This window comes from Pristiophorus japonicus, chromosome 3 (genome assembly GCF_044704955.1).
Source record: "Pristiophorus japonicus isolate sPriJap1 chromosome 3, sPriJap1.hap1, whole genome shotgun sequence".
In the NCBI taxonomy this organism is placed as follows: domain Eukaryota; kingdom Metazoa; phylum Chordata; class Chondrichthyes; family Pristiophoridae; genus Pristiophorus; species Pristiophorus japonicus.
The window spans coordinates 217,360,885-217,639,183 of NC_091979.1; the positions used below are offsets into that span (position 1 = coordinate 217,360,885).

Sequence of the window (278,299 nt, forward strand, 5' to 3'; positions counted from 1 at the left end):
GGGAGAGGAGGAGGCGTCACAGCATGTTGGCGAGACTTAACGCTGGCGAGAGCAGTGAGCTGGGAGAGGAGCACATTGGAGGGCGCAAAAGAGCGAGGAGGTTCTCAGATAAGACAAATACCTCCCTCCTGCAGGAGGTCGAGTTACGCTGGGGTGACTTGACACAGGGAGAGCGTGTGAAGCCCACCCCAAAGGCCTACCAGAAGATATGGGCCGAGATAGAAACATAGAAATTTACAGCGCAGAAGGAGGCCATTCCGGCCCATCATGTCCGCGCTGGCCGACAAAGATTCACACAGCCCTTGGTCAGCCGCCCTAAAGGTTATATATAAACCTATGAACAATGATGGAAAGGCAATGAGCACCCAACCCAACCAATCCGCCTCACCACAACTGCAAAATCCCTTATACTAAAACATTCTAAACTCCACCCCAACCGGAGCCAAGTGATTTCCTGGCAGAGGCAAAAACCAGATAAAAACCCAGGCCAATTTAGGGAGAAAAAATTTGCGAAAATTCCTCTCCAACCCATCCAGGCGATCGAAACTAGTCCAGGAGATCATCTTGGCCATATTCTATTCCCTGCAGTACTTACCATTATATCTGCTCTGTCCAACAAAAGGTCATCCAATCTAATCCCAATTACCAGCTCTTGGTCCATAACCCTGTAGGTTACTGCACTTTAAGTGCCCATCCAATCATCTCTTAAAAATGGTGCGGTTTTCTGCAGGCAACGAGTTCCAGATCCCCACAACCCTCTGCATAAAGAAGCACCCCCACCCCTCAAATCCCCTCTAAACCTTCCACCAACCACCTTAAAACTATGCCCCCTTATACTAGACCCCTCCACCAGTGGAAATAGACCCTTACTATTCACTATGTCCAGGCCCCTCAATATTTTGTACACCTCAATGAGGTCTCCTCTCAACCTGCTCTGTTCCAATGAGAACAAACTCAGCCTATCCAATCTGTCCTCATAACTAAGATTCTCCATTCCAGGCAGCATCCTAGTAAATCTCCTCTGCTCCCTCTCTAGTGCAATCACGTCCTTCCTGTAAGAATAAAAGTATTTATTAATTGATTCTGTGTGTATAGATGTTAAAAGTGTAGATTAACAGAAAGGCCTGTTTGTGTTGAGATAAAATGGAAGCTCACAGATTGCCAGCATGGGCTAAGTTTTGTAAGAAACAAAATGAAAGCTCCCAGAGCTGCCGCATGGATTTTGTGTATTGGAAAGCCATTTAAACTAATCAGAGATAGCTGAGCCAGACCAGACAGCCACATATGTGAGGAGAGCCGATAAGGAGCCAAGATCCAATCGGGAGGCTTTCTGAGGACAGTGGCCTTGAGGAATATAAAAAACGCAATCCAGGAACTTTTCTCTCTTCTCTCTCTTGGACACACGGCACGAGACATCTCTGAAGACCAGCTAAAACAGCAAGCCGTGTGACAACCAGCCAGCCAAAGAGAAGTATCATATATCACTTGTTATTATTACCTCATTGTAGCTCTGTTATAACATAATTGGCAACTGTTGGTAATGTGCATGTGTGTGTCTTTTTAAGATAACTGATCACTGCTGCTAATGTGCATGTGTATGTTTTTAATAAACTCTTCTAATTGTTTGGAAAGAATCGTCTCACTATCAAATATAAGCCCAGAGAGATTTAGCAATCCTACATTCCTATAATACAGTGACCAGAACTGCAGACAATACTACAGCTGTGGCCTAACCAAAGTATTATACAATTTATGCATAACCTCCCTGCTCTTATATTCTGTGCCTCGGCCAATAAAGGCAAGCATTCCGTATGGCTTCTTAACCACCTTATCCACCTGGCCTGCTACTTTCAGGGATCTGTGGACAAGCATTCCAAGGTCCCTTTGTTCATCTACACTATTAAGTGGCCTACCGCTTAATGTGTATACCCTTTCCTTGTTAGCCCTCCCAAAGTGCATCATCTCACACTTCTCTGAATTAAATTCCATTTGCCACTGCTCTGCCCACCTGACCAGTAGATTGATGTCCTCCTGCAGCCCATGACTTTCCTCTTCATTATCAACCACACAGCCAATTTTAGTGTCGTCTGCAAACTTCTTAATCATACTCCCTATATTCAAATCTAAATCGTTGATATATACCACAAAAAGCAAGGGACCCAGTACTGAGCCCTGCGGAACCCCACTGAAAACATCTTTCCAGTCACAAAATCATCCATTAATCATTGCCCTTTGCTTCCTATCTCCAAGCCAATTTTGGATCCAACTTGCCATTTTGCTCTGGATCCCATGGGCTTTAACCTTCATGACCAGTCTATCATGTGGGGCCTTATCAAAAGCTTTGCTAAAGTCCATATATACTACATCGTACGAACTACCCTCATCGACCCTCTTGGTTACCTCCTCAAAACATTGAATCAGGTTAGCCAGACACAATCTTCCCTTAACAAATCCATGCTGACTGTCCCTAATTAATCCTTGCCTTTTCAAATGCAGATTTATCCTATCTTTCAGGACTTTTCCAATAATTTTCCCACCACTGAGGTTAGGCTGACAGGCCTGTAATTATTCGGCCTATCCCTTTCTCCCTTCTTAAACAAGGGTACTACATTAGCAGTCCAAAATCCTCCTGTACCATGCCCAGATCCAAAGAGGACTGGAAAATTATGGTGAAGGCCTCTGCTATTTCCTCTTTTACTTCACTCAATAACCTGGAATGCATTTCATCCGGGCCTGGGGACTTATCTACTTTCATTGCTGCTAAATCCCTTAATACTTCCTCTCTCACTATATTTATTTCATCCAGAATATCACACTCCTCCTTGATAGCAGTATCTGCATTGCCCCTTTCCTTTGTGAAAACAGATGCAAAGTATTCGTTAAGAACCCTCCAAACATCTTCCGCCTCCACACAAAATTACCCTCATAGTCTCTAATAGGCCCTACCCTTTCTTTAGTTACCTTCTTACTCAATATATTATAGATCATCTGAGGGTTTTCCTTAATTTTACTGGCCAAGAATTTCTCATGTTCTCGCTTAGCATTCCTAATATCCTTTTTAATTTTGCCTCTTATCTTTCTATATTCCTTTAAAGATTCTATCTCCTCCTTACTACTGTTCTGACACTGATTTACCCACAAGTAGCTGTTTCCAGTCCACCATGGCCAAATCCTTAATTTAGCAAAATTAGCTTTTCCCCAATTCGGGACTTTTATTCCAGGCCTATTCTTGTCCTTATCCATAACCAACTTGAATCTGACTGAATTATGGTCACTGGCACCCAAGTGCTCTCCCACTAATACCCCTTCAACCTGCCCAGCTTCATTCCCCAAAACTAAATCCAAGACCGCCCCCTCTCGTGTTGGGCTTGCTACATACTGACTAAACAAAATTCTCTTGAATGCATTTCAAGAATCCCGCACCCTCTATACGCTTCACACTAAATTTGTCCCAATCAATATTTGGATAGTTAAAATCCCCTACTATTACTACCATATGGTTTTTGGACTTCACAGCAATTTGCCTACATATTTGCTCTATCCACCTCTATAAACACGCTCAGCAGTGTGATCGCCCCTTTTTTATTTCTCAATTCGACCCATATGGCCTAATTTGCTGATCCCTCTAACATATCATTCCTCCTCACCGCTGTAATAGTTTCTTTAATCAGTACTGCAACACCACCCCCGTCTTTTTTAACCCCCTCCCTGCCTTGTCTAAAAATCCTGTAGCCAGGAATATTGATCTGCCAAACCTGCCCCTCTTTCAGCCATGTTTCTGTAATAGCTATAATGTCATACTCCCAAGTGTCTACCTATGCTCTTAGCTCATCCGCCTTATTTGCTATACTCCTTCCATTAAAGTATATACCATTCATGACAGGAAGACCTCCTTGCTTACTACATACTAAACCCTGTTTCCTCTGTCTTACAAATTCGCTTTCTAGATTCTTGCTATCCAATTTTAGCTTTACTTCCTTCCCTTTTGAATTTGTTCTCAGGTTCCCATCCCCCTGCCAAGCTAGTTTAAACTCTGCCCAACAGCACTAGCAAAACTCTCCGCGAGGATATTGGTCCCGGCGCTGTTGAGATGCAACCCGTCTGGTTTGTACAGGTCCCATCTCCCCCAGAAGCGGTCCCAATGCCTCAAGAATTTAAAGCCCTCCCTCCTACACCAACTTTCCAGCCAGAGGATGTGTTCATCCTCTTTATCCTTCTATTCTTAGATTCATTAGCACGTGGCACCGGTAGTAACCTGGAGATTACTACCTTTGAGGCCTTACCCTTTAATTTTCTTCCTAGCTCCCTGAATTCTTCCTGTAGGACCTCATCCCTTATTTTACCGATGTCATTGGTCCCGATATGAATAGCAGAGGTGGTCTCATCAGTGACCAACGAGATGCGTGAGGGCAACCAGTGCTGCAAACGATGCAATGACCTTGTGGGATCAGCAAGAGTAAGTATTACATTTATTTACATGTACTTATGTATTTATATAATTTGATTTGTAACAGTCATGAGTGACTATCAGCAGGTGTGAGGTCTTTCACTTTTACCGAGAATGTTGTAGTCAAAGCCTACCGTCACGGTGCACGCCTTTAGGTAAAGAATGATAATTATCATAATAATCATGATTACTTCTGTCGGTTATGTGTTATCTGTCTCTGTGACAGTACCTAGCAATGATATCACTCAATGATCTCATGCCATGTTGTCCTGACACCTTTTACAGAAGAAGTTATTGACAATGAGGTCCGTGCAGAGGCGAACGGGTGGGGGGGCCACCAGTTGCCAGCGACATCACTGAGATGGAGGAGCGGGTGCTCACACTCGTGGGGAAGCACCCCCGGACAGCCACGCAAGCATCTGCAGACCCTGAAGTGAAGTGACGTGAGTAAAGCGTACACCATTACGTGATGTAAAGCCACACCCACTCAAATGCTAACAATCATATATGATAGATGATTTCTAAAATTTTCCTAGAAATAATGCTGGCCTAATGAAAATTATTGCAATGCACCATGTGTTGATAGTCATGAAATGTGATGATTTTGATAGCGGTGATGCTTTTGTCGTGCATATGCTGTGTGTAACGCTGGAATCACCTTGTGATCCTAGCACCCCCTTCTCCTCTAATAACCTCATTTGTGTCTTGCAGCTCAGACAGCAGCACGGCCCCAGGCAAGACCACAGAGGCCAGAGGTGGGGGCGTGGGGCCCGACTCGACGGATGATCCTATATCTGCTGAGGAGCTCCGATTCTCGCCCGTCAATCGCTGGGTCTGTTCTCTACGGATGAGAGCGCGGACTTCGAGTAACCTGCATCTCCATGATCCAGAAGCCATTCTATCCCAAGGCCATCTAGTGCTCCTCCGTTCATTCCCGCCTCCACTTTGGAGGTACCTGTCCCAAGCACCTCGCCATAGGGCACCCCATTTGTCCCCAGGACAGCGCCGACTCCACGGAGGTTTCGTGGATGTGGCAGGTCTGGTCCACGAGTGCGACATGAGAGCGGAGAGATGGTACAGTTGTCCAGGAGGACTGTAGACATTGGTGACCAGCTCATCAAAGCATTGGGGAGCATAGCCCGACAGCTGACCACCATGACTCAGTACGTTCTGCGGATGGCGGAGGCCCTGGAGGCGATAGCCAGGAACACTGCTGGCACAGGCCTCCCAGTGGTCCCGGAGCGCGGCACTCCTCCCCTAGGTTCCGCACCACCACTGTGAATGACAGATGAGAGGCAGGACCAAGATCCTGCTTCTGGATCAGAGAATCTTCCCCCCTCGGCACCCCCCGCTCCCGTACCCGTGCAACCACCGCCTCTGCCCACATCCCCCCCCCCCCACTGAGGCACTGCCTGAGGAGCTCTTTGGCCAGGCGGCGTGGAGCGAGGAGGGGAATGGGTACGGGTGGGGAAAAGGAGAGGAGGAAAGGAAAGTGAGGTGCATGTGCCCAGTTGATGGCTGTGTTATATCTCCATCTGGGTGTATGCAATTTGTTGTAATGTATGGGAGAGGGGACCACCCTCCTGCTTTGCATTTGTATTCTGTGTGCTGGATATGTTGAACATTTGATTGATGTCAATGGTGGAAAAAGTGGGGTGTGGGCGGGGGTTGGGTGTTTTTGCCCATGATACTTATGATTTCAGACCAATGGTCATATAAAAAATAATGTATTGAACATAACCTTGTTGCGCATTGTCTCAGATAACTGGACTGTTAACACTGGTGATTCCTTAACATGAAAGGGTTAAATAAAACTGAACTTCAATCAGCTTAAACTTTAACTGGCACCAAGGTGATGGGCATCATTGATGTCTGAGCTGCACACACACAGCAGTGTGTCAGCATTGTCACTCACAGCAACACTCTTTCAGGCAAATTGTTCAGATATCTGCTCCTTACGTAAGAGTCTTGCAGCTATATAGCCACCATGGGCCCCTTCCTGTGGTCTGGAGGGGGTTGTGGGCATGGTTGCATAGCCAGCCTGATTGTCTGGCCCTAGGTCAGGGTCCAGCCCCTCGTCGCCCTCTTCCTCTCTCTCCTGAGGTGGAGCATCAGTCCCTTCTGGCAATTCTTGTCCCCTCCTGATAGCCAGGTTGTGCAGCATGGAGCACACGACCATCAATTTAGCTAGTTGCTCAGGGTTGTATTGTAACTCCCCTCCTGAGTGGTCCAGACATCTGAAGCGCTGCTTAAGCACAGTTATTGTTTTCTGGACCACATTGCGTATGTCGCTGTGGCTCTGGTTGTATCGCTTCTCAGCCTCGGTGTGGGTGTCACGCAGTGGGGTCATCAGCCAGGTGGCTAGGCCATATCGGTTATCACCAAGCATCCAGCATTGTCTTTGTGGCTGACTCTTAAACAGGTCAAAGCTGCCCGGATATTTGGCATTCACTACCAGTATGATCTGGTTGTGGTTGGCAACTAGTTGGACCGATTTATAAAATTCTAGCCTCTTTGCTTTTATATTCTGTTCCTCTGTTTATAACCCATATGTTTTTAACTACCTTATCAACTTGCCCTGCCACCTTTAACGATTTGTGTATATGGACACCATGGTCTCTCTGCTCATCTACACGTTTCAAAATCATGTCATTTATTGTATACTGTCTTTTCATATTACTCCTCCCGAAGTGCATCACTTCACTTCTCTGCATTGAACGCCATCTGCCATGCTTCTACCCATTTCACCATCCTGCCTATGTCATCCTGAAGCCTATAACTATTCTCATCACGATCTACTTTGCCAAGTTTTGTATGATCTGCAAAGTTTATAATGCTGCTCCTTACACTAGAGTCTAGGTCATTTATAAAAATTGAAAAGGGAAATGGACCCAAAACAGACCCTTGGGGAACACCACTGAAAACCACCTCCCAGTCTGTAAAACATTCATCCATCACCACCCTTTGCTTCCTATCATTCAGCCATTTTAAATCCATTCCGCCACTTTTTCCTTAATTCCATGGGCTTCCATCTTAATAAGCCGCCTGTGTGGTACTTTGTCGAATGCTTTCTGAAAGTACATATATAAAGCTGCTACACTACCTTGATCAACCTTCTTTGTTACCTCATTAAAGAATTCAATCAAATTACCTTTAACAAATAGAAACATAGAAAATAGGTGCAGAAGTAGGCCATTCGGCCCTTCGAGCCTGCACCACCATTCAATAAGATCATGGCTGATCATTCACCTCAGTACCCCTTTCGTGCTTTCTCTCCATACACCTTGATCCCTTTAGCAGTCAGGGCCATATCTAACTCCCTCTTGAATATATCTAACGAACTGGCATCAACAACTCTCTGCGGTAGAGAATTCCACAGGTTAACAACTCTTTGAGTGAAGAAGTTTCTCCTCATCACAGTCCTAAATGGCTTACCCCTTATCCTTAGACTGTGACCCCTGGTTCTGGACTTACCCCAACATCGGGAACATTCTTCCTGTATCTAACCTGTCCAAACCCGTCAGAATTTTATATGTCTCTATGAAATCCCCTCTCATTCTTCTAAACTCCAGTGAACACAGGCCAAGTCGATACAGTCTCTCCTCATATGTCAGTCCTGCCATCCCAGGAATCAGTCTGGTGAATCTTCGCTGCACTCCCTCAATAGCAAGAACGTCCTTCCTCAGATTAGGAGACCAAAACTGAACACAATATTCCAGGTGAGGTCTCACCAAGGCCCTGTACAACTACATTAAGACCTCCCTGCTCCTATACTCAAATCCCCTCGCTATGAAGGCCAACACGCCATTTGCCTTCTTAACCGCCTGCTGTACCTGCATGCCAACTTTCAATGACTGATGTACCATGACACCCAGGTCTCATTGCACCTCCCCTTTTCCTAATCTGCTGCCATTCAGATAATATTCTGCCTTCATGTTTTTGCCACTAAAATGGATAACATCACATTTATCCACATTATACTGCATCTGCCTCTCCTTGATTAACCCATAAACAAATAAAAATTTATTTTTTCCCTGCTAATGGTTTCCAATCACTTCCACACCACCGAAGTTCGGCAGAATGGCCTGTAGTTTCTTGGTTTATTCCTCTCCCCTTTGTTGAGTAGTGGTAGGTTGAACCTTCCTTAACCTGTGCCGAATGAGGCATTTTCCCAGATGAGAGGAGGTCATCGACCCGAGGTCGGTGGGGAGGAGGTCAGCAGCCCGAGGTGGGCCCCTAAGTGCCGGCGAGCCAGCGGGCCTCGAAGTGTCGGCGGGTCGGCAGACTCCGAAGAGTCGGCGCGGCCCACCGCCCTGTCTCCTGGAGAGAGCACTGAGCGGAGGAGCGGCCGGCCCGAGGATGTGGCCCACTGGCCCGACTCCCCGGAGGGAGCACTGTGGGGAGGAGTGATCGGCCTGAGGACTGTGGGTGCAGGAGTTCCAGCAGGGCGACGAGGAGGAGGCAGCCGATAACCCCAGCATCGAGGAGAAAGATCTGTACGAATTTTAAAAAATGTATGTTCTGAAACCGGTTGCGGGAGTCTGGCGGTGTTTCTGGGGCTGGCTGGCTGCAGATCCCCACCCCCACTGCGGCAGCGAGGAAGGCCGTGAGGGGGTGGGGGTGGGGGGGGATCTGCAACAGAAACATAGATCTGCAACAAAATGATAACAGAAAAATAGATGATCACAATCGCGAGAGTCAGCAGGGAAGGAAGGATTTTGACCGGCCGCGTTCTGTGCATGTACCACCCGGCGGCCGGGAATGCGGCTGGGTGAGAGGTGGTGCCAGATAAGGGAGTCCCAAATAAGAGAGGTTCAACCTGTATAACAATAGCAACCCTTCAGTCCACTGGCACTACTCCTGTATCCAATGTGGACTGAAAGATTGTGACCAATGCATCTGCTGTTTCTACCTTTGCTTCTTTCAGAATACATTCCATTTGGACCAGGTAACTTACCAACTTCCAGTAATGCTAATCTTTTTAGTACCTGTTCTCTATCTATTACTATCCTGTCCATAATTTTCCTCTCGTCTTTTAGTGTAACCTTCACATCATCCGCTTATTTTTAGAAGACAGATGCAAGGTACTCACTTAATAATTTTGCCATGTCCTCTGCCTCTACATGAAGATTTCCCTTTGGGTCCTTCAAAAGTGTCATGTACGTAGACCATGTATACTAACTGTATAGTCACATAAGGTGTGCCACCAGAGGGCACTGCGGTGGGAGACCTGAGGGTCACCTGCATAGGTGTGCAGGGCCCGGTATAAAAGGCTGCCCACCATGTTTGTGCCTCACTCTGGAGTTACAATAAATGGGACTAAGGTCACAACAGCTCAAGTACAATACTAGACCTCGTGGAGTCATTCATAAGAGTATCAAAGACATAACAACTGGTGATGAGATTATGAACTTTCACACAAAAATGACTAACGTTGGTGCATTAGAAAAGTTCTCAGAGGGTGAAAATTGGAAGCCTTTATGGAGCAGCTCAACCAATATTTCGCAGCAAATGACCTGGTGGGCGATGATCTGGCCATGCTGGCAGATAAGCGCAGAGCTATCCTGTTGACCAGTTGTCAGGGACTTGCTTGCACCAGAGAAAACAACGACCAAGTCATACAAGGAGCTGAAAGTGCTAATTCAGGACCAACTCAAATCGAAGGAGAGCATCCTCATGGCCAGGCATCGATTTTATACACACCGCCGCCCTGAGGGCCAGGAAATCGCGAAGTACACTGCCGACCTCAGGAGGCTGGCAGGACCGTGTGAATTCGGCGCATCTCTCGCCGATGCATTGCAGGACGTCTTCATAATTGCCATCGATCATGAGGCCCTTCTTCATAGGCTACTGTCTGCCGAAACCACCGTCACTCTGCAGAAGGCCATCAGCATCAGCCAGGCGTTCATGACCTCAAGTTGCAGCTCCAAGCAAATGATGACTCACTCTCAAGACTCAAACCCGGCAAGTACTGTAAATAGAATGGCGCCTTTCACGGGCAGAACTGTTGAACATGGCAGAGCCTACAGGCCCCCGAGTCCTTTAACTCAAGAGTCCGCAGAGGGGTGCAAACGTAAGTCATGTAGCACCATGCTGGCGTTGCGGAGGTAATCACAGGGCTGATCAGTGTCGGTTCAGAGACTATGTGTGCAAAGGCTGCAGCACAAAGGGCCACCTCCAGCGAATGTGCAAAAGAGCTGTGACTCATCACGTAGAAGATGAGTCAGCAGATGGCTGTGAATCCAGCGCGAATTACGAGGAGATGGCTCGAGAGGCAACTCAGTCCCAGGACGAAGTGTATGGAGTATATACCTGCACCACAGATTGTGCTCCAGTGATAATGGAAGTCAAGATAAATGGCGTTCCAGTCTTCATGGAAATGTACACGGGGGTGAGTCAGTCAGTAATAAACCACCAAGCTGGTCCCGGTTCAGGCAAAGCTGCGCATCTACACCAAGGAATTGATATCAGTTGTTGGTAGTGCGGATGTAACGGTTTACGAGGAGATGGCTAGAGAGGCAACTCAGTCCCAGGACGAAGTGTATGGTGTATATACCTGCACCACAGATTGTCCTCCAGTGATAATGGAAGTTGAGATAAATGGCGTTCCAGTCTTCATGGAAGTGGACATGGGGGCAAGTCAGTCAGTAATGAGCCACCAAGCTGGTCCCGGTTCAGGCAAAGCTGCGCATCTACACCAAGGAATTGATATCAGTTATTGATAGTGCGGATTTATGTGTATCCCTTGATGGCGCGGTGCATAATTTACCATTGTGGATTGTTTCAGGTGATGGACCAACGCTTCTTGGAAGAAGATGGATGGAGAAGATTCATTGGAACTGGGAAGACTTCATCCCTCCAGTGATCGACGTCCCCCGTACTCAGAGTCAGAGCAAGCCCCCACCTTTGATTGGACCAGGCACCAGAGAGCAAATCCGCGCAGCCCCCGAGGCACAGACCGCTCATCACGACTGTGTGGCGATGATCCGGCCGAGGCGACCTGAATGCACCTTCCCAGTTTCAGTGGCAGGACTCCTGGGGAGGATGATTGGATCCGAGGGCGCATTCCCAGCTTCAGTGGCAGAATCCCTGGGAAAGAAGATCGCGGCAGTTGACATCATGGACAGGGAAAAGATGGCGTCCATACCACGAGGTGCAGCGCTAATGGAGCAACGACACGTGGTTCCACGCAAGGAAGCCGATTGGGGTAAAAGTAGTAAGGCCATTTTAAAGGAGGCCAGCAACCCGCCATTTTTGAATGAACTGCTTGAAATTGGTAACCAATGTAAAAGTCCAGCTGTAACGCGCAAAATGTTGTTGAGTGATGTCGGATGCAAATTACAATCAGCCAATGTAGCAGGCGAACATCTAACGGTTGTATACAGGTTCAGCGGGCTACCCAATGCTGTAGCCTGCGTCCCGGGACCAGAACGATGTATCATAAAGTGTCCCCACAGCTGACAGAAGTAGACAAGCCGCAGAGTAAACGATCCCCGGAGAACAGAGGCACCGGTAGCGATACCCTGCCTCAGATTGGTTTAACATTGCAGGCACCCGATGGCATGAACTGCCACGGGCCAGAAACAGTAAACTGTGCCTATGCTCGCAGTCGGCTACCATCACCCACCACCCGGGTGGAAAAGGCACAGCCCACAAACCCATTCACCACCACGGCAATGCCCAAGAGCGAAGGATCACCCGCAATGGCTCCTCCGAATGGGACCTGGATCAGCCAGGATCCCAAACTAGAGAGTGCCCTCAAGGAAAGCGTGTCAACAGTCCGTTGCGAACTGCTAGACAAGACGAGGCAGCCCCACCGTCGCTTAGACGAAATGCTCACTCGCTCAGACTGCTTCCCACGGAGCAGCAGCGACACTGTGCAAACGAAAAGGACAGGGAGGTCACAGACACATCAGCTGTCTTTGGGCCTGCCCGATACTAGGAATAACGGCAAGAACCCTGAGCTCCAGCAACTCGAGCAAAATGAGCTCACCTCGCCCACAGACCCACTAGCATGGGGCGCTGCACCGCCACCAGACGACCCGGATCTCATCCGGCCGTGATGGAACTAGACTGTCCTTGTGTACCTGTATTGATATACCTGTACTGATCATGTAAATGTACCACACAAAAAGAAACGCAACTGTAATCCACCCAACAAATGTACCAAAATGTAAATGTAAAACCTATGTGATGAACTTGAATGCAACTTGCATGTAATGGGCCATTAGCATGATCTCTGTGTGAGGGGGGGAGAATGGAGTAGTCATGGACTCACAACCAGAAACCACTGGGACCTCCACTGGCAACAAATCTCACTACCAACTCACCCAAGCTAGAAGCGAACCTCCAATGGTCAACCAGGAAGAGCAAAGCCCAGTTCACCATCAATGTACGAGTCAATTTGCATTAAAGACTTGGGGGGAAGTGATGCCATGTATGTAGACCATGTATACTAACTGTATAGTCACATAAGGTGTGCCACCAGAGGACACTGCGGTGGGATACCTGAGGGTCATCTGCATAGGTGTGTAGGGCCCAGGAGAAAAGGCTGCCCACCATGCTTGTGCCTCACCCTGGAATTACAATAAATGGGATTAAGGTCACAACAGTTCAAGTACAAAACTAGACCTCGTGGAGTCATTCATAAGAGTATTAAAGACATAACAAAAAGCATTCTCTGGTTTGGTCATTGTACTTTTAAAAAAAACCTTCCGTGTTGCTGGTGAATCTTGGAATATATGAGTCGCTGATGTGCAGAGGGGCTTCTGCAGCCAGATGAAACCATTTGTCAAAGTTGGACTGAATTACATGGCCATCACTGCAGGGTGGCTGAATGGATTGATAGTGTGGATGGGTGTGCAGATGGGAAGATAATGTGACTGGCTGGAGAGTGTAACTTGTTTATTTAGCAAGATAAAAGTTACACACGGTGTAACGACGGGTAACGATTACTCGCTGTATAACTGTATGGAAATGCGGCTTATTCAGCAGGGTAAAGATTATTCACTGTTTAACTATATAGAGTTTCTGTTTATTCAGCAGAGTATGGGTTACAGACTGTAACTATATGGAGTTGATGTTTATACAGCAGAGTATGAGTAAGTACAGTTCACAATATATCTTCAACGTAGCACAATTTATGAAATTTTGCTTTTTCAGTTAAAATTCATTGTCGATTATCCATTGAAACACAATGTAAATTTCCATTAAGCTGGTTCTGAAGGTCTGCACTCAATCTGTCAAATATGTGGTCCAAACCCATTCTTCCAAGATACAAGTTACTCCATCGAGTCTCCTTAATCCACCGTGTTCTCAAGCTGAAAATAGAAACTGCTATGGTTGGTTCATATTATATAGTTGTTTTAAAACAAATATATTAAAAGGAACAATAAATTATATCAACCTTAGCATGGTGGTTAACCAGAGGATTCCTCATTGTACTCCATGACCAGAAGGCAAGTTAAAACTATGCTTTAGAAAAGAAAGAATTTACAATTATACAGCACCTTTCATGTCCTCAGGACTTCAAGTACTTTTCAGCCACTGAAGTATTTTCAAATGTGGTCACTGCTGTAATGTTGGAAAACACAGCAACACATTTGCACAAGGCTCTAATCTGAATGATCTGAGCAATGACCACATAATCCGTTTCTAGTGATCTTGTTTGAGGATAAATGTTGGCCATAACTGCCATAACTTGGCAGGAGATCATTGGAACCCCAGTGAAATTGCCTTAAATATCTGTATGTCATCAGATACGTTGTTTCTCTAGAGGTTTCACCAATCTCCCGCCAGAGAAAACCAGTGGAAATTACAGGCAATACATTTTTAATTGCATCAATTTTCCTTCTGCTCGTCCCCTATTCTCCTTCCCCTCCTAAAGCTGGTGCATTTTTCAGTGCACAATTCCACAGTCTCTAGCAGGCCTTTTGCAGCCAATCCAAGTAACCATTCTGCTTGTGTCACTTTGGTCAATGACAATAATTTGTAATTATATAGCGCCTTTAATATAGTAAAACATCCCAAGGTGCTTCACAGGAGCGTAATCAAACAAAATTTGACAGCAAGCCATATAAGGAGATATTAGGTCAGATATACAAAAACTTGGTCACAGAGGTAGGTGTTAAGGAGCTTCTTAAAGGAGGCGAAAGAGGTAGAGAGTCGGAGAGGGTTAGGGAGGGGATTCCAGAGTTTGGGGCCTAGGCAGCTAAAGGCACAGCAGTCAATGGTGGAACAGTTAAAACCGGCGATATGCAAGAGGCCAGAATTGGAAAAGCACAGAGATCTCAGAGTTGTAGGGCTGGAGGAGGATCCAGAAATGGGGAGTGGTGTTGCCATGGAGGGATTTGAAAACAATGTAGGTCAGTGAGCACAGGGGTGATGGCTGAACGGGACATGGTGCGAGTTAGGATAAGGAAAGCAGAGATGAGTTTAAGTTTATAGAGGGTGGGAGATTGGAGCCCGGCCAGGAGTGCATTGGAATCTGAGGCAGTGGCAGAAACGGATGAGGTTACGGATGTGGAATTAGACAGTCTTGGTGATGGAGAGAATATGAGCTGCAAAGCTCAGCTTAGGGTCAAATAGTACACCAAGGTTGCGAACAGTCTGGTTCAACCTCAGACAGTGGCCAGGGAGGGGGATGGACAGCAAGTGTGAGCGGCCTATTCAACCAGGTGAAATGGGGTCCTCACCACTGTGCTCCCTAGCTGCGCAGCTCCCTCGAGTCTGCCGCACACCAGGCGTTGCGGGCGGCACGGTCTCCAGTGCGCAGGCGCACTTTTCAAACGCATTCCACAGGCTCGTTCTTTCGGCCCGCAGGATTGAGTTTCGGTGCCTGCATGCTGGACCCATATCGGCGCTTGGGCGGTAGGCCCCGCTACAGGCCTGACCCTGAGGCTCGAGGTACTGAATGCGAACGCTGTGATTATCCAACCGTTGCGGCCTTGCAGCACAGACACATTTTCTTCAGCTCCGTGGGAGAACTGGCTGTGGGAGAAGAGAAGATCGAAAGAAGAGAGACTGGGAGAGAGAGAGAGAGAGAGACTGTGAGGGAGAGAGAGATTGTGGGGGGGGAGAGAGAGAGACGGGTGGAGAGAGAGAGACGGGGGAGAGAGAGGGGAGGAGAGACACAATTGGGTGAGAGACATTGGGGGGTGGGATTCAGAGAGACTGGGGGTGGGAGAGGGACATGGAGGGGGGAAGAGAGAGCGGGAGACTGATGGAGAGAGAGAAAGAGTGGAGGGGGGAAGAGAAAGAGAGAGAGAGACTGGGAGAGAGAGAGACTGGGGAGAGAAGAAAGTAAGAGAGACTGGAGGGGAGGGAGGGAGAGAGCGAGAGAGAGAGAGTGAGTCTGGAGAAAGGAAGGAGAGTGACCTGAGGGAGGGAGGGAGAGACTGGGGAAGGGAGAGAGAGGCTGGGGAAGGGAGAGAGAGACTGGGTGAGGAAGAGGGAGACACTGGATGAGAGAGAGAGACTTGGGGAGGGAGAGACAGGGAGAGAGACTGAAAGAGAGAGGGAGACACCGGAGGTGGGGGGGCGGCGGGAAAGAGAGAGACTAGGAGAGAGAGAGAGAAACTAGGGGAGAGAGAGATGGAGAGACTTGGTGGGTTTGGGGGGGGGGGGGGGTTGATTGAAGAAAGAGAGCGACCTGGGGGAGAGGGGGAGAAAGACTTGGGGAGTGAGGGATAGAAACATAGAAAATAGGTGCAGGAGTAGGCCATTCGGCTCTTCTAGCCTGCACCGCCATTCAATGAGTTCATGGCTGAACATGCAACTTCAGTACCCCATTCCTGCTTTCTCACCATACCACTTGATTCCCCTAGTAGTAAGGACTTCATCTAACTCCTTTTTGAATATATTCAGTGAACTGGCCTCAACTACTTTCTGTGGTAGAGAATTCCACAGGTTCACCACTCGCTGGGTGAAGAAATTCCTCCTCATCTCGGTCCTAAATGGCTTACCCCTTATCCTTAGACTGTGTCCCCTGGTTCTGGACTTCCCCAACATTGGGAACATTCTTCCTGCATCTAACCTGTCTAACCCCATCAGAATTTTAAACGTTTCTATGAGGTCCCCTCTCATTCTTCTAAACTCCAGTGAATACAAGCCCAGTTGATCCAGTCTTTCTTGATAGGTCAGTCCCGCCATCCCGGGAATCAGTCTGGTGAACCTTCGCTGCACTCCCTCAATAGCAAGAATGTCCTTCCTCAGGTTGGGAGATCAAAACTGTACACAATACTCCAGGTGTGGCCTCACCAAGGCCCTGTACAACTGTAGCAACACCTCCCTGCCCCTGTATTCAACTCCCCTCACTATGAAGGCCAACGTGCCATTTGCTTACTTAACCGCCTGCTGTACCTGCATGCCAACCTTCAATGACTGATGTACCATGACATCCAGGTCTCTTTGCACCTCCCCTTTTCCTAATCTGTCACCATTCAGATAATAGTCTGTTTCTCTGTTTTTACGACCAAAGTGGATAACCTCACATTTATCCACATTATACTTCATCTGCCATGCATTTGCCCACTCACCTAACCTATCCAAGTCGCTCTGCAGCCTCATAGCATCCTCCTCGCAGCTCACACTGCCACCCAACTTAGTGTCATCCGCAAATTTGGAGATACTACATTTAATCCCCTCGTCTAAATCATTAATGTACAGTGTAAACAGCTGGGGCCCCAGCACAGAACCTTGCGGTACCCCACTAGTCACTGCCTGCCATTCTGAAAAGTCCGCATTTACTCCTACTCTTTGCTTCCTGTCTGACAACCAGTTCTCAATCCATGTCAGCACACTACCCCCAATCCCATGTGCTTTAACTTTGCACATTAATCTCTTGTGTGGGACCTTGTCGAAAGCCTTCTGAAAGTCCAAATATACCACATCAACTGGTTCTCCCTTGTCCACTCTACTGGAAACATCCTCAAAAAATTCCAGAAGATTTATCAAGCATGATTTCCCTTTCACAAATCCATGCTGACTTGGACCTATCATATCACCTCTTTCCAAATGCACTGCGATGACATCCTTAATAATTGATTCCATCATTTTACCCACTACCGATGTCAGGCTGACCGGTCTATAATTCCCTGTTTCCTCTCTCCCTCCTTTTTTAAAAAGTGGGGTTACATTGGCTACCCTCCATAGGAACTGATCCAGAGTCAATGGAATGTTGGAAAATGACTGTCAATGCATCCACTATTTCCAAGGCCACTTCCTTAAGTACTCTGGGATGCAGTCCATCAGGCCCTGGGGATTTATCGGCCTTCAATCCCATCAGTTTCCCCAACACAATTTCCCGACTAATAAGGATTTCCCTCAGTTCCTCCTCCTTACTAGACCCTCCGACCCCTTTTATATCCGGAAGGTTGTTTGTGTCCTCCTCAGTGAATACCGAACCAAAGTACTTGTTCAATTGGTCCGCCATTTCTTTGTTCCCCGTTATGACTTCCCCTGATTCTGACTGCAGGGGACCTACGTTTGTCTTTACTAACCTTTTTCTCTTTACATATCTATAGAAACTTTTGCAATCCGTCTTAATGTTCCCTGCAAGCTTCTTCTCTTACTCCATTTTCCCTGCCCTAATCAAACCCTTTGTCCTCCTCTGCTGAGTTCTAAATTTCTCCCAGTCCCCGGGTTCGCTGCTATTTCTGGCCAATTTGTATGCCACTTCCTTGGCTTTAATACTATCCCTGATTTCCCTTGATAGCCATGGTTGAGCCACCTTCCCTTTTTTATTTTTACGCCAGACAGGAATGTACAATTGTTGTAGTTCATCCATGCGGTCTCTAAATGTCTGCCATTGCCCATCCACAGTCAACCCCTTCAGTATCATTCGCCAATCTATCCTAGCCAATTCACGCCTCATACCTTCAGTTACCCTTCTTTAAGTTCTGGACCATGGTCTCTGAATTAACTGTTTCATTCTCCATCCTAATGCAGAATTCCACCATATTATGGTCACTCTTCCCCAAGGGGCCTCGCACAACGAGATTGCTAATTAATCCTCTCTCATTACACAACACCCAGTCTAAGATGGCCTCCCCCCTAGTTGGTTCCTCGACATATTGGTCTAAAAAACCATCCCTTATGCACTCCAGGAAATCCTCCTCCACCGTATTGCTTCCAGTTTGGTTAACCCAATCTATGTGCATATTAAAGTCATTATAACTGCTGCACCTTTATTGCACGCACCCCTAATTTCATGTTTGATGCTCTCCCCAACATCACTACTACTGTTTGGAGGTCTGTACACCACTCCCACTAAGGTTTTTTGCCCTTTAGTATTCTGCAGCTCTACCCATATAGATTCCATATCGTCCAAGCTAATGTCCTTCCGATCTATTGCCTTAATTTCCTCCTTTACCAGCAATGCTACCCCACCTCCTTTTCCTTTTATTCTATCTTTCCTGAATGTTGAATACCCATGGATGTTGAGTTCCCAGCCCTGATCATCCTGAAGCCACGTCTCCGTAATCCCAATCACATCATATTTGTTAACATCTATTTGCACAGTTAATTCATCCACCTTATTGCCAATACTCCTTGCATTAAGACACAAAGCCTTCAGGATTGTTTTTTTAACACCCTTTGTCCTTTTAGAATTTTTCTGTACAGTGGCCCTTTTTGTTCTTTGCCTTGGGTTTCTCTGCCCTCCACTTTTCCTCATCTCCTTTCTGTCTTTTGCTTTTGCCTTCTTTTTGTTTCCCTCTGTCTCCCTGCATTGGTACCCATCCCCCTGCCATATTAGTTTAAATCCTCCCCAACAGCACTAGCAAACACTCCCCCTAGGACATTGGTTCCGGTCCTGCCCAGGTGCAGACCGTCCGGTTTGTACTGGTCCCACCTCCCCCAGAACCGGTCCCAATGCCCCAGGAATTTGAATCCCTCCCTGCTGCACCACTGCTCAAGCCACGTATTCATCTGCGCTATCCTGCGATTCCTACTCTGACTATCACGTGGCACTGGTAGCAATCCCGAGATTACTACTTTTGAGATCCTACTTTTTAATTTAGCTCCTAGCTCCTTAAATTCGTTTCGTAGGACCTCATCCCTTTTTTTACCTATGTCGTTGGTACCAATGTGCACCACGACAACTGGCTGATCTCCCTCCCTTTTTAGAATGTCCTGCACCCGCTCCGAGACATCCTTGACCCTTGCATCAGGGAGGCAACATACCATCCTGGAGTCTCGGTTGCGGCCGCAGAAACGCCTATCTATTCCCTTTACAATTGAATCCCCTATCACTACCGCTCTCCCACTCTTTTTTCTGCCCTCCTGTGCAACAGAGCCAGCCACGGTGCCATGCACTTGGCTGCTGCTGCCCTCCCCTGATGAGTCATTCCCCTCAACAGTACCCAAAGCAGTGTATCTGTTTTGCAGAGAGAGAGACTGGGGGGGCGGGGGGGGCGGAGATTCTGGGGGATGAGAGAAAGTCTGGAGGGTGATAGAGAGAGAGAGACTGGGAAAAGGGAGAGACTTGGCGGGGGGAGACTGGGAGAGAGAGAGAGACTGGGGGAGAGAAAGAGACTAGAGAAGGGAGGGAGAGAGCGACCTGGGAGAGAGGGAGAGATGGGGGAGTGAGAGGGACTGGGGGAAGGAGGGAGAGAAAGAAAGACTGGAGGAGAGAGAGAGAGAGAGAGAGACTTGGGGAGAGAGAGTGACTAGGGGAGAGAGACATTGGGAGAGAGAAGGAGACTGTGGAGAGAGAGAGACTGGAGAGAGAGGGGGAGGGAGAGAGAGATGGGGAGGGGGGGGAAAGAGAGTCTGGTGGAGAGAAAGAGACTGGGGAGAGAGAGAGAGAGTGGGGAAGGGAGGGAGAGAGAACGACCTGAGGGAGAGACTGGGGGAGGGAGAGAGATACTTGGTGGAGAGAGACTGGGAGTGGGAGAGGGAGACACTGGGTGAGAGTGAGTGACTGGGGGAGGGAGAGAGGGAGATTGGGGGGAGAGGGAGAGAGACTGGTGATAGTCTGGGGGAAGGAGGGAGAGAGAGAAAGACTGGGAAGAGAGACTGGGGGCAAGAGAGATGGAGACTGAGGGGGGTGGGGAGAGAAAGGGAGAGACTGGTAGAGAGAGAGACTGGGGGAGGAAAAGAAAGTGGGAGAGACTGGGGGTGAGAGAGAGAGAGAGAGAGAGACTGGGGGAGGGAGAGAAAGTGAGAGAGACTGGGAAGGGAGGGAGAGAGAGAGGGAGGGAGAAAGTGGCCTGGGGAGAGGGAAAGATTGGGGGAGGGAGAGAGAGAGAGACTGGGGGAGTGAGAGAGACTGGGGATAGACTGAGGAAAGGAGGGAGAGAGGGAGACTAGGGAGAGCGAGAGACTTGGTGGACACAGGGAGAGAGAGAGAATGACTTCGGGTGGGAGAGAGAAAGACTGGGAGACAGATGGAGACTGGGGGAGAGACAGAGACTGGGGAGAGAGATGGAGACCGGAGTGGGTGTGTGTGTGTGGGGAGAGACTGCGGGAGAGAGACACTGGGGGAGGGAGAGAAAGTGGGAGAGAGAGAGAGACTGGAGGAGGGAGAGAAAATGAGAGAGACTGGGAAAGGAAGAAAGTGAGAGAGACTGGGTGGGGGAGAGAGCGAGCAAGAGGGACTGGGGGAGGGAGGGAGAGACAGACAGAAAGAGAGAGTGAAAGAGAGAGAGAGAAAAAGAATGTGGAGAGAGGGAGAGACTAGGGGAGAGAGAGTGACTAGGGGAGATGCGAGAGACTGGGGAGAGAGAAAGACACTGTGGGCTGAGAGAGATTTGGAGAGAGAGAGCAAGAGACTCTGGGGTAGGAGAGAGAGCGACCAGGGGGAGAGAGACTGGGGAAGGGAAGGAGACTTGGGAAGAGACAGAGACTAGGGGAGAGAGAGAGAGAGAGAGAGAGAGACTAGGGGAGACAGAGGGAGACTGGGGGAGAGGGCAGAGAGACAGATGGAGACTGGGGTGAGGGGAGAGAGAGACTGGGGACGGAGAGAAAGTAGGGGAGACTGGGGGAGAGAGAGAGAAAGTGAGAGATACTGGGGAGAGAGAGAGAGACTGGGCGAGAGAGACTGGGGGAGGGAGGGAGAGTGACCTGGGGGAGAGAGAATGACTGGAGAAGGGAGGGAGAGTGAGAGAGAGAGACTGGGGAGGGAGAGAGAGCGAGACTGGGAAAGTGAGAGGGAGAGACTTGGTGGAGAGGGACTGGGTCTGGGAGAGGGTGACACTGGGTGAGGGTGAGTGACTGGGGAGAGAGGGAGAGACTTCGTGGAAAGAGACTGGGTGAGAATGAGGGAGGTACTGAGAAAGAGAGACTGGGGGACGGAGAGAGAGAGACTGGAGGGAAAGAGAGGCTGGGGGAGGGAGAGACTTGGGGAGAGAGAGAAAGAGACTGGGGGGCAAGAGAGGGAGAGATAGGGGAGAGACTATTAAAGAGAGAGACTGGGGAGGGAGCAGGAGACACTGGGTGAGAGAGAGACTGGAGGAGGGAGAAAGACAGACTGTGAAAGAGAGAAAGAGAGAGAGAGAGAAAGATGGGGGCAGAGGGAGAGACCAGGGGAGAGAGAGAGAGAGACTGTGGAAAGAGACTGGGGGAAGAGAGAGACTTGGGGAGATAGAGACTGGGGTGGGGGGGGGGTGTGGTGGAGAGACTGGGAGGCAAGAGGGAGAGAGAGAGAAAGACTCGTGGAAAGAGAGGGAGACTGGGCAAGAGATACTGGGAGAGAGAGAGAGAGAGAGAGACTGGGGGAGGGGGAGGGGGAGAGAGAGCAAGACTGGGGGAGGGAGAGAGGGAGAATGGAGAAGGAAGGGAGAGAGAACAACCTGAGGGAGGGAGAGATAGAGACTTGGTGGAGAGAGACTGAGGGTGACACTGGGTGAGAGTGAGTGACTGGGGGAGGGAGAGATGGAGACTGGGAGAGAGAAAAAGACTTGGGGGAGAGAGAGGGAGAGAGTGGGATACTGGGGGAGAGAGAGGCTGGGGGAGGGAGAGACTGGGGAGGGAAGAAAGTGAGAGAGACTGGGGAGTGAGAGGGAGAGAGAGATGGGAGAGGGCGAGAGAGAGAGAGACTGGAGAAGGGAGAGAGAGAGAGCGATTGGGGGAGGGAGGGAGAGCGAGACTGGGGAATGGAGAGAGAGACTTGGGGAGGGAGAGAAAGTAAGAGAGACTAGGGAGTGAAGAAAGTGAGAGAGACTGGGGAGTGAGAGGGAGAGAGAGACGGGGGGGCAGAGAGAGAGAGAGACTGGGAGGGAGAGAGCGACTTGGGGTAGAGAAAGAGAGAGAGACTGGAGAAGGGAGAGAGAGAGAGAGTCTGGGGGAAGGAGAAAGAGAGTGAGACTGGGAAAGGGAGAGAGGGACTTGGAAAGAGACTGGGAGAGGGAGAGAGAGAGACAGAAAGAAAGACTGTGAAAGAGAGAGAGAGACTGGGGAGAGAGAGAGATTGTGGGAATAGAGAGACTTGGGGAGAGAAGGAGACTGGGGGGTGGGAGAGTGGGTGAGAGAGAGGGAGACTAGGAGAGAGAAGGAGACTGGGTTGAGAGAGAGACTGGGGGAGGGAGAGAAAGTGAGAGAGACTGGGAAGGAAAGAAAGTGAGGGAGACTGCTTGGGGGAGAAAGAGAGAGAGAGAGAAACCAGAGAAGGGAGGGAGTGAGCTGGGGCAGTGGGGGAGACTGGAGAAGGGAGGGAGGGAGAGGCTGGGGGAGGGAGAGAGAACGAGACAGGGAAGTGAGAGGGAGACTTAGTGGAGAGAGACTGGGTGAGAGAAAGAGACTGGGGGAGGGAGAGAGAGAGAGAGAAAGACTGTGGGGAGAAGGAGAGACTAGGGGAGAGAGAGAGACTGTGGGAGAGAGAGAGACTAGAGAAGAAGGGAGAGAGCGACCTGGGAGAGAGGGAGAGATGGGGGAGTGAGAGGGACTGGGGGAAGGAGGGAGAGAAAGAAAGACTGGAGGAGAGAGAGCGAGAGAGACTTGGGGAGAGAGAGTGACTAGGGGAGAGAGAGATTGGGAGAGAGAAGGAGACTGGGGAGAGAGAGAGACTGGAGAGAGAGAGAGAGAGTGGGGAAGGGAGGGAGAGAGAACGACCTGAGGGAGAGACTGGGGGAGGGAGAGAGATACTTGGTGGAGAGAGACTGGGAGTGGGAGAGGGAGACACTGGGTGAGAGTGAGTGACTGGGGGAGGGAGAGAGGGAGATTGGGGGGAGAGGGAGAGAGACTGGTGATAGTCTGGGGGAAGGAGGGAGAGAGAGAAAGACTGGGAAGAGAGACTGGGGGCAAGAGAGATGGAGACTGAGGGGGGTGGGGAGAGAAAGGGAGAGACTGGGTAGAGAGAGAGACTGGGGGAGGAAAAGAAAGTGGGAGAGACTGGGGGTGAGAGAGAGAGAGAGAGAGACTGGGGGAGGGAGAGAAAGTGAGAGAGACTTGGGAGAGAAAGAGAGACTGGGTGGGAGAGAGGGAGAGAGACTGGGAAGGGAGGGAGAGAGGGAGGGAGAAAGTGGCCTGGGGAGAGGGAAAGATTGGGGGAGGGAGAGAGAGAGAGACTGGGGGAGGGGGGGGGGAGACTTGGAAAGAGAGAGAGAGAGGAAGACTGGGGGAGGGAGAGATTGTGAGAAAGACTGGGGAGAGAGAGGGGAGGGAGACAGATGAAAACGGGGGGGGGTGAAAAAGACTAGGAGAGGGAGAGAAAGTGTGAGAAACTAGGGAGAGAGTGAGAGACTGGGGGAGGGCAATAGAGATTGGGCGAGAGATACTGAGGGGGGAGAAAGTGAGAGACTGGAGGAAGGAGTGAGAGGGAGGGACTGGAGAAAGGAGGGAGAGAATGACCTGTGGGAGAGACTGGGAAAGGGGAAGAGATAGAGACTGGAGAAGGGAGGGAGAGAGAGAGCGAAACTGGGGAAGGGAGAGAGAGATTTGATGGAGACAGACTGGAGGAGGGAGAGAGGGAGACTGGAGAAGGAAGGGAGCGAGAACTACCTGAGGGAGAGACTGGGAGAGGGAGAGACTTGGTGGAGAGAGACTGGGGCTGGGAGAGGGTGACACTTGGTGAGAGAGTGTGACTAGAGGAGGGAGAGAGGGTTACTGGGGAGAGACAGGGAGACTGGGGATAGACTGGGGGAAGGAGGGAGAGAGAGAAAGAATGGAAGAGAGAGAGAGACTTGGGAAAATAGAAAGAGAGAAAGACTGGAGGGGAGAGAGAAACTGCGGGGAGGGAGATAAACTCTGGGGGAGAAAGAGAGCGACTGGGGAAGTGAGAGAGACTGGGGATAGACTGGGGGAAGGAGGGAGAGAGAGAAAGACTAGAGAGAAAGAGAGTAAGAATGGGGGTGAGAGAGAGAGATTGGGGGAGAGAGATTGACTAGAGGAGGGAGAGACTGGAGAGAGAGAGGGGAGGGAGAGAGATGGGGAGGAGTGAAGAGAGACTGGTGGAGATAAAGAGACATAGAAACATAGAAAATAGGTGCAGGAGTAGGCCATTCGGCCCTTCGAGCCTGCACCGCCATTCAATGAGTTCATGGCTGAACATGCAACTTCAGTACCCCATTCCTGCTTTCGCGCCATAGCCCTTGATCCCCCTAGTAGTAAGGACTACATCTAACTCCTTTTTGAATATATTTAGTGAATTGGCCTCAACAACTTTCTGTGGTAGAGAATTCCACAGGTTCACCACTCTCTGGGTGAAGAAGTTTCTCCTCATCTCGGTCCTAAATGGCTTACTCCTTATCCTTAGACTGTGACCCCTGGTTCTGGACTTCCACAACATTGGGAACATTCTTCCTGCATCTAACCTGTCTAAACCCATCAGAATTTTAAACGTTTCTATGAGATCCCCTCTCATTCTTCTGAACTCCAATGAATACAAGCCCAGTTGATCCAGTCTTTCTTGATATGTCAGTCCCGCCATCCCGGGAATCAGTCTGGTGAACCTTCGCTGCACTCCCTCAATAGCAAGAATGTCCTTCCTCAAGTTAGGAGACCAAAACTGCACACAATACTCCAGGTGTGGCCTCACCAAGGCCCTGTACAACTGTAGTAACACCTCCCTGCCCCTGTACTCAAATCCCCTCGCTATGAAGGCCAACATGCCATTTGCTTTCTTAACCGCCTGCTGTACCTGCATGCCAACCTTCAATGACTGATGTACCATGACACCCAGGTCTCGTTGTACCTCTCCTTTTCCTAATCTGTCACCATTCAGATAATAGTCTGTCTCTCTGTTTTTACCACCAAAGTGGATAACCTCACATTTATCCACATTATACTTCATCTGCCATGCATTTGCCCACTCACCTAACCTATCCAAGTCACTCTGCAGCCTCTTAGCATCCTCCTCGCAGCTCACACTGCCACCCAACTTAGTGCCATCCGCAAATTTGGAGATACTACATTTAATCCCCTCGTCTAAATCATTAATGTACAATGTAAACAGCTGGGGCCCCAGCACAGAAACTTGCGGTACCCCACTAATCACTGCCTGCCATTCTGAAAATTACCCATTTACTCCTACTCTTTGCTTCCTGTTTGCCAACCAGTTCTCAATCCATGTCAGCACACTACCCCCAATCCCATGTGCTTTAACTTTGCACATTAATCTCTTGTGTGGGACCTTGTCGAAAGCCTTCTGAAAGTCCAAATACACCACATCAACTGGTTCTCCCTTGTCCACTCTACTGGAAACATCCTCAAAAATTCCAGAAGATTTGTCAAGCATGATTTCCCTTTCACAAATCCATGCTGACTTGGATCTATCATGTCACCTCTTTCCAAATGCGCTGCTATGACATCCTTAATAATTGATTCCATCATTTTACCCACTACCGATGTCAGGCTGACCGGTCTATAATTCCCTGTTTTCTCTCTCCCTCCTTTTTTAAAAAGTGGGGTTACATTGGCTACCCTCCACTCCATAGGAACTGATCCAGAGTCTATGGAATGTTGGAAAATGACTGTCAATGCATCCGCTATTTCCAAGGCCACCTCCTTAAGTGCTCTGGGATGCAGTCCTTCAGGCCCTGGGGATTTATCGGCCTTCAATCCCATCAATTTTCCCAACACAATTTCCCGACTAATAAGGATTTCCCTCAGTTCCTCCTTCTTACTAGACCCTCTGACCCCTTTTATGTTCAGAAGGTTGTTTGTGTCCTCCTTAGTGAATACCGAACCAAAGTACTTGTTCAATTGGTCCGCCATTTCTTTGTTCCTCGTTATGACTTCCCCTGATTCTGACTGCAGGGGACCTATGTTTGTATTTACTAACCTTTTTCTCTTTACATATCGATAGAAACTTTTGCAGTCCGTCTTAATGTTCCCTGCAAGCTTCCTCTCGTACTCTATTTTCCTGCCCAAATCAAACCTTTTGTCCTCCTCTGCTGAGTTCTAAATTTCTCCCAGTCCCCGGGTTCACTGCTATTTCTGGCCAATTTGTATGCCATTTCCTTGGCTTTAATACTATCCCTGATTTCCCTTGATAGCCACGGTTAAGCCACCTTCCCTTTTTTATTTTTACGCCAGACAGAGATGTTCAATTGTTGTAGTTCATCCATGCGGTCTCTAAATGTCTGCCATTGCCCATTCACAGTCAACCCCTTAAGTATAATTCGCCAATCTATCCTAGCCAATTCACGCCTCATACCTTCAAAATTACCCTTCTTTAAGTTCTGGACCATGGTCTCTGAATTAACTGTTTCATTCTCCATCCGAATGCAGAATTCCACCATATTATGGTCACTCTTTCCCAAGGGGCCTCGCACAACGAGATTGCTAATTAATCCTCCTTCATTACACAACACCCAGTCTAAGATGGCCTCCCCCCTAGTTGGTTCCTCGACATATTGGTCTAGAAAACCATCCCTTATGCACTCCAGGAAATCCTCCTCCACCGTATTGCTTCCAGTTTGGTTAGCCCAATCTATATGCATATTAAAGTCATCCATGATAACTGCTGCACCTTTATTGCATGCACCCCTAATTTCCTGTTTGATGCCCTCCCCAACATCACTACTACTGTTTGGAGGTCTGTACACAACTCCCACTAACGTTTTTTGCCCTTTGGTGTTCTGCAGCTCTACCCATATAGATTCCACAGCATCCAAGCTAATGTCCTTCCTAACTATTGCATTAATCTCCTCTTTAAACAGCAATGCTACCCCACCTCCTTTTCCTTTTATTCTATCCTTCCTGAATGTTAAATACCCATGGATGTTGAGTTCCCAGCCCTGATCATCCTGGAGCCACGTCTCTGTAATCCCAATCACATCATATCTGTTAACATCTATTTGCACAGTTAATTCATCCACTTTATTACGGATACTCCTTGCATTAAGACACAAAGCCTTCAGGCTTGTTTTTTTAACACCCTTTGTCCTTTTAGAATTATGATGTAGTGTGGCCCTTTTTATTTCTTGCCTTTGTTTACTCGGCCTTCCACTATTGCTTTTTACCTTTCAACCATCTGTTTCTGACTCCATATTACTTCGCCCTATCTCGCTGCATAGGTTCCCATCCCCCTGCCATATTAGTTTAAACACTCCCGAACTGCATGATCAAAAGTTACCCCTAGGACATCAGTTACAGTCCTGCCCAAGTGCAGACCGTCCCTTTTGTACAGGTCCCACTTCTCCCAGAACTGGTTCCAATGTCCCAGGAATTTGAATCCCTCCCTCTTGCACCACTGCTCAAGCCACGTATTTATTCTAACTATCCTGCTCACTCTTCTCTGATTAGCACATGGCACTGGTAGCAATCCAGAGATTACTACCTTTGAGGTCCTACTTTTTAATTTAACTCCTAGCTCCCTAAATTCAGCTTGTAGGACCTCTTCCCGCTTCTTACCTATATCGTTGGTACCTACACGTACCACAACAACTGGCTGTTCACCCTCCCTCTCCAGAATGCTCTCCAGACTGGGGAGGGAGAGACTGGGGAGAGAGAGACTTTGGGAGGGAGAGAAAGTGGGAGAGACTGGAGAAGGGAAGGAGAGGGATCGACCTGGGGGCGGGAGAGAGAGGCTGGGGGAGGGAGAGAGAGCGAGACCGGGGAAGGGAGAGAAAGTGGGAGAGACTGGGGGAGGGAAAGAGAGAGCGCGACTGGGGAAAGGAGAGAAACTTGATGGAGAGAGACTGGGGGAGGTAGAGGGAGACACTGGATGTGAGAGAGAGACTTGGGGAGGGAAAGAGAGAGACAGAGGGAGAGAGGGACAGACTTGGGGAGAGAGAAAGAGAGACCGGGGAGGCTGGGGTGGGAAGAGAAACTAGTGGGTGAGAGAGAGATTGGGGGGTGGTCGAGAGAGAAAAAGACTGGGGGGTGGTGGAGTGAGAGAAAAACTGAGGAGAGAGATGGAGACTGCGGGGGGAAAGAGACTGGGGGAGGGAGAGAAAGGGAGAGACTGCAGGAGAGAGACTGGGTGAGAGAGAGGAAGTGGGAGGGACTGGGGGAGAGAGATTAGGGGGGGCAAGAAAGAGTGAGATGGGGGGGAGAGAGAGACTGGGGATAGACTGGGGGAAGGAGGGAGAGAGAGAGAAAGACTGGAGGAGCGAGAGAGACTTGGGGAGAGAGAGAGACTAGAGAGAGAGAGAGAGAGAGGGGGGTGGGGGAAGGGAGAGAGAGATGGCGACGGGGAGGAGGGGAAGAGAGACTGTTGGAGAGAAAGAGACTGGGGAGAGAGAGAGACTGGGGTAGGGAGGGAGAGAGAACGACCTGAGGGAGAGACTGGGGGAAGGAGAGAGAGAGACTTAGTGGAGAGAGACTGGGGGTGGGAGAGGGTGACACTGGGAGAGAGTGAGTGAATGGGGGAGGGAGAGAGGGAGACTGGGGGAGAGAGAGAGAGCGACTGGGGATAGACTGGAGGAAGTAGGGAGAGAGAGTAAGATTGGGGAGAGACAGGAACACAATAACTGGCGACGAGAATACGAATCCAACGCAAAGATGCAGCAAAATGTGGGCATCCTGGAGAAGTTCTCGGAAGTTGAGGACTGGGAAGCCTATGTCGAACGGCTAAACCAGTACTTTGTAGCCAACGAGCTGGACGGAGAAGGAAGCGCTGCAGAAAGGAGAGCGGTCCTCCTCATAGTCTACGGGGCACCGACCTACAGCTTCATGAAGAATCTTCTGGCTCCGGTGAAACCCACAGATAAGTCGTATGAGGAGCTGTGTACACTGGAGCATCTTAACCCGAGGGAGAGCATGCTGATGGCGAGGTATTGGTTCTACATGTGCCAGCGATCTGAAGGTGAGGAAGTGGCGAGCTACGTCGCCGAGCTAAGGCGACTTGCAGGACATGTGAGTTTGAAGGCTACCTGGAGCAAATACTCAGAGACTTTTTTGTACTGGGCATTGGCCACGAGACCATCCTATGTAAACTTTTGAATGTAGAGACACCGACCCTCAGTAAGGCCATTGCGATAGCACAGGCGTTTATGTCCACCAGTGATAACACCAATCAAATCTCTCAGCACACAAGTGCTAGCAATGTTCATAAATTAACTGGAACTGTGTCTGCCAGCAGGCCTCAGGTGATCCAGATGACTCAGAGTCCGCAACAAAGGATGAATGCAAGGCAATTCACACCTTGTTGGCGTTGTGGAGGCTTCCATTCAGCCTATTCATGCCGCTCCAAAGGGTATGTTAGCAAGAGCTATGGAACAATGGGGCACCTCCAACGAGCTGCAAAACCTGCTAACCACCACGTGGCAGAGGAAGATTGGTCCATGGTGGATCAAAGCAATTTCGAGCCTCAGAGAGAGGAGGCAGATGCTGAAATATACGGGGTGCACACATTTTCGACAAAATGTCCACCTATAATGCTAAGCGTAAAATTGAATGGCTTACCCGTAGCCATGGAACTGGACACTGGCGCTAGCCAATCCATCATGAGTAAAAAGATGTTTGAGACACTATGGTGCAACAAGGCATTCAGACCAGCCCTGAGCCCCATTCACACGAAACTGAGAACGTACATCAAAGAGCTTATCACTGTCCTAGGCAGCGCCATGGTCAAGGTCACCTACGAGGGCACGGTGCACGAACTGCCACTCTGGATTGTCCCAAGCGATGGCTCCACACTGCTTGGAAGGAGCTGGCTGGGCAAAATCTGCTGGAACTGGGATGACATCTGAGCGCTATCACATGTCGATGAGGCCTCATGTACCCAGGTTCTTAACAAATTTCCTTTCCTTTTTGAGCCAGGCATTGGAAACTTTTCCGGGGCGAAGGTACGGATCCACTTGGTCCCAGAGGCACGACCCATTCACCACAAGGCGCAAGCGGTACCTCACATGATGAGGGAGAGAGTGGAAATCGAGCTGGACAGGCTGCAACGCGACGGTATCATCTCCCCAGTGGAATTCAGCGAGTGGGCCAGCCCGATTGTTCCAGTACTCAAAAGTGATGACACGGTCATGATTTGCGGCGATTATAAAGTAACTATTAATCGTTTCTCGCTACAGGACCAGTACCTGCTACCTAAGGCAGACGACCTATTTGCAACGCTGGCAGGAAGCAAGACGTTCACCAAGCTCGACCTGACTTCGGTCTACATGACGTAGGAGCTGGAGGAGTCTTCGAAGGGCCTCACCTGCATCAACACGCACAAGAGACTGTTTATCTACAACAGATGCCCGTTTGGAATTTGGTCGGCTGCAGCGATCTTCCAGAGAAACATGGAGAGCCTACTCAAGTCGGTACCACACACGGTGGTCTTTCAGGATGATATATTGGTCACGGGTCGGGACACCGCCGAGCACCTACAAAGGAGGTCCTCCAGCGACTGGATCACGTAGATCTGCAGCTGAAGAGGTCGAAATGCATCTTCATGGCAACAGAAGTGGAGTTTTTGGGGAGAAAGATCGCGGTGGACGGCATTTGGCCCACAGACGCCAAGACAGAGGCTATCAGGAACGCGCCCAGGCCACAGAATGTCACGGAGCTGCGGTCATTCCTGGGACTCCTCAACTATTTTGGTAACCTCCTACCGGGGTTAAGCACCCTTTTAGAGCCCCTACATGTGTTATTGCGCAACGGTGAGAACTGGGTATGGGGAAAAAAACAAATAATTGCTTTTGAGAAAGCCAGACACATTTTATGCTCCAACAAGCTGCTTGTATTGTATAACCCGTGTAAAAGACTTGTGCTATCATGTGACGTGTCGTCGTACGGAGTCGGGTGTGTATTGCAACAAGCTAACGTTGCGGGGAAGTTGCAACCTGTCGCCTATGCTTCCAGGAGCTTGTCTAAGGCCGAGAGGGCCTACAGCATGATTGAGAAAGAGGCATTAGTGTGTGTGTTCGGGGTAAAGAAAATGCATCAATGCCTGTTTGGCCTCAAATTTGAGCTGGAAACCGATCACAAGCCCTTCACATCCCTGTTCGCTGGAAACAAGGGGATAAATACTCATGCCTCAGCCTGCATACAAAGGTGGGCACTCGCACTATCAGTGTATAACGAAACCATCCGCCACAGGCCAGGCACCAAGCACTGTGCGGATGCTCTCAGTCGACTACCATTGCCCACCACGGGCTGGAAATGGCGCAGCCTGCAAACTTGTTGATGGTGGCAAAGCCCGCAGACTTGTTGATGGTCATGGAAGCGTTTGAAAATGATAAATCACCTGTCACGGCCTGCCAGATTAGGACTTGGACCAGCCAAGATCCTCTGCTGTCTCTAGTAAAAAACTGTGTACTGCATGGGAGCTGGGCCAGCTGACCCGTTGAAATGCAAGAGCCAATCAAGCCGTTCCAGCGGAGAAAGGACGAGCTGTCCACTCAGGCAGATTGCCTGTTGTAGGGTAACCGCGTGGTGCTACCAAAAAAGGGCAGGGAGACATTCATCTCGGATCTCCACAGCACACACCGGGGTATCGTAATGATGAAAGCGATAGCCAGATTCCACGTGTGGTGGCCTGGTATCGACTCTGACTTGGAGTCCTGTGTACGGCAATACAGCGTATATGCTCAGTTGGGCAATGCGCCCAGAGAGGCACCACTAAGTTTGTGGTCCTGGCCTCCAGACCATGGTCGAGGATCCATGTCGACTATGCAGGCCTGTTTCTCGGTAAAATGTTCCTGGTGCTGGTGGATGCTTTTTCAAAATGGATTGAATGTGAAATAATGTCGGGAAGCACCGCCACCGCCACCATTGAAAGTCTGAGGGCCATGTTTGCCACCCATGGCCTGCCTGACATACTGGTCAGTGACAATGGGCCATGTTTCACCAGTGCCGAATTTAAAGAATTCATGACCCGCAATGGGATCAAACATGTCACCTCGGCCCCATTTAAACCAGCCTCCAGTGGGCAAGCAGAGCGAGCAGTACAAACAATCAAACAGAGCCTTAAACGAGTCACAGAAGGCTCACTCCAAACCCGCCTGTTCCGAGTACTGCTCAGCTACAACACGAGACCCCACTCGCTCACAGGGGTGCCCCCGGCTGAGCTACTCATGAAAACGCTACTTAAAACCAGACTCTCGCTGGTTCACCCCAACCTGCATGATCAGGTAGAGAGCAGGCGGCCGCAACAAAATGTAAACGATGGTCACGCCACTGTGTCACGGGAAATTGATCTGAATGACCCTGTATATGTGCGAAACTATGGACATGGTCCCAAGTGGATCGCGGGCACGGTGATAGCTAAAGAAGGGAATAGTTTGTAGTCAAACTAGACAATGGACAAATTTGCAGAAAGCACCTGGACCAAACGAGGCTGCGGTTCACAGACTGCCCTGAACAACCCACAGGAGACATCACCTTTTTCGAGCCCACAACACATACCCAAAGGATCAACGACACCACCCCGGACCAGGAAATCGAACGCATCATGCCCAACAGCCCAGCAAGGCCAGGCTCACCCAGCAACCCTGCAGGGCCAACAATACGCCAGCCCAGCGAGGGCACAGCCAACACACCAAAACAGACATTTGTACCGAGCCGGTCCACCAGGGAAAGAAAGGCTCCCGACCGCCTCGCCTTGTAAATAGTTTTCACATTGACTTTGCGGGGGGAGTGATGTAAAGCATGCACTCCCATGTTCTGCCACCAGGGAGCTCATCCTCTGAAGTCCCAAGGGATTCCAGCATCCCTTGGGAGCACTGTATATAAGCCGGCCCCTAAGGCCTGTTCCTCACTCTGGAGTGTCTTATTAAAGACTGAGGTCACTGTTACTTTAACCTCCCTGTGTGCAGCCTCATCTGTGTTAGGAACACAATAGAGAGAAAGACTGGGGAGAGAGAGAGACTGAGGCAGAGAGATTGACTTGGGGAGAGAGAGAGAGACTGGAGAGAGAGAGAGGGGAGGGAGAGAGATGGGGAGGGGTGGGGGGAAGAGAGACTGATGGAGATAAAGAGACTGGGGAGAAATAGACTGGGGGAGGGAGAGCATGAGAGACCGGGGGGGGGGGGGGGGGGCGCAGGTGAGGGAGGGGGGGAGAGAGAGAGAGAGCGACTGGGGGATGGAGCGAGAGAGAGAGACTGGAGAAGGGAGGGAGAGGGATCAACCTGGGGGAGGGAGAGAAGCTGGGAGAGGGAGAGAGAGCGAGACTGGGGAAGGGGGAGAGTGACTTGGTGGAGAGAGACTGGATGAGGGTGAGGGAGACACTGTGAGAGAGAGAGAAACTGGGGAGGGAGAGAGAGAGAGACAGAAAGAGAATGTGAAAAAGAGAGAGACAGATTGGGGGGAGAGGGAGAGACTGAGACTAGGAGAGAGAGACTGGGGGAAGAGAGAGCCTTGGGGAGGGAGAGAAAGAGATTGGTGTGGGGGGGGGGACGAGACTGGGGAGGAGCAAGAGAGAGATGGGGAGAGAGAGAGAGACCCTGGGGTGGGAGAGAAAGTGGGGGAGACTGGGGGAGAGAAAGAAAGAGAGCGAGAGACTGGGGGAGGGAGAGAAAGTGGGAGAGACTGGGGATGGAATGAAGTGAGAGACTGGAAGAGAGGGAGAGAGTGAGAGAGAGAGACTGGAGAAGGGAGAGAGAGGGATCAACCTGGGGGAGGGAGAGCGAGGCTGGGGGAGGGAGAGAGAGCGAGACTGGGGAAGGGAGAGAGGGACTAGGTGGGGAGAGACTGTGGAGAGATAGAGAGACTGGGGGAGGGAAAGAGAGAGACTGGGGGAGGGAAAGAGAGAGACAGGGAGAGAGACTGAGAGAGAGAGAGGCAGACTTGGGGAGAGAGAGGCAGACTTGGGGAGAGAGACCGGGGGGTGGCGGGGGAGGAGCGGTGAGGGAGAGAGACTTGGGGTTGGTAGAGAGAGAGAGAGAGACTGGGGGGGTGGGTGGAGAGAGAGAGAGACTGGAGGGGAGAGAGACCGGGGGAAGAGAGAGCGAGAGAGAGCCTGGGGGAAGGGAGAGAGAGAGGGACTGGGGGAAGAGAGAGAGAGAGAGGGTCTGGGGAGGGAGAGAGAGAGAGAGAGAGATTGGGGAGTGGGGAGTGGGAGGGAGACTGGGAGGAGAGAGAGAGAGACTTGGTGGTGAGAGACTAGAGAGGGAGAGGGTGACACTGGGTGAGAGACTGGGGAACGAGAGAGAGAGAGACAGAAAAAGAGATTATGAAAGAGAGAGAATGAAAGACGGGGGAGGGGGAGAGACTAGGGAGAGAGATGGGGGGAGAGAGAGAGAGAGAGAGAGACGGGGGGAAGAGAGAGACTTGGGGAGAGAGAAAGAGATGAGGGGGGAAGGGAGACTGGGGGGGCGAGAGAGAGAGAGACTAAGGGTGAGAAAGGGAGACTGGGGTAGAGACTGGGGAGAGAGAGAGGCGAGGGAGACAGATGTAGACTGGGAGGGGGAGAGAGAGACTGGGGAGGGAGAGAAAGTGGGGGAGACTGGGGGAGAAAGAGAAAGAGAGCGAGATGGGGGAGGAAGAGAAAGTGAGAGGGACTGGGGAGGGAAGAAAGTGAGAGATTGGGGAGAGAGAGAGACTGGGGGAGGGCAAGAGAGACTGGGGGAGAGACTGGGCTAGAGATACTGGGGGGGGGGGGGAGAGAGAGAGAGACTGGGGGAGGGAGTGAGAGAGAGAGAGAGATTGGAGAAGGGAGCAAGAGAGCGACCTGGGGGAAATGGAGAGACTGGGGAAGGGAAAGAGAGAGAGAGAGAGAGAGACTCTGGAGAAGGGAGGGAGAGAGAGAGACTGAGGGAGGGAGAGAGCGAGACTGGGGGAGGGAGAGAGAGACTTGGGTGGAGAGAGACTGGGGGAGGTAGAGGGAGACACTGGGTGTGAGAGAGAGACTGGGAGAGGGAAAAAGAGAGACGGGGGAGTGACTGAAAGAGAGAGAGAGGAAGACTTGGGGAGAGAGAAAGAGAGACCAGGGAGGGGGGTGGGGGGGGGGTGGTGGGAGGGAGAGACTGGGGGGAGAGAGAGACTGGGGGAAGAGAGAAAGAGAGACTGGGGGAAGCGAGAGAGAGACTGCGGGAAGAGAGAGATACTGGGGAGGGTGCGAGAGAGACTGGGGGGCGAGAGAGACTGGGTGTGGGAAGGGGAGAGAGAGCGAGAGAGACTGGGGGAGGGAGTTTGTACAACAAACTAAAAGTTGTAAATTAATTCTATCATAAACAAACTTGCAGAATGGGCATGTAAATGACAAATTAATTTCAATATAGCTAAGTGTGAGGTGGTGCATTTTGGTAAGAGGAATAAAAAGGCCAGCTACTCCTTGGAAAATAAGAATGTAAGTGGAGTAGAGCTGCAAAAGGATATAGGGGTATAGATTTACAAATCATTAAAAGTAGCAATGCAGGTTAAAAAAAAGCCATAAAAGCACTGGGGGAGAGAGAGACTGGGGGAGAGAGCGACTGGGGTTCATTTCTAAAGGAACTGAATTCAAAAGTTATGTTAAACCTGTATAGAACCTTGTCTGATTGTCTCATGATGTGAGACAGTGAGGTGGCAATATGGCATTACTGTACATATGCTCTTAAGTGGTTACTGTTGTTGTAAAAGTTGTTGTAAAATTTGGCCACAGACGCAAAGGTCGCGCTCAAAGAAGTTCATGGCCCGCTCAGTACAGAAAAAAATTAGAGGGAACATTGGTCCTCACCGACTCGCCCGAATTGTCTTTGCTTGTCGTATGCGCAGCTAAACTTCCAGCAAGGGTCAAGGATAACCCTTGCAAGCTTAAGAACACAGGCCAATTGTACTATCCCCACCACAGTCCAGTTGGGATCGTAACTCAGAGGAGGGATTGAACTCCGAACCCTCCTAGTCTATTTGACTCATTACTACACAATGTTGTGTATATACCCTCCAAGCTCTTGGGACAGCCTCAGTAAGATATTTATAAATTAATAATAAATTCAGAAATCCTTAATTGTGACCCTTCAATGTAACAAATGTGACTTTTACAATTAAATTCAAAGCACTTAAAGGAGCCAATCGTTTTAAGGAAAGAAGGAAACCTGCATGGAGAAACATTTGTTTGGCTCATCTTTCTACAGAAAATGAAAATTGATTTGAATTCAGTGCACCAGCCATAAAAAAGCCTGTAGAAGTTTCCAGTTGAAAATGCTGAGAAGTTGTCACAGCAAGGACCATTGCTTCAGAAGTGATTATCCAGTTTTAGAGAGTTTGGAAGTTCTGGAATCTTTAAGGTGTGAGGAAAAAAAAGACTGCAGCAAATGCAGCAAACATTCCATCACAAAGGAGACAGTGGAGACACCTTGCAGACACCTGTTAGAGGAATGGTGAGTGGTGTCTGCAGAGCATGGCAGTACTGTATTGCTTCGGCTGTATGCAGCCTTGGTCAGATCCCATAGGAAAAGGAGTAGGCCATTCAGCCCCTCAAGCCTGTTCCGCCATTCAATGAGATCATGGTTGATCTGCGACCTAACTCCATATACCCGCCTTTGGCCCATATACTTTAATACCTTTGCTGAACAAAAAGCTAGCAATCTCAGATTTTAAATGAACAATTGATCTAGCACCAATTGCCTTTTGCGGAAGAGAGTTCCAAACTTCTGCCACCCTTTGTGTGTAGAAGTGTTTCCTAATTTCACTCCTGAAAGGTCTGGCTCTAATTTTTAGATTATGTCCCCGAGTCCTAGACTCACCAACCAGCGGAAATAGTTTCTCTCTATCTACCCTGTCTGTTCCACTTAATATCTTGAAAACTTCGATCAGTTCACCCCTTAAGCTTTTAAATTCGAGGGAATACAACCCTAATTTGTGTAATCTCTCCTCGTAACTTAACCCTTGAAGTCCGGGTATCATTCTGGTAAACCTACACTGCATACTCTGCAAGGTCAATATATTCTTCCTAAGGTGTGGTGCTCACATTACTCCAGGTATGGTCTAACCTAGGTTTTGTATAGCTGCAGCATAACTTCTACCCCTTATCCGTCTTCAGGAGAGCAGAGAATATTGGTGAGTATGAAAAGAATTATCTGCGCATGCGCCACCCGACGGCCGCGAATGGTACCGGACGATGGATGGTGCCAGATAAGAGAGTCCCGGATAAGAGAGGTTCAATCTGTACCCTGTTCTATCCTTTTTAGGTCCAAAGTGGATGACCTCACATTTGCCTACATTGAAATCCATTTGCCACAGTTTTTTGCCCTTTCACTTAATCTATCAATATCCCTTTGTAATTTTATACTTTCGTTTACACTGCGTACAATTGTGCCATCGGCAAATTTGGATTTATGACTTTACATGCCATCGTCTAAGTCATTAATAAATACGGTGAATAGTTGAGGCCGCAATACTGCGAGACACCACTAGTCACATTCTGCCAATTAGAGTATCTACCCATTATCCCTACTCTCTGTCTCCTGCCGCTCAGCCAATTTCTAGCTTTTGTAGCTCTTGCTATCTGTTTTATGACCCTTTGCTGCTCTTTGTATCTTTCCCATTCGCCAGGATCTGTGCTATTTTGTGCATTTTTGTATGATTTTTCTTTTAGTTTTATACTGTCCCTTACCTCTTTAGTCATCCATGGCTGTTTTTGGGGGGAAGTAGAGTTCTTGCTCCTCAGGGGTATAAACTGTTTCTGTATCATTAAATTATTTTCTGAACATCTCCTACTGACCTTCTGTCGTTTTACCCGTGAACAGATTTTCCCAGTTTACTGTGGACAGTCATTGAAGGTTGGCATGCAGGTGCAGCAGGCGGTTAAGAAAGCAAATGGCATGTTGGCCTTCATAGCAAGGGGATTTGAGTACAGGGGCAGGGAGGTGTTACTACAGTTGTACAGGGCCTTGGTGAGGCCACACCTGGAGTATTGTGTACAGTTTTGGTCTCCTAACTTGAGGAAGGACGTTCTTGCTATTGAGGGAGTGCAGCGAAGGTTCACCAGACTGATTCCCGGGATAGCGGGACTGACATATCAAGAAAGACTGGATCAACTGGGCTTGTATTCACTGGAGTTCAGAAGAATGAGAGGGGATCTCATAGAAACGTTTAAAATTCTAAAGGGGTTAGACAAGTTAGATGCAGGAAGAATGTTCCCAATGTTGGGGAAGTCCAGAACCAGGGGTCACAGTATAAGGATAAGGGGTAAGCCATTTAGGACCGTGATGAGGAGAAACTTCTTCATCCAGAGAGTGGTGAACCTGTGGAATTCTCTACCACAGAAAGTTGTTGAGGTCACTAAATATATTCAAAAAGGAGTTAGATGTAGTCTTTACTACTAGGGGGATCAAGGGGTATGGCGAGAAAGCAGGAATGGGGTACTGAAGTTGCATGTTCAGCTATGAACTCATTGAATGGCGGTGCAGGCTCGAAGGGCCGAATGGCCTACTTCTGCACCTATTTTCTATGTTTGTTTCTATTATGTTATTGTTATTGGATAAATGATCACACACAGTTAGGCTGTTAACTAAATCTGGCTCATTATTCATTACTAAATCTAATATGGCATGCCCCCTTGTTGCCCCTAGGACATATTGTTGTAGAAAACTATCCCAGTCACACTCAATAAATTTACTACCTTTCTGACAGGTGCTCGTCTGCTTATCCCAATGTATATGAAAATTAAAATCCCCCAATAAAATCACTGCATTTGCTGAAGGTTTGTTTAATCTCTGCATTTATGCAATCTAGCACCTCACAGCTATTGGGGAATTTATCCACAACTCCCACTACAGTGTTAAATCCTTTCCTATTTCTTAATTCTACCCATAAAGTCTCCATTGCTTGCTTACCTCTTGTTATATCCTCTGTTATCATTGAAGTGGTTTCAACCTTAATCACTGAAACTACTCCTCCCCGTCTGCTATTTTCCCTATCTTTCCTGTAGACCTTATAACCTGCTATATTTAGTTCCCAGTCCTGACTGTCTTGCAGCCTTGTCTCAGTAATGGCTACCATGTCATACCCTCCAATTTGAATTTGCGCCTGCAGTTCATTCAATTTATTCCTTATACTCCATGCGTTTGTATAAAGAACGCTTATTTGGGCCACACACCTTAGCTTGTCTTTCAGCTATTTTACTCACACTTTTTGTTATTCATTTATGGGATGTGGGTGTCGCTGGCAAGGCCAGTATTTATTGCCCATCCCTAATTGTCCTTGAGAAGATGGTGGTGAACCGCCTTCTTGAACCGCTGTAGTCCTTGTGGTGAAGGTACTCCCACAGTGCTGTCAGGGACGGAGTTCCAGGATTTTGATCCAGCGACAATGAAGGAACGGCGCCATTTTTCCAAGTAAGGATGGTGTGTAACTTGGAGGAGAACTTGCAGGTGATGGTGTTCCCATGCGCCTGCTGCCCCTGTCCTTCGAGGTGATAGAAATCATGGGTTTGGGAGGTGCTGCTGAAGAAGCCTTGGTACACACTGCAGACACGTTGCACCGGTGGTAGACAGGTTGTCAATCAAGCTGGCTGCTTTGTCTTGAATGGAGTTGAGCTTCTCGAGTGGTGTTGGAGCTGCACTCATCTAGGTAAGTGGGGAGTATTCCATCACACTCCTGACTTGTGCCTTGTAGATGGTGGAAAAGCTTTGGGGAGTCAGGAGGTGAGACACTGACCTGCTCTTGTAGCCACAGTATTTATGTGGCTGGTCCAGTTAAGTTTCTGGTCAATGATGACTTCCAGGATGTTGATGGTGGGGGATTCGGCGCAGGCAATGACGTTGAATGTTAAAGGACGGTGGTTAAACTCTCGTTTGTTGGAGATATTCATTGCCTGGCACTTATGTGGTGCAAATGTTACTTTCCACATCAGCCCAAGCCTGAATGTTGTCCAGGTCTTGCTGCATGTTTCTTATTTCTCTCTCCTAGTTTAATCACTTCATATATTTTAGTTGGCCGTTTACCTGTAGTGCTTAAAGCACAATTTCTGACTGTTACTTTACTCTCTTCCCTTTAGTTGGTTTTTGAATTACTATTTGTATTACATTTTCCACCTGAGCACCGCCCCCCCCACCCCCACTCCCTGCCCCGAGCTTTACTAATTTAAAGTCCCTGTGACCGCCCTATTTATCCTTTCCACTAAGACCCAGACCGGTTCAGGTGGAGCCCGTCCCAAAGGTACAGTTCCTTCCTGTTGCAATACTGGTGCCATGCCCTGTGAAATGGAACCCCTTTTTCCCACACCACTCCTTCAGCCACTTTATCCCTACAGCATTTGCACGTGGCTCAGGTGATAATCTAGAGATTATAACCCTTGAGGTTTATGGAATCAATTATTAAGGATGTCATAGCAGTGCATCTGGAAAATGGTGACATGATAGGTCCAAGTCAGCATGGATTTGTGAAAGGGAAATCATGCTTGACAAATCTTCTGGAATTTTTTGAGGATGTTTCCAGTAAAGTGGACAAAGGAGAACCAGTTGATGTGGTATATTTGGACTTTCAGAAGGCTTTCGACAAGGTCCCACACAAGAGATTAATGTGCAAAGTTAAAGCACATGGGATTGGGGGTAGTGTGCTGACGTGGATTGAGAACTGGTTGTCAGACAGGAAGCAAAGAGTAGGAGTAAACGGGTACTTTTCAGAATGGCAGGCAGTGACTAGTGGAGTGCCGCAAGGTTCTGTGCTGGGGCCCCAGCTGTTTACATTGTACATTAATGATTTAGACGAGGGGATTAAATGCAGTATCTCCAAATTTGCGGATGATACTAAGTTGGGTGGCAGTGTGAGCTGCGAGGAGGATGCTATTAGGCTGCAGAGTGACTTGGATAGGTTAGGTGAGTGGGCAAATGCATGGCAGATGAAGTATAATGTGGATAAATGTGAGGTTATCCACTTTGGTGGTAAAAACAGAGAGACAGACTATTATCTGAATGGTGACAGATTAGGAAAAGGGAAGGTGCAACGAGACCTGGGTGTCATGGTACATCAGTCATTGAAGGTTAGCATGCAGGTACAGCAGGCGGTTAAGAAAGCAAATGGCATGTTGGCCTTCATAGCGAGGGGATTTGAATACAGGGGCAGGGAGGTGTTGCTACAGTTGTACAGGGCCTTGGTGAGGCCACACCTGGAGTATTGTGTACAGTTTTGGTCTCCTAACTTGAGGAAGGACATTCTTGCTATTGAGGGAGTGCAGCGAAGGTTCACCAGACTGATTCCCGGGATGGCGGGACTGACCTATCAAGAAAGATTGGATCAACTGGGCTTGTATTCACTGGAGTTCAGAAGAATGAGAGGGGACCTCATAGAAACGTTTAAAATTCTGACGGGTTTAGACAGGTTAGATGCAGAAAGAATGTTCCCAATGTTGGGGAAGTCCAGAACCAGGGGTCACAGTCTGAGGATAAGGGGTAAGCCATTTAGGACCGAGATGAGGAGAAACTTCTTCACCCAGAGAGTGGTGAACCTGTGGAATTCTCTACCACAGAAAGTAGTTGAGGCCAATTCACTAAATATATTCAAAAGGGAGTTAGATGAAGTCCTTACTACTCGGGGGATCAAGGGTTATGGCGAGAAAGCAGGAAGGGGGTACTGAAGTTTCATGTTCAGCCATGAACTCATTGAATGGCGGTGCAGGCTAGAAGGGCTGAATGGCCTGCTCCTGCACCTATTTTCTATGTTTCTATGTTTCTATGTCCTGTTCTTTAATTTAGCTCCTAGTTCCTGGTACTCCCCACACAGAACCTCTTGCCTATTCTTCCCTATGTTGTTGATCCCAACATGGACTACAATGATTGGATCCTCCCCCTCCCTCTCCAATATCCTTTCAAGCCGGTTCGAGATGTCCTTCATCCTGACACCAGGTAGGCAACATACCATGTGGGACTCTCGATCTTACTTGCAAAGGATACTATCTGTCCCCCTAATTATAGAATCCACTACCCCCGACGGCCCCCCCCCGCCCCCCGCCCCGCACTTTGGACAGCTTTCTGCTCCAATCTGGAGGATTCCGTTCAGTTCTGGACACTGAATCTCAAGAGGAATATATTGGCCATGGAGGAGGCGCAGCTCAGATTCACCAGAATTATACCAAGGCTAAAAGGGTTACATAAACCTGGCTTGTATTCCCGTGAGTATAGAAGGTTAAGGATTGATCCAACGGAGGTGTTTAAAATGATAAAGGGATTTGATAGGATAGATACAGAGAAATTATTTCCTCTGGTGGGGGAATCCAGGACAAGGGACATAACCTTAAAATTAGAGCTAGGCCATCCATGAGTGAATTCAGAAAGCACTTCCGCACAAAGGGTAGTAGAAATATGGAACTCCCTTCCCCCAAAAGTTTGTGTATGCTGGGACAATGGAAATGTTCCTGAACCTAATATGGAATTCTATTGTGCTATGGTCACTGTTAGCTAGGTGTTCCCTTACTGTTAGATTGTTGACTAATTCTGGCTCATTGCTCATCACAGAGCATCGGGCAGGTGGAAAGGAGCCAATTACCCTGCCTTCCAGCATCCCCCCAAATGTTTTACAGTAATGGGAAGCTATGCTGCAATAGACAAATGCTGAAATGCAGCCATAGTAGCGACTTTACCTTCAGGTGTGTAATATTCTGCATCTATAGTCCTGGAGGCATCCGGGAGTAGGTCCCATTGACTGCTTCCCTTCAAATAAAGAGGAAAGAAGTTGCGTTTATATAGCATTTCATCACATCTCTCAGAATGTCCCAAACTGCTTGACATTCACTGAATTACTTCTGAAGTGCAGTCGCTATTGTTTTTTAGGTGAATGCAGGAGCCATTTTGTGCACACCAAAGTCCCACAAACAGCAATAAGATGAATGATCAGATAATTAATTTTTGGTGCTATTGGTTCAGGCTGGGAAAAAGCTCCCTGCTCTGTTTTCAATCTTATGGGATCTTTAATGTTTACCAGAAGAGACAGATATATCCTTTGTTTAAATTCTCATCCAAATAACAGCACATCTGAAATTGCAGCACTCCCTCAGTACTTAGTGTCAGGCTCGATTATGGGGAAGGATTTCCATGGGATTCTCCCACTGGAACTTCAACAGGAATCCCGGAGAAATAGTTTAAACAGCTATTTCTCCAGGCGTTCCACTGATCTTTCCCCCCAGAGAGCCCCCACTTAAATTCCAGGTCTATGTGCTCAAATCCTGGAGTGAGGCATGAACCCACAATCTTTTGATAGATACACCAATTAAGCCAAACTGGCACCTAACTACTACTCACTGGTTTATCTCTGAAGCTTTCCAATGTCCTGTGCTCAGGGCCTTCCTTGGTCCTACATCTTTGTTTCTCAATAATAAAAAGAAGTCAAGAAGGATATGCTGATTGGGTTAAATGAAGAGGAGTGGGAGGAGGCATGGACACTTGGGCTAAATGGCCTGTTTCTGTGCTGTAGACTCTGTGGTAAGTCATGCGTTGAAGTATTGAATGTGGAATGGAAGGTTTGTGGAGGGTAGTTCATGTTGGGGATGAACCTGTATTTCCAAAATGGAAGAAATGTGTTTTTTTTGGTCAAGGTGAATGAACCAGTAACAAAATGAAGCCTGAAGGAGAATTTGTGGCCCAATCATCCAAAGAGCTGGCACCAGACATCAGATTATCATCTCTCTTCCCAGAGCAAGGAGAACAGTCACTCTGCAACTCAAACTGGAGAGCACCAACCATTACCACCAGTCATCAGCAATGATAGCCACACTGAGGGAGATCTTGGTGATGTACAGAGCATTAGTAATTAAAATATGGGAGTGATGGTGAGAAGCCAGCTGATCCAAAGTACTTGGAAACAGCTTGTTTTGGGATAGAGGCTGATACTGCAGCCTGACCCAAGCGAAGAGTCACTCCTGACACATTACCATGGAGCGACTCTTCAATTATGGTCTTGCTGCAGAACTCATGTCAGGCGCAGTCCTTTGCCACCACACAGTCCTGCACAAGTAACTGTCGACGCTACCTCTGAAAGCAATGAGTGACTCCAGGAAAGGTGACTCTAGCACTGTTCCAGGATTATCAGTTTTGTTGCAGATACTAACCAGTCAGCAATGCAGCCATCCATCAATGCAACTCCATCAACTAGGGGAACAAATAGTAGTGTTGCACACAGACACCAGCAAAACACGCTAAAACATGAACTATAAATACTGTGACACCTAATGAGGGGAATGTTCAATGTAGTGCCTGGGAGGTATCATGGCAGAATGGGTCAACCATCCATTGTACATCATGTCCAATGTCATTCCATTAATTTCAGGTGGGTTCTGTACAGGCAATCTGCTCCACCAGGCAACAGAGCTGACAATGACCCCCGCCCCCTCTTCCCCGCCCCCCTCCAAATGACCTCAGTTCACTTTTACCATGTCTTGCCGTCGGTCACTCTTGAGTGGCGGATTGTAAGACAGTTGGCTGACAACTGAGTCAGTTTTCCTGTCGAGCCTGAACTAGAACTTGGTGCTGTTTCTATCGCTTTTCTTGCCCTCCAGCAAGGGAAAGCTATTAGGAGACTAGGTTACCCCAGTTTGTGTACAGCATGTAGAAGAACCCTATTAGATCATCATCATGGGCAATCCCTCGGAGTCGAGGATGACTTGCTAAAAGTGAGTTCTCAGGTGGCTGAAGAGTCCAATGTTACAGGTGGGGCAGACACTGGTTGAAGGAAAGGGGGTTTGGCCTGGGTTGACACACACTCCTTCCACTTATGCGCTTGGTTTCTGCTTACTCTCAGTGATGAGACTCGTGCTCAGCGCCCTCCCGGATGCTCTTCCTCCACTTTGGGCGGTCTTGGGCCAGGGATTCCCAGGTGCCGGTGAGTATGTTGAATTTTATCAAGGAGGCTTTGAGGGTGCTTTTGAAGTGTTTCCTCTGCCCACCTAGGGCTTGCTTGCTATGACAAAGCTCCAAGTAGAACCCTATTAGAATAATCGTACTGTTATTGATCGTACTGTTTTTCTCTGGGGAAGTTCCTGATCTCCACCTGGCTGAAGCATGTGTGGGTAAATCACAGACCTCCTGTTTCATCATTCCATGGTGCAAAGTGTTGAAACATTCTTGAGAATGGTGGAAACTGGGACTGCAGCCTTCAGCAAAACATTCATAACAGTCCTGTTACAGGCTCACCACTCAGGATTCAATGCACTGCTGGGGTATCAGTGACAGGTGTCCTTCACTCCACGATTAGAGTCTTTGGCTCTGATCCAGAACGTTGAGGATTCAGCTCAGTGGCCCTGAAAAACCCTCGGGGATCCATGCTGTAGCTCAAAGCAAACGCTCCTTTCTCGCCATTGGCGACATTACCCTGGGTTCTTCTGCCAGTTTCCCGCTGAAGTTACAGTGCGAGGACAGAAAGAACCTCGGGGAATTTTAGGGCCAATGTCTTTAATGCGCAATGCAGATGGATATTCGGCAGCAATATAAAATTCAGATAAGTAGGAAAGGAACATTCAGGAGATGATTTAAAAGCTATGGATGTATTCTACTGATCTTCACTTACGTTTGTAAGGCAGGCAGTGTCATTGTAGGGCCCATCATGTGTTGAATTGAAGGCGGGAGATTGCTGTGCTGTGCAATTGGGTTAGAAGGTAGCATTGATGGCCACAATGAGTGTCCTATTGGTGGGAGAGGATGAGGATGTGATGTGGGTTGCCCCTGGGAAGAGTAGTGATGATGATGGTGCACTGAAGATGGACGAGGCTTTTCGGCTTTCAACACAAGTGGCACAGCTGACTGAAGATCCTGCAGTATAGGAAGAAGATAACCCGTCAGTCTGAGAACACATTACACACTATTTCACAGAGAGAAGGCAGTGCTACCCTCATTTGAAATTAACTTTATTTTGCAAGTGCAGTTGAAAATATTTCTGGCAAGTAAAGGTTATATCAGTTCTGTGTCCATGCTAGAGTAAAAAATGTATAAACACTAACATATATTTCTATTCATTTAAGTACTTTTGCTTTTATGTAATTTTTTTTACTGAAGTTACATTACAGTTTCATAAACAGACTTTCAGTTAGCACTGGGTAACATTATACTTACAGGCCTCTACTCATCCACACTTCCCCTTTTCTCATGACTTTCTTTTATTGTATGTGATTTTGTGTTCAAGGTGAGGGGATAGTAGTGCTGAGGAATGGAATAGTTTCCATTTAAACCACATCAAGTAGTCCCAGCTCAGGTGCAGCACAGATTACATGCAAAGTCCCTTCTGCTCTGCCCCAGCCTTACCTACAACCAAAAAGTGTTCCTTTCTGCACCAGTGTAACATTTCTATTTCTCACACCAACCATTTCTGTGGCCCTGGTGAACAAGATTAACAACTTACAGTCTGTAGAGCCACTGAGAATAGCTGCTGGACTCTGATGCCAGGCACCAATGCAGGGAGGCAACCCAACGCATGTCATGTGGAACTGAAGCTCCAATTTTAACTTGTGGCAGAGGTCAAAGTTGGCGTCATTGAGACCTAAAAAATGTTAACAGCCTGAGCCTCACTTACAGGCCCCAACACCGCCTCCTTCCCCAACCCGGCAGGAATAACCTCATCACCGACAAGTGGACGTCAAGATCAGTATGGACGGTATCAGGAAGAACATGATTGAGGTAGGGGCGAAGCCCAGGCCCAAGAGAGGCTGAAGGTTTCCTGGTGAGGCCACTCCTGCTCTTCCTAGCTGACAAAGACCGTTAAAATTTTAAAAATACTAACTTACCTAGGCCTACTGTGGCCAGCATCCTGGCTGCTGCCCTTGGCTTTCACTCGCGGCTCTGAGACGGTGCGCATTCCGAGTACAGGTATAACATTAAAAAAAGGCCCCCACTACTCTGGGACGGGCAGTCTTCCCGTGCCATAATGCAGATAAGTTGAAATGGTGGGGTGCAAGAACACGTCAGGAAATCGGCATGAAGCCACCGCTATTTTAAACCCCATCCTGCATCGTTCTTGACGGGCGGGCAAGTTTAAAATTCCCCCATCAGTGACAGGATGGGGGATATTACTGAGGTGGAAGTAGGCGATCTTGGTGATGGAGAAGATATGATGTTGGAAGCTCAGCTCAGCATCAAATAGGACGCCAAGGCTGCGAACAGTCTTGTTGAGCCTCAGACAGTGGCCAGGGAGTGGCTAGGGTATGGTCCCTGATGTCAATGGCTTTGGTCTTCTCAAAGCTTAATTGGAAGACATTTCTGCTCCTGAAATACTGGATGTCAGACAAGCAATGTGACAAATCCGAGGCAGTGGAGGGGTCAAGCGAGCTGGCGGTGAAGTAGAACTGGGTGTCGTCAGCATACAAGTGGAACCTGATGAGTTTTTGAATGGTGTCATCGAGGGGCAGCATGTAGTGACGGTGGCCACCTATAATGGTACCAAGCTCCCTTGTTGGAACTTTTCATGATCTGTACTTAAGTTTCACATGGAATTTATGCTGGGGCAAATAAGTGGGCCGAGGTGGCTGGAAAGACTTCAGGAATGTCCTACCCACTTATCACTTTCAGTAACTACGATGTTTTATATAGTCACGGCGTGTGTTGGCGTTCAGTAATAAGGGGATTCATGATCCTGGATTAAAGATATAATGCAGGAAATCCATGGCCTAGGCCATCCTGGATGATTTGTGGTCAGTATTGAGGGAAATCCACAGCCCAAGTTGCCCCATGGATGACAGGTAGTCAATAATGAGGGAGGTCCATAGCACAGGTGATCGCATGGATGACAGGTGGTCAGTACTAAGGGAGACCCACAGCCCAAGCGATCCTGTGGATGAGAGGTGGTCAGTACTGACGAAAGTCCACAGCCCAGAGAGGAGGGGAAATCAGATTGATGACAAACTGATTTGTCAGCAGAATTTTCTTACCTGTCCCTGAGAGACCACAGGACTGGCAGAACCGCCGGGTTGGGAGAATGCCATTGGAGGGAGTGCCTTCAACATCATATTATGCATAATTATCTGATGCATCTGGGCATTTTGCATTAACATCAGCTCAACCATATCTGTGAACAAATTAATAAAAGATCATATTAAACAAAAAGATAAATGTCGGGGGGTACATTTCGCATAAAACAACTCCTTCCCATTCCAGCCAAACATTGTAAAGACTTTCTCCTGACGTGTGCCAGACACTTTTATATTACTAACGTAGATGTGTACGGCCTATTCAGCACAACAAGGCAGAGTGCGGTTCTATCTGATCATATTTGCAGAAAGTGCTTCTTAATGGACAGTGGCAGCCTGGATATGAAAATGGCTAAGGGACAGAAGGCAGAGAGTAGTGATGAATGATGGGAATAGAAAGCGTTCCAGCTGACCATTTATTTTAACTAAATAGGTTAGGCAGGAACAGGGGACACAAATTTAAGTTGTATAAGGCTAGATCTAGGTTAGCTGTCAGAGAGAATAGTAGACCTCTGGAACAAGCTGCCCTCTCATGTGGTGGATGCAGATTCACTGAACTCCTTCAGGCAAAAGCTGGATTTGTTTCTGGCTGCGGCGGAGATGAACTCTTACAGAAGGTAGGTACTGCAGGGAATTTAACGGCCAGAGTGATCTGGACTAGATTCGATCGTCTAGATGGGTAGGAAAGGAATTTCCCAGATTTTTTTCCCTGAGTTTTTTAATCTGTTTCTTTGTCTCTCCCAGGAGAACACATGGTCACAGGGTTTCGGGTGGGGTGTAGTGTATAAGTTGTGATGCACAAGGTATCGCAATTGTGTGGCACAAGCTTGATGGACCAGGTGGTCTTAACTTGTCCGTGTTGTTCGTAACTGGTTGTTTTTCAGACTGGAGGGAAGTATATAGTGGTGTACCCCAGTGGGCGGTATTGGGACCACTGCTCTTTTTGATGTATATTAATGACCTGCACTTGGGTACAGAAGGCATAATTTCAAAGTTTTCAAATAGCAACAGACTTCAGGAAGTCATAGACAGACTGGTGAATTGGGCAGATGAAATTTAATGCAGAGAAATGTGAACTGATACATTTTGGAAAGTAGAATGAGGAGAGGCAATATGAACTAAATGGTACCATTTTAAAGGGAGTGTAGGAACAGAGAGACCTGGGGTTGCATGTACACAAATCTTTGAAGGTAGCAGGGCAGGTTGAAAAAGCTGTTAAAAAAGCATATGGGATCTGTGGCTTTATAAATAGAGGCATAGAGTACAAAAGCAAGGAAGTTATGGTAAACCTTTATAAAACACTGGTTAAGCCCCAGCTGGAGTAATGTGCCCAATTCTGGGCATCACACTTTTGGAAGGATGTCAAGGCCTTTTAAAGGGTGCAGAGGAGATTTACTAGATTAGTTCCAGGGATGAGTGGCTTCAGTTATGTAGAGGGACTAGAGAAACTGGGCTTCTTCCTCAGAGCAAATAAGGTTAAGGGGAGATTTGATAGAGGTGTTCAAAATCATAAAGGGTTTTAATAGAGTAAGTAAGGAGAAACTGTTTCCAGTGGCAGAAGGGTCGGTAACCAAAGGACACAGATTTAAGATAATTGGCAAAAGAACCAGAGGTGAGATTTTTTTACACAGTGAGTTATGATCAGGAATGCACTGCCTGAAAGGATGGTAGAAGCAGATCCAACAGTAACTTTCAAAAGGGAATTGGATAAATACTTCGGAGTAAAATTTGCAGGGCTATGGGAAAAGAGCAGGGGAATGGAACTAATTGGATAGCTCTATCAAAGCCGGCACAGGCACGATGGGCTGAATGGCCTCCTTCTGTGCTGTATCATTCTATGATTAAGGGCTACATTGTGTGTTGGAGCTCTGACTAGAGTGTTCACTCATCTCTTTTGTCAAATTCTGGTTGATAACGCTCTTGTGAAGTGCCTTCAGACATTTTACTACATTATAGGTACTATAGAAATGCAAGTTATTATTGTTGTTTTCAATCAGACAGTCTACTTTGTGTGCAGAAATTTCTCAAATGTGAATTCGACACAAAAGGGGTAAATTTCCTCCGGGCTTCTCCCATTTCATTATGTAACTCTGGCTGAACATGTTTACCTTCATGAACGGGGTTACAGCGGAGAAATGGGAGATGCCCCAAGTAAATCACCCACAGATGGTTCAGTCTGTAAATTCAGAGGTTTTTTTTCACCTACAGGGCCCCAAACTCCAAGATTTTTTTAGGGGCAAAACTGATGTAGTACCTGTGTAAGAAACCAAAATTTGGGGTGTAAGTAAACAACAATATTTGCGCCTTTAATGTAGAAAAACGCAAAGGAACACAGAGATCTTGGTGGGTTGTAGGTTGCTGGAAGAGGTTGCAGATGTAGGGACCGGGAGCCAATGTGAGTCAGCAAGGATAGTGATGATGGGTGAACTGGACTTGGTATGGGATAGGATGCAGGGTCTTGAACGATCATGAAGGCCAGGCGGGAGAGCATTGGAATAGTGGAGATAACAATGGCATGGATGAGGGTTTCAACAGCAGATGGGCTAAAGGTAAAGACAGAGATGGGCGATGTTATGGAGGTGAAAGAAGATGGTCATAGTGACAGAGAGGAAATGTGGTCAGGAGCTCAGCTCAGGGTCAGATAGGCCACCAAAGTTGCAAACAGTCTGGTTCAACCTGTGACAATAGCCAGGCAGGGGAATGGTATCAATGGCAAGGGTATAACCTTTGTGTGTGTGTGGGGGGGGGGGGGGGGGGGGCGCGGGGAGGAGGGAGCAATGAAGACAATGGCTTCAGTCTTCTCAGTATTTAACTGTAGGAAATTGTGGCTCATCGAAACAGTTTCACAGCACAAAGACAGCGGAGTACTCAAGAGAGGTGGTGGAGAGGTGGAGCTGGGTGTCATCAGTGTACATGTGGAACCTGATGTCACCAAGGGGAAGCATGTAGTCGAGGAAGAGGAGGGAGCCAAAGATACATCCTTAGGAAACTCCAGACGTAAAGGTGCACGAGCAGGAAGAGAAGCCATTTCTAGAGGTGCTCTGGCTACAATCGGATAGGTAAGACTGGAACCAACCAAGCTCTAAGCTGGACAACAGAGCAGCTGGAGGAGGATGGTGTGGTCAACCGTGTCAAAGGCTGCAGACAGGTTAAGAAGGATGAGGAGGGATAGTTTACCTTTGCCACAGGGGATGTCTCTTGTGACTTTGATTAGGGCCGATTCAATGCTATGGCAGGGGCAGGAACCTGGTTAGAGAGATTCAAACTTGACTGTACAAGAAAGATAGGCACAGATTTGGGAGGTGACAATACGTTCATGGACGTTGGAGAGGAAGGGCAGGTTGAAGATGGAACCATAATTTCCAAGGCCAGAGGAGTCCACGATGGGTTTATTGAGGAGGGGGTGATGACGGTTTTGAAAGCAATGAGTAGTATCCGAGGAGAGGGGACCATTTACAATGTCAGCTAAAGTGGGGTCCAAGAAGGGAAGCTGGTGATCAGCAATTTAGTGAGAATGAGGTCAATGGAGCAGAACATGCGTCTCTTAGGCAAGATGAGCTCGGAGAGGGCAAGAAGGGAGATTGGAGGCAAACTAGAGAAAGATATAGGGCTAGGGGAAGGGTGGGGCCTTGGGAGAGATTTGGCTTGGTGGGCTAGGAGAAGCAGGGGAATAAGCAGAGACAGCTGAATGGATGGACTCAATCTTAGTGATTAAGAAGTCCATGAGCTTCTCACACTGCTTCTTGGAGATGAGGATGGTGGGGACAGGAGAGAGCAGTTTGAGAAGAAGGTTGGTAACAGAGCAAGGAAGCTGAAGGTTATCTTTGCACTCCAGGATGACCTTGGAGTAGTGAGTATCTTTGGCATAGGAGAGCAAGGCCTGATAGAGCTTGATGTGGTCCAGCCAGATCTAGTGATGTATCTAAACTAGTTGTACATCAAATACGCTAAAGTTTGCATCCCTTAGACTTCAGGGAGCAAAGATGGGGATTATGCCTTGAAAATAGCCAGGATGGGAGAGAGTAAGCATTTTATTGGGGACAAAGTTGAGCAATTTGACAGCTACAGAAGTATTCTGCAAAATGGAGGGCCAAATGCTGGACAGCTGGGAGTTTGAAAGTGCAGTTTTAATTGACTGGGAAAGGTAATTTCCAGGGGCGGACACAGGAAGTGGGGTAATGTCATGTATGTACATTCTGTTTGTAGCCACCAGATGGCATCATTGTTGGAGGCCACTGAGCAGCACGCACATGGTGCTGCTTAGGTAGAAAAGGCCAGCCATTTTGAGAGTCAGGCACTTTGGGCCGAAATAAAGCAGAGCAAGTTTGTACTTTGTTTAGTTAAACAGTACTCAGTTTGAACCTTTATTGCATACTTAATCTTTGGCGATGAGAATACAAGAACCTTTGTTTGCAAAATGAGCACGATTGGATTTTTAGAGTGTTTCGTGGAGGGAGAAGATTGGGCAGACTTTGTGAGCTGTTTGAACCAGTACTTCATGGCCAACAAAATGAAGGGGGCCGACGATGCAGATCGGTACCGGGCTGTGTTCCTCACTGTGTGCGGTTCAAAGATCTACGGTCTGATAAAGAATCTACTCATGCTTAGTGATCCAACAGAGAAATCATACGAGGAGTTGTGTCCATTGGTACGGGAGCACCTCAAGCCAGATAACGGCATCATCTTCGCGAGATACAGGTTTTATACACACGTTCGATCGGAGGACCAGAGCACGGCGGAATTCGTTGCCGACCTGAGACATCTAGCGGGACTGTGCAAGTTCGGGACGGTGTTGACAGACATGCTGTGGGACTTCTTTGTTATCGGTATCAACCATGAGGTGATCCTGCGCAAACTTCTGGCGGTGGAGGAGTTGGATTTCAAAAGGGCCATCCAGATTGCTCAATCATGTATGACGGCGGACAGGAATCTAAAGCAAAAAGCGGTGAAGAACTGAACCTCGGCAAGTACTGTAAATGCGAATGATTCGGCGTTCGGCAGAGCAGCAGATGGCAGGGCCTATCCGGCTGCGTTCGCGAAATCTGTGGCTGCCCAAAGTCTGCCAGCGGGAATGTATCCGACTTCTCCATGTTGTCGTTGTGGAGGAAATCATCGGCAGCGATTTAAGCAATATAGTCTGAGAGTGGTGCATCTCCAGCCCAAGTGTTCACAGATGAGCAAGCGAGCTGCGACACATCACGTGGAGGATGAGAGTCAGACTAGCGCGGATCTGGATACGCAATCCGAGATGCCAGATGAGGAAGTGTATGGACTGTACTCCTTCATAACCAAGAGTAAACCAATTTTGATTAATGTGAAGTTTAACGGGATACCGGTGTCGATGGAAATGGAACGGGGGCGAGTCAATCGATCATGAACGAGAGGACATTTAATAAGCTGTGGGATACTAAGACTGTGAGGCCCAGGCTGAGCCCTGTAAACGCCAAGCTGCACATGTACACCAAAGAGCTGATAAAAGTGATTGGCAGTGCACAAATTAATGTGTCATATAACGGTGTGGTTCACGAATTACCGCTGTGGATGGTTCCAGGCAATGGCCCAACGCTGCTCTGCAGGAGCTGGTTGGAGAAAATCAGGAACGACTTAAAGGCGTTATCAGAGGAAGATACATGTGCCCAAGTATTGAGCAAGTTCCTCTCGCTGTTCGAACCGGGTATCGGCAACTTCACGGGAGCCAATGTGCAGAGCCACGTGGACTCAGATGCAAGACCCGTCCATCATAAAGCTCGGGCAGTGCCGTATATGATGAGGGAGAAGATCGAAATTGAACTGGACAGACTGCAGAGTGAAGGGATCATATCACCGGTCGAATTTAATGAATGGGCCAGTCCCATTGTTCCTGTGCTGAAAAGTGATGGCACAGTCAGAATCTGTGGAGACTACAAGGCTACGATCAACAGGGTTTCGAAACAAGATCAGTACCCGTTACCGAAGGCTGATGACTCGTTTGCGACGCTAGCCGGAGGGAAGTCGTTCACAAAACTGGGCTTGACGTTGCCCAATATGACGCAGGAATTGGTCAAGATGTCGAAGAGACTTACATGCATTAACACGCACAAAGGACTGTTTACTTACCACAGGTGCCCTTTCGGAATTCGCTCGGCTGCAGCAATATTCCAGAGGAATATGGAAAGTCTACTGAAGTCTGTTCCCAGAACCGTCGTGTTCCGAGATGACATCCTGATCGTAGAAACATAGAAACATAGAAAATAGATGCAGGAGTAGGCCATTCGGCCCTTCGAGCCTGCACCACCATTCAATAAGTTCATGGCTGATCATTCCTTCAGTACCCCTTTCCCGCCTTCTCTCCATATCTCTTGATCCCCTTAACCATAAGGGCCATATCTAACTCCCTCTTGAATATATCCAATGAACTGGCATCAACAACTCTCTGCGGCAGGGAATTCCATAGGTTAACAACTCTCTGAGTGAAGAAGTTTCTCCTCATCTCAGTCCTAAATGGCCTATCCTTTATCCGAAGACTATATCCCCTGGTTCTGGATTTCCCCAAAATCGGGAAAATTCTTCTCGCATCTAACTTGTCCAGTCCCGTCAGAATCTTATATGTTTCTTTGAGATCCCCTCTCATCCTTCTAAACGCCAGTGAATAAAGGCCCAGTTGATCCAGTCTCTCCTCATATGACAGCCCAGCCATCCCTGGAATCAGTCTGGTGAACCTTCGCTGCACTCCCTCAAGTGACTCCAAGGAACATCTGAACAACCTGGAAGAGGTTCCACTGCATTTGGATAGAGTGGGACTCAGACTGAAACGCTCGAAGTGCATCTTCATGGCACCGGAGGTCGAATTCCTCAGGAGGAAAATCGCCGCTGGTGGCATCAGACCTACTGACGTGAAAACCAAGGCCATCAAGAATGCACCCAAGCTACAGAATATGACGGAGCTGCGTTCGTTCCTGGGTCTACTCAACTACTTTGGTAACTTCCTACCTAAATTGAGCACCTTACTAGAACCACTGCACATGCTATTGAGAAAAGGCGACAACTGGGTGCAGGACGCATCGCAAGACAGAGCTTTCGAGAAAGCCACCATTCTGCTTTGCTCAAACAAGCTGCTGGTACATTATGACCCATGTAAATGTTTAGTTTTGGCCTGTGACGCATCGACATGTGGAATTGGTTGCGTACTCCAACAAGCCAATGAGTCGGGGAAAATTCAACCTGTCGCGTATGCATCCAAAAGTTTGTCTAAAGCAGAAAGAGCCTACAGCATGGTAGAAAAATAAGTTTTAGCGTGTGTGTACAGTGTTAAAAAGATGCATCAATACCTGTTCGGTTTGAGGTTCGAATTAGCGACTGATCACAAGCCACTCATTTCATTGTTTTCTGAGAGCAAAGGTATCAATGCCAACGCTTCATCCCGCATCCAAAGATGGGCGCTGACATTATCTGCCTATGATTATGTCATTCGCCACAGACCTGGCACCGAGAATTGTGCTGATGCTTTGAGCCGGTTGCCGTTGCCCACACCGGAGATGGAAACGCCACAACCGGCGGATCTAATGTTAATCATGAATGCTTTTGAGAGTGAAGGAACCCTTGACACGGCTCAACAAGTTAAGACCTGGACCAGCCAGGACCCGATTTTATCTGAGGTAAAGGGTTGCATCCTCAAAGGGGATTGGTCTGCCATACCTAAGCAAATGTGCGAGGAGGCCAAACCGTGCATTCGTCGCAAGGACGAACTGTCTATTCAAGCAGATTGCATATTGTGGGGCAATCGCATTGTAATGCCCAAGGGAGAGAGAAGTTCCTGCGTGAGTTACACAGCACACATCCTGGTATAGTGATGATGAAGGCCATTGCCAGGTCCCATGTATGGCGGCCAGGAATTGATTCTGAGCTGGAAGCATGCGTGCATCAGTGCAACACTTGAATGCAGCTCAGCAAAGCACCAGCGGAATCTCCGCTGAGTCTGTGATCATGGCCATCCAAACCTTGGTCCAGGATCCATGTAGATTTTGCAGGTCCCTTCCTGGGCAAGATGTTTTTAGTGGTGGACGCTTATTCGAAGTGGATAGAATGCATAATCATGTCATCCAGCACGCGCACAGCAACCATAGAGAATCTCAATGTCATGTTTGCGACACATGATCTGCCTGACATAGTGGTGAGTGACAATGGATCGTGCTTCACCAGTCAGGAGTTTCAGGAGTTTGTGAAACTTAATGGCATAAAACATGTAAGGTCAGCACCGTTCAAGCCTGCATCCAACGGACAAACTGAACGTGCAGTACAAATTATCAAGCAAAGCATGAGGAGAGTAACCCAAGGGTCACTGTAGATCCGCTTGTCCTGCATTACAGGATAAGACCCCACACACTCACAGGGATCTCGCCTGCTGAACTCACAATGAAAAGAGGTCTTAAGACCAAGCAATCTCTGGTACACCCGGATTTAAACAATCATGTTGAATACAGAAGACAAAGTCAACAAGGGTATCATGATCGCGCAACTGTGTCACGCAAGATTTCTGTTAATGATCCTGTATATGTGTTGAACTATGGTCCCAAATGGATCGCTGGTACGGTTATGGTCAAGGAGGGCAACAGAATATTCGTTATTAAGGTCAAGAATGGGCAAACTTGCAGGAAACACATGGATAAGACAAAGCTAAGGCACCACAGACGAGCCAGAACAGTCAGACGAAGACCAACCAACCTACCAGTAGTCTTCAGAGGACTCAAGGGTCATCAGTGAACCCGGAATTTCCATCACGGACCTGTTCAATAAAAATGGACTTGCAATTCCTGATATGGCCATAGCCATCCCCAACAAGTCAGTCATCCAGCCATCAGCCACAATAGACCCCACACACTCACCCAAAGCTGGGATGGAACTGTGACGGTCAACCCGGGAGCGCAAAGCACCGGACTGTCTCAACCTGTGAAAGACTGTGATAAGATCTCAGAGGGGGGGATATTGTAATTTATATACATTCTGTTTGTAGCCAGCAGATGGCGTCATTGTTGGAGGCCACTGAGCAGCACGCACATGGTGCTGCTCAGGTATAAAAGGCCAGCTATTTTGAGAGTCAGGCATTTTGGGCCTAAATGAAGCAGAGCAAGGTTGTACCTTGCTTAGTTAAACAGTACTCAGTTTGAACCTTTATTGCATACTTAACAGGGGGGAGGGCGATGTGGGAGGAGACAAGGAAACGGTCAGAGATGCTTTGTCTACAATCGAGATCATAAGAGTAGAGAGGCCATGTCAGCTAGCAAGGTTGAGGGGGTAGCTGTGAATATGGGTCGGAAAGGTTTATATGGAGGGAGAGGTTGAGGAAGCACAGCAGGGTAATGATACCAGAGGAGAGGGAACAAGGTTAGTTGAGATGTAGGTTGAAATCACCGAGGGATGGGAAGAATAAGCCAGGCTTCCTGTTCCATATCATGATCCAATTATCCCTGCTGGAAAGTGCATGTGTGTGGTGGTGAGTGAAGACAGGTTATCCGCTGTCATGACTCCATGTTGAATAACCTGGCTGAACTCACTGCGCTTGGGTGAGACATTGGAGGGCTTTGGAAGGTAGTGAAACCAAACGCTGCCATGAGTCAGCTCCTTCAGACGAAAATTTGCAACAAAAAAATGGAAAGTTTAAAAGAAAATACTTTCTTGTGACTGGGAGCTGTAGATGAGCAGAGAGATTTAGGTGTCCATGTACATAAATCACTAAAACTATTGATTGTACAGGTAAAAAAAATTTTTTAAAGCCTAATTGAATAAGAACATAAGAAATAGTAGCAGGAGTAGGCCATGCGGTTCCTCGAGCCTGCTCCGTCATTTAATACAATCATGGCTGATCCAATCATGGACTCAGGTCCACTTCCCTGCCCGCTCCGCAGAACCCCGTATTCCCTTATCAGTTAAGAAACTGTCTATCTCTGTCTTAAATTTATTCTATGACTCAGCTTCCACAGCTCTCTGAGGCAGTTAATTCCACAGATTTACAAACATCTGAGAGAAGAAATTCCTCCTCATCTCAGTTTTAAATGGGTGGCCCCTTATTCTAAGATTATGCCCCCTAGTTCTAGTCTGCCCTATCAGTGGAAACATCCTCTCTCCATCCACCTTGTCAAGCCCCCTCAATCTTATACGTTTCAATAAGATCACCTCTCATTCTTCTGAATTCCAATGAGTAGAGGCCCAACCTACTCAACCTTTCCTCATAATTCAACCCCCTCACCTCCGGAATCAACCTAGTGAACCTTCTCTGAACTGCCTCCAAAGCAAGTATATCCTTTCGTAAATATGGAAACCAAAACTGCACGCAGTATTCCAGGTGTGGCCTCACCAATACCCTGTATAACTGCAGCAAGACTTCCCTGCTTTTATACTCCATCCCCTTTGCAATAAATGCCAAGATACCATTGGTCTTCCTGATCACTTGCTGTATCTGCATACTAAGCTTTTGTGTTTCATGCACAAGTATCCCCAGGTCTCGCTGTACTGCAGCACTTTGCAATTTTTCTCCATTTAAATAATAATTTATTCTTCGATTTTTTTCTGCCAAAGTGCATAATCTCACACTTTCCAACATTATACTCCATCTGCCAAATTTTTGCCCACTCACTTAGCCTGTCTGTGTCCTTTTTCAGTTTTTTTGTGTCCTCCTCACACGTTGCTTTTCCTCCCATCTTTGTATCGTCGGCAAACTTTGCTACGTTACACTCAGTCCCTTCATCCAAGTCGTTAATATAGATTGTAAATAGTTGGGGTCCCAGCACTGATCCCTGCGGCACCCCACTAGTTACTGGTTGCCAACCAGAGAATGAACCATTTATCCTGACTCTCTGTTTTCTGTTAGTTAGCCAATCCTCTATCCATGCTAATATATTACCCCCAACCCCATGAACCTTTATCTTGTGCAGTAACCTTTTATGTGGCACCTTATCAAATGCCTTCAGGAAGTTCAAATACACCACATCCATTGGTTCCCCTTTATCCACCCTGTTCGTTACATCCTCAAAGAATTCCAGCAAATTTGTCAAACATGACTTCCCCTTTATAAATCCATGCTGACTCTGTCTGACTGAATTATGCTTTTCCAAATGTCCTACTACTGCTTCTTTAATAATGGACTCCAACATTTTCCCAACCACACATGTTAGGCTAACTGGTCTATAGTTTCCTGCTTTTTGTCTGCCTCCTTTTTTAAATAGGGGTGCTCCATTTGCAGTTTTCCAATCTGCTGGGAGCTCCCCAGAATCCAGAGAATTTTGATAAATTACAACCAATGCATCCACTAATGTTGGCCTTTATCTCAGGGACTGGAATACAAAGGGGTGGAAGTTATGTTACAGCTGTACAGAGCTCTGGCTTGACCCCCATCTGGAGCACAAATCCCAGACCTCGGCAGGGGTACAGCGCAGATTTACCAGAATGATACCAGGTCTTGTGGTAGTCCAATTTCTCCGATGGACCCTCTGGGCACCCTGCTTCCATGCTCTTCCTCACTCCACTTAACTTACATACGTCCAAATCCCCCCTCAGGTGCCCCACATGCCTGTGTATTTCTTTACTAACACCACTGTGCCTTTCCCATACAATCAGCTTTCATGTTTTATACCCTAGAGTAAGGCCCTTGTAAAGGAGAGAGATTCAAAAGCACATTCAGCTAATATACATTCAGGGAAAAGCAGACCATAGAAACATAGAAAATAGGTGCAGGAGTAGGCCATTCTGCCCTTCGAGCCTGCACCGCCATTCAATATGATCATGGCTGATCATGCAACTTCGGTACCCCATTCCTGCTTTCTCTCCATACCCCTTGATCCCTTTAGCCGTAAGGGCCACATCTAACTCCCGTTTGAGTATATCTAATGAACTGGCCTCAACAACTTTCTGTGGTAGAGAATTCCACAGGTTCACAATTCTCTGAGTGAATAAGTTTCTCCTCATCTCGGTCCTAAATGGCTTACCCTTTATCCTCAGACTGTGACACCTGGTTCTGGACTTCCCCAACATCGGGACCATTCTTCCTGCAACTAACCTGTCCAATCCCGTCAGAATTTTATATGTTTCTATGAGATCCACTCTCAATCTTCTAAATTCCAGTGAATATAAGCCTAGTCGATCCAGTCTTTCTTCATATGTCAGTCCTGCCATCCCGGGAATCAGTCTGGTGAATCTTCGCTGCACTCCCTCAATAGCAAGAACGTCCTTCCTCAGATTAGGAGGCCAATACTGTACACAATATTCAAGGTGTGGCCTCACCAAGGCCTTGTACAACTGCAGTAAGACCTCCCTGCTCCTATACTCGAAGCCTCTCGCTATGAAGGCCAACATACCATTTGCTTTCTTTACTGCCTGCTGTACCTGCATGCCAACTTTCAATGACTGATGTACCATGACACCCAGGTATCATTACACCTCCCCTTTTCCGAATCTGTCACCATTCAAATAATATTCTGCCTTCCTGTTTTTGTCACCAAAGTGGATAACCTCACATTTATCTGCATTATACCGCATCTGCCATGCATTTGCCCATACACCTAACCTGTCCAAGTCACTCTGTAGCCTCTTAGCATCCTCCTCACAACTCACACTGCCACCCAGCTTAATGTCATCTGCAAACTTAGAGATATTACATTCAGTTCCTTCGTCTAAATCATTAATGTATATTGTAAATAGCTGGGGTCCCAGCACTGAACCTTGTGGTACCCCACTGCTTGCCATTCTGAAAAGAATAGGTTTATTCCTACTCTTTGCTTCCTGCTTGCCAACCAGTTCTCTATCCACGTCAATACAATACCATGTGCTTTAATTTTGCACACCAATCTCTTGCGTGGGACCTTGTCAAAAGCCTTTTGAAAATCCAAATACACCACATCCACTGGTCCTCTCTTGTCCACTCTACTAGCTACATTCTCAAAAAATTATTTTGTCAAGATTTGTCAAGCATGATTTCCCTTTCATGAATCCATGCTGACTTGGACCGATCCTGTCACTGCTTTCCAAATGCGCTGCTATCATATCTTTAATAGTTGATTCCAACATTTTCCCCACAACCGATGTCAGACGAACCGATCTATAATTCCCTGTTTTTTCTCTCCCTCCTTTTTTTAAAAGTGGGGTTACATTAGCTACCCTCCAATCCATAGGAACTGATCCAGCGTCCACTATTTCTAGGGCCACTTCCTTAAGTACTCTGGGATGCAGACTATCAGGCCCTGGGGATTTATCAGTCTTCAATCCCATCAATTTCCATAACACAATTTACTGACTAATAAGGATATCCTTCAGTTCCTCCTTCTCGCTAGACCCTCGATCCCCTAGTATATCTGGAAGGTTATTTGTGTCTTCCTTAGTGAAGACAGACCAAAGTATTTGTTCAATTGGTCTGCCATTTCTTTGTTCCCCATTATAAATTCACCTGATTCTGTCTGCAAGGGACCTACATTTGTCTTCATTAATCTTTTTCTCTTCACATATCTATAGAAGCTTTTGCAGTCAGATTTTATGTTCCCTGCAAGCTTCCTCTCATTTTCTATTTTCCCCCTCCTAATTAAACCCTTTGCCCTCCTCTGCTGAATTCTAAATTTCTCCCAGTCCTCAGATTTGCTGCATTGTCTGGTCAATTTAAATGCCTCTTCCTTGGATTTAACACTATCCCTAATTTCCCTTGTTAGCCACGGTTGAGCCACCTTCCCCATTTTACTTTTATGCCGGTCAGGGATGTACAGTTGTTGAAGTTCATCCATGTAATCTTTAAATGTCTGCCATTGCCTATCCACCATCAAGCCTTTAAGTATCGTTCGCCAATCTATCCTAGCCAATTCACGTCTCATACCATCGAAGTTACCGTTGTTTAAGTTGAGGACCATATTTTACACACTATCCAGTTTTGCACCAACCTCAGAGCAAATGCTGCAATCGGGTTCGAATTAGGGTTAGGGTTGAAACCAGCAAACAAAACTGCATAAGGCAGGACCATTTTACGTTCATGTGCAGCATGGTTTAAAAGTACTCCCCTGCCAAGTTTCAGACTGTACAAAAGGTGATGGTGTTAATCAGAGGCATTCCCCACTCATGGCATGCGTGATCCAATTTTCAAAATCCAGAACCAGAAATACACAGCAGGGGTGTGTACATCCACGTGTCGAACAGTATGTGCAGTAAGTATATCTGTGTGCCAAGCTAAGCGATTAACTCTCTGCTCCAATGACACTGTCCATTTTGAATCTCTAGATGTATGAGGATGCTGAACTGTATTATCCAGTTTGGAGACCGCTCACTGGCTCATCCCATAATTAACAGGGAACTAACAGCAGCTTGTGGAGCTTGGAAAGAGAAAATGGCAGGTCCCTTTGAGGAGAGGAAGGAAACTATACTGAGAAAGTTACACATTGCTACGTATAATCGGGGTAGGCACCTCCTACTCAGTGCAGTACCGAACCGGAGTGACATATGTGTAACTGGTCAAATTACACATGGCACACAACAGGTCATCTTGTCAATGCACACAGCATTTTATCAGCTCAGCAATCTAAAAATGGACTTTTCTCATCTGGTAGTTGATCAAAACTAACACGGGTTCACTCCTGAAACCAGACTGTGCAATTCACAATCAGACCGTATATACCTGGTATGACTCCCAGATACAAACACAGGACAAATACCTCCATTAAAAGACTTTAACCGCTAAATAAAACTGCACATTTTGAAACATTTCTTACCCTCCTTGATGCTGCCTGACCTGATTGGTGGTAGGGCCTGCGGAGGTGGGATCTGTGTGATGAGTGGCTGTTGCTGTGGTAATTGTTGTATGATCGTTGCGGGCTGCTGGGGAAGCTGGGGTGAGAGAAGTGAGGAGCAATGAATGAAGGGAATGCAGAAATAGCTGAGTAACAAAGTATTAATCCACTTGCATTTTCTGTGTTTATTTCTGTATTTTTAACTGAAATACAGTCCTACCAACTTTCCTTCATTCAGCAAGAGTCTCATGCATGAGGTGGTGACATCTTACCTCAGGATCACAATCCCTCATGTGTATGCATTATGCCAGGATATCTCCATAGGATGCTATCGAGGCAGAGACATCTCAGCATTCATAGTAGTAGTAAAAGTTCTCGGTTAAAACTATAGGCCCTGGAACTGGATTGACACTGCCCAAGCTCATTTCATATAGGATCCTTACAGCTAACAGACAGAGGAGACTTCCATCCCTTTCGTCTGGCCCAGATTTGAACTCAAGTCCCAGTGTTTAACCCCCTATACCACCCATCCTCCCTGTTTCTGTAGCTCTAATATAGTGACTACAGTGAAGGGGATTGTTTGAGGGTAATCAAAAATATCTTACAGCGATTTATAATCTTCATGGTTTTTTCCACTTCAAACATATGGTTTAGGAGCTGGGTATCCCAGATTAGTTTGTGTCATGTATGTATTTTGGGATCACTAGCCACTAGATGGCGTCATGTTGGAGGCCATTGGGCTGCAAAGGCCAGCCAGTTTGTATATTAGTCACTTTGGGCCTTAATAAAGTGGAGCCAAGGTCATACCTCTTGAAGTTAAACAGTACTCAGTCTCACAGTTATTGCATACACAACATTTGGCGACGAAACAACAAGAACCTTTGCATGCAAAAATGAGCACAATTGGATTGTTGGAGTGATTTGTGGAAGGAGAAGATTGGGCAGACTTTGTGAGCCGTTTGAGCCAGTTCTTCGTGGCCAACAAAATGGAGGAGGTCGTCGACGCAGATCGGCGCCGGGCGGTGTTCCTCGCGGTTTGCGGTCCAAACAGTTATGGTCTGATAAAGAATCTACTCCTGCCTGTGAGTCCAACAGAGAAGACGTAGGAAAAATTGTGTACACTGGTACAGGACCACCTTAAGCCAGACGAAGGCACCATCATCTCAAGATACAGATTTTACACGCACGTTCGCTCAGAGGACCAGAATGCGGCGGAATTTGTTGCCGACCTGAGACGTCTAGCGGGACCGAGCAAGTTCGGGGCTGTGTTGGCAGACATGCTGCGGGACTTTTTTGTAATCACCATCAACCACGAGGTGATCCTGCGTAAACTACTGGCGGTGGAGACGTTGGACTTGAACAGGGCCATCACGATCGCTCAGTCATGCATGACGACGGATAGAAGTCTAAAGCGGATATCAGTGAAAAATCGAAACTCGGCGAATACTGTAAATATGATTGATTCAGCGTTCGGCAGAGCAGCACATGGCAGGGCCTACCCGACGGCATACGCGAAACCTGGGGCTGCCCAAAGTCCGTCAGCGGGAATGCATCCGACTTCTCCGTGTTGGCATTGTGAGGGAAATCACCGGCACCAGCAGTGCTGATTTAAGAAATATAGTTGCAAAGGCTGTCTGAGAGTGGGGCATCTCCAGCGCAAGAGTCCGCAGATGAGCAAGCGAGCTGCGACACATCACGTGGAGGATGATGGTCAGACCAGCGCGGATCTGGATACGCAATCCGAGATACCAGAGGAGGAAGTGTATGGACTGTACCCGTTCCTAACTAAGAGCAAACCGATAATGATCAATAGAAATTTAATAGGGTGCCGGTATCGATGGAACTGGAAATGGGGGCGGGTCAATCGATAATGAGCCAGAGGGCATTCAACAAGCTGTGGGATACTAAGGCTGTGAGACCCAGGCTGAGTCCAGTCAATGCAAAGTTGCGCACGTACAACAAAGAACTCATAATGGTGATTGGCAGTGCCACAATTAAAGTGTCGTATGATGGTGCGGTTCACGAGTTACCGCTATGTCCCAGGTGATGCTGTTCGGCAGAAACTGGCTTGAAAAAATCAAATGCAATTGGAACATCAAGGCGTTATTGTCGGAGAAAGATACATGTGCCAAAGTACTAAGCAAGTTCCCCTCGCTGTTCGAACCAGGCATCGGCAACTTCACGGAAGCCAAGGTGCAGATCCACGTGGACTCAGATGCAAGACTTGTCCATCATAAAGCTTGGGCAGTTCCATATATGATGAGGGAGAAGGTCGAAATCGAACTGGACAGACTCCAGCGTGAAGGGATCATATCACTTGTTGAATTTAATGAATGGGCCAGCCCCATTGTTCCTGTGATGAAAAGTGATGGCACAGTCAGAATCTGTGGAGAGTACAAGGCTACGATCAACAGGGTTTTGAAACAGGATCAATACCCGTTACCGAAGGCTGATGATTTGTTTGCGATGCTAGCCGGGGGGGGAAGTCGTTTACCAAATTGGACTTGACGTCAGGCCACATGACACAGGAGCTGGTCGAGATGTCGAGGAGACTTGCGTGCATTAACACGCATAAACATAGAAACAGAAACACAGAAAATAGGTGCAGGAGTAGGCCATTCAGCCATTCAAGCCTGCACCGCCATTCAATGAGTTCATGGCTGATCATGCACTTCAGTACCCCATTCCTGCTTTCTCACCATACCCCCTGATCCCTTTAACCGTGACGGCCACATCTAACTCCCTTTTGAATATATCTAATGAACTGGCCCCAACAACTTTCTGTGGTAGAGAATTCCACATACCCACAACTCTCTGAGTGAAGAAGTTTCTCCTCATCTCGGTCCTAAATGGCTTACCCCTTATCCTTAGACTGTGACCCCTGGTTCTGGACTTCCCCAACATCGGGAACATTCTTCCTGCATCTAACCTGTCCAGTCCAGTCAGAATTTTATATGTTTCAATGAGATCCCCTCTCATTCTTCTTAATTCCATTGAGTACAAGCTTAGTCGATCCAGTCTTCCTTCATATGTCAGTCCTGTCATCCCGGGAATCAGTCTGGTGAACCTTCGCTGCACTCCCTCAATAGCAAAAATGTCCTACCTCAGATTAGGAGACCAAAACTGTACACAATATTCAAGGTGTGGCCTTATCAAGGCCCTGTACAACTGTAGTAAGACATCCCTGCTCCTATACTCGAATCCTCTCGCTATGAAGGCCAACATACCATTTGCTTTCTTTACTGCCTGCTGTACCTACATGCCAACCTTCAATGACTGATGTACCATGACACCCAGGTCTTGTTGCACCTCCCCTTTTCCTCATCTGTCACAATTCAGATAATAATCAGCCCTCCTGTTTTTACCACCAAAGTGGATAACCTCACATTTATCCACATTATACCGCATCTGCCATGTATTTGCCCACTCACCTAACCTATCCAAATCACCATGCAGCCTCTTTGCATCCTCCTCACAGCTCGCACTGCCACCCAGCTTAGTGTCACCTGCAAACTTGGAGATATTACTTTCAATTCCTTTGACTAAATCATTAATGTATATTGCAAATAGCTGGGGTCCCAACACTGAACCTTGTGGTACCCCACTAGTCACTGCCTGCCATTCTGAAAAGGACCCGTTTATTCCTACTCTCTGCTTCCTGTTTGCCAACCAGTTCTCTATCCACATCAGTACATTACCCCCAATACCATGTGCTTTAATTTTGCACACTAATCTCTTGTGTGGGATCTTGTCAAAAGCCTTTTGAAAGTCCAAATACACCACATCCATTGGCTCCCCTTTGTCCACTCTACTAGTTACATCCTCAAAAAATTCTAGAAGATTTGTCAAACATGATTTCCCTTTCATAAATCCATGCTGGCTTGGACCGATCCTGTCATTAATTTCCAAATGCGCTGCTATTACATCTTTAAAAATTGATTCCAACATTTTCCCCACCACCGATGTCAGGCTGACCGGTCTATGATTCCCTGCTTTCTCTCTCCCTCCTTTTTTAAAAAGTGGGGTGACATTAGCTATCCTCCAGTCCATAGAAACTGATCCAGAGTCTATAGAACGTTGGAAAATGACCACCGACGCATCCACTATTTCTAGGGCCATTTCCTTAAGTACTCTGGGATGCAGACTATCAGGCCCTTGGGATTTATCGGCCTTCAAGCCCATCAATTTCCCGAACACAATTTGCTGACTAATAAGGATTTCCTTTAGTTCCTCCTTCTTGCTAGACCCTCGTTCCCCCAATATTTCCGGAAGGTTATTTGTGTCTTCCTTAGTGAAGACAGAACCAAAATATTTGTTCAATTGGTCTGCCATTTCTTTGTTCCCAATTATGACTTCTCCTGATTCTGACTGTAAGAGACCTACATTTGTCTTCACTAATCTTTTTCTCTTCACGTATTTGTGGAAGCTTTTGCAGTCAGTTTTTATGTTTCCTGCAATATTACTCTCATATTCTATTTTCCCCCTCCTAATTAAACTCTGTGTCCTCCTCTGCTGAATTCTATATTTCTCCTAGTCCTCAGATTTGCTGCTTTTTTGGCCAATTTATATGCTTTTTCCTTGGATTTAACACTATCCCTAATTTCCCTTGTAAGCCACGGTTGAGCCAACCTCCCCATTTTATTTTTATGCCAGACAGGGATGTACAATTGTTGAAGTTCATCCATGTGATCTTTAAATGTTTGCCATTGCCTATCCACGGTCAACCCTTTAAGTATCATTCACCAGTCTATCCTAGCCAATTCATGTCTCATACCATCGAAGTTACCTTTCTTTAAGTTCAGGACTCTAGTCTCTGTATTAACTGTGTCACTCTCCATTTTAATGAAGAATTCTACCATATTATGGTCACTCTTCCCCAAGGGGCCTCGCAAAACAAGATTGCTAATTAATCCTCTCTCAATACACAACATCCAGTCTAGGATGGCCAGCTCTCTAGTTGGTTCCTCGACATATTGTTTATTTATCACAGGTGCCCTTTTGGAATTCGCTCAGCTGCAGCAATATTTCAGAGGAACATTCAGAGTCTACTGAGGTCCATTCCCAGAACCGTCGTGTTCTAAGATGACATCCTGATCACAGGTCGTGACTCCGAGGAACATCTGAACAACCTGGAAGAGGTTCTACATCGTCTGGACAAAGTGGGACTCAGACTGAAATGCTCGAAGTGCGTCTTCATGGCACCAGAGGTCGAATTCCTGGGGAGCAAAATTGCTGATGATGACATCAGGCCCATGGACGCCAAAACCAAAACCATCAAGAATGCACCCAAGCCGCAGAATGTGACGGAGCTGGGTTCATTCCTGGTCTACTCAACTACTTCCTACCTAAATTGAGCACCTTATTAGAACCACTGCACATGCTGCGAAGAAGAGGCGACAACTGGGTATGGGGTGCGTCTCAAGACAGAGCTTTTGAGAAAGCCACTAATCTGCTTTGCTCTAACAAGCTGCTGGTACATTATGACGATGTAAACGTTTAGTATTTGCCTGTGATGCTTCGTCATATGGAATTGGTTGCGTACTCCAACAAGCTAACGAGTCGGGTAAACTTCAACCAGTCGCCTATGCTTCAAAAACTTCGTCTAAAGCGGAAAGTGTGTACAGCATGGCAGAGAAAGAAGCACTAGCCTGTGTGTATGGGATTAAAAATGCATCAGTACCTGTTTGGTCTTCAGTTTGAACTGGAGACAGATCACAAACTGCTCATTTCACTGTTCTCTGAAAACAAAGATATCAACACCAATGCTTCATCCCGCATCCAGAGGTGGGCACTGATATTATCCACTTATGATTATGTCATTCGCCATAGACCTGGCACCGAGAATTGTGCCGATGCTTTGAGCCGTCTGCCGTTGCCCACACCGGAGGTGGAAACGCCACAACCGGCGGACCTATTATTAGTTATGGATGCTTTTGAGAATGAAGGAACCCCTGTCACGGCTCAACAAGTTAAGACCTGGACCCGCCAGGACACGATTTTATCGGTGGTGAAGAGTTGCATCCTCAAAGGTGATTGTTCTGCCATACCCAAGCAAATGTGCGATGAGACCAAACCTTTCATTCGTCGCAAAGACGAACTGTCTATTCAGTCGGATTGTATACTGTGGGGCAATCGTGTTGTTATGCCCAAGATTCGTGTTGTTATGCCTAAGAAAGGGAGAGAGAAATTTGTACGTGAGCTACATAGCATACATCCTGGCATTGTAATGATGAAAGCCATTGCCAGGTCTCATGTATGGTGGCCGGGAATTGGCTCTGAGCTGGAATCATGTGTGCATCAGTGCAACACTTGCATGCAGCTCAGCAAAGCACCAGCAGAATCGCCGCTGAGTCTGTGGTCGCGGCCATCCAAACCATGGTCCAGGATCCACATAGACTTTGCAGGGCCCTTCCTGGGGAAGATGTTTTTAGTTGTGGTGGATGCATATTCAAAGTGGATAGAGTGTATAATCATGTCATCCAGCACATCCACAGCCACCATTGACAATCTCAGTGTCATGTTCGCGACACATGGTCTGCCTGACATCGTTGTTAGCGACAACGGATCGTGCTTCACCAGTCAGGAGTTTCAAGAGTTCATGAAACTCAATGGTATCAAACATGTAAGGTAAGCACCGTTCAAACCTGCATTCAATGGGCAAGCAGAACATGCTGTCTAAATCATAGTGCAGAGTATGAAGCGAGTAACCAAGGGTCACTGCAGGTCTGCCTGTCATGCATACTGCTTAGTTACAGGACAAGCTTACACACACTTACCGGGGTCTCGCCTGCTGAACTAATGATGAAGAGAGGTCTTAAGACCAAGCTATCTCTTGTACACTCTGACTTGAATAATCAGTTGAATATAGAAGACAAAGTCAGCAAGGATATCACGATCGCGCAGCTGTGTCACGTGATATTTCTGTAAATGATCCTGTATATGTTCTGAATTATGGTCAGGGTCCTAAGTGGATCGCTGGTACTGTCATGGTCAAGGAGGGAACAGAATATTTATTATCAAGCTCAAAAATGAGCAAACATGCAGCAAACAAAAGGATCAGACAAAGCTGTGGCACAGAGACGAACCGGAACAGTCGGAGGAAGAGACAATCGACGACCAACCAGCCTACCCCCAGTCATCAGAGGACTCAGTGGTCATCAGTGAATCGGGACTTTCAATCACTGACATGTTCAATGAAAATGGACTTTCAATCCCTGACATGGCCATTGCCACTCCCACCAGGTCAGCCACCCCGCCACCAGTCACAACAGACTCTGAACACTCACCCAAGGCTGGAGTTGAACTGAAACGGTCAACCCGGGAGCATAAAACACCGGACTGTCTCAATTTGTGAAAGACTGTGTTAATATCTCAGAGGGGATATTGTCATGTATGTACTTTTGGGATCACTAGCCACTAGATAGCGTCACTAATGGAGGCCATTGGGCTGCACGCATATGTGTACAGCCCATGTATAAAAGGCCAGCAATTTTGTATATTAGTCACTTTGGGCCTTAATAAAGCAGAGCCAAGGTCATACCTCTTGGAGTTAAACAGTACTCAGCCTATCAGTTATTGCATACACAACTGTTTGTAAAAGGGATAAAGGGGAATTCCTGTTAGCAAGTTCGTGTCTTCGTAACTGAAGTTTCTGTAAACGGAAACTAGCCTGGAGTTGAACCCTGGGCCAATTTCCACTGCCTGGTCTTGTGCCTTACCGTGTGTTGAATAATCCGAGGTGGCTCTGGTGGAGGCTGCTGGTAGACGTGAATCGGTGGTGCCTGCTGAATGGGCTCCAGGCGTGAGTACTGCCTCCGAGTCCCTCCCCATGTGTGGGGCCGGGAGCATTGATCCAACATGTGCTGTTCCTGAAAAAATCACTTTGGATTATCACAATGGTCGAGCCTGTTTCACGTGCTTCTGTCCTTCTGCTCTTTCAATCTCTGTTTCTCACCATTTTACACAGCAACACTTTCAACCAGTCATGTTTAGAAACGTGGAGGTTAGCAGGCAGAAAACTGTGCTGCGGTTCCGGGCGTACTTCATGTACTATGGTTGCTAAGCATTATCCAAAATCCTAAAACAATAGCTCGCCCTGCCTTGGCCAGCAATCAAGTTCTGCTTTCAGAACTTCAACATCTTGCAGGGTGGAATGTACCTGCGGGCTGCAGGGCAGTTGCTAACATCCTACATAAGAACATAAGAACAAAAGAAATAGGAGCAGGAGTAGGCCATACGGCCCCTTTAGCCTGCTCCACCATTCAATAAGATCATGGCTGATCTGATCATGGACTCAGCTCCTCTTCCCTGCCCGCTCCCCATAACTCCTTATCCCCTTATCGTTTAAGAAACTGTCTATTTCTGTCTTAAATTTATTCAATGTCCAGCTTCCACAGTGAATTCCACAGATTTACAACCCCTTGAGAGAAGAAATTCCTCGTCATCTCAGTTTTAAATGGATGGCCCCTTATTCTAAGATTATGCCCTCTGGTTCTAATCTCCCCTATCTGTGGAAACATTCTCTCTGCATCCACCTTGTCAAGCCCCCTCATAATCTTACACGTTTTGATAAGATCACCTCTCATTCTTCTGAATTCCAATGAGTAGAGGCCCAACCTACTCAACCTTTCCTCATAAGTCAACCCCCTCATCTCCGGAATCAACCTCGTGAACCTTCTCTGAACTGCCTCCAAAGCAAGTATATCCTTTCGTAAATATGGAAACCAAAACTGCACGCAGTATTCCAGGTGTGGCCTCACCATTCCCCTGTATATCTGTAGCAAGACTTCCCTGCTTTTATACTCCATCCCCTTTGCAATAAAGGCCAAGATTCCGTTGGCCTTCCAGATCACTTGCTGTACCTGCATATAATCCTTTTGTGTTTCATGCACAAGTATCCCCAGGTCCCGCTGTACTGCAGCACTTTGCAATATTTCTCCATTTAAATAATAACTTGCTCTTTTATTTTTTTCTGCTAACGTGCATGACCTCACACTTTCCAACATTATACTTCATCTGCTGATTTTTCCCCACTCACTTAGCTTGTCTATGTCCTTTTGCAGATTTTTTATGTCCTCCTCACACATTGCTTTTCCTCCCATCTTTGTATGTCTGCAAACTTGGCTACGTTACACTCGGTCCCTTCTTCCAAGTCGTTAATATAGATTGTAAATAGTTGGGGTCCCAGCACTGATCCCTACAGCACCGCACTATTTACTGATTGGCAACCAGAGAATGAACCATTTATCCCGACTCTGTTTTCTGTTAGTTAGCCAATCCTCTATCCATGCTAATATATTACCCCCAACCCTGTGAACTTTTATCTTGTGCAGTAACCTTTTATGTGACACCTTGTCAAATGCCTTCTGGAATTCCAAATACACCACACCCACTGGTTCCCCTTTATCCACTCTGTTCCAGCAAATTTGTCAAACATGACTTCCCCTTCATAAATCCATGCTGACTCTGCCTGACCAAATTTTGCTTTTCCAAATGTCCTGCAACTACTTCTTTAATAATGGACTCCAACATTTTCCCAACCACAGATGGTAGGCTAACTGGTCTATAGTTTCCTGCTTTTTGTCTGCCTCCTTTTTTAAATAGGGGCTTTACATTTCCTGTTTTCCAATCTGCTGGGACCTCCCCAGAATACAGGGAATTCTGGTAAATTACAACCAATGCATCCACAATCCGTGCCGCTACTTCTCTTAAGACCCTAGGATGCAAGCCATCGGGTCCAGGGGATTTATCTGCCTTTAGTCTCATTATCTTACAGAGTACCACCTCCTTAGTGATTGTGATTGTGTTAAGTTCCTCCCCCCTATAGCCCCTTGACTATCTCCTGTTAGGAGATTTTTAGTGTCCTCTACCGTAAAGACTGATACAAAATATTTGTTCAGAGTTTCTGCCATCTCCTTGTTCCCCATCACTAATTCCCCGGTCTCGTCCTCTAAGGGACCAACATTTACTTTAGCCACTCTTTTCCTTTTTATATACCTAAAGAAACTCTTGCTATCTGTTTTTATATTTTGTGCTAATTTACTTTCATAGTCTATCTTCCCTTTCTTAATCATGTTTTTAGTCATTCTTTGCTGGCTTTTAAAAGGGATGTCTACATAAGTCTCTTTTGTTTCAACCCTTTTCTTTTCCCAACTTGGAATGAGCTGTCTGAAAGGTGGTGGAAGCAGATGCAATAATAACATTCAAAAGGAAATTGGATTGTAAAAATTTACAAAGCTGTGGGGAAAGAGCAGGGGAGTGGGACTAATTGGATAGCTCTTTCAAAGAGCCAGCACAGGCACGATGACCTCCTTCATTCTTTATGTTATATCATTCTTTGAACTTTCCAGAAGTCGCTGATTCCTGCTAAGGCGGTAGATGATTAGCTAACTCAACAAAGAACAGGGCTTGAAACTGGAACCTTCCTGCTCTACATAGCTCAGCCATTCACTCAACGAACTGAGACATTTGCTGTGCCCTGCTTTGTTAACATTAAGAGTATCTGACCTATTTATGACCATTTGCTATTGTGTTATTGTTATTTTTACAGTGCCTGGTTCTTTCTTAGCCATCCCTAGATATCTGAAATAGTTCCCCCTGTTCCTCCTCTAAAGGCAGATGACCAGTAGTGGTTTGACCATATCGCTATATCTTCATTCCCAGTTTCAGTTTTTAAACAGGTTTAACAGCTTTAGCATGTTTGGGGCAGGCAGGGACAGAGATGGTGGAGGCTGCTGGTCCTGGGGGAGGTTTCACAGTTGTCGGGTTGTACTGAGGGCTGTGGATCAGTCCCATGGGGGTGCTCCAGCTCCCTGTAAACTGTAGTACAGAATATCTGGTAATCTAGCATCAAATAAAACACTCTTGTTGCTCACTGCAAATGACACAAGCCGTCACATTCTCCTAGCCTTTGGATAACGGATGAATAATATTCTTTTAAACCATGTGACTATAATATGTGAATCAGGTTTATTATTAGTAATCCAGAGGCCTGGACTAATGATCCGGATTCATGACCAGACCCAAGGGAATGTGTAAGGCCATGACCATCACCTGGTGATGTTTATATATTAAAGCAGGACTATGTACTGCAGTATTCAATTTAAAGTCCCTATATTCCTATATAGATTTGTGTTAGGCAAGGACATTAAGGGTTATGGAACCAAGGCGGGTGGATGGAGTTAAGATTCAGAACAGCTATGATCTAATTGAATGAACAGGCTTGAGGAGTTGAATGGCCTCCTTCTGTTCCTATGACAGCCAAAATCCCATAAATAAAATCGCAAGGTTTTGTCCATTTGTACTGCTGGTGTAGAGCTTCATGCGATGGGAGCATAGAGCAACAGCTTGGGCACGGCTGATTGGTGAGCCTGCAGGAGCCTCCATCCACTGAATATTATGTGTCATGTATGTAAACTCTTTTTATTCACTATGTAACTATGTACAATGTACCACCTGAGGGCACTGCTGTTGGAGGCCCAGGAGTTTCCTACCTTGGTGTGCAGGGGCATATAAAAGACAGACAGCCATGCTGCCTCTCACTTTGCAGTCAGAGTAAATGGACTGAAGGCACACAGCTCTTACTCACAGTACAAGGCCTCGTGGAGTTATTCGATGGTAATAGCAGACATAATAACTGGCGATGAGAATACGGACTTTCACGCGATTATGGCTACCTTTGGCACACTAAAAGACTTCGCAGAGGGTGATGATTGGGATGCCTTCACGGAAAGGCTTGAGCAATATTTCGTGACAAACGACTTGGCAGAGGAGATGGGCACACTGGCGGAGAAGCGCAAGGCTATACTGCTGACCAGTTGTGGGCCCGAGGTCTGCCACCTCGTCAGGGACTTGCTGGCACCCACGAAGGCCAAGGATAAGACATACAATGAGCTGACTGAACTAATTCGCGATACCATACAGATGACTTCCTACCAGAATTGGAGCTCACTGGCAAGTACTGTACGTAAAATAACGCCGATTGCAGGCAGAACTGTTGCACTAATAAGAACTGTACAGAGCAGAGCCTACATGCCTGCTGCTAGGCCACCAAGGGGTGTAAATGCGAAATCATTAACACAATGCTGGCATTGCGGGGGTAATAATGGGGCCCATCAATGTCGACTTAAAGACCATGCTTGCAAAAGCTGCAGAACAAGGGCCACCTCCAGCGAATGTGCAAGCGTACTGTGACTCACCACGTGGCAGTGGAGTCGGCAGAAGAGTCCTGATCCAGCGTGGATCACAAAGGACAAGCTAGAGAGGCAACTCAGCCCGAGGGAGCAGTGTGCGGGGTGCACACCCTCACCACAAAAAGTCCTCCCATGATGATAAAAGTCAAATTAAATGGTGTTCCTGTATCCATGGAGCTGGACACGCGGGCCAGTCAGTCAATTATGAGCCTGAAGACATTTGAAAGGCTGTGGGGCAATAACAAAGCACAAAGACCCAAGCTGAGCCCGATTCAGATAAAGCTGCGCACTTACACCAAGGAACTGATACCAGTTATTGGCAGTGCGAACGTAAAAGTATTCTATGATGGAGAGGCGCACGGGTTGCCACTGTGGATTGTACCAGGCGATGGGCCAACGCTGCTTGGCAGAAGCTGGATGGGGAAGATTCGGTGGAACTGGGAAGACGTCAAAGTGTTATCGTCAGTGGACAATGCTTCCTGTGCTCAAGTGCTGAGCAAGTTCCCATCTTTATTTGAACCAGGCATCGGCAACTTCACAGGCACCAAAGTACAGATCCACTTGGTCCCTGAGGCACGGCCCATTCATCACAGGCTCGAGCGGTCCCCTACATGATAAGGGAGAAAGTGGAGATCGAATTGGACAGACTTCAATGTGAGGGAATCATATCGCCAGTCGAGTTCAACGAGTGGGCCAGCCCGATTGTTCCGGTACTAAAGAGCGATGGCAGGGTCAGATTCTGCTGCGCCTACAAAGTAACGATCAACCGAGTCTCGTTATAGGACCAGTACCCACTACCCAAAGCCGATGACCTTTTCGCGACATTAGCAGGGGGAAAGGCGTTCACCAAGCTGGATCTAACCTCCGCTTACATGAACCAGGAGCTGGTTGAGTCATCGAAAAAATTAACATGCATTAACACGCACACCTGACTGCTCGTGTACCACAGGTGCCCGTTCGGGATTCGCTCGGATTCGCTTGGCTGCAGCCATATTGCAAAGAAACATGGAGAGCCTGTTGAAACTGGTTCCACGCACCGTCGTATTTCAGGATGACATCCTCATCACTGGCTGCGACACCTCCAAACACTTTCACAACCTGGAAGAAGTTTTAAATCGACTAAACAGAGTTGGACTCTGGTTGAATCAATCCAAATGTGTCTTCCTGGCGCCAGAGATAGGATTCCTGGGGAGGAAGATTGCGGCAGACGGCATCGAACCCACAAACTCGAAGACAGAGGCCATCAAGAATGCACCCAGACCACAAAATGTAATGGAGCTGCGCTCATTCCTGGAACTCCTCCACTATTGCAGTAACTTTCTTCCAGGGTTGAGCACCTTGCTGAAACTGTTGCTGTTATGTCTTCAGATGCTCTAATAATAACTCCATGAGCCAATGTGTTCTGCTTGAACTGTTGTGATCTTAGTCCATTTAATGTAACTCCAGAGTGAGGATCACACATGGTGGCCTGCCTTTTATCCTAGGCCTGGCACACCTGTACAGGTAACCTACAAGTCTCCCACTGCAGTGCCCTCTGGTGGCACGCCTTGTAATAGTACATGCAGTAACCATGTGGGATACATTACATCACTCTCCCCCAAGTCCTTAGTGCAAATCGCCTTCATGCATTGACTGTGCTCTGGGCTTAGCTCTATCTGATTGACCCTTGGAAGGTCGTTTCCATCTTGGGTGGGTAGCTGGTGTTTCGTTGGCAGTACAGTTGCTGGTGGTTTCTGTTTGTGCGTCCATGACCACTCCATTCTCTCCACCCTCCCTCCCCCCCCCCCCCCCGCCCCCCCACATGCAGATTGTGCCGTTGGCTCATTACATTCATATACATTCAAATCCCCAAAAAATTTGCATTTGCAGTATTGCATTCGTGGTACCGTGGTGAGCTAAATATATTTGAATGGTGAGGTACATACTTGGAATATACATGGAGTCAGTGCTGGTTTCAGCACCGGTGCGTGAGGACAAACTAGTGCCAGAACTGCTGGATGGTGTCCAGGCAGCCTGATGGCGGCGCGGTGCCCAGTTCTGGCAGTGGAAACCCGGTTGGCTCAAGTTGCCTGCTCTTGGGGCTTTTGCCATTGCTTCTAGCGTCAGGCAGGTTCACAGATGCCTGTGACCTCCCTGACCTCTCCTTGCGCCCCGGGTCGCTGCTGCTCCCTGAGGAGCAGTCGTCTAGCAGTGCACAGGGAACTGCTGATTCACTTGCCTGGGCGTTATTTGGTTTGGGATCCTGGCTGGTCCCAGTCCCATTTGGGAGAACTGTTGCGGGTAACTCTTTGTTCCCGGGTGTAGCCTTGGTGGCGATAGGGTCTGGGGGCTGCGCCTTAGCACTGTTTGCTCTTTCAGGCTCGTGGCGGTTGGTGCCATCGGGTGGAGCCGATCAGGGGCAGGATTCATGGCACTTTGCAGAATCTTCATCAACACAGTGAGTCGTATTTCTTTTACATATTCACTGGAGGTGGCCCTTTGTGTTGTAGCCTTTACATACATAGTCTTTAAAACGGCACTAGTGAGCCCTGTGATCCCCTCCGCAACGCCAGCATGGTGCTACTCGATTAGCCCCCTCGGCGGACTCTGAGTTAAGGGACTCGGGGCCTGTTCTCTCTCCCCTGAGAAGGTTCACATTCTACAGTCCAGCCTCTAAAAGGTGCCATTCTGTGCACAGTACTTGCCGGGTTTGAGTCCTGAGGATGAGTCATCCGCCGAGAGCCACAGGTCGAGGTCATGAATGCTTGGCTCATGGAGATGGCCTTCTGCAGTGTGACTGTGGTATCCGCAGATAGTAGCTAATGAAGAAGGCCCTCATGGCCGATTCCGATGACAAAGATATCCCGCAGTGCTTCGGTGAGGTGTTCGCCAAAATCACACGGTGCCGCCAGCCTCCTGAGGTCTGCAACATATTTCGCAAGTTCCTGGCCTTCGGGCCGTCAGTGGGTATAAAACCGGTGTCTGGCTGTGAGGATGCTCTCTTTGGGCTTGAGTTGTTCTTGGATCAGTGTTACAATCTCCTCGTACGTCTTGGTCGTTGGCTTCGCTGGTGCCAGCAAATTCCTGACGAGGTCATAGACGGTGGGCCCACAACTGGTTAGCAGGATAGCCCTGCGCTTATCAGCCAGTGTGGCCGGTTCATCGCCTGCCAGGTCGTTTGCTATGAAGAAATGGTAGAGCCTCTCCACAAAGGCTTCCCAATCATCACCATCGGCGCACTGCTGCAACGCACCAAAGTTAGCCATTTTCGCGTGAAGGTCCGTAACCTCGTCGTCAATTGTTATGTCTTCAGAGGCTCGAATAATGACTCCATGAGACAATGTGTTGTGCTTGAACTGAAGTAACCTTCGTCCATTTAATGGAACTCCAAGTGAGGATCAGACATGGTGGCCTGCTTTTGATACTAGGCCAGGCACACCTGTATAGGTAACCTACAAGTCTCCCACTGCAGTGCCCTCTGGTGGCACACCTTGCAATAGTACAAGCAATAACCATGTAAACATAGAAACATAGAAACATAGAAACATAGAAAATAGGTGCAGGAGTAGACCATTCAGCCCTTCTAGCCTGCACCGCCATTCAATGAGTTCATGGCTGAACATGCAACTTCAGAACCCCATTCCTGCTTTCTCGCCATACCCCTTGATCCCCCTAGTAGTAAGGACTTCATCTAATTTAGTGAATTGGCCTCAACAACTTTCTGTGGTAGAGAATTCTGGGTGAAGAAGTTTCTCCTCATCTCGGTCCTAAATGGCTTACCCCTTATCCTTAGATATCCTTAGATGTAGGATACATGACAGTTGCACAAGTTGCTACGCAAGGGAGACGACTGAGCTTGGGGTAAAAATCAAGAGGTCACCTTTGAGAAGGCCAGAAACCTGCTGTGTTCAAATAAGTTGCTGGTATTATATGACCCATGTAACCGTCTAGTTTTAGCATGTGATGCGTCGTCGTACGGTGTCGGGTGTGTTTTGCAGCAAGCCAATGCAGTGGGCAAGCTCCAACCGGTTGCATATGCATCCAGAAGCCTATCAAAGGCTGAAAGAGGCTACAGCATGGTCGAAAGGAGGCTTTCACCTGTGTTTACGGTGTAAAAAAGATGCACCAGTATTTGTTTGGACTCAAGTTCGAGTTAGAGATGGACCACATGGACTGAAGGCACACAGCTCTTACTCACAGTACAAGGCCTCGTGGAGTTATTCGATGGTAATTGCAGACATAATATTATGCAGGGCCCTTAAGGTGCCGACTCCTGCCCGAGTTCCCAATACACACTCCCGGTGTGAAGCTCCGCCTGGGTGTGAAAACTTGTAACATTGATCCTTTAGAGTCTTTTTAGTGATTTGACAGCTCTTCCTCCCCATGGCAATAGCCGCCCTAACTGCTGCTGTTCGTGGAGCAGATGGTACCTGCCACAATCTCTGGGGGGGTTTCCCCATGACACTTACCCTCAGTTTTTGCAGCAAGCCTTTTCGCCGTTTCAGTGCATTGTGCAGCGCGTCACCCTGTCCATCAAAACTCCCTGCACAGAAAGCAAAAGAAACCTGTCAAGACACGGACTATTTGACTGTCGTTGCAGTTCTCTCAAAACTCCTTTTATTCAAAGTACAACAGTTTGCATTTATATCATGTTCTTCGTGTGGGAGTGAAGTTTCAGAATGCATTAGAGTGTAGAGAAGAAGCAAATGAACATCAAGCAGGAGGAAGGAACTGACAGACGGCATTCAGGGATGGAGCTGATAGAACAGGTGAAGAGAATCCTTTTGGGAAGACTATTGAAAGCAGGATGAGAGGACGGTAAGGATTTAGGGAAACAGTTCCAGAGGGCCGGAACACGGTGGCTGAAAGAGCAGTCACCAATGGTGGAGGGTAGAGGATGGGAGATGAGTGACAGGCCAGTGTCACAGAAATGAAAGGTGTGAGTAGGAATTCCCTGAGGTGGTGTGAAGCACTTGAAGATATGGGCAAGGATTTTGAAATGAATACAGACAGGCACAGGGAGCAAGCAAGAAGTGGGATAATGGAAGAGCGGGTAGCATTCATGGATAGAACCTTAACTGGAGTAATCATATCAAAACCGTCGCTAGAAGAGCAGGCCAGAAGCTGGGTAATGTGACTCACCTCCTGACCTCTCAAAACCACGCCACCACCACAAAGCTCTAGTCAGGAGTGTGATGGAGTACTCACCACTCACCTGGATGAGTGCAGCTGTAACAATACCCAAGAAGCTTGACACTAGCCAGGACAGGGTAGTCTGCTTGATCAGCACCCCATCACTGTACTCAGTATCCACCCTATCTGCCTTTGGCACACTGCGGCTGCAGTATGAACAACCTACAGGCTGAACTGCAGTAACTCACCAAGATAGGTTCAATACCACCTCCCAATGCAACAACCTTGACCATCAAGAAGGTCAATAGCAACACGATCACAGGAGCATCATTATCTCCAAGTTCCCCTCCAATTCACACACCGTCCTGACTTAGATATATCCTTGGTTCCTTCTCTGTCTCTGGGTCAATATCCTTGAATTCCATGCATAATATCATTGTGGACTACCATCACCACAAAGAGTGCAGTGGTTCAAGGAGAAGGCCCACTACCACTTATTCAGGACAACTAGGGATGGACAATAAATATATCAGACACATTCTGAGAACAAATAATAAAACAAACATTCTGAATGAGATGTGATTTATCGAGGGAGGGCAGCTGGAAGAATGTTAGAGAAATCCAGTCTGAAGTGATGAAGTCATGGTTTAGAATCTCTGCAGCAGTGGGTGAGAGATGGTGAGGAGTTGTGCAAAGTCTCAAAGATACAACAACAACAACAACTTGTATTTATATAGCGCCTTTTACGTAGTGAATCATCCTAAGACACTCACACGACTATTGTGAGATTTTAAAAATTGACACCGAGTCGCACAAGAAGAATTAGGGCAGGTGAACAAAAGCTTGGTCCAAGAGGTAGGTTTTAAGGAGCATTTTGAACATAAGAACATAAGAAATAGGAGCAGGCGTAGGCCATACGGCCCCTCGGGCCTGCTCTGCTATTTAATAAGATCATGGCTGATCCGATCATGGACTCAGGTCCACTTCCCTGCCCGCTCTCCATAACCCCTTAGTCCCTTATCGGTTAAGAAACTGTCTATCTCTAGTCTTAAATTTATTCAATGACCCAGCTTCCACAGCTCTCTGAGGCAGTGAATTCCACAGATTTACAACTCTCTGAGAGAAGAAATTCCTCCTCATCTCAGTTTTAAATGGGCGGTTCCTTACTCTATGATTATGCCTTCTATTTCTAGTCTCCCTTATCAGTGGAAACATTCTCTCTGCATCCACCTTGTCAAGCCCCCTCACAATCTTATACATTTTGATAAGATCATCTCTCATTCTTCTGAATTCCAATGAGTAGAGGCCCAACCTACTTAACCTTTCCTCATAAGTCAACCCCCTCATCTCCAGAATCAACCGAATGAACCTTCTCTGAACTGCCTCCAAAGCAAGTATATCCTCTCTTAAATATGGAAACCAAAACTGCACGCAGTATTCCAGGTGTGGCCTCACCTATATCCTGCATAACTGTAGCAAGAATTCCCTGCTTTTATACTCTATCCCCTTTGCAATAAAGGCCAAGATTCCATTCCAGATCACTTGCTGTACCTGCATATAATCCTTTTGTGTTTCATGCACAAGTATCCCCAGGTCCCGTTGTACTGCAGCACTTTGCAATTTTTCTCCATTTAAATAGTAACTTGCTCTTTGATTTTTTTCTGCCAAAGTGCATAACCTCACACTTTCTAACATTATGCTCCATCTGCCAAATTTTTGCCCACTCACTTAGCCTGTCTATGTCCTTTTGCAGTTTTTTGTGTCTTCCTCACATATTGGTGGAAGTTGTCTATAGGCCTCCAAACAGTAGTGGTAGTGTAGAGGACGGCATCCAGCTGGAAATTAGAGATGCATATAACAAGGGTACTACAGGAATCATAGGTGACTTTAATCTACATATAGACTGGTCAAACCAAATTAGTAATAATACTGTGGAAGATGAATTCCTGGAGTGTGTACGAGATGGTTTTTTAGACCAGTACGTTGAGGAGCCTACTAGGGAACAGGCTATCCTAGATTTGGTATTGTGTAATGAGAAGGGGTTAATCAACTGTTCTGTTGTGCGGGGTCCTAGGGAAGAGTGACGATAACATGATTGAATTCTTTATTAAGATGGAAAGTGAAATCGTCCAATTTGAAACTATGGTCCTAAATCTAAACAAAGGAAACTACGAAGGTATGAGGAATGAATTGGCTATGATAGATTGGGAAGATTCATTAAAAGGCATGACGGTGGATAGGCAATGGCTAACATTTAAGGAACGAATGCATGAATTGCAACAGTTATACATTCCTCTCTGGCGTAAAAACACAAAAGGGAAAGTAGCCCAACCATGGCTAACAAAAGAAATTAAGGATAGCATTAGATTCAAAGAGGAGTTATACAAAGTTGCCAGAAAAAGTAGCAAGCCTGAGGATTGGGAGCAGTTTAGAATTCAGCAAAAAAGGAGCAAGAGATTGATTAAGAGGGGAAAAAGAGAGTATGAGAATAAACTTGCAAGAAACATAAAAACCGACTGCAAAAGTTTCTACAAGTATGTAAAAAGAAAAAGATTAATGAAGACAAATGTAGGTCCTTTACAGACAGAAATAGGAGAATTTATAATGGGGAACAAGGAAATGGCAGAACAATTAAATAAATACTTCGGTTCTATCTTCACGGAAGAGGACACAAATAACCTTCCAGAAATGCTAGGGAACCAAGGGTCTAGTGAGCAAGAGGAATGAAAGGAAATGATTATTGGTAAGAAAATAGTGCTGGAGAAACTAATGGGACTGAAGGCCGATAAATCCCAGGGCCTGATGATCTGCATCCCAGAGTACTAAAAGAAGTAGCCATGGAAATAGTAGATGCATTGGTTGTCATGCTCCAAAATTCTATAGATTATGGAACAGTTCCTGCAGATTGAAGGGTGGCAAATGTAACCCTACTATTTAAAAAAGGAGGGCGAGAGAAAACAGGGAACTAGAGACCGGTTAGCCTGACATCAGTAGTAGGAAAAATGCTGGAGTCTATTATAAAGGATGTGATAACAGCACACTTAGATAATATCAACGGGATTAGACAAAGTCAACATGGATTTATGAAAGGAAAATCATGTTTGACAAACCTAGGAGTTTTTTGAGGATGTAACTGATAGAAAAGATAAGGGAGAACCAGTGGATGTAGTGTATTTGGATTGTCAGAAGGCCTTTGATAAAGTCCCACATAAGAGATTAATGTGCAAAATTAAAGCACATAGGATTGGGGGTAATGTATTGGCGTGGATTGAAAATTGGTTAACTGACAGGAAACAGAGAGTAGGAATAAATGGGTATTTTTCGGGGTGGCGGGCAGTGACTAGTGGGGTACCACAGGGATCAGTGCTTGGGTCCCAGCTATTCACAATAAATATAAATGACTTGGATGAGGGAACCAAATGTAATATTTCCAAGTTTGCTGACGACACAAAACTAGGTGCGATTGTGAGTTGTGAGGAGGATGCAAAGACGCTGCAAGGCAATTTAGATAGGTTGAGTGAGTGGGCAAACACATGGCAGATGCAGTATAACGTGGATAAATGTGAAGTTATCCACTTTGGTAGGAAAATATAAAGACAAAGTATTATTTAAATGGTGATAGCTTGGGAAATGTTGATGTACAAAGGGACCTGGGTGTCCTTGTACACCAGTCATTGAAAGTAAACATGCAGGTGCAGCAAACAGTTAGGAAGACAAATGGTATGTTGGCCTTCATTGCAAGAGGATTTGAGTACAGAAGCAAGGATGTCTTACTACAGTTATACAGGGCCTTGGTGAGACCACACCTGGAGTACTGTGTGCAGTTTTGGTCTCTTTACCTAAGAAAGGATATACTTTCTATAGAGGGAGTGCAGCGAAGGTTCACCAGACTGATTCTTGGGATGGCAGGTCTGTGATATGAGGAGAGATTGGGTTGACTAGGCCGATATTCACTAGAGTTCAGAAGAATGAGAGGGGATCTCATTGAAACGTATGAAATTCTGATGGGGTTGGACAGACTGGATGCGGGGAGGATATTTCCCCTGGCTGGGAAGTCTAGAACAAGGGGTCACAGTCTCAGGATACGTGGCATTTATCCAGGAGTAAGTAAATCAAAGAGAACTGAGGCCAAAACAGGTAAACAGTCTCTTGGCATTCTGTGCACATTACTGCGCTCAGAGAGATGAGGAAATAATAAGGCAGGATGCAAAGAGATTCAAAATTTAAAGAAAGAGATATGAAATTTAAAAGACGAAAGGGCAAAAAAGATACAAGATTTAAAAGAACGCAAGTAAGAGAGGTTCGACTAAACGAAAAAGAGATTCAAAATATAAAAGAACAGAAGGAAGAAAGCCTTCAACTTATTTGGCAGTTAAAGGAGGGAGAAATACAGCATTTGAGACAAGAAATTGATCGATTAAACCACAGTATTGGACAAATAAAAAGAGGGGCTGAACAGACAGCTTCATTGCTACAGCAACAAAGTCGTTCTAATTTAAATGTCACAGCAGCCGTCATTGAAGTGAATGAAAACAAATTTGAGTTAAAAAAAATATAAATTGGAAAACTTGGGGCTCCGGCAAGAGGTAGAAGATGCGAGGGGGGCATTAAGGGAAGTAATTAAGAAGCTACATAGGGAGGCAGACCACTCCTGGTGCCAATTAGAAATAGCAAGGCTAAAAAGTAAGTTAGGGGAGCAGCAGGCCCTGGTATCCGCAGTAACACGGGGAGCCATAACAGAGACAACAGAAGTGGACAAGGGAGAGACAGATTGGGAAGAGGAAGGCAGTCTGTATAACCCCCAGGAGGGTGGCGAAGCATGGGATACCTTGGAGTCACGAGAGCCAACCTTAGTAGTAGTAACCACTTCCTTACGACGTAATGCACATGGTCACATCACCAGTAACCATACCGACTCACGGTCCATATCTGGTGCTGATGCCACGGCGGGTAGTCACAAGTTCGGGCCCATTAATGATGGACGACCCACTGGGAGTTAACAGGAGGTGGGAAAATTTCAGGAGAGGTCACCCGAGTTAGAAGAGAGAGACGTAACATGAGTCCTCTTCTTGCCTGTTCCACTTCTCTAAAAGATAATCTGCCAGAAGCAGTCCTCCAGCCTGGCACAGCGACCGATGCACTCATGACCGAGATCCTAAACCATTTAGGGATCCAAAACTTTAACTTAGTGGCTCTGCTTAATCAGACCAAGCAGCGCCCAGAAGAGACTCCTAGAGCCTTCAGTCGTCGTCATTATCATCATCATAGGCAGTCCCTCAGAATCGAGGAAGACTTGATTCCACTCTTAGCATGAGTTCTTAGGTGGCTGTACAGTCCAATACAAGAACCACAGTCTCTGTCACAGGTGGGACAGACAGTGGTTGAAGGGAATGGTAGGCAGGGAGCCTGGTTTGCCGCACGCTCCTTCTGCTGCCTGCACTTGATTTCTGCATGCTCTCGGCGATGATATTTGAGGAGCTCAGCACCCTCCCGGATGCACTTCCTCCACTTAGGGCGGTCTTTGGCCAGGGACTCCCAGGTGTCAGTGAGGATGTCGCACTTTATCAGGGAGTCTTTGAGGGTGTCCTTGGAACGTTTCCTCTGCCCATCTTTGCCGTGGACGAGTTCCAAGTAGAGCGCTTGCTTTGGGAGTCTCGTGCATGTCTGGCATGCGAAGTATGTGGCCTACCCAGCGCAGCTGATCAAGTGTGGTCAGTGCTTCAATGCTGGAGATGTTGGCCTGGATGGGGACTCTAATGTTGGTGCGTCTGTCCTCCCAGGGGATTTGTAGGATCTTGCGGAAACATCATTGGTGGTATTTCTCCAGCGACTTGAGGTGTCTACTGCACATGGTCCATGTCTCTGTGCTATACAGAAGGGTGGGTATTACTACAGCCTGTAGACCATGAGCTTGGTGACAGTTTTGAGGGCCTGGTCTTCAAACACTTTTTTCCTCAGGCGGCTGAAGGCTGCACTGGCGCACTGGAGACGGTGTTGGATCTCATCGTCAATGCCTGCTCTTGTTGATAGGAGGCTCCCGAGATAAAGGAAGTGGTCCACGATATCCAGGGCCACGCCGTGGATCTTGATGTCTGGGGGGGCAGTGCTGTGCGGCGAGGACAGGCTGGTGGAGGACCTTTGTCTTACTGATGTTTAGCTTAAGGCCCATGCTTTCATACACCTCGGTAAATACGTTGCCAATGTCCTGGAGTTCAGCCTCTGAGTGTGCATAGACGCAGGCGTTGTCTGCGTACTGTAGCTCGACGACAGAGGTTGGAGTAGTCTTGGACCTGGCCTGGAGACGGTGAAGGTTGAACAGCTTCCCACTGGTTCTGTAGTTTAGTTCCACTCGAGTGGGGAGCTTGTCAACTGTGAAGTGGAGCATGGCAGCGAGGAAGATTGAGAAGAGGGTTGGGGCGATGACGCAGCCCTGCTTGACCCCGGTCAGGACGTGGATTCAGTAACCGCCTGTACGATACCTATGAACGTATCCAGAGCCAGGCACTTGCAAATGCTGCAGTAAGAAAGAATCAGGGACAATATAAATTGATGTTCCTGACCCAACTCCACTCTTTAGTTAAAACCACACTGGGAATAGCTATGAGGTCCACCAATCAGTGGACAGATATAGAGACCAGCGCTCAAATAACCTGGAAGGTGGTAAAAGACTAGTTAAAGGTGCAGTCAGCACCCACCACAAATAAACCAGGTCAATGGTGGAGGGAACTAGGTGTTACCCCTTTAAGGGACAGGGCTTTAATTGTAAGAAGGTAGGCCACCTAGCAAAAGACAGCAACAGACCCAGACAGGCACCGGATCACAGTGCAATGCATAGATATCTCCCAAGGGACAAATCCAAGCCCTCTGGGATGAATCAACGATTGGACCAATTGATAACTTTCATACAAACCCAAATTGCCACGGGGGGATGCAAAATAATTTACCGGTGCACGTAATCGCCGATGCACACTCATTAGAGAGACCCCTTCAAGCATCCACCCTTTGATGGGGTTCGGCCCCCAAAGATTGTAGTGGGAGACCAGTAGTCCTTGTTGTCTTAAAAGGGGGGGGGGCGGCAGCAGATTATGTTTATCGATACTGGCTTAGCCGTTACCATCATCCACACCCCATACCCTAAACGCCATGCAGCAGCGGGCAAGGGTTGTATGACCCTCAAAGGGTTTAATGGTGATACCACCACCACGTATACAGGGAAGGCCACTTAACTTCAGTTGGGAGGCCTCACTTGTAAGGTCTTAGCGACGATGCTGATGACCACCCCCGACGGAAGGGGAATTATAGGGACTGATGTGTTGGATCAGTATGGCGCAGTGATAGATTACAATCGGGACTGTGTTTGGATGGGATTAAGAGATAATGCGAGAGTGATAGAAATTTCAGATGCTCACTTGGTTTTTGCCATCTGAGTATGACCCTTCAGGGAGCGAAAATAAAGCTGTGGCAAAACTAATTCAGGAACACCTAGCGGTGTTCGCCACATGTAAGCATGACTATGGAAAAATGGCAGGTGAAGAATCTATTGAGGGACCCACCACTCATTTACTAAACAGTACCCCATCCCAAGGGAGAGTCACCCTTACATCCGAGACACCATTAAATCCCTAGTCAAGCATGGTGTTGTTAGGACAAGCACTTTCATGACCAATTCACCCACATGGCCGGTTAAAAAGCCTGATAGCAGTTGGCGACTGACTATTGATTACAGAAAGTTAAATTCTGTAATATCAACCTGCTCATCGGTAGTAAGAGGAACTCCCACCATATTACCTCAAATTCCTGCTGGTTCCAAGTACTTCTTGACCCTTGACATCGCCAATGGATTCTAGAATATCCCTGTAGAAGTTAAAGACCAGTACAAATTCGCGAACACATTTGAGGACCAGAGCTGCACCTGGACATGCTTGCCTCAAGGGTTCCACAATGCCCCGATGATTTTTCACAATAGGGGTCTCCCCATATCAGGCCATGACTGGAAGACTCACAGGTACGCCAGGCCAGCTAACACTAAAAGGGATGAGTCACCTGACAATGAAACCATGTAATTCCAAGTGGCTGGAACAAGTGGTAGATCACACCGGTCAAATGAATCGATTGGGAAAGTCAAAAAGACAAATTAAAAGGTACTTTGACAAGAAAGTACGACCCTTTGAATACCAGGTGGGAGACTCAGTAATGATTACAAATTGTGGGAAAAAGAAGCTGCCTTTGAGCCCAGGTGGTGGGGACCGCATACAATTATACCCCGCGGTTTATTTGATTCAGTTACCGGAGAAAAAGGGCGCTAAGTACAAGATATGGTTTCACATTAATCAGTTAAAAACTGCCAAAGAGTAAACACTACACTGATCTTCTTTCCCAAAGACCATGATACGGATCCTTATGATTGTCGGGCGACACTGGCCATGACCGAAGCCGAGGGAAGATGGAGAAGCGGGAGCCGCAGCATGACTTACGAATGCCATGGATGTGCTTTGAGTAGCGACGGTGCATTGAAGATACAGGAAGGGGAGCGTCTCCGCTGGAGATGTTATTGTATTATAGTAAATCCTTTACGTGTGGCATACACCTTACAAGGTGGGGACCAATACAGACCATCCACTTTTCTCTCTCTCTCTCTCTAAGTTTAAACCTATTATACAGCGGTCATCCACCTCACAGAAACATAAACAGCAGAACTATCAGAACCCTCTCAATGTTTATGATATGTGAACCCTGAGGGGATAAACCATACAAGGAGTCAAGAAGGAAATTTCCCCCTCAAGATGGGGAGTCGGTAAGAACAAAAGTGTTTAGTATGATAATATTGATTCTGTATATTTATAAATGTTAAAAGTGTTGATAATATGGAAAGGCTGCAGTGCTAAAAGAAACAAAATGGATGACGTGGAATTCTACATTAGGATGGAGAATGAAACAGTTAATTCAGAGACCATGGTCCAGAACTTAAAGAAGGGTAACTTTGAAGGTATGAGGCGTGAATTGGCTAGGATAGATTGGCGAATGATACTTAAGGGGTTGACTGTGGATGGGCAATGGCAGACATTTAGAGACCGCATGGATGAACTACGACAATTGTACATCCCTGTCTGGCATAAAAATAAAAAAGGGAAGGTGGCTTAACCGTTGCGATCAAGGGAAATCAGGGATAGTATTAAAGCCAAGGAAGTGGCATACAAATTGGCCAGAAATAGCAGTGAACCCGGGGACTGGGAGAAATTTAGAACTCAGCAGAGGAGGACAAAGGGTTTGATTAGGGCAGGGAAAATAAGAGTACGAGAGGAAGCTTGCAGGGAACATTAAGACGGACTGCAAAAGTTTCTATAGATACGTAAAGAGAAAAAGGTTAGTAAAGACAAACGTAGGTCCTCTGCAGTCAGAATCAGGCGAAGTCATAACGGGGAACAAAGAAATGGCAGACCAACTGAACAAGTACTTTGGTTCGGTATTCACTAAGGAGGACACAAACAACCTTCCGGATATAAAAGGGGTCAGAGGGTCTAGTAAGAAGGAGGAACTGGGGGAAATCCTTATTAGTCGGGAAATTGTGTTGGGGAAATTGATGGGATTGAAGGCCAATAAATACCCAGGGCCTGATGGACTGCATCCCAGCGTACTTAAGGAGGTGGCCTTGGAAATAGCGGATGCATTGACAGTCTTTTTCCAACATTCCATAGACTCTGGATCAGTTCCTATGGAGTGGAGGGTAGCCAATGTAACCCCACTTTTTAAAAAAGGAGGGAGAGAGAAAACAGGGAATTATAGACCGGTCAGCCTGACATCGATAGTGGGTAACATGATGGAATCAATTATTAAGGATGTCATAGCAGCGCATTTGGAAAAAAGGTGACATGATAGGTCCAAGTCAGCATGGATTTTTGAAAGGGAAATCATGCTTGATAAATCTTCTGGAATTTTTTGAGGATGTTTCCAGTAGAGTGGACAAGGGAGAACCAGTTGATGTGGTGTATTTGGAATTTCAGAAGGCTTTCGACAAGGTCCCACACAAGAGATTAATGTGCAAAGTTAAAGCATATGGGATTGGGGGTAGTGTGCTGACATGGATTGAGAACCGGTTGGCAGACAGGAAGCAAAGAGTAGGAGTAAATGGGTGCTTTTCAGAATGGCAGGCAGTGACTAGTGGGGTACTGCAAGTTTCCGTGCTGGGGCCCCAGCTGTTTACATTGTACATTAATGATTTAGACGAGGGGATTAAATGTAGTATCTCCAAATTTGCGGATGACACTAAGTAGGGTGGCAGTGTGAACTGCGAGGAGGATGCTATGAGGCTGCAGAGTGACTTGGATAGGTTAGGTGAGTGGGCAAATGCATGGCAGATGAAGTATAATGTGGATAATTGTGAGGTTATCCACTTTGGTGGTAAAAACAGAGAGACAACCTATTATCTGAATGGTGACAGATTAGGAAAAGGGGAGATGCAACGAGACCTGGGTGTCATGGTACATCAGTCATTGAAGGTTGGCATGCAGGTACAGCAGGCGGTTAAGAAAGCAAACGGCATGTTGGCTTTCATAGCGAGGGGATTTGAGTACAGGGCCAGGGCCTTGGTGAGGCCACACCTGGAGTATTGTGTACAGTTTTGGTCTCCTAACTTGAGGAAGGACATTCTTGCTATTGAGGGAGTGCAGCGAAGGTTCACCAGACTGATTCCCGGGATGGCGGGACTGACATATCAAGAAAGACTGGATCAACTGGGCTTGTATTCACTGGAGTTCAGAAGAATGAGAGGGTATCTCATAGAAATGTTTAAAATTCTGATGGGTTTAGACAGGTTAGATGGAGGAAGAATGTTCCCAATGTTGGGGAAGTCCAGAACTAGGGGCCACAGTCTAAGGATAAGGGGTAAGCCATTTCGGACCGAGATGAGGAGAAACTTCTTTACCCAGAGAGTGGTGAACCTGTGGGATTCTCTACCACAGAAAGTTGTTGAGGCCAATTCACTAAATATATTAAAAAAGGAGTTAGATGTGGTCCTTACTACTGGGGGGGGATCAAGGGGTATGGCGAGAAGGCAGGAATGAGGTACTGAAGTTGCATGTTCAGCCATGAACTCATTGAATGGTGGTGCAGGCTCGAAGGGCCGAATGGCCTACTCCTGCACCTATTTTCTATGTTTCTATGTTTCTATGCTTGATGGTTTGGACTGACCATTCTGCCTGGCCGTTAGATGCGGGCTTGAATGAGGCAGATGTGACGTGCTTGATCCCATTGTGGGTCATGAATTCCTTGAATTCAGCGCTGGTGAAGTATGGCCCATTGTCGCTGACAAGGATATCAGGCAGGCTGTGTATGGCAAACATGGCTCATAGGCTTTCGATGGTGGCAGTGGACGTGCTTACAGACATTATTACACACTCAAAATCCATTTTGAATAAGCATCCACAACAACCAAAAACATTTTGCCTAGAAACGGGCCAGCGAAGTCAATGTGGATCCTAGGCCACGGTTTGGAGGGCCATGACCACAACCTTAGTGGTGCCTCCCTGGGTGCATTGCTCAGTTGAGAGCAAGTGTTGCATTGGTGCACACAAGACTCCAAATCTGAGTCGATGCTGCGCCACCACACATGGGATCTGGCTATAGCTTTCATCATTACTGTGCCTGGGTGGGTATGTTGTAGGTCGCGTATGAACGTTTCCCTGCCTTTCTTAGGCAAAACCACACGATTACCCCACAAAAGATAGTCCGCCTGTATGGAAATTTCGTCTTTGCGCCGCTGGAATGGCTTGATCTCTTCATGCATCTCCGCTGGGACGCTAGACCAGCTCCCATGGAGGACACAGTTTCTTACAAGGGACAGTAGACATTAAAGGATCCTGGCGGGTTCAGGTCCTGATCTGGTGGGCCGTAACAGGTGACTTCTCATTTTCAAACGCATCCATCACTAAGAGCAAGTCTGCAGGCTGTGCCATTTCCACCCTGGTGGTGGGCAATGGTAGCCGACTGAGAGCATCAGCGCAGTTCTCTGTGCCTGGCCTGTGGTGAATTGCATAGTTATATGCAGACAGCGTGAGCACTCATTTTTGGATGCTCTCTGAGAATAGCGATATGAGCGGCTCGAGTATCTAACTCGAACTTAAGCCCAAACAGTTACTGGTGCATTTTTTTCACCCCGTAAACGCATGCCAGAGCTTCTTTTTCAATCATGCTGTCAGCCCTTTCAGCCTTGGACAAACTCCTGGACGCATAAGCGACTGGTTGCAATGTTCCTGATTCGTTTGCTTGTTGTAACACACACCCGACCCTGTACGAAGACGCATCGCAAGCTAGCACTAAACGTTTACATGGGTCATACAGAAGAAGCAGTTTGTTGGAACATAACAGATTTCTGGCTTTGTCAAAAGCAGTCTGTTGTGATTTTCCCCACACCCAGTCATCTCCCTTGCGTAGTAACACATGTAGAGGTTCTAGCAAGGTGCTTAACCCGGGTAGGAAATGATCAAAATTATTGAGGAGTCCCAGGAACGACTGTAGCTCTGTCACGTTCTGTGGTCTTGGCGCGATCCTGATGGCCTCCGTCTTGGCGTCGGTGGGTCTGATGCCGTCTGCCGCGATTCTTCTTCCTAAGAACTCGACCTCTGGCGCCAGGAAAACACACTTTGAGCGTTTCAACCTGAGTCCCACATGATCTAGCCGACATAGAACCTCTTCCAGGTTCTGCAAGTGTTCGATGGTGTCTGGACATGTGATCAATATGTCGTCCTGGAAAACCACGGTGCGCGGAACCGACTTTAGCAGACTTTCCATGTTCCATTGAAAAATAGCCGCGGCCATTCGAATCCCAAACTGGCATCTATTGTAGATGAACAAACCTTTGTGCGTGTTGATGCAGATGAGGCCTTTCGAAGATTTCGCCAGCTTCTGCGTCATGTAGGCCGAGGTCAGGTCCAACTTGGTGAATGTCTTCCCTCCTGCCATCGTCGCAAATAGGTCATCTGCCTTGGGTAGCGGGTATTGGTCCTGCAGCGAAAAATGGTTAATCGTTACTTTATAGTCCCCACAAATTTTGACCGTGCCATCGCCCTTGAGAACCAGAACAATCGGACTGGCCCACTCGTTGAACTCAACCGACGCGATGATGCCCTCTCGTTGCAGCCTGTCCAGCTCGATCTCCACTTTCTCTCGCATCATGTATGGCACCGCACGTACCTTGTGGTGGATGGGTCGTGTACCGAGAACCAAGTGGATCTGCACCTTCGCCCCAGAGAAATTTCCGGTGCATGGCTCCAACAACGATGGGAACTTGCTCAAAACCTGGTCGACGGATGAAACCACTCGGATGTTGTCCCAGTTCCAGCAAATTTTTCCCAGCCAGCTTCTGCCGAACAATGTGGGACCATCTCCTGGTACAATCCATAGTGGTAGTTCGTGCACCGTTCCATCATAGGAGACTTTTACTGCTGCGCTGCCAATTACAGGAATCAGCTCTTTCATGTAAGTTCTCAGCTTGGTGTGAATGGGGCTCAGCTTGGGCCTTTTTGCCTTATTCCCTTTTACACAGCCTCTCGAAGGCTTTTTTGCTCATGGTGGACTGACTCGCACCTGTGTCCCAGGCATGGATACTGGAATTCCATTCAGTTCAACTTTTAACATGATCGGTGGACATTTCGTGGTGAAGCTGTGTACCCCGTACACTTCTGCCTCCTCAGTTTGAGTCTCGAGTTCAGTTTGATCCGCCATGGATTGGTCTTCCTCTGCAACGTGGTGGTTTGCAGGGTTTGCAGCTCGTCTGCACATTCGCTGGAGGTGCCCCATTGTTCTACAGCCTTTGCACGCATAGTGATTGAAGCGGCATTGATGGGCTCGATGATCACCTCCGCAGCACCAACAAGGTGTTAATTGCCTCGCATTCACACTTGATGGCGGACTCTGAGTCATCTGAGGTCGTGCAGCTGCAGGCGTGTACGTTCTGCCATATGCATTCCTGCCTGAAAACGATGATAATTTGTGCACAATACTTGCCGATGCATCTTTATGCTGCAAAATTTGTTTGGTGTTATCGCTGGTGGACATAAATGCCTGAGCTATCGTTATGGTTTTGTTCAGATTCGGTGTTTCAACAGTCAATAGTTTGCGAAGGATAACCTCATGGCCAATGCCAAGCAGAAAAAAGTCTCTCAGCATTTGCTCCAGGAATCGACCGAATTCGCAATGTCCTGCAAGGCGCCTTAGTTCGGCGACGTAGCTCGTCACTTCCTGGCCTTCAGACAGTTGACATGTATAAAATCGATACCTTGCCATCAGAACGCTCACCTTCGGATTTAGGTGCTCCCGGACCAGCGCACACAGTTCTTCATACGATTTGGTTGTTGGTTTCACCGGAGCAAGAAGATTTTTCATGAGGCTATAGGTTGCTGCCCCGCAGATGGTGAGGAGGATCGCCCTTCGTTTGGCAGTGTTCTCATTCCCTTCCAGCTCGTTGGCCACGAAGTATTGGTCGAGTCGCTCCACGAAGGCTTCCTAATCGTCCCCTTCTGAGAATTTCTCCAGGATACCAACAGTTCTCTGCATTTTCGCGTGATGGTTCGTTATCTATTACTTGTCGCCAGTTGTTGTGTCTCAAATAAAGCAATGTGACTGAGTACTGTAGACTTGAGTAAGTGTGACCTTAGACTCTTTATTCTGACTCCAGAGTGCTGGCACAGCATGGGAGGCCTACTTATATACAGTGCTCCCAAGGGATGCTGGGATCCCTTGGGACTCCCAACAGATGCGCCCTCTGGTGGAGGTAGAATGCCGGTTACAAGGTGTTGCATACATAACAGGTTTGAAACTCACCAAACTAGAAAAGATGTTTATTGGAAAGCCATTAACCTAATCAAGGAATGGCACCGGCCCTCCAGACAGACACATGTATGAGGAGAAGCCAATCACGAATGGCCCTGGAAATAATACCCAATCCTGAGGCTTTCTGAGAAACAATGGCCATAGGGAGTATAATAATCCAAGCAAAGATTGCTGGGTCTCTCTTCTCCTTAGCACATGGCAAAAGCAGGACCTCCCTTTACAGACAAAGAAACAGGTCATGTGCTTTGCAGAGGGAAATGACGTATACCTTTTTATACCTTTTTTTATTGTAACATCATTGGGCTCAATTTTCCTCAAGCCTGTTTTCTGGCGTATTGCCAGAGTTACGCCTGTTTTTCTAGGCCAACAATGTGGTAGAAATATTTTGCCAAAGTTTCCACGATGTATGATTTGAATTTGGAGCCACGCAGCGTGTCCAGTCACCTCCGGGGGTGGAGCCTGCTGTCTGTGTCGAAAAACAAAGCGTACCTTCTGCACATGCGCGGAAAAAAAAGTTAAGTTTTTGACGTCGTTCCAATGGACGCGCATGTTCAGTACAGCTTGGATTTTTTAAAAGCCAGTTGTGTGTGTGAGAAGGAGTGCTGTGAGAATTTTGGAAAAATCGCAGCTGCAGCAATACAATGCAGTGCAAGGACCAAGAATTTCTTACAGGGAGAAGTGGAGGCACTAGTTACTGTGATTGAGAACAGGTGGCAGGAGCTGGACACCAGCAGAGGTCACATAAAAGTTCCACCCAAAGAAATGACTAAACGCTGGAACCAAGTTGCAGAAGATTACTGTGCAATGGTGACCACCACGAGATCTGGAGGCCAGTGCAGAAAGAAATGGCAGGACCTTGGTCAAGTAGTTAGTGCAAGTAATATTTTCATTTATTCAATGGAATTGCAATTGTAAATGTGACCAGCTGTATATGTCCTACCCAGCAGAAAGACACCCTCTCTAAAAAGTTGCATTTTCATCTCTGCAGAGGAAGTTGGCACATAATAAAAGGGAAAAAACTCAAACAGGAGGAGGCCCGGCAAATCTGCAGCCACTGACACCCTTGGAAGAGAGGGTCGCTGCTTTGATGGGTCCTGCCTGGAAAAAAGCAATCAGTACTGCACAAGCTGGGCCCACACTCGAGGGAGAGGGTAAGTCCTGCAAACTCATCATGGTCCTTCAAAATCAGCCTGCTGCCTGGCCTGCAATGTGTGAGCCTACTCATGCCACCCACCCTGCCCCCTCCTCTGCTACTAACCATTTGACTGTTCTGTTATCTTTTGCAGAACTTGAGGCCAACCCTGAGGAAAAGAACATAAGAACATAAGAATTAGGAACAGGAGTAGGCCATCCAGCCCCTCGAGCCTGCTCCGCCATTCAACAAGATCATGGCTGATCTGGCCGTGGACTCAGCTCCCCTTTCCCGCCTGCTCCCCATAACCCTTAATTCCCTTTATTGGTTAAAAATCTATCTATCTGTGACTTGAATACATTCAATGAGCTAGCCTCAACTGCTTCCTTGGGCAGAGAATTCCACAGATTCACAACCCTCTGGGAGAAGAAATTCCTTCTCAACTCAGTTTTAAATTGGCTCCCCCGTATTTTGAGGCTGTGCCCCCTAGTTCTAGTCTCCCCGATCACTGGAAACAACCTCTCTGCCTCTATCTTGTCTATCCCTTTCATTATTTTAAATGTTTCTATAAGATCACCCCTCATCCTTCTGAACTCCAACGACTAAAGACCCAGTTTACTCAATCTATCATCATAAGGTAACCCCCTCATCTCCGGAATCAGCCTAGTGAATCGTCTCTGTACGCCCTCCAAAGCCAGTATATCCTTCCTTAAGTAAGGTGACCAAAACTGCACACAGTACTCCAGGTGCGGCCTCACCAATACCCTATACAGTTGCAGCAGGACCTCCCTGCTTTTGTACTCCATCCCTCTCGCAATGAAGGCCAACATTCCATTCGCCTTCCTGATTACCTGCTGCACCTGCAAACTAACTTTTTGGGATTCATGCACAAGGAAGAGGTGGGCACCGGAGGGACTGGAGTGCATCATCATGCCCGGCAACCAAATTTTAATTTGATTTTACGTTTTTAAGTTTAATTTGTGTTAATTGCCGGTGCTTTTAGTGTCCCCCTTTCCTTTTATAGGGGGCACTGGGGAAAATTGTGATTTTAGTGCCCAAAAAAAAAACCCAAAAAAAGAAAAACACAAAAAAACAACAAAAAAAAGGGGGGGGGGGGAGAAAAAAGGGCCTTGTAAATGTCTGGAGTGTCACCCAGGTCGGGTGGCACCGTTTAATGTTTTATGTTTTTGCAGGTGAACTCCAAAAGAGTTTCATGCACAAGGACCCCCAGGTCCCTCTGCACCGCAGCATGTTGTAATTTCTCCCCATTCAAATAATATTCCCTTTTTTTGTTTATTTTCCCACGGTGGATGACCTCACACTTTCCGACATTATATTCCATCTGCCAAACCTTAGCCCATTTGCTTAACCTATCTAAATCTCTTTGCAGCCTCTCTGTGTCCTCTATACAACCCGCTTTCCCACTAATCTGCAAATTTTGTTACACTACACTCTGTCCCCTCTTCCAGGTCATCTATGTATATTGTAAACAGTTGTGGTCCCAGCACCGATCCCTGTGGCACACCACTAACCACCGATTTCCAACCCAAAAAGGACCCATTTATCCCGACTCTCTGCTTTCTGTTAGCCAGCCAATTCTCGATCCATGCTAATACATTTCCACTGACCCCGCGTACCTTTATCTTCTGCAGTAACCTTTTGTGTGGCACCTTATCGAATGCCTTTTGAAAATCTAAATACACCACATCCATCGGTACACCTCTATCCACCATGCTCGTTATATCCTCAAAGAATTCCAGTAAATTAGTTAAACATGATTTCCCCTTCATGAATCCATGCTGCGTCTGCTTGATTGCACTATTCCTATCTAGATGTCGCGCTATTTCTTCCTTAATGATAGTTTCAAGCATTTTCCCCACTACAGATGTTAAACTAACCGGCCTATAGTTACCTGCCTTTTGTCTGCCCCCTTTTTTAAACAGAGGCGTTACATTAGCTGCTTTCCAATCCGCTGGTACCTCCCCAGAGTCCAGAGAATTTTGGTAGATTATAACGAATGCAGAAGAAGATTCAGATGAGGATGAGCCTGGAGAGGAGAACATCTTCCAATCCAACCCTCCAGACCAAGAACATGGGGGTGAAGGGGAGGGGGTGTGGGAGGAGATGGAGCTGGATGAAGCCCCCACTGCTGCACTGACTTTGGAGGAGGTGCCGCTCATGGAGGTGATAGCCCCTCCCGTGACTAGTGGTTTGAATGTTGGTGGGACATTCCATGGTTTCACACCTTCTGAGGTTGTGGGTCCCAGTGGTGTGGTGCAGCGAGGCATACCCAGGGCCCCACCGTCCCAGGCTGCGGGTCCCAGTGGTGTGGTGCAGCGAGGCACACCCAGGGCCCCACCGTCCCAGGCTGCGGGTCCCAGTGGTGGGGTGCAGCGAGCCACACCCAGGGCCCCACCGTCCCAGGCTGCGGGTCCCAGTGGTGGGGTGCAGCGAGCCACACCCAGGGCCCCACCGTCCCAGGCTGCGGGTCCCAGTGGTGGGGTGCAGCGAGCCACACCCAGGGCCCCACCGTCCCAGGCTGCGGGTCCCAGTGGTGGGGTGCAGCGAGCCACACCCATGGGGAGGAGGGGAAGGAGAGCTCGACTGCGCTCTCCTGAGGTGCAGGATCTAACAGATGTGGTTCAGATGATGTCATTAAGTGCGGAGAGCAGTGACCTTACCTGATCACTCCTGGATGCCATCAGTGGAGTGAGTGATGAGGTGGAGGGACTGTCGGGAGATGTAACAGCAATGGCATAAGAAATGGGAACGATATCTGGGACAATCAGTGAGGGAATAGTGGCCATGAGGGAGGGAATGTCAGAGGTAGTGCAAACCACGTCACTGACCATGAGGGAGGGAATGTTACAGGTAGTGAGACAGTTTTGCTCAACATGAGGGAGGGAATGTTACAGGTAGTTCAGACAGTTTTGCTCAACATGAGGGAGGGAATGTTGCAGGTCGTTGAGACACTGTCAGGGAGCATGAGGGACGGCATGTTGGAGTTAGCTGCTGCAATAAGGGAACACGCCCAAAACCGCGTCCATTGACGGAATCAACTGTCACTCCCACTCCAATCACCACACAAGCCTCTGAAGAGCCCAAAGCCGGGCCCTCCAATGTCGCCTGATGCCGACGTCCCCCACCCTCAAGAGGTGGGCAGTACCCAAGATATTAGAAAGAATAAGCTTGGTATCAAGCCCAGAAACACTACGCCACCGCCTGCGAATAAGGGGGAGGAGAGATGGGTGCAGCCTTTCTTTGCTGCTGTTGTTATTGTTATTATTATTATTGTTACTGTTATAACTGCTATCAAATTAAAATTTTTTGGAAGATATGTAAATTTACAAGTGATCTTAAAGTTTTTAAATGATCTTAAAGAGTTATATCAAAGTAAAGTTTGATACAAGAATAATTTTATTAAAGTTAATTGTAAACTTTTGAATAAAATATATTTTACATTAAAACGGTGAATCATGTTCCATTAACACAACACAACATTACGGAACAGTTCAAAACTGTAAACATGTCCATGTGGAATAGTTGTCTCTGAGTCCTCAGGCATCAGTAAAGTGTTCACAGATGAGCTGCTGGCGCAAGGTTCGCGCAATCGTTAAAGGAGCACGATGGCCCGCTCTCCTCGGCCGTTGTGCTCCGGCCTCATGCACTAGCATGACTTCCTCATCCTCGTCGTCCTCCTCCTCCTCCTGCTCATCACCTGCATCCTCCACATCATTATCATCAGCCACTCTCACCGCAGGTGGGTCTCCCGCTGCCAGGTGCTGCTGCCTCATGATGGCTAAGTTATGCAGAATGCAGCACACAACAGGGAACTGACCGACAATCTCAGGGGAGTACCCTCCGGAATGGTCCGGGCATCAGAAACGATGTTTCAAGATGCCAATGGTCCGTTCAATGATGCTGCGCATCGCAATGTGCGACATGTTGTATTCACGGTCAGCTTCCGTCCGGGTTACGCTTAGGGGCTTCATGAGCCAGGTGGCAAGGCCATACCCATCAATTCCCAGTTGCCAGCTCTGCCCTTCTGGCTTCTGCTGAAACATGGCAGATAAAACGCTGTCGCTTAGGATGAACGCATCATGGGTGCTGCCAGGGTATCTTGCATCGACTGACATGATATGATCCATGTCATCACACAGGAGCTGCACATTAATGGAGTGGAAGCCTTTTCTGTTCCTGTACATCTCAGAATTCTTCAAAGGTGCTCACAAGGCAATGTGGGTACAATCAATGCAGCCCTGTACCTTTGGGAAGCCAGCAATCCCGGAGAAGCCCTCAGCCCTGTCATGGATTGCTTGGGTGGTCATGAGGAACTTTATGAAGTCATTCCTACGTGCGAACAGTACAGCCTTGACCTGGTGAACGGAGACATGTGTTGCATGTTGAGAGATGGCGCACACATCCCCAGTTGTAGCTTGAAATGATCCAGAGGCATAGAATAAAAGTGCAGCTGTAACCTTCACTTCAACTGATAAAGCAGTCCTCCTGATGTTTCTAGGTTGCAGGTCTGCTTTGACCAATTCACAGTTCTCACTTACAACTTCTTTGCAGAAACGCAGCCTTCTGACACAGTCTGCATCACTCAGGTGGAGGTACAAATGCCTGACTCGATATACCCGAGGTGGGTAAGGCTTCCTGCGCAGCACCCTACAGGCTCTGATGTTCCTGATGCGATGAAGTCAAATCAATTGTCTCCTACATAGCACCATGATGCAGAAGGCTCGCACAAGGTATGGCATTGTCAGTATTGCCCCCATACTTAAATATTTGAAAGAAGCTCAAAACAAAACAGCAGGAAACCAGACAGCACAGATTCACAGTTGTATCTCTCGAGGTCTGTATAGATGGACCACACCCAAAGGTCTTGTGACATCTCCTCTCTCCACCTCCCCCCGCCCCCATCTCCCCCTTGAGTCTTGTGACTTGTCTCTCTCCCTCCCCCTCCCCGGGCTCCAAGCCTTCCGATCGGCACCTCTCTCTCTCCTCTCCCTCTCCCCTCCTACGGCTTGTTTTGTAGCCGAGCCTCGAGCCGCTGTATCCGAGCGTGAGGCCGATTCTGCCATCCAAAGCTACGAACCTCCAGCCCTGCTTCAAGACGTTCGGTGGTGGCGTGTGAGTGACTAAAAAAGTGAGAAAACTTCTGAAATCGAACAAATTTACGTCGACAGGCAAAAAAAGGTTGAACTTTATTATTGATTTTGACAGTGTTCTTGACTCCCTCCAAAATCTTCGATTTAAAAACAATGGCGTCTTTCAGCGCCAATTAATGAATGTGCGCTGGTTTTCTTAACTCATCAGAAGGTTTTTCGGGAGTGGTCAGATACACCAACATAATAGAAAAAAAATGTTGGCCAAACTGCGAACAGTTGAAAAAATTGACGCAGTCAAAAAAAACTGGCCGAGAAAAATTGTAACTAAATCAGTTATGCCGGCACAGATCGCAGGGGGAAACTTGGAAAAAAATAAATACGCCAGAAAAAACAGTGCGTGCCAAAAAAACGCCGCAAATGACCGGGGAAAATTGAGCCCATAGTATCTGTATCAAGTAAATCTGTGGATAGCTGAGTATTGCTGTTTCTCTGATAGCTGTGCATATGTGTGTGTTTAATAAACTATTCCAAATTGTTTTAAAAGAATCGGTCTCGCTGTCAATTTAATGCCAGAGATTTAGAAATCTTACAGCGTTCCTGGAGCGATAGCGGTGCTGAGACCAGCGCTTCGCGAATGCTCCACATAGCGCTGACGTGCTACAACGCCCCTACCCTTCAATTAAAGGAGAAGGCCGCTGCACACTCTGCAGGCCCTTTGGTGACCACCAGAGGGCCACGAGGGACAAGATCAACCGGGCCAGCAGCCCAGCAACCAAAACGGTGTGCCGGGCTGCACGATGGCAGCTCGGTCGATGCTAGGGCCGCCATTGTGGTGCCAACCCAAGAGTTGGCCGACAAATAAAGATGGCGGATTGGGGCGCTAAAAGCCTCCCTTTAAGAGGTGACCCAGCAGCGTATGTCCGCCAGCCTTGTGACCCATAGGGAAATTTCCCCCACAGGGTGTTATGGGTCGGTGTGGGGTGGTGAGGAGTTGGCGTGCATAGCGATGACGTCATCGGTAGCTGCGCGCTGGCCCGGGGTGCTAATCAAGGGGCACGGCGCTGCCGGGACACCGCCGCCCAAACCTCCGGGACAATTTCCCGGGAGGCAGTAGCACCTCCGACCCCCAGGCGAAACGCCATTGAGTCCCTTTAGCTCCCCCAGGAGTTGTCAACAGGGCTATAAAAAGGAGTAATTTCACTCCCCAAGTCTCTGCAAGCTTTCCTCGTAATTGATTCCCCCAATACTGGGGATCAGCCTCATGACTCCTCTCTGCACTGCCTCCAGGATTGGAATATCTACCAGAATTTGGTGACCAGAACTGGACACAATGTTGAAGGTGCAGTCTGACAAGAGCCTTGTTTAATCATGACTTCCTCTGTATGCATTTGTTACCTTTTCCAATGCTCTCCTGGCCGGCCTCCCATCTGGTACCCTTCGTAAATTTGAGCGCATTCAAAGCTCTGTTGCCCGTAACCTAATTCGCACCAAGTCCTATTCAATCATCACCCCTATGCTCTCTGACCTTACATTGGTTCCCGATTCTGATTTAAAACTTCTCATCCTTGTTTTCCAATCCCTCCACGGTCTCTCCCCTCCCTATCCTCCAGCCCTATCACCCTCCGAAAACTCTGTGCTTCCCCAATTCTGGCCTATTGCGCATCCCTGATTTTATTTGCTCCAACATTGGCAGCCAAGGCTTCAGCTGCCTGGGCCCTAAGCTCCGGAATTCCCTCCCTAAACCTCTCCACCTCTCTCTAAGGCACTCTTTAAAACCTACCTCTTTGACCAAGCTTTTGGTCACCTGTCCTCATATCTCCTTATGCGGCTTGGTGTCAAATTCTGTTCGATAATCTCTCCTGTGAATGTTTTACTACATTAAAGGTGCTATATAAATGCAAGTTGTTGTACTCTGCTGGTTTGGCTGTGTAGTTGAACATACTATTGGCTGTGTTATTGCTGCTATATGCTGGTTGGATATGTTGCGTATCAAGTGTACTGAGCCTGAGTCTCCAGTTATTTCAACACCATTCATGGTGTGTTTGTTGTCCATTTTCCCTTTCGAAATGCAATATTTTACACGTGCTTGCATTAAATTCCACCTGCCATTGAGTGGCCCCCTCCCAAACTATGTTTAACTCATTCTGTGGCTATGGGCTACCTCATTTGATTACACTGGATCGGAAGAGTCAGGAGGAGATTGGAAGGGTCTGGGGGCCGGGTGGGGGGGCAGGGGGGGAGAGATTGGAAGGGTCAGGAGGTGGGGTGGGGGGGGGAGATCGGAAGGGTCTGGCGGAGAGATTGGAAGGGTCGGGGAGAGATCACAAGGGTCGGGGGAAGATCGAAAAGGTCTGGTGGAGAGATTGGAAGGGTCAGGGGGGGGGGGTGAGATCAGAAGGATCGGGTGTGGGAGATCGGAAAGGTCGGGTGTGTGAGATCGGAAGGGTCGGGTGTGGGAGATCAGAAGGGTCGGGGGGAGAGATCGGAAGGGTCGGGGGGAGATCGGAAGGGTTGGGTGTGGGAGATCGGAAGGGTCGGGTGTGGGAGATCGGAAGGGTCGGGGGTGGGAGATCGGAAGGGTCGGGGGTGGGAGATCGGAAGGGTCGGGGCAAGTTCGGAAGGGTCGGGGGGGGAGATTCGAAGGGTCGGGGGGGGGGAGATCGGAAGGGTCGGGGGGGGGAGATCGGAAGAGTCGGTGTGAGAGATTGGGTCGGGGGGGAGATTGGAAGGGTCGGGGGGGAGATCGGAAGGGTCGGGGGGAGAGATCGGAAGAGTCGGTGTGAGAGATTGGGTCGGGGGGGAGATTGGAAGGGTCGGGGGGGAGATCGGAAGGGTCGGTGTGAGAGATTGGAAGGGTCGGTGTGAGAGATTGGAAGGGTCGGGGGGGAGATTGGAAGGGTCGGGGGGGGGGGGGAGATCGGAAGGTTCCGGGGGAGAGATCGGAAGGGTCGGGGGGAGAGATCGGAAGGGTCGGGGGGAGAGATCTGAAGGGTCGGGGGGAGATCACAAGGGTCGGGGGAAGATCGAAAATGTCTGGTGGAGAGATTGGAAGGGTCAGGGGGAGATTGCATAGGTTGTGGGGGGAGATCGGAAGGGTCGATGCGGGAGATCGGAAGGGTTGTGGGGAGATTGGAAGGGTCGGGTGTGGGAGATCGGCAGGGTCAAGGGGGAGATTGGATGGGTCGGGGGGAGAGATCGGCAGGGTCAAGGGGGAGATCGGAAGGGTTGGGTGGAGAGATCGGAAGGGTCGGTGGGGGAGATCGGAAGGGTCGGGTGGAGAGATCGGAAGGGTCGGGTGAAGAGATCGGAAGGGTCGGGTGTGGGAGATCGGAAGGGTCGGGGGGAGAGATCGGAAGGGTCGGGTGAAGAGATCGGAAGGGTCGGGTGTGTGAGATCGGAAGGGTCGGGTGGAGAGATCGGAAGGGTCGGGTGAAGAGATCGGAAGGGTCGGGTGTGTGAGATCGGAAGGGTCGGGTGGAGAGATCGGAAGGGTCGGGGGGAGAGATCGGAAGGGTCGGTGTGAGAGATTGGAAGGGTCGGGGGGGAGATTGGAAGGGTCGGGGGGAGAGATCGGAAGGGTCGGGTGTGTGAGATCGGAAGGGTCGGGTGTGTGAGATCGGAAGGGTCGGGTGGAGAGATCGGAAGGGTCGGGGGGAGAGATCGGAAGGGTCGGTGTGAGAGATTGGAAGGGTCGGGGGGGAGATTGGAAGGGTCGGGGGGGGGGGGAGGAGATCGGAAGGTTCGGGGGGAGAGATCTGAAGGGTCGGGGGGAGATCGGAAGGGTTGGGGGGAGAGATCGGAAGGGTAGGGGGGGAGATCGGAAGGGTCGGTGGGAGAGAGATCGCAGGAGGAGTGGGATGGTGATGAAGCAGGTAAACTGGATCCAGCATATATATGGAAAGGCACTTATCTCCTGGATCCAGCAGTCCTTACATCCCTTTAGCCGATGAGATTCCTGAAGCCTGGGAAACCAGGCCGACCGGAGTTAAATTTAAAATGTTGGTTAATTCTAAGGCAGGCAGCCTCATTGTGCAATCCTGCGAGCAGGTTGGTTGCCTGCCCCCTGTCCCGCCTCCATTAAAACTGGAAATGGGCAGGTTGGGGGCGGGTTTCATATTCAAAAAAAGGGAACCTTGCATTTATATAGCGCCTTTCATGACCACTGGATATCCCAAAGCTCTTTATAGCCAATTAAGTACTTTTGAAGTGTTGTCACTGTGTAATGTGAGAAACGTGGCAGCCAATTTGCGCACAGCAAGCTCCCACAAACAGTAATGTGATAATGACCAGATAATCTGTTTTTGTTATGTTGATTGAGCGATAAATATTGGCTGGGACACCGGAGATAACTCCCCAGCTATTCTTCGAAATAGCGCCATGGGATCTTTTACGTACACCTTTTTTTAAATTTCAAAATATACTTTATTCATTAAAAAATCTGTACAGTACATTCAAAGGCATTTCAATACTTTTAGCTGCGGTCAGCATTCCCATACACGATTATTTGGGTGCTGACGGCAGTTCCGCTCGTTACATTTCCTTGTTTTCCAGTTCAAGTGCAATTCGGTCCAATGCGGGATACCTTGTAGTACATGCAAACATACACCTGAGAGAGCAGACAGGGCCTCGGTTTAACGTCTCATCTGAAAGACGGCACCTCCGACATGCAGCACTTCCTCAGCACTGCACTGTAGTGTCAGCCTGGATTTTTGTGCCCAAGTCTCTGGAGTGGGATTTGAACCTACAACCTTCCGACTCAGAGTCGAGCGTGCTACCCACTGAGCCTGTTGAATTTTTACATGCCATCCAACCCAAACCTGCCCATTTCCTCCCACAATCACTGATATAAATTAGGAACAGTAGTGGTCCCAAGATTCAGCCGTTGGGCACCCCACCCCGACCACAAGGTTACTCTAACAATACCTGCTGTTTTCTACCTTGCAGCCACTTCTGTATCCATACCCCAAATCTAGTCCTTAATCCCCACAGCTTTAAGCTTAATTAGTAATCTTTCATGAAGAACATGATCAAATACCTTCTGGAAGTCAAGGTAGTGTTTACCACAGCCTCCTTCCTCAAAGAAATCAAGGAGATTGATCACACAGGATCTTCCCCTTCTAAAACCACATCAACTGCTGTTAACTTGGTGGTTGTTGTACAGATGGTCCCCAAGGTTACTCCTGTAATTGATTCCATTATTTTACACAGAACTGAAGACAGACTAATGGGTCTGTAGATGCCTGCTTCTGTTTTGTCACCCTTTTTGAATATGAGTGTCACATTTGCTTGTTTCTAATCTACTGGTACCTCCCCCAGCATCCATTGACTCCCTGGCTGTCAATGTCTCACAAATCTCTTCCCTACCCTCTCAATACTGGGATAAATACCCTCTAACCCTGGGGCTTTATTTGTGTTAAGCCCTTTCCATCTGTCTAGGTCTTCAATCTCATTTCTATTGAAGTTTTGCATTTTTCCTGGGCCCTCCTTTTTGAGGAGGTTTATGTTGTTCATGTCTTCCCCTTTGAATCCTTAGAGCAGTAATCATCAGTTTGAAACCCAATTTAATCTTTTAATGTTTTCAGCTCTTCACTGGCAGTCCCCTTGCTATTGTAACACTGGAAGAGTACTTTGTTGTTTTATTTTGCCTCTGCAGTTATTTACAACAACAACTATAACTTGTATTTATATAGTGCCTTTAACATAGTAAAACGTCCCAAGGCGCTTCACAGGAGAGTTATCAAACAAAATTTGTCACCGAGCCACATAAGGAGATGTTAAGGCAGACGACCAAAAGCTTTTACTTTGTTAATCCACGTAGGGTCATGCTTGCTTAGACCAAGCTTGTTGATCTTGCGTACATACTTATCCTGCAGGCCCATCATTAGCTTTTTAAATATGTTCCATTTTGCTTCTACTAAATTTCTGTCAAACATCTCTCTCCAATTAATTTGTTTCAATTCTTGCCTCATCTCATTCAAGTTGAGCTATAGTACCAGCAGCGCGTACTTCAATGGTCCTTTTCTCCTCCTTCATTTTTATTTTGTTGTATATTTCATTGTTGCCCAGTGTTTATCCCCACATATCCCACTGATCCCTAGTGCACATCTCCATATAACCCACTATTTCCATATGTATCTTCTAGGTATCCAACTGTTCCCAAAGTGTATGTTCCCCATATATGACTCAGTGTGTAGCCCCATATATCCCAATGTTCCCCTGTGTATATCCCCTATATATCCCATTATTCCCCAGTATGTCATCACTAACACCTTGTTCCGCCATCGTAGCAACACCCTCGCTCCAAACACTGACACCTGCTCAACTGTGTCATCATTCGAGCCAGGGATCGCAAAGACGTGCGCATCACCCGTACCATGACAGGAGCTGACGAATCCTGGACAGACCACCACCTAATCTGTTCCATCATCAACATCAATATAGACGACAGCAGAAGCAGTGCCGCAAAAAAAAATCAATGCCAGGGCACTCAAAGACCCAGCTAAGAGAGCCCTATACAGCCAGCGCCTCACTGCTAACCTGACGATCCTTGATGACCCCGAGACGCAGAATGCCAACAGCGCTTGGTCTGCCCTCCAGGCCTCCATAACCAGTACCTGCGAAGAGACGCTCAGTCACTCAACCAGGAAACATCAGGACTGGTTTGATGAGAATTACCAGGAGATCCAAGAGCTAATAAGTTGCAAGCGCAGGGCATTTCTGAACCTAAAACAACAACCCAACTCGGGAGCAGCAAAGCAGCATTACAGATGGCTTAAGGCCGAGGTCCAACAAAGAACCCGCGACCTAAAGAATAGATGGTGGGTGGAGAAAGCACAGGAGATTCAGCCATGATGTGCGAGGATTCTTCACCGCCGTCAAGGCCACCTAAATCCAAGACCCAAGGCCCCACTGCACTGCTGGCCAAGAATGGGGAGATACTCAACAAGGACACCGAGGCAGCCAGGATCCGCTGGAAGGAGCACTTCGAAGATCTCCTTAACCGAGACTCTGCCTTTGATCGAGTGTCCTCGACTTCATCCTGCAGCATGCTACCCATCACCATCTCAGCAAAACTCCAGCCCTGCACGAGGTAGAAAAGGCCATTCGCCAGCTCAAGAACAACAAGGCAACGGGAGCGGATGGAATCCCCGCTGAGGCACTAAAGTATGGCGGAGAGGCACTATTGACACAAATGCATAATCTCATCTCTCTCATCTGGAAGGAGGAGAGTATGCCGGGAGATCTCTGAGATGCAGTAATCGTGACCATCTTTAAAAAAGGGGACAAGTCCGACAACGGCAACTACAGAGGAATCTCACTGTTATCAACCACTGGAAAAGGCGTCGCTAGAATTCTCCTCAACCATCTTCTCCCTGTGGCTAAGGAACTCCTTCCGGAGTCACAGTGCGGATTTTGTCCTCTATGGGGTACAACGGACATGATTTTTACAGCGCGACAGCTGCAAGAAAAATTCAGGGAACAGCACCAACCCTTGGCCTTCTTTGACCTTACAAAGGCCTTTGACACTGTCAACTGTGAGGGACTATGGTGCGTCCTCCTCCATTTCGGCTGCCCCCAAAAGTTCATCACTATCCTCCACCTGCTCCACGACAACATGCAAGCCGTGATCCTGACCAATGGATCCATCATAGACCCAATGCACGTCTGGATCGGGGTCGAGCAGGACTGTGTCATCACGCCAACCCTCTTCTCAACCTTCCTTGTTGCAATGCTCCACCTCACACTCAACAAGCTCCCCGCTGGAGTGGAACTAAACTATAGAACCAGTGGGAACCTGTTCAACCTTCGGCATCTCCAGGCCAGATCCAAGACCACCCCATCCTCTGTCGTCAAACTACAGTACGCGGACGACGCTTGCTTCTGCGCACATTCAGAGACTGAACTCCAAGTCATAGTCAACATCTTCACTGAGGCGTGCGAAAGCATGGATCTTACACTAAACACCCGTAAGACAAAGGTCCTCCACCAACCTAACCCCGCCACACAGCACTACCGCCCCACCCCACCCCAGTCATAAAGATCCACGGCGTGGCCCTGAACAACGTGGACCACTTTCCATACCTTGGGAGCCTATTATCAGCAAGAGCAGACATTGACGACAAGATTCAACACTGCCTCCAGTGCGCCAGTGCAGTCTTCGGCCGCCTGAGGAAAAGAGTGTTTGAAGACCAGGCCCTCAAATCTACCACCAAGCTCATGGTCTACAGGTCTGTAGTGATACCATATACAGTAGACACCTCAAATCACTGAAGAAATACCACCAACGATGTCTCCGCAAGATCCTGCAAATCCCCTGGGAGGACAGACACATCAACGTTAGCGTCCTCAATCAGGCCAACATCCCCAGCATCGAAGCACTGACCACACTCAGCCAGCTGCATTGGGTGGGCCACATTGTTCGCATGCCTGACACAAAACTCCCAAAGCAAGTGCTCCACTTGGAACTCCTACACGGCAAGCGAGAACAAGGTGGGCAGAGAAAACGTTACAAGGACACCCTCAAAGCCTCCTTGATAAAATGCAACATCCCCACCGACACCTGGGAGTTCCTGGCCAAAGACCGCCCTGTGGAAGAAGTGCATCCGAGAGGGCGCTGAGCACCTCGTGTCTCGTCGCTGAGAGCATGTAGAAACCAAGCGTAGGCAGCAGAAGGAGCAGGGGCAAACCAGTCCCACCCACCCTTTCCTTCAACGACTGTCTGCCTCACCTGTGACAGAGACTGTAATTCCCGTATTGGAGTGTTTAGTCACCTTAGAACTCACTTTTAGAGTGAAAGCAAGTCTTCCTCGATTTCGAGGGACTGCCTATAATGATGATCCCCATATATCCCATCCTAGCCTTTTTAAAGTTATAAACCTTGCTTCTGGTCTTTGGCATAATTGGGCCCCAGATTGTTCCCCACTGGTGTTATGATTTCCATTTCCTGTATGCTGTCTGGGTCATTAATGAACACCAGGTCAAAATGACCACTACCTCTAGTGATTTCCTTTCACAATAAGCCATTACATTGAATTACATAGAATATACAGCACAGAAACGGCCATTCGGCCCAACCAGTTCATGCTGCCATTTATGCCCACTCGAGCTTCCTCTCTCAATCTATCATTAATCATGAATCAGTCCTACTTTAGATTTACCAAACTGTGGGGCCGAAATTTGGTTGGGGATGGTAACCAAGGCGAGTCGGGATGCCAGGCGCGGAAGTCCCACACCGGCAGCGAATTTGGGGTTATCGCCCCGAGAGGAAGTGGAGTGCAGGGAGCAGGACTGGGGCACTAACCGTGGAGAGCTGCATAGCGCTGGCGGGGGCACAGGACCGTCCCCTTCTGTTAAAGGAGAGGGCATGCTGCGAACTCTGCAATGGGGAGAAGGGGCCACCATTTCACCACCGGCATGTACCCCCTGAATTCGACAAGGCAAGACCACGATGGGTAAGTCGTCCATTTTAGAAGAAGTGCGCGTCGCACCTCCCCATTTTCGCCCTGCGAGCGGAATGGGGCCCGGTTTGTTACTTGTGAAGCTGGCGCAGGTATCACCCGCGACGGCCTTACAGAGCGCTACCGAATTTTCGTTTTGGGCCGAAAACAGGTCACTGCTCAGGGTGATGATATTGTCACTGGTAGCGCAGCAGCCTGGGGCGCATAAGCCTCTGACGGGTTTCGACAGGTTAGATGCAGGAAGAATGTTCCCAATGTTGGGGAAGTCCAGAACCAGGGGTCACAGTCTAAGGATAAGGGGTAAGCCATTTAGGACCGAGATGAGGAGAAACTTCTTCACCCAGAGAGTGGTGAACCTGTGGAATTCTCTACCACAGAAAGTTGTTGAGGCCAATTCACTAAATATATTCAAAAAGGAGTTAGATGAAGTCCTTACTACTAGGGGGATCAAGGGGTATGGCGAGAAAGCAGGAATGGGGTACTGAAGTTGCATGTTCAGCCATGAACTTATTGAATGGCGGTGCAGGCTCGAAGGGCCGAATGGCCTACTCCTGCACCTATTTTATATGTTTCTATGTAACTCCTGCAAAACGGTAGTGGCCCCGTGCGAGAAATAGTTTCCGTCCCGTTAGCGCTAACGGGAGGCGCAAGCGATGCAAATTTAGACCCCTCTGACTCTAAAACCACTTGGGTTTACTCCATTCATGCTGGACTGATTTAAAACACCCAATAAAATAACTTTCCTGTTCTCACACAGCCCTGTTATGGATTCATAGAGAAAACTATCTTATTTCTGATGTTGGCCTGGTGACTTGTGTTAGCTTGAAGTTTTTCACATTAGAGATTTCTATCCAGAATAGTTCTTTCTCTGGTTTATCTCCTCCTCCAGGCTTCACTTCTTCTACCTCAATTGTTTCTGACACATAAGGCTATATCGCCTTCCTTTCTGTGTCTTCCAACTATTCTCAACACTCTATACCCCTGAATATTAAATTAATTTCCAACCTCTAGGTTTAACCAGGGTTAAGGAAATCTCCTCTGGGCTGGAGAGGAACTTGGAGTGGGAGGGGGAAGATCCAGTTGTCGTGGTCCACGTAGGTACCAACGACATAGGTAGGTCTAAGCAAAGGTTCTGTTGAGGGAGTATAAGCAGCTAGGGACTAAATTAAAAAGCAGAACCACAAAGATAATAATCTCTGGATTACTACTGAGCCACGAGCCACGAGCAAATTGGCATAGTGTAAATAAGATCGGAGAGATGAACGCGTAGCTCGAAGACTGGTGTGGGAGAAATGGGTTTCAATTCCTGGTACACTGGCACCAGAACTGAGGTAAGAGGGAGCTGTTCCATTGCAAAGGGCTTCACTTGAACCGTGCTGGGTCTATTGTCCTGGCGAATCGAATAACTAGGGCTGTAGAGAGGGCTTTAAACTAAATAGTTGGGAGAAGGGTTCATGGAAGAAGTCACTGGAATAGTTTATAGGGCCCCTAACAGTAGCTACACTTTTAGACAGAGTATAAATCAAGAAATAATGGAGGCTTGTAAGAAAGGCACGACAATAATCATGGGCAATTTTAATCTTCATATTGATTGGACAAATCAAATTGGCCAAGGTAGCCTTGAGGAAGAGTTCATAGAGTGTTTCTGGGATGGTTTTCTTGAACAGTACATCGTGGAACCAACCAGGGAGCAGGCTATCTTAGATCTGGTACTATGTAATGGGACAGATTAACAAATTATCTCATAGTAAAGGATCCTCTAGGAAAGAGTGATCATAGCATGGTTACATTTCAAATTCAGTTGGAGGGTGGGAAAGTTGGGTCTCAAACCAGTGTCCTGATCTTAAATAAAGGCGATTACAAAGGTACGAAGGCAGAGTTGGCTCAAGTGGACTGAGAAAATAGATTAAAGAGCAAGATGGTTGATGAGCAGTGGTAGACAGTTAAAGAGATATTTCATAACTCTCAACAAAAATATATTCCAGTGAGAAGGAAAGTCACTAAAAGAAGGGAGAACCATCTGTGGCTAACTAAGGCAGTAAAGGATGGTATCAAATTGAAAACAAAGGCATACAATGTTGGAAAGATTAGTTGTAGGCCAGAAGATTGGAAAACTTTTAGAAACCAGCAAAGGATGACTAAAAAAAAATAAAGAAAGAGAAGATAGATTATGAGAGTGAACTAGCAAGAAATATAAAAATAGATAGTAAGTGCTTCTACAGGTATATAAAAAGGAAGAAAGTAACTAAAGTAAACATTGGTCCATTAGAGGATGAGACTGGGGAATTAATAATGGGGAACAGGGAAATGGCAGAGACATTGAACAAACATTTTGTATCGGCCTTCATGGTAGAAGGCACTAAAAACATCCCAACAATAGATAATCTAGGGGCTATAGGGAGGGGGATCGTAAAACAATCACTATCACTAAAGAAAAAGTATTTGGTAAAATAATAGGACTGGCCCTGATGGCCTGCAACCTAGGGTGTTAAAAGAAGTGGCTGCAGAGATAATGGATGCATTGGTTGCAATCTACCAAAATTCCCTGGATTCTGGAGAGGTGACAGCGGATTGGAAAACTGCAAATGTAATGCCCCCATTTAACAAAAGAGGGAGACAGAAAGCAGGAAATTATAGACCAGTTAGCCTAACATCTGTCATTGGGAAAATGCTGGAGCCCATTATTAAGGAAGCAGTAGCGGGACCTTTGGAAAATCATAATGCAATCAAACAGAGTCAGCATGTTTTTATGAAAGGGAAATCATGTTTGACAAATTTGCTGGAGTTCTTTGAGGATGTAACGAGCAGGGTGGATAAGGGTGAACCAGTGGATGTGGTGTATTTGGATTTCCAGAAGGCATTCAATAAGGTGCCACATAAAAGGTTACTGCACAAGATAAAAGTTCACGGGATTGGGGGTAATATATTAACATGGCTAGAAAATTGGCTAACTAACAGAAAACAGAGAGTCAGGATAAATGGGTCATTTTCCGGTTGACAAGCAGTAACTAGTGGGGTGCCGCAGGGATTGGTGCTGGGGCCTCAATTATTTACAATCTGTATTAATGACTTGGATGAAAGGACCGAGTGTAATGTTGTCAAGTTTGCTGATTATACAAGGATAGGTGGGAAAGCAAATTGTGAGGACACCAAGAATCTGCAAAGGAATATAGACAGGCTAAGTGAGTGGGCAAACATTTGGCAGATGGCAGTGGGAAAGTGTGAGGTTATCCACTTTGTCAGGAAAAAGAAAAAATAAAATTATTATTTAAATGGAGAGAGATTACAAAATGCTACAAAAAGTTAGTATGCAGGTACAGCAAGTAATCAAGAAGGCAAATGGAATATTGGCCTATATTCCAAGGGGGATGGAGTATAAAAGCAGGGAAGTCCTGCTACAACTGTACAGGGTATTGGTGAGACCACAACTGGAGTACTGCATACAATTTTGGTCTCCTTATTTAAGGAAGGATATACTTGTAGGCAGTTCAGAGAAGGTTCACTAGGTTGATTCCTGAGATGAAGGGGTTGACTTATGAAGAAAGGTTAAGCAGGTTATACTCATTGAAGTTTAGAAGGATGACAGGTGATCTTATTGAAACATATAAGATACTGAGGGGACTCGACTGAGGGTAGATGCAGAGAGGATGTTTCCACTGATAGGGGAGACTAGAACTAGGGGGCATAATCTTAGAATAAGGGGTCGCCCATTTAAAACTGAGATGCGGAGAACTTTCTTCTCTCAGAGGGTTGTAAATCTGTGGAATTCTCTTCCCCAGAAAGTTGTGGAGGCTGGGTCATTGAATATATTTAAGGTGGAGATAGACATATTTTTGAACGATAAGGGAGTGAAGGATTATGGGGAGCGGGCAGGAAAGTGGATCAGATCAGTCATGATCTTATTAAATGGCGGAGCAGGCTCGAGGGGCCGAATGTCCTACTCCTGCTCCTATTTGTTATGTCCTTATGTTCTTAACCATATGTCTGATAGCCCCACCACATCAGATTTTCCTACTGCCTCCAGTCCTGTCATTTTATTTCTAATGCATTTTAGTGTAGAATTGCCTCCTTTCATGCCCTGCAGTGTCAGTTTATCCCTGGACTATGTGCATATTTCTCTTTCAGGGTTACTGTGCGTATACCCACCCACCAACTCCCTTCTACCCCATGATCCATTTCGTCCGGATCTGGTTATCTTCCTGCCATTCCACCACCCCCACCGATCTAGTCTGAATAATTTTAATTTGCTGCGTCAATGTTCCTCACAAGTCTCATTGTTCCTATTTGATTAAGGTACAGTCCACCTCTCCTGTATCAGTCCTTGTATCCACATCATCTCCAGCGGTGGCTTCTCTACCCGCCCCCATACCATTACCTCCAATGTCTCGCAAGGGTTTATCCTCGGCCCCCTCCTCTTCCTCACCAACATGCTATCTCTTAACAACATCATCCACTGCCTCTGTGTTGCCAGACTGCATGTTCAATATCCAATCTTGGATGAGCTGCAATTTCTTCCAGTTAAATACTGGGAAGACTGAAACTAGTGTCTTGGGCTTCCGCCACAAATCCATACCCTTGCCACCAATTTCATTCCACTCTCCAGCCACTCTATTAGGTTGAACCAGACTGTTCACAATCTCGGTGTCCTAATGGACCCCAAGCTGTGCTTCCGACCCCAAGCTTTCTCCATCACAAAGACCGCCTATTCCACCTCTGTAATATCGCCCGTCTCTGCCCCTGCCTCAGCTCAACTGCTGCTGGAGCCCTCAACCATGTCTTTGTCACCTCCAGGCTCGATTATTCCAACACTCTCCTGGCTGGCTTCCCATCCTGCATCCTCCATAAACTTCAGCTCATCCAAAATTCTGCTGCCCGTATCCTAACTCGCATTCACCCATCAGCCCTGTCCTTTCTGACTTACTTTAGCTCCTAGTCTCCCACGCCTCAAATTTAAAATGATCATCCCCATATTTAAATTCCTTCAAAGCCTCACTCTTAACCTCACTGCCTCGCTACATCCCTCTACTCTTTTAAGGCCCTCCTTAATAACTCCTTCTTTGTCTAGGTGTTTATTTTTGTTCAATTACTTCTCCATGAAGTGTCTCGGGACCTTTTTTACGTTACAGGTGCTATATAAATACAAGAGCAGGTCAGAGGTTGGGTATTCTGTGGCGAGTGTCTCACCTCCTGACTCCCCAAAGCCGTTCCACCATCTACAAGGCACAAATCAGGAGTGTGATGGAATACTCTCAACTTGACTGGATGAGTGCAGTTTCAATAACACTCAAGAAGCTCAACACCATCCAGGACAAAGCAGCCCACTTGATTGGCACCCCGTCCACCACCTTCAACATTCACTCCCTCCACCATCGACGACGCACCATGGCTGCAGTGTGCACCATCTACAAGATGCACTGCAGCAACTCGCCAAGTCTTCATCGGCAGCACATTTCAAACCCACGACCTCTACCAACTAGAAGGACAAGGGCAGCAGGTGCATGGGATCATCACCACCTCCAAGGTCCCCTCCAAGTCAGAAACCATCCTGACTTGGAAATATATCGCCGTTCCTTCATTGTCACTAGGTCAAAATCCTGGAACTCTCTCCCTCACAGCACTGTGGGAGTACCTTGACCACATGGACTGCAGCGGTTCAAGAAGGTGGCTCACCACCACCTTTTCCAGAGCAATTAGGGATAGGCCTTGCCAGCGATGCCAACAACCTGAGATTGAATAAAAAATAATGGGCGGCTGATCCAATATCGCACATTTTACACTATCTGCAATAATTAATATGACCCATGTTGATTCCATCTCTAATTCTACTTCTCCAGAAACATTCGCAACTCTGCTGCAATGCCTGTAGCCAGATCTCAGCCACAAACAACTTATTACATTCAGTTCCATTTCTTTTTGCAGCTGAGGAATGATTGTAATTTTAATTGTGTTTTACACCCCAACTACTAGAACTTAGTGCTTTCTACCCAAATGCTATAATGGAAGAAATACGGTATTGGAGGAATGGCTTTGATGGGAGAGTTAGGGTGCTGGAAGAATGGGCTTTAATGAGTTAGGGTAGTAAAGGGAGGGACTTCAGTGAGTTAGCGTAGTAAAGGGTGGGGCCCCAATGAATTATGGTAGTAAAGGGAGGGGCTTCAATGGAGAGTTAATGTACCGGGGGATAAATTACACTGGGAGAGTTAGGCTACTAGAGGGTCGGGCTTCAGTTTGAGAATTAGGATACTAAAGAAATGGACTTTGATGAGTTCTGGTACTAGAGGGGCTTCAACTGGAGAATTAGAGTAACAGAGACATGGACCGAGCAGGAATGATGCGTCAGAGGGGTTAAATCTTGAAAAATCTACCGGCAGCCTTCTCAGCAGTTGTCATTTTTATAACGGAAAATCAAGCCATTGACGAGACTCCCACTACAGGCGGGCGGGGCTTGCTTAACGTTCAAACGTTGCGGCCCGATGCCGTCAGCAGCCTGGCAGCAGGAGTGCTCGCCTCCTCGGGCCCCGCAAGGAGTCCTTGGAACTCCCCAGCCCCCACCTCTATCGTGTTGGATCTTCCTCCCTGATCCCCTTCAGACCTCTCCTGCCACTGACCATTCCCATGGGCTGCGGCCTCCTGCTGCCAAAGTCCCGCTCACGCCCAACTGCCGGAATCTGACCCGATGTCGGCTGGGACTCTGGGAACTTTTATTTAAATGAGGCCCTGAAGTTTAGCTCGGCCGGTATTCCACCCCCTCCGGATTCTCTGGGTTCACCACCCACTACTGGGCTCACGAGGACCATCCCTGTCCTCCAGTAAATATCGAGGCCATGGGCATTGGGTTATATTCACAGAGCACAAGCACACACAGCTTTCTAACATGGTAGGCAGCTCTCGGAAGTCTCCGGAACCTGCTGCTTCTGTTTAATTATTAACTTTGTAGTTGCAGTACACAATACATCCACATCCACAGTGTGGAGCTATAAACATTACAAGCTTACAGACATTACACTTCTCCCTCCTTAATGAAGAAGTTATTATAACAAACATCATACATAACTTGCATGTTTATACATAACACAGGATGCAGTCTTATTTTTTCCATATTTACAAATTTAACTTAACCACTTGTTTTCTGTTTCGAAGAGGATACCTTCACTCTCGAACAGAACCTTCCAAACATGGTGTTGAATCTAAACTCATTCGAGGCTCATCCTGAGGAATTATTCCTCCATGCAATTTCCTTGATTTTCATTTGAACTCACTATAACTTCAGGCTGTTTGTTTTCCTGACTCAGACTCAGACTTACATTCTGATTTTCTCTTGGATTTGTTTCCAGTACATTAGCTGTAGGATATGCTACTGGTGTATCAAAACTATCTGATGTCAGAAATAATTGAATCATTCCCACTTTCAACTCCTTCCATGTCTGTAGGTAAAATATGATCAATATGAACAAACCTAACCTGTTCATTATCAAACATCTTGACCAAATATGTACAAGGACCACATATCTTCACCACTCTTCCTAGCAACTACTTTACCCATTTATGGTGATGGTTCTTCACTCTCACCTTCTGGTTTAATTTCACACTTTTCTCTTTTACTCTACCTCTATCATGATTCTCTTTCTGTCTTAATTGTTTCTCTTCTACGGACTGTGCCAAATTTGGTTTTAACAACGAGAATCTGATTCGTGGCTGTCGTTTGAGAAACAACTCTGCTGGTGTTCTACCAGAAGTTGTATGAGGAGTATTACGATATGTAATTAGAAAATTAGCCAATTTGTGATCCAATGACAACTGTCGTTTCCTTGGATTTGGATCCAACATTTGTTTTATGAGAGCACTTTTTACAATTTGTACAGTGCGCTCTGCTGCACCATTCAAAGCAGGGTGGTACGGAGGAACCTTGGTTTGTTTCACCCCATTTTTGCTCGTGAACTGTGCAAATTCTTCGGAACGAAATTGTGGTCCATTATCCAAAACAATTTCTTCTGGGAGGCCAAATGAAGAAAATAAACTTTGCAAAATGTCTAATGTTTTACTTGTTGTTATTTTCCGCATTGGAAACACCTCAACCCATTTCGAATGGCTATCAATCACAATGAACAATTGTTGTCCTTCTAGCTCAGCAAAATCAATAGGTAGCCTTTGCCACACCCTGGGCTGTAATGGTACTGAGGTGGTTACACTGACTCACAATGTACTCTATATCTTTATCAAGATCTGGCCACCATAAATAACTAAACGCAAAACTCTTGGTCAAGCACATTCCTAGGTGCTCGTCATGGAGATCTCCTAATAATTTGGAACTAAATTTATTTGTATAACCACTCTTGCACCCCACATGATACAATCTTTATCGACTGATAATTCATTCCTTCGAATGAAGAATGGATGAATATCTTTGTCTATTACACGGTTTGGCCATCCATTTGCAATATAATCATACATCTTTGACATCACTGGGTCACGTCTGGTTACTCTACCAATCTCTTCAACTGTGACTGGCAGTTCATCAATGAATGAAAAATAGAACACTTCTACCCTATTGGATGGAGGATTGCTGTCAGGGGCTTGTGGTCTGTAACGATAGTAAACTTACGCCCATACAAGTATTTGTGAAACTTCTTGACCCCCAAAATTAATGCCAAAGCTTTCCTTTCAATTTGCGCATAATTACTCTCACTGGCACTGAGAGTGCGTGAAGCAAAAGGAATTGGTCTCTCCTCCCCACTACTTAATACATGAGAGATCATTGCCCCAACTCCATACGGAGAGATATCACATGCAAGCTTAATCTCCTTAGATACATCATAGTGAACTAACATGGTGCTCTCTACCAATTTGCTTTTACACTCTTTAAATGTTGTATCGCATTCTTTTGACCACTTCCAATGGACCTGTTTTTTCAATAGGTCATTCAGTGGATGTAATACTGTAGCTAAATTTGGTAGGAACTTTCCATAATAGTTCAAAAGATCCAAGAATGAACGAAGTTCAATGACATTCCTGGGAGTGGGTGAATTTTTGATTGCATCCAGCTTTCCCATGGTTGGATGTAAACCATCTTTGTCTACTCTGAACCTAAGTACTCCACTGAGTTTTGAAATAACTCACACTTACAAGCAGACATTCATACTCTGTGCTTCTCTAGCTGTTTGAGGACTTCATTCAATATGTTATTATGAATTTGCCTATTTGGCACTGAAATTAATATGTCATCCAGATAACACACTACCCCTTCAATACCTTGCAAAATCTGGTTCATCACCCCATGGAATATGGCAGAGACGGAAGACACTCCAAACGGTAGCCTATTAAATTGATACAGGCCTAGATGAGTATTTATAGTCAAACATGACTTGGACTCCTCATCTAATTCAAGCTGTAAGTAGGCATTCATAAGATCCAGTTTTGAGAAAATCTGATCACCTGTCAGTATTGCGAACAAATCTTCGATAATCGGCAATGTATTGGGGACATTACCCTCTAGAACCTGGTTTACGGTTACTTTATAATCACCACACAATCTTACCTTACCATCGGACTTAGGTACAACAACAGTGGGTGTAGCCCAATTACTTCGATCTATCTTACAAATAATGTTCTCAGTCTCTAGTCTTTTGAGTTCTTGCTCAACTTTCTCCTTGAGATTATATGGTACGGAACATGGCTTATAGTAAACCAATCTAGCGTCCTTCTGTACCCTGACACTCGCCTTGAAGCCTTGGATCGGACTGCCCATTTCGTAGAACACCTTCGGATAACTCTTGATAACATCATCCGTTGATGCAAATCTCACTTCCACACGGAAAATTTCACTCCAATCCAGTTTCAGTGATCTCAACCAATTTCTTCCTAGTAAGGCAGGCTTGTCTCCTTTCACTACTATTAGAGGCAAGTTCTGAAATTGATCCTATATTTCACCGGTACGGTGATACGACCTACCACAGGAATGTTCTCTCCCGAGTAGCCTCGCAGCTCTATCTTAGATTTCTCCAATGGGAAATCACGCAATTTGTCGAGGTATAGCGACTCCGGTACCACACTCATGGATGCACCCGTGTCGATTTCCACTGGTATCTTGAATCCCGCAACATCTATGTGGATTTTGATATCGCTGTCCGTTAACCTCGTGCTCCTAATGACGTTCAACTCTAACATCAGCTCGTCCTATTGTTGTTCTTCTATGCTATGTAGTCTCTGGAGATTTCTACTCATAGCTTTGGGGATTTCTACTCATAGCTTTGAACGCTGGACTCATAGCTTTGAAAGCTGATTTACCCTTCAGTAGGCATGCCTTTGCAAGATGCCCAGTCTTTCTGCAGAATAAACACTCTGCCTTCACATATGAACAACTTTGAGCAATGTGTTGTCCCAGGCACCTATAGCATGATTCCGACGCTCTGTTAGAATTTCCAGTTTCTGAGACTTTGGGCCCCACCGTCTTTTTCTTTGAACCTGCAGGCGATTCACCTCAGTTGACTGACGACCATAATTATTATGAAATTTTCGGGAATATTGATCGGCCATGCCCATTGACATTGCTGACTGACAAGCAACTCAAAAGTCAAGTCATCCATAGTCAATAACTTTCTTCTGATCGCATCATTTTTCATCCCACAAACAAAACGATCCCGCAATGCTCGGTTTTGAAAGTTTCCGAAATTACAGTGAATTGATAGCTTTTTTAATGCTACAATGTAATCACTGATACTTTCATCAGTCTTTTGATTTTGTATACTGAAACAATAGCTTTCAGCAATTTCTAACGGTTTTGGGTTATAATGCTGCGCCAGCTTCGTTAAAATCTCTTTAATCGTGTCCTTTGGCTCGTCAGGCACAAGCAGATTTACCAGGGTTTCATACAATTCAAGTCCAGCTTCCGATAGGAAAATCGCTCTCTTACATTCCAATATCGCCTGATTCTGGACTGCATTCTTTGGAACTTCGATTATATTATTTGCAGTGAAATACATTTCTAGCCAGTCCACACATGCTTTAAACCTTTTCTGGTCGCGTTTATATTCACCTAAGTGTCCCATTACTGCTACGGATGCCGCCATTTTAAACTCTGCAGTTTAAACTATTGTGCTTGTATTTTACCTTGGATGTTGTAGCTTTTTACAAAGACAGAGAAGCTTCCAAAGTCTCTCTGTTGGCTGGCTGAATACGTCATCAACAAAATTTCAGCTTTAAATCATCCGAAAAATCCCATCTCACTGCCAAATGTGATATATTCACAGAGCACAAGCACACACAGCTTTCTAACATGGCAGGCAGCTCTCGGAAGTCTCCAGAACCTGCTGCTTCTGTTTAATTATTGACTCTGTAGTTGCAGTACACAATACGTCCACATCCACAGTGTGGAGCTACAAACATTACAAGCTTACAGACATTATAGGCATCCACAGGTTGAATAGCATTTTCTTGGCCTTGGCATTTGTGCTCTTGTGTCAGATTTATTGCAATATATTCTACAAGAGAATAATTTTTCCTCCTGTCGCCTCTGGTTCTTTTGCCAATCACCTTAAATCTATGCCCTCTCGTTATCAACTCTTCAACCACTGGAAACTGTTTCTCTTTATTTACCCTATCGCCTCTGAGTCAGATGGTTGTGGGTTCAAGTCACACTCCAGGAACTTGAGCACATAAATCTAGGCTAACACTCCAGTGCAGTGCAGTGCTGCACTATCAGAGGTGCTGCCTTTCGGGTGAGGCATTAAACCGAGGCCCCGTCTGCTCTCTCAGGTAGACGTAAAATATCCCATGGCACTATTTCGAAGAAGAGCATGGGAGTTATCCCCGGTGTCCTGGTCAATACTTATTTCTCAAACAACATAACATAAACAGATTACCTGGTCATTGTCACATTGCTGTTTGTGGGAATTGGCTGCCCTGTTTCCCACATTACAACAGTGACTACACTTCAAAAGTACTTCATTGGCTGTAAAGCGGTTTGGAACGTCCGGTGGTCGTGAAAGGCGCTATAGAAATGCAAGTCTTTCTTTCTTCTTTCTATCAAAAACCTTCACAGGTGAAGTTTTTTCCATCCCAGAACATGCTTTAAGGTAAACCCCTAATTTTTTGGACAGTTGAACGCATATGATCATTTTTCTAGCTTGAATCTAAACCTGCCCTGAACCTTTTAATGTTATTTAATCAACTAATTTAACCCTATGCTCATAAATCGGCTTCTAATCACGTTATTGAAAAGGTTGCTTTTCCTATCGTCAGTTGTGTGCAATCTGATTGGTCCTAATGGACCAATTCCAGTCTAGATACGGGACAGATGGATCAGTGGTGTGCAATCTGATTGGTCCTAATGGACCAATTCCAGTCTAGATACGGGACAGATGGATCAGTGGTGCAAAGTGTGGCCTTATAAAACTCATAGCAAGATTGAAAAAGTAAATGGTAACTAAATTGATCTGCTTCACAAACGGTTTGAAGTGTTGTTGTAAACCATGTGATCGTATCATTGATTTTCCAACGTGTTTATACAGTACAGATCCCGCTTAGAATCTTTCTCTTGTAAAATAGGTCAATTCCTGACGTTATGTGTGAAATACTTGTGGATCTTGTTTTCTGGAGGCGAGGGTCCCGCCATTTTTTGGAGTCCCGATCCAGATGAGGTAAAGGAAAATTGTACACTGAGATGACGGTATGTGCATAAAATAATGTAATAATGGGTGAGGTAACTTAACCACCGCTGTATGAACTGGGACTGATCTAACAAAGGTACTGCAATAGAATCAGCATTAATAAATGTGATGCAAGACTTCTCCTTGCCACACTGGGGTAAATCCACCGATCCTGCACTCAATAGGAGCATGTGTCAGAAAACTGCTGCAAAAGTATTACAGCCCTATCTTTGCTTTGGCATCTGATTGGGACCATGTAAGCAGTGAATTTATCCAAATGTAGAATGCACATAGAGGGGAACTCACACCAAGATCTGGTTCACGGACATCATCCACAATACAGAAATAGTGTCAGTTAGCCTGACATCAATAGTGGGGAAAATGTTGGAATCAATTATTAAGGATGAAATAGCAGCGCATTTGGAAAACAGTGACAGGATCGGTCCAAGTCAGCATGGATTTATGAAAGGGAAATCATGCTTGATAAATCTGGAATTTTTTGAGGATGTAACTAGTAGAGTGGACAAGGGAGAACCAGTGGATGTGGTGTATTTGGACTTTAAAAAGGCTTTTGACAAGGTCCCACACAAGAGATTGGTGTGCAAAATTAAGGCACATGGTATTGAGGGTAATGTACTGACGTGGATAGAGAACTGGTTGGCAGACAGGAAGCAGAGAGTCGGGATAAAAGGGTCCTTTTCAAAATGACAGACAGTGACTAGTGGGGTGCCGCAGGGCTCAGTGCTGGGACCCCAGCTCTTTACAATATATATAAATGATTTAGATGAAGGAATTGAGTGTAATATCTCCAAGTTTGTAGATGACACTAAACTGGGTGGCGATGTGAGCTGTGAGGAAGATGCTAAGAGGCTGCAGGGTGATTTGGACAGGTTAGGTGAGTGGGCAAATGCATGGCAGATGCAATATAATGTGGATAAATGTGAGGTTATCCACTTTGGGGGCAAAAACACGAAGGTAGAATATTATCTGAATGGCGACAGATTAGGAAAAGGGGAGGTGCAACGAGACCTGGGTGTCATGGTTCATCAGTCATTGAAAGTTGGCATGCAGGTACAGCAGACGGTGAAGAAGGCAAATGGTATGTTGGCCTTCATAGCTAGCGGATTTGAGAATAGGAGTAGGGAGGTATTACTGCAGTTGTACAGGGCCTTGGTGAGACCTCACCTGGAATATTGTGTTCAGTTTTGGTCTCCTAATCTGAGGAAGGACATTCTTGCTATTGAGGGAGTGCAGCGAAGGTTCACCAGACTGATTCCCGGGGTGGCTGGACTGACATATGAGGAGAGACTGGATCAACTGGGCCTTTATACACTGGAGTTTAGAAGGATGAGAGGGGATCTCATAGAAACATATAAGATTCTGACGGGACTGGACAAGTTAGATGCGGGAAGAATGTTCCCGACATTGGGAACGTCCAGAACCAGGGGACTCACTCTTAGGATAAAGGGTAGGCCATTTAGGACTGAGATGAGGAGCAACTTCTTCACTCAGAGAGTTGTTAACCTGTGGAATTCCCTGCCGCAGAGAGTTGTTGATGCCAGTTCATTGGATATATTCCAGAGGGAGTTAGATATGGCTCTTACGGCTAAGGGGATCAAGGCTATGGAGAGAAAGCAGGAAAGTGGTACTGAGGGAATGATCAGCCATGATCTTATTGAATGGTGGTGCAGGCTCGAAGGGCCGAATAGCCTACTCCTGCACCTATTTTCTATGTTTCTATGTTTCTAGTGGAACCTCTGGTGAGAAGCGACCACAATATGACCACACATGGAGGCCATCGAGCAATCAGCTCTAGTGAGGACACAAATGCACAATTTCAGAAAGACCGCCTTCAGTTCAAAAAGAACAAGAAATTAAATTGGATCTACTGCTGAGCGATCGTTCAATCAGGGAGATAAAGAAAAGTAAGTGATGTTGATACGAGGATGAATTGAGAAACTGAGATTTTAAAAATGAAAAACAATCTACATAAACATGTAGAAAGAGTAGATTAGGAAAATACTGAAAATGGGTTCTTGAGTATAAGGAATAGCTACACAAAGCAAAGGATGTGAGGCAAAATTAAAAACATTTTTCAGTATCGTAACTGTTAAAAGTGCCATGAAAAGAAGTTAGAACTCTGAAGGATAAAAAGGATGGAGTAAATGAAGATGGCAGAGAAAGTACATAAATTACTTAATGATTATTTTCAATTAGTATTGACTGGGGAGGGAAATACTCCCTGTGGAACAACACAATCCCAGAGGAGCTTGTCATCAGTGCGGAGGAGGCACTTGACCAGATGAACAAGTCCCATGGGCAGATGGCACACATGCTCAAGTGCTGCTTAGACTAGGGAGAACATATCTGAGGGACTGGCTACAGTCATGAAGAATCCTTCGGCATTGTAGAGGTTCTACAGGGTTTGAAGAAAGCAAATGTAGCACCGATATCCAAAAAGGGGGACAATCCTGACCCACTATATGACAGGCTCATTAACCAACAATAGTCGATGAAACGATGGAAACCATCCTAGAAAGAACCTGTATAAAAATAACATAGCAAGAAATAGAGCCACCATAGATTTAGAAGGCAAGGATCCTGCTTGATAAACCTGCCTGAAACCTGCAGTGAGTATTGATTTATTTGAGGACATTACAAATAAAGTACATATCTGGACTTCCAGACAGCTTTTGACAAGAACTCACATGAACGACTCTGAATTAAATGAAACATTATAGGAATCCAGAGTAGAAGTGGGGCTGGATAAGTTTAGCTACGGGACCAGCAGGATGTAGTTCAATGGTCCACATGACCCTTTCTCATCCTAGATGTTTACTTTCTTATATATTTCATTGTTCCCCAGTGTATGTCCCCATATATCCCATTCAGAACAGGTGAATGGCCTCTCCCCAATGTGATTGCGTCGATGTATTTCCAGCCCAGATGGAGAACTGAATCCCTTCCCACAGTCCCCACATTCCCACGGTTTCTCCGTGGTGCGGGTGTCCTTGTGTCTCTCCATGGTGGGACGATCAGTTGAAGCCTCGCCCACGCACACAACACGCGTATGGTTCCTCCCCGCTGTGAATGGTGCGATGTTTTTTTCAGGCTGTGTAACTGGTTCAAGCTCTTTCCACAGTCAGTGCACTGGAACACTCTCACTCAGGTGCGTGTGTCTCTGTGCTTTTCCAGTCAGTTGTTTGAAATCTTTAACCACAGACAGAACAGACAAACATTCCTCCTTTCTCATTCAAAGGCCGACGATATTCAGGTCCTGCTGAATTGAGTGACTATCAGATCTTGACAAGATGTTTGATTTGAGTTTCCCGTCTGCAAATCCTCCCCTTCTGATACCCTGACAGGCCAACTCAGGATCCAACCTTCAAGCACCGCGATTGGTTGCAGAACACGCTGATCCCTGGGAAGGAATTCACTTACTCATCTGCCCGTCTGAGACACAAGCAAGTTCACACTGGGGAGAGGCCGTTTACCGGCTCTGATTTTGGGAAGGGATTCACTCAATCATACAACCTGCTGGCATACCAGCAAATTCACACGAAGGAGAGGCCGTTCACCTGCTCTGAGTGTGGGAAGGAATTCACTTACTCATCCAACTTGCTGAGACACCAGCGAGTTCACAATGGGGAGAGACCGTTCACCTGCTCTGAGTGTGGGAAGGGATTCACCCAGTTAACCAACCTCACTTCACACCAACTTGTTCAAACTGATAAGAGATCTTTTAAATGTCCGAAGAGCTTTAAAAGCAAAATGGATCTAATGATTCACCAACGCAGTCACACTGGAGAAAGACCGTTCACCTGCTCCGTCTGTGGGAAGAGATTCAGCCGTTCCTGCCACCTCCTGGTACACCAGCAAGTTCACACTGGGGAGAGACCGTTCACCTGCACTGTGTGTGAGAAAGGATTCACTCAGTCATCCGACCTGCTGATAGACCTTCAGAATGAGCAACGTGGTGGCCTAGCCCAGCGGGCCAAACGGCCCCCAGCCTGCGAGCACCATCGGAGCAGGCCGGGCAATGGAAGGAGCAGCGTGGTGGCATAGCATTCCAGGGAGCAGCACATGCTGGAGCAGGAGAGCAACGGCAGTGAAAAGGGACGTCATCAAGGTCCAGGTCGGTGATTGGAGCGTGGGCAGGTACTGCAGGGGCAAAGAAGCGGTGAGGTTGGGGCGAAGGAGCGGCGAGAGATTGTAGAGAGACGTGATCGGGGCCCAGGAGAGGCGAGAGTTCGGGGCTCAGAAGAGGCAAGTGCCTAGGGGCAGTACAGGCCCGTCCACACTGCGATATGTGTGCGCACTCGGTCCGTGCAGCAGAACTGGTCTCCAGTCGTCTTGGTTAATCCTTGCTACTGGACCAAGACCTAGCTCTGTCAAGCCTGTGTGGTGGCTGGTGTGCAACGATCACCACACAATAAAAAAAATCTATGCACAGGCATCTTCCACCCTTCAAGATTTAGTTCGGACTTGGAATTTTAGGTCCTTCATTGAAACATCTGTGAACTTCTTGACGTGGAAGCAAGTCATCCTCGATTCGAGGGACTGCTGATGATGATGATAATATCCCACTGATTCTCTAATGCATATATTACTTCTAGATATTAATTATTCCAAAATGTATGTTCCCCATATATCCCACAGGATGACCAAGGCTGGGAACTCAACATCCAAGGGTATTCAATATTCAGGAAAGATAGACAGAAAGGAAAACGAGGTGGGGTAGCATTGCTGGTTAAAGAGGAGATTAACGTAATATTAAGGAAGGACATCAGCGTAGATGAGGTGGAATCTGTATGGGTAGAGCTGCGGAACACCAAAGGGCAGAAAACACGAGTGGGAGTTGTGTACAGACCACCAAACAGTAGTATTGAGGTTGGGGATGGCATCAAACAGGAAATGAGGGATACGTGCAATAAAGGTACAGCAGTTATCATGGGTGACTTTAATCGACATATAGATTGGACTAACCAAACTGGTAGCAATACAGTGGAGGAGGATTTCCTGGAGTGTATAAGGGATGGTTTTCTAAACCAATATGTCGAGGAACCAACTAGAGAGCTGGCCATCCTGGACTGGGTGTTGTGTAATGAGAGAGGATTAATTAGCAATCTTGTTGTGCTAGGCCCCTTGGGGAAGAGTGACCCTAATATGGTAGAATTCTTCATTAAGATGGAGAGTGACACAGTTAATACAGAGACTAGAGTCCTCAACTTAAAGAAAGGTAACTTCGACGGTATGACGTGAATTGGCTAGGATAGACTGGCGAATGATACTTATAAAGTGTTGACAGTGGATAGGCAATGGCAGATATTTAAAGATCACATGGATGAACTTCAACAATTGTACATCCCTGTCTGGTGTAAAAATAAAACAGGGAAGGTAGCTCAACCGTGGCTTACAAGGGAAATTAGATACAGTGTTAAATCCAAGGAAGAGGCATATACATTGGCCAAAAAAAGCAGCAAATCTGAGGACTGGGAGAAATTTAGAATTCAGCAGAGGAGGAAAAAGGGTTTAATTAAGAGGGGGAAAATAGAATATGAGAGTAAGCTTGCAGGGAACATAAAACTGACTGCAAAAGCTTCTACAGATACGTGAAGAGAAAAAGATTAGTGAAGACAAATGTAGGTCCTTACAGTCAGAATCAGGTGAAGTCATAATTGGGAACAAAGAAATGGCAGACCAATTGAACAAATACTTTGGTTCTGTCTTCACTAAGGAAGACACAAATAACCTTCTGAATACTAGGGGACCGAGGGTCTAGCGAGAAGGACGAACTAAAGGAAATCCTTATTAGTCAGCAAATTGTGTTTGGGAAATTGATGGGATTGAAGGCCGATAAACCCCCAGGACCTCATAGTCTGCATCCCAGAGTACTTAAGGAAGTGGCCCTAGAAATAGTGGATGCATTGGTGGTCATTTTCTAACATTCTATAGACTCTGGATCAGTTCCTATGGACTGGAGGGTAGCTAATGTAATACCACTTTTAAAAAAAGGAGGGAGAGAGAATACAGGGAATTATAGACCAGTCAGCCCGACATCGGTGGTGGGGAAAATGTTGGAATCAATTATTAAAGATGAAATAGCAGCATATTTGGAAAGCAGTGACAGGATCGGTCCAAGTCAGCATGGATTTATGATAGGGAAATCATGCTTGACAAATCTTCTAGAATTTTTGAGGATGTAACTAGTAGAGTGGACAAGGGGGAGCCAGTGGATATGGTGTATTTAGACTTTCAAAAAGCTTTTGACAAGGTCCCACATAAGAGATTAGTGTGCAAAATGAAAGCACATGATATTGGGGGTAATGTACTGATGTGGATAGTGAACTGGTTGGCAGACAGGAAGCAGAGAGTAGGAATAAATGGGTCCTTTTCAGAATGGCAGGCAGTGACTCGTGGGGTACCGCAAGGTTCAGTGCTGGGACCCCAGCTATTTACAATATACATTAATGATTTCAACAAAGGAATTGAATGTAATATCAATAAGTTTGCAGATGACACTAAGCTGGGTGGCAGTGTGAGCTGTGAGGAGGATGCTAAGAGGCTGCAGGGTGACTTGGCCAGGTTAGGTGAGTGGGAGATGCTGTATAATGTGGATAAATATGAGGTTATCCACTTTGGTAGTAAAAACAGGAGGGCTGATTATTATCTGAATGGTGACAGATTGGTAAAGGGGGTGGCGCAACGAGACCTGGGTGTCATGGTACATCAGTCATTGAAGGTTGGCATACAGGTGCAGCAGGCAGTGAAGAAGGCAAATGGCATGTTGGCCTTCATAGCGAGAGGATTCGCGTATAGGAACAGGGAGGTCTCACTACAGTTGTACAGGGCCTTGGTAAGGCCACACCTTGAATATTGTGTACAGTTTTGGTCTCCTAATCTGAGGAAGGACATTCTTGTTATTGAGGGAGTGCAGAGAAGGTTCACCAGACTGATTCCCGGGATGACAGTACTGACATATGAAGAAAGACTGGATCAACTCGGCTTGTATTCAATGGAATTTAGAAGAATGAAAGGGGATCTCATAGAAACGTATAAAATTCTGACGGGATTGGACAGGTTAGATGCAGGAAGAATGTTCCCAATGTTGGGGAAGTCCAGAACCAGGGGTCACAGTCTAAGGATAAGGTGTAAGCCATTTAGGACTGAGATGAGGAGAAATTTCTTCACTCAGAGAGTTGTGGGCATGTGGAATTCTCTACCACAGAAAGTTGTTGGGGCCAGTTTGTTATATATATTCAAAAGGGAGTTAGATGTGGCCCTTATGGCTAAAGAGATCAAGGGGTATGGAGAGAAAGCAGGAATGGGGTACTGAAATGCATGATCAGCCATGAACATATTGAATGGTGGTGCAGGCTCGAAGGGCCGAATGGCCTACTCCTGCACCTATTTTCTATGTTTCTATGTTTCTGTGTTCTCAGTGTGTATCCCCATTAATCCTTCAGTTCCCCGTGTGTATTCCCTATATATTCCAATGTTTCCCTGTGTACATCCTCTGTATATCCCATTATTCCCGTGTGTATCCCCCATATATCCCTCAGGCTCCCATGTGTATTCCACTGTTCCTCAGTGTAGAGCTTCTATATATCCCATTATTCTCCTGTGCCTATTTCCATATATTCCACTGTTCCTCAGTGAATATCCCCATATATTCCACTGTTTTCCAGTACACATGCTGTATGAATCCTTAATCATTAGGTGAATGAACTGATTTACATCCTATTGCTTAGATAGATTTCAAGGTACCAGACGCTCTACCTGCCATCTTATTTGCCGGTTCATGGAGCTACTACCATCCTATAATAACCAGCTGTAAACTGCACAGACCATTCAGTCAAACTATGAACTACTAACCCCCCCTCCCCCGTACGACCTCGTATAACACAAACATGCTCTTACGTGCTGTGGATATTGGCGTGTCTGGTTGGTCATCCAAGTTCTCTCGTTCATTCTCCAGTTTCTGAAATGAAAAACAATGCAAGTTCACCTTGTGGATGGGGAAGACTTTGTGAAAAACATTTATTCTCCCATCGACCCCTCCACAGTTTTCTATCCTTCTCTCAGCTGAACCTTGCTGGGATTGGGTTCCATCGGTGTCAGCAGCCCTGCAGTACCCTTCCCAAGTACCTATTCTTCATCTGCAAGCCTAGGCAGTGAGTATTGGTAGGCTATTTGATCTGGGCGGCCAGCAAAGCCGAACTCAATATTCTTCCTACCTGAAGCACCAGTGAGTTTTCCACCAATAGCGATAGTGATCAGGAATAGCAACCCTGGCCTTACTTCCCCATCCCATAGCAAGTGCTCTTAAAGCCTAAGTGTGGCATTTTGACTGCTATACCAGCATGGTTTTACAATTAGTTTTCTGCTTCGATGAGGAGAAAATTGAGTAGATTAGGCCTATATTCTCTAGAGTTTAGAAGAATGAGAGGTGATCTCATTGAAACATACAAAATGTTTACAGGGCCTGACCTAATGCAACTACTGTGATAATAACAATAAAAGGTCATGAGGCAAGGTCACATGATGAGAGTTTCTGTTAAGGAGCCATCTTGTAGTGTGTGCTGTTAGTGGTCTCTGTAAAGATATCACAGTTGGTGACGAGGATAGGATATTTGAATTCCCTAGCTGATATTTTTGTTGGTGGATAATCCTGCCAACTGACAGAGAGTCTTTGAGAGGTTCTTTGTTTTGCACAACAGGTAAATTTCAAGCACACTTGGCTGAACTGTCGATGTTGCCAGAGTCCAGATGGCCGCTTCTATGGGAATAATAAGGCGCTTGGGTGAGTTCCATTGTGACCGAGAGACTGTCGGAGTGTTTGTGGAGCGGCTAGAAATGTTTTCCATCGTGAATAGTATCGTAGAAGTACCCGATGATGAAACCCGTAACCAGGTGGTTTTAGAAAGGAAACGGACAATTTTCTTGACTGAAGCAGGTATGAAACCCTGAAAAATTTGCTTGCTCCCATCAAGCCAAAGTACATGCCTCTGACAGAGAGTTAGAACAGGACTACAGTCCTGAGCCTCTGTAAATTGCTGAAAGTTATCATTTTGGAACACAAAATCAATTAACTGACGAGGGTATCAGTGAATACATTGTCGCTTTAAAGAGCTATCCATTCACTGTCATTTCGGAAACTTTCAGGACCAAGCATTAATGACCACTTTGTTTGTGGATTGAAAAATGAAGCAATCGGAAGGAAGTTGTTGACAACCCCTAACTTGACCTTTGATTTAGCTTGTCAGACAGCTATGTTGATGGATATGGCCGACCAATCGGCTAAAATAAAAGGCTGTTGAGCCCCAAGGCCTCAGCAACTGGCCAAGGTAACAGTGAATTGAAGTCTTGCTATCGGTACCTGGGACAACACATTTCTCAAAGCTGTCGATATGTGAAGGCAGAAAACTGGTGCAAGTAAACTGGGCATCTTGCAAAGGCGTGCCGACTGAAGAGTAAAGTGACTTTCAATGTAAGAAGTAGAAATCGCCAGACACTACTTAGCATTGAAGAGAAGCAACAGAATGAGGAGGTTCTCGAGATACACGTCATCAGGAGCACAAGGTTATCGAATAGCGATTTGCGAAGTATCGTCATCCAAGTAGATGTTGCAGGAACCAGGACAGCCATGGCAATCGACACTGGTGCATCTGTGAGTGTTGTACCAGAATCGATATATCTCGACAAGTTGCGTTATTTTCGACTGGAGGAAACGAAGATAGAGCTGCGAGGCTACTCAGGAGAGCAAATCCCTGTTGTAAGAAGTATCACCATACCGGTGAACTACAAGGATCAATTTCAGAGCTTCTCTCTCATAGTAGTAGCAGGAGATAAGCCTGCCTTGATAGGTAGAAATTGGTTGGGATCACTGAAGTTGGATTGGAGTGAAATTTTTTGTGTTGAAATGAAATTTGCATCGAAGGATGGCATCATCAAGCAGTATCCGAAGGTGTTCCGCGAAACAGGCAGTCTGATCCAAGGCGAGTGTCAGAGTACAGAAGGACGCAAGACCAGTTTTCTACAAGCCATGTCCCATACCATATGCACTCAACATAGAAACATAGAAAATAGATGCAAGAGTAGGCCATTCGGCCCTTCTAGCCTGCACCGCCATTCAATGAGTTCATGGCTGAACATGCAACTTCAGTACCCCATTCCTGCTTTCTCGCCATACCCCTTGATCCCCCTAGTAGTAAGGACTTCATCTAACTCCTTTTTGAATATATTTCGTGAATTGGCCTCAACAACTTTCTGTGGTAGAGAATTCCACAGGTTCACCACTCTCTGGGTGAAGAAGTTTCTCCTCATCTCGGTCCTAAACCCCTTATCCTTAGACTGTGACCCCTGGTTCTGGACTTCCCCAACATTGGGAACATTCTTCCTGCATCTAACCTGTCTGAACCCATCAGAATTTTAAACGTTTCTATGAGGTCCCTTCTCATTCTTCTGAACTCCAGTGAATACAAGCCCAGTTGATCCAGTCTTTCTTGATATGTCAGTCTCGCCATCCCTGGAATCAGTCTGGTGAACCTTCGCTGCACTCCCTCAATAGCAAGAATGTCCTTCCTCAAGTTAGGAGACCAAAACTGTACACAATACTCCAGGTGTGGCCTCACCAAGGCCCTGTACAACTGTAGCAACACCTCCCTGCCCCTGTACTCAAATCCCCTCGCTATGAAGGCCAATATGCCATTTGCTTTCTTAACCGCCTGCTGTACCTGCATGCCAACCTTCAATGACTGATGTACCATGACACTCAGGTCTCGTTGCACCTCCCCTTTTCCTAATCTGTCACCATTCAGATAATAGTCTGTCTCTCTGTTTTTACCACCAAAGTGGATAACCTCACATTATACTTCATCTGCCATGCATTTGCCCACTCACCTAACCTATCCAAGTCACTCTGCAGCCTCATAGCATCCTCCTCGCAGCTCACACTGCCACCTAACTTAGTGTCATCCGCAAATTTGGAGATACTACATTTAATCACCTCGTCCAAATCATTAATGTACAGTGTAAACAGCTGGGGCCCCAGCACAGAACCTTGCGGTACCCCACTAGTCACTGCCTGCCATTCTGAAAAGTACCCATTTACTCCTACTCTTTGCTTCCTGTCTGACAACCAGTTCTCAATCCATGTCAGCACACTACCCCCAATCCCATGTACTTTAACTTTGCACATTAATCTCTTGTGTGGGACCTTGTCGAAAGCCTTCTGAAAGTCCAAATATACCACATCAACTGGTTCTCCCTTGTCCACTCTACTGGAAACATCCTCAGAAAATTCCAGTAGATTTGTCAAGCATGATTTCCCTTTCACAAATCCATGCTGACTTGGATCTATCATATCACCTCTTTCCAAATGCGCTGCTATGACATCCTTAATAATTGATTCCATCATTTTACCCACTACTGAGGTCAGGCTGACCGGTCTAGAATTCCCTGTTTTCCCTCTCCCTCCTTTTTTAAAAAGTGGGGTTACATTGGCTACCCTCCACTCGATAGGAACTGATCCAGAGTCAATGGAATGTTGGAAAATGACTGTCAATGCATCCGCTATTTCCAATGCAGTCCATCAGGCCCTGGGGATTTATCGGCCTTCAATCCCATCAATTTCCCCAACACAATTTCCCGACTAATAAGGATTTCCCTCAGTTCCTCCTCCTTACTCGACCCTCTGACCCCTTTTATATCCGGAAGGTTGTTTGCGTCCTCCTTAGTGAATACCGAACCAAAGTACTTGTTCAATTGGTCTGCCATTTCTTTGTTCCCCGTTATGACTTCCCCTGATTCTGACTGCAGGGGACCTACGTTTGTCTTTACTAACCTTTTTCTCTTTACATATCTATAGAACCTTTTGCAATCCGTCTTAATGTTCCCTGCAAGCTTCTTCTCGTACTCCATTTTCCCTGCCCTAATCAAACCCTTTGTCCTCCTCTGCTGAGTTCTAAATTTCTCCCAGTCCCCGGGTCTGCTGCTATTTCTGGCCAATTTGTTTGCCACATCCTTGGCTTTAATACTATCCCTGATTTCCCTTGATAGCCATGGTTGAGACACCTTCCATTTTTTATTTTTACGCCAGACAGGAATGTACAATTGTTGTAGTTCATCCATGCGGTCTCTAAATGTCTGCCATTGCCCATCCACAGTCAACCCCTTAAGTACAATTCGCCAATCTATCCTAGCCAATTCACGCCTCATACCTCCAAACTTACCCTTCTTTAAGTTCTGGACCATGGTCTCTGAATTAACTGTTTCATTCTCCATCCTAATGCAGAATTCCACCATATTATGGTCACTCTTCCCCAAGGGGCCTCGCACAATGAGATTGCTAATTAATCCGCTCTCATTACACAACACCCAGTCTAAGATGGCCTCCCCCCTAGTTGGTTCCTCAACATATTGGTCTAGAAAACCATCCCTTATGCACTCCAGGAAATCCTCCTCTACCGTATTGCTTCCAGTTTGGCTAGCCCAATCTATGTGCATATTAAAGTCACCCATTATAACTGCTGCACCTTTATTGCATGCACCCCTAATTTCCTGTTTGATGCCCTCCCCAACATCACTACTACTGTTTGGAGGTCTGTACACAACTCCCACTAATGTTTTTTGCCCTTTGGTGTTCTGCAGCTCTACCCATATAGATTCCACATCATCCAAGCTAATGTCCTTCCTAACTATTGCATTAATCTTCTCTTTAACCAGCAATGCTACCCCACCTCTTTTTCCTTTTATTCTATCCTTCCTGAATGTTGAATACCCTTGGATGTTGAGTTCCCAGCCCTGATCATCCTGGAGCCACGTCTCTGTAATCCCAATCACATCATATTTGTTAACATCTATTTGCACAGTTAATTCATCCACCTTATTACGGATACTCCTTGCATTAAGACACAAAGCCTTCAGGCTTGTTTTTTTAACACCCTTTGTCCTTTTAGAATTTTGCTGTACAGTGGCCCTTTTTGTTCTTTGCCTTGTGTTTCTCTGCCCTCCACTTTTACTCACCTCCTTTCTGTCTTTTGCTTTTGTCTCCTTTTTATTTCCCTCTGTCTCCCTGCATTGGTTCCCATCCCCCTGCCATATTACTTTAACTCCTCCCCAACAGCACTAGCAAACACTCCCCCTGGGACATTGGTTCCGGTCCTGCCCAGGTGCAGACCGTCCGGTTTGTACTGGTCCCACCTCCCCCAGAATCAGTTCCAATGTCCCAGGAATTTGAATCCCTCCCTGCTGCACCACTGCTCAAGCCACATATTCATCTGCGCTATCCTGCGATTCCTACTCTGACTCGCACGTGGCACTGGTAGCAATCCCGAGATTACTACTTTTGAGGTCCTACTTTTTAATTGAGCTCCTAGCTCCTTAAATTCGTTTCGTAGGACCTCATCCCTTTTTTTACCTATGTCGTTGGTACCAATGTGCACCACGACAACTGGCTGTTCTCCCTCCCTTTTTAGAATGTCCTGCACCCGCTCCGGGACATCCTTGACCCTTGCACCAGGGAGGCAACATACCATCCTGGAGTTTCGGTTGCGGCCGCAGAAACGCCTATCTATTCCCCTCACAATTGAATCCCCTATCACTATTGCTTTCCCACTCTTTTTCCTGCCCTCCTGTGCAACAGAGCCAGCCATGGTGCCATGAACTTGGCTGCTACTGCCCTCCCCTGATGAGTCATCCCCCTCAACAGTACTCAAAGCAGTGTATCTGTTTTGCAGGGGGATGACCACAGGGGACCCCTGCACTACCTTCCTTGCACTACTCTTCCTGCTGGTCTTCCATTCCCTTGCTGGCTCAAGGAGAAAGTTGAGCAAGAACTCAAAAACTAGAGACTGAGAACATTACCTCTAAGATAGATCTATGTAATTGGGCTACACCCATTGTTGTACCGAAGTCAGATGGTAAGGTAAGATTGTGTGCTGATTATAAAGTAACCATAAATCAAGTTCTAGAGGGAAATGTCCCCAATACATTGCTAAGTGTAGAAGATTTGTTCACAACGCTGACAGGTGGCCAGATCTTCTCAAAGTTAGATCTCACAAATGCCTACTTACAACTTGAGCTAGATGAGGAGTCCAAGTCATGCTTGACTATAAATACTCATCTAAGCCTATATCAGTTTAATAGGCTACCATTTGGAGCGTCTTCCACCCCCGCCATATTCCAAGGGGTGATGAACCAGATTTTGCAAGGCATTGAAGGGGTAGTATGTTATTTAGATGACATACTCATTTCAGCATCAAACAGGAAAATCCATGTTAACGTATTGAATGAAGTGCTCAAACGGCTAGAGAAGCACAGAGTGTGAGTGACTGCTCGCAAGTGTGAGTTATTTCAAAACTCAGTGGAGTACTTGGGGCACAGAATAGACAAAGATGGTTTACATCCAACCAAGGGAAAGCTGGATGCAATCAGAAATGCACCCACTCCCAAGAATGTCATTGAACTTCGATCATTTTGGGGTCATTTGAACTATTATGGGAAGTTCCTACCAAATTTGGCTAGAGTGTCACATCCACTGAATGAGCTGTTGAAAAAACAGGTCTATTGGAAGTGATCAGAGGAATGCGACATAGCATTTAAAGAATGCAATAGCCAGTTAGTGTAGAGTACCATGTTAGATCAATATGATGCATCTAAGGAGATCAAGCTAACATGTGATGTTTCTCCTTAAGGAGTTGGGGCAATGATCTCTCATGGCTAACTAACAGAAAACAAAGAGTCGGGATAAATGGTTCATTCTCGGGTTGGCAATCAGTAACTAGTGGGGTGCCGCAGGGATCAGTGCTGGGAACCCAACTATTTACAATCTTTATTAATGACTTGGAAGAAGGGACCGAGCGTAACGTAGCCAAGTTTGCTGATGATACAAAGATGGGAGGAAAAGCAATGTGTGAGGAGGACTGAAAAAATCTGCAAAAGGACATAGACAGGCTAAGTGAGTGGGCAAAATTTTGGCAGATGGAGTATAATGTTGGAAAATGTGAGGTCATGCACTTTGGCAGAAAAAAATCAAGAGTAAGTTATTATTTAAATGGAGAAAGATTGCAAAATGCTGCAGTACAGCGAGACCTGGGGGTACTTGTGCATGAAACACAAAAGGTTAGTATGCAGATACAGCAAGTGATCAGGAAGGCCAATGGAATCCTAGCCTTTATTGCAAAGGGGATGGAGTATAAAAGCAGGGAAGTCTTGCTACAGCTATACAGGGGAATTGTGAGGCCACACCTGCAATACTGCGTGCAGTTTTGGTTTCCATATTTACGAAAGGATATACTTGCTTTGGAGGCAGTTCAGAGAAGGTTCACTAGGTTGAGTCCAGAGATGAGGGGATTGATCTATGAGGAAAGGTTGAGTAGGTTGGGCCTCTACTCATTGGAATTTAGAAGATTGAGAGGTGATCTTATCGAAACGTTATGAGGGGGCTTGACAAGGTGGATGCAGAGAGAATGTTTCCACTGATGGGGAAGAATAGAACTAAGGGGCATAATCTTAGAATAAGGGGCCACCCATTTAAACCTGAGATGAAGAGAAATTTATTTTTCTCAGACGATTGTAAATTTGTGGAATTCGCTGCCTCAGAGAGCTGTGGAAGCTGGGACATTGAATACATTTAAAATGTAGAAATTTACAGCGCAGAAGGAGGCCATTTCGGCCCATCATGTCCATGCTGGCCCTTGGTCAGCAGCCCTGAAGGTTACATATAAACCTATGAACAATGAGCAATGGCGGAAAGGTAACGAGCACTCAGCCCAACAGTCTGCCCCACACAACTGCGACACCCCTTACACTGAAACATTCTACACTCCACCCCAACTGGAGCTCTGTGATCTCCTGGTAGAGGCAAAAAAACAGGTATAAAACCCAGGCCTAATACGGAAAAATAAAATCGGGGAAAATTCCTCTGTAGATTTTGCTGAGCTGGAAGGACAATTGTTCATTGTAATTGATAGTTATGCGAAGTGGGTAATGGTGTTTACGATGCAGAAAATAACAAGTAAAACATGACAATTTGTGAAGATTGTTTTCTTCATATGGACTCCCAGAAGAAATTGTGTCTGATAATGGGCCGCAATTTTGCTCAGAAGAATTTGCACAGTTCATGAGCAGAAATGGTGTGAAACATACCAAAGTTCCACCATACCACCCTGCTTCAAATGGTGCAGCAGAGTGCACAGTCCAAATTGTAAAATGTGCCCTCATCAAGCAAATATTGGATCCAAATCCAAAGAAAGGGCAGTTGTCGTTGGACCACAAACTAGCAAATTTTCTGATTACTTGTATGATACTCCTCATACAACTACTGGTAGAACACCAGCAGAGTTATTTCTCAAACGACAGCCATGAACCAGATTCTTGTCGTTAAAGCCAAACAGTCAGTAGAAGAGAAACAATTAAGGCAGAAAGAGAGCCATGATAGAGATAGAGTAAGAGAGAAGTATGAAATTGAATCAGAAGGTTAGAGTGAAGAACCATCACCATAAATGGTTAAAGTGGTTACCAGGAAGAGTAGTGAGGATATTTGGTCAAGATGTTTGATCATGAAAAGGTTAGGTTTGTTCACATTGATCATATTTTACCTACAGATGTGGAAAGAGTTGAAAGTTGGAATGATTCAATTATTTCTGATGAGTAAGATAGGGCTAGATTTTACACTTTTGTGCAGATCGCCCAAAAATGGGTGGCATTTCTGGCATGGGCGATAAAAATGGGTTTTCAGATTGCCAGCTTGTCGCCCATTCTCAAAGCCCCTACTCTCCATTTTTGAAATTGGGCCTTACCGCAGCGATATGAAATGGGCATTAGCGTTAAATCTCTCTGACCTTCTGCCGTAAAGTGTCGGCGTCCTTAGCAACGGCATGGCAACGCTTGATTCCCGTGATTCAGGAGGTCAAGGATCATCATAACATGCGCAGAAGAGGAGACAGAGAGAGAGAGCGGAGAGGGACTGAAGGCATGTGTGGGTGTGGTGTGGCTGCTTTGGGAGGAAGCTTTAGAGCTTTTAGAGTTTTAGAGCAAATAGGGAAATAAAAATTAGCTGTCACCAGCCAGATATTTGCCCGAATTTGGCCTATAATGGCGGGAGAGGAGGAGGTATCACAGCACGCTATGGAGACTGACGCTGGCGATAGCAGTGAGCTGGGAGAGGAGCACATTGGTTGGAGGGCGCGAAAGAGCCAGGAGGTTCTCAGACAAGGCAAATGCTTCTCTCCTGCAGGAAGTCGAATCACGCTGAGGTGATTTTACCCAGGGAGGGCATGGGAGGCCCACCCCATATGCCTACCAGAAGCCGAGATGGGCCGAGATAGCAGAGGTGGTCTCGTGAGCAACCAACGAGGTGCGCGAGGGCAACCAAGCCCGCAAACAATAGAACGACCTTGTGAGATCCGCAAGAGTAAGTATTACATTTATTTACATGTACTTATGTATTTATATTATTTGATTTGTAACGGTCATGAGTGACTATCAGCAGATGTGAGGTCTTTCACTTTTATCGGGAATGTTGTAGTCAAAGCCTGCGGTCGTGGTGCACGTCTTTCGGTAAAGAATGATAATTAGCATAATAATCATGATTACATCTGTCGCTTATGTGTTGTATCGGTGTCTGTGACAGTACTTAGCAATGATATCACACAATGATCTCATGCCATGTTGTCCTGTCACCTTTTACAGAAGAATCTATCAACGATGAGGTCCGTGCAGAGGCGAACGGGTGGGGGGCCACCAGTCCCCAGCGACATCACTGAGATGGAGGAGCGGGTGCTTGCATTTGTGGGGAAGCACATCCGGACAGCCACGCAAGCATCTGCAGATCCTGAAGTGATGCCACGTGAGTAAAGCGTACACCATTGCGTGATGTAAAGTCAATAGATGCCACACCCACTCATATCCGAACAATCATATATGATAAATGGTTTCTAAAATTGTCCTAAAAATAATGCTGTCCTAATGAAAATCATTGCAATGCACAATGTGTTGATGGTCATGAAGTGTGATGTCTGTGATGATCTTGATAATAGTGGTGCTTTTGTCGTGCATATACTGTGTGTAGCGCTGGAATCACCTTGTGACCCTAGCATCCACTTCTCCTCTAATAATCTCATTTGTGTTTTGCAGCTCAGCCAGTAGCACGGCCCCAGGCAAGACCACAGAGACCAGAAGGTGGAGGCGCGGGGCCAGACTCGCCGGTCGATCCTACATTTGCTGAGGAGCCCCGATTCTCGCCTGTCAATCCGCTGGGTCTGTCCTCTACGGATGAGAGCTCGGACTTTGAGGAACCTGCATTGCCATTCCACCCCAAGGCCATCTAGTGCTCCTCCGGTCATTCCCGTCTCCAGTCTGGAGGTACCTGCCCCAAGCACCTCGCCACAGGGCACCCCATTTGTCCCCAGGACGGCGCCGACCCCGCGAGGTTTCGTGGACGCGGCAGGTCTGGTCCACGAGCGCGACATGAGCGGAGAGATGGTACAGTTATCCAGGAGGACTGTAGACATTGGTGACCAGCTCCTCGATGCACTGGGGGGCATATCCCGACAGCTGGCCACGTGACTCAGTTCATTCCGCGGATGGTGGAGGCCTTGGATGCGATAGCCAGGAACACTGCTGGCACAGTCCTCCCAATGGTCTCGGAGCGCGGCACTCCACCCCTAGGTTCAGCACCACCACTGCAAATGACAGATGAGAGGCAGGACCAAGATCCTGCTTCTGGATTAGAGACTGTTCCCTCCTCGGCACCCCCCGCTCCCGTACCCGTGCAACCACCGCCTCTGCCCACACACCCCCCCAATGAGGCACCGCCTGAGGAGCTCTTCGGCCAGGCGGCGTGGAGCGAGGAGGGGAAGGGGTAGAGGTGGGGAGAAGAAAGGGGGGCGGGGGAAGGAAAGTGAGGTGCATGTCCACAGGTGATGGCTGTGTTATATCTCCATCTGGGTGTATGTAATTTGTTATAATGTATGGAGGGAGAAAACCACCCTCCTGCTTCTCATTTGTATTCTGTGTTGCTGGACATGTTGACCATTTGATTGATGTCAATGGTGGAAAAAGTAGGGTATGGGCGGAGGTTGGGTGTTTTTGCCTGTGATACTTATGATTTCAGACCAAAGTTGGTATAATTTTTTTTTTATTGAACATAACCTTGTGCATTGTCTCAGATATCTGGACCGTTACAAACTAGTGATTCCGTAACATGAAAGGGTTAAATAAAACTTAACTTCAATCAGCGTAAACTTTAACTGGCACCAAGTTGATGGGCACCATTGATGTCTGAGCTGCACACACACAGCAATGTGTCAGCGCTGTCACTCACAGCAACGTTCTTTCAGGCAAATCGTTCAGATATCAGCTCCTCACGTAAGAGTCTTGCAGTTATGTAGCTACCACGGGCCTTTTCCTGTGGTTTGGAGGGGGGCATGGTCAAGGTTGCATAGCCAGCCTGATTGTCTGGCCCGAGGTCAGAGTCCAGCCCCTCGCCCTCCTCTTCCTCTCTCTCCTGAGGTAGAACATCAGTCCCTTCTGGCAATTCTTGGCCCTTACTGATAGCCAGGTTGTGTAGCATGGAGCACACGACAACGAATTTAGCTCCTTGCTCAGGGTTGTATTGTAGCTCCCATCCTGAATGGTCCAGACATCTGAAGCGCTGCTTAAGCACAGTTATTCTTTTGTGGACCACATTGCGTGTGTCTCTGTGGCTCTGGTTGTATCGCTTCTCGGCCTTGGTGTGGGTGTCACACAGGGTGTCATCAGCCAGGTGGCTAGGCCATATCACCAAGCATCCAGCATTGTCCTTGTGGCTGACTCTTAAAAACATATCAGGGACAGTGCTCTCATGCAGGATGTGAACCTCATCGAAGCTGCCGGACATTTGGCATTCACTGCCAGTATGATCTGGTTGTGGTCGACAACTAGTTGGACCCTCAGGGAGTGAAATCCTTTTCTGTTACGAAAAAGCACTGGGTCCTGAGAAGGTACCCGCATGGCAACGTGAGTGCACTGTATTGCTCCCTGCACCCTGGGGAACTTAACAATGCGGTAGAATGCTCCAGCCCTGTCAGGCTGAGCCTCCGTGGTCATGGGGAAGCTGATAAAGTCCATCCTTCTCACGTACAGGGCCTCCGTGACCTGTCTAATGCAGCGATGGGTGGCATGGTGAGACAATGGGGAAATCTTGACCGCAGAGGCCTGAAAGGAACCAGACACGTAGAAAAACAGTGCTGCGGTGACCTTGACCTCGGCCGACACTGATGTCCTGATGGCAGGCTGCATATGTGGCCTGATGAGCTCACATATTTCATTCATCACCACCTTGTGGAAGTGGATTCTCTGAAGGCTGGTGTGCTCAGACACGTCGAGGTAAGATCTCTTTTCCCTGTAAGTGTGGGGTGTATGGTCTGGACCTCCTCCTCATTCTTGCACGTCTTAAATTGGGCACATAATGATGTGCATCACACATTGTGCCATTTGCACTCTGCAGCATCTGCGTATTAATCGATGCTGGCTGAGAAATGGCTGGCCCCATTGCAATGAAAGTATAATAGCGATTGATCAGAAGCAATCGTTTCCTCACTAAAATACACCTACAGTAAACCCCGAATAGTCCAGAGTCTGAAAAATGTCTGTTGAAATAGTCACTTCACCTGAGAAGAACTCCAGTCAATCCAAACTCCCCTGAAGTTGAAGCAACCTTTTGAATGAAGCGACCTACGATTTGAAAAATGGCACACACACCGCTGTGATTCGTTCAGAACAGTTCCACTTTTTCTGAGTGATGTTTTGGGCGAGTGATATTGTGGGCGAGATGTGTACGAGGTCGTGAAAGTGACGCTGGGCAGTCTCCAGGGCGTCAGTTTCAGCAAATGTGATCTTTACGACAAAAAAAAGTGGGCGGTCGGTATTATTGAATCTCGGCATTAATTCCCTGTGGAAACTAATGCTGGGCGATATTATGGGCGTTGATTTCGCCTATTCTGACAATTCCGCCCCAAAAAAGTGGGCGGGCTGTATTATTTTTTCCCGCCGTTACGCACATGGGGAAAGTAAAGCTCAGCGATAAGTGTCCGAAAAATTGGCATCAGTTTCCATTTTGCGGCTAAATGGGCGATATCTGTGCGTTATACCTCATTTCAGCGGTAAAATGGATGTTAAGTGGGTGTTATGCATTCAAAAAAAGTAGAAAATCTAGTCCATAGTCTTGTTACAAGTACAGTACCAGTAGCAAATTCTACATCAGATGTACTAGAAACAAGTCCAAGAGAAAGTCAGTATTTAAGTCTGAGTCTGAGTCAGGCAGACAAACAGTCTGAAGTTGGAGAGACTCCAAATGTAGATCTAAGTCAGCCCTTGGAGAAAAACTCTCCTCAGACTTAGGCTAGAATGAGCCTAAATCATTGAAGAAGATTGGAAAGTGCTGTTCAAAAATTAAGGTATCCTTTTCAAAACAGAAAACCAGTGGTTAAGTTTGATTTGTAAATATTGAACAATAAGTTCATATCTTTTGTTGTGTATAACCATGCAAGTTATACATAATGATTAATTTGATATGATTACTTGTTCAATAAGGAGGAAGAAGTGTAATAGAGTTCCAGCTAGTGGACTACTGATGTAATGCAACAACTGATGTAATCACAATAAAAGGTTATGCGGCTAAGGTCACATGATGACAGTTTCTGTTAAGGCACCATCTTGTAGTGTGTGCTGTTTGTGGTCTCTGTAAAGATATCACAACAGGGTAGGTGCAGGGAGGATGTTTCCTCTGGCTGGGGAGTCTAGAACCAGGGTTCACAGTCTCAGAATAAGGGGTCGGCCATTTAGGACTGAGATGAGGAGAAATTTCTTCACTCAGAAGGTGGTGAAACTTTGGAATTCTCTACCCCAGAGGACAGTGGATGCTCAATCATTGAATATATTCAAGACAGAGATCGATATGGGGACAGTGCAGGAAAGTGGAGTTGAGATAGAAGATCAGCCATGATTTTATTGAATGGCGGAGCAGGCTCAAGGGGCCGAATGGTCTACTCCTGCTCCTAATTCTTATGTTCTTATGTTCTTCAGTTATCACAGTCACGACAATCGCCCCTACCTGATATCTGTAACAAAGGTAAGATTTTACTTTCTTCTAATGAGCACGTGCCAAAATACTCTCACCATGCATTTTGGCCAAGGATCGACAACCTTCACCCTCATGCGTAGGTAATGCGGACACTGAGGGATCCCTTAGTTACTGTGATGAATATCATTTCAACCAATACCTTGTTTATTTAACATAACAAGGTGAATGGGAGGTGGAGTGGATTTGTACACTAAGCTCTAATACGTTAGTCTGGTATCAGCCCATACTGATGAAAAGTATTGGATTTAAATATTACATTTCAGAAATGTCTCAAAGTTCTTCACATACAATCAATTACTTTGAAGTGCTTTAACTGATGTTATGTAGGCACAAATGGCAGCAATTCTCCCCATAAATACTTCCCACAAACAGCAATGAGATAGAAACAAAGAAACATAGAAAATAGGTGCAGGAGTAGGCCATTCGCCCACTCGAGCCTGCACCACCATTCAATAAGATCATGTCTGATCATTCACCTCGGTACCCCTTTCCTGCTTTCTCTCCATACCCCTTGATCCCTTTAGCCATAAGGGCCACATCTAACTCCCTCTTGAATATATCTAATGAACTGGCATCAACAACTCTCTGAGTGAAGATGTTTCTCCTCATCTCGGTCTTAAATGACTTGCCCCTTATCCTTAGACTGTGAACCCTGGTTCTGGACTTCCCCAACATCGGGAACATTCTTCTTGCATCTAACCTGTCCAGTCCTGTCAGAATTTTATATGATTCTATGAGATCCCCTCTCATTCTTCTAAATTCCAGTGAATACAGACCCAGTCGATCCAGTCTCTCCTCATATGTCAGTCCTGCCATCCCGGGAATCAGTCTGGTGAACCTTCGCTGCATTCTCTCAATAGCAAGAACGTCCTTCCTCAGATTAGGAGACCAAAACTGAACACAATATTCCAGGTGAGGCCTCACCAAGGTCCTGTACAACTGCAGTAAGACCTCCCTGCTCCTATACTCAAATCCCCTAGATATGAAGGCCAACAAGCCATTTGCCTTCTTCACCGCCTGCTGTACCTGCATGCCAGCTTTCAATGAATGATGTACCATGACACCCAGGTCTCGTTGCACCTCCCCTTTTCCTAATCTGCTGTCATTCAGATAATATTCTGTCTTCACGTTTTTGCCACCAAAGTGGATAACCTCATATTTATCCACATTATACTGCATCTGCCATGCATTTGCCCACTCACCTAACCTGTCCAAGTCGTCCTGCAGCCTCTTGGCATCCTCCTCACAGCTCACACTGCCATCCAGCTTAGTGTCATCTGCAAACTTGGAGATATTACACTCAATTCCTTCATCTAGATCATTGATGTATATTGTAAATAGCTGGGGTCCCAGCACTAGCCCTGCGGCACCCCACTAGTCAGTGCCTGCCATTCTGAAAAGGACCCGGTTATTCTGACTCTCTGCTTTCTGTCTGCCAACCAGTTCTCTATCCACGTCAATACATTACCCCCAATACCATGTGCTTTAATTTTGCACAACAATCTCTTGTGTGGGACCTTGTCAAAAGCTTTTTGAAAGTCCAAATACACCATATCTACTGGTTCGCCCTTGTTCACTCTATTAGTTACATCCTCAAAAAATTCTTGAAGATTTGTCAAGCATGATTTCCCTTCATAAATCCATGCTGACTTGGATCGATCCCGTCACTGCTTTCCAAATATGCTGCTATTTCACCTTTAATAATTGATTCCAACATTTTCCCCACTACCGATGTCAGGCTAACCGGTCTATAATTACCCGTTTTCTCTCTCCCTCCTTTTTTAAAAAATGGTGTTAAATTAGCTACCCTCAAGTCCATAGGAACTGATCCAGAGTCGATAGACTGTTGGAAAATGATCACCAATGCATCCACTATTTCTAGGGCCACTTCCTTAGATGCAGACTATCAGGCCCTGGGGATTTATCAGCCTTCAATCCCATCAATTTCCCTAACACAATTTCCTGACTAATCAGGATTTCCTTCAGTTCTTCCTTCTCGCTAGATCCTCTGCCCCATAGTATTTCCGGAAGGTTATTCGTGTCTTCCTTCGTGAAGACAGAACCAAAGTATTTGTTCAATTGGTCTGCCATTTCTCTGTTCCCCATTATAAATTCACCTGATTCTGACTGCAAGGGACCTACGTTTGTCTTCACTAATCTCTTTGTCTTCACATATCTATAGAAGCTTTTGCAGTCAGTTTATGACCAGTTTATCTGTTTTGATGGTGTTGCCAAGGTTGCTCATCAAATAGTGCCATGGGATCTTTTTAATCCACTCCTAAAACATTAAGCTACAGTGTAACTCTATCAAGATGCTATCAGACTTCGATTTAAAGTTTCATAAGAATATAAGAACATAATAAATAGGAGCAGGAGTAGGCATTTGGACCCTCGAGCCTGCTCCGCCATACAATAGATCATGGCCGATCTGATCATGGACTCAGCTCCACTTCCCTGCCTGCTCCCCATAATCCTTTACTCCCTTATCACTCAAAAATCTCTGTATCTCCGCCTTAAATATATTCAATGACCCGGCCTCCACAGCTCTCTGGGGCAGAGAATTCCATAGATTTACAACCCTCTGAGAGAAGAAATTTCTCCTCCACTCCGTTTTATATGGGCGGCCCCTTATTCTAAAACTATGTCCCCTAGTTTTAGTTTTCCCTATGAGTGGAAATATCCTCTCTGCATCCACCTTGTCGAGCCCCCTCATTACCTTATAAGTTTCTCATTCTTCTGAACACCAATGAGTACAGATCCAACCTACTCAACCTATCTTCATAAGTGAACACCCTCATCAACCGAGTGAACCTTCTCTGTACAGCCTCCAATGCAAGTATATCCTTCCTTAAATACGGGTACCAAAACTGAACACAGCACTTCAGGTGTGGCCACACGAATAATACCTGTACAGTTAACCAGAGAGAGCCAGCATGGATTTGTAACGAGTAAGTCATGTCTAACGAACCTAGTTGAATTTTTTCAGGAGCTAACTAACGTGGTAGATGAGTGAGTGTCTATGGATGTTATCCATAGGGACATAAGAGACTGTTAACAAAAATGAGAGCGCATGGATTGGAGGCAACTTATTGACATGGACAAGGAATTGGTTAGAAATAAGGAGACAGAGATTAGGGATAATGGTTATGTACTCCAGTTGGCAGGATGTGACTAATGGCATACCCCAGAGATCTGTAATGAGTCCGCAGCTTTTCACTACTTATAAATGACTTGGATGAAAGAATAGAGAGCTGTGTATCTAAGTTTGCTGACAAAACGAAGCTAGGTGGCACAGTAAATACTGTAGATGGGAGCTGAAAGTTACAAAGGGACATTGATAGATTAAGATTGTGGGCAAGACTGTGGCGGTTGAAGTATGAGAATTGTGAGATCATCAACTTTGGTTCTAGTGAGGGAGTCCAGAACAGGGGGGTATAACCTGAAAATTAGAGCCAGGCCTTGCAGGGGTGATGTCAGGAAGCACTTCTTCACACAATGGAACTCTTTCCCTGAAAAAACTGTTAAAGCTAGATCAAGTAAAAACTTCAAAACTGAAGTTGATAACATTTTTGTTAGGTAAGGTTATTATTAATGGTTATGGAACCAATGCAAACAGATGGAGTTACATTGCAAATCAGCCATGATCTAATTGAATGGAGGAACAGGCTCAAGGGGCTGAATGGCCTTCTCCTGTTCCTATGTTCATCCAAAGATCAGCTCAACCAGCAATGCAATTCTCACCGGAGTTTCAGCCTAGATTATGTGTGCAAGTACTGGAGGAGGGCTTGAACCCACAACCTTCTAAGACGAGAGGGCTGCAGCTTAGTGTCAGGTGAACTCCAGAGAGTTGAGTGCTGCACTGTTGGAGGTGCCATCTTTCAGATGATACATTAAACCGAGGTCCTGTCTTCTCTCCTATAAAAGATCCTGACATAAGTAGTGGGGAAAATGTTGGAATCAATTATTAAAGATGAAATAGCAGCACATTTAGAAAGCAGTGACAGGATCGGTCCAAGTCAGCATGGATTTATGAAAGGGAAATCATGCTTGACAAATCTTCTGGAATTTTTTGAGGATGTAACTAGTAGAGTGGACAGGGAAGAACCAGTGGATGTGGTGTATTTGGACTTTCAAAAAGCTTTTGACAAGGTCCCACACAAGAGATTGTTGTGCAAAATCAAAGCACATGGTATTGGGGGTAATATACTGACATGGATAGAGAACTGGTTGGCAAACAGGAAGCGGAGTGTCGGGATAAACGGGTCATTTTCAGAATGGCAGGCAGTGACTAGTCGAGTACCGCAGGGCTGGGACCGCAGCTCTTTACAATATAGATTAACGATTTAGATGAAGGAATTGAGTGCAATATCTCCAAGTTTGCAGATGACACTAAACTGGGTGGCGATGTGAGCTGTGAGGAGGATGCTAAAAGGCTGTAGGGTGACTTGGACAGGTTAGGTGAGTGGGCAAATGCATGGCAGATGCAGTATAGTGTGGATAAATGTGAGGTTATCCACTTTGGGGGCAAAAACACGAAGGCAGAATATTATCTGAATGACGGCAGATTAGGAAAGGGGAAGGTGCAACGAGACCTGGGTGTCATGGTTCATCAGTCATTGAAAGTTGGCATGCAGGTACAACAGGCGGTGAAGGCGACAAATGGTATGTTGGTCTTCATAGCGAGGGGATTTGAGTGTAGGAGCAGGGAGGTCTTACTGCAGTTGTACCGGGCCTTGGTGAGGCCTCACCTGGAATATTGTGTTCAGTTTTGGTCTCCTAATCTGAGGAAGGACGTTCTTGCTATTGAGGGAGCGCAGCGAAGGTTCACCAGACTGATTCCAGGAATGGCGGGACTGACATATGAGGAGAGACTGGATGAACAGGTTCTTTATACACTGGAGTTTAGAAGGATGAGAGGGGATCTCATAGAAACTTACAAGATTCTGACGGGACTGGACAGGTTAGATGCAGGAAGAATGTTCCCGATGATGGGGAAGTCCAGAACCAGGGGACACAGTCTTAGGATAAGAGGCAGGCCATTTAGGACTGAGATGAGGAGAAACTTCTTCACTCAGAGAAGTTTCTCCTCATCTCAGTCTTGTGGAAGTTAACCTGTGGAATTCCCTACTGCAGAGAGTTGTTGATGCCAGTTCATTGGATATATTCAAGAGGGAGTTAGATATGGCTCTTATGGCTAAAGGGATCAAGGGGTATGGAGAGAAAGCAGGAAAGGGGTACTGAGGGAATGATCAGCCATGATCTTTTTGAATGGTGGTGCAGGCTCGAAGGGCCGAATGGCCTACTCCTGCATCTATTTTCTATCTTTCTATGTTTCTATGGCACTATTTTGAAGAAGAATAAGCCAGTTACCCCTGGTGTCCTGGGACCAACATTTATTCATCAACCAACATCACTAAAACAGTTTATCTGATCATTATCTCATTGTTATTTGTGGGACCTTGCTGTGCACAAATTGGCTGATGCATTTCCTACACTACAACAATGAATACACTTCAAAAATACTTCAATGGCTGTAAAGTGCTTTAGGACGTCCTGAGATCATGAAAGACGCTGTATAAATATCAGTCTTTTCGTTTTTTCACCTGGTCTAAAAGGGTTTTTGATTTTTCTACTTAGAATCATAGAATAGTACAGCATAGAAGGAGGCCATTCAGCCCATCGAGTCTGTGCCGGATGTTTCATCGTGCAACCCAGTTTAGTCCCACTCTGCTATCATATCCCTGCAATTTTTTTCTCCTTCAGGTATTTATCCAATTCCTTTTGAAGGCTACTGTTGAATCTGTATCCACCACCCTATCAGGCAGTGCATTTCAAATACTGACCATAAAAAAATTTATCCTCATGTCGCCTCTGGTTCTTTTGCCAATCACCTTAAACCTGTGCCCTCTGGTTATCAACCCTTCAGCCACTTTATTTACTCTGTCTAAATCCTTCATGATTTTAAACCCCTCTATCAAATCTCCTTTCAACCTTCTCTTCTCTAAGGAGAACAACCCCAGACTCTCCAGTTCATCCACGTAACTGAAGTCCCACATCCCTGGAACCATTCTTGTAAATCTTTTCTGTACACTCTCTAAGGCCTTCACGTCCTTCCTAAAGTGCGGTGTTCCGAATTGTACACATACTCCAGCTAGGACTGAACTAGTGTTTTATAAAGGTTCAACATAATTTCCTGGCTTTTTTACTCTATGGGGGAGAAATTCAGTCGCGCCTCTGTTGCGGCGTTAATCCAGGTGGGGCGGTACTTTTAGCACCTTGAAAAAGTTTGCGCCTCCCACCCAGAAATTCATCAGAACCGGTCGAAGAGCTGACAGGGGCGTCAAATCAGCTGTTGCACACCAGACCTGGGGAGGTGGCGATAACAAAAGTTTGGCTGGTAGATTTTGCGAACCCATTGCGCATGCACCGAACTCGGATTCAGATCCCGGAAAAATCTGAGACTTAAAGTAGTGGCAAGGTAAGTTAGCACATGAGCAGCTCCAGCTCCAGAGTGTCTCCAGAGCGTGAAAATGGAGGAGCAAGGAGGACGCCAGCTATCTCCCCGCTTCTCGCCTATCACCCTTGATGCCTTGCTGGAGGCAGTGGAGAGTCACTGGAATGCCCTCCCGCCTGGAGGAGGGACGAAGGTCACCGCCAAGGGTTCGGACAAGGCTGTGGAGGGAGGTGGCACAGTACGTATCAACATGATGGCTACAACAGCGACAAAGTGTCGCAATAAATTCAACGATGTTACTAGGGTTGTCAGGGTGAGGAATCATAGAAATTTACAGCAAGGAAGGAGGCCATTTTGGCCCATCTTGTCCACGCCGGCCAACTAAGAGCTATCCAGCCTAATCCCACTTTCCAGCTCTTGGTCCGTAGTCCTGTAGGTTACCATGCTTTAAGTGCACATCCAAGTATTTTTTAAATGTGGTGAGACTTTCTGCCTCTATCACCCTTTCAGGCAATGAGTTGCAGACCCCCACCACCCTCTGGGTAAAGAAATTTCCCCTCATATCTTCTCTAAACCTCCCCCCAATTACTTTAAACCCTTTCCATTCACATTGCAATGCCTTCATGTGAACCTCACTGTCTCACACAATGTAAAGACATTGCAGTGCCTACCCCTTCTCTACAGGCCATGCTCATCCTTGCTGAAGCCAGCCTCTCTATTACCTCACCAGACATGTTCTGCCCATCCAACCGTCTCTCAACTGCTAGCTTCTTACTCAGCCTGAGCCCACCAAGCAACACCTTTCAACTCTTCATATGCAGTCACAGGCCTAAGCCTCATACTTACTGGTAGTTGCTTGTGCCCCAGACCCACCGTTCTCACATCCACTGTGGAATGTCACATAGGAAGAAATGCAGATATGGACACTTCACCATATTACTCGTGAATACCCGACTGCACACACATGTGGCACACCAGCACCTACACAGCCAATGGATGATGGAGGCCACAAGTGACCATGGGGTTCCAGACATGGTGGCGCAGGCCATGGCTGATGTGGCAGAAGCCATTGAGCGGCAGGCCGAGACCATGCTACATCTGCATTCTGTCATGTCGACAGTGTGTGGTGGCAAGCATTGACTGTCGCCATCGTGTCTGGGTCCCCATCAGTCCAACGGGGAGGTAATAGTGTTGAAGTAGGGTCAGCAATCTGCACCTCCAACAGATTGCTCCTCTCTCAGGAGGACATCATTCCACCTTTGCACGTGCTGCAGTCTGCAACCCAGCCATCCCACACTGGTGCCGCCCATTCTCAGGCGGTGCTGTCAGTAGCCAGGCCTTCCAGGCCCAGAGCTGGTCCAGGGTGTCATGCTAGGCCATCTGTCCTGTTTCCCTCAGACACACAGTAGCCCTCAAGCTGTCTTGCTGCAGGCTCTGAGGACCCATTGAGGAAGAGCAATAGGTGAGGGATGTGGGTGAGGCAGAGAGGTTGGAAATGCCAGCAGAAGACGCATTGAATAACTGTGTCCCCATGGGACCTATGTATACACGTTGGGATGTTTCAGCATCTGTTGTGTTTTTTGAAGGGGCAGGTGCTCTATTTTGTTTTATTGGAGGATGTGGGGTTTTTAGAATTGTTTGAAGCATGTTTGCCAAATAAAACGTTAGTTGAACCATTCAGTTCTGACGGAGATGTGGCATTGTCGTGGCACAATGTGTAGTCATTATTAGTTGCATCCCTCAGCTACCTCCATTTAAGCAAACCGATCCCTCATGAGCTGCCGCCGAATAGTTATGGTGCCGCCAACATTGGCAGGCTACCTCCTCCATGGTTACTGCTGGTCCTCTTCGTGTTGCTGGACATTCAGGTCGTCACCAAGCTCCTGTTCCTCTTCCTCCTTCTCCTCCTCCTCCTCCTAAGGTGGTCCTGCGATCCCCACTGGCAAGGCCTGGGCCCTCAGGATGGCCAAGTTGTGTAGCATGCAGCACACCACAATGAATAGTGAAAACTGTTGAGGGGAGAATTGAAGGCTGCCTCCAGAGCGGTCCATGCATTGAAATCGCTGCTTCAGCAGTCCTATTGTCTGCTATATGATGTTGCGGGTGGCGGCATGGCTCTCGTTGTAGTGTACCTTTGGCTTTGTAGTGGGGTTGTAGAGCAGGGTCATTAGCCAGGTGGCCAGGCCGTATCCCTTGTCCCAAGCAGCCAGCTGAAACAGTCGAGGCACAGTGCTCGCCTGCAGGATGTTCACTCCCAGGATAGCGAGCATTGCTGCGAGGATGCGCTGTGTGTGGTCGCACACCAGCTGTACATTTAGGGAGTGGTATCCCTTTCTGTTTCTGAAAATCTCTGCATTCTGGAATGGCTCTCCCAAGGCCACGTGCGTGTAGTCAATTGCTCCTTGCACCCGAGGGAAGCCCGCTATCCTGGCAAACCCACATGCGCACCCATCCTCTTTCTGCCTGGTCCTCTGGAAAATAACGAAGTTCATTCTGCATGTGTAGAGAGTCTGTGTGACGTGGTGGATGGAGTGATGCGCTGCGAATTGTCAGACGCAGCATATGTCCCCTGATGCAGCCTGGAAGGAGCTAGAGGCATAGAAGGTGAGTGCCACCGTGACCTTCACTGTGGCGGGTAGCGCAGTCCTGGTGCCGATGTGAGGCTGCAGGTCTGCCTGCAGGAGATGGTATATCTCTGTAACGACCTCCTTTCAGAAGTGCAGCTTTCTGACACACTGCTCCTCCGACATGTCCAGGTATGAACGTTGCCGCCGATGAAGCCGTGGAGAGTATGACCTTCTGCATCGATGTTTAGGGGCTATGCTCCTTCGGCCGCCGACATGGCCAACAGCCCTTTTCTGTCGATGCTGCCTTGCTAGAACATGTACAATGAGATGCTGGCGACATAGTAATGCACCCATCAAAGTTTAGCAAATTACTTTTTGTAACGCTGAACTGTTATGTGTATCTGCCCCTGCAAATTCAGAGGCTCATTCACCACGCTCTGGGTCAACATTGCACTGTCTGTGACCTCCGGGGGAGGCGCTTCCTCATCCCTTTAAGTAGCCACCAGTTAACGACTCTGCAAGCCTGTACCCACTGTTTTTCCAGATGTTGTTATTGGCAGGTGCAAGCGTATGCATTGCACCAGGATTACGTCATGATTGGAGTGACCGTCAGCAGCCAGGCACTAATTGCGCCCCGGTGAGCCTCTAATGAATTTTCCATCAGGACGCTAAAAGCTACGCGCCCGGTCACTAAGCTCTACCACTTGAATTAACGCCCCTTCTGGCTGCTAACTGAGGCTATAGACAACCAAAAATCCAGCCCTGTGCCTCTTTTTCTAAAGCATATATATTTTTCTCCCCTCCTCTCCTGAATGCTGTTTTGTTTGATGTATAGATCTCTATTTGCTTCTCCAAGTAAACAAACAGAAAAACAATGGCACTTCTATCAGAAACAGATTGTGTGGAAGGACCCAAGGAGTGACGTGTAAATAAGCACAGTCTTGGAGAATGACAACAAATCTCCAGGCAACAGTTGAACACTGTCAGGGGAGAACACGTGATGACAGAATGACACAGAGGTTGACACTTGTCTTCAGTAATAGCAAAAAAGGAAAGTGTAGCATAGTGATTGTGTGACGGGACTAGTAAGCCTTGACTAATGATCCGGGCACAAGAGTTCAAATCCCACCATGGCAGCTGGGGAATTTAAATTCAGTTAATTAAATAAATCTGGAATAAAAAGCTAGTGTCAGTAATGATGACCATTGTTGTAAAAAAACATCTGGTTCACTAATGTCCTTTAGGGAAGGAAATCTGCTGTCGTTATGTGGTCTGGCCTATTTGCAATTCCAGACCCCTAGCAAATCACACAGTTATCGGCAATTAGGGATGGGCAATAAATGCTGGCCTTGCCAGCGACGCCTACATTATGCGAATGGGTACGTTTTTCATTCCATTGAAGTCAAGCGGTGTGTAAACCGGGTGGCCAATATGAATTTCACCCCTATCGAGGCGACAGCACAGAAACAGTGTTTATACTCCACATGAGCCTCCTCCCACTCTAATTAGCTCTTCCCACCCTGCCCGCAGATCCATTTATTTCCTTCTCCAACATGTATGCATCAAGCCTCCCCAAAATCAGATTAAAATGTAGGGAAAGTGATGGAATAGTGAGAACCCAAGAAGAAAACTAGAAAGTGTTAGAGTGGGTAAATGATGTCCCACCAAAAGAGGAATAGACTTTGAAATAATGAACTGTCTCATTTTGGAGTGATGGGGCTACTCTTGGGAGTAATGAGCCTGATAGCTAGAGTACACTGGCTGGGTGATGAGGGGCAGTGCATTCCAGATCATACCTTAAATCTGTGTCCTCTGGTTACCAACCCTTCTGCCACTGGAAACTGTTTCTCCTTAATTACTCTAACGAAACCATTAAAGATTTTGAACACCTCTATCAAATCTCATCTCAACCTTCTCTGCTCTAAGGAGAACAACCCCAACTTCTCCAGTCTCTCCACACAACTGAAGTCCCTCATTGCTGGTACCATTCTAGTAAATCTTCTCTGCACCCTCTCCAAGGCCTTGACATCCTTCCTGAACTGTGGTGCCCAGTATTGGACACAATACTCCAGCTGGGCCTAACCAGTGTTTGATAAAAGTTTAGCATAACTTTCTTGCTTTTATATGTTGGACATCCTGGAGAGATATATACAAAAGCAAAATACTGTGGATGCTGGAATTTGAAATAAAAACAGAAAATGCTGGAATTCTCAGCAGGTCAGGAGAGAAACAGAGTTAATGTTTTGGGTCTGTGCCCCTTCATCAAAACTTGAAACATTAACTCTGTTTTTCTCTCCACAGATGCTGCCTGACCCGCTGAGATTTTCAACATTTTCTGTTTTTATTACTGGAGAGATGTATGTTGGACATCTTGGGGAGTTAAGGGTTAATAGTCAAACTCTTTCGTATCTTGGAATATTTTCCAATATAAACAGGATGGCTTTGAATGTGGTAAGCTTGACTTCTGATACAAAAAGTAGTTGTGTAAGAAATACATGATAGTAATGATGTCTGCCATGAGTGATTGCAGTGTAACTTCAAGGGCAAGGGTATTAATCTTCGTCAGTGTGTTTCTGGCCCGACAAGGAAGGAGGCATTGCTGAATCTGGTTCTGGGGAATGAGGTGGGTCAGGTGGAGCAAGTGTCGGTTGGAGAACATTTAGGGAACAATGATCATAGTATCATAAGGTTTAGATTATCTATGGAAAAGGACAGGGAGCAATCTAGAGCAATTGGAGGAAGGCAAATTTCAGTGGGTTGAGAACGGATCTGGCCCGGGTAAATTGGAATCAAAGATTGGCAGGCAAAACTGAAGGTCCAGGCAGATAATGCAGGAGTCCCCCTGAGAGCATCTCGCTCTCCAACCAGTATTCTGTTTTGAGTACTGATAAGGGCGATGGGTCCTCTGGGGAGTACAGCCAGAGCCAAATCCATGGCACCACGGGTGGGTCAGCTGTACAGGTGGGGAGGAAGAAGAGTGCAAGAGCTATAGTGTAGGGGTTTCGATAGTTAGGGGAGCAGACAGGTGTTTCTGCGGCCGCAGATGTGACTCCAGGATGGTATGTTGCCTCCCTGGTGCCAGGGTTAAGGATGTCTCTGAGTGGCTGCAGAACATTCTGAGGGGGGAGGGTGAATAGCCAAAGGACACGATCCATATTGGTACCAACAACATAGGTAGAAAGAGGGATGAGGTCCTGCAGGCAGATTTTAGGGAGTTAGGAAAGAGATTAAAAAGCAGGACCTCAAATGTAGTAATCTCCAGATTACTCCCAGTGCCACACAGAATTGAGTATAGAAATAGGAGGATAGAGCAGATGAATGTGTGGCTAGAGCGATGGTGCAGGAGGGAGGGCTTCAGATTGCTGGGTCATTGGGAACGGTTCTGGGGGAGGTGGAACCTGTACAAGCCGGAAGGGTTGCACCTCAACAGAGCCGGTACCAATATGCTCGCGGGGAGGTTTGCGAGTGCTGTTGGGGAGGGTTTAAACTAATTTGGCAGCGGGATTAAAAAGGGGAAATAAAGTGCTTAAAAGATTGGGAGAGGCAGGAAGAACTAAAGTAAGAAATAGTAAAGTATTAGGTGGGGTCCAACTAAGAGAGAATGCAGAATGGTCTAAGATGGGTTTACAGTGTATGTATGTGAAGGCACGAAGCATAGTAAACAAGGTTGGTGAGCTGCAGGTGCAAATAGCCACATGGGAATATGATGTCATGGCATTAACTGAGACCTGGCTCAAAAAGGGCAGGATTGGGTATATTGGGGGAGAAATGCAGTCTCACCTCTGTTGCGGCAGTAACCCAGGAGGAGCGGTAATTTTAACGCCTTGAAAAAGTTTGCGCCTCCCACTGAGAAATTTGTCGGAATCGGGCGAAGAGCCGAACTCCGATTGCAATCCCAGGAAAAGCTAAGTCTTAAAAGCACGGCAAGGTAAGTATGCGCATGCACAGCTCCACCTCCTCACTGACCTTAGAGCGGGAAAATGGAGGAGCAGGGAGGTAGGCAGAGAGCGCACCGCTTCTCAGCCATGGAGCTTGAGGCCTGTTGGAGGCTGTGGAGAGGCTCAACAAAGCGCTACATCCTGGAGGGGGACGAAGGCCAGCGCCAAGAGTCTTCAGGAGGCTGTGGAGGGAGGTGTCCCAGCATGTCTCTGCTCGCATCACGGTGGTCAGGACAGTGACTCAATGTCGCAAGAAATACAAGGACCACACTAGGGTCGGCAGGATGAGTACCCTTTACATTAACCTTGCAATGCGTTCATGTGAGCCTCACTGTCTTACACAATGTAAGGGCTTTACATTGCCCACCCTTTCTCTATGTGTACCAGGCCATGCTCCTTGTTGCTAGAGACACCCTAAAATCGCCTCACCAGACATGGCCTATCCATCCAAGCATCTCCCACCTTCTAGCTCCAGACTCAGCCTGAGGAAACCTACTAACACCTTTTAACTCTTCATATGCGGTCACAGGCCTTCAACCTCATATTTACTCGTAGCTCTTTGTCTCCAAATCCCACCGCTATCATATCCACTGTGCGCTGCCACACAGACTGAGATGCAGAGATGCACACCTTAGGACATTAGTAGCGACTCACTTACTACAGATACATGTGGCATATGAGTAGCTACAGACCCACTGACAACATCTTGTTTTGGTCATTGGGCCAAACTCGTCCACAACAGGCGAGAGCAGGAGTGGATGAGAGGAGGGGAGCAAGACCTCCAGGACTCCACCGTGGTCGAGGAGCGAGTGCCCGCCCTCATAGGCGCACCAGTCGTGGTGGTAACAGCCAGCAAAGCAGAGCCCCATCAACAGTGACGGTTTGTGAATGAGATGGGCATTTTCTGTGAGAGCCCTGACCCCCAAGCCCACATGCCTTACAACATGTAACTCCACAATAACGATGCCCCCTCCTCTTGCCTTCCTGCCCCCTCCCCAACTGCTACCCACACTTGATGAGCCAGATGAGTCTGTCAGCCGCCATCATCATACGAAGAGGAGGATGAGGAGGACGTGGAGATGTGTGTGGCCACAGACCGGGACACATCCTCAATGCCCGCTAGTGGGGACACCAGCTCGGTGGAGGACACCACCATGTATCTGAGGTTCACAGATCCAGACGATCCTGGCCCCAGTGGCCTGCAGCAATGTCCAGTGCGAGGGGAAGCTCAGGGGCCAGCTCTCCAGAGGGTAAGTTGGCCCAGGAGTCCTGCTCAGAGACGGGCAGATGAGGACCTGGATTGGGAGGCTCTGTCTAAGGAGTCATCGCAGATGCACCATGAGATTGTGGGTGCATTGGGGAGTGTGCCGCAAGGCATGAAGGCACTTGCTGTGAGTGTGGTGGGGGCCGCCTCCAGCATTTGCCATGTCTCTCAGCAGTCCACTGAGACCATCCTTGCCCGTCTAAACTGGGAAGAGGCCTCAACAAGTGACAATGGGATCCCAGAGGTGATAGCGCAGCCATTCAAGGTCTTCGTGATGTCATGCAGACACTGGTTGTTGGCATGCAATCTCAGACTGCAGCCTTTCAAGCGCTCCGTGCTTTTATGCAGTCTCAGAGTGCTGCCATGCAAACAGTGTCTGCCACTATCCTCTCTGTCATCCCTGGACGGGGAACCGATGGTGCCACAACAGGTCAGCAATCTGTGGTAGCACATATAGCTCCTGATGCTCTGACACCGCCCCAGAGGACTGGCAGTGGGCTGCAGGAAATGGAAGGTGCTGTCCTTTCTCACGATGACAGCATTCCGGCTCCTGCCACTGCCAGTCTGCCTTTGAAAATAACATAAGAACATAAGAAATAGGAGCAGGAGTAGGCCATTTGGCCCCTCAAGCCTGCTCCACCATTTAATATCATGGCTGATCTGATCATGGACTCAGCTCCACTGCTCTGCCTGCTCCCCATAATCCTTCACTCCCTTATCACTCAAAATTCTATCTCCACCTTAAATATATTCAATGACCCAGCCTCCACAGCTCTCTGGGGCAGAGAATGCCACAGATTTGTGACCCACTGAGAGAAGAAATTCCTCCTCATCTCAGTTCTAAATAGGTGACCCCTCATTCTTAAACTATGCCCCCTAGTTCTAGATTCCCCCATGAGTGGAAACATCCTCTCTGCATCTACCCTGTCACGCCCCCTCAGTATCGTATATGTTTCAATAAGATCAACTCTCATTCTTCTAAACTCCAATAACCTGAACAACGGATCCATCGCAGACCCAATCCACATCCGGACCGGGGTGAAGCAGGGCTGCGTCATCGCACCAACCACCTTCTCAATCTTCCTCACTGCAATGCTCCATCTCACGCTCAACAAGCTCCCTGCTGGAGTAGAACTAAACTAGAGAACCAGTGGGAACCTGTTCAACCTTCGTCGTCTCCAGGCCAGATCCAAGACCATCCCAACCTCTGTCGTCCAACTACAGTATGCGGACGACGCTAGCATCTGCGCACATTCAGAGACTGAACTCCAAGCCATAGTCAACATCTTCACTGAGGCATACGAAAGCATGGGCCTTTCACTAAACATCTGTAAGGCAAAGGTCCTCTCCCAACTTAACCCCCCCACACAGCACTGCCCCCCAGTCATCAAGATCAACGGCGCGACCCTGAACAACTTTCCATACCTCGGGAGCCTGTTATCAGCAAGGGCAGACATCGTCGACGAGGTCCAACACCACTCCAGTATGTCCGTGCAGCCTTCGGCCGCCTGAGGAAGAGAGTTTTCGAAGATCAGGCCCTCAAATCTGGCACCAAGCTCATGGTCTACAGGGCTGTAGTGATACCCGCCCTCCTGTATGGCTCAGAGACATGGACCATATACAGTAGACACCTCAAATTGCTGGAGAAATACCACCAACGATGCCTCCGCAAGATCCTGCAAATCCCCTGGGAGGACAGACGCACCAACGTTAGCGTCCTCGATCAGGCCAACATCCACAGCATCGAAGCACTGACCACACTCGACCAGCTCCATTGGGCAGGCCACATTGTTTGCATGCCTGACACAAGACTCCTAAAGCAAGCGCTCTATTCGGAACTCCTACACAGCAAGCGTATACAGTGTGAACCTTGTTGATGGTGCCTCCGGTAAACAAGTCTCCATCTTATGCAACTATACAGTGACTACACAGAGAGTCTATCTATAGTATACATATATAACATATTCCACCTGTGACAGGGACTGTAATTCCCATATTGGACCATTCAATCATCTAAGAACTCATTTCCAGAGTGGAAGTCTTCCTCGATTTCGAGGGACTGCCTATAATGATGATGATGTCGGGCCCTCTCAGTATCTTATATGTTTCAATAAGATCATCTCTCATTGTTCTAAACTCCAATGAATATAGGCCCAACCTGCTCAACTTTTCTTCATAAGTCAGCCCCTTCATCTGAGGAATCAACCTAGTGAACCTTCTCTGAACTGCCTCCAATACAAGTATATCCCTCCTTAAATAAGGAGACCAAAACTGTACGCAGTACTCTAGGCGTGGTCCCACCAATACCCTGTACAGTTGTAGCAGGACTTCTCTGTTTTTATACTCTATCCTGTTGCAATAAAGGCCAACATTCCATTTGCCTTCCTGATGACTTGCTGTACCTGCATACTAACTTCATGCACAAGAACCCCCAGGTCCCTCTGTACTACAGCATTTTGCAATCTCTCTCTATTTAAATATTAATTTCCTTTGTAATTTTTCCTGCCAAGTGGATAACCTCACACGTTCCCATATTATACTCTATCTGCCAAATGTTTGCCCACTCAGTTAGCTTATCTATATCCCTTTGCAGATTATTGGTGTCCTCCTCACAACTTGCTTTCCCACCCATCATTGCATCATCAGAAAACTTGGCTACATTACACTCAGTCCCTTCATCAAAGTCATTAATATAGATTGTAAATAGTTGAGGCCCCAGCACCAATCCCTGTGGCACCCCACTAATTACCATTTGCCAACCGGAAAATGACCCATTTATCCCGACTCTCTGTTTTCTGTTATTTAGCCCTAGGTTGCAGGCCATCAGATCCACGAGACTTGTCCACCTTTGGTCCCATTATTTTACTGAGTACTTTTTCTTTAGTGATAGTCATTGTTTTAAGTTCCCCCTCTCCCTATAGCCCCTTAATTATCTATTTTGGGATGTTTTTAGTGTCTTCTTACAGTGAAGACCGATACAAAATATTTGTTCAAAGTCTCTGCCATTTCCCTGTTCCCATTATTAATTCCCCAGTCTCATCCTCCAAGGGAACAATGTTTCATTTAGCTACTCTCTTCCTGTTCATGTACCTGCAGACGCTCTTACTATCTGTGTTTATATTTCTTGCTAGTTTACTCTCATAATCTATCTTCTCTCTTTTTATTATTTTTTTAGTCGTCCTTTGCTAGTTTTTAAAAATGTCCCAATACTCTGGCCTCCCACTAATTTTAGCAACATTGTATGCCATTGTTTTCAATTTGATACCATCCTTTGCTTCCTTAGTTAGCCACAATGGTTTTCTCCCTTCTCTTAAAGTCTTTCTTTATCACTGTAATATATCTTTGTTGAGAGTTATGAAATATCTCCTTAAATATCTGCCACTGCTTATCAACTGTCTTACACTTTAATCTCTTTTCCCAGTCCACTTTAGCCAAATCTGCCTTCATACCTTTGTAATCACCTTTATTTAAGATCAAGACACTGGCTTGAGTCCTAACTGTCTCACCGTCTGAATGAATGTGAAATTCAACCATGCTGTGATCACTCTTTCCTAGAGGATCCTTTACTATGAGATCATTTGTTAATCGTGTCTTATTACACAGTACCAGATCTAATATAACCTTCTCCCTGGTTCCACAATGTATTGTTCAAGGAAACCATCCTGGATGCACTCTATGAACTCTTCCTGAAGGCTACCTTGGCCAATTTGATTTGTCCAATCAACATGAAGATTAAAATCACCCATGATTATTGTTGTACCATTCTTACAAGCCTCCATTATTCCTTGATTTATACTCTGTCCAACAGTGTAGCTACTGTTAGGGGCCCTATAGACTACTCCCACCAGTGACTTCTTCCCTATATTATTTCTTATCTGTACCCAAACAGATTCTACATCTTGATTTTCTGAGCCAATATCATTTCTCACTATTGCACTGTTCTCATCCTTTCTGGAGCAACCCAATCTCCTTTTACTTTCTGTCTATCCTTCCGAATTGTCAAATACCCCATAATATTCAGTTCCCAGCCTTGGTCACCTTGCAACCACGTCTCTGTAATGACTATCAGATCATACCCATTTATATCTATTTGTGCCGTCAACTCATCTATCTTATTATGAATGCTGTGCGCATTCAGATAAAGAGTTTTTAATTTGTCCCTCCTTTGACCCCACTTTCTGATACACTTAGTTTTATACATTCTGTCCATTCCTGTCACACTCTGGTTATCATTTCCCCCATCGCTACCCTGATCTTATTTACCGTGATCTCTGATCTTATTTACCCTCTGCAAATTTGCTCGTGGCTCAGGTAGTAATCCAGAGATTATTATCTTTGTGGTTCTACTTATTAATTTAGCCCCTAGCTGCTCATATTCCCTCAGCAGAACCTCTTTCTTTGTCCTACCTATATCATCGGTACCTATGTAGACCATGGCAACTGGATCTTCTCCCTCCCGCTCCAAGTTCTTTTCCAGCCCAGAGGAGATGTCCTTAATCCTGGCACTGGGACTCACGCTCTCGGCTGCAGAGAACAATATCTATCCCCCTAACTATACTGTCCCCTACCACTACCACATTTCTTTTTACTCCCCCAACTTGAATGGCCCCCTGTACCATGATGCTGTGGTCAGTTTGCTCATCCTCCCTGCAGTCCCTGCTCTCGTCCAAACAGGGAGCAAGAACCTCGAACCTGTTGGACAAGAACAAGCGCTGAGGCTCCGCCATCACTGTGGGAGCGAAAGCCCGTATTTCAGAAATTATTCAGTGCAGTCTGGAAACTGGGCCGAAAGGGTTAAAAAGGTTCAGCTTTCTGATTGAAATTTGGGTCAAAAACAGGGGATGTCCCACAAAACAGGCTGCTAGATGATATAGAGCCATTTAGCCATAGAAACATAGAAACATAGAAAATAGGTGCAGGAGTAGGCCATTCGGCCCTTCTAGCCTGCACCGCCATTCAATGAGTTCATGGCTGAACATTCAACTTCAGTACCCCATTCCTGCTTTCTCGCCATACCCCTTGATCCCCCTAGTAATAAGGACCTCATCTAACTCCTTTTTGAATATATTTAGTGAATTGGCCTCAACAACTTTCTGTGGTAGAGAATTCCACAGGTTCACCACTCTCTGGGTGAAGAAGTTCCTCCGCATCTCGGTCCTAAATGGCTTACCCCTTATCCTTAGACTGTGACCTCTGGTTCTGGACTTCCCCAACATTGGGAACATTCTTCCTGCATCTAACCTGTCTAACCCCGTCAGAATTTTAAATGTTTCTATGAGGTCCCCTCTCATTCTTCTGAACTCCAGTGAATACAAGCCCAGTTGATCCAGTCTTTCTTGATAGGTCAGTCCCGCCATCCCGGGAATCAGTCTGGTGAACCTTCGCTGCACTCCCTCAATAGCAAGAATGTCCTTCCTCAGGTTAGAAGACCAAAACTGTACACAATACTCCAGGTGTGGCCTCACCAATGCCCTGTACAACTGTAGCAACACCTCCCTGCCCCTGTACTCAAATCCCCTTGCTATGAAGGCCAACATGCCATTTGCTTTCTTAACCGCCTGCTGCACCTGCATGCCAACCTTCAATGACTGATGTACCATGACACCCAGGTCTCTTTGCACCTCCCCTTTTCCTAATCTGTCACCATTCAGATAATAGTCTGTCTCTCTGTTTTTACCACCAAAGTGGATAACCTCACATTTATCCACATTATACTTCATCTGCCATGCATTTGCCCACTCACCTAACCTATCCAAGTCGCTCTGCAGCCTCACAGCATCCTCCTCGCAGCTCACACTGCCACCCAACTTAGTGTCATCTGCAAATTTGGAGATACTACATTTAATCCCCTCATCTAAATCATTAATGTACAGTGTAAACAGCTGGGGCCCCAGCACAGAACCTTGCGGTACCCCACTAGTCACTGCCTGCCATTCTGAAAAGTACCCATTTACTCCTACTCTTTGCTTCCTGTCTGACAACCAGTTCTCAATCCATGTCAGTACACTACCCCCAATCCCATGTGCTCTAACTTTGCACATCAATCTCTTGTGTGGGACCTTGTCGAACGCCTTCTGAAAGTCCAAATATACCACATCAACTGGTTCTCCCTTATCCACTCTACTGGAAACATCCTCAAAAAATTCCAGAAGATTTGTCAAGCATGATTTCCCTTTCACAAATCCATGCTGACTTGGACCTATCATGTCACCTCTTTCCAAATGCACTGCTATGACATCCTTAATAATTGATTCCATCATTTTACCCACTACCAATGTCAGGCTGACCGGTCTATAATTCCCTGTTTTCTCTCTCCCTCCTTTTTTAAAAAGTGGGGTTACATTGGCTACCCTCCACTCCATAGGAACTGATCCAGAGTCAATGGAATGTTGGAAAATGACTGTCAACGCATCCACTATTTCCAAGGCCACCTCCTTAAGTACTCTGGGATGCAGTCCATCAGGCCCTGGGGATTTATCGGCCTTCAATCCCATCAATTTCCCCAACACAATTTCCCGGCTAATAAGGATTTCCCTCAGTTCCTCCTCCTTACTAGACCCCCCGACCCCTTTTATAACCGGAAGGTTGTTCGTGTCCTCCTTCGTGAATACCGAACCAAAGTACTTGTTCAATTGGTCCGACATTTCTTTGTTCCCCGTTATGACTTCCCCTGATTCTGACTGCAGGGGACCTACATTTGTCTTTACTAACCTTTTTCTCTTTACATATCTATAGAAACTTTTGCAATCCGTCTTAATGTTCCCTGCAAGCTTCTTCTCATACTCCATTTTCCCTGCCCTAATCAAACCCTTTGTCCTCCTCTGCTGAGTTCTAAATTTCTCCCAGTCCCCAGGTTCGCTGCTATTTCTGGCCAATTTGTATGCCACTTCCTTGGCTTTAATACTATCCCTGATTTCCCTTGATAGTCACGGTTGAGCCACCTTCCCTTTTTTATTTTATGCCAGACAGGAATGTACAATTGTTGTAGTTCATCCATGCGGTCTCTAAATGTCTGCCATTGCCCATCCACAGTCAACCCCTTAAGTATCATTCGCCAATCCATTTCAGCCAATTCACGCCTCATACCTTCAAAGTTAAATGTGTCTTATCTGCTCACCTGTGTGTTTGCAGTACTTTATGGTTGGGGTCGGTTTGTGGCAGAGACTTGATTTCAGGATAATTGGCAGCTGGTCATTTATCTGTATGTTAATTATTTGTATGTATCATCAATACTATGCGTGGAATCAAAGAAACTCCTGCTGATCACCTGGTTTCTGTGCAGTAATTCATGACATCGTCTGTACGTTAATTATTTTAAAGTATCATTGTTACTATGCGAGGAAACGACCTGGTTTGTGTATAGTAATTCATGGAGCTGTTAGACGTGATTTCCGGGCAATGCTCTTTTAAGTCTACATCGTCTGCATGTTAATTATCTGTATGTACTATGCAAGCAAACCAGAGTTCAAAGGCTGTTTTGGTATCAGAGATGAGAGAGAAGGCTGTTTGTGAGGCACTGGAAATTCGGAAGGTGTGTGCCTCACAAGCAGTCGCTGGAAATCGGAACCAACAGAAAGCTGGCCTTGTGAAGTGTCTCAGTAACTTTCATACTTGGTCTGTATAGTATGAATGTTTAAATAAAAGACCTGATCCTGCCATTACTACAACTGAGTGTGTGTGTAATTCCAACGTTTGACACAACAAAGCGAAAAGAGCAAGAAAGCCGTCCAACAATCGCTACCTCCTGGGTCCCCATACCTGCCTCGCTCATAGTCACACCCTCCTGTCCCTGACCACGGACCAAATTTGAATTATTTAGCCTAAGAGGTGTGACGGCCTCCTGGAACACAGCGTCCAGGTAACTCTCCCCCTCCCTGATGTGTCGCAGTGTCTGAAGCTCGGACTCCAGCTCATCAACACGGAGCCAAAGTTCCTCGAGCTGCAGACATTTGCTGCAGGTGTGGTCGCTGTGGATCACGCTGGTCTCCGTCAGCTCCCACATGCTACAGCTGCAATCGCCTGATCTCTCACCTCGATTATATTTTATTTAATTAATTAGGCTTTAAAGTTTTGAATATTTAGTTTTTAATCCCGGCTCTTAATTTAAACCAATGCCCCCCAAAAAAAGAAATACTGACCAACCAATCACTTCACTGTTTTCCTCTGGCGTCACACTTTGATTTCGTTTTACTTCTCTCCCTCACAGGTCCGTTGGTGTGGGAGGGAGGTGAAGCGGTGGGGTGGGAAATGCCAACATAAGACCCACTGAGCAAATGTCTTCCCATGGGACCTCTGTAAAAAATGAATCAACTCTCATGCTCGTTTGTTTTATTTGAAGGTGCGGATGCTCCATTTTGTTTTATTTGAGGGTCTGGCACTTCACTGAAAATATTAAAAGTCTGATGTTTCTTTGTTTTCTTTGAAAGGGCGGGTGCTCCATGCTGTTTTATTTGAGGATTTGGGATTTTTGGGATTCTTCCAGCGATGTGTGTTAAATAAAGTCTTACGTTGAACGTCGCTTTCAACCTCTGATGTATGACTGTGGACGTGATGGAGATGTGGCATTATCGTGGCACAATGCCTCCTCCGTGGCTGCTGTTGGTTCTCATCGTCTTCCTGGACATTCGGTCCATCTCCACACTCCTGTTTCTCTTCCTCCTCCTCCTCCTGAAGTGGGCCTGCGATCCCCACTGGCAAGGCCTGGGCCCTCATGATGCCCAAGTTGTGCAGCATATACACACCACAATGAATAATGAGACCTGTTCAGGGAGTATTGAAGGCTGCCTCCAGAGTGGGTCAGGCATCAGAATCGCTGCTTCAGCAGCTCTATTGTCTGCTCTATGATGTTGTGGGTGGTGGCATGGCTCTCAAAGTAGTGTTCCTCCAGTTATGTGGTGGGGTTGCGGAGGGGGATCGTTAGCCAGGTGGCCAGGCCGTATGCCTTGTCCCTGAGCAGCCTTTCCATGGTGGCTGAAACAGTCGAGGCACAGTGCTCTCCTGGAGAATAAACGCATCATGTGCGCTTCAAGGATAGCGAGCATTGACTGCGAGGATGCGCTGCGTGTGGTTGCATACCCGCTGTACATTTAGGGAGTGGTATCCTTTCTGTTTCTGAAGACCTCTGCATTCTGGAATGGTGCTCGCAAGGCCATGTGTGTGCAGTCAATTGCTCCTTGCACCCTTGGGAAGGGCGCTATCCTGGTAAACCCACATGTGCACTCATGCTGTTTCTCCCTCGTCATCGGGAAGGTAATGAAGTCCATTCGACAGGTGTAGAGAGCCTGTGTGATGTCGCAGATGCAGCGATATGCTGCGAATTTGAGGCGCTGCTTATGTCCCCTGATGCAGCCTGGAAGGAGCCGGAGGCATAGAAGATGAATGCCACCATGATCTTCACTGTAACGGGCAGCGCAGTCCCTGCAGCCTCACAGCCGATGTGAGGCTGCAGGTCTGCCTACAGGAGATGGCATATCTGTGTAACTAACTCCTTTCAGAAGCTCAGCCTTCCGACACACTGCTCCTTAGACAGGTTCAGGCATGAGCGTTGCCACCGGTAAAGTCGTGGGAGGTAAGGCCTCCTGCCCCAATGTCTAGGGGCTCTCCTCCTTCGCCCACGGACATGGCCAATAGCCCTTCTCTCTTCACACCCTCTTGCTAGAGCATATAGAATGAGATGCTGGTGAACTAGTAATGCCCCCATCAAATTTTTTTAAATGACTTTGTCTCAAGCTGAACTATAGTTCTGATACAGTTGATGTACATTTCCACGAGGGGAAAGGTAGGGCAATAAAGTCAGGGCTCTCTGTATGACGAAACAGATAGAGAATATGATGAAGTAGAAGAAGAGCACGTATGACAGATGTCAGATTGCAAATACATCTGAGAATCACACTAGAAATAGAAACTTCAGAGGAGAAGTGAAAAAGAAAATAAGAAGGGCAAAGAGAGGGTATGAGAATAGAATGGCAGCCAACATAAAAGGTAATCCAAGAGTCTTCTATAGGCATATAAATAGTAAGAGGGTAGTAAGAGTAGGGGTGGGGCTGATTAGAGACCAAAAAGCAGACCTATTGTGATATATTCCATACGACATCACAACACACTCAGACTTTACAAGAGGGCTCTTAACACAGGAACTTGTCAGGTTACCCATTATCTGACGCCTTTATTGTATTTATAGCAATGGGTGCATTACCAACAGCAGTCCACTAGGTGGAGCAGTAGTCCACTAGATGGAGCTATATATTATACTTCTCCCTCCTTAATGAAGCAATAATTATAACAATCATAATACATAACAAAAGATATGGACTTATTGTGCCATATTTACAAATCAAACCTAATCACTGGTTTTCTGTTTCGAAGAGGATACCTTCGCTCTCAAACAGAACCTTCCAAACATGGTGTCGAACTTAGACTCATTCTAGGCTGAGCCTGAGGAGAGTTTTCCTCCAAGGGATACCCTTGATCTACATTTGAACTCTCTACAACTTCAGACTGTTTGTCTGCCTGACTCGGACTCAGACTTAAATACTGACTTTCTCTTGGACTTATTTCTAGTACACCTGATGTAGGATTTGCTACTGGTACTGTACTTGTACCAAGACTATCTGACTCATCAGAAATAATCGAATCATTCCAACTTTCAACTCCTTCCACATCTGTAGGTAAAATATGATCAATGTGAATAAACCTAACCTTTCCATGATCAAACATCTTGACCAAATAGGTGCGAGGGCCATACATCTTCTCTACTCTTCCTGGTAAACACTTTAATCATTTATAGTGATGGTTGTTCACTCTAACCTTCTGATTCAATTTCAGACTTCTCTCTCTATCATGATTCTCTTTCTGTCTTAATTGTTTCTCTTCTACTGACTGTGCCAAGTTTGGCTTTAACAAAGAGAATCTGGTTCATGGCTGTCATTTAAGAAACAACTCTGCTGGTGTTCTACCAGTAGTTGCATGAGGAGTATTATGATAAGTAATTAGCAAATTTGCCAATTTGTGGTCCAATGGCAACTATTGTTTCTTTGGATTTGGATCCCTAACATTTGTTTAATTAGGACGCGTTTTACAATTTGTGGATCCAAGTGCGCCAGCGCAGCCTTCGGCTGTCTGAGGAAAAGAGTGTTTGAAGACCAAGGTCATGATCTGCAGGGCTGTAGTAATACCTGCCCTCCTGTATGGCTCAGATACTTAGACCATGTACAGCAGACATCTCAAGTTGCTGGAGGAATATCACCAACAATGTCTCCGCAAGATCATACTAATCGCCTGGGAGGCAGGCGGACCAACATCAGTGTCCTCGTCCAGGCTAACATCCTCAGCATTGAAACACTGACCACACTCGATCAGCTCCGCTGGGTAGGCCACATAGTTCGCATGCCAGACACGAGACTCCCAAAGCAAGTGCTCTACTCAGAGCACCTTCACGGCAAATGAGCCAAATGTGAAGGACACCCTCAAAGCCTCCCTGATAAAGTGCGACATCTCCACTGACATCTGGGAGTCCATGGCCGAAAACCACCCTAAGTGGAGGAAGTGCATCCAAGAGGGCACTGAGCACCTTGAGTCTCAACGTCGAGAGTACGTAGAAATCAAGTGCAGGCAGCGGAAAGAACGTGCGGCAAACCAGTCCCAACCACCCCTTACCTCAATGACTACCTGTCCCACCTATGACAGAGTATTGGACTGTTCAATCACCAAATAACTCACTTCAGGAGTGGAAGCAAATCTTCCTCGATTCCGAGGGACTGCCTATGATGATGACGATGATTACAATTTGTATTGTGCGCTCTGCTGCACCATTTGAAGCAGGGTGCTACGGTGGAACCTCTATATGTTTCACACTGTTTTTTGCTCGTGAACTGTACAAATTCTCTGAACATAATTGTGGCCCATTATTAGACACAATTACTTCTGGGAGGCCATATGAAGAAAATAATCTTTGCAAATTGTCTAATGTTTTACTTGTTATTTTCTACATCGGAAACATCTCTACCCACTTCGAATGGCTATCAATCACAATGAACAATTACTGTACTTCTAGCTCAGCAAAATCGATATGTAAACTTTGTTGCACTCTGGGAGGTTATTTCCATGGCTGTAATGGTACTGATGGTACTTACTGATCGACAGTTGTACATTGACTAACAATGTACTCTATATCTGTATCTAGACCTGGCCATCACAAGTAACTGTGTGCAAAACTCTTGGCCAAGCACATTCCCAGGTGCTGGTCATGAAGTTCTTCTAATAGATTGGGCTGAATTTATTTGGAATAACCACTCTTGCACCCCACACGATACAATCTTTATCCACTGATAATTCATTCCTACAAACGAAGTATGGATGAATATCTTTCTCTGACACCTGGTTTGGCCAGACATTTGCTATGTAATCATACACCTTTGACATAACTGGGTCATGTTTGGTTGCTTTATCAATCTCTTCAGCTGTGACTAGCAGTTCATCAATGTATGGAAAATAGAACACTTCTTCCCTACTGAGTGTAAGTTGTGATGGGGATGGCATCCTGGACATAGCAGCAGCATTACTGTGATCAGCTGATCATCTGTATTCAATATCATATCTTAGAATAAGGGGCCGCCTATTTAAAACTGAGATGAGGAGAAATTTCTTCTCTCAGAGGGTTGTAAATCTGTGGAATTCGCTGTCTCTGAGAGCTGTGGAAGCTGGGACAGTGAATAAATTTAAGACAGAAATTGGCAGTCTCTTAAACGATAAGGGAATAAGGGGTTATGGAGAGCGTCAGAGAAGTGGACCTGAGTCCATGATCGGATCAGCCATGATCTTATTAAATGGCGGAGCAGGCTCGAGGGGCCGTATGGCCTACTCCTGCTCCTATTTCTTATGTTCTTATAAATCACCAGGAGTGGATGGGATGCATCCTAGGATGCTGAGGGAATTAAAAGAATGAGGAGAGGACATATAAACTAAATAATACAATTCTGAAGGGATTTCACGAACAGAGATGTGGGGGTATGCATGCATAAATCATTGAAGGTGGCAGGGCAGGGTGAGAAAGCAGTTAAAAAGGCTTATGGGATCCTGGGCTTCATAAATAGAGGGATAGAGTACAAAAGTGTGGAAATTCTGATGAACCTGTATAAAACACTGGTTCGGCCAATACTGGGGTATTGGGTCCAATTCTGGGCACCAGACTTTAGGAAGGATGTGAAGGCCTTAGTGAAGGTGCAGAGAAGATTTACAAGAATGATTCCAAGAATAAGGGTCTTCAGTTACATTGATAAGCTTGAGAAGCTGGGGTTGTTCTCCTTGGGCAGTGAAGATTGAGAGGAGATTTGATAGAAGTGTTCAAAATCATGAGGGGTCTGGACAGGGTAGATAGAGAGAAACTGTTCCCATTGGCAAAAGGGTCGAGAACCAGAGGACACAGTTTTAGGGTGATTGGCAGAAGAACCAAAGGCGATGTAAGAAAAAACGTTTTTATGCAGCCAGTGGTTAAGATCTGGAATGCACTGCCTGAAAGGGTGGTGAAGGCAGGGGTGGGTACTCAGACCACTGCTTTTCTTGATATATATTAATGATTTGGACTTGTGTGTACAGGGCACAATTTCAAAATTTGCAGATAGCACAAAACTTGGAAGTATCGTGAACAGTAAGGAGGATAGTGATAGAAACAGGAGTAGGCCATTCGGCCCTTTGAGCCTGCACCACCATTCAATAAGATCATGGCTGATCATTCACCTCAGTACCCCTTTCCTGCTTTCTCTCCATACCCCTTGATCCCTTTAGCCGTAAGGGCCATATCTAACTCCCCCTTGAATATATCCAATGAACTGGCATCAACACTCTATGCAGTAGGGAATTCCACAGGTTAACAACTCCCTGAGTGAAGAAGTTTCTCCTCATCTCAGTCCTAAATGGCTTACCCCTTATCCTTAGATTATGTCCCCTGGTTCTGGACTTCTCCAACATCGGGAACATTCTTCCTGCATCTAACCTGTCCAGTCCCGTCAAAAGTTTATATGTTTCTATAAGATCCCTTCTCATCCTTCTAAACTCCAGTGAATACAGGCCCAGTCGATCCAGTCTCTCCTCATATGTCAGTCCTGCCACCCCAGGAATCAGTCTGGTGAATCTTCGCTGCACTCTCTCAAGAGCAAGAACGTCCTTCCTCAGATTAGGAGACCAAAACTAAACACAATATTCCAGGTGAGGCCTCACTAAGGCCCTGTACAATTGCAGTAAGACCTCCCTGCTCCTGTACTCAAATCCCCTAGCTATGAAGGCCAACATACCATTTGCCTTCTTCACCGCCTGCTGAACCTGCATGCCAACTTTCAATGACTGATGTAACATGACACCCAGGTCTCGCTGCACCCTCCTTTTCTTAATCTGCCACCATTCAGATAATATTCTGCCTTCGTGTTTTTGCCACCAAAGTGGATAACCTCACATTTATCCACATTATATTGCATCTGCCATGCTTTTGCCCACTCACCTAACCTGTCCAAGTCACCCTGCAGCCTCTTAGCGTCCTCCTCACGGCTCACACCGCCACCCAGCTTAGTGTCATCTGCAAACTTGGAGATATTACACTCAATTCCTTCATCTAAATCATTGATGTATATTGTAAATAGCTGGGGTCCCAACACTGAGCCCTGCGGTACCTCACTAGTCACTGCCTGCCATTCTGAAAAGGACCCGTTTATCCTGACTCTCTGCTTCCTGTCTGCCAACCAGTTCTCTATCCACGTCAATACATTACCCCCAATACCATGTGCTTTAATTTTGCACACCAATCTCTTGTGTGGGACCTTGTCAAAAACCTTTTGAAAGTCCAAATACACCACAGCCACTGGTTCTCCCTTGTCCACTCTACCAGTTACACCCTCAAAAAATTCGAAAAGATTTATCAAGCATGATTTCCCTTTCATAAATCCATGCTGACTTGGACCGATCCCGGCACTGCTTTCCAAATATGCTGCTATTTCATCTTTAAGTCATAACGGGGAACAAAGAAATGGCAGACCAATTGAACAAGTACTTTGGTTCAGTATTCACTAAGGAGGACACAAACAACCTTCCGGATATAAAAGTGGTCAGAGGGTCTATTAAGGAGGAGGAACTGAGGGAAATCTTTATTAGTCGGGAAATTGTGTTGGGGAAATTGATGGGATTGAAGGCCGATAAATCCCCAGGGCCTGATGGACTGCATCCCAGAGTACTTAAGGAGGTGGCCTTGGAAATAGCGGATGCATTGACAGTCATTTTCCAACATTCCATTGACTCTGGATCAGTTCCTATCGAGTGGAGGGTAGCCAATGTAACCCCACTTTTTAAAAAAGGAGGGAGAGAGAAAGCAGGGAATTATAGACCGGTCAGCCTGACCTCAGTAGTGGGTAAAATGATGGAATCAATTATTAAGGATGTCATAGCAGCGCATTTGGAAAATGGTGACATGATAGGTCCAAGTCAGCATGGATTTGTAAAAGGGAGATCATGCTTGACAAATCTTCTGGAATTTTTTGAGGATGTTTCCAATAAAGTGGACAAAGGAGTACCAGTTGATGTGGTATATTTGGACTTTCAGAAGGCTTTCGACAAGGTCCCACACAGGAGATTAATGTGCAAAGTTAAAGCACATGGGATTGGGGGTAGTGTGCTGACGTGGATTGAGAACTGGTTGTCAGACAGGAAGCAAAGAGTAGGAGTAAATGGGTACTTTTCGGAATGGCAGGCAGTGACTAGTGGGGTACCGCAGGGTTCTGTGCTGGGGCCCCAGCTGTTTACATTGTACATTAATGATTTAGACGAGGGGATTAAATGTAGTATCTCCAAATTTGCGGATGACACTAAGTTGGGTGGCAGTGTGAGCTGCGAGGAGGATGCTATGAGGCTACAGAGTGACTTGGATAGATTAGGTGAGTGGGCAAATGCGTGGCAGACGAAGTATAATGTGGATAAATGTGAGGTTATCCACTTTGGTGGTAAAAACAGAGAGACAGACTATTATCTGAATGGTGACAGATTAGGAAAAGGGAAGGTGCAACGAGACCTGGGTGTCATGGTACATCAGTCTTGAAGGTTGGCATGCAGGTACAGCAGGCGGTTAAGAAAGCAAATGGCATGTTGGCCTTCATAGCGAGGGGATTTGAGTACAGGGGCAGGGAGGTATTGCTACAGTTGTACAGGGCCTTGGTGAGGCCACACCTGGAGTATTGTGTACAGTTTTGGTCTCCTAACTTGAGGAAGGACATACTTGCTGTTGAGGGAGTGCAGCGAAGATTCACCAGACTGATTCCCGGGATGGTGGGACTGACCTATCAAGAAAGACTGAATCAACTGGGCTTGTATTCACTGGAGTTCAGAAGAGTGAGAGGGGACCTCATAGAAACGTTTAAAATTCTGACGGGTTTGGACAGGTTGGATGCAGGAAGAATGTTCCCAATGTTGGGGAAGTCCAGAACCAGGGGTCACAGTCTAAGGATAAGGGGTAAGCCATTTAGGACCGAGATAAGGAGAAACTTCTTCACCCAGAGAGTGGTGAACCTGTGGAATTCTCTACCACAGGAAGTAGTTGAGGCCAATTCACTAAATATATTCAAAAGGGAGTTAGATGAAGTCCTTACTACTCGGGGGATCAAGGGGTATGGCGTGAAAGCAGGAAGTGGGTACTGAAGTTTCATGTTCAGCCATGAACTCGTTGAATGGCGGTGCAGGCTAGAAGGGCTGAATGGCCTGCTCCTGCACCTATTTTCTATGTTTCTATGTTTCTATGTTTAATAATTGATTCCAACATTTTCCCCACTACCGATGTCAGGCTAACCGGTCTATAATTACCCATTTGCTCTCTCCCTCCTTTCTTAAAAAGTGGTGTTACATTAGCTACCCTCCAGTCCATAGGAACTGATCCAGAGTTGATAGACTGTTGGAAAATGATCACCAATGATAGATTTCAAGAATACATAGACAGACTGGTGAAATGGGTGGACACGTGGCCAATTAAATTTAATGCAGAAAGTGCAAAGTGATACATTTTGGCGAACAGAACAAGGAGAGGCAATATAAACTAAAGGGTACAATCCTAAAGGGGGTGCATGAACAGAAAGCCCTGGGAGTTTATGTGCACAAATCGTTGAAGGTGGCAGGGCAGGTTGAGAAAGCGGTTCAAAAAGCTTATGGGTTTCTGAACTTCATAAATACAGGCAAGAAGCTGGAAATTCGGTTGAAGATTTTTTAAGGTGCTAATTTCGGGCGGCCGCTAAATTTAGCACTGGAAAATGGTTTGCGATGGCAGCCAAAAAACTCAGTTGCTGCACCCTGAGATTGGAGTGGAGCGGTAAGGAAGGCATTCCACACTTCTCTTAGGGCGCTAGGCCCCGTGAGCAACTGAATCATCATAGGCAGTCCCTAAAAATGAGTCCTTAGATGGTTGAACAGTCCAATACAAGAATCACAGTCCCGGTCACAGGTGGGACAGATAGCCGTTGAGGGAAGGGGTGGGTGGGACAGGTTTGCCGCACGCTCTTTCCACTGCCTCCGCGCTTGGTTTCTGCATGCTCTCGGCGATGACTCGAGGTGCTCAGCGCCCTCCCGGATGCACTTCCTCCACTTAGGGCAGTCTTTGGCCAGGTGTCAGTAAGGTGTTGCACTTTATCAGGGAGTCTTTGAGGGTGTCCTTGTTACATTTTCTCTGCCCACCTTTGGCTCATTTGCCGTGAAAGAGTTCTGAGTGGAGTGCTTGCTTTGGGAGTCTCGTGTCTGGCATGTGAACAATGTGGCCTGCCCAGCGGAGCTGATCAAGTGTGGTCAGTGCTTCAATGCTGGGGATGTTGGCCTGGTCGGGGACGCTAACGTTGGTGCATCTGTTCTCCCAGGGAATTTGTAAGATCTTGCAGAGACATCGTTGGTGGTATTTCTCCAGCGACTTGAGGTGTCTACTGTACATGGTCCATGTCTCTGAGCCATACAGGAGGGTGGGTATTACTACAGTCCTGTAGACCATGAATCTTGGTGTTGAATCTCGTCATCAATGTCTGCTCTTGTTGATAAGAGGCTCCCAAAGTATGAGAAATGGTCCACGTTGTCCGGGGACGCACCGTGGATCTTGATGACTGGGGGACAGTGTTGTGCGGTAAGGACAGGCTGGTGGAGGACCTTTGTCTTACGGATGTTTAGCGTAAGGCCCAGGCTTTCATATGCCTCAGTAAATACGTTGAATATGACTTAGAGTTCAGCCTCTGTATGTGCGTAGATGCAGGCGTCGTCCGCGTACTGTAGCTCGACTACATGCTAAAGAGCTGGCTTCGTAACGACCTAAGAGAGGCCTCATAACAATAAACATTCCCTATACATTACTCATCCCAAATTCCCAAATTATGTTAAATCGTTAAAAAAAAAGAAAAAGATCAATCACACTTACCTCATGCAGTCAGTCCTTAGCGCCCCGGGACAGCTCTGCACGCCAGCTTTCTCTGGCGGGGTCACTACAGGGCGCTACAGGTGCCGTGCAAACCAAACTTTGCTCCAGTGTTGATACCGGGGGCATTGCACATCGGCACAGCACTCCCGGGTGATAATCCTCAGCACCGCGATACTGGCACACTGAATTTGCCGAGCAGCGCGAATGCTGGCGCACATGGCTGCAAACCCTTTAGCGCCGCTGTTTCAACCATCGCGAGGGGCGCTATCCAACATAATTTTTAGCCCATAGAGTACTAAAGCAAGGCAATTATGATGAACCTGTATAAAACACTGGTTCAACCTCAATTTGAGTATTGTGTCCAATTCTGGTGACCGCACTTTTGGAAGGATGTGGAGGCCATGGAGAGGGTGCAGAAAAGACTTCCAAGAATAATTCCAGGGATGAGGGACTTCAGTTACGTGGATAGACTAAAGAAGCTGGAGTGGTTCTCCTTAGAGCAGAGAAGACGGAGAGAAGATTTGATAGAGGTATTCAAGATCATGAGGGGTCTGGACAGAGAAGATAGAGAGAAACTGTTCCCATTATCGGAAGGGTCGAGAACCAGAGGACACAGATTAAAGGTGATTGGCAGAAGAACCAAAGGTGACATGAGGAAAAACTTTTTTACGCAGCGAGTGGTTAGGATCTGGAATTCACAGCTTGAAAGGGTGGTTGAGGCAGATTCAATCATGACTTTCAAAAGGGAATTGGATAAGTACCTGAAAGAAAAAAATTGCAATGTTACTGGGAAAGAGTGGGAGAGTGGGACTAGCTGAGGTGCTCTTGCAGAGAGCCGGCACGGTCGCGATGGGCCGAATGGCAGCTTCCTGTGCTGTAACCATTCTATGATTCTATAAACATAAGTAGAGGTATCCATTAGCTATGGTATCAAAAGATAACAGTTCATAAAACCTAATCTCCAAAGAGTTTATGAACCATTAGGTCAGGAAGTCATGTTTAAGAGAAGTAGCTTTGAAGTAAACAAATGTTTACTGTCTTCAGAGGATTTGAGAACAGATACTTATCTATGATGTGTACCTTTGAGATAGGCAAAATATGGTGTATAAAGGAGCGTGGTTTTCAATAGCTCTTCAGAGAGCTCGATCAGAAACCGGAAAGCCACGCTCTGTATACAGTTAGGCCGATCACTGTGCTGTATATCAATAAGGTCTGTTCCTTATACTCCACTACGAGGTGTCTAGTGCTTACACAAAATGTGTTGTTGTGAATCATAGAAGGAAGAAGACTGACTGCTAACATTGTACTCTATGCTTCTATTAATAAGGTCAAGGATTCTGTATGCTTTTTTAATAGCCTCCTTAGCTTGTTGTGCCACCTTCAAAGATTTGTGTACATATACCCCCAAGTCTCTCCGTTCCTGCACCCCCTTTAAAATTGTACCCTTTAGTTTATATTGCCTCGCCTCATTCTTCCTACTAAAATATATCACTTCACGATTCTGTGTGTTAAATTTCATCTGCCATGTGTCTGCCCATTCCACCAGTGACCTCCGGAAATCTGTTACTTTCCTCCTTTACTACATTTTCGAGTTTCGTGTCATCTGCAACCTTTGAAATTATGCCCCGTATACAAAGAGTGTCGGACTGAAGTGGAGCCAGAAACTGAGGAACAGCTGCCTTAAATAAAGAAAGAAAAAAGAAAGACTTGGATTTCTATCGCGCCTTTCACGATCACCGGACGTCTCAAAGCACTTTGCAGCCAATGAAGTACTTTTGGAGTATAGTCACTGTTGGAAAGTAGGAAATGCAGCGTCCAATTTGCACACAAGCAAGCTCCCACAAACAGCAGATAATCTGTTTTTTGTTATATTGATTGAGGCTAGGACACCGGGTATAACTCCCCTGCTCTTCTTCGAAATAGTGCCATGGGATCTTTTACATCCACCTGAGAGAGCAGATGGGACCTCGGTTTAATGTCTCATCCGAAAGACAGCACCTCCGACAGTGTAGCACTCCCTCAGCACTGCACTGGAATGTCAGCTTAGATTTTTTTGGTTCAAAAAAGCAAACAGGGGCTGCAACCTCTCGCTCTCAACATATATCTGAAACACAGACTCATTGTGCGGAGTGAATGATGGAGGGGCTTTGCCTCTTACTGCCGTGTCATCTCTTGCTCACATTTTGTGCACAAGATCTTGAAGACATCCGTGCTCTACTCTCTGCCTGGTGGTTTAAAGTGGTTTCTTCCACCAGTTATTTTCTGCAAGCACAGTGTGTGTGTCTGTGTCTATGTGTGTCTGTGAGGTGTGTGTGTGTCTGTGTGTGCATGTCTGTGTGTGTGTGTGCGTGTCTGTTTGTCTGTGTGCGTGTCTGTGTGTGTGTCTCTTTGTCTGTATGTGTGTCTCTTTGTCTGTATGTGTGTCTGTGTGTGTGCGTGTCTGTCATTGTGTGTCTTTTTGTCTGTGTGTGTCTCTGTCTGTGTGTGCGTGTCTGTGTGTGCGTGTGTGTGTGTCTCTTTGTGTGTGTGTGTGTCTCTTTGTCTGTGTGCGTGTCTCTTTGTCTGTGTGTGTGTGTGTGTCTGTCTGTGTGTCTCTTTGTCTGTGTGTGTCTGTGTGTGTCTCTTTGTCTGTGTGTGTCTCTTTGTCTGTATGTGTCTCTTTGTCTGTATGTGTGTCTGTGTCTCTTTGTCTGTGTGTGTCTCTGTCTGTGTGTGCGTGTCTGTGTGTGCGTGTGTGTGCGTGTGTGTGCGTGTCTGTCTGTGTGTGTCTGTGTGTGCGTGTCTCTTTGTCTGTATGTGCCTCTTTGTCTGTATGTGTGTCTGTGTGTGTGCGTCTCTTTGTCTGTGTGTGTCTCTGTCTGTGTGTGCGTGTCTGTGTGTCTCTTTGTCTGTATGTGTGTCTCTTTGTCTGTATGTGTGTCTGTGTGTGTGCGTGTCTGTCATTGTGTGTCTTTTTGTCTGTGTGTCTCTGTCTGTGTGTGCGTGTGTGTGTGTCTCTTTGTGTGCGTGTGTGTGTGTGTCTCTTTGTCTGTGTGCGTGTCTCTTTGTCTGTGTGTGTGTGTGTGTGTGTCTGTGTGTCTCTTTGTCTGTGTGTGTCTGTGTGTGTCTCTTTGTCTGTGTGTCTCTTTGTCTGTATGTGTGTCTGTGTGTGTGCGTCTCTTTGTCTGTGTGTGTCTCTGTCTGTGTGTGCGTGTCTGTGTGTGTCTGTCTGTGTGTGTCTGTGTGTGCGTGTCTGTGTGTGCGTGTCTCTTTGTCTGTATGTGTCTCTTTGTCTGTATGTGTGTCTGTGTGTGTGCGTCTCTTTGTCTGTGTGTGTCTCTGTCTGTGTGTGCGTGTCTGTGTGTGCGTGTGTGTGCGTGTCTGTCTCTGTGTGTGTGTGTGTCTGTGTGTGTGTCTCTTTGTCTGTATGTGTCTCTTTGTCTGTATGTGTGTCTGTGTGCGTGCGTCTCTTTGTCTGTGTGTGTCTCTGTCTGTGTGTGCGTGTCTGTGTGTCTCTTTGTCTGTGTGTGTCTCTGTCTGTGTGTGTGTGTGTGTGTGTCTGTGTGTCTCTTTGTCTGTGTGTGCGTGTCTGTGCGTCTCTTTGTCTGTGTGTGTCTCTGTGTGTGTGTCTCTGTGTGTCTCTTTGTCTGTGTGTGTCTGTGTGTGTCTCTTTGTCAGTGTGTGTCTCTGTCGTATGTGTCTCTTTGTCTGTATGTGTGTCTGTGTGTGTGCGTCTCTTTGTCTGTGTGTGTCTCTGTCTGTGTGTGCGTGTCTGTATGTGCGTGTGTGTGTCTGTATGTGCGTGTGTGTGCGTGTCTGTCTGTGTGTGCGTGTCTCTTTGTCTGTGTGCGTGTGGCCCATAAAAAGAGCGGTGTGCGGCAGCCCTGGAACAGCTTGGCGGCATACCACTGCAAGATACAGTGTGAGCCAGTCTGGGAGGGCGACGGCTGTGGAGAGGGCGACTGGATTGCACGTCACCAAAATCCAGGTCACTGATTGGAGCGTGGGCAGGTACCGCAGGAGAGGCGGGGTCGGGGTGGAGGAGTGATGAGAGATTGCAGAGCGATGTGATCGAGGCCCAGGGGCAGCACGGGCCAGCCCACACTGCGATATGTGTGCGCACTAGGTCCGTGCAGCAGAGCTGGTCTCCAGTCATCTTGGGTAATCCTTGCCACTGGACCAAGGCCTAGCTCTGTCAAGTCCGTGTGGTGGCTGGTGTGCAACGGCCACCACACGTTAAAAAAATTCACTCACAGGCATCTTCCACCCTTCAAAATGTAGTTTGGGATCTGGAACATTAGATCCTTTTTGAAACACATGTGAGCTCATCCTTTTTGGGCATGGAAGCAAGTCATCCTCGATATGAGGGATTGCCTAAGAAAATAAGTACTCATGACTAGCAGAGAGTTATAACTGACCATAAATCTGATCATTTAACAGCTCAGTTGTTGAAGGCAGCAAGCAACCCAACCCAGAAAACTAGCAGAAGTTGACAAAAAAAATCTGTCAAGTTAAAAACAGCCCTAAATATAAAAGGCAGGACAAGTGGAACTAGGATATACTGAAAGTGCACACGTTTGTCGTCATTTAACCCGCAACATTCCATCACTTGGATTGCAAGGTCACAGAAACAGAAGTGAGGATTTTGCCGTTTCTGAAGGCGACAGTGGAAGAGCAACAGTGAAGGCAGAATTATTTACTGGGGGACGGATTCTCGGTGACTGCCATACCAGAAAGTCCAGATATTTGACACTTGGCTTGGTGAACATTCCAGCTGTTCAGCATCAACTGCAATTCTGTCTTCCAAGCCAAAACCTCCCCCAGGAGCATGAGAGATACATTCAATTTAAAGGGAAAATAGGTAACCACAGGTTGCTGCCCCCGTGAACCCGACTCAGATACACTTGCCCAGTTAGTCAATAAAACTACAGATTTTCAAAGACATTGGGGTCATTTTAACTGTGGTGCAAAATGAGCGATAGCGAATGAGCTTCAGAGAAGAAGAAGTCTCCCTTCGTCACTCGTATTTTATACCTTCGAACCACTCCATCTCACCTGGACTCAAAGGTTGCACGGGAATTCCCAAAAGACAGATACAGGGGCACTGTACAGAGAGATACAGGGATAACGCTGTCCGTTTTGTCCATTAGCTATCATGCTCTCTCCCTAAGCTCCCCAACAGGAATTCTGGGAGCCAAGCACAAGCAGCCATATGGCACACTACAATTTGAAATCGGCTGCGGGAACTGACAGGGCAGCTCTGAGCATCACGGCAGACCACACACACACACACTGCTCGTCAGTGGGTACTGATCAAGCATAGAATCATTGAAAAGGGGAGAGCCATGCAAGATCGACTTCTTGATTTCCTAACGTGCAATCAGATTCACAAAAAGGGAGAACATTCAAAGTAAACTAGTTGCAATAGCAGGGAACTGCAATTATAAATAACAACCAAAGCAAGTGATTCGCCACTGGCACACATCACTGAAATGAAATGGTGCAGGTTAACCCTTTTGTTGGAATTTAGAAGAATGAGAGGGGATCTCATAGAAACATATAAAATTCTGACAGGGTTAGACAGGTTAGATGCAGGAAGAATGTTCCCGATGTTGGGGAAGTCCAGAACCAGGGGTCACAGTCTAAGGATAAGGGGTAAGCCATTTAGAACCGAGATGAGGAGAAACTTTTTCACCCAGAGAATTGTGAACCTGAGGAATTCTCTACCACAGTACTGAATGACTTTTGGAACTTACAAGTTTGTTAACTGCCAAAAATGATTTTTCTTTTGTACGTTCAGTGTGTGTTTCTGTTGAAACCACCAATATTCGATCACGTAAAACTTGTTAGAATCCCGCAGTGTTCGAGTGGAATCTGGACTACTCCCATACGGTTCTGTTGGAATCCTGCAGTGTAACATAGGAATGTAGGAAAATGGTAACAGGATGAGGCCATTCAGCCCCTCGAGCCTGTTCTGCTATTCAATTACATCGTGGCTTATCTGCGACCTAACTCCATTTACCAACCTTTGATCCGTGTCTCTTGAAACACTAAAAAAAATCTGATCTCAATCTTGAAAATTTCTGTTGACCCAGCATCCACTGCCTTTTGGAGGCAAAAGTTCCAGATTTCCACTGCCCTGTATGAGGAAAAGTGCTTCCTGATTTTACTGCTAAATGGTCTAGCTCTATTTTTAAAACTGTGCCTCCTCGTTCTGGAATCCGTCACCAGTGGAAATAGTTTAACTTCACCCCTCAATTTTCTATACACAAGGAAATACAAGCCAAGTTGCTGCAGTGGCTGGTGATGTAGAGGGGTAGGGGAATGATGCCTTTTGAGCTGGGATGTTCTTTGCTGTTCTTTTTGTGGTTTTCCTCAGATACATTAGATATAAATCAGCACTAGCTGACTGTTTACACAAAAGCAAAATACTGCGGCTGCTGGAATCTGAAATAAAAACAGAAAATGCTGGAAATCTCAGTAGGTCAGGCAGTATCTATGAAGAGAAACAGCGTTAACGTTTCAGGTCTGTGACCCTTCGTCAAAACTGGAAAAGTTTGAGATGAAACAGATTCTTATAGAAGTGCAGAGGCAATGAAAGGGGGAGAGGAGGTCCCAGCGGTCAACATCCTACGCAGCCCCAAACTTGGATCCATCGCAGCACCTGAAAATCCTACTGCCCGACTCGACTGTGTGGCGATGACACAGACTGCACAACTCAACGGCGAGATGATCCAACCTGAATGACCAGACCTCACCTTCCGGGCTCCAGTGGCAGGACTCCGAGGGAAGAAGATCGGCGCAGAAGGTAGATTCCCGGCATCCGCAGCAGAACCTGGGGAGTAAAGGATCACTGCAACCTACCTCGTGGATAGAGAGAAGATGGCGCCCGCACCACGAGGCGAAGCACCTGGAATCAAGATGGCCGCAACCAAACCATGAGGGGCAGCGTTGAGGGAGCAACCCGTGTTGCCGAGCAACGAACTGGATCGGGGTAAAGATTGCAAGGCCCTCTTAAAGGAGACCGGCAACCCAGAACAATTAAAGGGACAGTTCCACTCTTGGCATAGCGATGCCAGTGATATTAAAGATAAAAGTATAATTAATGAATGCAGGTATATAAATGTACTGTTGAATGGTGATGGGAGCAATGTAACGAATGCTTCAAAAAATGATCTAAGTGACAAGTTTGCACTGTTGAACAGTAATGCCAGTAATGCTAATGTGACAAATGTAACCTTTGTAAGTGACAAACATGAAAGTGTAAAGAAGTATAACAATATCAAAGTAGCTAGTTGCAATCGGAGCCAATGTATTATGTATGCCAATGATAGAATGAGAAATGATACCGGGTCCTACATGTATAATGACAATGCTAAAGGGAATCCCCCCTCCCGTGGGAAACACCCAGGTCCAGCGGGCTACCTGATCATGTAGCCTGTGCTTCTGGGATGCCCCAGGAAGGGTTCACACACACCCAGTGGGAGCATACCCACTGCAGGGACAGCAGTCAATGGGCAGCACAGCCACCACCACTGCAACCTGCCCCAGATTGGCCCTAGCCCCCCTGGCCACCAGGGCCAGCACCGGGAGCGAGAGGCCAGTACCCTCCAGCTTTCCCGGCAGAACCTGGGATGACCAGACTTCCACCACCAATGGAGGACAAGGAGGTCACACCACCCTGTGGCCCTGCCCACCATTAAATGCCACCACCTACCCATTCTACAATGTATGCACCTTACCCATAACACTTGCTCCACCACTGCGGAATCCTCCAACAGTGACACCCACATGGTCTATGTATGGGGGGTGGGGGGAAATGGATGTGTGCAGCCACAAACACATGACTCACACCCGACACCCACACAACCATCACCACAACCTCCCACCATCCATTACTGATCACCTCCCCATGTCATGGCCATAAGGATTTAGGAAAGGCTTAGGGGGGGAGTGTTGTTATGCATGCAGGTTAATGTATGTACTATAACACTACACCACTGAATATACCTTCATCCTGTATACACTATACTTATACCACCAGAGGGTGCTGCTGCTAGAGATCTAAGGGTCACCTGTACACTGCAGGTAACCAAGTATAAAAGTGAGCTCACCTCTTGGTGTCCTCACTCTAGGAGCTGCAATAGAGGACTACAGTCACTACAGTTCAAGTATTATACCTCGTGGAGTCACTATTAGAGTGCTTGCATACACAACAGGTACTGTCACAGAGACTGATACAGCACATAACCGACAGATGTAATCATGATTATTATGATAATTGTCATTCTTTACCGAAAGACATGCACCGTGACCACAGGCTTTGAGTAAAACATTCCCGGTAAAAGTGGAAGACCTCACATCTGCTGATAGTCACTCATGACTGTTACAAATCAAATTATATAAATACATAAGTACATGTAAATCAATGTAATACTTACTCTTGCGGATCCCACAAGGTCATTGCATTGTTTGCAGCATTGGTTGCCCTCATGCACCTCGTTGGTCGCCGACAAGACCACGTCTGCTATCTCAGTCCATATCTTCTGATAGGCCTTTGGGTGGGCTTCCCACGCCCTCCCTGGGTCAAATCACCCCAGCGTGACTTGACCTCCTGCAGGAGGGAGACATTTGCCTCGTCCGAGAACCTCCTGGCTCTCTTGCGCCCTCCAATGTGCTCCTCTCCCACCTCACTGCTCTCTCCAGCATCAGTCTCCACAGCGTGCTGTGACCCTCCTCCTCTCCTTCCATTATAGGCCAAATTCGGGCAAATATGTGGCTGATAACAGCTAATTTTTGGTTCCCTAGTTGCAGTGAAGCTCCAAAGTCTTCCTCCTTCCTCCCAAAGCAGCCACACCACACCCAGACATGCCTTCAGTCCCTCTCAGCTCCCCCTCTCTCTGTCCCCACTTCTGCGCATGTCATGATGACCCTTGACCTCCTAAATCGTGGGAATCGAGCGCTACCATGCCATTGCTAAGGACTGCGACACTTTACGGCAGAAGGTCAGTGAGATTTAACGCTACCGCCCATTTCATATCGCTCGCGGTAACGCCCATTTTAAAAACTGGAGACTAGGTGCTTTGAGAATGAGCGAGAAGCGATGATCTGAAAACCCATTTTTACCGCCCACGCTGGAAATAACGCCCATTTTTGGACGATATGCACAAAAATAGAAAATCTAGCCCATGGGAACAGGAAACTTGGAAAAAGAATCACCATATGATTTGGCAGAGTCAGCATGGTTTGATGAAAGGGAAATCATGTTTGACAAATCTATTAGAGTTTTCTGAGGGTGTAACTAGCAGAGTAAATAAAGGAGAACCAGTGGATGTAGTATATTTGGATTTCCAAACGGCATTCGATAAGGTGCCACACAAGAGGTTATTACACAAGACTAAGGCTCATGGGATGAGGGTAATATACTAGCATGGATTGAGGATTGGTTAACGGGCAGAAAACAGAGAGTAGGGATAAATGGGTCACTTTCCGTTTGGCAGGCTGAAACTCGTGGGGTGCCGCAAGGATCAGTGCTGAGGCCTCTGCTATTTACAATCTATATCAATAACTTCGCTGAGGAGACCGAGTGTAAGGTATCGAAGTTTGCTGATGGTACAAAGCTAGGTGGGAAAGTAAGCTGTGAGGAGGACGCAAAGAGTCTGCAAAGAGTAGGCAAGCTAAGTGAGTGGGCAAGGACATGGCACATGGAATATAACGTGGGGAAGTGTGTAGCTATTCACTTTGGTAGGAAAAATAGAAAAGCAGAATACTTTTTAAAAGGTGAGAGACTAGGAAATGTTGGTATTCAGAGGGACTTAGGTGTCCTTGTACACGGATCACCGAATGTTAACATGCAGGTACAGCAAGCAATTGGGAAAGCAAATGGTATGTTAGCCTTTATTACAAGAGGTTTGGAGTATAAGAGTAAAGAAGTCTTACTGTAATTATACAGGGCCTTGGCGGAGTATTGTGTACAGTTTTGGTCTCCTTACCTTAATGAAGGTTCACCAGATTGATTCCTGGGAAGTGGAAATTGTCCTATGAGGAGAGATTGAGTCAACTAGCCCTATATTCTCTGGTGTTCAGAAGAATGAGAAGTGATCTCATTGAAACATAGAAAATTCTTAAGGGGCTTGACAGGGTAGATTCAGGGAGGACGTTTCATCTGGCTGGGGAATCAAGAACAGTCTCAGAATAAAGGGTCGGCCATTTAGGACTGAGATGTGGAGATATTTCTTCACTCAGAGGGTAGTGAATCTTTAGAATTCTCTATCCTGGAGGGCTGTGGAAGCTCAGTCATTGAGTATATTCAAGACAGAGATCGATAGATTTTTGGGCACTAAGGGAATCAAGGGATATGGGGTTAGTGCGGAAAGGTGGAGTTGAGGTTGAAGATCAGCCATGGCCTTATTGAATGGTGGAGCAGGTCAAAGGGCTGATCTACACCTGCTCCTATACTTACGTTCTTATTATTTCCAGTATAGCACAACAATGTCAGTATTATGAGCAATTCTCGTTCAAACATTTTGGCTGCTACTCCGGACCCAAACTATTTCCTTTTTATTTGTCTCTTGCCCCTCTCTCCTGTCTCCTCTCCTTCTTGCCTCTTAGTGTGCCACTTCTCATTTCTTCACTTTGAATATTTTGCCCTCCCCCACCACCATGCCCCAACCCATCATTCTGCCTTCCTACTCTGCTATTCAGGCTTGATTTCCCTCTGATAAGCCCACAGTAAGCCTCCACGGCTCTTTTGGCATTCTCCAGAGAGCCCATCAAGGCACCCATTGCTGCGTCCTTACAAGCAACAACCTAAATTGTCCTATGACTCTCTGCTGTGGGCTAACCTCACCAATCTTCTACCCACCCCACTCACTTCACCCACCACGGATACCTTGGATTCTGCCAGCCTCACCTCTAACAACGTACACAGAGCTCAAAAACTTCTTTATCACCAAAACTGGCACTATTCATTTAACTGTTTCTGTTACTTTGCAGCTTCCCCTAGCCCAACAAGCCAAACCTCCCCACAAGAACCTCTTACCATAGCCCAGAACTTGCATTTTTTTTCTAGTTACTCTCCTATCTCCCTGATACCCTCTCCAAGCTCATCTCATCTGAGACCCACCTCCTGCTCCCTCGATCCCATTCCCACTAAGCTGCTGACCACCTATTTTTGTGGTCCCTAGCTGACATTATAAACAGTTCCCTCTCCTCAGCTACTGTCCCCCGCCTTATCAAAACCACTGTCATCACATCCTCTAAAATCCCACTCTTAAACCCTCTGTCCTTGCAAACCACCACACCAACTCCAACTTCCCTTTCCTCTTCAAAGTCCTTGAATGAGCTGTCACCTCCCAAATATGTGCACATCTTTATGTTTCAAACGCTCGAATTCTGCCCCCTACCAAAGCACCAAAATGGCTCTAACCAATGTCATAAATTACATCTTCTAAATATAAGCTAGTCACTAATAAATCTCACTAATAAATCCAATAAGGAAATGAGGAGAAACTTCATTACGCAAAGAGTGGTGAGGATGTGGAACTCGCTGCAGTACCATACCCCAGCTTCCACCCTATATAATCTTGAATACATTCAAAACTCTGTTGCCCATATCCTAACTCGCACCAAGTCCCGTTCACTCTTCACCTCGCGCTCGCTGACCTACATTGGCTCCCAGTCTGCCAAGACCTCAAATTAAACATTTTCATCCTTGTGTTTCAATGCATTCATGACCTCACACCTTCCTGTCTCTGTAAACTTCTCCAGCTCTACAACCCTCCTCCAATGTTGCCATCCTTCAATTCTGGCCTCTTGTACATAACCCGTTCCTTTCGCCTCACCATTGGTGGCAGTGCCTTCAGCCATCTAGGACTAAGCTCTGAAATTCTCTCCGACACACTTCTGCCTCTCCACCTTCCTATCCCAGTTTAAGACACTCCTTAAAACCCACATCATTCACCAAGCTTTCACCAAGGTCAGCCCTCTCAATATGTCCTTCTTCGGCATGATGTTCAGTTTTATCTGATTACATTTCTCAAGTGTATTGGGATAATTTTCTAAGATATAGGCACCATACAAATGGATGTTATTGATGTAGATTTCCAACATTAGTATAACAATGGGGTACAGGTCTGTCACAGTATAACACTGGGGTACCATACTGGTGGGTTCAGGTCTCTCAATGTAAAACACTCGTGTACAGTACTGATGGGTACGGGTATGTCACTGTATAGCACTGGGGTACAGTACTGGTGGGTACAGGTCTGTCACGGTAAACACCGTTAACCGCGAGGGACTATGGAGTGTCCTCCTCCGTTTCAGCTGCCCCCAAAAGTTTGTTGCCATCCTCCGCCTGCTCCACAATGGCATGCAGGCCGTGATCCTGACCAACGGATCCACCACAGAAGAAATCCACGTCCGGACCGGGGTCAAGCAGGGCTGCGTCATCGCGCTAACCCTCTTCTCAATCTTCCTCGCTGCAATGCTCCACCTCACGCTCAACAAGCTCCCCGCTGGAGTGGAACTATAGAATCAGTGGGAAAGTGTTCAACCTTCGTTGCCTCAAGACTAGATCTAAAACCGTCCCATCCTCTGTCGTCAAACTACAGTACGCGGACGACGCTTGCGTCTGCGCACATTCAGAGACTGAACTCCAAGTCATCGTCAACATCTTCACCGAGGCGTACAAAAGCAGGGGCCTTACACTAAACATCCGTAAGATAAAGGTCCTCCACCAACCTGACCCCGCCACACAGTACTACCCCCAGTCATCAAGATCCACGGCGCGGCCCTGGATAACGTGGACCACTTTCCATACCTAGGGAGCCTATTATCAGCAAGGGCAGACATTGATGACGGGGTTCAACACTGCCTCCAGTGCGGCAGCGCAGCCTTCGGCCGCCTGAGGAAAAGAGTGTTCGAAGATCAGGCCCTCAAATCTGCCATCAAGCTCAAGGTCTACCGAACTGTAGTGATACCCACCCTCCTGTATGGCTCAGAGACGTGGACCATATATAGTAGACACCTCAAATCGCTGGAGAAATATCACCAAAGATGTCTCTGCAAGATCCTGCAAATCCCCTGGGAGGACAGACGCACCAACGTCAGTGTTCTCAATCAGGCCAACATCCCCAGCATAGAAGCACTGACCACACTCGACCAGCTCCGTTGGGCGGGCCACATTGTCCGCAAGCCGGACACAAAACTCCCAAAGTAAGCGCTCTACACAGAACTCCTACACAGAAAGCGAGCCCCAGGTGGGCAGAGGAAATATTTCAAGGACACCCTCAAAGCCTCCTTGATAAAGTGCAACATCCCTACCGACACCTGGGAGTCCCTGGCCAAAGACCGCCCTAAGTGGAAGAAGAGCATCCGGGAGGGTGCTGAACACCTCGAGTCTCGTCGCCGAGAGCATGCAGAAAGCAAGCGCAGGCAGCGGAAGGAGCGTGCGGCAAACCAAACTCCCCACCCACCCTTTCCTCCAACGACTGTCTGTCCCACCTGTGAAAGAGACTGTAATTCCCATATTGAACTGTTCAGTCACCTGAGAACTCACTTTTGGAGTGGAAGCACGTCTTCCTCGATTTCGGGGGACTGCCGCTGTATAACATTGGGCTACAGTACTGGTGGATACAGGTCTGTCACTGTATAACACTGGGGTACAGTACTGGTGGGTACAGGTCTGTCACTGTATAACACTGGGGTACAGTACTGGTGGGTACAGGTCTGTCACTGTATAACACTAGAGTACAGTACTGGTGGGTACGGGTCTGTCACTGTATAGCACTGGGGTACAGTACAGGTGTATGCAGGGCTGTCACTGTATAACACTGGGGTACAATACTAGTGGCTACAAGTCTGTCACTGACACTGTGGGACAGAACTGGTGGGTAGAGAGCTGTCACTGTATAACACTGGGGTACAGTACTGGTGGGTATGGATCTGTCACTGTATAGCACTGGGATACAGTACTGGTGGGTATGGATCTGTCACTGTATAGCACTGGGGTACAGGATAGGTGTGCGCAGGTCTGTCACTGCATAACACTGGGGTACAGTACTGGTGGGTAGAGGTCTTTCACTGTATGGGTACGTACAGGTCTGTCACTAACACTGGGGTACAGTACTGGTGGGTAGAGGTCTGTCACTGTATTACACTGCAGTACAGTATTGGTGGGTACAGGTCTGTCACTATATAATGCAAAGTTAAAGCACATAGGATTGGGGGTAATGTATTGGCATAGATTGAAAATTGGTTAACTGTCAGGAAACAGCGAGTAGGAATAAACGGGTCTTTTTCGGGGTGGCGTGCAGTGACTAGTGGGGTACCACAGGGATCAGTACTTGGGCCCCAGCTATTCACAATATATATAAATGATTTGGATGAGGGAACCAAATGTAATATTTCCAAGTTTGCTGATGACACAAAACTAGGTGGGATTGTGAGTTGTGAGGAGGATGCAAAGACACTGCAAGGCGATTTAGATAGGTTGAGTGAGTGGGCAAACACATGGCAGATGCAATATAACGTGGATAAATGTGAAGTTATCCACTTTGGTAGGAAAAACATAAGGACAAAGTATTATTTAAATGGTGATGCCTTGGAAGTGTCGATGTACAGAGGGACTTGGGTGTCCTTGTACACCAGTCATTGAAAGCAAACATGCAGGTGCAGCAAACAGTTAGGAAGGCAAATGGTATGTTGGCCTTCATTGCAAGAGAATTTGTGTATAGGAGCAAGGATGTCTTACTAGTTATACAGGGCCTTGGTGAGACCGCACCTGGAGTATTGTGTGCAGTTTTGGTCTCTTTACCTAAGAAAGGATATATTTGCCATAGAGGGAGTGCAACGAAGATTCACCAGACCGATTCCTGGGATGGCAGGACTGTTGTATGAGGAGAGATTGGGTCGACTAGGCCTGTATTCATGTAGCCTGGAGGAGGAATTCATAGAATGCATACGGGATTGTTTCTTAGAACAGTATGTTACAGAACCTCCAAGGGAGCAAGCTATCTTAGATCTGGTCCTGTGTAATGAGACAGGAATAATAAACGATCTCCTAGTAAAAGATCCTCTCGGAATGAGTGATCACAGTATGGTTGAATTTGTAATACAGATTGAGGGTGAGGAAGTAGTGTCTCAAATGAGCGTACTATGCTTAAACAAAGGGGACTACAGTGGGATGAGGGCAGAGTTAACTAAAGTAGACTGGGAACACAGACTAAACGGTAGCACAATTGAGGAACAGTGGAGGACTTTTAAGGAGCTCTTTCATAGTGCTCAACATAAATATATTCCAGTGAAAAAGGGCGGTAAGAGAAGGGATAACCAGCCGTGGACAACCAAGGAAATAAAGGAGAGTATCAAATTAAAAACCAATGCATATAAGGTGGCCAAGGTTAGTGGGAAACTAGAAGATTGGGAAAATTTTAAACGACAGCAAAGAATGACTAAGAAAGCAATAAAGAAAGGAAAGATAGATTACGAAAGTAAACTTGCGCAAAACATAAAAACAGATAGTAAAAGCTTTTACCAATATATAAAACGGAAGAGAGTGACTAAAGTAAATGTTGGTCCCTTAGAAGATGAGAAGAGGGATTTAATAATGGGAAATGTGGAAATGGCTGAGACCTTAAACAATTACTTTGCTTCGGTATTCACAGTGGAAGACACAAAAACCATGCCAAAAATTGCTGGTCACGGGAATGTGGGAAAGGAGGACCTTGAGACAATCACTATCACTAGGGAGGTAGTGCTGGACAGGCTAATGGGACTCAAGGTAGACAAGTCCCCTGGTCCTGATGAAATGCATCCCAGGGTATTAAAAGAGATGGCGGAAGTTATAGCAGATGCATTCGTTCTAATCTACCAAAATTCTCTGGACTCTGGGGAGGTACCAGCGGATTGGAAAGCAGCTAAAGTAACGCCTCTATTTAAAAAAGGGGGCAGACAAAAGGCAGGTAACTATAGGCCGGTTAGTTTAACATCTGTCGTGGGGAAAATGCTTGAAGCTATCATTAAGGAAGAAATAGCGGGGCATTGAGATAGGAATAGTGCAATCAAGCAGATGCAGCATGGATTCATGAAGGGGAAATCATGTTTAACTAATTTACTGGAATTCTTTGAGGATATAATGAGCATGGTGGATAGAGGTGTACCGATGGATGTGGTGTATTTGGATTTCCAAAAGGCATTCGATAAGATGCCACACAAAAGGTTACTGCAGAAGATAGAGGTACGCGGAGTCAGAGGAAATGTATTAGCATGGATCGAGAATTGGCTAGCTAACAGAAAGCAGAGAGTCGGGATAAATGGGTCCTTTTCGGGTTGGAAATCGGTGGTTAGTGGTGTGCCACAGGGATCGGTGCTTGGACTACAACTGTTTACAATATACATAGATGACCTGGAAGAGGGGACAGAGTGTAATGTAACAAGATTTGCAGATAACACAAAGATTAGTGGGAAAGCGGGTTGTGTAGAGGACACAGAGAGGCTGCAAAGAGATTTAGATAGGTTAAGCGAATGGGCTAAGGTTTGGCAGATGGAATACAATATCGGAAAATGTGAGGTCATCCACCTTGGAAAAAAAACATCAAAAGGGAATATTACTTGAATGGGCAGAAATTACAACATGCTGCGGTGCAGAGGGACCTGGGGGTCCTTGTGCATGAATCCCAAAAAGTTAGTTTGCAGGTGCAGCAGGTAATCAGGAAGGCGAATTGCGAGAGGGATGGAGTACAAAAGCAGGGAGGTCCTGCTGCAACTATACAGGGTATTGGTGAGGCCGCACCTGGAGTACTGCGTGCAGTTTTGGTCACCTTACTTAAGGAAGGATATACTAGCTTTGGACGGGGTACAGAGACGATTCACAAGGCTGATTCCGGAGATGAGGGGGTTACCTTATGATGATAGATTGAGTAGACTGGGTCTTTACTTGTTGGAGTTCAGAAGGATGAGGGGTGATCTTATAGAAACATTTAAAATAATGAAAGGGATAGACAAAATAGAGGCAGAGAGGTTGTTTCCAGTGATCGGGGAGACTAGAACTAGGGGGCACAGCCTCAAAATACGGGGGAGCCAATTTAAAACCGAGTTGAGAAGGAATTTCTTCTCCCAGAGGGTTGTGAATCTGTGGAATTCTCTGCCCAAGGAAGCAGTTGAGGCTAGCTCATTGAATGTATTCAAATCACAGATAGATAGATTTTTAACCAATAAGGGAATTAAGGGTTATGGGGAGCGGGCGGGTAAGTGGAGCTGAGTCCACGGCCAGATCAGCCGTGGTCTTGTTGAATGGCGGTGCAGGCTCGAGGGGCCAGATGGCCTACTGCTGTTCCTAATTCTTACGTTCTTATTATGTTCATTGGAGTTTAGAAGAATGAGAGGGGATCTCATGGAAATGTATAAAATTCTGACTGGGTTGGATAGACTGGATGCGGGGAGGATGTTTCCCCTGGCTGGGAAGTCTAGAACATGAGGCCACAGTCTCAGGATATGGGGTAGGAAATTTAGGACCAAGATTAGGAGAAATGTTTTCACTCAGAGGGTGGTGAACTTATGGAATTCTCTACCACAGAAGGCTGCGGAGGCCAAGTCATTGAATATATTTAAGAGGGAGATAGATAGATTTCTAGAAACAAAAGACATCAAGAGGTATGGGGAAAAAGCAGGAATTTAGTGTTGAGATAGAGGATCAACCATAATCATATTGAATGTCAGAGCAGTCTCAAAGGGCCGAATGGCCTACTACTGCTCCTATTTTCTATGTCTCTATGTTTCTATAACACTGGGCTGCAGTACTGGTGGGTACAGGTCTGTTACTAACATTGGGTTCAGTACTCGTGGGTACAGATCTGTCACTGTGCGGTACAGAACTAGTGGCTACAGGTCTGTAACTGTATAACACTGGGATACAGTACTGGTGGGTACAAGTCTGTCACTAACACTGTTGAACAGTGCTGCTGGGTACAGGTCTGTCACTGTATAACACTGGGGTACAGTACTAGTGGGTACACGTCTGTCACTGAATAACACTGGGGTACAGTACTAGTGGGTACACGTCTGTCACTGTATAACACTGGGGTACTGTACTGGTGCTCGAGGTCTGTCACTGTATAACACTGGGGTGCAGTACTGGTGGGAACAGGTCTGTCACTATCACTGCGGAACAGTACTGGTGGGTAGAGGTCTGTCACTAACACTGGGGTACAGTACTGGTGGCTACAGGTCTGCCACTGTCTAACAGTGGGTTACAGATCTGTCATTGAATAACACTGGGGTACAGTACGGGTGGGTACAGGTCTGTCACTGTATAACAGTGGGTTACAGAACTGGTGGGTACAGGTGTGTCACTGTATAACACTGGTGTACAGTACTGGTGGGTACAGGTCTGTCACTGTATAATACTGGTGTACAGTACCGGTGGGTACAGGTCTCTCACTGTTTAACACTGGGATACAGAACTGATGGGTACACGTCTGTCTCTGTATATCACTGGGTTACAGTTCTGGTAGCTACAGGTCTGTCACTAACACTGTGGGACAGTACTGGTGAGTGCACGTGTAATATATATAGCTCCACCCAGTGAAGTACTGTGGTAATGCAGCTGTTTACAACAATAAAGAGGGAATGGGTCACCTGGCTGGTTCCTGAAGTTATCAGCCATCTGAAAGCTTGTGTGTTTGTCAGATCATATGGAGGATATCACATTTGGCGACGAAGGATAGGATTTCTGGATAACCTAGCTGAAATTTTTGTTGTTGGATGAATCAGTCAACCGACAGAGAGACTTTGAGTGCTTGTTTAGATTAACAGCTACAAATCCAAGGTAAATTACAAGCACACTTGTCTGAACCGCCAGAGTCCAGATGGCCGTACCTATGGGAATAATAGGGTGCTTGGGTGAGTATCAACGTCACAGTGAAATTTTCGGAGTGTATGTGGAGCGGCTAGAAATGTTTTTCACCGCAAATAGTATAATTGAAGTCGCCGATGATGAAAACCGTAATCAGTTGGTGTTGGAAAGAAAACAGGCTATTTTCTTAACTGAAACAGGCCCCGAGGTGTATGAAACCCTGAAAAACTTGCTTGTGCCTGTCAAGCCAAAGGACACATCACTTAAGCAGAACAGCACTACAGTCCTGAGCCCCTGGAAATTGCTGAAAGTTATCGTTTCGGAATACGAGATCAGTTAACCGACGAAAGTATCAGTGAGTACATTGTTGCATTAAAAAAGCTATCTATTCACTTTCATTTCAGAAACTTTCAGGACCGAGCACTGTGTGACTGCTTTGTTTGAGGAATGGAAAATGAAGCGATCAGAAGAAAGTTGTTGACAACTCCTAACTTGACTTTTGATTTCGCTTGTCAGACAGTTATGTCAGTGGCTATAGCCGACCAATATTCCCGACAATTTAGTACCGTTTTGAGTCATCAGACGACCGAGGTGAATCGCCTGCAGGTTAAAAGTAAAAGGCAGTTGGCCGTGGTAAGAATACATTGACGTCATGCTATAGGTGCCTGGGACAATACATTGCTCAAAGTTGTCCATATGTGAAGACAGAAAAACTTGCAGAGGCATGCCGACTCAAGAGTAAACCACTTTCAAGGCTATAAGTAGAAATCCCCAGAGGCTACATAGCATGGAAGAAAACCAACAGGATGAAGAGATACATATCATCAGGAGCATGAGGGTATCTAACAGCGATTCGAAAAGTATCATCATCCATGTAGATGTTGCAGGAAACAAGAAACCCATGGAAATTGACACTGGTACATCCATGAGCGTAGTATCGGAATAGCTATATCTCAACAAATTGAGTGATTTCCCATTGGAGAAATCTAAGATAGATCTGCGAGGCTACTCACAAGAGAACATTCCTGTGGTAGGTCGTATCACTATACCAGTGAAATATAAGGATCAATTTCAGAGCGTGCCTCTCTTAGTCGTGGCAGGAGACAAGCCTGCCTCACCAGGAAGAAATTGGTTGGGATCACTGAATGCTGGACTGGAATGAGATTTTTCATATTGAAACGAGATTTGCATCGAAGGATGATGTCGTCAAGAAGTATCCGAAGGTGTTCTGTGAAACAGGCAGTCCGATCCAAGGTTTCAAGGTGAGTGTCAGGGTACAGAAGGACACTAGACCAGTTTACTGCAAGTCACATCCCGTACTACATGCACTCAAGGTGAAAGTTGAACAAGAACTCAAAAGACTAGAGACTGAGACCATTATCTCTAAGATAGATCTATGTAATTGGGCTACACCCATTGTTGTACCAAAGTCAAGTGGTAAGGTAACATTGTGTGGTGATTATAAAGTAACCGTAAATCAGGTTATAGAGGGTAATCTCCCCAATACATTGCCAAATGTAGAAGATTTGTTCACAACGCTGACAGATCTTCTCAAAGTTGGATCTTACAAATACCGACTTACAACTTGAACTAGATGAGGAGTCCAAGTCATGCTTGACTATAAATACTCATCTAGGCCTATATCAATTTAATAGGCTACCATTTGGAGTGTCTTCCACCCCTGCCATATTTCAAGGGGTGATGAACCAGATTTTGCAAGGCATTGAAGGGGTAGTATGTTATTTAGATGACATACTAATTTCAGCACCAAACAGGCAAAGAGAAGCACAGAGTACGAGTGACTGCTCGCAAGTGTGAGTTATTTCAAAACTCAGTGAAATAAATAGGGCACAGAGTAGACAAAGATGGTTTACATCCAATCATGGGAAAGCTGGATGCAATCAGAAATGCACCTACTCCCAAGAATGTCACTGAACTTCGATCATTTTTGGATTTTTTGAACTATTATGGGAAGTTCGTACCATAGAAACATAGAAAATAGGTGCAGGAGTAGGCCATTCAGCCCTTCTAGCCTGCACCGCCATTCAATGAGTTCATGGCTGAACATGAAACTTCAGTACCCCGTTCCTGCTTTCTCGTCATAACCCTTGATCCCCCGAGTAGTAAGGACTTCATCTAACTCCCTTTTGAATATATTTAGTGAATTGGCCTCAACTACTTTCTGTGGTAGAGAATTCCACAGGTTCACCACTCTCTGGGTGAAGAAGTTTCTCCTCATCTCGGTCCTAAATGGCTTACCCCTTATCCTCAGACTGTGACCCCTGGTTCTGGACTTCCCCAACATTGGGAACATTCTTCCTGCATCTAACCTGTCTAAACCCGTCAGAATTTTAAACGTTTCTATGAGGTCCCCTCTCATTCTTCTGAACTCCAGTGAATACAAGCCCAGTTGATCCAGTCTTTCTTGATATGTCAGTCCCGCCATCCCGGGAATCAGTCTGGTGAATCTTCGCTGCACTCCCTCAAAAGCAAGAATGTCCTTCCTCAAGTTAGGAGACCAAAACTGTACACAATACTCCAGGTGTGGCCTCACCAAGGCCCTGTACAACTGTAGCAACACCTCCCTGCCCCTGTATTCAAATCCCCTCGCTATGAAGGCCAACATGCCATTTGCTTTCTTAACCGCCTGCTGTACCTGCATGCTAACCTTCAAGACTGATGTACCATGACACCCAGGTCTCGTTGCACCTTCCCTTTTCCTAATCTGTCACCATTCAGATAATAGTCTGTCTCTCTGTTTTTACCACCAAAGTGGATAACCTCACATTTATCCACATTATACTTCATCTGCCATGCATTTACTCACCTAACCTATCCAAGTCACTCTGCAGCCTAATAGCATCCTCCTCGCAGCTCACACTGCCACCCAACTTAGTGTCATCCGCAAATTTGGAGATACTGCATTTAATCCCCTCGTCTAAATCATTAATGTACAATGTAAACAGCTGGGGCCCCAGCACAGAACCTTGCGGCACCCCACTAGTCACTGCCTGCCATTCTGAAAAGTACCCGTTTACTCCTACTCTTTGCTTCCTGTCTGACAACCAGTTCTCAATCCACGTCCGCACACTACCCGCAATCCCATGTGCTTTAACTTTGCACATTAATCTCTTGTGTGGGACCTGGTCGAAAGCCTTCTGAAAGTCCAAATATACCACATCAACTGGTTCTCCTTTGTCCACTTTACTGGAAACATCCTCAAAAAATTCCAGAAGATTTGTCAAGCATGATTTCCCTTTCACAAATCCATGCTGACTTGGACCTATCATGTCACCATTTTCCAGATGCACTGCTATGACATCCTTAATAATTGATTCCATCATTTTACCCACTACTGAGGTCAGACTGACCGGTCTATAATTCCGTTTTCTCTCTCCCTCCTTTTTTAAAAAGTGGGGTTACATTGGCTACCCTCCACTCCATAGGAACTGATCCAGAGTCAATGGAATGTTGGAAAATGACTGTCAATGCATCCGCTATTTCCAAGGCCACCTCCTTAAGTACTCTGGGATGCAGTCCATCAGGCCTTGGGGATTTATCGGCCTTCAGTCCCATCAATTTCCCCAACACAATTTCCCGACTAATAAAGATTTCCCTCAGTTCCCCCTCCTTACTGGACCCTCTGACCCCTTTTATATCCGACCCCTTTTATATCCGGAAGGTTGTTTGTATCCTCCTTAGTGAATACCGAACCAAAGTACTTGTTCAATTGGTCTGCCATTTCTTTGTTCCCCGTTATGACTTCCCCTGATTCTGACTGCAGGGGACCTACGTTTGTCTTTACTAACCTTTTTCTCTTTACATACCTATAGAAACTTTTGCAATCCACCTTAATGTTCCCTGCAAGCTTCTTCTCGTACTCCATTTTCCCTGCCCTAATCAAACCATTTGTCCTCCTCTGCTGAGTTCTAAATTTCTCCCAGTCCCCAGGTTCGCTGCTATTTCTGGCCAATTTGTATGCCACTTCCTTGGCTTTAATACTATCCCTGATTTCCCTTGATAGCCACGGTTGAGCCACCTTCCCTTTTTTATTTTTACGCCAGACAGGAATGTACAATTGTTGTAATTCATCCATGCGGTCCTTAAATGTCTGCCATTGCCCATCCACAGTCAACCCCCTAAGTATCATTCGCCAATCTATCCTAGCCAATTCACGCCTCATACCTTCAAAGTTACCCTTCTTTAAGTTCTGGACCATGGTCTCTGAATTTACTGTTTCATTCTCCATCCTAATGCAGAAATCCACCATATTATGGTCACTCTTCCCCAAGGGGCCTCGCACAATGAGATTGCTAATTAATCCTCTCTCATTACACAACACCCAGTCTAAGATGGCCTCCCCCCTAGTTGGTTCCTCAACATATTGGTCTAGAAAACCATCCCTTATGCACTCTAGGAAATCCTCCTACACCGTATTGCTTCCAGTTTGGCTAGCTCAATCTATGTGCATATTAAAGTCACCCATTATAACTGCTACACCTTTATTGCATGCACCCCTAATTTCCTGTTTGATGCCCTCCCCAACATCCCTATTACTGTTTGGAGGTCTGTACACAACTCCTACTAACGTTTTTTGCCCTTTGGTGTTCTGCAGCTCTACCCATATAGATTCCACATCATCCAAGCTAATGTCTTTCCTAACTATTGCATTAATCTCCTCTTTAACCAACAATGCTACCCCACCTCCTTTTCCTTTTATTCTATCCTTCCTGAATGTTGAATACCCCTGAATGTTGAGTTCCCAGCCCTGATTATCCTGGAGCCACGTCTCCGTAATCCCAATCACATCATATTTATTAACATCTATTTGCACAATTAATTCATCCACCTTATTGCGGATACTCCTTGCATTAAGACACAAAGCCTTCAGGCTTGTTTTTTTAACACCCTTTGTCCTTTTAGAATTTTGCTGTACAGTGGCCCTTTTTGTTCTTTGCCTTGGGTTTCTCCGCCCTCCACTTTTCCTCATCTCCTTTCTGTCTTTTGCTTTTACCTCCTTTTTGTTTCCGTCTGTCTCCCTGCATTGGTTCCCATCCCCCTGCCATATTAGTTTAAATCCTCCCCAACAGCACTAGCAAACACTCCCCCTAGGACATTGGTTCCGGTCCTGCCCAGGTGCAGACCGTCCGGTTTGTACTGGTCCCACCTCCCCCAGAACCGGTCCCAATGCCCCAGGAATTTGAATCCCTCCCTGCTGCACCACTGCTCAAGCCACGTATTCATCTGCGCTATCCTGCGATTCCTACTCTGACTATCACGTGGCACTGGTAGCAATCCCGAGATTACTACTTTTGAGGTCCTACTTTTTAATTTAGCTCCTAGCTCCTTAAATTCGTTTCGTAGGACCTCATCCCTTTTTTTACCTATGTCGTTGGTACCAATGTGCACCACGACAACTGGCTGTTCTCCCTCCCATTTCAGAATGTCCTGCACCCGCTCCGAGACATCCTTGACCCTTGCACCAGGGAGGCAACATACCATCCTGGAGTCTCGGTCGCGGCCGCAGAAACGCCTATCTATTCCCCTTACAATCGAATCCCCTATCACTATCGCTCTCCCACTCTTTTTCTTGCCCTCCTGTGCAGCAGAGCCAGCCACGGTGCCATGAACTTGGCTGCTGCTGCCCTCCCCTGATGAGTCATCCCCCTCAACAGTACTCAAAACAGTGTATCTGTTTTGCAGGGGGATGACCACAGGGGACCCCTGCACTACCTTCCTTGCACTACTCTTTCTGCTGGTCTTCCATTCCCTAGCTGGCTGTGGACCCTTTCCCTGCGGTAAGACCAACTCACTACACGTGATACTCACGTCATTCTCAGCATCGTGGATGCTCCAGAGCGAATCCACCCTCAGCTCCAACTCCGCAACGCGGACCGTCAGGAGCTTGAGGTGGACACACTTCCCGCACACGTAGTCGTCAGGGACACCGGAAGTGTCCCTGAGTTTCCACATGGTACAGGAGGAGCATAACACCCGACCGAGCTCTCCTGCCATGACTTAACCCTTAGATACACTTAAATTGGCAACAACAATGTTAAAAGTTACTGATTAATATAAGAAGAAAAAGAAAAACTACTCACCAATCACCAGCCAATCACTTACCCCCTAGGCTGTGACGTCACCTTTGTTTCTTTCTTTGCCTTCTCCCTGTAGCTGCACCGGTACGCCTCTCGCCGACCCCGGACTCGCGCTGCTCCGAGCTCCCGCCTCCTCGACTGACTGCTCGAACTGCCGGACTCCCGCTGGCCTTTATAGGCCTCTCGCCGACCCCGGACTCGCGCTGCTCCGAGCTCCCGCCTCCTCGACTGACTGCTCGAACTGCTCGACTCCCGCTGGCCTTTATAGGCCTCTCGCCGACCCCGGACTCGCGCTGCTCCGAGCTCCCGCCTCCTCGACTGACTGCTCGAACTGCCTGACTCCCGCTGGCCTTTATAGGCCTCTCGCCGACCCCGGACTCGCGCTGCTCCGAGCTCCCGCCTCCTCGACTGACTGCTCGAACTGCTCGACTCCCGCTGGCCTTTATAGGCCTCTCGCCGACCCCGGACTCGCGCTGCTCCGAGCTCCCGCCTCCTCGACTGACTGCTCGAACTGCCTGACTCCCGCTGGCCTTTATAGGCCTCTCGCCGACCCCGGACTCGCGCTGCTCCGAGCTCCCGCCTCCTCGACTGACTGCTCGAACTGCTCGACTCCCGCTGGCCTTTATAGGCCTCTCGCCGACCCCGGACTCGCGCTGCTCCGAGCTCCCGCCTCCTCGACTGACCAAATTTGGCTAGAGTGTTACATCCACTGAATGAACTATTGAAAAAACAGGTCCATTGGAAGTGGTCAGAAGAATGCGATGCAGCATTCAAGCCAATTGGTAGAGAGCACCATGTTAGTCCACTATAACGTATCTAAGGAGATCAAGCTAGCATGTGATGCCTTTCCATTTGGACTTAGGGTAGTGATCTCTCATGTACTCAAGAGGGTGTTAGATATGGCACTTACGGCTAAAGGGATCAAGGGGTATGGAGAGAAAGCGGGAAAGGGGTACTGAGGTGAAGGATTAGCCATGATCTTATTGAATGGTGATGCAGGCTCGAAGGGCCGAATGGCCTACTCCTGCACCTATTTTCTATGTTTCTCTGGAGTATATACCTGCACCACAGATTGTCCTCTAGTGATAATGGAAGTCGAGATAAATGGCATTCCAGTCTTCATGGAAGTGGACATGGGGTCGAGTCAGTCAGTAATGAGCCAGGAAGCCTTTGAGAGGCTATGGAACGATCAAGCTGAACGATCCAAGCTGGTCCCGGTTCAGGCAAAGCTGTGCACCTACACCAAGGAACTGATATCAGTTGTTGGTAGTATGGATGTAAGTGTATCCCATGATGGCGCGGTGCACAAATTACCATTGTGGATTGTTTCAGGTGATGGACCAACGCTACTTGGAAGAAGATGGATAGGGAAGATTCGTTGGAACTGGGAAGACTTCATCCCTCCAGTGATCAACATCCCCCGGGCTCAGAGGCAGAGCAACGCCCCACCTTCGGTTGGACCAGGCACCGGAGAGTAGATCCGCGCAGCCCCCGAGGCACAGACCGCTCATCACGACTGTGTGGCGATGATCCGGCCGAGACGGCCCGAACACACCTTCCCGGTTTCAGTGGCAGGATTGCTGGGGAGGAAGATTGGATCTGAGGGCGCCTTCCCAGCTTCAGTGGCAGAATCCCTAGGAAAGAAGATCGCGGCAGTCGAAATCATGGACAGGGAAAAGATGTCATCCAAATCATGAGGTGTAGCGCTAATGGAGCAACGACACGTGGTTCCACGCAAGGAAGACGATTGGGATAAAAGTAGTAAGGCTGTTTTAAAGGAGGCCAGCAACCCGCCATTTTTGAATTAACTGCTTGAAATTGCACCCTATGTAAAAGTCCAGCTGTAACGCGCAAAATGTTGTTGAGCGATGTCGGGTGCAAATTGCAATCAGCCAATGTAGCGGGCGAACATCTAACGATCGTATACAGGTCCAGCCAATGAGAACGATGTATCATAAAGTGTCCCCACAGCTGACAGAAGTAGACAAGCCGCAGAGTAAACGATCCCCGGAGAACAGAGTCACTGGTAGCGATACCCTGCCTCAGATCGGTTTAACATTGCAGGCACCCGATGGCATGAACCGCTACAGGCCAGAAACAGTAAACTGTGCCTATGCTCGCAGTCGGCTACCGTCGCCCCCCCCACCCGGGTGGAAAAGGCGCAGCCCACAAACCCACTTGCCACCACGGCAATGCTCAAGAGCGAAGGGTCACCCGCAACAGCTCCTCCGAAAGGGACCTGGACCAGCCAGGATCCCAAACTAGAGAGTGCTCACAACGGTGCCCTCAGCAGTCCCTTGCGAACTGCTAGACAAGACGAGGCAGCCCCACCATCGCTTAGACAAAACGCTCACTCGCTCAGACCGCTTCCCGGGGAGCAGCAGCGACACTGTGAAAACAAAAAGGACAGGGAGGTCACAGACACATCAGCTGTCTTTGGGCCTGCCCGACACTAGGAGTAACAGCAAGAACCCTGAGCTCTGGCAACTCGAGAAAAATTAGCTCACCTCGCCCACAGACTCACTAGCATGGGGCGCTGCACCGCCACCAGATGACCCAGATCTCATCCGGCCGCGCTGGAACTAGACTGTCCTTGTGTACCTATACTGAGATACCTGTACTGATCATGTAAATGCACCACACAAATAGAAACACAACTGTAATCCACCCGACAAATGTACCAAGATGTAAATGTAAAACCCATGTGATGAACTTGAATGCAACTTGCATGTAACGGGCCATTAGCATGATCTCTGTGAGGGGGGGAGAATGGAGTAGTCATGGACTCACAACCAGAAACCACGGGGGCCTCCACTGGCAACAAATCTCACTACCAACCCACCCAAACTAGAAGCGACCCTCCAATAGTCAACCAGGAAGAGTAAAACTCAGGTCACTGTCAATATACGAGCCAATTTGCATTAAAGACTTGGGGGGAAGTGATGTCATGTATGTAGACCATGTATACTAACCATATAGTCACATAAGGTGTGCCACCAGAGGGCACTGTTGTGGGAGACCTTGAGTGTCACCTGCATAGGTGTGCAGGGCCCAGTACAAAAGGCTGCCCACCATGCTTGTGCCTCACTCTGGAGTTAGAATAAATTGGATGAAGGTCACAGAGCTCAAGTACAATACTAGGCCGCGTGGAGTCATTCATAAGAGTATTAAAGATATAACAGTACTGGTGGGTACAGGTCTGACGACAGCACTGTTGGGTTAACATACAAATAACATACAGGCAGCAGTGAGGGGCTTTGCCTCCAGTGCGGTGTTTTTGCTGCAGTACAGTGATGCTCTAAATGGCTCAGTGGCAGCGATCTTCCGAATGAATTTATAAAGTTATTGCCCTGCCCCATCACAGGAGATCCCGATTGGAACCCTGCACGGCCACGAGGAAACACCTATGATGCGTACCTTTTCTAACAGCTTCAGCTTTAACCTGGTCATCTGATCCATCAAAGACGGGTCTGCGGTTTCCATTCTCATCAGGAGCAAAGATCTTGCGTGTGGGAGCTGCTGGTGGCTGAGGCTGGAGATTGAGGCTGGGGTATTGAGGCTCGGGCGTAGAGGTTGGGGATGGGGGTGAGAGGTTGGGGATGGGGGTGAGAGGTTGGGGATGGGGGTGGGGGATTGAGGCTGGGGGGATTAAGGCTGGGGTTGGGGGGGTGTTGAGGCTGGGGTTGGGGGCTGGGGCGTTGAGGAGATTGAGGCTGGAGCTGGGGGTTTCCGGCCGGGTGGAGGGCAGTTCCGGGTGAAGGCAGTAATGTGCAGCTTGTAGCGCGGGTTCTGTCTCTCCTTGCCTCGGGTGCTCCTGGGCTCGGTGTCCTGTTCTCTCTCCCTCTCTGCCCTGGTTGCTAACCTGCTGCTGCTGTAAACAGGCGGTTGCTGGATGTGTGCTCACCTGTTACAGGGTGGCCCCGCCTCGCTGCACCGGCTCAGGTGAGATCTCAGCCCAAGGGCCGAGGACTGAGCGAGAGACCCGGGCTGGCCCTGCTGATTCTCAGTGTGGTGGTCGTGGGCGGCGAAAGGAAATAGTTACACAGCCCAAATTCAAATCCCACTCCTTTCTTAAGTTAAACGTCTTTGGCAATTCTTCTGTCCATGATCAAACAGAGATGGTGCGCAGTGCTTGCCTTGGTCCTCAGTCCTTTAACCAGCTTAGTTTCCAACTGAACTCCCAAGTTCTTCACTTCCCTTTATTTTCCCGTTGTAAACACAATCCCATTGACAATCGCGAGCTCCTTTCGGCATTTCCACCAGTTTTTCATTCGGTTACAGCTTCTGAGCTCTTCTCCAGTCGCTTGCCATTCGCATCCCGCTGAGCTCAGGTGACGTGCCCTTCCAGTCCTCGTCCCAACTCCAGCCTCTTCCCCACTCGCCTTCCCATTCATCGCCAGGATTAGTCATTCAAATAGCTTTTCTCATTTCAAGTTTCACTTCTAGTTACTTGTGCAAAAACACTGTTGTCCCATTTATTGTCTCCTGGATTTACCGGGAGACAGTTCCCCCGCCGGCAGGTAACAGCCTTCCAGTAACTCAGCCAAATGTGGGAGTCTGCAGAGTGTTGGCGTTCTGTGACCCGGCAGGAATTCATAACTAAGCTCAGTCACAGAACCATGATAGATAGGGACAAACTGTTTCCACTGGCAGAGGGTCAGTAACCAGGGGAACAGATTTAAGGGAATTGGCAAAAATGCTAGTGGGGAGATGATGAGAATGTTTTTTACACGGTGAGTTGTTGTGATCTGGAATGCTGAAAGGATGATGGTGGTGGAAGCAGATTCAATAATTGATACGTCCTTACTATACAGTATAAATGCACACGAGGCCCATGCTTGAGAGGTCAGTCTATGACCTGTCCTTTATTCCTTAGCACTCAAGTGATGAAAGTGGGTGGAGCTTCCCCTTTTTTACTGGAAGGTCCAGGTTAGGAGTGTCTCCCACAAGTTCACCACCTAGTGGTCATTGTTCTCACAGTATACAACTTAGGTCAGATTATACATGGGTTACAATGCTGGTTGAATACATGACATTACCTCCCCCCCAAAGTCTTATTGGGATCACAGGTTGAGTCTCTCTGGTGGTTTACGCTCTCGTAGAGCGCCTGAGTTGGGGCTCCGGTTGTTGGGCGCTGGCCTGAGTGTCTGTTGTTTGCGGTGCCTCAGGCCTGTCCGGACTGCCCACAGTGACTGGGTGCTCCTCCCTTTGGTTCCTGTGTTCGGTCACCTGTGGTGGAGTGAACTCTACATCGTGTTCTTCCTCTGCTTCTTCTATGGGGTTGCTAAACCTCCTTTTTGTTTGATCCACGTGTTTGCGGCAGATTTGTCCATTGGTAAGTTTAACTACCAGAATCCTATTTCCCTCTTTGGCAATCGCAGTGCCTGCGAGCCATTTGGGGTTGAGGATAAAAACAGGGTCATTTACATCAATACATCGCGCCCTCGCATTCCTGTCATGGTAGTCATATTGTGACTGGCACCTGCTCTCGACAATTTCTTTCATGGGGCCGGTGTATAAGGGATAACCGTGTTTTGAGCATCCTTTTCATTAGCAGCTCTGCGGGTGGAACCCCTGTGAGCAAGTGTGGTCGGGATCTGTAGGCCAACAGGAAGCGTGATAAGCGGCTTAGTAGGAAATCCCCTTGGATTCTGAGCATTCCCTGTTTGATTATCTGCACTGCTCGTTCCGCCTGGCCGTTTGACGTAGTAAATTCCATTGCCTGCCATGAAGTCCTGGAATTCAGTGCTTGTGAAGCACAGGCCATTGTCGCTGACCAAGATGTCCGGTAGACCATGGGTGGTGAACATTGCCCGTAGACTTTCTACCGTGGCAGAGGATGTGCTTGAATTTAAAATGTCACACTCGATCCATTTGGAGTAGGCGTCTACTACAACCAAAAACATTTTTCCCATGAAAGGACCTGCGTAGTCCACATGGATGCGTGACCAAGGCTTGGCGGGCCATGGCCAGGGGCTAAGGGGGGCTTCCCTGGGCGCATTGCCCAGCTGGGCACACGTGTTGCACCTGCAAACACAAAGTTCCAGATCTGGCCACCAAACGTGTGACCTAGCAATTGCCTTCATCATAACAATGCCCGGGTGCTCATTGTGGAGTTCTCTGATGAACACCTCTCTGCCCATCTGGGGTATGACTACGCGGTTTCCCCACAGTAGGCAATCGGCCTGAATCGAGAGTTCAGCCCTGCGCCTGTGAAATGGTTTAAATTCCTCAGGTCATGCCCTGTACGTGGCTGCCCAGTCCCCATTCAGGACACATTTCTTGACTAGAGACAATAGCGGGTCTCTATTTGTCCAGACTTTAATCTGACAGGCTGTCACGGGTGAGCCTTCGCTTCCGAAAGCTTCAACAGCCATGACCATCTCAGCAGCATGCTCGGTCGTCCCCTCAGTGGTGGCTAGTGGGAGCCTGCTGAGTGATAGTGGTCAGCACCTGGGTCATGTAAGCTGAGGTCAGGTCCAATTTTGAAAAAAGTTTGCCACCGGATAGCGTCGCAAAGAGGTCCTCCATTCTCGGTAGAGGGTACTGGTCTTGGAGTGACACCCGATTGATGGTGGCCTTGTAATCACCACATTTCCTGACTGACCCATCCGCTTTGAGCACCGGCACAATCGGGCTCGCACAGTCACTGAATTCGACTGGCGAGATGATGCCTTCCCTCAGCAGGCGGTCCAATTTGCCTTCTATCTTTTCCCGCATTTCGTATGGCACTGCTCTGGCCTTGTGGTGTACTGGCCTGGCGTCCAGGTTTATGTGAATCACTACCTTGGCCCCCATGAATGTGCAAATGCCGGGTTGAAATAATTAGTCAAATTTGTCCAGGATCTGTGAGCATGATACTCGCTCCACAGAGGAAATTGCATTGACATCGCCCCATTTCCAGTTCATGACAGCAAGCCAGCTCCTCCCCAGTAGTGCGGGACCGTCCCCCGGGACAACCCAGAGTGGCAACCAGTTCTCCGAATCTTTGTGGGTCACGACTACTGTGGCGCTGCCTAGCACCGGAATGATCTCCTTTGTGTATGTCCGTAGCTGTGTGTCAATCGGCAATAATTTTGGCCTCCTGGCCTTGGATGCCCACAACTTTTCGAACTGTTTGATACCAATCAGGGACTAGCTGGCTCCAGTGTCTAGCTCCATTGATACTGGGATGCCATTGAGGAGCACTTTCATCATTATCGGTGGCGACCTGGTGTATGAACTGTATTCGTGCTCCACATGAACTCGCTGAACTTCAGCTTCCAGCGATTTCCCCCAGCATTCATTTCTCAAATTTCTGCAGGTATTTTGCTCATCTCTGCAAACTCCGGCTGAGTGTGTGCCTCCACGCCTCCAACGTGAGCTGTTGTTGGAAACAAAAGGTCTTTTGCCAGTTGATCGTCCCTGACTGCCCCTGTGGCTGTCCTTGAGTGCGCCATTAACAGGTGTTGATGGCCCCATTACTGGCTGCATTGTCCCTTGCAATTGCGTGAATCACCGTTCAGCTTGCCATTGTCTCTGTCGAACTCCCCCTCTGGGTTCGCCGACATGTTGGGGCATGCCCGATTGCCCTTGTCTGCCTGGAGAACTGTGTGCTGCTTTAACAATGTTGAATCTCTGTCCCAACCATTCCTTAACACAGTACCTCTCGTCTGTTCTGCTAGTGGCCATGCTCGCGTGGTTTAAATCCCAGTTTCTCGTCGCCATTGATATGTCCTTACTATACAGTATAAATGCACACGAGGCCCATGCTTGAGAGAAGGTCAGTCTGTGACCTGTCCTTTATTCCTTAGCACTCAAGTGATGAAAGTGGGTGGAGCTTCCCCTTTTATACCTGAAGGTCCAGGTTAGGAATGTCTCCCACAAGTTCACCACCTAGTGGTCATTGTTCTCACAGTGAATAACTTAGGTCAGATTATACATGGGTTACAATGCTGGTTGAATACATGACAATAATAACTTTCAAAAGGGAATTGGATTACTACTTAAAATGAAAACATTTGTCGAGTTATGGGGCAAGAGCAGGAGAGTGGGACTAATTGGATAGTGCTTTCAAAGAGCCAGCACAGGCATGTGATCTGAATAGCCTCCTGTGCTGTCTGATTCTAAGGCCGAACCAATGATTTTTACTATAACTTCCTTGCTTTTGTACTCTCTGTCTGTATTTAAAAAGCCAGGATCCCATATACTTATTTAACAGCCTTCTCAACTTGTCCTGCCAGCTTCAAAGATTTGTGTACATACACTCCACATTCCATTAAAATTGTATCTTAGTTTATATTGCCACTCCTCATTCTTCTTTCCTAAATATGTCACTTCACACTTCTCCGCTTTAAATTTCGTCTGCCATTTGTCTGTCTATTTCACCAGTCTGTCTGTGTCCTTCTTAAACCTGCTACTGTGCTCCTCACTATTTACTACACTTCCAAGTTTTGTGTTATCTGCAAACTTTGAAATTATGCCCTCTATATCCAAGTCCAGGTCATTAATACATATCAAAAAGAGCAGTGGTCCCAATACCGAGCCCTGGGGAACACCACTGCATACCTCCCTCCAGTCTGAAACACAGCCGTTCACCACTACTCTCTGTTTTCTATCCCTTAGTCAATCCACATAGCCACTGTCCCTTTAATCCCATGGGCTTCAATTTTAGTTACAGGTCTATTATGTAGTACTTTATCAAACACCTTTTGAAAGTTCATAGACACAACATCAACATCACTACTTTTATCAACCCTCTCTGTTATTTCATCAAAGAACTCAATGAAGTTAGTCAAGCGTGATTTGCCTTTAAAACATTCGTGCTGGCTGCCATTTATCAACCCATGTTTTTCAAGGTAATAATTCATTTTGTCCCGAATTACTGTTTCTAAACGTTTCCCCACCACTGACATTAGGCTGACTGGCCTGTAGTTGCCGGGTTTATCCCTCTCTTTTTTGAACAGGGGTGTAACATTTGCAACCCTCCAGTACTCTGGCACCACTCCAATATCTAAAGAGCATTGGGAGATTGTGGCCAGAGCCTCTGCAATTTCCACTCTTACTTCTCTCAACAACCATGGATGCATCCCTTCGAGACCGAGTAACATTGCTACTTTGAGCGCTGCCAACCTTTTAAGTACATAGGATTACATAGAATATGCAGCACAGAAAAAGGCTATTCAGCCTAACCAGTCCATGCCAGCGTTTATGCTCCACTTGAGCCTCCTCATCTAAATCTATCAGCATAACCCTCTATTCCCTTCTCCCTCACATGCTTGTCTAGCCTCCCCTTAAATGCATCTATACTATTCGCTTCAACCACTCTCAGTGGTAGCGAGTTCCACATTCTCACCACTCTCTGGGTAAAGAAGTTTCTTCTGAATTCTCTATTGGATTTCTTGGTGACTATCTTATATTGATGGTCTCTAATTTTGCTCTTCCCCACAAGTGGAAACACTCTCTCTGTATTCACTCTATCAAAACTGTTACATATGTAAATTTGTACATACTCTGTACAGTCACCAGAAGGCTCATCAACTGGAGTCCCAAGGGATCCCATAATCTCTTGGGAGCACAGGTATTTAAGGAGGCATCACAGGTTGGAGAGGCACTTTGGAGACCTGCAATAAAAGACTAAGGTAACATTTTACTTTGAGCTCACAGTGTTCAGTCTGACTGCTTCTCCATACACAACAACTGGCGATGAGATACAGATAGCGAACCCAAAGATGCAGCGAACAGTGGGCATCCTGGAGAAATTCTCGGAGGGAGATGATGGGGAAAACTTTGTGGAGTGACTCAACCAATACTTCGTAGCCAACGAGCTGGATGGAGAAGAGAACGCTGCCAAACGAAGGGCGATTCTTCTCACCGTCTGCGGGGCACCAACGTTTGGCGTCATGAAAAATCTGCTTACTCCAGCGAAGCCCATGGAGAAATCGTACGATGATTTGTGCACACTGGTCCGGGAGCATTTGAACCCGAAGGAAAGCGTTCTGATGGCGAGGTACCGGTTTTACACCTACAAAAGGTCTGAAGGCCAGGAAGTAGCAAGTTATGTCGCCGAGCTAAGAGGCCTTGCAGGACATTGCGAATTTGAAGGACATTTGGAGTACATGCTCAGAGACATTTTCGTACTTGGCATTGGCCACGAAACCATATTTCGCAAACTTTTGACTGTAGAGACCCCAACCTTGAGTAAGGCCATAGCGATAGCCCAGGCGTTCATTGCCACCAGTGACATTACTAAGCAAATCTCTCAGCACACAAGTGCTGCTACAAGTACTGTGAACAAAGGGATGTTGTTTTCAAATCGCAACGTACAGGGCAGGTCACACATGCCTACAGTTGCATGTCCGCAGATGTCTCAGAGTCCACCATCAAGGGTGATGAATGCAAGGCCATTAACACCCTGTTGGCGCTGCGGGGGTGATCATCGTTTCCATTCATGCCAATTCAAAAGGTACGTTTGCAAGGGTTGTGGAACAATGGGATACCTCCAACGTATGTGCAGGCGAGCTGCAAATCCTGCAAACTACCATATTGCAGAGGAGGACAGATCCACTGCAGATCATGATGAATCAGAGCCTCAGACCGAGGAGGCAGTGGTACATGGGGTGCACACATTTACCACAAAGTGTCCCCCGATAATGCTGAAGGTGGAAATAAATGGACTCCCGGTGTCAATGGAGCTGGACACGGGCGTGAGCCAGTCCATCATAAGCAAAAAGACTTTTGAAAAATTGTGGTGCAGCAAGGCCACAAGGCCAGTCTTAACTCCAATTCGCACAAAACTAAGAACTTACACAAAGGAACTGATTCCCGTAATCGACAGTGCTACCATAAAGGTCTCCTACAATGGAGCGGTGCACTCTGGGTGGTACCAGGTGATGGTCCCATGTTGCTCGGCAGGAGCTAGCTGGGAAAGATACGCTGGAACTGGGACGACGTCCGAGCGCTATCGCCCGCTGACGACACTTCGTGTGCCCAGCTCTTAAACAATTTCCCTTCGCTGTTTGAATCAGGCATCAGGATATTCCAAGGAGCAAAAGTGCAGATCCATCCAATTCCGGGGGCACGACCCATTCATCACAAGGCGAGAACAGTACCGTACATGATGAGACAAAGAGTGGAGATTGAGCTAGACCGGCTGCAAAGAGAGGGCATCATTTCACCGATCCAATTCAACGAGTGGGCCAGTCCAATTGTCCCAGTCCTCAAGGGAGATGGCACCGTCAGAATCTGTGGCGATTACAAAGTAACTATCAATCATTTCTCCCTGCGGACCAATACCCATTACCAAAGGCCAACGACCTTTTTACAATGCTGGCAGGAGGAAAGACGTTCACAAAGCTGGATTTGACTTCAGCCTACATGACGCAGGAGCTGGAGGAATCATCGAAGGGCCTCACCTGCATCAACATGCACAAAGGTCTCTTCATTTATAACAGATGCCCGTTTGGAACTTGATCAGCTGTGGCGATATTCCAGAGGAACATGGAAAGCTTACTGCAGTCGGTCCCGCACACCATGGTCTTCCAGGACAACATCTTGGTTACATGTCGGGACACAGTCGAGCATCTGCAGAACCTGGAGGAGGCTCTTAGTCGATCAACCGCTTGGGGCTCAGGTTAAAACACTCGAAGTGCATTTTCCTGGCACCTGAAGTGGAGTTGCTGGGGAGGAGGATCGCGGTGGAGGCAATCGAGAACGCAGCGAGGCCACAGAACGTAACGGAGCTGTGGTCGTTTCTAGGACTCCTGAACTATTTTGGTAACTTCTTATCGGTCTCAGCACACTGTTCGAACCACTGCACGCATTACTACGTAAAGGGGACGAATGGGTTTGGGGCAAAAGTCAAGAAAATGCCTTTGTAAAAGCTAGAAAATTGCTATGCTCAAACAAATTGCTTGTGTTGTATGATCCATGTAAACGTTTGGAACTAGCATGTGATGCGTCGTCATATGGTGTTGGGTGTGTATTGCAACAAGCTAATGATTTTGGGAAATTGCAACCAGTTGCTTATGCATCCAGGAGTCTGTCTAAGGCTGAGAGACCCTACAGCATAAAGAAAATGCATCAATACCTGTTCGGGCTAAAATTTGAATTGGAAACTGACCATAAGCCACTTATATCCCTGTTTTCCGAGAGTAAGGGGATAAATACGAATGCATCGGCCTGCATCCAGAGATGGGCGCTCACGTTGTCCGCATACAACTACGCCATCTGCCACAGGACAGGCACAGAAAACTGTGCCGATGCTCTCAGCAGGCTGCCATTGCCCACCACGGGGGTGGAAATGGCACAGTCCGCTGATTTAGTCATGGATATGTAAGCATTGAGAATGAGCAATCACCCATCACAGCCTGACAGGTTAGAACCTGGATGAGCCAGGACCCCTTACTGTCCCTAGTCAAAAACTGTGTGCTTCACGGGAGCTGGTTCAGTGTCCCAGTGGAAATGCAGGAAGAGATAAAGCCGTTCCAGCGGCGCAAAGATGAAATGTCTATACAGGCAGACTGCCTTCTGTGGGGCAATCGAGTAGTGGTTCCCAAGGTGGGCAGAAACACCTTCATCAGTGACCTCCACAGTACCCACCCAGGCATCGTAATAATGAAAGCGATAGCCAGATCCCACGTGTGGTCGCCCGGTATCGATGAGGACTTAGAGTCCTGCGTGCACAGATGTAACACATGCTTGCAATTAAGTAATGCACCCAGGGAGGCGCCACTAAGTTTATGGTCTTGGCCCTCCAAACCGTGGTCTAGGGTCCATGTCGACTATGTAGGCCCGTTCTTGGGTAAAATGTTCCTTGTGGTTGTCGATGTGTACTCAAAATGAATTGAATGTGAGATAATGTCGGCAAGCACGTCCGCTGCCACCACTGAAAGCCTGCGAGCCATGTTTGCCACGCACGGGTCACCCGATGTCCTGGTGAGCGACAACGGGCCATGTTTTACCAGTGCCGAGTTCAAAGAATTCATGACCCGCAACGGGATCAAACATGCCACATCTGCCCCGTTTAAACCAGCATCCAATGGTCAGGCAGAGAGAGCAGTGCAAACCATCAAGCAGGGCTTGAAGAGGGTAACGGAAGGCTCACTGCAGACTCACCTATCCCGAGTCCTGCTTAGCTACCACACGAGACGCCACTCGCTCACTGGGATCCCACCTGCTGAACCGCTCATGAAAAGGGCACTTAAGACAAGGCTCTCGTTAGTTCAACCTGATCTACATGAACAGGTAGAGAGCAGGCTGTAGTGTCTCTGCACCTTGTTACGAACTCACACGAGGCATGTATATATCAGACACGGTCACTCTGTGACCTTCATTTTATTCCCAGGACCAAGGAGTGCTGACCCTGGGTGGGACCTCCCCTTTTATACCTGGAAACCCAGGTGAGGTGTGTCTCCCGCAAGCTCACCTCCTGTGGTCAGGGTGTGCATTTCAAAGGTACAGCTACAGTGTGCATGAGTTACAGTTACATAACTATTGTCATTGCAAGATGGTGAAATACATGACATCACCTCCCCCCTCAAGTCTTTTAGTTTCAGAGGTTAAGTCTATTGGGTGGTCGACGCTCTCTCGTGGGGCGCCGCAGTTGTGGCTCTGGTGGCTGAGCCTCAGCACGCGTCTCTGTCACTTGAGGTGATTCCGGCCTGTCCGGGCTGGCCGCAGGGACTGTGCATGCTGAGGGCTGTCTTTGTTGCTCGTACGCTGGCAGTGGTGTGGGTGCTATCTCATCATGCTCTTCTTCCGGTTCCTCCGTGTCTGCACTGAACCTTGTCTTTACTTGGTCCAAGTGTTTGCGGCATATCTGCCCATTGTTTAGTCTGACCACCATGACCCTGTTTCCTTCTTTGCCAATTACGGTGCCCTCAAGCCATTTGGGTCCCAAAGCATGGTTAAGAACAAATACCGGGTCATATATTTCTAAACACCTCCCCCTTGAGCCTCGATCATGGAGATCGGTTTGGGACTGGCGCTTGCCCTCAACAATGTCTGCCAGGGCTGGGTGAATGAGGGACAGCCGCGTCTTGAGCGTGCGTTTCATGAAGAGTTCCGCTGGCGGGACTCCCGTGAGCGAGTGCGGCTGGGACCTGTAGGCCAGCAGGAGGCGCGATAGGCGGTACTGAAGGGAGGGTCCTTGGATGCGTAGCATGCCCTGCTTTATGACTTGGACCACCCTTTCCGCCTGGCCATTGGAAGCCGGCTTGAACGGTGCTGTCCGGACTTGCTTGATCCCATTGCCCGACTTCAACTCCTGGAATTCATGGCTGGTAAAACACGGGCCATTGTCGCTGACCAGGATGTCCAGCAAGCCGTGGGTCGCGAAAACCGTGTGCAGACTCTCCACAGTGATGGATGTCGTGCACGAGTTCAATATGATGCACTCAATCCACTTCAAGTATGCATCGACAACGATCAGGAACATTTTCCCCATGAACGGGCCCGCATAGTCTACGTGAATACGTGACCATGGCCTGGTGGGCCAGGGCCACGGGCTGAGTGAAGCTTCCCTGGGGGCATTGCCCAGCTGAGCACACATCGAGTACCTGCGAACCCAGTGTTCAAGGTCTGAGTCAATCCCCAGCCACCATACATGTGACCGGGCAATGGCCTTCATTAACACGATGCCAGGGTGCTCGCTGTGGAGTTCCCTGATGAACGCTTCCCTTCCTTTCTGGGGCATAACAGGCAGTCGGCTTGGATGGAGAGTTCATCTATCCGTCTCCGAAATGGCCTGACTTCCTCAGGGCACGCCCTGTGAACGGGCGCCCAATTCCCAGTCAGGACACATTTCTTTATCATGGATAGGAGGGGGTCACTGTTGGTTCAGAGTTTGATCTGTCGGGCTGTGATGGGGGAGCCTGCAGTGTCAAAAGCCTCAATGGCCATGACCATCTCAGCGCTCTGCTCCGACACCCCCTCGGTGGTGGCCAGTGGGAGCCTGCTGAGTGAGTCAGCGCAATTTTTGGTGCCTGGCCGGTACCGTATGGTGTAGTCATATGCAGCCAGCGTGAGGGCCCATCGCTGTATGTGAGCTGACGCGTTAGCATTGACAGCCTTGCTGTCGGACAACAGGGATGTTAACGGTTTGTGGTCCATCTCTAGCTCGAACTGTCTACCGAAAAGGTACTGGTGCATCTTTTTCACACCGTACACACACGCGAGTGCCTCCTTCTCGACCATGCCGTATGCACGCTCTGCCTGGGAGAGCGACCTGGAGGCGTAAGTTGGAGTCGGCCATCATCGTTACCCTGCTGCAACACACACCCAACCCCGTAGGATGACGCATCACATGTTAAAACCAGTTTTTTACAGGGGTCATACAAAGTCAACAGTTTGTTGGAACACAGCAGGTTCCTCGCCTTATTGAAAGCCCGTTCTTGACAATCCCCCCAAAACCATTCACACCCTTTACGGAGGAGCATGTGTAACGGCTCCAACAATGTGCTTAAGTTCGGCAGAAAGTTCCCAAAATAGTTCAAAAGTCCCAGGAATGATCGCAACTCTGACGTGTTGTCGGGCCTGGGCGCCCGGCGAATTGCCTCAGTTTTTGATTCAGTGGACCGGATCCCGTCTGCGGCAACCCTCCTGCCCAGGAACTCGACCTCTGGGGCCAAAAACATGCACTTGGCCTATTTCAGCCGCAAGCCTACCCGATCCAATTGGCTTGGCAGCTCCTCCAGGTTGCGGAGGTGTTCCTCGGTGTCTCAACCCGTTATAAGGATGTCGTCTTGGAATATGACCGTTCCAGGGATGGACTTGAGCAAGCTTTCCATGTTTTGCTGAAAGATAGCTGCTGCTGAACGAATGCCAAACGGGTACCTATTGTAGACAAATAATCCTTTGTGCGTCGTGATGGTGGTCAGAAGCTTGGAATTTTCCGCCAGTTCCTGAGCCATGTAGGCCGAAGTGAGATCCAGCTTCGTGAACAGCTTTCCACCCGCCAGAGTGGCAAAGAGGTCCTCCGCTCTCGGAAGCAGGTATTGGTCTTGCAGTGTCACTCAGTTGATAGTGGCTTTGTAGTCACCACAAATCCTAACTGAGCCATCTGCTTTGAGGACGGGAACGATGGGACTTGCCCAGTTGCTGAATTCAACAGCCGAAATTATGCCCCCTCTGAGCAGTTCATTTTCAATTTTCTCACACATCACGTACGGCACCGCTCTGGCTTTGTGGTGCACTGGTCTGGCGTCTGGAGTGATGCGTATCACTACTTTAGTGCCCTTGAACGTTCCGACACCGGGTTGAAAGAGTGACTCGAATTTTTGCAATACCTGCGAGCATGAACTTCGCTCCATGGATGAAATGGCGTGCACATCCCCCCATTTCCAATTCATCTCAGCTAGCCAACTCCTCCCCAAAAGCGCGGGGCCATTTCCCGGAACAATCCAGAGTGGCAGCCGGTTCTGTAATCCATTATGTGTTACCACCAAGTTTGCACTACCCAGCACTGGGATGATCTCTTTGGTGTACGTACGTAGCTGCATCTCAATGCGTTCCAGTTTGGGCCTGCTAGCTCTGTGTGGCCATAATCTTTCAAATTGTTGGGCGCTCATGAGGGACTGGCTAGCTCCCGTATCCAGCTCCATGTGCACCGGGATGCCATTCAGTAAGACTTTCATCATCATGGATGGTGTTTTAGTGTATGAGCTGTGGACGTCAGCCACATGAACTCTCTGAACTTCAGCATCCATGGTTGTTCCCCAGGTCTCATCCTGCATTACAGACCCCTCGTCTGGTTCCTCTGTCTCGTAGACTAGCCTCGCTACTGCCTTTTTGCACATCCTGGCCAAGTGTCCACTGACATTACAAATCCTACAGGTATAAAGCTGGAACCTGCAGCTTTTGGCAGTGTGTCTACCCCCACACCTCCAACATGAGCTGAGATTGCTGTTAACAAAAGGACTATTCCCAGGCATTCCTCTCTGATGACCCGTTTGGCTGTTTCTAAGCACTCTGATGGAGGGTGTTAATAGTCCCATCATGGAATGTATTGTTCCTCGTGATGGCATGAATTGCCGATCCCCTTTCCATTGTCCCTGTTGTGGGCCCACCCTGGAGCTTGTTGCTGCCTGGGCGGTGTCGAATTGCCCTTGCCTGCCTGCCTGGGCGGTGTCGAATTGCCCTTGCCTGCCTGCAGGGTTCTGTATCACTTTTACAACATTAACTCTCTGGTTCATCGCAACATTAAAACCAGGGCTGCGTGCGTAAATTAGCTTGGTCTCCTCTTCCCCTGCCATAAAGGTCTGAGGTATTAACGCCGCCCCTTCTAAAGTCACGTCCTTGGTCTTTATGAGCTTCCTAAAAATGCCGGCATGATTAATTCCCTCGATGAAAAAGTCCCTTAACAGCTCCCTCCTGCAGGCAATGGAGAACTTACAGAGACTGGCCAAACGCCGCAGTTCCGCCCCGAAGTCCGAGACGTTTTGACCCTCCCGACGCTGGTGAGAGTAGAACCGGTGCCGGGCCACGTGTACGCTACTTGCTGGCTTGAGATGCTCACTGATCAGCTGGCTGAGCTCTTTGAAGGACTTGTCCGCTGGCTTTTGTGGTGCGAGCAGGTCTTTCATCAGCGCATACGTCTGTGGATCACAGCTGGTCAGTAGATGCGCCCTCCGCTTGTCAGCCGCTGTCTCTTCCAGCCAGTCCTTTGTGACAAAGCTCTCCTGGAGTTTTTCCACAAAGTCGTCCCAGTCCTCACCCACACAGTAGCGTTCCTCTGTGCCACCGGTGGCCATCCTCGTGGTTCGGTGATTCCCGTTTCTCGTCGCCAAATGTAGTGTCTCTGCACCTTGCTACAAACTCACACGAGGCATGTATATATCAGACACGTTCACTCTGTGACCTTCACTTTATTCCCAGGACCAAGTTGTGCTGACCCTGGGTGGGACCTCCCCTTTTATACCTGGAAACCCAGGTGAGGAGTGTCTCCTGCAAGCTCACCCCCTGTGGTCAGGCTGTGCATTTCAAGAGTACAGCCCAGCATGGCCAGCTGCACAGCAGCCCAGCGAGGGTCCAACAGACAATTCACCAATACCAGCATTTGCCCCGAGACAATCAACCAAGAAGAACTCCAGATCGACTCACCTTGTAAATAGTTACACTGTTGACTTTGGCGGGGGAGGGGGGGTGGTGGGGGTGGTGGGGGAGGCGGGGAGTGTTGTTATATATGTAAACGTGTATATACTCTGTACAGCCACCAGAGGGCTCATCCACTGGAGCCCCAAGAAACCCAGTTTGGTGTCATCTGCAGACTTGTTGCCCTTGGTTCCTTCATCCAAATCATTGATGTGTGTTGTGGAGGGCTGGGGTCCCGGCGCTGGGCCCTGCGGTACTCCACTGGTTACTGCCTCCCATTCTGAAATGGCGGCAGATTAGGAAAAAGGGAGGTGCAACGAGACCTGGGTGTCATGGTACATAGCTCATTGAAAGTTGGCATGCAGTTACAGTAGGCGGTGAAGGCGGCAAATGGTACATTGGCCTTCATAGCTAGGGGATTTGAGTATAGGAGCAGGGAGATCTTACTGCAGTTGTACAGGGCCTTGGTGAGGCCTCACCTAGAATATTGTGTTCAGTTTTGGTCTCCTAATCTGAGGAAGGACGTTCTTGCTATTGAGGGAGTGCAGTGAAGGCTCACCAGACTGATTCCCGGGATTGCTGGACTGACATATGAGGAGAAACTGGATCGACAGGGATTTTATTCACTGGAGTTTAGAAGGATGAGAGGGGATCTCATAGAAACATATAAAATTCTGACGGGACTGGACAGGTTCGATGCAGGAAGAATGTCCCCGATGCTGTGGAAGTCCAGAACCAGGGGACACAGTCTAAGGATAAGGGGCAAGCCATTTAGGACTGAGATGAGGAGAAACTTCTTCACTCAGAGAGTTGTTAACCTGTGGACTTCCCTACCGCAATGAGTTGTTGATACCAGTTCATTGGATATATTCAAGAGGGAGTTAGATATGGCTCTTACGACTAAAGGGATCAAGGGGTATGGAGAGAAAGCAGGAAAGGGGTACTGAGGTGAATGATCAGTCATGATCTTATTGAATGGTGGTGCAGGCTCGAAGGATCGAATGGCCTACTCCTGCACCTATTTTCTATGTTTCATTTTCTATGAATCCTATAATCCCTTGGGAGCACAGATATTTAAGGAGGCCTCACAGGTTGGAGAGACCCGCTGGAGACCTGCAATAAAAGACTACGGTCACACTTTACTTTGAGCTCGCAGTATTCAGTCTCACTCTTTTTTCGTATATAACAAAAGCCTTTCATAATTTTAAAGACCTCTATTTGGTCATCCCTCAGCCTTCTCTTTTCCTCACATTTCTGGTATCATCCTTGTAAATCTTCTCTGCACCGTCTCCAGTGCATCTATGTCCTTTTTATAATACGGTGACAAGAACTGTACGCAGTACTCCAAGTGTGGTCTAACCAAGGTTCGATACAGGTTGAGCATAACTTCCCTACTTTTCAATTCTATTGCTCTAGAATGCTTGGCTTGCTTTGGTATGGCCTTGTTAACCTGTGTCAATACCTTTAGTGATTTATGAATTTGTACTGCCAGATCCTTTTGCTCCTCTACCCTATTTAGATTTTTATTTTCCAAGTAATATGTGACCCCTCTATTTTTATTACCAAAATGAAAAACCTCACATTTATCTGTGTTGAATTTCATTTGCCAATTATATGCCCATTCTGCAAGTTTATTAATGTCTTCCTGTAATTTGTTGCAGTCCTCCTCAGTATTGATTATCTCCCCCAATTTGGAGTCATCAGCAATTTTAGATATTGTATTTTTGATTCCAAGTCTAAATTGTTAATATAAATTGTGAACAACAGTGTTCCAGCACCTTCTGCCACTGTGAATAGTTACATTTTACCCCTTCTCTCTGCTTTCTGTCTTGAAGCCAGCTAGCTATCTATTCTGCTACTGGTCCCCTGACTCCACATTCTCTGACCTTGTTTATCAGTCTATTATGGGGTACCTTATCGAAGGCCTTTTGAAAATCTAGATAAATTACATCTATTGCATTAAGGTTGACTACTCTCTCTGCTACCTCTTCATAAAATTCAATTAAGTTGGTGAAGCAAGACTTTCCCTTTGAAATTCATGCTTACTATTATATTTTTGGTTTCTAGGGGCTCAATTTTCCCCAATGCCGTTTTTTGGCATACTGCAAGAGTTACACCTGTTTTTTTTGGCCCTGACTACTCCAAAAAAATAACTAGCAAGTTTCCCCATTCTATTTTTTGAAATTGGCGCTGTGCAGCCTGTCCTTTAGCTTTGGTGGGGTGGAGCCTAATGTCTGCGCCAAAAAAACGATGCCCCCACTTCTGCGCATGCACGGGAAAAAAAATGATGTTTTTGACGTGACTGCTATGGGCGTGCATGCCCAGTACTGCTCCCGGTCTGCAATCGGCCATTTTTAAAGAGCCAGTAGTGTGAGAGAACTTTAATTCTCATTGGAAAAATCGGAGCTACAATACAATATGCAATGCGGCTCAAGGTCCTAGAATTTCTTACAGGATGAAGTGGAGGCACTACTTACTGGAATTGATGCCAGATGGCCAGCAGTGATCACATAAAAGTTTCACCAAAAGAAATGAAGAAACGCTGGAACCAACTTGCAGAAGATTACTGTGCAATGGTGACCACCACGAGGTCTGGAGGCCAGTGCAAAAAGAAGTGGCAGGACCTTGGTCAAGTAGTTAGTGTAAGTAATGTTTTCATTTATTCAATGGAATTGTAATTGTAACTGTGACCATCTGCATAAGTCCCACCCAGCAGAAAGACACCCTCTCTAAAAAGTAATATTTTCATCTTTGTAGAGCAAGGTGGCACACAACAAAGGGGAAAGAACTCGAACAGGACGACGCCCGGCAAATCTTCACCCACTGACAGCCTTGGAAGAAAGGAGCGCTGCTTTGATGGGTCCTGCCTGGAGAAAAGCGACCACCACTGCACAAGCTGGGCCCATATTCAAGGGAGAGGGTAAGTCTTATAAATTCCAGAGTCTGGCTTTCCTAAATGTTAAGTACTGCGTGGGCTAGCTATGCTTCAGTTCATGGGGATGTTTCAGTCAGCTACGCTTCGGTTGATGCAATGTGCTATCATTCATCGTGGTCCTTCAAATGAGCCTGCTGCCTGCGCTGTGTGTGCCTACTTAAGCCATTCTGTCTCTCTCTCTTTCCCCTCCCCTCCCCTCCTCCCCCCCCCGCTGCTAACCATTTGTCTGTTCTGTAATATTTTGCAAAACTTGAAGCCAACCCTGACGAGGCTGAGGCTGATGCAGAAGGAGATTCAAATGCAGATGAGCCTGAAGAGGAGAACATCTTCCAATCCCACATTCCAGACCATGGGGGTGAGGGGGAGGGGGAGTTGATGGATGAATCCCACACTGTTGTACTTACTCTGGAGGAGGTGACGGTGCCGCCCATTGAGGTGCTAGGCCCTTTGCTGAGTGGTACGAGTGTTGCGACATTCCATGGTTTCTCAGTCCGAGGCTGGGTATTCCTGTGAGGTACAGCGAGGCACACCCAGGGCCCCACCGTCCGAGGCTGCAGCGAGCCATACTCGAGCTCCACTGTCCGAGGCTGCGGGTCCCAGTGGGATGCAGCGAGTCATACTCGGGCCCCAGTGGGATGCAGCGAGCCACACCCAGGGCCCCACCGTCCGAGGCTGCGGGTCCCAGTGGGATGCAGTGAGGCACACCCAGGGCCCCACCGTCCGAGGCTGCGGGTCTCAGTGGAATGCAGAGAGCCACACCCAGGGTGGGGGGGGGGGGGGGGTGGGGAAAGGAGAGCTCATCAGTGCTCTCCTGACATGCAGGATCTAACAGATGTGGTTCAGATGATGGCAATGAGGGTGGAGAGCATTGACCTTACACGATCACTCCTGGACACCTTCAGTGGGGTGGTTGAATAGGTACCAGGACTGTCGGCAGAAATAACATTCTCACGAGAAATGGGAACACTGTCTGGGCACATGAGGGAGGGAATGTCGCAGGTAGCTGCTGCAATAAGGGAACATACCCAGACCCTGCGCTCATTGACAGAATCAACTGCCACGCCCACACTAATCCCCAGACCAGCCTCTGAAGAGGCTCAAGCTGGGCCTTCCACATTATCGCCTGCACCCCCCCCACCCCCCAAATCAAGAAGTGCGCATCACCCGAGATATTTGAAAGAATAAGCTTGGTACCAACCCAAGAAATGCTGCGCCATCGCCTGCGGGCAGGGATGGAGTCAATATGATCAGCGCAGCGGGCGGTCTTAGAATAAGGTGAAGATGGGTGCTGTTGTTGTTGTTATTATCGTTGTTACTGTTTTAACTGTTCTCAAATTAAAAGTTTTTTGTAAGTTATGTAAATTTACAAATTTAAAAAGTTTTTAAGTGATCTTAACTGAAAAACGTGAAAGGTTGATTCAAGAATATTTTTATTAAAGTAAAGTACAAACAAGTGTTTGGTAAACTTTTGAATAAAATATATTTTAAATTATAACTGAATAATTTCCATTTATTGTTCCATTATTAACACAACTTTGACGTAAAGAAGAAGAATTTCCATTATTTGTTCCATTAACACAACACAACATTACGGAACAGGTCCAAACAGTAAACAGGGTCCATTTGGAATAGTTGCTGCTGAGCCTTCAGGCAGCAAAGTGTTCACGGATGAGCTGCTAGTGCAAGGCTCGAGCAATTGTTAAAGGGGCACGATAGCCCGCCCTCTTCTGCCATCATGCTCCAGGTTCAGGTAGCTGCATGGCTTTCTCGTTCTCCTTCTCGTCATCTGCATCTTCCCCCTCATCATGAACCACTCTCACGTCGGTAGGTTCTTCTACTACCAGCTGCTGCTGCTTCATGATGGTTAAGTATGCAGCATGCAGCACACAACAGTGAACTGACCGACAATCTCCGGTGAGAACAGCAAGTAGCCTCCGGAATGCTGTAGGCATCGGAAATGCTGTAGGCATCGGAAATGCTGTTTCAAGATGCCAATGGTCCGCTCTATGATGCTGCTCGTCACAATGTGTGACTTGTTATATTGACGGTCAGCTTCCGTCCGGGTTACGCATATGGGCATCATGAGCCAGGTGGCGAGGCCGTACCCTATGTCTCCCAGCAACCAGCTGCTGCTCAAACATGGCAGATACAGCGCTCTCGCATAGGATGAAAGCATCATGGGTGCTCCCAGGGTATCTTGCATCAACTGACATGCATGTCGTCACTTACGAGCTGCACATTAATGGAGTGGAAGCCTTTTCTGTTGCTGTACACCTCGGAATCCTCCAATGGTGCTCACAAGACGATATGGGTACAATTAATGCAGCCCTGTACTTTTGGGAAGCCAGCAATCCTGGCGAAGCCCATAGCCCCTTCATGCATTGCCTGGGCAGTCATGGGGAACGTTATGTAGTCATTCCTCCAGGCATATAGTGCAGCAGTCACTTGCCGAATGCAGATGTGTTGCATGTTGAGAAATGGTGCACACATCCCCAGTTGTGGCCTGGAACAATCCAGTTGCATAGAATGAAAGTGCAGCTATAACCTTCACTTCAACTGACAAAGCAGTCCTCCTGACGCTTCTAGGTCTGCTTTTACTAACTCGGATTTTGCAGAAACGTAGCCTTCGCACACAGTCTGCATCACTAAAATGCAGGTATGAACGCCTGTCTCAATATACCTAACATGGGTAAGGCCTCCTGCCCATCATCCTACATGCTCTGAGGTTCCTCATGCGATGACGGTAAATCAATCATCTCCTCTGAAGTACCATCATGCAGAAGGCTTGCATATGGTTTGCAATTGTCAGTATTGCCCCCATGATTAAATTGTACCTTTGCAAGAAGCTCAAAACAGCCGGACAAGCTTCTTTGTTCGCTCTCTACCAAAGGTCGCTGCCCTAGTATGGACCACACCCAGGTCTGCACATGCGCAATAGGCTAGATTAGAATGGGAAGCTTCGCATTAAAATTAGGACATTTGCGGCAACGAAGTCTAATGCAATTCTTTAATTTTAGATTTTCTTCCAAAGTACCACTACACCACCGAACATCTCCTTACCGAGCTCGAGAGTGGCCAGCAGAATCGCTCCCTCACGTGGACACAGGGGCTCGGCAAATACCATATCCCCACCCCCTGGGCTTCTTTTGATGCTGCTGCATAATGTAAGGGTTGTCATCCTTTCAGTTTGGCTTCCACACACCCACACCCCAACCCCCAGGTTTCTTTTGAAGCCGAGCCCCTGTGTCCGGGCGAGGGACTGATTCTGCCAACTGACACGCGAGACCGGTTTGGAGATGTTCGATGGTGGCATGGCACTATGAAAAAAATCCAAAATTAAAGAATTGCATTAGACTGTCATTTTCTGCATTTTAAGTTTGAAAAAAATTAAGCTTCATAATGCATATTTAATGTGTTCTTGACTCCCTCCAAAACTTCGCCTGAAAACAATGGTGTCTTTCTGCGCCGGTTTTACTTAAGTGCCCAGAAGGTTTTTTGGGAGCGGTCACAAATGCCATCCTCAGAAAAATGTAAGTTGGCCAAACTTGCATTAATGTGAAAAACTGACAGACTCAGGTTACGCCCCCATGATGCAAAAAACAAAACTAAATCTAAAAAATCGTAACTGAGTTACGCTGGCGCACATCTTTGGGGAAACTTGGATATTTTAAATTGTAGGAACTCCATTCCCTTATTCCCCTTTATCTACATCTTCTATCCAATTAATATCAGGATAGTTGAAATCCCCCATGATTATTATTCTATGTTTTTTTTTAACTTATTTCCCTAATGTGTCTGCATATTTCTTCCTCCACCTCCCTTCCACTATTAGGTGTAGTCTACAGACTGCCTATTAGTGTGATTGATCCTTTATCCCTATCCATATGGATTATATATTTGTCTTGCTGATAGCTGTGTCACTTTTTTCTACTGCCATTATGTTATCCCTGATAATTTTAGCTACTCCAATTCCCTCCCCCCCCCCCCCCTCTATCTTTTCTAAATGTGTTACACCCTGCAATGTTTAATTCCCATCCTGATTTTTCTGTAGCCATGTCTCAATAACTCCTACTTTATCTGGTTCTTCGCAACACGATTGCCTCCAGCTCCCCTGTTTCATTACGGACACTGTGTACATTGCTGTACAAACAGTTTAACTCCTTTTTAATAGCAGTTCCTCTCTATTTTTAACCATCTTTTTAAACTCTTGTTCCATAACTATTTATTCCCTGGCCATCAATGTCCTCCCTTACTTTACTCTTTCCTGTTCTGTTTATATTTAGGCTGGATTAATTTCTTGTAGATCTCTCCCCCCCCATCTTACTTGTTTAAAGCCTTTGCCACCTCCCTATTTACCCTTTCCACTAAGACACAGGTCCTATTCCAGATCAGGTGGAGCCCGCCCCATTGGTACTGCACCTTCCTGTTGCAGAACTGGTGCCAGTGTCCCACGACAAAGGAACTCTTCTTTCCCACGCCATGGCTGTGATTTCGCTGACCAAGGCGGGCGGCAGGCTGCAACCCCGCTGCTGTCTCCATGACGGCTTCCTCCACAACTTTCCCGATTGGGCTTGTTAAGCCTGCCCTGCGAGGTTCCTGGCCAATTAAAACACAGCAGGTCTGATGATGTCATTTGATGATGTGTCATCAGTCAGTTTCCTTAAAAGGGATCATGTCCACATTCATTTTGACAGTTGTACTGTCAGTGTTCTGCATCATTGAGGTGCTGCAAACACTAACAAGCACTACACAAAAGGTGCATAGCTGCACCCAGGCTCTCCTATGAATCCCTCCATATGCTTATGGAGGGGTGTCACAGCATGCAAGGAGGTTCTCTTCCCTTCCAAGGGGCGGAAGAGACTTCCCCAGGACACCAACGCGGCCTAGTTGCACAGGAGGGCACAAGCAGCGATATCAGGAGGACCTGTCGGCAGTTGCACAAACCTTTCAATGATCTCAGTAGATCATGAAATGTTACTGCAAAGCCATACTCAACCTCATCCTGCTGTGCCACTCATCACATCCCCATCCCTACCCTACATCCTTACTCACACCAACTTACCTTGCACCTCCACTCATCCCTCTCTCTATCTACATTATCACATCCCATTTCACTAGCCACCCTTCACACTCACTCATCCTTGTCCAATCGTTCCAATTAACACAAGGGTAGGCACTTGGGTCTTTTAGCCAATGTTCATGTAAAGTTGCTGTTAATGTGTTGTCAAACATTGAATTCTTTATTTTCCAACACTTTGCCTTCTTGGACAGATTTGTGTGTTCCTTTCAAAGTGGCTTAGTGAGTTGTAGTGAATGGAGACATAACAGTACCCCCTGCAATGGTGATGAGTGTGAAAGGAATACCTTGGGCATTGTAGGGATGCTTTATGATGCTGGTGTGGGTTGGTGCCAACCTGGTGCATCATGTGGCAGCCAGGGTGTAGTGTCAAATGAAGTAAATCTGACCATGGAGAGGCCATCCTTGGCCTCCAGGGCAGCAATGTGGCCATGTGCCGATGCTCTGTCCTGTACAGCATCAGGTGATTGCAGAGAAGGTTGGTGTTGGTGTTGCTGGTGTGCCTAGTGATGTTGGTGTTGAGGTTGATAGTGGTGGGATTCTGAGGACCAAGGTGAGATTTTTTCAAGGGCACCTATACTGCAGGAGTTGCGATGACAGAAGTTTTGTCAATGGAGAGAGGTTGCTCCAAGGAAGTAACAGTTGATAGAGAGTTTACTCTAAACACTTCCAACCTTCCTAAAACTGAAAAGTATATTCCAAATCCTTTCCAATAATGTTGGACAGTGAACAGCTGTGAAATGGTAGCTTTTATACAATTTTTGCAGCTGTCACCTATTCAGAGGAATGGAGCGCGTTATTGAAAACCCAATCTATTAACATGACGTGATCCCAAAGTGCCGTGAGCCTCATCAAAAAGCTGTAAAAATGGTAAATAGATGGTAAAATGCTGTTTAAGTACCTTTCACTTAGTCAGTTTCCACATATATGCTGACAACACCCACCTGCACCTCACCACCTCGTGTCTCGACCCTTCCACGGTCTTAATTTTCAGACTGCTTGTCCGACATCCAGTTCTGGATGAGCAGAAATTTTCTCCAATTGAATATTGGGAAGACCGAAGCCATTGTTTTCGGTCCATGCCACAAACTCCATCCCTCTCCCCAACTTCTGTCCGAGGCTGAACCAGACTGTTCGCAACCTTGGTGTCATATTTGACCCTGAAATGAACTTTCAACCACATATCCGCACCATAACTAAAACCACCTATTTCCACCTCAACATCGATCGTCTCTGCCTTTGCTTCAGCTCATCCGCTGCTGAAGTCCTCATCCATGTCTGTTACCTCTAGACTTGACTATTCTAACGCACTCCTGACTGGCCTCCCACATTCTACCCTACGTAAACGAGGTGATCCAAAACTCGGCTGTTCATGTCCTAACTTGCACCAAGTCCCACTCACCTATCACCCCTGTGCTCCTGGTTAAGCAACACAGATAGCTCTCTCCCTCCAGCTTTTGGTCACCTGCACTAATTTCTACTTATGCAGCTCGGTGTCAATTTTTTAATCTCATAATACTCCTGTGAAGTGCTTTGGGACATTTCACTACATTAATAGTGCTATATAAATACAAGTTTTTGTTGAAAAATATTTTAACTTTCAATTGGCTCACCTACACTTGGTGCCGGGTCTGTAAAGCACAGGCAGACCTGGCTCTTGGGAAACTGACACGGAGGCGGGTTCACAGTTTTTGGGGTGTTTAAAACAAATTTTTAATTTAGGTACCTTGGGGCGTGAAATTCGATAGCGTCCCATTTGGGGCGTTTGCTTTAAAAATTGAAAAGTTAGCACCAGACGCAAACGATTGCCAAGGTCTGCTAAATTGAGCTTTAGCGCCCCAGCAAGGAAGGAAGTGATAAATGAGGCACTAATGACCTCAGTGGGGCGCTGCAGAGGCCCTAATGGCAGAGCACTACCCAATTTCAGGTGACTTGTATTCAGTAATCAACCTTCAATCCTTCATACTGACTGATTCCTGCTCTTAAAAAGGAGAGGTTATATCAAGCTGCACCTGCTCATTTTCAGCAATGCTGGATTGAGGGCGAGCTGTGAGCTACTGTGAAACAACGGAGATGGCAGTTGAAAATCCAGCTGGAAGGGAGAGGGCTAAGCCAATGACGTGGCATTGATAGGGCAGTGGAGAGAAGGAGGAGCTATTCCCTGCATCTGGAAGGAGGCTATTGCTACAGGATTTCAGGACTATGTGGAGAGAAGTGGCCGAGGTGTCGGCCAACAGTGCAGTCGATTGAACCCTGACAGTGCCGGAAGAAGTTCAATAACCGTAGTCGGGTAGTCAAGGTAAGTTCATGCTTCAACACCTCCTAGGTTCCATCCTCTGAACCTCTGTCTATGCACACTGAGCAAACCACCACTCCCCCACTAAACATGTGCAGCTGCTCAAACTCACATCCTCATCTCACACCTTGCCTACATTCACAGCTATTCAACAACAGCAGGCATATCTCCCACACATAGCTGGACTCTGGCTCACACAAGTTCCTTTCTTTTGCAGGCCAAGATGGCACATAATCGGAGGGAGCAACAGAGGACTGGCGGGGGGTGAACCTCAGCTGCGGGAGCTATCTGACCTGGAGGAATGAGTGCTGTGGCTCATTGGCCTGCAGGTGGTGGATGCCGTGGCCTCTCCTTTTCCCCATTCCACTTCTCCATCACATCACCTTTCCAACTTCTGATATTGTCTGCCTTCCTTGCTCCATTTCTGCCCCCCTACCCTCACCTGATATGTCCTTACTATACAGTATAAATGCACACGAGGCTCATACTGGAGAGGAGGTCACTCTGACCAGTTACCTTTATTACCAAGACCTCAAGTGATGAAGCTTCCCCTTTTATACCTGAAAGTCCAGGTTAGGAGTGTCTCCCACAAGTTCACCCCCTTGTGGTCGATGTTCTCAAGGTGTACAACTTAGGTCAGCTTATACATGGGTTACAATGATAGTTGAATACATGACATCACCTTAATGCGATTCTTGTGCCATTTAGGCTTTCAGATAATCAGCAAGTAGATGTCCAGTCTGTTCCTGAGCCCCCGCCTCACACTGAGGAAGAGGAGGAGGAAGGTTCAAGTAGTGAGTCATTGCATCTCTCACCTGCAGGCACCAGCTCAGAGACTGGATGGTTGAGGTTAGCTTAGTAGGAGGTGTCTGCACTGGGTGATGCACCGGGCCGAGGGCTGCAGCGAGGTCAAGGGGAAAGGGTACCTTGGGAGCTAGCTCGCCGGAGGGAGAGTTCGCGCGCGAGTTTGGTTGCACAGGACTCAAATGAAGACCTCGATGGGGAGGCATTCACAAATGAGTGATGGCCATGCACTCCGACTTGCGAGGAGCAATGGCAGAGGTGCCCGAGAATCTCTCTGCAATGGTAAGGAGCATGGAGGAGTCTGCCTCCAACATTACACAGAACTCTGCACACACCATGGAGCCTGTCATTTCCAGTCTGCAAATGGTGGACTCAGACACTGCAGATCCAGGCCTCATGATGTGTCATGGGCAGTGTGGCAGCTCCCATTGCCGCACAGGCAGAAGCAACACAACATCTTTGTGCTGTAATGTAGACAATGGTTGGTAGCATCGAAGCTCAGACTGCTCTCATTGAGTCTCAGCTGGATTCCACATGTGGTTTTAGTGCTGTCATGCAGTTAATCACCGCTGGCATTGAGGCTCAGACTGCCCTCGCGCAGTCTCAGCTGGATTTCACGTGTGCTCTGACTGCTGCCATCACCATTGGGTCTATCACCATTGACTGGGGGTCTCACGGTGTTGCAGCAGGCCACCAATCTGTACTTCAGCCAGCCCCGACTGCTGCCTCCCAGTCTGAGGTGGTGCAGTCTACAGCTGGGCCTTCTTGGGCCAGAGGTGGTAGAGGGCACCCTGCAAGGCCATCTGTAGTCTCTGGCCCTGACGCACAGCAGCCTTCCACCAGCCCTGCTGCAGCCACTGGGGAGGAGCTGTAGAATAGTTAACCCAAGTGTTAAGAGGGAATGTAAGGAATTGGACAAGGGAGATTGTTAAATATATTTGTTGTTTATGATGCTGTTAAGTGTGGAGATAAATTTTTAATTGGAATGTTGCATCTTTGGTGGTGTCTCACTTCAGTTTGGGGCTGTGGTATGGAAGAGCAAATTGACGTGCTAATGGGGACGTGCAGAGAAATCGGGAAATGGGATGGAATTCACTGGAACCGAAGTCTGATGAGACAGTCGCGGACCACCCTTGCAGAATCGCTGCCTCCTCCTCCTGAGTTGGTGCAGCTATGCATGGCCAAGTTGTGCAGCATGCAGCAGATGACAATGAAAAGGGACACCTGCTCAGCCAAGTACTAGAGGACTCTTCGAGCGTTTGAGGCAGCGGAACCATTGCTTGAGCATTCCGATGGTCTGCTCAATGATGTTCCTGGTGGCAGCATGGCTCTCATTGTACGAGTGCTGGGTAGGAGTGGTGGGATTGAGTTAGGGAGTCATGAGCCAGGTTGGAGTGGATAGCCCTGGTCTCCAAGCAGCCAGCCGCGAGCTTGATTTGGTGGCTGGAAGAGAGCTGGCACACCGGTCTGGCACAGGATGAATGCATCGTGGCTGCTGCCAGGTTAGTGGGCATTGACAGTGAGGATTCAGTATGTGTGGTGGCACACCAACTGCAGTGAGTGGAAGCCTCACAGTTACAGAATACCTGAGAATTGTGATGCGGTGCCCGCAATGCAATGTGGGTGCGGTCAATGGCGCCCTGGATCATGGGAAAGCCCACTATCCTGGGAAAACCACATGCACACTCATGCTGGTTCTCTGGTCATGGGGAAGGAAATGTAGTCGCTCCTCATTCTGTACAGAGCATCTTTGAGCTCATGGAAGGAGTGATGGACAGCAAACAGAGATGTTGGAGATGTCTCCTGTTGCACCCTCGAAGGATCCACTGGTATAGAAATGGAGTGTGATGGTGACCTCTACTGCCACTGAAAGCCGTCCTCACCCTGGTCTGAGGCTCAAGGTCTGGTTGCAGCAGATGGCAGAGCTTTGTGACCACATCCTTGCTGAAGTGCAGGCTTCGAACACACTGTCCCTCAGTCAAATTGATGTAGGAGAACTGCTACTGGAAAACCCTGGGAGGGTAAGGCCTCCTGTTGACAGCCCTGTTGGACATCCTCCCTCTGCCCATATTGTGCTGCTGTTCTTTGCCTTCCTCCCTGCCCTTCTTTCTACCAAAGTTGCCTCGGACAGTGACATCGGAGCAAGACGTTAAGTGTTAACACAGCCTCCATGAAATGATATAAATGTTGTTGTTTCAAATCTGCCCTCAATGAAAGACAGGAATATTTAACAGCCAGAACATTCCAACTGAAAATCACTCAAACCTGTCAACAGCCTGTGGAAGTAAGCTGCAAACCAATAGCTGACTAAAGATGGTGCCTTTAAATAGCGCTCCTCCAGCTGATTCCCGACTGAAACTCAACAGCTGAAGCTGTTGTCAGTATTAAGTCCTGACTCAAATGTATTGACTTACACGAGACACATGCTGAAGTCAAGGTCACTCAGGACCTGCACCTTTAATTCCAGCTCTCCACTTGCCCGAGACCTCCCTTTATATACCTCAGTGGGACAGGTATGGAGTCTCCTGCAAGTGCACCCCTGGTGTTAAGGTATGCTTATTGTTACAGGTCATATCCAATTACAGTCATGTATAGCATGGTAAGATAGTTATATACAGTAATGAGAGATACATGACATCACCCTCCCTCAAGATCTTATTGCCTTAATAGATTCAGTCTCAGGTGGTCTGCGCTCTTGCATGGAGCATCTTAGTTGTGGTTCAGTTGTTTGCCTTGGTGCCTGTTTTTCATTGGGTGCGTTTGCTGGTATCTCGCCTGGGCTCTCTGTTGAGACTGCCTTTTCCTCAGGTTGTTCTACCTGTGTCCACCAGGTGTGGTATGAGTTCCACATTGTAGTCTGCCTCTGGTTCTTCAGTGTTATCAGTGAATCTACTTTTTACTTGGTCGAATGCCTCTGGCAGGTTTGGCCATTGTCCATTTGTACAACCAGTAGCCGGTTTCCCTCTTTGTTTGTTACTGTCCCTGCAAGCCATTTGGGACCCCGGCCAGAGTTTAGCACAAACACTTTGTCCCCTATCTCATTTCACCACCCCCTCGAATTTCAGTCATGGTACTCTGTTAGCTTTTGATGCTTAGCCTCAACAATTTCATGCATGTCTGGGAGGATTAACGAGAGCCTGGTCTTTAAGGTTCGTTTCATCAATAGTTGCGCGGGGGGAACCCCAGTCAATGAATGCGGACGAAATCTGTATGCCAGCAGCAGTCGCGACAGGCGGCTCTGCAGCGTGGGACCTTGGATTCTGAACAGGCCTTGTTTAATGATTTGCACTGCTCGCTCCGCCTGGCCATTGGAGGCCGGCTTGAAAGATGCTGTCTTAACGTGATTTATACTGTGGTCAACTATAAAATCGTGAAATTCTGCACTGGTGAAGCACGGACTATTATCACTGACCAATGTCAGGAATGCCGTGCGTTGCAAACATGGTTCGAAAGCTCTCCAGTGGTGGAGGTGGTGCTAGAGTTAAAATGGTGCACTCGATCCATTTTGAAAATGCATCAACGACTACGAGGAACATTTTGCCCATGAATGGGTCCACATACACCTGCGACCACAGTTTGGTGGGCCAGGGGCTTAGGGGGGTCTCCCTGGGGGCATTACTGAGTTGGGCACAAATGGTGCACCGACGGACGCAGAGCTCCAAGTCCGCATCAATGCTAGGCCATCAGACATAAGATCTGGCTATGGCCTTCATAAAAGGACAATCCCCGGGTGCTTGTGATGGAGCTCCCGGACAAACGCCTCCCTGCCTCAAAAGGGCATAACCACTCGGCTGCCCATCAGGCAGTCTGCCTGTAGAGAGAGTTCATGCATGCGCCTATGGAAGGGTTTGATCTCCGCGGGGCACGCATCGCGAGCCTCTGCCCAGTCACCAGTTAAAACGCATCTTTTAACGAGAGATAACGTGGGGCCGCTGGTCGTCCAGGCTCCGATTTGGCGAGCCGTCATGGGCGAACCTGTGGATTCGAAGGCATTGATTGCCATGACCATCTCAGTCCTGTTCGTCGGACCCTTCTGTGGTTGCCAGGGGTAGCCTGCTAAGCATGTCGGCATAGTTGTCTGTGCCTTATCATGTAGTTGTAAGCCACCAGCATGAGTGCCCACTGCTGAATGCGCGCCGAGGCGTTGCCGTTTATTGCCTTGCACTCGGATAGTAGGGACACGAGGGGTTTGTGGTCGGTTTCGAACGCAAACTTGGCCCTGAAAAAAGGTATTGGTGCATCTTTTTGACATCGTACACGCATGCAAGCACCTCCTTCTCAACCATACCGTACCCACGCTCCGCCCCCGGGTCTCTCAGGCCCTGCCTCCCCCAGGCTCTGTCACTCCGGGTCTCTGATTCATCCCGAAATCTCTTACTCCTGAGTTCTTCTACATTTTGTAGCTGTTAAGACTCCCTTTTATAGCCTTACTCATTCAAAATGTAAGGAGTCCTTCTAAACCAATCACTGACCGATCCCCAAACCCAAAATCCAATCATAAAGATGCCATGTTTGCATTGCCCTGGCTTACATATGCTTTTCATAAAATATGTTTGACCATCAAGACTCATATCTGGGGTAGTGATAGCAACACAAAAGGAATATGTCTCCATAGGTTGAAATACAGCTCCTGCTCTTGGCCTTTGGTTTTATAATTCACTGCGGATGTTATCATAGGCTGTCCTTCAGAAACGAGTATGACTTGCGTCCACTCTTAAAATGAGTTCTTAGGTGGCTGAACAGTCCAGTACGAGAACTACAGTCTCTATTTTTCCCATCTAACAGTCGTTGAGGAAAAGGGAGGGTGGGACTGGTTTGCCGCACGCTCTTTCCACTGCCTGCGCTTGATTTCTGCATGCTCTTGGCGATGAGACTCAAGGAGCTCAGCGCTCTCCTGGATGTACTTCCTCCACATAGGGCAATCTTTGGCCAGGGACTCCCAGGTGTCAGTGGGGATGTTGCACTTTATCAGGGAGGCTTTGAGGGTGTCCTTGTAACTTGTTGGCCGTGAAAGAGTTCAGAGTAGAGAGCTTGCTTTGGGAGTCTCATATATGGCATGCAAACAATGTGACCTGCCCAGCAGAGCTGATCAAGTGTGGTCAGTGCTTCAATGCTGGGGATGTTGGCCTGGTCAAGGACGCTAATGTTTGTGCATCTGTCCTCCCAGGGTGTGGATTGTTAAGTCCTGACTCTAATGTACTGACTTACATGAGACACATGCTGAAGTCAAGGTCACTCAGGACCTGCACCTTTAATTCCAGCTCTCTAGTGCTGCACTTGCCCGAGACCTCCCTTTATATACCACAGTGGGACAGGTATGGTGTGTCTCCTGCAAGTGCACCCCTGGTGGTAAGGTATGCTTATTGTTACAGGTCATATCCAGTTACAGTCATGTATAGCATGGTAAGATAGTTATATACAGTAATGAGAAATACATGACATGGATGTTATAACATTCCAGCACAATGGTAAACTACAGCTAACCGAGGTTCCCAGGTTTACTGCAGTCTAGTCGACCATGGTAATCTCTTTCTCACCCCAGGTTGAACGGTTACAACTTACTCAGGCTTTTAAGCATAAGGAAAAAGGTTACATGGAATACAAAATTCAGGTTATACTTGCATGCAGTTGATGATTACAAAGTTCTGCATTTAATACTTGCACACGATTATAGATCCATTACTGATAAGATAGTTAAGTAAGTATTCTAAAAAAAAAAACTAACAACTCAACAATCTGGTGTTCCTTGCCCCTTATCTCAGTCTCAAGAATTCCATTCATTCTCAGCTCTTCAGACTGACTGTCGCTCTGTTGAAGTTTGCATGTTTAATATTTGATCAAGCAGGTCCAATGCCTCTTCTTCCATTTTAAAATCTAACCAGGTCTACCCAAGGCATATTACACTAGTTTAAAAAGTATAATTATTCAAGAATCAGTGTGCATTGACTGCATAATACAAACTTAAAGCTAAAACTAATAATGCTTATTTCATTTTGTCCATGTTAGCCAGCGGGAATCTGAAATGGAGATTTCTCAGGATTCTTGCATCCGCCCCCCCAACAAGTGGAAATATTTCTACATCTACCCCATCAAACCACTTCATAATTTTAAAGACCTCGATCAGGTCACCCCCTCCCCCTTCAGATACCCTGTTCAGACTTTCCTGTTAGTTGTACCCTCTTAGTTCTGGTATCATCCTTGTAAATTGTCATGTATCTATCTATATAATAAAACTGTATCCTAACATGCTTTACATAACTAATAAGATATGACCTGTAACCACCAGCATACCTTACCACCAGGGGTGCACTTGCAAGAGACAGGTATACAAGGACAGGTCTCAGGCAAGTGCAGCATTCCAGAGCTGTGAAATAAAGGTGCAGGTCCAGAGTGACCTTGACTTCACCACATGCCTCGTGAGAATCTGTACTGAGGGGACAGGACTTTATATAAATCTTTTTTCCCCCCCCCCCCACTTTCAGTGCAACTTACCTGAACAAAGCTTTTTAAAATGTGTCTCCTGTCTCCAAATAATTTTAAGAGCAAAACAGCTTGGCTGGGAGTTGCTGGGAAACATTGCAGCAGTTGAGATACAGCATTGTTCATGTTTACAGGTGTAATGTATTTGCTTCATGGATTCTTTGCTCAAGAATTCATAACACATTGCTATTAAGAACGAGTTACAAAGGTTTAACAAATCGCACTACACATTACAAGTTCAACTATTTTAGTTGTGCACTTTAAACAAATGTCCACTGCAAGGGGCATCACACAAATAATGTTTTTTCCAGTGCCCATCTTTTGTTTGGGTTTAGGGCATTAAAACAAAAATTATACAAGTTGCCCCTGGCTAAAGGGTGGGGTGGGGGGGGGGGGGGGGGGGGAAGGCACTAAAACCAGTAAATTAAATGATCAAATTAAAATGTGGTTGCCGGGGGTGATGCACTCCAGTTCCTCCGGCGCCTACCTCTCGTGGAAGGCCGCGAGCATACTGGTGGACTCCACGCGCTCCAACTCCAGGGACACCCTGGCTCTGATGTAAGCACTGAAGAGAGGCAGGCAGTCAGGTTGAACGACCCCCTGGACCAGTTGATGCCCCCTTGGCAGTGCCCAGGAGCAGTCCTAGGAGGAGGTCCTCCGACCTGCCCACTCCCCTCCGCACAGGATGCCCAAAGATCAGGAGTGTGGGACTGAAGTGCAACTAGAATTTGAGCAGTCGCCCCTTCAAATAATGGAAGAGGGGCTGAAACTTCGCACACTCCATAAAAATGTGGAATACTGACTCCACCAGGCCGCAGAAATTATAGGTGGCCTGGGAGCCTGTGAACAGACTTAAAAACCTATTGTATGTAACTGCTCTGTGCAACACCCTCCAGGCCAAGTCCCCAATAGATAGAGGGAGGACTCCCGTGTAGAGAGCACTCCATTGGGGACCCCTGTCTCCTCCGGACAGCAAGATGGTACACCATGGCATGTCCGGACAGCAGACGAGGATGGCAACGTGGAGTTTGCAGGAGCAGCCCGTACAGGAAACCCCTCCATGCAGAACTGAAAGGCACGGAGGGGATTTCCCCAAGGCGGCTCAAGTTGAGGTGCCGGCTTGGCGCCGATGAGGAATTCTGTCTGGACGAGAATCAGTTCGGACGGGATCTCCCCACGTGCCCGAGCCTCTTCGACACACCCAACGGAGTCAGGGCCCAGTGCTGTTTTTATTGACTCGATGGCATTGGCCGCACGCCAGACGTCAGCCGAATTTAGGCACCGTGCCACGCGTCTGGCACCATCCAGCCCGCTCCTCCACCACCATCGAGCAGGTCCCTGACCCTGGTCAGCCTGCCTGCCACCTAAAACCTTGGTCGTGGAGGTACGGATTCCTGAGCAGCAGCTCCTGAAGTACAGCCACCGCTCCAGATGGGGGAAAACTGCGCTTGGTGGCGACTCTGTTCCAGACCCTGAAAAGACAGGCAGCCTAGGCATGGCGGTCCTGGCGCCCTCCAGGCTCACAAACAGAAGCTGCATGTTGTAATTGGGGCAATACTGCTGGCAGAAGAAATGTGTCACCAACGCACACCATCTAGGAGGGGGCTCAACGTAGGAGGTATCTCTACAGGGTCTGAAGACGGAAAGTCACTAGCTGGGTGCTGACGCACACAAACGTCTGACCGCCCTCCCTAAAGGAGGGGGGGGGAAAGATACAGAACCGCAGCAGAGACCCAGTGCTTCCTGTTGTTCCAGAAGAAGTCGACCAGCTTCTTCTGTATCTTGGTGACAAACACAGGGGGAGGGGTTAAAGTGACCAGCTGGTACCACAGCATAGCAGCCACCAGCTGGTTTATGACTAGCGCTCGACCCCTGTAGGACAGCACTTGGAGCAGTCCTGTCCAGCGCCCTAGGCGAGCGGTGACTTTGGCCTCCAGCTCCTGCCAGGCTTCCTCGTCAGGGCCAAGGTACACTCCAGATAGTGGAGATGGGTCGTGCTCCAGGCAAAAGGCCTCCTCCATGAAGGTATCTTGTTCCTCCTCCACTTCCTTGGAGTGGTGCCGCCTTTTTTTCCTGGAGGGACGTGGAGGCAGGGAGATCTCCATGTCTGCTGGGGCTCCACCTCCGCTCCCTCCTACCGATTATCTTGCTTGCGCCCGAGCCCGACCACAGGTGGCAAACTCGCCGCAGAGGTGGGTGCGGTCAGGGGTTCAGGCTCGGAATGCACCGTGCTCACCGGCGAGTGGGGGGTGGGGGGGCGAGCGCGTGGATTGGTCTGTGTGGCCCACTGAGGGGACTGTCCGGAGGGTGTTTATTTGATTTCTTCCACACCTTCCTTCCACGTGGACGCTCTCCCTCCCCCCCGCTGGAGTCCGAAGACAAAGGCCTCTGATGATGCCCGTGCACCTACGGCTGCTCCTGGCATGCGGACAGTACTAAGGGGAGGAGTGGCGGCGGCACCAGCCTTGGCCGCTTTGACTGTTTGAGTGGCCTTGGAGGCAGGGCAGTTCTTGCAGATATGCCCCATCTCCTTACAGGTGTGACACCACATGCTGTCCGATGTCCAGAAGACGCAGTAGGCAGTCCCCTCATGGACCACACAATGTAGCCTCGGTTATCTCCTCCCACGCCAGCTGAACGCAAAGCTGGTGCCGGAAGGAGAACATATGACAGAGGCTGGTCTCCCTGAAGTTAAGAGGTATTGGTGTTATCCCCGACCTCACCTCGCCCAGTTGACGTAGGTGGGGGAAGAGGAGCTCACCAGGAACAAAGGGCGGGACGTTCGAAATGATGACCCTCTGCACGATGGCCTCGAGAGGACCCACAGGCAGGAAGGTCCCGCCCACCGTGAGCCCCTTACTGAGGGCCAGGGACACCGCCCGTTCTGGCCCCAGTGAGAACACAACATTTTGGAGGCAGCGACAATGGCCGAGGGGTCAACTACCCCAGCCATTGGTCATGTTGGGGTGAGTATAGCTCTTGACCCCATTCTTTTTAGTAACGGGTCTGAAAGGTGGTGGGGCAGCAGGAGCCGCTGTGGCCTTTGCTGCCATGCACGCATATGTTTGTGCTGGCCCCACCACTGACGAAGTTAGACTCGCCATATCGGGGTCCCTTTAAGGGCTACACTCACCCCAAAGTCACAGGCCTGTAAGGTCTTGATTGGCCTCATTGATGAGCAGAGGGAGCTTTTAATGAGGCCCACCTCACCCCAACTTTTGACAATTGGGGAGGGGCCCTTTTTCCTCTGCTCAGTAGTTGCTTTTAAAAAATATATATATTTTAAAAGAGGCTCTCAGAGACAGAGAGAGAGAGAGAGAGAGACACAGAGACACAGATCGGGGGGGATGGGGGAAAGGGAGGCTGTGATATCAGGCACTCCTCACAGCATTGGGTGGGTGCTTGCAGGGGGTACACTCCCCAGATCACAAACAAAGTATATTCTTCTGGCAGGGGAGAAGATGTCTTCAACCAGGATGGCTGGAACCACCCAGGCACAGTCCTCCAAACGATGTTAAGTAGTTAATTGGGAAAGAGACTGCACCCAGGTAGCTCCAACCAACCCGGGCCAGATAATGGGGGAGGCGGTGCTTCCAGTGGTGGGTGGGGCCTAGTTGTTCACAAGAACCCCATACACTTGCACGCGCACACCCCCCCACGATGTTCTTATTAATCTTTTTTCCCCCCCACAGATTAAGCAGTCTTTTTTGGGGGTGTGCACCAAAATACACCCACCTGTTGATGTTGACAATGGCTCTCCCTTCTTCAACACAGTTGGTGAGTAGTTGAATGGCAGCTTCCCCCTCTCTCAAACTCTGCAGCAGTAACAGGAGTATTGGCAACTCTTCCACCTCTCCCCTCACCAGGCAGCAAGCCTCCTCCTCCCAGACACTCATAATCTCCCTGTAGATGTACCTAGAAGGCAGCTTTTCTTCCCCCTCCTCTCACAGCTCTCACTCTCACCAGTATTAGCAAAGGTTTAACAATCACACTGCACATTACCAATTCATCCACCAGGCTCATCATGGATCCAGTGAATCCAACTGGCTGGGGTTTTATTGAATCGTGGGAACATCACATGACTGCCTAAGCCACTCACAACTCAACAGCTCTACAATTATTTTAAGTAGCACTTATTAAAGGGGTATTAGAACCAACAAATTAACAAATAAAACTTTTTGAACTTTAAATGGTCAAATTAAAATGTGGTTGCCGGGGGTAATGATGCACTCCAGTCCCTCCAGTGCCCACCTCTTGCGGAAGGCCGCGAGCGTACTGATGGACACCGTGGGCTCCATCTCCACGGCCACCCTGGCTCGAACGTAGCTGCGGAAAAGAGGCAGGCAGTCGGTCTGACTGACCAGCTCAACCGCCCGCTGCCTGGATCGGTTAATGGCCAATTTGGCCAGGTCTAGGAGCAGTCCTACGAGGAGGTCCTCTGACCTGCCTGCTCCCCTCCACACCGGGAGCCCAAAGATCAGGAGCATGGGACTGAAGTGCAGCCAAAAATCGAGCATCAGCCGCTTCAAATAATGTAAGAGAGGCTGCAACCTCACACACTGTACATAAACATGGATCACGGACTCCTCCAGACTTCTGAAATTGCAGGAGGTCTGGGAGTCCGTGAACCTACTTAAAAACCCATGCAACACCCTTCAACAGCTGTAACAACTATTTTAGTAAAATGTAAAATCAAGCACCCCCTTTTGGTAAGGGCACTAGAATCCACAAATTTCAAATTAACTTTTTATGGAAACTAAAATCAAATTAAAATTTGGTTGCCGGGGGTAATGATGCACTCCAGTCCCTCAAGTGCCCACCTCTCGCAGAAGGCCGCGAGCGGGCACTGCGGGCTCCATCTCCAGGGACACCCTGGCACGAACGTAACCGCGGAAGTGAGGCAAGCAGCGCTGAATGACCACCTCGACCACCCGCTGCCTGGACAGGGTGATGGCCCCTGTTATGTATGTATGCTTGGGGTTACTAGCCACCAAGTGATACCACTGTCAGAGGTCATTGGGTTATACGCACATGTGTGCAGCCCAGGCATAAAAGGTACGCCATCATGTAATGTAATCACTTTGGGCCCTAATAAAGCAGAGCCAGGTTTGTACCTGTGTTAGCTTACAGTATTCAGTCTATCGAGTTATTACATACATAGCAATTGGCGATGAGGTAACTTAAGAACCTTCGCATGCAAAAATGAGCACAAATGGAATTCTGGAGAGATTCATGGCGGGAGAGGCGTGAGCACATTTTGTAGCTCGCCTATACCAGTACTTCGTGGCTGTCATGTATGTAACCACAATGTAACACCACTGTATTACTGTATACGCTCAACCAAGATGCACACCTTGACCACAAGGGGTGAACTTGTGGGAGACACTCCTTACCTGATCACACAGGTATAAAAAGGGAGGTCCCATGCAGGGTCATCATGTTTGGAGTCCTGTGAATAAAGAGTTAAGGTCACAGAGTGACCATGTCCCCAGAATGTGCCTCGTGTGGTTTCGTACTATAGAGTAAGGACTTTACATTGGCGACGAGAAACGGGAATTCACGACCCACGAGAATGGTCACCGGTAGCACAGAGGAACAGTACTTTGTTGGGGAAGACTGGGACGATTTTGTCGAGAGTCTTCAGCAAAGCTTCGTTACGAAAGAATGGCTGGGGGATGCAGCGACCGACAAGCGAAGGGCTCATCTTTTGACCAGCTGTGAACCAAAGACTTACACGCTCATGAAGGACTTACTAACACCCGAAAAGTCGGTGGACAAAACCTTTCAAGAACTTAGCAAATTGATCGGGGAGCACCTCAAACCCGCGAGTTGCATACATATGGCCCGACACAGATTCTACACCCACCGACATCGTGAAGGACAGAGCATACCGGACTTCATAGCGGACCTCCGGGGTTTGGCCAGCCTCTGTAAGTTCACGGATGCTTGCGGGGGGAGATGCTAAGGGACTTCTTTATCAAGGGCATCGATCATGCGGGAATTTTCCGCAAATTAATTGAGACCAAGGATTTGACCTTGGAAGCGACGGTGTTGATAGCTCAAACTTTCATGGCGGGGGAGGAAGAGACAAAAATAATATACGCGCACAATTCTGCTTCTAACGCGGCGATGGATCAGGGAGTCAACATCATCAATGCGACTCAGAGCCCCGCAGGCAGGCAGGGGCAGTCCGACACTCCCCAGGCAGCAATAGACCCCAGAGTAGGACTTCAACAGAGGCAATGGCAGGCTGAACGGACATTCACGCCATCACAGTGGACAATGCAGCCCGGGATGGGGCCATTGACACCCACTAATAGGGTACTTAAGAGCAGTCAAAGGGACAGTCAGCGCGGAATGCTTGGCCATAGTCCCTTTGTTCCCAACAGTGGAAACTTTAACTCATGCTGGAGGTGTGGGGGAAAACACTCAGCTAGATCTTGCAGATTTCAACAGTTTGTCTGCAGAAACTGCAATCTCAGTGGCTACTGAGCTCGAATGTGCAGAAAGTCTGCAACCAGACTAATATATGAGGCAGATAGACCAGAAGAGGGTTTTTTGAGGCAGGATGACTTTTGGGGCCGGGTTTCAGCGGGTCCATGTGGCGAATATTCACAGTTCATACACCAGAACGCCACCTATGATGATGAGGGTTTTATTAAACGGTATCCCAGTATGCATGGAGCTGGACACTGGGGCCAGCCAGTCACTCATGGGCGTTCAGCAATTTGAGAAGCTATGACCACTTAAAGCTAGTAGACCCAAATTAGTACGTATTGAGACACAATTACGGACTTACACTAAAGAAATCATTCCGGTGCTAGGCAGTGCAATGTTGGCTGTCACACACAATGGATTAGTGAATCGGCTACCGCTCTGGATTGTCCCGGGCAATGGTCCCGCACTGTTGGGGAGGAGCTGGTTAGCCGAGATGAACTGGAAATGGGGGGATGTTCAAGCAAAATCATCTGTGGAGCGAAGTTACTTCGTCACAAGTCCTACAACAATTCTATTCACTATTCCAACCTGGCGTCGGGACTTTCAAAGGCACTAAGGTAGTGATACACATCACCCCGGTCGCCAGGCCAGTGCACCACAAAGCCAGAGCGATGCCATATGTGATGCGGGAAAAGATCGAGAGCAAATTGGACCGGCTGTTGAGAGAGGGCATCATCTCGCCTATTGAATTCAGCGACTGGGCGAGCCCCATCGTTCCCGTCCTAAAAGCGGATGGCTCTGTCAGGATCTGTGGCGACTACAAGGCCACCATCAATCGGGTGTCCCTACAAGGTCAATACCCGCTCCCGAGAGCGGAGGACCTCTTCGCCACGCTGGCAGGTGGCAAGCTGTTCAGCAAGTTGGACCTCACTTCAGCCTATATGACCCAGGAACCTACCGACGAATCTAAACTACTGACCACCATCACCATGCACAAGGGACTGTTCGTTTATAACAGGTGCCCGTTTGGCATTCAATCAGCGGCCGTGATTTTTCAACGAAACATGGAAAGCCTGCTTAAATCCATTCCTGGAACGATCGTATTCCAGGACGACATCCTCATCACGGGTCGAGACACCGAGGAACAGCTCCACAACCTGGAGGAGGTGCTACGCAGACTGGACCGGGTAGGCCTGCGACTCAAGAAGTCTAAATGTGTGTTCTTAGCTCCTGAGGTTGAGTTTCTGGGCAGGAGGTTGCTGCAGATGGGATTCGGCCCACCGAATCCAAAACAGAGGCGATTCAACGAGCACACAGACCCTACAACACATCGGAGTTGCGTTCATTTCTGGGACTGTTGAACTGTTTCGGGAACTTTCTGCTGAACATGAGCACATTGTTGGAGCCGCTACACGTGCTCCTGCATAAGGGTTGTGATTTGTTTTGGGGGGACAGTCAAGAATGGGCTTTTGATCGGGCGCGAAACCTACTTTGTTCAAACAAGTTGTTGACCCTGTATGACCCCTGTAAAAAATTGGTTCTGACATGTGATGCATCGTCCTATGGGGTTGGGTGCATGTTGCAGCAGGGCAATGCTGAGGGTCAACTGCAACCTGTGGCTTATGCCTCAAGGTCGCTCTCTCAAGCAGAACGGGGATATGGGATGGTCGAGAAGGAAGCGCTTGCATGTGTCTATGGTGTATAAAAAATGCATCAGTACCTCTTTGGTAGGAAGTTTGAATTAGAGACGGACCACAAACCATTAACATCCCTGTTGTCAGACAGCAAGGCTATCAATGCCAACGCATCAGCTCACATACAGCGATGGGCTCTCACGCTGGCTGCTTATGACTACTCCATCCGGCACCGGCACAGCACTGAAAATTGCGCTGATGCACTCAGCAGGCTTCCACTGGCCACCACTGAGGGGACAGCAGAGCAAAGCGCCGAGATGGTCATGGCTGTTGATACCTTTGACAGCGCAGGCTCCCCCATCACAGCCCGCCAGATCAAAATCTGGACAAACAGAGATCCCCTCCTATCCCTGATTAAGAAAAGTGTCCTGACTGGGGATTGGGCGCCCGCACACGGAGCATGCCCTGAGAAGGTCAGACCGTTCCACAGATGGATAGATGAGCTCTCCATCCAAGCCGACTGCCTACTATGGGGCAGCCGGATAGTTATGCCCCAGAAGGGCAGGGAGGCATTCATCAGGGAACTCCACAGCGAGCACCCAAGCATTGTGCTGATGAAGGCCATTGCCCGGTCACACGTTTGGTGGCCTGGAATTGATTCAGACCTGGAACACTGTGTTTGCAGGTGCACGACGTGTACCCAGCTGAGTAATGCCTCCAGGGAGGCCCCGCGCAGCCCGTGGCCCTGGCCCACCAGGCCATGGTCACGCATTCATGTTGACTACGTGGGCCCGTTCATGGGAAAGATGTTCCTTATTGTGGTAGATGCGTACTCGAAATGGATCGAGTGCATCATTCTGAATTCATGCACGTCATCCACCACCGTGGAAAGCCTACGTGCGATCTTTGCAACCCATGGCTTGCCGGACATCCTGGTTAGTGATAATGGCCCATGTTTCACAAGCTATGAATTCCGAGAGTTTATGTCGGGCAATGGCATCAACCACGTCAGGACTGCGCCGTTCAAGCCGGCCTCCAATGGCCAGGCGGAACGTGCGGTCCAAATCATTAAGCAAGGTATGCTCAGGATTCAAGGACCCTCCCTACAATGCCGCCTATCGTGTCTCCTGCTGGCCTATAGATTCCGACCGCACTCGCTCACGGGGGTCCCGCCCGCAGAGCTACTAATGAAACGGACACTCAAAACTCGGTTGTCCCTCATTCACCCAGTCCTGACCGACATAGTTGAGGGCAAGCGCAAGTCATAAAACGAGTACCATGACTGTAATTCTAGGGGGAGATGTATAGAAATAAATGATCCTGTATTCGTCCTCAATCACGCTATGGGGCCCAAATGGCTTGAGGGCACTGTATTGACAAAGAGGGGAATAGGGTCATCGTGGTAAAACTCAACAATGGTCAGATACGCCGTAAGCATCTGGACCAAGTAGAAAAAAAGGTTCAGCATCGACACGGAGGAACCTGAAGAAGACCATGAGATGGAGCTCACAACACCGCCAGTGAACGAGCAATAAGAGCAATCAGAAGAATGCACAGTCCCTGCGGTCAGCCCGGACAGGCCGGAATCACCACAGGTGACAGACACTCACATCAGTGTCCAACAACCAGAGCCCCAACTGCGGCACTCCACGAGGGAGCGTAGACCACCTGAAAGACTAAACCTATGATCCCAATAAGACTTTGGGGGAGGGAGGTGATGTCATGTATGTAACCACAATGTAACACCACTGTATTACTGTATACATTCAACCTAGATGCACACTTTGACCACAAGGGGTGAACTTGTGGGAGACACTCCTTACCTGATCACACAGGTATAAAAAGGGAGGTCCCACGCAGGGTCATCGTCTTTGGAGTCCTGTGAATAAAGAGTTAAGGTCACAGAGTGACCTTGTCCCCAGAATGTGCCTCGTGTGGTTTCATACTGTAGAGTAAGGACTTTACAGTGGCCAACAAAATGTAGGAACCCACTGATGCAGTTAGGTGCAGGGCGGTCTTCCTCACGGTTTGCAGTCTGAAAATCTGTGGACTCAAAGAATCTTCTCTCGCCTGCAAGTCCAATGGACAAGGACTATGAGGAATTGTGTGCTCTGGTACATGACTATTTCAAACCAGAAGAAGGCATCATCATCTCACGACATCGATTCTACACGTATGTTCGTTCTGAGGGCCAGGATGTGTAGGATTTCGTTGCCGACCTAAGACGTCTAGCTGGACCGTGTAAGTTCGAAAACATGTTGGGAGACATGCTGCGGGACTTCTTTGTAATCAGCATCAACCACGAGGTGATCCTGCGTAAGCTACTGGCAGCGCAAATGCTGGACTTGAGCAAGGCCATCACGATTGCCCAGGCATGCATGACCCCGGACAAAAATCATCAAAAAATCGGAACTCAGCAAGTACTGTAAACAAGATTGTATTGTCGTTTGGCAGAGCTGCATATGGCAGGGCCTACTCGACTTCGTATGCGAAACCTGTGGCTGCCCAAATCCACCAACGGGAATGAATCTGATTTCACCGTGTTGGCGTTGTGGGGCAATCATCGGCCTCATCAGTGTCGGTTTAAACAGTACATTTGTAAAGGCTGTTCGAGACTGGGGCATCTCCAGCGCATGTGTCCGCAACTGAGCAAGCGTGCTGTGACACACCACATGGAGGATGATGACCAGTATAGCACGGATCCGGATATGCAATCCGAGATACCAGAGGAGGAAGTGTATGGACTGTATTCATTCCTAACAAAGAGCCAATCAATAATGATTAATGTGAAACTTAACGGTATGCCAGTACTGATGGAATTGGACACGGGTGCACGTGAATCATTAAGGAGCCAGAGGACATTCGACAAGCTGTGGGATACTAAGGCTGTGAGGCCTAAGCTGAGTCCAGTCAATGCCAAATTGCGTACATACACTAAAGAACTCATAATGGTGATTGGCAGTGCAGTTAACAAGCTGTCGTTTGATGGTGCGGTTCATGATTTACCATTATGGATTGTTCCAGGCAATGGTCCAACGCTGTTCGGCAGGAATTGGCTAGAAAAAAATCAAATGGAATTGGAATGATATCAAAGCGTTGTCGTCGTCGGATGATACTCCATGTGCTCAAGTGCTAAGCAAGTTCCCCTCGCTGTTTGAACCAGGCAATTTCACGGGTGCCAAGGTGCAGATCCACATGGACTTGGATGCAAGATCCGTCCATCATAAAGCTCGGGCGGTTCTGTACATGATGAGGGAGAAGGTCAAAATCGAACTGGACAGACATCAGCGTGAAGGGGTCATAACACCGGTCGAGTTTAACGAATGGGCCAGCTCCATTGTTCCTGTGTTGAAGAGTGATGGCACTGTCAGGATTTGTGGAGACTAAAAGTTAATGATCATCCGAGTTTCGAAACAGGATCAATACCCGTTACCAAAGGCTGATGATCTGTTTGCAACACTAGCCGGGGGTAAGTCGTTCACGAAACTGGATCTGACGTCAGCCTACATGACACAGGAGCTGGTCAAGACGTCGAAGAAACTTACGTGCATCAATACTCATAAGGGACTGTTTATCTACAACAGGTGTCCTTTCGGAATTCGCTCGGCTGCAGCCATATTTCAGAGGAACATGGAGAGTCTACTGAAATCCGTCCCTAGAACTGTCATGTTCCAAGATGACATATGGTCACAGGTCGTGATACCGCCAAAGATCTGAACAACCTGGAAGAGGTTCTACATCATCTAGACAAAGTAGGACTCAGGCTGAAACACTCGAAGTGCGTCTTCATGGCACCGGAAGTCAAATTCCTGGGGAGGAAAATTGCTGCTGACGGCATCAGGCCTACGGACTTGAAAACCAAGGCCATCAAAAATGCACCCAAGTGTCTGAATGTAATGGAGCTGCATTCGTTCCTTGGTCTACTCAACTACTTCGGTAATTTCCTACCTAGATTGAGCACTTCATTAGAGCCACTGCACATGCTGCTAAGAAAAGGCGACAACTGAGTTTGGGGTGTGTCTCAAGATAGAGCTTTTAAGAAAGCTATTAAACTGCTTTGCTCTAACAAGCTGCTGGTGCGTCTAGTATTGGCCTGTGATGCTTCGTTATATGAAGTTGGTTGCATGCTCCAACAAGCTAAACTACAAATCGGATAAACTACAACCTGTTGCGTATGCTTCTAAAAGTTTGTCAAAGGCGGAAAGAGTCTACAGCATGGTAGAAAAAGAAGCATTAGCCTGTGTATATGGGATTAAAAAGATGCATCAATACCTGTTGGTCTTTGGTTTTAACTGGAAACAGATCACAAGCCACTCATTTCACTATTTTCGGAAAACAAAGGTATCATTACCAATGCATCGTCCCGCATCCAGAGGTGGGCACTGATATTATCTACCTATGATTATGTCATTCGCCATAGACCTGGCACGAGAATTGTGCCGATGCACTGAGCCGTCTGCCATTGCCCACACCGGAGGTGGAAACGCCACAACTTGCAGACCTATTGTTAGTTATGGATGCTTTTGAAAGTGAAGGAACCCCTGTCACGGCTCAACAAGTTAAGATCTGGACCAGCCAGGACCCGATATTATCGGTTGTGAAACGGTGTGTCCTTAGTGGTGATTGGTCTGGCATACCAAGCAAATGGGTGGTGAGACCAAACCTTACAACCATCGCAAAGACGAACTATCCATTCAGTCAGATTGTTTACTGTGGGGTAATCGTGTTGCTTTGCCTAAGAAAGGCTGAGAGAAATTTGTACATGATCTACATAGCACTCATCGCCGTATTGTCATGATGAAAGCCATTGCCAGGTCTCATGTATGGTGGCCTGGAATTGACTCTGATCTGGAATCATGTGTGCATCAGTGCAACACTTGCATGCAGCTGAGTAAAGCACCAGCGGAATCGCCGCTGAGTCTGTGGTCGTGGCCATCCAAACCATGGTCCAGGATCCACATCAACTTTGCAGGTCCCTTCCTAGGAAAGATGTTTTTAGTTGTGGTGGACGCATAGTCCAAGTGGATAGAGTGTATAATCATGTCATCCAGTACATCCACAGCTACCATTGAGAACCTTCGTGTCATGTTTGCCACTCATGGTCTGCCCAACATCATTGTAAGCAACAATGCACCTTGCATCACTAGTCTGGAGTTTCAAGAGTTCATGAAACTCAATGGTATCAAACAAGTGAGGTCAGCACCATTCAGACCGCATCTAATGGTCCAGCAGAGCATGCTGTCCAAACCATCAAGCAGAGTATGAAATGTGTAACTCAAGGTTCACTGCAGACTCGCTTGTCATGCATATTGCTTAGTTACAGGACAAGAACCCACACGCTTACCGGGGTCTCCCCTGCTGAACTATTGATGAAGAGAGGTCTCAAGACCAAGCTCTCTCTTGTCCACCCAGTCTTGAACGATCATGTTGAATACAGATGTCAGAGTCAGCAGTGGTATCATGATTGCGCTGCTGTGTCAGGCAACATTTCTGTCAACCATCCTGTGTGTGTACTAAATTATGGTCAAGGTCCCAAGTGGATCGCCGGTACTGTTACGGCCAAGGAGGGTAACAGAATGTTTATCGTCAAGCTCAAGAATGGGCAGACATGCTGGAAACATGTTGATCAGATAAAGCTGCGACACACGGATGAACCGGAACAGTGTGAGGAAGACACAATCAGTGACCAACCAATCTACCCCCAGTCATCAGAGGACTCCGCTGTCATCAATGAATCTGGACTTTCAATCCCTGACATGGTCATTGCCACTCCCATCAGATCGGCTACCCAGCCCCCAGTCATAACAGACTCAGAACACTCGCCCAAGGCTGGAGTTGAACTGAGACGATCAACTCGGGAGCGAACAGCCCCGGACTGTCTTAATTTATAAAAAGACTGTCACTAATATCTTAAAGGGGGATATTGTCATGTATGTATGCTTGGGGTTACTAACCACCAGGTGACGCCACTGTCGGAGGTCATTGGGCTGTACGCACGTGTGTGCGGCCCAGGTATAAAAGACAAGCCATCTTGTAATGTAATCACTTTGGGCCCTAATAAAGCAGAGCCAGGTTTGTACCTGTGTTTGTTTACAGTATTCAGTCTATCAAGTTATTACATACATAACAGCCCCCTTGGCCATGCCCAGGAGCAGTCCTACGAGGAGGCCCTCGGACCTACCCGCTCCCCTCCGCACAGGATGCCCAAAGATCATCAGCGTGAGACTGAAGTGCAGCCAAAAATCGAGGATCAGCCCTTTCAAATAATGGAAGGGGGGCTGCAACCTCACACACTGTACATAAACATGGAACACGGACTCCTCCAGACTTCTGAAATTACAGGCGGCCTGGGAGTCCGTGACCCTACTTAAAAATTTATTGCACAGGACTGCCCCTTGCAACACCCTTCAACAGCTCTACAACTATTCTGTTGTACACTTTAATCATGTGCCCCCTGATTAAAGGTGGGGGTCACATTCCAAAAGCTTTTCAGGTGCCTCTTTGTTTTTTTTTCTGAGGGCACCAAAACACAAATTATACAAGTGCCCCCTGGCTAAAAGGGGGGAGGGGGGTTGGCACCAAATCCGACAAACATAGACAAATTAACCTTTAGACAAGAGGTTCAAATTAAAATTTGGTTGCCGGGGGTGATGATACACTCCAGTCCCTCTGGTGCCCACCTCTTGCGGAAGGCCGCGAGCGTACTGGTGGACACCGCGTGATCCACCTCTTGTCCGGATTGCTTTACTCAGGGAGGTTTTGAGGGTTCTTTTCATTCTTTCTACCATTCCCGAACTCTGGGGATGGTAGGGGAGGTGGAATTTCTGCTTAATGTTCAGTATTTTACAAGTTTCCTTCATTACCTTTCCTGTGAATTAAGTCCCTTGGTCTGAATCTATCTGAATGGGAATCTCCCATCTAGGACTGACCTCTTCCGCCAGAATACGGGCTACCGTGGTTGCGGTGCAATTGCGGGTGGCGAATGCTTCCACCCACCTTGTAAACTGGTCAATAATCACCAAGCATTACTTCCTTCCCCTGGAGTTTATTAGGGGCCCAGTAAAATCAATCTGTATCTTTTCCCATGATCCCCATGGGCGGGGTTGGTACGCCATTCTTATTTTTATCGCTTTTCCCGGATTATGTTGGGCGCTTGTAACACAGTGCTGACAATGTTTAGCAACGTCCCGCCCAATTCCCTGCCACCACCAATCCCGTGAGATATTGGATATCATGGCGTTACGCCCGGCATGGTTAATGCCGTGGTGTAACTCCATGATCATTTGCCGAATGCAGGAAGGGGCCAACACTTTTCCGTCCTTTCTCCACGCGGAGTTTATACCAGGTGATCCTCCCTTCCTCTCCCATTCTGCTCTTTCTTCCTCATTCGTATCTGCGTGCAGTTTAACTATATTTATGTCCTCCTCTGTGGTAATGCTACAGACTGACTCCATCTTTATGTCTGTGGATGTGGCCACTTCTCGGGCGATATTGTCCGCAGCCTCATTTCCACGCTGTATTTCGTCCATTACTCGTTGATGGGCCTTTACCTTTATCACTGCTAGCTGGTTTGCTGGCTGCTTCTATTACTAACTTTATATGTTCATCGTGTTTGATGGCCTAGGCGCCAGAGGTAACAAACCCGCTCCTTCCCCATGCTACCATGTAGTCATGTACTACCCAAAAGGCATACCTACTATCTGTATATATATATTCACTGTCTTTTCCTCTGCCAGTAATAAGGCTTCTGTCAGTGCGGTTAATTCTGCTACTTGGGCCGAAAGGCTGCCGTCCAGCGCTCCCTGCATCACTACCTCGAGATGCTGGTTTAATACCGCCCATCCTGTACGTGGGTGGCCGTCAACGTACCGTCGGGATCCGCCCACATACAATGTGAGGTCTGGGTTTTTGAGAGCTATCTCACTTACATTCCCTGGGGAATCTTCCCATTCTAATGCGTTACACTCGTGGGGCTCCCCGCTAGTGAGGATTCCTTCTGCATGGTTCTCCCCGGTGTCTCTGACTATCTTTACTGAGTCATTGTGGGGCAGTAAAACAGCTTCCCACTTCGCTCGGTGAACATTGGAGACGGTCTGGAGCTTTCCAGTAAGCAACATTTCTACCAGAGTGCGTTTGGTGTGTAGGGCAATTTTGCCTGTCATCACGACAGGTTCGCTGACCTTGACTGCCCACGTGGTGCAGTCTAGTGCAGCCACGCATCTGGATAAGCCCGCGGCTCCTGGTGATTGTTGGGTTGAATAGTAAGCTATGGGTCTCATTCTGTCCCCGTGCATTTGTGTTACCAGGCTCCAGAAAAGCCTTCTTGGTTCTCACAGTAAACGTGGAAAAGGACACCCATATTTGGGAGTCCCAATCTTGGAGCGGACATTAGGGCCTCCTTCAGATTTCCATATGCCTTCTCTGGAGACCATAGAATGGGGTCTCGGGACCCCATTCTATGGTCTCCAGGGACGGTTTTCCCCCTTTTACCAACCTCTGCACGGGTTCTGCAATTGCTGCGAAGTTGGGTATAAAATTCCTGCAGTAGTTAAAGAGTCCCAGTACCTTGCGCACTCATCGGACTGTTTTTGGAATGATTCTAATGGCTTCTTTCCTATCCTTGGACATTGTCCAAGTGCCTTGGGAGATCTTGTGTCCAAAATACTGTATTGTGGCTTGTGCAATCTGTGCCTTTTTGGAGTTTACCTTAAACCCCACTTCTCATAAGGCTTCTAGGACCTCTATAAGTGCACCTGTATGCCCCCTTTCATCTTCTGAGGCTATCAACAGGTCGTCTACATACTGCAGTCTGTATGGTGTCAGGTCCACTTTTTCTATGGCCCGGCTCATGGTTCGATGAAATATTGCCGGACTATTGTGGAATCCTTGTGGGACCCGCATCCAAGTATACTGGTGGTCACCCACTGAAAAGGCAAATTTATCCTGGGATCCCTTTGTCAGGGGTATGGACCAAAAGCCGTTGGCTATGTCTAGTACCATGAATACCTGGTATTCGGGCTTCAACCCATCAAATATGGTAGCGGGGCTTGCCACAATGGGGTGCTGTCTTGGGTTTCCTTATTCAAAGCTGTGTAGTCAATGGTCAGCCTGTATGACCCGCCTTGCTTCTTTACTGGCCACACTGGGGAGTTGGTAGTTCCTTCCGCTTCTCTAAATATCCCATTATGTAATAACTCCTTTATGATTTGTTTTACGGCAGTCATTGCCTCTGGTTTAATGGGATATTGTTTATGTGAGGTATGTTCGGGTCCTGGGATCACCACAGGATTCCCCCCCTACCAACCCACAGTCTTGCTTGGACGTTGCCCAAACTCCACTGACGGGCCGGCAGACGGCCCCCCACTGTCCTAGCACATCCCAATCCCTTGTTATGATCTGGGCACTTCCTACTTTAGCATGAACCTATCTTGCCTCCCTGACACACTCGTCTTCTGACCATTGGCCTTTACCCAAATTATCTTCTTTCCCCGGGGGTCCACCAGTGCCCCTAATTGATCCAATAAATCTATTCCTAGTATCGTACCCTCATTGTTGGGCATTATGTAAAATTGGGCTGGTAGTAAGATCCCAGCTACTTCCAATAATACAACCTTGCTTAATTTGGCAGTCGAATTGATCACTTCCACCCCCCTTACTGTCATGATTTTTCGGGTAGTTGACAAGGGGACGTCTATAATAGAGAACACTGCCCCAGTATTCACTAACATTTCACACTGCCGGCCCCCTAACACTGCTGTCACGTGAATACGTGGGTCACCTTCACTCGGTAGGGGGGGGGCCGCTGACCTTCAATCCCGCCCTAGTTCCTTCATGCCTGGAGTAGTTGTTGCCTAGTTGCTCCGGTTAGGTTAGCCCGTGGGGTTTCCTTATCTGGTCCCTGTCCTTCCTGCCTCCTCCCGTTTTGCCCAGCAATGGTCCTTGGAGTGGCCAGTTCTGCCGCAGTTCCGGCATTTCTGTGGGGATGATCTACACTCGCTTTTCCAATGTCCCATCTTTCCACAATTATAACACTCCTGACTATTCCCCACTCTCACGGCCGCCACCTTGGTTTTTATCTGTTTTGTTGTCTCGCTATCTACCTGACATGCCCATTGTACCAATCCATCGTACATATTGGCTGCTATTACCCCCATTTTGAGAATTTTCTGATGCTCTACCGACAACCCATCTTTAAACATTTTACAGAAGGGGATATCGTTCCGGTCTGGGTTGGCCTGGCCTGATATGCTGTTCATGAACGCTCTCCATATTCATTACTATTCTCATTTTTCTTTTGTTTTACCAACATTATAAGGCCCCAATTGGGCTGTGATGGTCCCAAGATAGTCTGCCCGGCAGTCTTGAATCCGTCGTATGCAGCCTGCCTTGCGGCCCGGGTGGCATTTGCGTTGGGAACCCAGGTCCCGTCCCTAAAATTCCGTGCCAGAGTATTCCATCTCGTCACATGGGCACTTTGCCCTTATTAGTTGATGAACATCCCGTTTATGCATATCATGAATATCATACATTTCTTGCAGGGACTTCCAAAACTCTATGTTTGTGTTGCGGGGTTTTATTACACACAAGTCCTTAAGTATGCCCTTTTTTTCCAGGGGAGTGAAGGCCCTATATTTGTGTGCCCCTGCATTGGGACCTCCTACTGTCACTGTCACTGGTGAGATGGAGGTTTCGTCTTAGTCATCGCTGCTGTCCCCTTTCTGGGCAGTTGGGACTACTTTCTCATAGAGCGGGGGCACGTTGTCTTACTGTCTATCTCGTCATCCTGGTCATTGCGTAGGGGCCCAAAGCATCCCTCCATCTGCTGTTTTAATCTACTTACTTCTATACTTTTTCTGATGTAATTCTTCTAGCTGAGGCCTGGCCATGGCCTTATATTTCAACCACCATCAAACCTGTTTTTTTGTTTCTCCCACCATAATTTTTGTTTTGTGGGGTCTTCTTTCGGATCTCATCCGTCACTTAACATAGTCACTAACTTATCAATTTTCTATGGTCGTCAGCAAAATACCTACTCAGTGAACCTTCTGGCCCCCAATCTAGCATACCTTTGCATGCCATCTATGTTTGGTACATCTACCCCTCGATTGGTTCGTTGTTCCCTTTAACCTGGTTTCCTTGAACCTAGGGTCTGCAATTACAAACCTACGAAGCTAATCCTACTTTGATAATTACTATTGTGACCTCTTAATTACCCTCAACTCTTTTACACCATTACAGACCTTCCTCAAAAGTTTGGACACCCCAGGCAACCGATATGTTTCGCGGCAAATTACATCGGATTTATGAGTGGTATTTAAAATATATACTCACTCCTGATGGTCTGCAAACGTCTGTCTATCTTTCGCCCGGGTGCGTCCTGCTAGACTACGGCATTTGATGTGGAATTTGACAAAGACACTCAAAACAGGCCTGTTGTGGAGAAAAGAATTGTTTAATTGCTTGATCAAGGGAGATATGGTCTACACCAGTTCCTTAACTGGATGCCTTCTCAACCGTTCTCATTGAACACTTTAGGAGCTGCTTCTTTTATCCAGAATTCTTTGCAAAGTCATCATTAACATTATCATTGGTCAGTCTTTCTGCTGCATGTCAATTTTTTTCGGCTTTGTTACAGATTGTTTAATTTCAGCTTTGCTAATTGCTTTACATCCTCCTTGGGTATGAACATATGTATCCTGAAGGCCGCGAGTGTACCGGTGGACACTGTATGCTCCATCTCCAGGGACACCTTGGCTCGGATGTAACCGCGGAAGAGAGGCAGGCAGTCGGGCTGAATGACCCCCTCGACTGCCCACTGCCTGGACCGGCTGATGGCCCCCTTGGCCATGCCCAGGAGCAGTCCTATGAGGAGCACCTCCGACCTGCCCACTCCCCTCCTCACCGGGTGCCCAAAGATCATCAGCGTGGAAGTGCAGCCAAAAATCAAGGATCAGCCTCTTCAAATAATGGAAGAGGGGCTGTGAAATAATCAAATTTATGTAGCACTTGAATTTATGTATAAATATGTTGAGCTATAGTATATAACCAGTGTGCTTGGTGAAACGGAACAAGAGGTAGCGAATCGATCCATGATTAAGAGAACTTGAGGACTTGCTCGGGCAAGGCACCGGTCTGCACAATTAAACGGTAAAGGATGCACTGTGTGGCTAGTACCATGGCTTACAGCTGAAGTCTGATAAAATTAACCATGATATGCTTGCCTTACAGAATTAACATGAGCATGTTAGCTGTTACCTTAAGAAAACATGCTATCGGATAAAGCCGTCTTGCAAAAACAAAGGGCAATTGTTACAGCAACGAAGTTGCAAGAATAGATAAGAGGAAGGCCCCAATGACAGAAGGAGCTGAAAATAAGCTTACAAGAAGAAACAAGATTAAACGCGAATATAGGGAATAGCGTAAGATGTCACGTGGGATAGGCTACGGAAGTGATGGACTGTTAAATGTATAAATATGACATTTGCTAACATCTTGGTAGAGTCGGATCTGAGGACGGTCTCAGAAGGTTCTCCCCAGGCCTGTGAATAAAGATCATTTTGAACCTCCAATCGAAGTCTGTCAGCTCTGCTAGTCGTGGCGTCGACTTTGTATTTCACATAGTCCGTCCAGAGGGGTATCAAGGCTACGCATCGACCTTGTATTTCACTAGATCCACTCAGCTTACATCATTTGGCGTAGTCCGCGGGATCGTAGGCTCTTGCCAGTTCACTGGAACGTTGAGCTAGAGAGGGTGAGTACATTTTAAATTACCACCCATAAATTAGAAAGCTCAGAATGTACTGTGAGAACCGGTAAGGCTACGACTAAAAGAACCAGGGGAAACAGACTCGAGGAAGAGGTGCGATCTGGTAAGCCGGGAAGGCGGCAAAATCCTCTAAGTCGGATAGGTGGCAAAATCCTATAAATATGCGCGAGGTGAAATAAGAATTCTTGGAAAGACAGGTAAAATCTAGGATGTCCAAGAAGGACTTGAAAATAAAGGAGGAGGGACCATCCCCTTGGAGAGATCCCGACTCCGTCACCCGCTATTTAGTGGACAAAAATCAGAAACTCATTGAAATCATGAAAAAGGATGGGATCCCGAAGACAATGCAGAGAACTAAAGGGCTTGGTGGAGGGGACAAACCAAAGATAAGGAGGGAAAAGGGGGAATGGTAATCTTAGCGTGCTACCAGAAACAGTGTAAGGAGTTGAAACAAAGGGAAGAGGAGGAACGGACAAGGAAGGGAGCAACACCTCCCAAAGGGGGAAGAGAAGGGAAACCCGATAGCAACCGCCACCCCTAACAGTACGCCTTTGTATCCGAAAATACCCGGGGACGATACCATGGATTGGGATAGGTTGGGAAAGGAAGCATTCGAGTATAATAGGGAAAAAGACTGGCCGGAGCCACCGTCCTGGCCAGAAGAAAATAATCTCCCACCACCCTACAATCCAGTGCCTCGCGAGGTAAAAGTGGCCCCAATAAAGACCCAGGTGATCCCTGGAACACCCGCAATCCCGGGCGACCAACGAGCAAACCCCCCGGTCCCACCAGTTCCACAAGGGCACCCGAACCACGTACCAACCTTTTAAACCACGAGAGAGACAAATGTTGGAAGATAAATTACCCCAAATACAGCCGCAAGAAAATAACTACCTGTTTTGGCAAAAAATGAGGGAATTAAGGATTAGCCACAATAAGGACTGCGACCAGTTAATGCGAGCAAAAATCCCGGACGGCCACTGGGACCGATTAGGCCAGAATTTTAGAGGCGGAACCTGGCGTCAGACGTTAAATATCCCACAACAACAGGCAGACAATGACTATAACGCCTTTAAACTTGCAGTAGAGGGGTTGATGGGACCAGCTCTGGTAAACTGGGCAGCTATAACCAATATAACTCAAGACAAAGGATAATCTGCTGTAGATTATAGCAAACAGAAATGGGGAAGATTCATGGGCTGTTCCGGCATTCTAAACCCCACTAAGGATAATCAATGTTTTCTACAATCATTTAAGGCCGGCTTAGGTCCCGCACATCAGGCAGCCATTCGATTAGGAATTTTTACAATGAACAACTATGATGATTTAATTAGGTGGGCAATCGAGGTGGATAACATGCAAAAGGCTAAGATAGCTGCTGCCGAAGAGTTGAAGGGACAGCAAGAAGCCGTAGGAATAGCAAGCTGTTATGCTTAAAGGGGCGGGGGGATGGGAAGGACATTTCGCCAAGGAATGCAAACAGAAACAGAGGGGGAATGTCCGGCTAGCATCAGATTCAAGACCCACTTTCCATAATTGTAACAAGCCAGGACATAAGAAGGTAGATTGTTGGAACAAAGGAGGAGGAAGAGAGGGACTATGGCCGAAACAGAGAGGAGGCCCCTGCAGGGGACAACCCGGAGAAGGTGGGCCATCAAAGGAAGATTTCAAAAGGTGGATGACGAAAGAGAGAGAAGAGCAGGAGAATAGGGATAGGGAGAGACAGCGGCGATGGGACAGAGAAGAAAGGGAGGATGGAGAATAAAGGAACTGGAGCAATGCCCGAGATGAGAGGCGATACGGGTGTAACTCAGATGATGGAGAAGGAGACGATGTATGCACCATGAGAAAAATGAGAGACATGATGAAAAAGTTGAATTCTAAATGACAGGTAGTGGCCCTCGGGGTAAATGATGAGGAAGACCCAAGGATGTTTGTTGACGCATTGATAGGGGGCCGGCAGTGCAAAATGTTAATAGACACGGGAGCCTCAATCTCACTGACAGATTTGCCCTTGCCCTGAACCAAACTTTCGAACAATGTGGCGGGAATAGGTGGAAAAAGACTTCAGGCTTATAAGAGCGAAACAATTCTATTAGAAATTAGATGTATAATGATACCTATCCATTTGTGGGTATGCGAGAATACTGAAGGAACAATCCTAGGGATAGACTTACTGCGGGAAGTAGGAGCTTTAATCGACCCTAAAGCGAATAAAATGATCTGACCAGATCATAAGTTAAACAAACAAGTAGCCCCGGGAAACAGAACAAATCAGGTAGGAGCAAATAAGATTATCGATCCAGAATGGGATAAGAAGGGACCATGGGCGATCCCATGCAGAGAGTATATTGGGGTGTGGGCAATGCATAAGCAAGATTGTGGATTAGTCCAAACCCCCCCGCCCCCCGGTAAAAATACCGGGACCAATGCATCGCCCACATAAACAATATCCCTTAAAGGAGGAAGCCAAAGCAGCAGTACGGGACATAGTGTTGGAATTAACCAAACAGGGAATCTTACGGGAAACTATATCCGAAACTAATTCCCTGGTATGGCTAGTAAAGAAACCAGATGCATCATATCGACTGACAATTGATTATACAGCACAAAATAAGGTGACCCCAAAGGAATACCCGATAGTAGCAAGCCCGGCTACAATTTTTAATGGGCTAAAACCAGAACACAAAATTTTTACAGTACTAGACATTGCAAATGGATTCTGGTCTATACCGTTGGACAAAGAATCGCAAGAGAAATTTGCCTTCACACTAAATGGGAAACAATATACTTAGACGAGGGTCCCTCAAGGGTTCCATAATAGTCCAGCTATATTCCATCGACACATGGCCAGGATCCTGGAGGAAGTAGAACTGGAGGAGGACGGCAGTACCATGCTACAGTATGTCGACGATTTACTGATAGCTTCCAAAAACACTGAGGGGCATGTTAAGGCATTGTCCAAGATTCCGAAGGCACTCCAGGATGCAGGATTTGAAATAAACCCCACCAAGGCTCAAGTAGTGAAACCAGAGGTAACCTATCTGGGCTATCATATTAGCATGGGCAAGAGAGCCATGCCAGAAGATCGGAAAAGGGCCATAAACGATATGCCCAAACCTGTAAATGTAAGGGGAGTGCGACAAGTCCTGGGACTATTTAATTACAGCAGAAACTTTATTGAGGGGTTTTCACAACTAGCTGCACTCCTGTATGAATTGACCAAAGGAGAAAAAGCTGCAGAGGAACCCATTGAATGGACAGATTTGCAGGCGGGGGCCTTTACTAAGCTAAAACAAGCACTGACTGCCGCACCAGCCTTAGGGTTACCCGACATAGGGAGGCCATATCATATCTTTTGTCACAATCATGGGGGACATTACAGTGCGGTGGTAGTGCAAAAACATGGGATTACATGAGACCCTACTATTCGACACGAAGATCCCGAATAGTGGCCAGCATGCCAAGATGCGCTGCTGCAATTGATTGTGCACGGTGGTCAGTAAAAGTAATGACGGGGGATATTGTGTTACATACACAACACATCTTAGTGGAATTGTTGAACACCGGACGATTAAAAACCGTCTCGAACGGCCGGAAGGCTGCTTGGGAGGCTGTTCGGTTACCCAAAGACAAATCTGTACAGATAGTTAGAGATATGAGCCAAAACCCCGCATGGGAATGGAAGGAGAGGAACACTGCTGCACCAGTGAAGAGGAATTAGAGTACGTAGATATGATCAAGAAGGTACCTTTGACGGAACCAGACTTAGAGTTATATGTGGACGGGTCCTGTAAATATGTTAACGGGATACCACGCACAGGCTGGTCTGTGGTAGCGGGAGATGGCACCGTGCAGAGGGAAGGAAGATTACCAGGGGATAATTCAGCACAAGTTGCAGAGCTAACGGCATTGATAGAGGCATTGAAATTGGCAGAAGGAAAACGGGTGAATATCTATACCGATAGCCGCTATGCTTTTGGCATAGCACACGATTATATGGCAGCCTGGAGTAGAAGGGTACATCTCCTCGGGGGGGCAAACACGTACAGCTTGAAGACTTAGTAAAGAAATTAGTAGCCACCTCAGGATTATCTACTGAAACCGCGGTAGTAAAGGTAAAAACCCATCAGCGGGGTAATTCCCCCACAGAAAAGGGAAATAGAGTCGCAGATCGTGCAGCCAGAAAGGTGGTAGAGTAACAGAGTGCAGCGGTGAATGAGATCGGAACAGAAACAGAGACGCAGATAGACATAACTACTATTACGGCATTGCCAAAGGATATAGACATATCCAAATTACATAAGGAAGTATCCCAGGAGGAGAAGCAGTTATGGGAACAAAGGGGTGCAAGGGAAAGGGCGGAGGGAATATGGAGGAAAGATCAACTAATATGTATACCCAGCTGTACACAACAAGGGGTAATGGAATTATACCGTGGTAGACAACACACAGGTATATCCAATATGGTGAACAACCTCCAGCGATGTGGCCCAGAATGAAACAAGCTGTGGACAGATTCTGCAGACATTGCCACGTATGTGCACAATATAATACACGTCAAGGTTTCATCAGCCGAGACCAAAAGGCCCATGGGAGAAGTTTCAGATAGACTTCACTGGACCCTTACCAAAATCAAAAGGAAATACTTATTGTTTGATAATAATAGATCAGTTTACTAGATGGGTTGAAGCATTTGCTACTAGAGATTGTACAGCTACAACTGTGGCACGAGGCAGAGGAGGTAGTACCACGATGGGGAATCCCGGTACAGATTGATCCAGAACAGGGATAAGTCATAAAGGAGACATGTGCCCTATTGGGTATTAGAAAAGGTTTCACATACCATACCACCCTCAGAGTTCAGGGATGGTAGAAAGGATGAACCAAACATTGAAATTATCATTAAAGCAATAGAAGACACAGGGAAGGAATGGGCAGAATTACTTCCAAGTATATTAATGATACTTAGGGCAACTCCGAATAGAACGACGAGACTGACACCATTTGAACTAATGACCGGACGAGCAATGACACTGCCAGAAGGAGTCGTCACCGGAGGAGAGGATATAGGACCCCTGAAGGACAGAATCAGGAGGTTTATTAAACAATTGTGTACGCAATTACATGCTCTCAGTCATGAGGCCAAAGACCAACAGATTATACGGGACCTAGAGCAGGATACGCGAGATGACAAGAAGGAGATCCCGGCAATAGGTAGCAAAGTGATGGCAAAAATAATACCAGTCAAACCAGGGCTAGCACCCAAGTGGTCAGGACCTATGAAGTATTAATGAACAGTGACACATGTGCATGTATAGATGAGTCCAGAACGGGTAAAGGAAGGTGGAAACACTGGACTCAGCTAAAGGTATATAAGGCCGATGAGTAGATCGGGAATGGAGATACTCACACGATGGGAGGAACAACGTGATGGGGGAAAATATATCTTGGTACAGTTTAGAGGGGCAGATAAGAATAGAATGATTCCAACTGGCTGGTGACGACTGGCCCTTTGTTTTCCTTGCAGGAATAACGAACTCGTAAGAAGATGAAGTGGAGCATCACTATCACGATTCTAGGGATAGGTTTGAGCGCGGTGGTAAGGAAAGGGGACATGACACCCACCCTAATTTTTGGGACAAGCTGCGGCACAACCTGTGCCAAAGGTAGAATAACGGCCCCAAGAGGGATAATGGTCTGCATAGGACGCACCTCGGGCACCCCGAGATTCACCGGACAAACGGCAACAACGGGAGGGACGCGGGCATGCACGAACAGCACTAACGGGTGGGTGGAAAGCGGGTGCACAGCTGTGCAATATGTAGAATGGGGGTCCGATAACAGCGGCCGTCCCGCATCCTTCCCAGATGGAAATGAGGAGACGTGTGATGCACCGTCAAATAGCCAGGGTTACTGGAGGATCTGCGGATCACACCCGTCATCAACTACCACCGCCACATCCCCTGCCGCGACGACCACCCCGTAACCTTCCACAACCCCATTAACATGCCCGTCAATGGAAGAAGAGGCACGAGGAGGTTTAGTAATAAGGAAAACACAGGATGAAGTTTATTTTAGTGTGGCACATAGAATCATTAAATTTGCTATCGATATGAGTACTTTTGCTATGCACGCGATGTGTAATAATTATACCAAACAATTATGGGACTCCCTGTGGATGAAACAATTAGAGGGTCCACAGGGAAAATCTATCTTACAGAGGCGTAAGAAACAGGGAGTATTGGAAATGGCCGGAGTAGGGTATGCGGCCGTGTTGGCAACAGTTAATAGCTTTGACATAGAAGGAGTGGGGGAAGAAGTAGAAGAACTACAAGCGAAAATAAAGAAGCTACTAAAGCAAGCCACTAAAAGAAGCCAACAAATGGCACTGACAGGAGAACAAACGGCAAAACAATTGTTGGGGGTGGAAGGGATAGTAGCCCCCCATGCGGAAACAATTAACACGATTATTGATCGGGTCAGCAACGCATCTCACCAAACCCAAAAGGAATTGGTATGCGCCATGTATGGCTCATGGCTACTGTCCAATGCCCAGCATAACGTGAAGCAAATAAATAATGAACAGATCCCCGATTGGATTACTAATAAGGATCTGGAACCTTGGATCGACACAAATAAGAGCCTATGCAAGGGGCGTAAAATGGCACAAGTATACAGGGCAGGCAATTGTCTGACCCCACGGACTAAGGTGATTGGCTTCGTATTGGCCATCCCACAACTCTCAGAAGAGGGCCAGCCCCTGTATGATGTGATTAATATAAGAGAGGTACAGAGGAAGAGTTGGGTTAAATATCGTGGTGTCCCTACCAAGGTCATATTGGGAGTGGACAAAGATAATAACCAGAAGAATGGAACCTTAAGTGGGGTGGTGATGGACGGGGTGCCACTGCCAGGGAAGGACATGGGTGTACACACAACCCCCACCGAGGGAGAAACAGCCGAGTGCGGATTTACGAGAACCATTAATTGCACCCTTGAAATACGCCCAAGGGGAATGCATCGAATGAGAGTAGCACCTAGGAACACCGGGACATTTTGTTTCACCACAGCTGAACAGAAATATGAATACCAGGATCTGACTTGTCCCATTCCCCAGCCAAACTTTTGTTTTTACCCAAAGATACCTACACAGATAGGACACTAATATATACACCCACAAAGACCGCAAGAAGAGAAAAGTTTTTCCTTAATAATACAGGACTTAATAGGGAAATTGAAACTTATGTCATACCAGAGCCCAAGGCAATTCCGGCATTACACGAACAGGAAAAGTGAAAGGAATTACAGCAGGAAACGAAGGAAATTATAAAACATTATCATAAAATAGAAAAAGATCTAAAGAATCAACTTAAAGACATCGAAACTGACTTGGGGGAATGACCTTGGTATGAGAAGATCTGGAACTGGGGATTGAATGTTAACATACATCCCTGGATTAGGATTATGTCGCACGTGCTGATAGTAGTTCAATTATTGTCATTATACGTTCTGATTGTTGCAGGAGATATCGTAGGCGAAAGAACCAGAACCGAGCTAGAGCCATAACAATACGGGTAAAGAAAGAGGAAGAGGAAGGAAAACTGTTGCTTGGGGGAGGACAGGAGAGAAATTACTATGAAAACTGTGTTTAGGATTACATAGAAACACAGAAAATAGGTGCAGGAGTAGGCCATTCGGCGCTTCAAGCCTGCACCACCATTCAATAAGATCATGGCTGATCATTCCCTCAGTACCCTTTTCCTGTGGGACTATGAGTACCAGACACCCTGGGTTGGTACCACCAAGGCGACGGGAGCTCAAAGCAGACAATCTTAAACTGTACGATACTGGCCGAATTGGGTCAAGGTGACCAATGGGCCATAAGGGGGGCTGAAATAACAAAATTTATGTAACATAGAAAATAAGTGCAGGAGTAGGCCATTCGGCCCTTTGAGCCTGCACCACCATTTGATAAGATCATGGCTGATCATTCCCTCAGTACCCGTTTCCTGCTTTCTCTCCATACCCCTTGATCTCCTTAGCCATAAGGGCCATATCTAACTCCCTCTTGAATATATCCAAGGAACTGGCATCAACAACTCTCTGCGGTATGGAATTCCACAGGTTAACAACTCTCTGAAGAAGTTTCTCCTCATCTCAGTCATACCCCTTATCCTTAGACTATGTCCCCTGGCTCTAGACTTCCCCAACATTGGGAACATTCTTCCTGCATCTAACCTGTCCAGTCCAGTCAGAATTTTATATGTTTCTATGAGATCCCCTCTCATTCTTCTAAACTCCAGTGAATACAGGCCCAGTCGATCCAGTCTCTCCTCATATGTCAGTCCTGCCATCCCGGGTATCAGTCTGGTGAACCTTCGCTGCACTCGCTCAATAGCAAGAACGTCCTTCCTCAGATTAGAAGACCAAAACTGAACACAATATTCCAGGTGAGGCCTCACCAAGACCCTGTACAATTGCAGTAAGACCTCCCTGCTCCTATACTCAAATCCCCTAGCTATGAAGGCCAACATACCATTTGCTGCCTTCATCGCCTGCTGTACCTGCATGCCAACTTTCGATGACTGATGTACCATGACACCCAGGTCTCGTTGCACCTCCCCTTTTCCTAATCTGTCACCATTCAGATAATATTCTGCCTTCCTGTTTTTGCCACCAAAGTGGATAACCTCACATTTATCCACATTATACTGCATCTGCCATGCATTTGCCCACTCACCAAACCTGTCTAAGTCACCCTGCAGCCTTTTAGCATCCTCCTCACAGCTCACACCGCCACCCAGCTTAGTGTCATCTGCAAACTTGGAGATATTACACTCAATTCCCTCATCCAAATCATTAATGTATATTGTAAATCGCTGGGGTCCCAGCACTGAGCCCTGCGGCACCCCACTGGTCACTGCCTGCCATTCTGAAAAGGGCCCGTTTATCTCGACTCTCTGCTTCCTGTCTGCCAACCAATTCTCTATCCATGTCAATACATTACTCCCAATACCATGTGCTTTAATTTTGCACACCAATCCCTTGTGTGGGACCTTGTCAAGAGCCTTTTGAAAGTCCAAATACACCACATCCACTGGTTCTCCCTTGTCCACTCTACTAGTTACATCCTCAAAACATTTTAGAAGCTTTGTCAAGCATGATTTCCCTTTCATAAATCCAAGCTGACTTGGACTGATCCCGTCACTGCTTTCCAAATGTGCTGCCATTTCATCTTTAATAATTGATTCCAACATTTTCCCCACTACTGATGTCAGGCTAACCAGTCTATAATTACCTGTTTTCTCTCTCCCTCCTTTTTTTAAAAAGTGGTGTTACATTAGCTACCCTCCAGTCCATAGGAACCGATCCAGAGTCGATTGACTGTTGGAAAATGATCACCAATGCATCCACTATTTCTAGAGCTACTTCCTTAAGTACTCTGGGATGCAGACTATCAGGTCCCGGGGATTTATCAACCTTCAATCCCATCAAGTTCCCTAACATAATTTCCTGCCTAATAAGGATTTCCTTCAGTTCCTCCTTCTCACTCGCCCCTTGGTCCCCTAGTATTTCCGGAAGGTTATTTGTGTCTTCCTTCGTGAAGACAGAACCAAAGCATTTGTTTAACTGTTCTGCCATTTCTTTATTCCCCATTATCAATTCACCTGAATCCGACTGCAAGGGACCTACTTTTGTTTTCACTAATCTTTTTCTCTTCACATATCTATAGAAGCTTTTGCAGAAAGTTTTTATGTTCCCAGCAAGCTTCCTCTCATACTCTATTTTCCCTCTCCTAATTAAACCCTTTGTCCTCCTCTGCTGTATTACAAAATTCTCCCAGTCCTCAGGTTTGCTGCTTTTTCTGGCCAATTTATATGCTTCTTCCTTGGATTTAACACTATCCTTAATTTTTACCTTGTTAGCCACGGTTGAGCCACCTTCCTGTTTTAGTTTTACTCCAGACAGGGATGTACAAGTATTGAAGTTCATCCATGTGATCTTTAAATGTTTGCCATTGCCTATCCACCGTCAACCCTTTAAGTATCACTTGCCAGTCTATTCTAACCAATTCACCTCTCATACCATCGAAGTTACCTTTCCTTAAGTTCAGGACCCTAGTCTCTGAATTAACTGTGTCACTCTCCATCTTAATAAAGAATTCTACCATATTATGGTCACTCTTCCCCAAGGGGCCTCACATGATGTTTAGAATATACCAGAATACTAGGCATTAGGCACCTGCTAGATATATCTAAACGCATATAAGTTTAAAGTGGCCACACATAAAATGGCTGCCTAGGCATGATGGGAAATCAGGTAGTCAAGCTGTGAACTGTTGAATGTTCAATGACCGAGCAATAACCCTGTGAGGCCCACTATAGGAATGCCTTGGATGCAGGATAAGAATAATGAGGAGAGAACCCATCTCCCGTATTCAAGACCATAAACCAATTAATTCCCCAGGAAGAAAGAGATAAGAGAACCCATCTCCTGTAAACAAGGTTATAAACTAATATCAATCAGCCCAAGCTGACAAGAGACGAACACATGGTTCCTGAGACATAAGGGGAATTCTATTGGGTTAAAAGAACCGATATGTAATCTATAATCGTTGTGATTGGCTTGTGTCCAGCCGTGATGGGCTGTGTAACTGTAGTAAACTGTTTGTAACTGTTGTGAAACATATAAAAGTGAATGTAACCCTTTGTTCTGTGGAGAGAAGCCTGGACTCAGTCTTGTGATTTCCTCCCCGCTAAGCGTAATAAAGGCCGCATCAGCATTGGAACCGACTCTGAGTGTTGAGTGATTCTTCTGAGAAAACACTAACGCTAACACACGACAAGTTTGTTAATTAGTCCTTTCTCATTACACATCACCCAGTCTAGGATGGCCAGCCCTCTAGTTGGTTCCTCGACATATTGGTCTAGAAAACCATCCCTAATAGCCTCCAGGAAATCTTCCTCCACCGCATTGCTACCAGTTTGGTTAGCCCAATCAATATGTAGATTAAAGTCGCCCATGATAACTTTATTGCACGCATCCCTAATTTCTTGTTTGATGCTGTCCCCAACCTCACTACTACTGTTTGGTGGTCTGTACACAACTTCCACTAGCGTTTTCTGCCCTTGTATTCCGTAGCTCCACCCATACCGATTCCACATCATCCAAGCTAATGTCCTTCCTTATTATTGAATTAATTTCCTCTTTAATCAGCAACGCCACCCCACCTCCTTTTCCTTTCTGTCTATCCTTCCTAAATGTTCAATACCCCTGGTAGCGAATCGAACCATGATTACGAGGACTTGAGGACTTGCTCGGGCAAGGCACCGGTCTGCACAATTAAATGGTAAAGGATGCACTGTGTGGATAGCAACATGACTTACAGCTGAAGTCGATAAAATTAACCCCGTTAAATGACTTACAGCTAAAGTCTGATAAAATTAACCATGATATGCTTGTCTTAGAGAATTAACATGAGCATATTAACCGTTACCGCAAGAAAACATGCTATCGGACAAGGCCATCTGGCAAAGGGCAATTGTTACAGCAACGAAGTTGCAAGAATAGATACGAGGAAGGCCCCAATGACAGAAGGAGCTGAAAATAAGCTTACAAGAAGAAACAAGATTAAACGCGAATATAGGGAATAGCGTAAGATGTCACGTGGGATAGGCTACGGAAGTGATGGACTGTTAAATGCTAACATCTTGGTTAAGTCGGATCTGAGGACGGTCTCAGGAGGTTCTCCCCAGGCCTGTGAGTAAAGATCGTTTTGAACCTCCAATCGAAGTCTGTCATCTCTACTAGTCACGACGTCGACTTTGTATTTTACATAGTCTGTCCAGAGGGGTATCAAGGCTACGCATCGACCTTGTATTTCACTAGGTCTGCTCAGCTTACATCAGGGTGCAACCTCATACACTGTACATAAACATGGAACATGGACTCCTCCAGACTTCTGAAATTGCAGGCAGCCTGGGAGTCCGTGAACCTACTTAAAAACTTATTGCAGAGGACTGGCTAGTGCAACACCCTTCAACAGCTCTACAACTATTTTGAGCAGAACTTTAAATCAAGTGCCCCCTGGTTAAAGGCGGGGGCACACTCCAAAACCTTTTCAGGTGCCCCCTTGTTTTTTTTTATTTTTGTTTTTTTTTGAGGGCACCAACACACAAATTATACAAGTGCCCCGTGGCTAAAAGGCTGGAGCGGGGGCGGGGGGGGGGGGGGGCACTAAAACCGGCAAATTAAACAAAGTAACATTTAGACATAAAATCAAATTAAAATTTGGTTGCCGTGGGTGATGATGCACTCCAGTCCCTCCGGCAGCCACCTCTCACAGAAGGCCGCGAGCGTACCGGTGGACACCGCATGCTCCATCTCCAGGAATACCCTGGCTCGGGTGTAACCACGGAAGAGAGGCAGGCAGTCGGGCTGAATGACCCCCTCGACCGCCCGCTGCCTGGACCGGCTGATGGCACCCTTGTCCGTGCCCAGGAGCAGTCCTACGAGGAGGCCCTCGGACCTACCCGCTCCCCTCCGCACAGGGTGCCCAAAGATCAGGAGTGTGGGACTGAAGTGCATCCAGAATTTGAGGAGTAGCCCCTTTAAATAATGGAACAGGGGCTGCAACCTCGCACATTCCATAAAAACATGGAACACGGACTCTTCCAGACCGCAGAAATTGCAAGCGGCCTGGGAGCGTGTGAACCGGCTTAAAAATTTATTGCACAGTACTCATCCGTGCACCACCCTCCAGGTCAAGTCCCCGATAAATAGTGGGAGGACTCCCACGTAGAGTGCACTCCATCGGGGACCCCCGTCTCCTCCGGACGGCAAGATGGTGCGCCATGGCGTGTCCGGACGGCAGGCGAGGATGGCAAAGTTGAGAGTGTGCAGGAGCAGCCCGTACAGGAACTGAAAGGCACGGAGGGGATTTCCCCGAGGCGGCTCAAGTTGTGAGGCGCCGGCTCCCGAGGGAGGTTCCAGGGTTTGGCGCCGATGAGGAATTCCGTCCAGACAGGGGTCAGTTCGGACGGGATCTCCCCACATGCTTGAGCCTCCTCGACACACCTAACGGAGTCAGGGCCCAGCGCTGTTTTTAGCAACTCGATAGCATCGGCCGCGTGGCGGACATCGGCCAGTTTAGGCGCCGGCCAGCACTTCTGGCGCCATCTAGCCCGCTCCTCCGCCATCGAGCAGGTCCCTGACCCTGGTCACCTCGCCAGCCCCAGCCCTCTCGTCTCAACAGCCCTACAACTCTTTTTGATTGGAGAACAAAATAAAGAGTTAAATCAAGTGCTCCCCAATCTGGGGGACAGTCCAACACTTATCAAGGCCCTTTTTTGTTTTTTTGATAGGGGATTTTTGTGTTTTTTGTGGGTTTTTTGTTTTTTTTTGGGCACTAAAACATACATTATACAAGTGTCCCCTTTTAAAGGGGAGGGGGACACTAAAACCGTTAATAAAACAAATTAAACTTTAAAACATATAAAATCAAATTAAAATTTGGTTGCCGGGGGTAATGATGCACTCCAGTCCCTCCGGCGCCCACCTCTCGCGGAAGGCCGCGAGCGTACCGGTGGACACCGCGTGCTCCATCTCCAAGGACACCCTGGCCCGGATGTAAGCACGGAAGAGAGGCAGGCAGTCGGGCTGAATGACCCCCTCGACCGCCCATTGCCTGGACCAGATGATGGCCCCCTTGGCCGTGCCCAGGAGCAGTCCTACGAGGAGGCCCTCGGACCTACCCGCTTCCCTCTGCACAGGGTGCCCAAAGATCAGGAGTGTGGGACTGAAGTGCATCCAGAATTTGAGGAGTAGCCCCTTTAAATAATGGAACAGGGGCTGCAACCTCGCACATTCCATAAAAACATGGAACACGGACTCTTCCAGACCGCAGAAATTGCAGGCGGCCTAGGAGCCCGTGAACCGACTTAAAAATTTATTGCACGGGACTGCTCCGTGCACCACCCTCCAGGCCAAGTCCCCGATAAACAGTGGGAGGACTCCCGCGTAGAGTGCACTCCATCGGGGACCCCCACCTCCTCCGGACGGCAAGATGGTACGCCATGGCGTGTCCGGACGGCAGACGAGGATGGCAAAGTTGAGAGTGTGCAGGAGCAGCCTGTACAGGAAACCCCTCCGCGCAGAACTGAAAGGCATGTAGGGGATTTCCCCGAGGCGGCTCAAGTTGTGAGGTGCCGGCTCCCGAGGGAGGTTTCGGGGCTTGGCGCCGATGAGGAATTCCGTCCACACGGAGGTCAGTTCGGATGGGAACGCCCCACGTGCTTGAGCCTCCTCAACACACCTAACGGAGTCAGGGCCCAGCGCTGTTTTTAGTGACTCGATGGCATTGGCTGCGCAGCGGACGTCGGCCCAGTTTAGGCGCCTTGCCAGCACGTCTGGCGCCATCCAGCCCGCTCCTCCATCATCGAACAGGTCCCTGACCCTGGTCACTTCGCCAGACACAGCCCTCTCGTCTCAACAGCTCTACATCTCTTTTGATTGGAGAAAAATAAACAATTAAATCAAGTGCCCCCCGATCTGGGTGACACTCAAAACTGTTTACAAGGCCCATTTTGTATTTTTTTTTGTGTGTATTTGTTGTGGGTTTTTTTGGGCCTGAAATCCATAAATTTGCAAGTGCCTCCTATAAAAGGGGAGGGGGACACTAAAACCGGCAATTAAAACAAATTAAACTTTAAAACATATAAAATCAAATTAAAATTTGGTTGCCGGGGGTGATGATGCACTCCAGTTCCTCCGGCGCCCAGCTCTCGCGGAAGGCCGCGAGCGTACCAGTGGACACCGCGTGCTCCATCTCCAAGGACACCCTGGCTCGGATGTAACCGCGGAGGAGAGGCAGGCAGTCGGGCTGAACGACCCTCTCGATCGCCCGCTGCCTGGACCGGCTGATGGCCCCCTTGGCCATGCCCAGGAGCAGACCTACCTGCTCCCCTCCACACAGTTTAAAAATTTATTGCACGGGACTGTTCCGTGCACCACCCTCCAGGCCAAGTCCCCGATAAATAGTGGGAGGACTCCCGCGTAGAGTGCACTCCATCGGGGACCCCCGCCTCCTCCGGACGGCAAGATGTTGCGCCATGGTGTGTCCGGACGGCAGGCGAGGATGGCAAGGTTGAGAGTGTGCAGAAGCAGCCCGTACAGGAAACCCCTCCGCGCAGAACTGAAAGGCACGGAGGGGATTTTCCCGAGGCAGCTCAAGTTGTGAGGCGCCAGCCGAGGGAGGTTCCGGGGTTTGGCGCCGATGAGGAATTCCGTCCAGACGGGGGTCAGTTCGGACGGGATCTCCCCACATGCTTGAGCCTCCTCGACACACCTAACGGAGTCAGGGCCCAGCGCTGTTTTTACCGACTCGATGGCATCGGCCGCGCGGCGGACGTCGGCCGAATTTAGGCGCTGTGCCAGCACGTCTGGCGCCATCCAGCATGCTCCTCCGCCATCAAACAGGTCCCTGACCCTGGTCACTTCGCCAGACACAGCCCTCTCGTCTCAACAGCTCGACAACTCTTTTGGGGGGGGTTACAAAATAAACATTAGATCGAGTGCCCCCCGATCTGGGTGACACTCTAGACACTTAACTGCCCCTTTTTTTTTATAAATGTATTTTTTTTGTGTGTTTTTTTTTTGGGCATTAAAACCATATATTTTACAAGTGCCTCCTATAAAAGGGGAGGGAGACACTACAAATCCGGCAATTAAAACAAATTAACTTTAAAACATATAAAATCAAATTAAAATTTGGTTGCCGGGGGTAACAATGCACTCCAGTGCCTCCGGCGCCCACCTCTCGCGGAAGGCCGCGAGCGTACCGGTGGACACCGCGTGCTCCATCTCCAAGGACACCCTGGTGCGGATGTAGGCGCGGAAGAGAGGCAGGCAGTCGGGCTGAACGACCCCCCTCGACCGCCCGCTGCCTGGACTGGCTGATGGCCCCCGTGGCCCGCCCAGGAGCAGTCCACATGGTGCCCAAAGATCAGGAGTGTGGGACTGAAGTGCAACCAGAAATTGAGGAGCAGCCCCTTTAAATAATGAAACAGGGGCTGCAACCTCGCACTCCATAAAAACATGAAACATGGACTCTTTCAGACCGCAGAAATTGTAGGCGGCCTGGGAGCCTGCGAATTTGTTGCACGGGACTGCTCCGTGCACCACCCTCCAGGCCAAGTCCCCGATGAATAGTGGGAGGACTCCCGCGTGGAGTGCACTCCATCGGCGACTCCTGCCTCCTCTGGATGGCAAGGTGTTGCGCCATGGTGTGTCCGGACGGCAGACGAGGATGGCAAGGTTGTGAGTGTGCAGGAGCAGCCCGTACAGGAAACCCCTCCGCGCAGAACTGAAAGGCACGGAGGGAATTTCCCCGAGGCGGTTCAAGTTGTGAGGCGCCGGTTCCCGAGGGAGGTTTCAGGCCTTGGCGCCGATGAGGAATTCCGTCCGGACGGGGGTCCGTTTGGACGGGATCTCCCCACGTGCTTAAGCCTCCTCGACACACCTAACGGAGTCAGGGCCCAGCGCTGTTTTTGGCGACTCGATGGCATCGGCCGCACGGCGGACGTCGGCCGAATTTAGGCGCCGTGCCAGCATGTCTGGCGCCATCCAGCCTGCTCCTCCGCCATCGAACAGGTCCCTGACCCTGATTACTTCGCCAGCCACAGCCCTCTCGTCTCAACAGCTCTACAACTCTTTTTGGGGGGGGGGTACAAAATAAACATTAGATCGAGTGCCCCCCGATCTGGGGGACATTCCAGACACTTTTAACTGCCCTCTTTTTTAAAATTTTTTTGTGGGGTTTTTTTGTGATTTTTTTGGGGGCATTAAAATCATATAATTTACAAGTGTCCCCTATAAAAGGGGAGGGGGACAGTAAAACCCGGCAATTAAAACAAATTAAACGTTAAAACATAAAATCAAATTAAAATTTGGTTGCCGGGGGTGATGATGCACTCCAGTCCCTCCGGCGCCCACCTCTTGCGGAAGGCCTCGAGCGTACCGGTGGACACCACGTGCTCCATCTCCAGGAATACCCTGGCTTGGATGTACGCACGGAAGAGAGGCAGGCAGTAAGGCTGAACGACGCCCTCGACGGCCCGCTGCCTGGACCGGCTGATGGCATCCTTGGCCGTGACCAGGAGCAGTCCTACAAGGAGGCCTTCGGACCTACCCGCTCCCCTCCGCACAGGGTGCCCAAAGATCAGGAGTGTGGGACTGAAGTGCAACCAGAAATTGAGGAGCAGCCTCTTTAAATAATGGAACAGGGGCTGCAACCTCATACATTCACTAAAAACGTGGAACACGGACTCTTTCAGACCGCAGAAATTGCAGGCGCCCTGGGAGCCCGTGAACCGGCTTAAAAATTTGTTGCACGGGACTGCTCCGTGCACCACCCTCCAGGCCAAGTCCCCGATGAATAGTGGGAAGACTCCCGCGTAGAGTGCACTCCATCGGGGACCCCCGCCTCCTCCGGACGGCAAGATGGTGCGCCATGGTGTGTCCGGACGGCAGACGAGGATGGCAAGGTTGAGAGTGTGCAGAAGCAGCCCGTACAGGAAACCCCTCCGCGCAGAACTGAAAGGCACGGAGGGGATTTCCCTGAGGCGGCTCAAGTTGTGAGGCATCGGCTCCCGAGGGAGGTTTCGGGGCTTGGCGCCGATGAGGAATTCCGTCCGGACGGGGGTCAGTTCGGACGGGATCTCCCCACGTGCTTGAGCCTCCTCGACACACCTAACGGAGTCAAGGCCCAGCGCTGTTTTTAGCGACTTGATGGCATCGGCCGTGCAGCGGACGTCGGCCGAATTTAGGCGCTGTGCCAGCGTGTCTGATGCCATCCAGCCCGCTCCTCCACCATCGAACAGGTCCCTGACCCTGGTCACTTCGCCAGACACAGCCCTCTCGTCTCAACAGTTCAACAACTCTTTTGGGAGGAAAAAGTAAACATTAAATCATGCCCCCCGATCTGGGGGACACTCCAAACATTTTTCAAGGCCCTTTTTTGTGGTTTTTTTGGGGGTTTTTTTTGGTTTTTTTGTTGTTTTTTTTGGGCACTAAAATCATATTTTTTTCAAGTGCCCCCTATAAAAGGGGAGGGGGACACTAAAACTGGCATTTAAAATAAATTAGACTTGAAAACATATAAAATCAAACTAGAATTTGGTTGCCGGGGGTAATAATGCACTCCAGTCCCTCCGGTGCCCACCTCTCGCAGAAGGCCGCGAGCGTACCGGTGGATCAACAGCTCTACAAACCTGTGAGCATACTCACAGGTGCATACAGCAGGTACAGTAGGCTAGTGGCACTTCTG

The 278,299-nt window shown here is 47.3% G+C and overlaps 1 protein-coding gene across 3 annotated transcripts; it reads right to left on the bottom strand.

Moving 5' to 3' along the window:
- Positions 1-13,459: 13,459 nt before the first annotated feature.
- c3h21orf58 (chromosome 3 C21orf58 homolog) lies at positions 13,460-208,036 on the bottom strand. 3 transcript variants are annotated; one of them, XM_070874917.1, is made up of 9 exons: positions 206,890-208,035; positions 131,699-131,759; positions 79,944-80,017; positions 71,023-71,172; positions 63,287-63,401; positions 48,534-48,670; positions 46,184-46,425; positions 43,266-43,335; positions 13,460-13,767 (listed from the first exon to the last, which is right to left on the bottom strand). In XM_070874917.1, exons 1-8 carry the CDS (start codon positions 206,959-206,961, stop codon positions 43,290-43,292), a joined length of 897 nt encoding a protein of 298 aa, XP_070731018.1. In that variant the 5' UTR covers positions 206,962-208,035; the 3' UTR covers positions 13,460-13,767; positions 43,266-43,289. The 3 variants fall into 3 exon arrangements, with proteins under 3 accessions (XP_070731018.1, XP_070731019.1, XP_070731020.1); XM_070874918.1 differs by lacking the exon at positions 71,023-71,172 and having other exon boundaries at positions 206,890-208,036; XM_070874919.1 differs by lacking the exon at positions 79,944-80,017.
- Between the last annotated feature and the right edge of the window lie 70,263 nt (positions 208,037-278,299).

Bases quoted from the DNA above. Each gene is read 5' to 3' on its own strand.
- c3h21orf58 (XM_070874917.1), bottom strand. From the start codon at position 206,961: ATGAGAATGGAAACCGCAGACCCGTCTTTGATGGATCAGATGACCAGG. The intron at 131,760-206,889 runs GTACGCATCATA...TTTTCATTTCAG, and splicing joins AGCTGAAGCTGTTAGAAAAG to AAACTGGAGAATGAACGAGA. The intron at 43,336-46,183 runs GTAAGTGAAGAT...CTTTATTTGAAG, and splicing joins ACACTGCCTGCCTTACAAAC to GGAAGCAGTCAATGGGACCT.